At 45.5% G+C, this 243,793-nt stretch overlaps 3 protein-coding genes across 13 annotated transcripts; 1 reads left to right on the top strand and 2 right to left on the bottom strand.

Moving 5' to 3' along the window:
- Window positions 1-13,838: 13,838 nt before the first annotated feature.
- CAPN11 (calpain 11) lies at window positions 13,839-61,570 on the bottom strand. 4 transcript variants are annotated; one of them, XR_014786862.1, is made up of 22 exons: window positions 61,270-61,570; window positions 45,640-45,930; window positions 39,455-39,524; window positions 34,234-34,352; window positions 33,848-33,981; window positions 32,323-32,491; window positions 30,759-30,842; window positions 30,588-30,673; window positions 29,975-30,049; window positions 29,520-29,680; window positions 28,857-29,035; window positions 27,247-27,458; window positions 26,480-26,519; window positions 26,047-26,112; window positions 25,237-25,294; window positions 25,043-25,107; window positions 22,946-23,014; window positions 22,702-22,780; window positions 20,408-20,524; window positions 18,671-18,729; window positions 15,716-16,788; window positions 13,845-15,604 (listed from the first exon to the last, which is right to left on the bottom strand). XR_014786862.1 is itself a non-coding variant. In XM_084828471.1 (21 exons), the coding sequence occupies exons 2-21, from the start codon at window positions 45,883-45,885 to the stop codon at window positions 16,762-16,764; spliced, it is 2,115 nt and encodes a 704-aa protein (XP_084684597.1). In that variant the 5' UTR covers window positions 45,886-45,930; window positions 61,270-61,570; the 3' UTR covers window positions 13,839-16,761. The 4 variants fall into 4 exon arrangements, 2 of the variants coding, with proteins under 2 accessions (XP_084684597.1, XP_084684598.1); XR_014786861.1 differs by having other exon boundaries at window positions 13,846-15,553; window positions 15,673-16,788; XM_084828471.1 differs by having other exon boundaries at window positions 13,839-16,788.
- Window positions 61,571-76,240: 14,670 nt separating this feature from the next.
- TMEM63B (transmembrane protein 63B) lies at window positions 76,241-191,443 on the bottom strand. 4 transcript variants are annotated; one of them, XM_084828462.1, is made up of 25 exons: window positions 191,172-191,443; window positions 130,348-130,549; window positions 128,201-128,284; window positions 123,107-123,141; window positions 114,261-114,351; window positions 113,363-113,400; window positions 111,211-111,353; window positions 109,268-109,319; window positions 108,974-109,082; window positions 108,097-108,167; window positions 107,534-107,614; window positions 106,429-106,552; window positions 105,872-106,005; window positions 105,033-105,170; window positions 104,555-104,708; window positions 101,599-101,705; window positions 100,049-100,135; window positions 88,091-88,156; window positions 87,004-87,166; window positions 85,218-85,323; window positions 84,193-84,360; window positions 82,242-82,357; window positions 81,003-81,086; window positions 76,883-79,346; window positions 76,241-76,749 (listed from the first exon to the last, which is right to left on the bottom strand). In XM_084828462.1, the coding sequence occupies exons 2-24, from the start codon at window positions 130,525-130,527 to the stop codon at window positions 79,179-79,181; spliced, it is 2,499 nt and encodes an 832-aa protein (XP_084684588.1). In that variant the 5' UTR covers window positions 130,528-130,549; window positions 191,172-191,443; the 3' UTR covers window positions 76,241-76,749; window positions 76,883-79,178. The 4 variants fall into 4 exon arrangements, with proteins under 4 accessions (XP_084684588.1, XP_084684589.1, XP_084684591.1 ...); XM_084828463.1 differs by having other exon boundaries at window positions 78,017-79,346; XM_084828465.1 differs by lacking the exon at window positions 123,107-123,141 and having other exon boundaries at window positions 78,017-79,346; window positions 128,205-128,284.
- MRPL14 (mitochondrial ribosomal protein L14) lies at window positions 190,377-208,669 on the top strand. 5 transcript variants are annotated; one of them, XM_084828467.1, is made up of 3 exons: window positions 190,377-190,916; window positions 200,383-200,476; window positions 208,100-208,669. In XM_084828467.1, the coding sequence occupies exons 1-3, from the start codon at window positions 190,646-190,648 to the stop codon at window positions 208,461-208,463; spliced, it is 729 nt and encodes a 242-aa protein (XP_084684593.1). In that variant the 5' UTR covers window positions 190,377-190,645; the 3' UTR covers window positions 208,464-208,669. The 5 variants fall into 5 exon arrangements, with proteins under 5 accessions (XP_084684593.1, XP_084684592.1, XP_084684594.1 ...); XM_084828466.1 differs by having other exon boundaries at window positions 190,377-190,923; XM_084828468.1 differs by lacking the exon at window positions 190,377-190,916 and adding an exon at window positions 191,552-191,612.
- The last annotated feature ends 35,124 nt before the right edge of the window (window positions 208,670-243,793 follow it).

Below are 243,793 nucleotides of genomic sequence, written 5' to 3'. Positions count from 1 at the left end.
TGGGAGGGGCTGAGCCTGGAGTGAAGGTAGAGAAGAGGTTTTATTTCCTTTGCCTTTGGGACTTGGAAAAGTATGCACTTGTGTGTGTACAGCAGTGGTCCCCAACCTTTTTGGCACCAGGGACCGGTCTTGTGGAAGACAATTTTTCCACGGACCGGCCAGGCGGGGTGGGGGGAGATGGTTTAGCTGGCAGACTTCTGGCCGCTGGGATGCAAATGGTGTCCTTATTCTTTGCAGTAATTGGCTCCGTGAAGATTTACGTAGCCTATTACTTGAAGAACAGGGACACAATTTTTTTTTTTCTGGGACGCCATTTGCGTCCCGGCAGCCGGAAGTCCGCTAGCGGCCAGAGCTGGCCGGCAGCTCTGCGGACTTGCCGCAAAGCAGAGCCGGCCAGGGCCCGTGAGGATTCTGGGGGTGGGGGAGAAACGGATCGTCTCCCCACTGCGGACCCAAGGTAAGGGGGTTTCGCACACCCCTACTGCAGCCCGGTTGCTAACAGGCCACGGACCGGGACCGGTCCACGGACTGGGGGTTGGGGACCCCTGTTGTACAGGATGACCAAAGCAATCGCATGTAGGCCTACTCAGAAGTAATTTCCATTGGGTTCCATGTAAGCATGCATAGGATTGCAACTTTAAATGGGCATTTTGTTGTGCTTCTGTGGGGTCAAATATGTGGATTGGCTTTGGCATTCAGACCCTTCCTCTGATGTAATTAGTTTCCTGAATGAATTACTTGTCTTTTGACTAGCCAGGCCCTCACACCAGCCATTACGTAACTAGCCCTGTCCTCCGTAGGAGCCATTTTGGGGTGGTGCCCCCAGCACTTTCTCAAATTTCCAAATATGCCCAAGGGTTCAAAAAAGTTGGGGACCTCTGATATACACAATTAGAAAAATGAGTAGAACTGTTGCACAATGCAGTGTTACTTTGCATAAAGCAATTTATTAATGCCATTTTGACTCACACTTTGGGGAGATTGGGGGCACAAATTTGGGGCACTGGTGGGATTGGGGGCACAGAATTTGAATTTGCTTATGGCTGCACAGTGACAGAGAAAGGAAGGGGGAAAGAGCTGACTAAACTGCACAGTACAGCTCCCTGAACTTCCATCAAATAATGAGAAACCCATATGGTTAATGACCAGTTCTAACCTGAGGGGGTTAGATATTTGCTATTTTAATGCAAATGTTACAGGAAGAAGAGAGCAAAGACAGCTTTTATAAACAGAGGCGTTTTTGTTTTTATGTTTGTTTTCAGGAAAGACAGCCTTTACAGCCACAGCCCCAAATGGAAGAGCTTTCTAGAAGCAATTAATCAATATACGCTAAAAGAGTTGTCGTTTACATTTTGAAATATTCCCAAAAGATGGATGGCAGACTGTCCAGCCAATAGTTTCAGCCTAATTTTAAATCTGTTCAGCTTCTGAGGTTGCTGTGAAGGAACCCAACATAAGAACATAAGAACAGCCATACTGGATCAGACCAAGGGTTCATCTAGTCCAGCATTCTGTCCCACAGTGGCCAACCAGCTGTCAACCAGGAACCCACAAGCAGGACACGAGTGAAATAGCATCCTCCTGCCCATGTTCTCCAGCAACTGGTGTACATAGGCATGCATACTGCCTCTGACCCTGGAGGTAGCATTTAGCCATCAGGTCTAGTAGCCACTGATAGCCTTCTTCTCCAGGAATTTCTCTAGCCTCCTATTAAAGCCATCCAAATTGGTGGCCATCACTACATCCTGTGGCAGTGAATTCCATAATTTAACTATGCACTGTGTGAAGAAGTACTTCCTTTTATCTGTCCTGAATCTCCCACCAATCAGCTTCATAGGATGACCTCGGGTTCTAGTATTTTGAGAGAGGGAGAAAAATTTCTCCCTATCCACTTTCTCCACACCATGCATAATTTTGTAGACCTCTATCCTGTCTCCCCTTACCCTCCTTTTTTCCAAGCTAAACAATCCCAGCTATTGTAACCTTCTCTCTTAGGGGAGATGCTCCAGCCCCTTGATAATTTTAGTTGCCCTTTGCTGCAGTTTTTCCAGCTATACAATATCTTTGTTTAGGTGTGGTGACCAGAACTGTACACAGTATTTCAAGTGTGGTCGCACAATAGATTTGTATAGGGGCAGTATGATCTTGGCAGTTTTATTTTCAATTCCTTTTCTAATTATGCCTAACATGGACTTTGACTTTTTTTACAGTGGCCGCACACTGGGTTGACATCTTCATTGAGCTGTCCACCACAACCCCAAAATCTCTTTCCTGGTTGGTCACCGCTAGCTCAGATCCCATCAGGCTATACTTGAAGTTGGGATTTTTTGCCCCAAAGTGCATCACTTTACACTTGCTTACACTAACTGCATTTGCCATTTAGATGCCCATTCTCCCAGTTTGGAGAAGTCCTTTTGGAGCTCTTCACAATCCCTTTTTGTTTTAACAACCCTAAATAATTTGGCGTCATCTGCAAACTTGGCCACTTCACTGCTCACTCCTAATTCCAGATTATTTATGAACAAGTCAGAAAGCATTGGTCCTAATACAGATTCCTGTGGGACCCCACTATTTACTTCCCTCCATTGGGAGTATTTACCATTTGTTTCTGCTCTCTGCTTTCTGTTCTTTAACCAGTTACTGGTCCGTAAGAGGACCTGTCCTCTTATTCCATGACTGCTAAATTTGCTCAGGAGTCTTTGGTGAGGGACTTTGTCAAAAGGCTTTTGGAAGTCCAAGTAAGCAATGTCTACCAGATCACCCCTGTCTACATGTTTATTAATACTCTCAAAGAACTCTAAATGTTTAGTGAGACAGGACTTACCTTTACGGATGCCATGTTGATTCTTTTTCAGCAGGGCTTGTCCTTCTATATGCTTACTAATTTTATCTTTAATAATGCCTTCAACCAATTTACCCGGAACAGACGTTAAGCTAACCAGCCTGTATCCCAGATCCCTCCTGGATCCCGTTTTGTTTTGTTGTTACATTGGCCATCTTCCAGGCCTCTGGTATAGAGGCTGATCTTAGGGACATGTTGCATATTTTGGTTAGAAGATCAGTAATTTCATATTTGAGTTCTTTGAGAACTCTAGGATGAATACCACCTGGGCCCATTGATTTATTTGCTTTCAATTTATCAATAAGATTGAGAATTTCATCTTTCGTCACCATTATTTGCCTCAGTTCCTCAGACTCCCTTCCTGAAAACGTCAGTTCAGGCACAGGTATCTGTCCTATATCTTCTGCAGTGAAGACAAATGAAAGGAATGCATTCAGCTTCTCGGCAATCTCCTTGTCCTCTTTCAGTACTCCTTTAACTCCATTGTCATCCAGTGGTCCAACTGCCTCCCAAGCTGGTTTTCCGATTTAAAGATTGGCCTTGATGTTGTTATGGATATGCTCTTCAAAATGCTTTTTTGCATCTCTTATTGTCTGCTTGCATCGCCTTTGTGCAAGCTTGTGCTCCCTTTTGTTTTCCTCAGTTGAGCAAGACTTCCATTTTCTGAAGGAAGCTCTCTTTTCTCTAATAGCTCTGTTAACGCTGCTCGTTGACCATGCCTGCAACCTCTTGGACTTGGTTCTATCTTTCCTAACCTGTGGTATACATTTTAGCTGGGCTTCTATTATTGTGGTACAAAGCAGAATGAGGCCAGTTCTTAATGTTCAAAAAGCAGATCTCTCCAGACCTGGAGTACCTCCTGCATTTTGCCAGAAACCCATTTCCACAGTTGACATTGAGGGGTACTGAAGTCCTCATGTAATGATTTAAAGCAGGTCTGGCTATGCCAATTTCTCCAACCCAGGGCACCCCAGCAAAGTTAGACAACAACTCCTACCATACCCAGCCAGCATAGTCATGCTGGTTGTGGATGATAGGAGATGTTGTCCAATACTTCTGGAGTGCCCAACGTTGGGGAAATCTGGACTATGCATTCAAAACACTTCTGAAGTGGGCTCTCCTAAGTTCTACCACATCACTGCACTTTCTTCTCCTTTCCTTCACAAAGCACCTGGGTCCTCCTGTCCCACTGCCTGACATATAATACAACTCTATTCAAGCTACTATAGCCTGAGTTTGTGATGGGAAAACTCCAGAGAGATCAGCATCTGGATAAGTATAACTTCAGTAGAGAGAGGCACACACATTGGACTCAGACTGCAAGGCTCAGTTTCCCCCGAGTGGTAGTCAAGGCACAGGGATCAATGTAGCTTAGCTTGCCACTACGCCCAGACTGTTCCTGTTGTGGTTTCGCTCTTGGCTGTTTGCCCGGTCTGAGCAGCCAGAATCCTCTTACAAGGCTCCGGAACCTGAAGCCATCCCATGGACAGTCGCGGCAGCTGGAGTATCCTGGGTGCTTCACCCCATCCCTACCCAACCTTACCGCATACAAAAGACCTTTTGTGCCAGCAAGTCTGGAATTCCTGCAGCAGTAGAATTGGGAGGAGAAGGAAGAACTCACATCTGATGGGTAGGGGGCATATCAGCAGGCTTGAGTGCAATGAGCAACAGCAGCTGGCATAAACAGGTGGGCACAGGCTGCGTGGATTTCCCCCTTGCCCTCCCCCTGCACTCAGAAGCTGCTGACTGGTCCGGGAGAGGCTTGGGAGTTATGCAAGCAGTTGCTTAGGAGGGGAAGCAAATGGTAGGGGATCTAGCAAGGCAGCCGGCTCTTAAAGGCCAGAAACATGGTTCGATTGAAGTGGCAAGGGAGGAGGCTGGTGGCCCACAGGAAATCAAATGGCAAGGAAGAAGGCATTTTATGGCATTTAATGTCATGGGTATAGAATTCTGAAAAACATTTATTCCACACTTATACTTACGTGCACAAAAAAGCTGGTCCAAACCATGAAACATCTCCAGGCAAATTGTTAGATATTGGCTTACAGAAAGATCCACTTCCCATCTAGTCATACCATTTGGCCCATTTGACCAAATCTGTCATTGCATACTTAACAGCAGATGGAACAGTACAACTTTCAACTGAAAAACGAGATTATGGGTTTCTTTTTCCAGTCACAATTATTTTAAAAGGTATGATTCAACAAATGCTTTTAAATCCCAGTGATTTCAATGGGCTGATGTAAGTACATATGTGTTCTACTGAAATCAGTGAGATTTGAAAATGTTCTAAACTTTCACTGATCATAGCCAAAGCGTCTAACAGGTGGAACATCAGTGGGCTGAAAAACTCATAATCCTAGCCTGTACTTCTTCAAACGTCAGCATTCTTTGACAATAAACACAAACACAACAAAAACAAACCAAACAAAAAGCAAGAATTCCTATCAGTCCAGTTTTTTCTATCCTTTAAAAATATCTGTTGACATTCCTTCTTCATGACTATTAGGGCACAATCCTATGTATATTTAGACAGAAAAAGGTCCTACAACTCCCATGCTGGCTGGGGAATGCTGGGAGCTCTAGGACTTTTTTCTGTCTATACATGCATAGGATTGCGTCTTTAAAGGTGCAGAAGCCCTGTCCCCTTTTGATCTGGCCATCCTGTCCCATTGCTTTGATTATATCTCAGCATGATTCCAGGGCAGACAATCAAGTTACCAAGTAGTAAGACAGGGGTGGACAACTTTGGGAGGTCTAGGGACCATTTTTGCCCCCTTAGTCCCCCCCCCCAGGCCACACTCCTTCCGGCAGTGTCACCCCCTCCCTGCAATGTACGGACAATTTCCAGCAGCGAACTGCTACGGAATGCTACAGTGGGCAAATTTAGCTTGAAAACAAGTCAAATTTGGTCATTGTAGAATTCCGTAGCAGTTTGCTGCCAGTCTTCTTTGTGTGTGTGTGCCACCACTGCCACAAATTTCAGCAGCAGTAGAGGGCCTCAAGGCTACTCTGGGACTGGGGGGAGGGAAGGAGGGCATGCATGTCACCCATGGACTGCCTGTTGCCCACACCTGTGGTAAGATTTTCTACCATGGTTGTGCTTGGTTGCAGGTACTAATGAAAGTGTGGTGTGATTTTATCTTGCTATACATTCTAATGTGGGGCAAAGTTTCCCCACAGTTTATCATGCTAAATCGATTGACCACATTAATCATCCATGCAGTAATACCGAATTGTATTCTTTACACACACACACACACACATGCACACACAGGCTCAGGTCTGCCTTGCTGCTCCCTGCATTCAGTGTTGTGTGAGCTCCTAGTTCCTCTCTCCTGGGCTTCTGGCCTCTGACCCCAGCCACTCTTTTCTACAAACAAATTCCTTTCCAGGTTTTTGCCAACCTGTCGGTTTTCCCTGAGGAAGAGAAGTTGTCACACAGTATGAATGTAATGTATATAGTTGATAAGAATTCATTGTACTTCAAAGGTGTGCTATTCTTAATAATCTGTATATGCTAACTGTAAGTGATCAGTAAGAGATGTGATTAGTTCTGTGTGTATTGTGAGATAACTGTGAGTAATGGAATGTATTCTTGGAAATAAGGGAAACATTCTTGGAAATGGAGCAAGGTTGCCACAGGTGGGTTAGTTAAGTACTGGAACCAGAAAGCTGTTTAACTTAGCAGAGGTACCTTCACTAAAGTGTTACTGGTGTTAATGGCAAACCAAGCTACATTGGGAAAAATGAATATAGTGGTAAGACCAGGTCCGAAACTAAAGATGAGGTCATTAACATCATGACGGTTATAAAAGCAAGAGTTTGATCTGATTGACCAGAGAAACCCTCGGAGAATGAGAAACCCGCCATATGTGCTTAAGTTGGCTTTGCCTTCCATGCCTTCCATTTAGGTAAATATGAAACTTTGATATTGACTGTTAGATTTGGAGGAACCTAAGTTTTACCATTTCAACAATATGCTTGCTACTGTTTTCATTATACTTTCAGTGATTATAACTTGTGTGTATTTAGGGGTGTTTGTAATCTGCCTCATCTTAGCTAAAGCTTGTTATTCTCTTAGACTGTTGAGCAATAAATATATATTCTTTAATACTATATTTGTGTTGTCTGGCTTGAGAGGTTTCAGGGACCACTACCTATACATTAATTCTTGAAACCCTAAACACTTGATGAAGATTTGCACATCTATCACTGAGTGGGGTGTGTCCTTAAAACCGTTGTAGTCTCTCTTGATCTGGTGAATCTCAGATGCACCCGTTCACATGTGGGAAACAAGCTATTCGGATGGAGTGAGAAGAAGTTACTTGTCTCAAAGTAGTGCATGTCCCAAAAGTGGAGCTTCTTTCAAGGTGCATGAGAAGAATTAGGTCAAGGCTGTTTCCATAGAGACAGACCTTCTAAAAAATAACTAGTTTCAACTCCAATTCCTGCCTGTTAATCGTACAACATCTCCTGTCCAATAGAGCAATACCAACAACAAAAGCTGGCCAGTAAGGATCAAATTGTGAGAGCTACAAACTGAACCAACCTACTCTTCCTTCTTGCTCACAAACTCGTGCCTGGGGGTTAAGTTCAACTGGGGCCATTTACCTCCGAGCTCAGCGCTGCTGCTGACAGATGATTTCTGGCAAGCAATCCTGTCTCAGAGGAAGCCTGGCCGTCGGCCTTCAACCTCTTGGTTTACCCAGTCAGCAATATACCAAATCTGCCCCAATATCCTTCCGCCCCACCCTGCATGGGCTAAACTCTTGTTGCTACCACATATAGAATCTATATGAGGGAAGAACTCATCCAGTATTTTAAGGAAAAGGGGCTGAAGCAAGAGCTAGGTATTTAAGGTGAGCTAATTTGTACTCTCAATAACGTGGGAAGATTTCCCACCCCTTTCATTAATTAATTTGGCTTGAATTGTTTTAATTGTGGATTGTCTTCAATTTGTCTTTGTCTTGGGAACCATTATAAATATGGCAAATCAGCCTTACGCCACTTGGTGCCCTTCAAATGTGTTTGGTGATGACTCCCATAATCTCCAGTCAGCATAGCCAGTGGCCATTCTGGCTGGGGATGATGGGAATTATAGCCAAATACATTTGAAAGGCACCAGATTGGAGAAAGCTGCAGTAAATAATAAAGAACATTGATCATATTTCCAGGGACACAACTTTGGTTTGCTTATGGGGTGGGGCAAAATACACAGCAAAATTTAAAGGTGTGCTCTTTAAAGATCAGTTGCAAAATTGCAATGTATTTTAAAGAACAGTTGTTGTAGCTATGCCCCATAATAACCATAGTGATGTTATCAAAACAAATCAGCCATCCTTGCTTCTTCTTTTTTTTTTTCCTCAGCAAAGGGATTTGTGCCTTTGACCTACACGTTGACCCATTTAACCTTTATACCAATAATCACACCATGTATACCGTCGATGAACTGGCATGAAATATCAGTGCACTTGAGTAATAATCATATGCGTCTTTTCTACATGAGGCTGTTAATCCGCTGTATCTACTTTTGGTTTCGTTGCAGAATTGAGATCCAAGCAGTACACAAAGTTTCCTGCTTTTCCACTATATAACATTTTGGTGGCACTGTAGTATAGTGAAATAGCACAACTGCACAAGTAGAAAAAGTGTTTTCTTCCACTTTCACAAATACTGCATTTCCCCTAATCTAAAAAAAAAAAACAACCCCTAGCCAAAACTGCTCTTTAAAAACAGAAGTTAAAGTGGAGGGTCCCGACATCATCAGAAGAACTTGTAAACAACGAGTAGGGAATGACAAACGCACAATAAATGCCATATGTAGAAAACGTCATGGGCTCTAAAAAAGGCAGGATGGGCCTTCTCCTCTACCTTTCCCAAATGAAAACCCTCTTACATTTACTCTTACCCTTTGTTATTTATAAACTGCCTAAAATTGATAGGTGGTAGCAATTAAAAACTAAGCTAGATATTTCCCTGAGGACTGATTTATTTATGCAAGCAGCACCATGGGAGGGTACTTAAAATGCTACTCCACATAGCAAGCTTTTCATATGAACTATCTTCCCACAAAGTCACAGTCATTTTCACCACTCCATTTTCTTTTATTGGGGTGTATGGGGAACAGCTTTAAACAAATGGCTTCTCCTGGGAGGCTGTCTCAACTGTCACTGCCCCCCCTTGCCAGAAGTGGTGGGGTCTGGTAATTTTGGACTCTGGTCTTACACACAAATACACACACTTCAGATAGTCATGTGTACTACTTCATACTTCAAAATGTGATAAGCCAGCTCTGCTGCAATTGGGGGCCCTCTTCCTTCTCATTCTGTTGTTGGGGGCCCTCGAATTTTGCTCCTAATCCTGCCCTGATGGCACCACTGCCCCTTATTGATCCCCCCACCCAAGCCCACATGTGGGGTGGTTAAAAGTTCTGGGTGCAAATAACCAGGTACGGAATAACATGATTCAACCCAACTCAAAATTGTGTTTGGTGAGCAACGCTAAACTCCACCGTCTTCATTTATACCATTCTACAAGTTTCCTGGAAGCTTTTTTTATCCAGCTGTCAGACGCAGCCAGCCTAAAAACACAGGAAAAAAACTCTGCCCTTTTCCAAGGCCTACCCAAGGGCAAGTGACTTGTGTGGTCTAGTCTCTCACGTCCAGCGTGCTGGAAATACAGGGTTCTCTCTGCTCCCTTCTTGTTAATCCTGCGGTTTCTGAGAAAACTCTCGATTTTCCCAGAGCCTCCACTAGCCGTCATCAAACAGCACCCTGACTGCAGAACTGAACAGAGGCGACGGCCAGGTGGAAAAGAACAAAATCTACTCTTGTTGGAACTTTGGCACAGGCTTCCTCGCTTGGGCCTGCCTAGTGAGATCAGCGTTCACTGCTGAAGGAACACAGAAAGTGTCTGCTGGTGATCCACAAGAGCTTATAAACATTCCAAGCTGAATGGCATTCCATGCTAGATCTTTCTCCATGAAACGAATTGCTTGGGGTGAACATTAACAGCTACTTTCTTGCAATGGTTGAAGCCAGGAATTTTTAATGCACATTTCTGGACCAGCAGCAGCGCACACCATTCGGTTCCTGACATACAAGAGAAAGCCGTCTCGCCTCTCGATCTCCCGGAATTCCTCTCTGGGCCAGACAAGATCAAATATTCTGGACTGCATTGTCAGACAAAAGCCTTTCAGGGTGCAACCCTAAGCATGTTTAGATAGGAAAAAGTCCTTCAACTCCCAGCATTCCCCAGCCAGCATACAATTGCACCCTCAGAGACTTATTTGCGTGTGTGCGCATGCTCATGCGCGCGTGCGAGAAACAAACCGACCAAAGTTGTGGTTCAGGCTATGCTAGAAAAGCCAAAATTAGCCCCTGGAAGTGTGTTCAGCACAGTTGCAATACACAGGTGTATGTTTCAGTGTGGCTGCCTCAAGTGCCCATAAAGCAGGGGTTGGCCACTTAACCCCCACCTGATCACAGGCCGTTGAGCCACGGGGAGGGGGGGAATCAATTCAGGTGGCACACAAATAGAAAAGATGGATACCTTTGAAAGTGTGGATCTGGCCAGGTGTCAGCCTGTCCAATCTTACCTTCAAAGCTCTCCCCAGATGGGAGGTGACCCAGCACTGGGCAGCCTCCTGCCTGAGGATGGAAAGCACAGATAAACTTGGCTGTCAGCCGGTCCAATCCTCAAGCTCTTCTCAAAGGGGAGGCTGCCCAGAACTGGCCTCCTGCCTGCCTTCTTGAAAGCTTTGAAGGTCTGGATAAAATTAAGCAAAGGGACAGATCTGGCCTTCAGGGCGTAGGTTCCCCAAACTTGCTTTAGGATACTGCTCCTGAGGAGTAACACACTAAGCCTGGGATGGATGCCACATTCAGGACAATTTTAGAACCATTCATAAATTATTTCTTATACTGGATATAGATGAATGAGGTGCCTATCTACATATCTGGGGCTGTGCCCAGGTTATGGAATTCCCTGCGCCAGGAGAGGCACGCTTTTTAATGAGATCTTGCAAACACAGACTTTTAAATTCTGTTGGACTGAGTTGTTTGGTATTTTATCTGCTACTCTGGCTACTTCTTAGCTTGCCTTTTTGTTTTAATTTTTTAAAAACCGTGTTTCATATTTTTGCATTATATGTCATTAGCTGCCTTGGAGGAAAAGGCATGGTATACATTTTATGAAATCAATAAACAAATAAAAGATTCACTTTATTCCTTTTAGAAAAAAGGGCACGTTCCCACTCAGCAATTCCTGCCCCCCTCCCCAGTTTGAGAACTTTGCCTTTTTAAAAAAGTTTGTCATTGGAGGTGCCTCAACCAGAAGCCCCTTGCAAGTGATTCATCCTTCCACTGACTTTGCAGGGGACTAGAGGGCATGGTACAGTGAAAAATACTTAAAATTTGTATAGCACTTTCAAGCTTCTAAAGTGTTTTACATGCATTATCTCAGCCTTCCCCAACTTGGTACCTTCCAGATAGGTTAGACTGCAAGTCCCATCATTCCCAGCCAGCATGGCCAATTTGGAGGGCACCAGGTTAGGGAGGGCTGCATGATATAGTTGCAATCCTTACAACCACACTGTAAGATAAGTCAGTATTATTATCTCCTGTATTGCAGATGTGGAAACTAAGACTAAGAGAAGAGTAGCAGGCGAGTTCATGGCAAACACACAATTCAAACTGGGACCTTCCTGATTTGTACCTGTGACTTAGTTGCCAGTCTTTTGAACTCATTGTGTGACTTCTCCCCAACAACCCCGTTGAATTGGGGCTGGTGTCACAGTAATGTTAAGGGAAAAATTATCCCCATTGTTTCATAGCAATTATCTATATGTTGTTCTGTCTCCATTTGCCAGATCAGAATTGCACTAAAAAAGGCACCAATGGAACTGCCTCAGATCCCTTAAAAACAAGGGGGCCTCAAGCCCTTTGAAGCATGTGAGTTTTGCATGAGCTTCTTTTAGCCTCTGTCAGGTAGCTGTCCTCCAGTCCAGAAGACTAGGGCACACATGACTTGAGTAGCTCTCTAGCATCCTCTTTTCTACTAGGCCAGTATAATAAGGCAGGTATTTAGCATCCAACCTCTTTGAGAAGGAGGGAAATATTAAGAAGTGGCCAAGGGCCTTTGTGCTTGTTTAGTTCCCTTTTTCTCCACCTCTTCCTCCACCTCCTGCTACACGTTGGAGCTGTATGGATGGCCAAACTATATGGCATGAAGGCTGTGATCATTTTGCAAGCGAGATGATGCTCAATCAGGCAAATGTTTCCCTGCCTTCTTAAGTCAGCCTCCTCCTCCACTAGCTCCAATACAGGCTTCTTCCAGAGTTTAAGCCAGCAGGACAACTTTGCTGGAATTCAGCCCATCTTCAGGGGACATGGTACAACTGCCAGGTAGCAGGAAAAGAGATGGAGCAGAGGAAAGGAACCATTCTGCCACCTAGTGGTTTCTGGATAAAAAAGAAAAGCTTATCCAGAAAGCTGATTCTGGATAAAATCTGGAGCCAGATTTGGGCAACTGCAGGATTTTATATTTTAAAAAATAGGGAATTGGCCACTGTGTTGTTTTAGGCCCAGCATCCTTCGCTGTAACTGAAAATCTGCATAGCATTTAAAGGAGTTTAATCCAATGAAATCTGCTTTGGTCACAGTTTTAATATGTTGTCTAGGAATAACAGGTGACAGACTTTAGGGCTCCAACACCAAGCCAGCTTTTATTCTTTCCCCACCCCACACTTAATATCCAGGCTTAAAAGCTTGTTCATAATTTGGTAGCATTTTGATTGGTCCTAATAAAGGTATTGTGCACCTGTGGATTTTGGTTAAAAAATAATCCCGAGACATGTGGAAATAGACCACTCTAAAACCCCCCAGGGAAGAATAATCTTCACATCAGTGCCCCACGTACCTTAATTTTGCCTTGTTCTGTCTCCCCCTTGTACCTCTCCCCCCACCCCATTCTGCTAAATGGAGTGAAGATCATACTTGACTTCAGATGGATCATATGAACAAAACATCCACTGTCTAATGGTAAAGCGTTCATCTGCTCTTGGTACAACACAGCTCTGAATTACAACTTTGTTTTGTTTCTTGTACTTCTACCTTATCAAACCAAAATACCCATTACTAGGGTCTGTGCTACTGAAGCTGAAGCTCAAATATTTTGGCCACCTAATGCCAAGAAAAAGTCACTGGAAAAGACCCTGATGCTGGGAAAGATGGAAGGCAAAAGGAGAAGGGGAGAGCAGAGGATGAGTTGGCTAGATAGCATCACCGATGCAATGAATATGAACTTGAGCACACTCCGGGAGAGAGCGCAGGACAGGAAGACCTGGCGTGCTATGGTCCATGGGGTCACGAAGAGCCGGACACGACTGAACAACAACAACAAAGGGTCTGTGCAGAGACTCCTTGACCCGCTTTGGAGGCGTAAATGGCCCTGTAATGTTGCGTAGATGGCCCCTTTATGGATGCAATCTACGCAACATTTAATTACTGGAAGAAGAGTCACCATTTAAAAAGAAAATGGCGACTCCCTCCAAGATGGCAATGGCTGTGGGCACTCCCCACAGGTCCAGATAAGGAGCAGGGGGTCTGCGTGGCTGGGTGCTGGGGTGGCTATCTAGATCAGGCCAAGGCGCTTCGGATCAATCTGACCTGCTTTGGCCTGATCCCCGCCCCCCATTCCAGGACTGGACCGATTCAGTCCAAATCACCCTGATCTGATTCAGGATTTGGGATTCAGACCATAGTGGTGCACTGCCCTATCCATTACCCTTTTTATCCTGCAGGCATTTTAACCAGTTTTCCTTAATACTGTATATTTCAGCTATTTCATACAATATTGTATTGTTTTTAAAGTATTCTGCACAAGATATTTAAAGGCTGCTTTAACAGATAGTTCCTAATAAGCAAATTTGCCCACAGTAATTAACTATACCATCAGAATAAGCATGTACGTACAAACACACTTACTGCACAGACAGAATTAGGTATATTTGTATTTATTATTTCACATATGTTGCAAGTTGGGCTGAGGAGGCAGCCCTGCTATCTGAGCTGAAGTGGTTATGATTGCAACCATGTTTTGCAGGAGTTCTAAGGCAGCAGGAGGGGGCGGATCCCTGTAACAAAGCACTAAGGCCACTGCCAGCTGGGATATAGACAAGGGACATGAAGGAACAGGGGCCGATGTTGGGCAGGGGAATATCCCACTGCTGCTGCAATGACAGCAGGAGGGCAGTGAAGAAAGGGGTGAAGAAACAATGAGAAACAGGAGGGAGAGAGAGAACAGTAGAATCAGATTCACTACGGTTCCCCTTTGCAACTCCAATTCTGCTACAGCTAATCTAAGCACCTCCTTTCCATTAAGCACAGCACCCTAGCCTGTATGTTGCTGACTTGTTTTTCCCTCCTCGTGGATGAAGGATTAAGCCACATGACCAAGGCTGTGCATATCCTCTCCATCTACAACGTGGCTGCAAGTCTGGATTTGTGAATGGGAATTTGGCATCCTGAAGTTCTTCAGTTTCCTTTTAGTGAGGTATCTAATATTCATATGGGACAGGTAAACTTGGAAATGCATTGGCAATGGATTGAGAAGATGGTAGAGCTTCCAACAGCCAGGGACAAGGGCTTTAGCACACTGCACTCCTCTGTTTCCTGCTGTTGGAAGTACTTGCCACCGGAGACCTGACTGATGACCCAGATCTCACCTCCAATGTTTCTCTGACAGCCTTGGACTTCCATTTTGCTCTGTCATTCTAGCCCTTGTGAAAGCCTCTGAAAACATGAATCTCAGAAACAGGGTTCATGCAAAGCAGGTTCACATTTTATTATGTATGGTTTAGTTTTGGCATGGAAATCCCTGCCCACCCCCTTTGAGACTGATTATAGAGCTGTCATGTTGCACCTATAACAACTAATGAAATGAATAAGCTCCCTACCAATAGTGCCAGACATTACCAATGAAACTAGAGGGGGCAACCACAATTTTCCTACATAGGCTAGTTAACTCAAAAAGCTTGAAGGTTGCAATCCTATGCCCACTTATCTGGAGTAAATCCCATTAAATGCAATGGGACTTACTTCTGAGTAGAGATGTATAGGATTGCACCATAAAAGGGATTTAGCCAGGGTCACAAAGCAAGTTAGAGGCAGGGCTGAGAACAGTATCCAGAAAGGGGCTTTGTCCTTTGGTTATGCTAGCCTCTTTGTTTATTGTACATGTATCTTGCTCTTCTAAAGAAAGCTCCAAGAGTACTTTCCACAAGGCATGCAGTGATCAGGTCCTTATAACTTCAGAGATGCTACAGCATCTGGTGCTCCCAGCCTATCCGTTGAACCCTACAGAAAGGGCAAGGGGACAGAAAAGATCCAAAACCAGCAGGCTTCATTCTTAACATCTAGAACCTAGGAGTCTAGATACTGCCATCTAGTCTGTCTGCTGCTTACCATTTATGAGACACTCTAGGCAGCCTCCAGCTGGCCCTATTTGACTCTTGAAAGTTTTAGTGTTGCTATTTAAAAAAGAAAAGTAAAATACAAAATCACTTAAAAATAAAACAGAAAACAGTACAGGGTTCTTGCCCAAACTCTAGTGGAGGTAAACATGCAACTATAAGAAAGCATTTCACAGTTGTTATGCTTTCCTGTTTTGATTGCTTTTAAAAGCTTTTAAGAGGCTAAAGGCACGATCCTATGCATGTTTAGATAGAAAAACAGTCCTACAATTCCCAGCATTCCCCAGCTAGCCATGCTGGCTGGGGAATGCTGGGAGTTGTAGGACCTTTTTTGCCTAAACATGCATAGGATTACATCCTAAATTACTATGGGTATTTGGTGCTAATGATGCCAGCACTGTCTCACTTTAGATATCTGAAGCAGTCTCTTTTTTGGCCAGTGTATCTCCTGGTATGGCACAGGTTGCCTGCCCCATTTCTAATCAAGTTTTCTCACAAACGTAACAGGACAACTTCTGTCTTCTTTCTTTAGCTGAGCCTGCATTACTAGCCTTTCCTGCTCTAAGAGGAGAGCACAGCAATCCAGATCTGCAGCATCGTGTTTTGGTGCCAGGGCGATTAGCTCTGCCTCCAGGAACTGGGGTGCATGCGTGTGCTTCCTTGAGGGCCTCTCAGAGTTGTCCCATAATGTGGAAGAGGCTGCGTCTGCAAACCAAGAACTCTCTCACACTACCTCTTGGATGCTCCCTGCAGTGAGAAGGGTGGGCACTGTTGGGCAGTGAGCTTATTTAGTAGTCTTGGCAACTGCTTGACCTCACCACCTTCTGGGGGGGGGTGGCGGCAGTCCATTCTTTAGAAAGGACTCTTCTAGAGTTGAATGAAGGACGCACCAAATTTACTAGAGAAAAAGCAAAGAGGTAGATACCCTGTGCTCAGAGAAGAAAGCAGGCAAGCATGTTTGGCAAGGTTAAAATCAGCAGCAGCTGCAGCCAGTGAAGAGGGAACAGGCCCACCTTTCAGAGGAAGCAACACGCCCCTGCCCCTTGGTAACTCTGAAGGCAGCCGCTCTGCATAAGGGCAACTAAACTACAGCCTGCATGCAGTGGACCCAACATGCATCAATGCCCCTCTCTCGCTTTTCCCCAGCTCCTCGAAGTGGCATCCCAAGCTACACTCACAGCAGGAAAGAGCTGCCTCCCGCGCTGCTCTGCTCCCTGCAGGAGCTTTGATCCCCAGTAAGTGATGTGGGGGAGCTTAAATCAGGAGGGACTGTTGTTGTGTCTGTGGTCAAGAGGGAAAAGGAAGTGGGCTCAGGGCTCAGCAATGGGGTGATGAGGAAGGGAGAGGGATGATGGGGCCACCCTAGGTCTGTCAGCCGGACATAGGGGAGGCACTTGAGGCAGCCCAGTCCAAAGGCTCGTCTCAGCGAAGTTCCACTTCTGCTTTAGCCGCACATCGTGAACACCAGCCACTGTGGATGAAAAGAAGGGAAGAGAGAAGGTAGATGAGGAACTGGGATATAATCTGTCCTCGCTCCCATCTGATCTAGGAAGGGTCTCTCGAATTCTCATGACTGCAATTTGCCACATTTTGGCGTGGGAGCAATCCACAGAGGACAGAGACAGGGTTTTGTTTTTAAACCCTCAGAAAATGAGCTAAAGGTGCTTTGAAAGAGGGGTTGCTCTGGTAAACAGGGTTACAAAGAAGTTGTACTATTTTTTTTATTATTAACTGCTCCTTGTATGAAAATTGCAAGACATTGGAAAGCCAGCTCTGAACTTCAGGGGTGGCATGCCAGGATTTAACAAATAGCCTGTCAGAAAAACTGACTCACCATAGCAAATTGGCTAGAGGACTTAAAAACACAACCGATTTATGGAATTTTGGTTTCTGTTTTTAACATATGCGAACAGGGGGTGGGGTGGGGTTTGTGACTGTAATCCACCGATGTCACAGGCATTTTTTTGAAGAGACAGATCTGTCTACACATAGTAGGACTAGACACTTGGGGGAGTTTTTCTTTGTAGCTTAATACAAATGGTCTCATGTGTATGAAGAGTCTTACTGAGAATTGTCAGCTCACTGTACCCATATTCATTGTGTTTACTGTTATGTTTAAAACTTAATAAGAACATATTTTTAAAAATCTGTAAAGCCTATTTGACCAGAAGTAACAGTGAGACCAAAGAAGTACATACACAGGCAAGCAAGGCCTCTCTCAAACCACTTTCAGCTCTCTTAAAAACCAACAGACATTGTCTGACTCTAGTCTTAAGTGTTCTGCAGGATGGGGCACAGCACAGTCTCAGTCTGTGCCACAGTATTCTGGAGACAGGTCAAGCTTTGTAGTAATCTTGTCATCAAGGGTATGTTCATGCCAACTATTTTTCTCATTGTATGTTCCAGAATAGGGGTGGGGAACATGTGGCCCTCCAGATGTTGTTGAGCTGCAAATCCCATAAGCTCTACCCAGCATAGCCAATGGTGAGGGATTATGGGACTTGCAGTCCAACAACATTTGGAGGGCCACACATTCCCCAACCCTATCCTAGAACATGCTGCTAATCCGGTTGCCTGCTCATCCAGAGACCAAATCCCATGTAGGGTTCTTCTTGTGTGTTCCTTTGCAGGAAGCTTAGTACTGTTATTAGAGAATGAACGAATGGCCCACAATGTGACCCTATCCTTATCTTCCTATCTAATACGTCAGTGTTTCCATAGGGGAAAGCTCTTCATCCTTTCCTCCCTGCCCTCTGTTGGGGTACCATAGGAATCAGCTCTTCGCTTTATGCAATTCCCTCTTTGCATGCTCCTCCTGAGTGACATCAAATCGCCTGGCTTTCATTACCACCTCTACACAGACATGCAGCTCTGTCTATCCTGGAAATTCCCCCATACATCTATTCCTGCATCTCCAAATGCATTTCTGTTTGGATTAATAAACAGCCTGAAAGTTGGAGGATCCTCCCCTTTGGCTGGTATACAACATAGTCCCCTTAAATCCATACAGATCTTACCAACTTAGCTGGGTGAGTCTTACCAACTCACCCAGCTACCTTAGAAAGAATATTCTGATCCATAGCTTTGAAAAGCTGCAGCAGTGGGACCAGCTCATCATTGGCATTTTTCCCATGACACTAGGACAAGGAACTTGTCAAAGAAGGATCCATTTCTATCAATAACTTTCCATGGGATCTGTCACATGGGACAGTCTCATGAAGAGACTCCTGACAGAGGAGAAAAAGTTTGCCTCTTTTCATCCCCTTGTTGTCTTCTGAGTCAGGGGCAGGGAGACGCTTTTAATCCAAATGTACCTTCTGTCACATCTTCAGGGCCTATCTTAACTGTCTTACCTCACTGAGGTTCATCACAGCACTGCCTGTCCCTTCAGGATCCATGCTACGGAAGAATCCTGCAGAGTTTCAAGAACAGACAGGAGATCCATTTAGTTATTCAAAGGATTTTTATTCCACCATTTCCTATCAATTTGATCCCCAAAGCACATTACAAATTCAAGCTAGGGAAAAGAAGATTATTTTTAGCTGATGTCCAAAAGATAATAAAGTAGGCATATCCTACTTGGGAGCATCTGGTTGGCCACTGTATGACCAGAATGCTGGATGAGATGGACCTTTGGTCTGATTCAGCAGGGCTCTTCTTATGTTCTTACATCTGGGGAGGCAGTGACGCAGCTAGATTGCCACTACAGAAATGATCGATCCTTGGAAGCTGCCCACCTTGCCTCCAAAGGCGGCAGCACCTGGAGTAAGGCCTCAGCTGAGAAGCTGAATTGTAAGCACTGAACTGAGCTTAATTATGAGCAAGTAAGAACAATATTTCCAAATAGAACTCCTCTAAACAATTATCTTCGTGCTGATCTTCCTTAGTGCATATTGGATAGTTTGCAGCCTGCTGACCATAGCACATTTACTCAGAAGTTAATCCCACTGTGGTCAATAGGGCTGACACCCAGGAAAGCGTACACAGCATTGCAGCCTTCTATGCACTTGATGCATACACCAGGGATAACAAAGAAGCCTTAACTAGGTGAGCAGGGGATCCCTCCCCCCATCAAGTCTGGGCTAAATGCAAGATGGCCCCCCAATCAGAAAATGATATATTATAACTTTAGTTGAAATATCAACACACTTAAGAACATAAGAGCAGCCATAATAAATCAGACCGAAGGCCTATCTAATCCAACATTCTGTTCACACATTGGCCAACCAGCTGCCTGTGGGAAACCCACAAGCAGGACATGAGTGCAACAGCACCCTCCCACCCATGCTCCCCAGCACCTGGTGTACATAGGCATACTGCCTCTGATACTGGAGGTAGCATATAACCATCAGGACTAGTACCCATAGATAGCCTTATGTACCATTGACGTACTTCTACTATTAAAGTATTATCCACTTTCTCCACACTATATATAATTTTATACACCTGGATCATGTCCCCCCTCACTTGCCTTTTTTCTAAGCTAAACAGCTCCAGATGTTGTAACCTTTCCTCACAGGGGAGTTGCTCCTGTCCCTTGATTATTTTGGTTGCCCTTTTCTGCACCTTTTTCAACTCTGCAATATCCTTTTTTTTAGGTGCGGTTAACTTAATAGAGTTAAGCAAGGGTCAAGGTGATTCACACTGTTGACAGACTTTAAGACAGTCACTGCAGAAACAATGGCCAGCCAAGTAGGGAAAAGATCTCCTCTCAGGGCCCATCCCAGTATTGTTAGATACTTTCAACTTTAAGATGAAACTTAGAAGACTGGTATCCCTAAGCCTACCTCAAGTAGAAGCCTAGCAAGAGAGGGCTTCTTCCTTCCTTTCTCTTTATCTCATGGAGAAACCAAATGATGCAACTGAATGGAATTCAACTGGTTATCAAGCTTATCTATACTCTGCTGTAGTTTATTCAGGATAGCCATTTCACACCACCAAGCTATCATGTGCCTGCCAGCTGCAATCATTGAGAGAGAAATACAGGCATGTCCACTTCAGGTCTGGAGGAGCATCCCTACATGCTGTGGGACTCGCTAACTGCCCTTGGAGATGGCTGCCTCCTCAGGCCCAGCTACAGAAGCACTTACTGAACATCGTCTCCAACTTGACTAAGCAGCAGACAAAGTTGTCGAAGTCCACACCCAGAGACTCATCAGCATAGCGTGCCACCACCACCTGATGCAACTTGTTGTCCAGTTTGAAGCCTAAAAGGTAGGAATGGATAGACATGAGCATTAAGCCTGCCAGAAGGAAAACCAGGAGTACAGAAGTGGAAGCCTCTACCTTAATGTGATTCAGGACAGACACTGGGGTCAAAATAGACTAATATTCCCAGGAAAAAATGGATTTAGCATGGAGGAACACAGGAGAGTAGGGTTACAAGATCATCAGCTGCTATGTCTTTGGCAACAGCCTAATCTTACCAGTTATCAAGTGCTTGGAATTGGGGCCTACATTTACCAGACAGAAGGCAGATGTTGCTAGATGTCCTGTCTGGATTCAAAAAGGGATGCTCAGAAGGGACATCATTCCACGTCACTGAATGGATATTTTTTTCTTACCTGTGAATTCTCCTTCTACCTGTTCATCAGACAGTTGTCCAGATGTTAGACTGCTCTCTGCTCCAACCAGGAGGAGGCAGGAACTTTTTAAATCGAAGACTAGACTGAGGAGCTGGGCTAGCAGGCATCTCCAATTTCCACCCTAAGGACAAAAACTACTGTCCAATAATAATCCTTACTTCATCTGGCCTAACCAGAACCTGGCAATAAATCTAGACTAGTCAGCCTACAGGGTGGGACAATTTGGGAATTGTTGGACAAACCAGGTAAGGTACCTTCACCTAGCAAAGTCCTGCTGAACATCTACTCTTATGTCTCTGACTGCGAGGGATCTTGACTCCTGGAGGTAAAGTAGGCTCCAGGCTTATGTTTACTTCTGGAAGGTGACGTCTTCTTTAGGATTCACTGGACCTCAAGGCCAACACAGAAGTAGAGCCATGTAGCCCAATGCCCTGGGTCACTACTAGGGCATCCTTTTTCTCTCTGTTTTTAGAGCCTCAGCCTGACTGACCACTCTCCATTCTGAGAGATTTTGAGCTATCACAGCTGCCTCCCTTAATCACCTTGAGGAAATCTCATCCCCACCCTCTCCCCAGTGAGTTCTGCCTGGTGCCGTCTTTGTCATCTTTTTGGTGCCAGGTTAAGACTTTCCTCTACTCCCAGGCATTTGATGGCATATGATGGGCCTTTTTAATGTTAGTCTTATCAGGTCCTGGTAGTTTTATTGTCAGTTGCTGAAAATAAAATCAATACTTGTTGAACCTGTGGCAACTTTACAGCCCGATGCTTCAGCGAGTATATGGACAAAGCCTCTGCGGAGGCAGACAATGGGATGAAAAGGAAGATCCTCCCATCTACCAGAAAAATGCATTGTCAGACTTGTAAGTCTGACAGCTTCTCATTTGGCAGGCTTGTCAGCTATTCTTCATACTGCCAAGCTTGTCTGCAGACCTCTAGAGAGTCAAGAGATTTTTAAGAGTCTGCCGCTTCAAGATGAAGGTTCTCAACTCCATCCTCCGGGCTGCAGTGCTGGGTAAATTCCTTTCATCCTTTGAGCTCAAAGATCTACATACTCCCTTCCGAGCAGCTCACTCCATTTCCTGTGATTTATTTATGGGTGGAGGTGGACACTGCCAGTGGTGCACGCTGCCCTTTGGCATTGTCACATTGTCCAGAACTTTCATCGAAGTCCTAGAGATGGTCGTTGTGGAGCTCAGGTTGAGAGGCATGCCGATGCACCTTTTTTGTTTCTTCATTTTATCTTCCTTCAGGTCTGCTCTAAGGGGCAGACCCAGCAAACAACCTGCTTCCAAGCACCATGGACGCAGTAAAAAACTGGCCTTAAGAAGGGGAAGGTGCCCCCTAGCCCAGCCCCTCAGGTTTGTCTTCTTTAGTTAAAAAAGATCCTGCCTCCTGCTGGTTGGGGCAGAGAGTACCCCCAGTCTCTGGGCCACTGGATGATGGCAAGTTGAGACAATATATTTTCTACCCACACCATGGACTGCATCTCCCATGAACTTCCTCAAGGTTGCGCCAAGTCAAGGCGTGGAGGTAGAGCTGGAACCAGAGATTAGAAGCAACACTATTGTCTCATATGGACGATCTGGGAGGCAGGACCATTGCGCCTTCAGATGACATTGCTGACTGCCTCTGCCTTCAGATTCTGAGAGTGGGGCTTCAGCCTACTCATAGATGGCTCTTCCTCCACCCCCAGTCCTGAAAGCACACAGCACAGTCGATGCATGAGCCACTTCAGCTGATAAGGTCTCCAACAACCCACCACCATCACAGCATTCTGTAACTTCTCCTTCCAGCCTTACCAACTGATTCCAAAGCCAGACGCATCTCATAAGCACTCATAGTGCCTGATTTATCCAGATCATGCTGGCGAAAGACATTCTGCCACAACAAAAGAAAGAAGACTGTGAGATTCCGTTTCCTTTCCCCACAACCCTATTATTCTCTCTAAGTACTCCCTCCCACCCAAAAGAGTGGTGTTGAACACACACACACACACACACACACCTACCTCCCCCCACCCCCCCAAAAGCTTGCCTCCCTTACCAGCCAGCTCCTGATCTTGTTCCACAAGATCTGGAATTCCACAAGGCCCAGGCGAGCACTGCCATCTTTCTGAAGAGCAGAAGAGTCAAGGAGAGAAACACAAAAGAGGGAGACCTATAGTCCCAAAGCCCAGAGGAAAGGCAGTGGACAGACGAGGAAGGCAGAGGCTCCAGCTCCTCAAACCTGCTGAAGACGTCACAGCATGTATACCCGCATTCCACAACATGGCATCCTCCAGATGTTTTGGACTTCTGACTCCTATCAGCCCCAACTGCCTGTCAGGAGCGCCCTGGCGGCCTCTTTCAGTACACTTCAATAGCCAACTCAAGACACAGATGAAAGGATTCTTTTCAAAGCTTTAATCCTTTTACAACTTAATGACTCTTTCAGATGCTAATCACCAGCGACTAAAGCAAGGAACAGCAGAGTGGCCTAAGCTTCGAATAGGCAGTTGATCCCCGTTTGAAAGAGAGTCACTTGAAGACCCAGAACTTATGGGCTAGGGAGAGATCCTCCCTCTTTCCCTTGGGTCCATGGGAGGTGGCCGCTGCTTGCGCGCCAAACGGGCGCTACGCATCCTTTCCGTGCCCTCCATCGCTCGTCGCTCTCTGCGTCTGCGTCGAGCATCTAGCAAGCCTCATTCCTGCACTTTCTCACTGCTAGGATCACTATCTAACTCAGGAATGGCGGTAGGAGGAACCTCTGCCAGCTGCTGTGCCTGTGAGGGATGAGCTGGCTCCTCTCCCACGGATTGCTGATCCTCATCAGAATCAGAACTGCTCTGGGGCTCTATGGGCTCAGTTTCCACCCTGACACCGCCATGGCCAATGATGAGGAATGCTGGGAGCAGTAGCAGTGTTGGCAGGATTCCAGGCTTACCAGGTTCATCCCACCCTCACCTCCTTCTCAGCAGCAATAGCTGGACACAACACCGCGCAGCACCTTTGCCTAGTTAATAAAAGTTCTGTGCTTGCACAGGGAGCTCAGAAGTGCAGCCACTCCGATGTGGCAGATGAGCGAAACCCGTAAGAATTGTGCTGAATTCACAATGGCTTCAATAAACTTCCCACAGGGGCAGGTTGGGGGAGATGAGTGGGATAGCAGCGACCGTTAAGCAAGACATCAGAAAGGTACCTTGCACAGCTATGGCGTGTCCTGACCAGACCTTGACACTTCCTGAATGTAAGCACTCAAGCGTCTCCTGTCAGAATAGCCACACGACTGGCTTCAACTCATGGCTCAAATCCACTCCCCTGTAAACAGAGCTCCCCGCTCCCAAATGATCAATCCTGACCACTTTGTGCCGCAGCAGTGCTTCTCTGGAAACAGAAGAGGGAAGAAACCAAGTAGCAGGCAGCATATTTGGTTCACTGGACTTTGTCACCACCTTCTGCCCCAACTCTCTGCACCCGTAACCTTGGCAGAGCCTCACTCCAGGTGACAGCGTGCTCTGCCCACTTTGCCTGGGCCCTTCCACTGTCACATATTTCTGCAACAGCAACATTACAAAAGGGCTCAGGCTGCAAGTACAGATTTCTCTGAAAATGGAAAGGGGTTCAGGATAGAACTGGGCAGGTCTCACACACAGACATAGACACATGGGCATCACCACAAAATACGTGGCTTTTGCAAGCAGGCAGGGTCAGGGGGAGCTAAGGAATATGCATAATCTCTGATACAGACTGGCTCCCACAGTATCCTAACAATCTCAACTTCCAAACAATTTATGGCCTGTTTTGGAGCCAGGATTATCTCTGTCTCTATCACAAGTGTGTGTACACACACACACACACACACACACACTCTGTACAATAGCAAACAACTGCCAAAGACTGAGCTCTACAACTTAAAGGAAGAAAGACCCAGCTACCTCTAGAGATTCCCCACCTTGCTTTCATAAATTATGAACAAACACTCTTCAAAAGGTCACAGTGTGTTCAGGCTATTAGGCTTAAGAGGAGAGACCACTCTCCTCTCTCGCACCACTGCCTTTGCTGGAAATTCTATCCTTTGAGCAGATTTACACTCCTCTGCTTTCTTTTGACCAGGAAAACCCTCTCCATTTCTGCAGGGATCCATTCACAGCAGAAAGGATACATCCATTAGGTTGACCATGTTACGGCAAGAATCCATGCTGAAACCGTCTGTCTTCAGGTCTTTGTCTGGCAGAGGGAAGAAAAGGGGGGCATGGTTATTCATGCCTTTCCAAAGTGACACTTGCAAAGTGGGGTATGCGTGTGGAGAAGGAACATGCAATTCCCCTTCATGTAGACCAGATAAAAAGCACTTACGTCTGGCAATGACTCTGTTCAGGATAGTCCTGAGCTCAAAGACACTAATTTCCATGTCCTGGAGGAAGGGAGAGCAGAACATTAGTCACTGTCACTTCTAATTCAATCACATCCTCTTGCAAGAGCAGGAAACATAACTTTTCAGGCACTGACCCCGTCTTGGGCAGCCTGCAAATGTGTGTGAAGGGATGGCTCTGGACAACACTGTGGAAGGCCATATCACTGTTGTACAGTCACAGGAATTCTCTCTGACTAAGGGATGCTCCAGGCTGAAGGCCTCATTTCAATTAGCCACTGACATCCTCTTTCAGAGACCAGAAAATTCCTACTAATAGGGTGCTTCCATTCCATGATATGTATTTATGGCATTTAATCCAACCCTTCCTCTGCTGTCCACCTCTAGGTGATGTACATGGCTTTTACTCCTCTTATTTTATCTATACAACAGCCCTGTAAGATAGGTGATCTTGGGGGCAGCCCCTACAGAGAGGTCCTGGTCCAACCCTAGTGCTCAGTCCACTACATTCCCCCTTCCTCAACTTGGTGCCCTCCAGATGTTGTGGACTACAACTGCCAGCATTCCTGACCATGGCCATGAGGGCTGGGGCTGATGGGAGTTGAAGTTCAAACCATCTGGAGGGCACCCGTTTAGGGAATGCTGCACTATAGCGAAGTGGCTCGGAAGAGCTGATCCCTGGACACCTGCTCCCTTACCCATTATCACAGCCATCAGTCGCTATTTTGCCTACTCATCTATCACAACAATTGAAGGGGGAGTAATTCACAGGAATGTTGCGTTGCAGAACCTACCTCTCCCGCAAGCTGCCGGAACATGTTCTTGAAGTTCTCGTCCACGTCATCCTCAGAGATTTCTTCCTGAGGAAACACAAACCAGGAGGAGCAGGTTAAGACATTCTCCTACTATCTAAAACAAACCCAGGCTTGAATGGTGAGCTTCATGTCCCCTTCCTTCATCATTAAAAGCCATTTAGTCACCTCCCCAAGCCTCCCTTTCTCTCTCCAGCAGCTGACTCTCCTCCTTCCCACAATTCTGTTCCCTTCTCCATCTTTCAGCCCAGCCTGTTTTTACCAGCAAGGCTAATTTAAAAAGTAGCTTTAAAGGCCGCAGCAAATTGGTACCAGGCTTCTTTAACACATCTGCCCACCCCACAGCTATCAAAAGCAGAGTAGAGAGAAGAAGTGCGAGAGTTTAAAAATGTCCCTCCTGAGTTGGGTTTCTTACCTCATCTGGCAGATCTGCAGAAATCTCCTCATCCAGCTCCCTGAAGAATAAAGAATACTGTCAGGAAGGACTCTAGTGCAGGTGAACTTGTAGAAAGGGGAGGGCAGTCTGGCAGAAGTCAAGAGATTTGAGAGGGAAAGAACTCCACTGTAGTTGCCTCCCACTCAAGAGTCTAAGGATGAGCAGTACACATCTGGAAGTTTACTGCACTACTCACTAAACATGTAAAGTCACTGTTAAGGATCATGGCACTGAGAGGCACACAGCCAGGTCTCTTCTTCTACCAGCTTTTGAATCTTTTCTCCAACATTACTTTTCCCCATCTCCCAGCAGTTCTTCTCACCTATTATTGATACCCACAGAGAGTTAGGGTGGTATTCACAGGGCTGCTCCACCTCTACCGGTCCCATCACACTCACGGGAACAACCATTTGTGCAATGGGGCTTTGGCAGTTCTAAAAATAACCGTGGAAACTAGTGGAAATGCTTGTTTCCAGATCAGGACAGGTCAGCAAAATTCCCTTCTGCAAACTCCGCTGGCCTGCCCCATTTTGAAAATGAGTGTTTTGCTCACTTTGGGTTATTTTTTAAAGCGCAATAGAGCTGTTGCATGAGTTGCCACTCCTGCGAGCATATGTGCACACTAGGATACTAGCCTTACAGAGCAGAGGGACAGAAACCTCCCTGGAGCAGGCATGAAGGATGCTCCTATACCTGTTTACAAAGAACTATAACATTAGAGTAGCTCACACAGAGCATGGACTCACTCTGTGTCTGATTGCTTCTCTGTGAAGACACGCAGGATGAAATCTGCTTCCTTGTTAGGCTCAAAGGTAGAGGGCACTATGATGTATTCACCAGGGGGCAGGCGGATATGGTTGCTCACCTCCCGCAGGTTGATAAAGGTCTCAGAGCGTGCCCGAGACTGGTTCCTCAGAAAGAAATCCTTCTTCAGGTGAACACTCTGGCAGCCCTGGGACTGGGAGAGAAGCAGCTCAAGTGTACTATACAGCTGTGCAGATGGGCAGGTCCATCCCCATCAAGACAACAAGGGGCCTATGCACCAGACACATGTACCCAAACAGACAGACACACGTGCACACACACACACACACACACACACACACCCCAGAGGTAAAAGCACAAAGGAGATGGGTAGGTCTTGGGAATCAAAAAACCCACCTTGAACAAGAGATAGTCACAGGCAGGAAGGCCTCCTAACGAAAGGAACGCACATTTGCAGCCTGAATCTTGGAAGCAGAATTACACAAGCATTTCCTTATTTTGTGTATGTATTGTTTTTGTTTAACTGGACCTGGTTACAGAACATGGGTATATCTGGTACAGAATTGTGATCTTTTTTATTTGGTCATAATGCATATAGCCTTGACTATCTTGGTTTATCCTGAGTAATCCTTCATCCTCAGAGCTGTGTATACAAGGAGCTCTGCATATATTGGGACTATTGATGTCGAGCAAGAGGAAAGCACACTGTTCAGAATCCTTCCAGAATAATTAGGAAAACAGAATAATCTTTGCCTCAACCCATTTCCACCAGCTCTGAGGTTTCCATCCTCACACACAATTCAATAATGTTTTTTTTGTTTTTTTTTTTTGTGGCTCAGGACATACCTCCTCAGGAACCTGCAGAGAGAGAGAGAGAGAGAGAGAGAGAGAGAGAGAGAGAAAACATTATTTATTTAAGCTACTTTTATACTGCTTAATATCATGAGGTCTCTAAGTGGTTTACATAAGATACCATATAAAAGCCAATATAAAAATATAAAATACATGAAAAACATGAAAAACATTACAGCAACAGTAAAACTGAGCAGTGCAGTTACACATCAGGGAAAGCCTGAGTAAACAGGTGTGTCTTCAAGAGGCATTTAAAGTTTGCCATAGTTTCCATCTCTCGCACCTCTCATGGGAGAGTCTTCCAGAGAAGGCCTGCTCACATGCCATTACTTGAAATAGGACAACCAACAAGGCCTCCTTAAAAGATCTCAGGTCGATTTGGTGTATATGGGGGAAGATGGTTGGCTAGGTATCCTGGTCCCAAGTTGTTTAGGGCTTTGAATGTCAACAACAAAACCTTGAACATGGCTCAATAGGTAATACGCAGCTAGTGCATTTCTTTTAATGCAGGTGTAATATGTGTATAGCTAGGTGCGCCACTGAGCATCCTAGCTGCTACATTCTGCTCTAGCTGCAGAACCAGGCACAAGGACAGCCCCATATAGAGTGCATTACAGTAGTCTCATCATGAGGTCACTATCACATGGATCGCTGCTGCTAGGCTGTCCTATTCAGGAAGGGAATAGGAATCAGTGTCTGCTAAACTCTGCTGCTGAAGAGAGGGATTCCAGGAGGCCACATGGGTTACCTCATAGACTGCAAAGCCAATGGTGTGCATATCCCCTCCAACTCGGCGCTCCTTTCGCCGGTGTTTTTGCATCAAGGCCACTAAGAAGCTGCAAGCCATCTCATCATCCTCTGGGTCATCATCCTCTTCTAAGAGCTTGATCTTGAACTGTGGATTAATCCAGAATGTCGCTACAAGAGGAGAGGGAAGACTGCAGTGATACTTGGGAATCCCATTAGCAGAACAGAAATGAATTTTTGGTGGTAATCAGATTGAAGATCTGGTACATTATTTGTTCCTCTGCCCATTGGATCTGGACCCAAGGGAAATAGTTTTGTCATTTATTCTTCAGCAATACATTTATCCAACTCCCCATGATCGGGTGGTGGAATTATTGGCTGATAATCAACCACAAATTACCTATATAGCAGCCCTATTTGCAGTGGCAGCCAAGAAGATATATTCCAGCTTTATCAAAAATTCAATAGCTCTAATTTATAAGTTTATGACTACCTTTTCTTTCCTCCCTGAGAGTATGGATTATGGCAGTATGGCCAAATGTTTTAAGGCAATCCTGTACTCTGTTTAATTATATTAACCTTCGTTTCACTATTGAATCTTTTCATAAGCATTGAAAGAGAAGTGGGTAGAGGAAGGATAGAAAGCTGCTATCACCTGGATGGTTCCTGCAGCCTCCAGCTGTACTGCCCCGGCGCCAGGTGCCCTCAAACAGGGTGGTGTGCCATCTGCTCAGCTCATCCTTGGTCAAAGCATCTGGAGAGAGGTTACAGATCTCTAGTCTGGAAAACTCACGCATAAAGTCTCGAAAAGACATCCTGCAGAGACAAAAAGCAGGGTGAGGCCATAGAGATGGGGCAAGAGCAGAAACAGACATGATGAAGCCAGTGCCACACAAATGCTTTGGGAACCTTGAAGCCAAAAGAAAATGCCCACCATTGCTACTCTTGAACCACTTTTGTGGTACAAACACAAAAGGAGACAATTTTACAAGAACTGACAATAAATATTTCTGAATATGCTGCCATAGAGTTAGGAACCATAGAGGCACATGCATGTATATGACCATACATATACTGATAATGAATAGTACCGTGAGTTTTGGAACTTACCAGAACTCACCATCTTCCATTTTCAGTTGCAGTTCCTCCCTCTGATCAGGATCCACTTCACTCCACTCAGAAGAGCTAAGATGGCAGCAGAAAGGCAGTTACAGTGTGCTTCCCCCACGCTGCTCTTTCCGATTTTATCCAAGAATATCACCTCTAAGGAGTGGCAAAAGGCTGGCTCAAAGGGCTGTAGCTCAGTGACAGAGCACCTGCTTTTCATGCAAGAAGGTCCCAGAGTCAATCCCTGGAATTTCCAGGTAGGACTGGGAAAGACTCCTGCTTGAAATCCTGGAGAGCCACTGTCAGTCGGGGTAAACAACACTAAATTAGATGGACCAATGGTCTGACTTGGTACAAGGTCCCTTACTTGATCTTCCATTCCTTGACAGCTCATAGCTACCGGGATGAACCGGTTCCATTGGAAAAAAACATTGTGTTTGAAGCGATATGGAAGTTCTCATATGCAATGGCTCACTTGCACATGCAAACCGCCACCTGAACCCCAGGTCATCGTGCACATTTGTGAATCACTTTAAGTGCCACCTAGGGCCCATACTAGATGGGGTCCTTCTCAAATGTCATAGCCAATGCTGCTGCAGTACCATGTCAAACCCACCTATCACTCCAGGCTCCAGTCCACTCCACCTGACCCCAGGGATTCCTTACGCGAATGAGCTGTTCCTGCCGCCCACGATGTTCCACCTGTCAAGAGATGAGACATCAGACAACCTACACACCTGGCTAAGCCCTTGAATGGGTCTCCACAACCCCATGAAGAGAAACTCACATTCTTAAATCCTGTGACGGAATAGGCATGACCTTTCACTAGCTTCTTGAAAGTAACTGCTTCCATGTCAAACGCACTTGTGATCTGAGAAGAAAAGGATATGTTGCGTTGGTCAACATGCTTAAAGTATCCTCTCCCCATTACATGCTTCTTGACACTCAGAGAAGGAAAACAAAACCAAATAACTGCTAAACATAATATACTAGCAGCAGACCACACCTTGGCCCTATTACTGCATCTGAGAAGCTTGACTGAAACGCCTTTTCAGAATGTCGAAGAGAATGCAAACACTCTTCAGTACCTGCTCCTTTCAAAAGGATATAAAGGTCATGGGTACTATCGCATCAGCAGAAAGACAGATGCTCAGTTTCCACAGATTCCACCTCTAAACCAGGAAAGGACTGCAGACAGTTCTGTGCAGCCTTTTGCTTCTGGATAGCTGTTATTTGGAAAACTGACTGAGATCTCTGGATGAATGCCAATGGTAACACTGACAACACCTAGCTTTTCTTTTTAATTTCTACAGAGGGAAGATGAACTTTTTCACAGTTGAAGGCAACATTCTATAGAATAAGGGCCTTTCTGCAGTTAAGAATTCTATGGATTAAGTTCAAACTATTCACCAGTGTTAAGTGTTTGCCATATTTAGAATATGCAAATTGTGCAAAGTAAATGTGCTGGCAATTCAAAAGTGAGCCCTGGCCTTCCAGCATACAGGATATTCAGGATGTGGCCCTCATCTATTTATCTGGCCTACTCTGTACTGCCTTCCTCCACAATGAAGTGGAGCAAAACAACAACAACAAAATAATGTATTTCAGCTCACAAATAAAAGTATACAATGTCACACTGTGAACAATGCATGAGCAGGCATGCAGGGAAATGAATATGGGGGAGGAAAAGCAACAGCTGGGATACTTGAGTTTGGGGCATTCTTCCCTTAGAACTTGGAGCCACTGTATTTCTCTTGTATCGAGCAGTGTGCACTTGTGTGATCTCTAATGGTATTTCCCCCTACTCATATTTTAAAAACACATACAGGGAAGTAGTCAAGAAATGGCGGAAGGCTTTGTAATGTGCAAATAATCAAATCAGAGTCTCCAAGATGTGTGTTTGGCAAACATCCCAGAACATAATTATTCAAGCTTGACTCTCAGACCAGCACTCACTTGATTATTTGCAAGTAACAAAGCTGCACACCTTTCCCCATTTTTCATGTCTGAGGGCAACATTATTTTCTTAATTTAAGAATCCAATTAAAAAGTAAAAGCAAAATGGAAGCTTGAACTGTATTTGGCCAAGGGAATGTTTTCAGTACACTTTCCAACCACAAGGGGGCACCACCCCAAAGTCTCACAGTTCACCCCAACTGTAACATAGATTTCAGTTAACATTGGGCCCATTCTGATATTCTACCCTGACCAATGTCCACTGACTGAATTCCTGTTGTGTTTACCCCTGGCCTCATGACAGACTTCCAAATATCAGAGCCAAATGAGGGAAGCAATCTGTTCCCCTTAATATTCCAAATCTGAAGCATTTAGTGAGCCCCTCTACTCCTTACGTCAATGGAGCATCCAAGCAGGGAGCCCCTCTCAAGAGCTTTGCAGATGATCCTGGACAGGTCACGAGGCGGCTGCTTGAGATCGTACATTTCTGACACACCGCCTGTGAAGTCCTCAAAGCCCTCTGTGGTGCTGCCCCCCGACAGGGCCTCGTAAGAGCCGTTCAACCTGTAAGCCAGACAGAATTGGAGATAGAGGGGTTGGTAGGACAGCCTTGAAACTGCCTGCGGACCTGTAGAAAGCCCAGATTTTTTTTGGGGGGGGGGGAGATACAGAGTTAAAGAAGGGTAGAAACAAAGCTAGAATAGGACTTGCTGGAGAAACTAAAGGCTCCATCACACAGGTGGAGAATTCCACATTAACGCTGGTTCTTTTCCCATCCAGTATCATTGCAGGACTGGGTCATTCTCTTTAGATGGCTGTCCCCATCATGTTATTTTTCATTTCTTTCCTTCTCACAGGGTGTAGAGAACCACCCCCCACTCAGAGGCATCGCCACCTTTCCGCAAAAAAAAAATTACACATGTTTGGGGTGTAGCGAAAGCTCCTCCTTGGTCCCTGCCCCTTCCCTTACACATTACTGGTGGATGGGGACTGACACGCAGACAGTCCGATCTTCCTGCCGCCCTCATGCCTCCCCGTTCAGTGTCTTTGACAATCTCTGTTGTTTACTCAGCTGTTTACTTGCTGGGAATGCACAGCAGGGGGGGCATCCCGGCAGGTCGGAAGGCCGGCACACTGCTTTGCCAACCTGCTGCCTTGTTCAGAACGCTGCAGGCTGAAAATGGAAAGGACCCAAAGTGGTGCAGGCACGGGAAGGTGACACGTCACACAGCCCATCGTCACCGCCTTCGCATTCATGACCGCACCCCTAACAACCCAAAACAGCCACCCACAGCCGCCCACACACAGTGGTTCATTCTCACTAGGGCAGAAATATATGGGGAGGTCGTGGAACTCCATTTGTGCATATTTGGAAAAATACCAGTTTTTTTCGTTTGAGGAAAACACAGGATAGGTAGGTGGAAATGGTGGGATGATGACTGGATAATGATGATGTCATGTAATGGACCCGTACAATTCAGTAAGTGGCCAATCATGAATGTGCAATAAACTGGAGGCGTAGAGATGCCCTAAAGCAGGATGCTGAACTTCTTTCAGCCCGAGGGCCAAATTCAATTTCTGAGAAGCCGCATTCTGAGCCGCATTCCAGTGGTGGGCGAAGCCAAAGGCAAAAGGGGCAGGACAAAATACCAGCGTATTTTCGTTTATTGGCAGTAACTAAGCCTTAGGAGAGGCATTTCAAACTTTTAGAATGGGAAGGGATAATCATGCAAAAGCCAGGAAACCATCAAATGATCAGCGGCCGGGGGGAACAAGATGAGGCCAGGGGAAGGAGGTATGGACATCTGGGAAACCCCAGAGGGCTGGATTTGGCTCGCAAGGCCTGAGATTCAACATCCCTGAGGTAGGACCCACCTCCCCCTGAGCACTCAGCATAACCTGAACTGGGGCAGCACTCACTTGGCATACGCTTTTTCCAGCAGAGCACTCCAGAACTCTTGACACTCTGCCGAGTGCACAAATACCAGCTCTCCATCTTTGGTTGGTAGCCGGTCATCTATCACCACATCCACCCATTCACCAAACTGCCAGATCTGGGGGATAAGAAACAGGAGGATAATGAGGTATGGCCAAGCCTTGTTAGTGGGGTTGGGGGAAAGGGAAGGTAGACATTAGGTCTGAATAGGGCATCTGTCCCTTGAGCAATAATCCCATTTCTCAATCAAAATTTCCTTTGTTTGGGGCTTTATGTTTTCCATAGCTCAGCATCCCACCTGTCAGTGAGAAAGGACTCAGTATGAAGCACTTCCTGTGGGAACGGTGAACCAACTTTTCCTTGACCTTACCTGGAAGTGGAAGATGCCAGCATAGTCTTCCTGGAAACTCTGTCCATGGGGTACAACCCGGTGCAAAAGTTCCTCATTGAGAGTCAAGGAGCCAATGGCAGCCAACAACCAGCAGTCACCTGAAGAGCAGGGAAACAGAAGTCACTCCATTTCCCAGCAGATCTGGGTTCCAATATCCCCATTTCTACTCCAGCTTTTCAATACCAGTATGTTCCTCATTGCATCCCTTATTTCAAGGGAAAGCAACCTTGTTCCCTCCAGATGTTTTGGACTACAACTCCCATAATCCCTGACAATTGGCCATGTTGGCTGGAGTTTATGGGAGTTGGAGTCCAAAACATTTTGAGGGCTCTGGGTTGCCTACCCCTGATTTATATCATCCTTATTAGACCACGTAGATATCTTCTCTTGCCTTGAGACAGATGAATGATGTCTGCAGATCACCAATACTGAAGATTCCACCCATTTTTCTGGTGAAGCATACAGAATCTATAAGCAAGGAAAGATAATCTCCTCCCCTATATCTCATTGTGATTGCCAAAATCAGGGAAGGGAGCTCTCTTAACCAGTATCTGTCTACTATGTATCCACAACATGAAATCAAGTAAGGAGATTTTTTGGTGGCTGCTCCATAAAGGCACAAACATTTTTTAAGGCATTACAACACCATTTCCAGTTAGATAGCATCCAATATCTGGCATTAAGGCAGTCTTCGATTTAGCTGATCCCCCCCCCCCCGCCCAAATTTGGTCTCTGTTTTAAAGTGTGCCTTTTGTATGGTGCTAGCCAAAAACAACATTTTAAAAATGCTGTCTCTGTCCAATTAATCTCTGTTCTGCTTCAAAGAGGAATGCTTGCTCAGCCAGAATTTTGATGGAGTGTCCCTATGGTCTGGAGAAGTGACTGCACATACAGTTTGATCTCACAATAAACGGAAGCTCAGTGAGCCCTAGCATCTTGCCATCGAGACTGAAGGCCCTGAGAGACACGGGAAGAGGGACCCAGCCAGCTTGTAGCAAAGCCCGCAAAGCTCCTGTCGGTCAGGAAAACATGTTTCCTTCCCTCCTCCTTAATATACACTAGGCAGTTGTGTGGAAGAAACAGTGCAGCTACCAACAGGTGAATAGAATCATCAGTAGATATAGGGCTGTCATTGTCCATCTTGTACAGGACTCTGGTTCCATTAAGAGCTCCACAGGAGCAGTTTCTCACTTCACAGCACTGGGGAAGTCCTCAGCTGTTGAACTTCTCCATGCTACACAGTGATTAATGGCTCAGGAGCCCTTTCAGACTGGTAGCCCTGAGGGAGGATTAAGGAAAGGAAGGAAGAAAGTTGCTGTCCACAATGGGTCTAACTGTGAGACAGAAGTATGGGAGTGCAGGGGGGGCAGAACCTAAGGAAAGGGAAGAATGCCACAGAGTAGGCTTAGGTTGATAAGATGGAAGGCTATCCAAGACATGACAGGAATACAATTAGCATGATGATTTTTGAAATTCTATGGGCAGTATCTAATGGTGACATTCCGCGAATTCAAGTAACACCAACGGAGCTCTGCCAAATCTTTCTGGTTGTGCATTACACTTGTGCAATTGTTTGTGCAAACAAAATGTGCAACTGCTTGCACAACTGTAACTTTAGTTGGATTCTTCTCTTGCACATAGTTCGGAACCTAATTTGTGCTAGTGCAGTGTTATTTGCATTAGTGGAATGACACAGTTGGATATTGCCTGCAATAGCCTCCAGAAAGCAGGGGGTGCGGGTAGAATAGCGGAATCAAACCATGGAGTACGGGGAGGGAGCAGTTAACCCTTCCTCTCATGCTATGAGTAGGGCCAATGGGAGCTTCCCTCCTGGGGTGAATAGCAGCTTTAGGGAGCAATTTTCATCAGGACCACAGTATGGAAGGGAAGGGTTAAATACCTCCTTCCCAGATGCCAAGGTCCAGATCTGCTTCACCCTCCCCTTGCAGCTGCAAATTAGATTTTAATAACATAAGAAGAGCCATGCTGGATCAGACCAAGGGTCCATCTAGCATTCAGTCCAGCATTCTGTTCACACAATGGCCAACCAGCTGCCCACGGGAAACCCACAAGCAGGACATGAGTGTAACAGCACTCTCCCACCCATGTTCTCCAGCAACTGGTGTACATAGGCATACTGTGCCTCTGACACTGGAGGTAGCATATAGCTATCAGGACTAGTAGCCATCGATAGCCATCGATTTAAAAAAGCTATTCATTTGATTTGTACCCCGCCTTTCTACCAAGAAAGATGACACTGAAGGGGGCTTCAAATCACAAATAAAACTTGATTAAAACAATAAAAACAAATGTATTCAAACACAATTAAAAAACACAACAATAGAATAAAGCCTGCACCTAATCCAACAGACCCGCTTACACACCAAAGGCCCCTTTAAATAAAAAGGTCTTTATTTAGCCAGTTTGGCCAACAACTGATGATGCCAAGGGGAAAAAGCACATGGGACAAGGGTGGCGACCCCTGGGAGCTCCCTAAATGTAAATGCCCCAGGCTTCCTATGTTTTATCTTCTGTACTTTTAACAGCTCTTGGAGAAGGCAAAGGCTGGACAGCTGCTGTTTCAGAGTTGCAGTGATGGGAAAACCACACCAGCTTTCAGAGTTCTCCAAGAGGGACAAAGGCAAGCAAAGGTTGCTTGCCTTGTATGGCAAGCAACAATCCTAACAATCCTGGAGAACAAAACCCACACTGTGCCAGCATCACCAGAGCAGGTCTAATGGCACAGGTCTCCTCTTCCTTGTGGATCACCACCCTGACTGCCAAGATGGAAATAACTGTTTAAACAAAGGCCCCTCCCTTCAGCCATCTCGACAGGCTACATTATAGTTGTTACCCCATTTCCCCGATAAGAGTTTCTGTGCAGATAGCACCTCTGCCTATTGAATCTCTGCCTGGTATGCAGCTGTTTATAGCATAAAGTAAGAAGGTGGATGTAGCAATGAGTCTCTGAAGCTGGTAGGACTGAGCTACCTGGGCTGGGAGGAAAATCTGCCTCTTCTATCAGATGTCTTAATGCTCTTCAGTCCACAAACTTTCATCTTTTTTTCCAGTTCTCACACTCACTCACACTCATCTCTTTGTGCAGTTACTTGTACTATAGTAATAGCCAAGAGTGGGGCTGGGACTTCCCTGGTTAAGATCTCACCTCAACCAACTTCAAACCATGGTACACAGCTCTGGATTGTTTCCTTTAAACATAGTTAAGACTAGCCACAGTTTGCCTAGGTTCAGACAGAACAAGCCACCAGCTAGTTGAAAGCAGAAGCAAAAGCTCCAATCTCCTCCTCGCAGCTGCGCCAGAGAAGAGGGGAGTGCACCAGCCCAAGGCTCACACCTATAAAGCTAAAATGTAGTTTAGCATTATGTCAGGACCAGATTGGATATTTCTTGTGTGCTCAGACAAGGATTATTATTCTAGGACTACAACAGAAGATAAACATGCCCCTAAGCTCACACTTTCTGGAAGGGAAGAAAACATTTCCTTTGGCGTAGCATCAGGAAAGGAATAATCTTTCCGCGTTTGCCATCAGTCCTGTAACCTGCTAGTGTACTAGACTAGCAGGCTTTGCTCCCTGGTCTTGGTTTTCCCCTTTAGGGTGCTTCCAGACAGAGGCTTTGGAGAGTGATAGGTGTAATGTATTCTTGTTCCTGTCCTGTGCAGTTTTTGAGGGATCTGTGCCAATTCCACACTGATGGTGCTTTTAATACCTTCTTATCCTTCTTCCATGGCTGGCATTGCATGGCCCCTTCCTCCAATCTCCATACCCTTTCCCTGCTTCTAGTCTCTAATCCAGGGATGGGGAACCTCTGGCCTGGGCCCATCCTGTGGAGAACCTCTGGCCTGTGGGGCCTCAGGCGAGGCTCCTCCCCCTCCTTGAAGCCCCTCCCCCCAGAAGGGAGAGGAGCGGGAGAGCAACTGAGCTGGTGCTCAGTCCTCTTCACTCCTCTGTTGGAAGGCAATGGACGAAAGGGGACTGAGCTGGCCCAGCTTCGCTCCTCCCCTTTGCTACACAAGGAATGCAGAGGACCAAAGCAGGTTCCTACAGAGAAATGCAGCAGCAATTTCCTGCATCTTTCTGCACAGAAAAACTTCCCTATGACATTAGGGAGATGGGCTTTGAGAGGGAGGGTTTGCCCCCTGACATCACGTGGCTTCCAGGGGGTGAGTCAGACAGGAATATGGCCCCTGGGGCTGAACTGTTCCCCAGTCCTGCTCTAATCCAACCTAATCCAATAATCTAATGGGTGGGGACGGGGAGAGAAATCAAAGATCTGTTAAACCTGGCTATTAAAAGCAGAATAACATTTGCAATATAGCCAGGTATTCACTGAATGTGAACATGCTCGGCACAGATTTGGGTTTTATGGTGCAGAATACAGGCAGCCATAACTATACCGGGGTGTGTGTGTGTGAGAAAGAGAGAGATTGCTAAATAGGGTGAGAAGAAAAGCCTCCTGTTCTCAGCATCTGTGACAGTAGGGTCTTTGTGAGTTCCATGTGGCCCTCCTACACATCCAATCTCTTCAACTAGATAGGGCTGCCATCTTTAATTGTGGATGAAAGCCCATCAGGTCCACCTGAAAACGCATGCAGAGCTTTTGATTTGTTGTCTCCCTGCGTGGTGATGGGGATAATTTTGTAGCCTATTCCACATCTTGTTGTGTAGGGGGACAGAACTTCATTTCCTCCTCAATGATTTCCCCAATTGTTGCCCCTTTTCCGCTGCTCCATACAAGCGTAGAACGCAGACTCTTTACATTTGTTTATGAAGCAAGAGAAAAGGGGCTGCAGCCAAGAAATATTGTGGTTGTGGGGATAGACAGAATGTCATAATTTCTGTAGAAAGTGTGCAGCTGCATTACCCCTTAGGAATTTCCCTGATTAGTCTGAACACTGTAGGTTGTCGCTGCCCTAAGCAGCCACCGGTACTGCCTAATGGACCGGGCCAGCCCTAAATGCATGAAGGGTTTAGCAGCAAATGAAGTAGCAAAGTTTGGATTTAGTTGCCACCAGGTGGTCAATAGCCTAGCTTATGGCTTCTCCCCCCTCACCATTCAAGACTTACCAGGGGATCATCCGCAGAATTATCAAGCACCCCAATTCTGACCTGTTTTTACCCAGCTGCATACCTCCCTCCTCTCCCTTCTCCAATTCAAGGGATAAATACACATTACTCACCCAGGGCACCTTGGCAGATATCTGTCCTTGTAGCACCGCCAACAATAAACTGAGGGTCATCCACAATTTCCTGTACAGGGGATCAAAAATGAAACAAGTTGTTGGCGGGACCTTCACCATTTTCATAAAAGCATAATGGAAAACCTTGGTTGCTGGAGCATTAAATACAACATGAAAGAAACATAATTAACAGGAGACAATAACGACTGTCATTGCTCAAAGTGATACGGTATTCCCTATTTCTCTCTATATATACTTTCTCTATATTTTTATTCTCTTTTCCTCTTTCTGTCCTTGCCATTTTCTTTGTTCTCTTTCCTTGTGCAAGGGGCTGTCCCAATTGTATTTTGGAAGTGTTTTAAAAAAACAACAACCAACCTTGGCCTGCTGCAACTTTATTTTCCTTGATTTTACTTTGTGAGAATACAATATAGAAGTGCTTTGCAGAGGGCCTATTTTTACAATCCTAATGTAAAAGGCTTGATCAGTCCTAACACACAAGAACATTTTTTTCTTTTAAGCCAGCTGAGGTTAGGAATAACGTCTAATGCATTCAGGGTAAAATCCTATTGCATGTTTACACAGAAAAAAGTCCTACAACTCCCAGCATGCCCCAGCAAGCGTGCCCTTATGAAAGCTCATGGCATAAAAAGGGAGTCTATATTGGATCACTTCTTATGTTTAGTTTGGTATTGAAGCACAACAATGAATAGTTGGCATCAGAGCTCCATGGAGTCTGGAAGCTGCTGTGGTCCAGACTCTTTAAAAGACCCATCCCCCTCCTCCTGAGCCATTTGCCAAATAAGCGTTTGCTCCAGAATTCCTTGCAAAGCCACAAATGGCTCTGGGACCCAATGGGGCGCTCACCTAGTTTGCACCCACACCAATCATGCCTCCATCTGTTAACCTCTTGGTCAGTCATGGATCCTTCCTAAGGTGTCAGAGGGCGCCCAGAACGCTGAAGCCAGCACTGCAGAACTGTGCATTTGGGAGCAGTTCACCCCAAAGAAAACATAATTCAGGGAGGTTCAGGTGCCCCCCTCACATATTCCAAGAAGGAGTGAAGGTGTTGTAGGGCCATCTAGGCTAGACCTGTCCCCCCATCCACACATACCAATGTAGAGCTCCACCACACAAGGGAAGGGGATTCTGCTTGGCTCAGGATCCTCCCTCAAGAAGAGGAGCTCTAAGCACTTTTGTTGGTGTATGTGTAGGGCTCTTTCTCAGACACAGCTTGTGGATGTGCTGGTGGAGGATCATGGTTGCCAGGCAGAACCCTGCATCCCTCTTATGTGAGGGCTGTTCTTCTGAACACCCATTTTAACATGAATAAATTCCAAGCCACAATCACATATTTGCATGATATGAAAAGTGCAGTGCACAAGGGTCCTGGTTTGGCCACCTTATGTCATGAATGCAAATAGGGGATGCGCATTAGCTACTCACTGATTTCCTAAAAAGGTTAGTGTGGGGGACCCTTCGGACTACTTCACAACTTACAGTCTTCCCACGTGGAAAAGCTGCAGTGAAACTCAAGAAAAATGAAACTCATCTGTAGACCATTCACACACGTGAATATTTCACTATGCATATACACACTGAGGAGTCACAACTGAGGAGGGTATACCAAGCGTAAATGCAGCAAAAATGTGTGTGCAGTCACCACCACATGAGACAATCTAGACATGAATTTCACATTTCCCCATTCATTAAGGGCAGGAAGAGTGCAATGTGAAAAGCAACTCTTAGTTTCTACACTGCCACAACACACTTTTTGGTGTTGCTATCGACTGGCCCATGTATCACTGAAAACATCCAACAGAGACAGAAACTATATAGTAATCAACTGAAACATGTCTATATATTTCAGCATATTGACTCTGCTTCTGTGGGAAAGAACATATACACAAAGGCAGCAGACATCAGGAACAAAGGGTGGATACAATTTAATTTTGCAGCTTTACTACAATGGAGACTGACGGGAGAGCCCTAGTAGAAGAGAAACTCTCAACAAACAAGGGCCTTTTCAGTTGCAGCATCCCATTTACACAATGCTGTCCCCAAGAAGGCTTCCCTGGTGCCAACTGCATTGTGGTTTTGGTGCTAGTGAAGACAGGTTTTTTATCAAGGTATTCCAGCAGAGAATGTGGATTGATTGACTGAACAGGGTTTTAGCAGCTTTGCTGAATTTTTACTGTCATTCTGCTTAGCGTTTATTTTAATTGTGTTTTATAAATTGTTTTATATTATATGATATTTTATTTGTATCATACCTGGATAATTCTTTTTTTTTTTTTTGAAGGGCAGCCTAAAAGTCTTTTAAATATAAATAAATAGGCATTCATGGCAAGATTGTGTATAGCTATAGGCCAGGGCAGAAAAAGGAGTGGTGCAAAAGACTCTGTACTATTAGAAAATTAGAAAGATAATAATTCAGTTAACTATGTGACTATTTTAGGGAGTCATAATGATTCTAACAGCTTCACAATATTGTTCCTCTGTGGCATATGCCCTTGTTCAGAGGTTCTCTCAAAATATGTTATCAGTATACAGGCAACCCCAGGCTACTGGTTTAATTCAATGTACTCAGATCCCTCACACAACAAGATGCCACCTGACAGCAAGATTAAGAGCAATCCTTTGTCCACCAGACAGCATCTGAGGGGGCATGGGATAGTTCAGTTTGCTGGCTCCAAGCTCGGAGCCAGGAAGCCGTGCTTCCCGCTTCCTCCCCACCCTCCTCATAGCCAGTGCAGAGGGAACTGCACCGGCTACCTCTCCTCGCTCTGAAAACAGGGCGTGGAGATGGGGAAAAGGGGGCGTTCCTGAGGGTGGGGATGGGAGGAGACTGGGGCGGCTGTGTTATGCTGTTTCCTATGGCCGCCCCAGCCTCCTGCCCTCCCCCTCTGAAGTGCTGCTGCAAGATGAGTGAAATCACCCGTCTAGCAGAAATGCAAGGCAGCTGGAGTGGGGAGCCGCCTATCTCCTCCCGCCCTGCATTGGATATTCAGCAGCCTCTGACTTTGGAGGCTGCCAGCTATCTGGATAGGATTGTGCCTGAAATTTGTCACTCTAGATCTAGGACATACAGAGTTCTATTTTCCAGAAATCAGCCTCTCAGACTAGATCTGATTTTTGTTTCTTTACTATAAAGAATCAGCATACTAAATACAGTCTTGCACAGATTCAAACACATGATACAGTCAATCATCATCTTAAGTCAAGGCTTCTAACAGAGCAAAACACAATATAGTGTTAGGCTTACCAGGCTGGTCTATAGGCAACAAATCGGGGGTAGGTGATCCAAAAGTATAGCTCTCAGTGTTATGTGTTCAAATTCTTCTTTATATACTCCTTGCCTGGTCTTAAATAGGTTTAGCTTATTTTTATTTCATTTATTTATGTTCCACTAAAATAAATTCCTAAGGATACATTTCTATCCTTAAATCAACTTTGTCTGAACAAAACTGCTGAAATTCAAACCTCCTAACAGGATCTATGCTTATAACAAAATACATATAAAAACATCCCAGAATCCCATGACATGTTACAGGCATGTTTGTAACCACAAGAATTATTTATTTAACTCCATCCTGTCTCACGAGTGCATTCTCAAAATGTATATCTTGTATTTACAATCCGAGAAATTCCTTCCTGTTACCTTATCTGTTCATATTCCTGTTTTTATGGTCCACCTAAATGCTTTTATTATCTTATTAACAATTTTGTGAATGTTAGGCCACTATAAATCTAATATGGGCATCAACAGAATGCCTATCTTATTACTGACCCCATGGTGACTCAAGTGCAAAACCCAGCACCCATTGTCTGGATTTCTTACTTATCAATAAGGAGTACCAATCAGCTAATCATCAATTACTAATTGTCTGGCACTTCTGTCTCCCAGCTGGGAAGCCTCAAGGGTAAGATAAGCTTAATTGCTCTTGTACCGAGAGACTGAGTTATGTTGCACTGGCATTTGAAATTCCATGTTGTAATCCAGAATTTTCTTGGAGACATCTAATTATTGAATTTCCTAATTTTACAGCAGGGTCATGGTGGTGCAAATATGAAATATTTTCCTGATTTACCATACTACATTCCCTGTTTCCTCAGTAGTGGAGAGTTCAGGGCAGCCCTGGAAGGCGAGAAGACAACACTAGAAACTTACAGTGTTACAGAGAAGCTCAGCCAAGATGGCTTCCCATATATGTGCAGTTTGTGTTATGTATCTTTTGGTGGCATCACCCTGACACCTTGGCTAAAGAATCCATTTTGTTCTGAGAAAGGCAGCAAGAGTAAAATGTCTGAAGGCTGCAGGGAATGAGAGGTAACAGGGAGGCTGTTACTTAATTACTTGTGCGTGTCCTCTACCAATTAAGCTAGTAAAATAGTAACTAGTAAAAGAATAAAATTAGCTCTGGCCAGTAGCTGGGGGCCTACATCCTAATTAGCTGTATCTGTCCTCTACTGATTAAATTACAGTTGCCCCATGGAACTCCAGTTATATGCAAATGCCTACCTGGCTACTAAGCCAACACTTCAGCCAGACTACCCATGAGCCTACCTCTAAATTGGCCAATCCAGAGCCTTAGTGGGAAACGTGGACCAATCCTGAAATGTCCCCACCCCAAAATAGATCAGAAGAATCTGCTTCCACTTTTAATCTAACCAGAGCTCCCCCATTATATCTGCACTCGGGGAATACTACACAGTTTAAAGTCTGGTTAATTTAAACAAGCCAGGATCATAAACCAGGGTTCAATCCTGGTTTGTTTAAACTTTCCAGAGTTCCCCAACTTTGGAAGTAATGGGGGATTCTAGTTCGTTTAAGAGTGGATGGGCCAGTTCACACATAACAGCAAATCATGGGTTAATTAAGCTGTTAACCCTACAAGAAACCATGGGTTAACTGCTTGGTTGCTTAGCTCCTAAAGAGGCCAGTGCTGTGAGATATCATGTCATGCTCACAACCTACAAACAGTCTTTACAGAAAGTGGAGGTGAGGAGCACACCGGAAGCAGTGCGCTCGCTCCCACATGGCAAATTGTTTCACCATTACATGTGAACTGGGGTGATGGGTCTGATCTCTTCCTCCTGGCATGCACTAGAGAAGAGAGAGAGGGGTTGCACGTAAGGGGCCAGGGCTTACAGAGACTCATTCTTGTACTGCTAAACTATGGAGTTTTCATAAAAATCTCTTTATTTATAGATGTAATAGTGGACCAGGCATCATGGGAGCATAAGAACAAGCCTACAGGAAAGCCATGGTAGTCCCTAAGCAACTATCTCCCCCCGAACAAAAAAACCTCTTCACTATTCTGCCAAGCTAGTCTCATCTCCCACTCTGACAGGATGAAGTAAGCCAAGGAAAAGAATATTTAGTATTTGCATATTACTTTTTCCTAGGTACTCAAGAGTGCCTCAGATACATAGTTTCAGTAATGCTTACAATTATCTGTAGGCCAGTGTTTTTTATTCCCATATTATAGATGGGGGATGAGAGAGAGAAGACCACTCGGTGAGTTTACAGCAGAGCTGAGCCTAAAAGTAGGGACTTTCCAGTTCATCTTCTCTGAATCACTAGACCAGTGCATGTAGATCCCATATGCTTGTATCAAAAGGCTGCTTGCTGTGGCCACTTGCCCATTGTCTCCCATCCATGATTAAAGCATACCGAAACTTAGAAGGCGATCATGCATATAGATGTTGCTTCACACACTGAAACTCAAAGGTAAATGTGTAACTGGACTTAAGTAAATAATGGTTCCAAGACTTGGGCTTACGGTGCTGGTATATAGAAGGTGCTGGGCACTAATGAATGCTATTGTAATTAATGTTCAAATTGGCTGGCATCTCTCCCCCTTTCTTCTGCATCTGGGCTTGCAGACATTCTTCTGCAAGCCCAGATGCACTTCAAATCTGGCTGCATTCCATAGTCAACTAAAATTACTGGAGTGCAAAACAAGAAGTTCAAATGGGAAAGAGGAACTAATTAGAAGATGGAAAGAGGCCATCAGAGTAATTGATAAAAATCTGGGCAAAGCATTAGAAAAAATGCTAGTGTTGGATCAATGAGTGAAGAGGCTTTTAATGAAAGCTGTTAATGTGACTTATTACAGTGCAGAAGAGCAAGTCAGAATGCTCCTCCGAGGGTCCCATTAAGTAGAGGGCCAGGTACTCACCGATGGCCGCATCCAGCGCACTCCGCGGGTTTTGCCAGAACCGGGCCCCAGTTCCTTGAATCCAAGGACTGATGGGACGGCAGGAAACTGGGGGTCCTCAAACAGTGCGCCCCTCTCCAAACATTCCTGCTTGAGGGTCTCATAATCTTGACCAAGGTACTTCACAGCATTGTGGTGATCTCCCACGCCTTCTGCCCGCAGACGGTCCCTTTCCAGCTTGGCGGCAATTCCTCCAAAAGGCATCATGGCACAGCCAGCTGGGAACAGGCAACAGATAACTCAGCAGCTCTCCTAGAATCCAAAACAAGAGCATTGTGAGATGGGCCACAGATCACCTGGAAGTGAAACTGAGAAAGATCAAGCATGTAGCTGGGGAGAGTGATGCTGAAGTCTCTTGAGGAGCATAGATGGCCAACAGCAGACCAGAACTGAGGAGCATTAACAGAGACTTGCATGAGGAATCCCAGAAGACACTGAGATGGCTTAGTGGGCCTGGTCATCCCAGGATAAGAACTCTGAATTCATGTCAATTTCTGATCTGTAATCGCCAACCCCTGACAAGAAGGTTACCTGGGGCTCTCACCTTGTCTCTTTTCCAGCCTAGGACAGCCTTCCCCAAACTTGTGGCTTCCAGATGTCTTAGACTGCAACTCCTATCATTCCCAGCCATCATGGCCATCAGGCTGTGGAAGGCTGTCCTAGCATAAGTGATCATATAAAGACCAACAGGGTGACCACCTTGGGATCATGCCATTTAACTGAATGGAGACATACCCTGACTTCTGAATGACCCAGTGTGGTGGCTATGCCACCTTGGAAGTCTTTGTTCTGTGTTATACATCCCTCTTGTACACCAGATTCTGGCTAATCTCGCTGTTCGCCAAAGTGAGCACAAGCACACAGCTACCTAGGCATCCAGGAGTCTCAACAACCTTCAAGAAAACTCCTCCCGATCTTTTAGCAGCCTTGCCTCTATTCCCTGGGCAACCCCAGCAGCACCTGCCCTGAACTCAACACCTGTGTCAGAAGAATTTGAGCATGGGATTGCTGGCTCAGAGGAGCTAGCAGCCCAATGCACACAACTTCATGTCCAACAATAGTAAAGCAGAGGGGTTCTACCAATGTTTAATTAATATACGTATGTTATGTAATGTAATGTTCATATGTGCCCATGTCCATGTGCTCCACAAGGACATTGTATGGAAAGGAGAGTGGGCGGAGAAAATGTTTTAAACAAACAACCAAACAAACAGGGAAGCCAATGCTGCTCACTAGTGTCAACTTTGTGGCCTCTTGTGAGGGGCTCAGCCCCTAGACCAGGGGTGTTGACCCTCAGGCCTGCAAGCCAAAATCAGCCCCCCTCGAGTTCCAATCCAGCCCTCCCAGATGTCCATGTCCCCTTCCCTCGACAATCTTTAGGTGGTTTCCCAGCTTTCGCGCAGTTTTTCCCCAACGTAAAGGGGGAAATGCTTCTCCTGAGGCTGACTTACTGTCACTAAGAGTTTTAAACTAAAATATGCTGGTATTTTTTGATATTTTGTTCCTGTCCATTTTGCCTTTGACTTCCACCCACCACTGGAATGCTTCTCCAAACTGGAATTCAGTCTTTGTGCTGAAAAGAGGTACAACACCCCTGTTCTAGACCCTCATATAGAGAACATTCTTGGCCCCTCCAAGAATGCAGAAGAATTATTTATTTACAATTATTTTTAGGCCAACTTTAAAGGTAAAACCCTCTCAAGGCAACGTACAGAATAAAAACCATACAAAAATATACAAAGAGGCAATAAATGCACAATAAAAAATTATAAAAATGATAAAAACAATGCCCACCTTTGCATTAAACTACTATGATAGCTACGGAAGATATGAGGAATGCGGAACAAAATTTATTTGTTTATTTGTTTATTTCTATACCGCCCAATAGCCAGAGCTCTCTGGTTTATGGTTTACATAGAACACACATATGATGGCTGATACAGAAAGCCATAATATAAACACAGTTTCTAGCCTACACCAGATTCTCCTAATCTAAGGATGCAGTGCTCACTATCTCACTTCAGTCTCTTCCGTGATAAAACACCTGCCAAAACATCTATGCCAGCCTTTTCCAACTGGGTGCCTGCCAAATGTACTGGACTTTAATTTATTTGATTTCTTCCCTGCCTTTCTACCAAAAAAATGGCAGTCAAAGTGACACCCATCATCCTTGGCCAGCATGGTCAATGTCCATGCTGGCTGAGGTTGATGGGAGCTGGTCCATCAACCATCTGGAAGGCACCAGGTTGGAGTAGGCTAATCTATGAGGAAACCCCAATACTGCAAAAGAACAGCCTAATGTGTTACTGCCCTGAGATATGGATTTAGAGATTGTTATTTCTGTAAGCAATCCCTGAGATCTCAGAGGAGATGCAGAGGTGGAAACATGGTAGCAGATCTATATCATGATTTCAATGCTCTAAAGGAAATATATGAAGCGGTTGCAAAGCACCCAACTCAATTATTCTGGCTGAAGCTCCAGCGAATATTTCGGTCCTATTTCGACAGAAAGCACTTTTCAATAATTAGCCATCTTCATCTCACTTTTGGTTGCCTCCTTTTTTCTTTTTTGCAGTGTCCCCATGCCCAACCATTGCATGAGAGGCAGACATTCAACAGGTAAAGCTTTTCCTCCCAAGCAGCATGTTCTGAAGTTCTATCAACATGCATCTGTTAAAGGCACAGAAGCCCAGAAAAAAGAAAACGGTCATCCTATTTTGAGAGGATCAAGTCTCGTGGGAAGACAGCCACTTACGCCTGGACCGGCCACACAATTGAGCTATTCCTGCCCCCGGCGTTGAAGAATAAATGATGCCTCTGTTAAGGACTGGCAGCCTGCCCAACATAACATGTTTCTTCTCATAATAGGACCAGGCCAAATGAATGGGGGCTGCCTCTCAAGCACAGGGTGGGGACCTCAGATCCAGGAGTCCAACATCTCTGCCCCTTCCCCTGCCCCTCGCAGCTGGCACAGACAGAACTATGCCATCTGCCCCTATGAGCTCACAAACATGAGCTGGCGAGGACAGAAAGGGGCTGGGGAAGTGGGGATATGAGCTATCCCCAGCTTCCTTCCCTCCCCCTCCCTGAAGCTTCTGCGAGATGGGTGAAAATGCCTGTGTAGGTAAAATGCAGAGCGGGAGGCTCAACGAGTACCCAGGGCATCAACAACAGGATTGTGCTCTAAGTTACTGGTAAAAGGGCTCTCAGATGGAGGGCTCCTAGTGCTACCAATGAGAAGACATTGTTCAGCTATTGCATCTTTTCTTTCTTAAAGGACTATCTGCTGTAAGAGAAAACGTGGAAGAAGTGGTAAGAAAACATGGGAGGGTTACAGTTGGAAGATGAAGTTGCCTGGACCTCTTATAAAATTCTGTGAAGGATGCAGGACCATAGTACCATAAAAGCCTAGTCTGCAAGCACCCATAAACAGGAACTATCATTCCTCCCAATTCTAGGTAGAGCAGGGGTGGGCAACTTGTGGCCCTCTCGATATTTTGGCCTACAACTCCCATAATGCCTCACCCTCAGCTATGGCTGATGGAAGTTATAGGCCAAAACATTGGGAGGGCCACGATTCGCCCACCTCTGAGGCAGAGAATGCCCACTGCTTACCTTAGCCTACATAAGAGCCCTTTTAAATCAGTGGCTCTTACCAAGCAAATATCACCAAATTATCAAAATATTTTCCTAGACTACCAATGACAATGCATTGACTGTATAAACCAGCATGAGGAATGACCTTGTGAAAAGCATGCGTGTGGCATTCTCCTTGGGTGCACTGGTCAAAGCATGTAGTTGGGTGCGTTTGCCAAAAATATTCCCAACCATTTATATCCCACTGATCGTCCCAGGAGCTCAGGGCGCCATACAACATGGGACCCTCTCCTTTTCTCCTCACAACAGCACAGCGATCAGGCTGAGAGATATTAATTTTGCCCAAGGCTACAATGAGCTTCGAGGGCAGTTAGGGATTTGAAACGGGATTCCCCATGTCCAAAACCAACTGCACTGCACTGGCTTCCAGGCCACACAGCACTGAAAGTAGTCCTCACAGCCTGGAGACACCTTAAGAGCAGAACATTCTGGGCAGCCCATGGGAAGATGGCTTCCAGCTCCTAACAACAGCAACGCCTGCAGGCCAAGTGAAGGGAAGTCTGAAAAGCCCTACCTCTGGCAGCAGGGAGTGAATTAAACACAGCTCAGCTGACATTCTGGGACTTCTGGGAGAATGCCAGCAGCTACACCACCCTCTAACAGATATATCAGGAGCCATAAAAGTCTATTTCTGAGAAAAGGAAACACTGTTTAACCAAATATCCCAAATTCGGTGAAATAGCATGCAAAACGCATGCATTTGTATATAATTGCACAAAGTTACTGGATAAAGTAAATGAAGACTTCCAAATTTGGTGGGCTGCATTTTGTTTTTTGGGCAGACCTTCAGAGGATGATGCCCTGGAGAGAAAAACAGAACAGACATGTGATGTAAAAGCTGCTTGGGGTGAAGAAACTCCACCCCTCAAATTACTAAAGACCAGAACTGGAACTTCAGCTACCTGAACCTTTAAATAGAAATTTTGTCTGGCTATGTTTTATCTGAACCTTTTGTAGCGATGTGGGTTTTCCAGAAAATTCTGAATCAAATATGTTCCTAAGCAAATCAAGGTAATTTGCATAGGTAGATTTGCATCATAAATTCTTGGAGTTGCATCAGAAAATTTTCTGATGCCCTAGAGAGTGATCTAATTCAGCATGTTTATTTTACTTGTATTTAGTAAACAAAGCTAAAAAAGCACCCCATCTTATTTTTTGTTCTAAGACACCACAAATATTTGATCTGAAATATTTGAGGGGGGAAATTAAAGTACACTTAGGGTGCAATCCTATGGGGATAGTTGGCCGCCTCCGAACTCGGAGGTGGCCAACTATCCAATGCAGGGCAGGCAGAGCACAGAGGGGATCCTCCCCTCTGTGCTCTGGCCACCCTGCATTTGCAGCTAGACAGCTGATTTTGGCTGTCTAGGTGGGGACGTCAGAGCAGCGGGAGAGGCCAGATGGCACATAGGAAGTGTCGTAATGACGCTTCTGCGGTCTCCTCCCCTCCGCTGGGAATGCCCCCACTTCACCCGTTCCACGCTGCACTTGAGTGCAGAGATGGGGATGAACCACGCAGTCTATGAGGTGGCAGGGGAGAAGGCAGGGGAGGAGGCAGGGAATGAGGTTTCTGGTAACTGAGCTCGGAGCCCTGGCTCCAAGCTCAGTTCCCAGAAACCGAAAAATCCTATGGCCATCTAGACACTGTCCCTTAATGTGATTTAAATGTTATATTATGTAGAAACTATTGTAATACTTGTGAAAGAATTAAGAATAATAGCATGTACTTCTGTTACATTGTTTAAATTTAAGGGAAAAAAACAAAAGGTACTGAAAACTGTTGACACACTAATAAATTTTAGCAACCCAAAGAACTTTTTACAACTTGTACAATAATTAAAAACCAGTTAATCATTCCTGATGAACTCTTTGCTGTTTTTATCCCCCTCTCTTGCCCCCATTATAAATCAATGACATATAGGTAGGTACTCTCACATATTTGCTAGGGCTAATCACCTGAAAAGCATTAATTACAACTTTGAAACTGCCAAGTTTGCCTAATAGTGTTTTTGCCATTGGCATCCATTCATTGTTACTAATGAACTTCCGAAACAAAAACAAAATTGCAGACTAAAAACCTGTGTTTTGAAAATGAAATCGGCTCTTGAAGACCTTAAGACTTCTTTCTCACTGCAACCCTGGAACTAACTATAAACTCTACTCTTCTTTCTAGGGATGAGTCAGCTCTTATGTCCCATACTGTAGTCTACTAAGGGCTGCTTCACAGATGATAAATATCCTACACAAATACCACATCCATGCAGGAAACACTGGGGTATGTATGATTTGGACTACAATCCCCATATTCCTTGACCATTGGCCATGCTGGCTCAAGCTAATGGGAGTTGTACTCCAAAACAGCTGGAGGGCACCTGGTTGCCTATCCCTGAAATAGTGTATATATGGTAGAGATCCACTATCATGTGCACCGCATGCAAATGTGCCCATTTCGTTGTGTGCACATATACCTATCCCTCAGAAACCCAGTCATCCACACTAAAAACAGCATAAACGTTCCCTTTCTAAGTCCTTCCACATGGAGTTGGAACATTCCATACACTCCTCCAGAGGTTATACTGAAAGCCAGCAACTGAGTTTACCGCTGAATTCTGCTTTGAGGTAACACACTATAGGTAAGCAAATATCTAGCAAAGTGCAACTACCTCTAGCATAATGTTAGGTCTGATGGCAACTATTGTGAGATAAAACTAGTTTACTTCAGGGTAGAAAATGACAAGCACACGTTCATACAAACTCTCACCCCACATTCAGACCAGCCCCTCGTGCCACTGACTCATTGGGTGGGGCAGACTGAAACAGAAGCCCAGTCATGGCAACTGTTTCCTGATTTGTTGTTTCTTCATTCTGTATGAGCTGGCCCACTAACAACAGGCAAGCTTGAACCATTCTGATATGGATTTATGTGTTTCCCTCTACCACAACATCTGTGACATGGGAGCACAGAGACACATGATGAGGGAGATCCGCGACTAGATCATCTCCCAATTTTAGCCCCATTCAGACTCCCCTCTGCATGCATGGACAGTGAGGGAGCAGAACAAGGGGGAACCTGGAGAAAAACGAGGCTATTGTTTTTTGTTTTTTTTTTAATTAAAAGCAGCCACATGGGGCGTAAATTGAATTGGGTTAGGAGTGCTGGGGGTGGGTTTAAGCCTTTCCCCAATGCCATTTCTCCGATTGAAATTATCTCTTCAAGCTTCTGTTAACTTCACAGGGGAAAACACAGGTACAGTATAATATAGCATCAATCCAACCAAGCAAATAAAATAATTTGAATGTTATGGTTTTGCTTATCCAGACTTAGCATCCAGTTGCTTGAATATAGAGGTTGCTGCTATGAAAATAATGATGGGTTGTTTCACCCACTTTCCCCACTACATGGTGTATCTCTCAGTCCAGGTGCAAATATTGCAAAGCCAGTGAATACACCAACTTCCTAAAGTATGCACCTGGACTGAAAAATCTATGACACACGTGCCTTTTCCAAACACAATATTTCTGTAATGGGGAGGGGGGACCAAAGAGTGAAAGGATTCTATGTCAATTGGACCTTCCAGGAGGGAGACAGGGTCCAGGTCCCTTTTGGTAATAACACTGCAGAGAAGCTGGATGTTTATGCCTAGTGTCACAGAAACCTTGAAATACAGCAGATATGGGCCAAAGCAAATGTTTCTTGTAAAGATGTAGGTAGCAGCTACATCTTTTTTTCCTTTTTACTCTAGAGTAAACACAGAAGGCCTGATCTGGATCAGGACCACAGCAGGGGGGAAGGGTTGAAAGCCCCCTACCCCCCACACCACAGTCCTGATTCAGATCAGTGGCCCTGCACTTACTCTAGAATAAAAAAAAAGACATAGCTGCTAGCTACATCTATCATGTGCTTTGGGTCTAAGAAACTAAACCAGCGATTAATTTGGAAAACATTCTGTAAAGAGACTTCCAATGCAATGAGACTCTAAGGAAATTCTCAAAGCAACTGAGTTACCGAAGCTGAAGAGTCATAAGAGTTGCCCCATGACAGATATGCTGGTGGAACTCCCCAGATACACTGGGAGCTAAACTACACGCGACTCTGAATATGCAGCATGCAGTTCTAGAACCACTTGCAGTTATATAGCTGCCATAAACACCGGTAGCACTTCAGTAACCAATTACTGACAAGCACTATAAATGCAGGTAGCATAGCATCGGCATTGTTAATTCCTGTTGGGTTACACAACAGGAGCTATTACTGCTCTGATGCATGAGCGTTTTGATGACAAAAGGCGCATCTACAACTCCACCGATAAGGTAGCCCGATCCACTTAGTTTTGCTGTTATCCCTCTGATGATGTAAATCCCTGTAAAAGAGAATGTATCTGTACAACCAGTACCTCCGATTATCAGTGGTGTCAGGCTTCCTACTGTGTGCCAGGTGGACTTATGACTTGGCTCATTTTTCCCCCTGAAAAGTATAAGCCCTATACTTGTGCCCGGTGCCACAGGGACTGCTGGGCAGAGGAGGGAATTGCAGGCAGTTAGAACTAACCACACCAGCACCACAGCCTAGAATCTTCCTGGTCCTGGGAATCAGGTGATCCCAGAGAGCCAGTCCCATGAAACTCCCTACTATAAGCTTCCTGGATTGGCTGCATTCCCACAGTCTGAGCAATGTGTTACCAAGAGGGGACATCTGGCTTTCCCCTGCATGCTGTGCTTGAGCACCTCATTGATATATATAGCCTAGAAGAAGGGAGAGTTTGCTCTGCTCTGCCCTACCTTAACAGTGTGACAACAGAATGGATTCTTTTCCTTGAATCTCTGGGCATGTCCACACATGTGCATTCCTGAGGAGAGCTCAGCTGGCTTTGTTTCCAAGGGTGCTACTGGACTGCACTGTCATACAACTGTGGGGGAAAGTTTTCACAAGCACTTTCCAAGTGCTTGTGAAAACTGTGTGACCCATGGCGAGGAGGGGGGCAAGCTGGCTAAGCCCTATGCCTCCCTTTTCCTGGGCTATGGCTGACAGCTGGTCACTCCTACTGCACTTGTAGCCCAGTACCAAGGGCAATAAAGGCTTGAAACTGGCTGTCCCACAAAAAAGTATCACAGAGCTTCTAAAGGGGTCAGTGGTGGGGGAGTGAAGAACATTAAACTCAAGCTACTATTATAACCATCAATTGAGGGTTGCTCCAGGCTCTCCCCACCCCTCCAGATTTGGATTACAGTATCTCATTGCCAGTGATATTGTATCTGTTTGTCTAAGGTTCAACATCTAGCACTACAATTATTAGGAAATGGCAGTGAAACTGCTACAGGGAGAATGCACATGTGGGCTGTACATTATATCCAGAAACTCCAGCCACCTCGAGAGATCAAATGCACATGGTCTGCAGCCATGCTGCTTCTTTGACCCTGTTCATACGTACATTGGGGCAGGGTGGTTAGGCTAACCATGCTGCTGGGTGGTTAGAGCTAACCACTGCGAGAGCCTCTGCCACACGTGCAGTTAACCATGGCCTGCAGCGTGGTTAGCCTAACCACTCTTTAACCACCCTCCCTCCTACAGTCCTCCAACCACTCCGTCATGCATCCCAGCAGCCTAGGCGGCTCACATGGCCATGACAGGAGTGGGGCTGCTGATGGCTGTTGGCAGCCATTTTTTTTCTTTCTGATTCCGTTACAGAACTAAGCAAGAAATAAATTAAAATGGCGGAAAACTTTGCAAACATCATTATATAGCTAAAATGTGCATTTGTGCAAGATCGCCATGCATGTTTTAGCAATATATATAACTATCTTGCAGCAGGTGGTTAGTGAGCATGGCTTGTGCATGGCTAATAAACCACTATGGCTGGGTCTGACCCCCGTTCAGACGTCATGCTAGGCCACCATGGTTAGCTCGAAAGTCCTAACCATCATGGTTTGGTATGACGTCTGAATAGGCTCACTGTCTTTAAAATCCTAGCATACGGCTGCCCTTTAGGATCATTTAATTCACAATCACTTTTCCGTTCGTTTTCTTATTTAGCTCCACCTCGCCTCCCCCCAACCTGGCACCCTGCCAATGCTTGATCAGCTTTTAAATATTTGCAAATGGAAGAGGATGCCCTTCTCCCTGCCACTTTCACTCTTCCAGCACACACACCAGCTTATGCAGCTTTGAAAAGGGTTATTACACACAGCTAGCATGTTCATTTAATTTTTTCAGAAACATTTCCTGCCATTTCCATTTCCTGCCACTTTAAATGCACACTAAAATGGTACTTCTACATTCCCAGTGTGGGGGGGGAGTTCTGTGCAGCTCCCCACCACCCACCCTCAAAGCACTCGTCCTCTGCAGTGCTAGCATCAGGGTCAAGCCCTGCATTTTCCACAAGAAAATGTGCCAAGGCAAAACAAGCAACTATTAGAATTATGGTCTGTGAGAACTGTTGAGCTGGGCTCCAGACTTCTGAGTTGTAAGCCTGTTTGAGACATTCAAGCACACTGGCATTCTTCACTCCAAATATACAGAGCCTCACCAGTGGGGAACATACAGATTCTAATCTGAGGGCCACAGTGGACAATCAACAGAATTCAGTGGTAAAGCTTTTCTTGGACTGTACCACTTCCAGGGAGATTTTTAGAATCTTGTATGTTCCTTAAGGTCAAACACTTCCCGCTTTTGTAAAGCTAGCAAGCCAGGGAAAAAGTCCTCAGCCCTGTTTTCTCCCTTACATGCTCCTTTTGTGTCTGCAGGGATTGTTTCTCACAGGGGAGGAGTTAAGACATGCAGCCACATAGTCCAGGAAGAACTTATATCACCTGAATCTGCCGATTGCATAAATGGGCTTGGAGGGAGCAATCCCACGGCCACTAGACAGTGGCCAGCCGGCCATAGTATATCTTGTTTTCTGGGAACTGACCTCGAAGCCCATGCTCCGAAGAACCCGACCTCCCCACACTTCAAAGAGCCTGAAGAACCGACCTCCCCCCACTTCCTCGCTGCCTCGCAAGAGGAGCGTGGAGCGGCTAAAAAGGGGCAGGTCTGGGAGTGTTCCAGGGCGGGGAGGGCTGAAATGCCTGTACAACACATCCAAAGTGTCGTACAGCAGCCTCCTCCCCCACATGCCCCCCCCGCAGCTAAATAGCCAAAGTCAGCTGTCTAGCTGAAAATGCAAGGCAGGAGGAGTGCAGAGGGAACGATCCCCTCTGTGCGTCTCCTGCCCTGCACTGGATAGGCAGTCGCCTACGAGTTCAGAGGTGGCCACCTATCTGAATAGGTTTGTGCCCTCAGTGATTGCAAGTACAAAATCTGAAATAATCTGGAGTTAAATAATCTATCTGCAAAGGGATGGATGTGCCTGATCTTGTCTGATCTCAGAAGCTAAGCAGGGTCAGCCCTGGTTAGTACTTGGATGGAAGACCTCCTGGGAATCAGGCTTCCTGCACTGAGCAGGGGGTTGGACTTGATGGTCTTGTAGGCCCCTTCCAACCCTATGATTCTATGATCTATGAATTCTATGATCTACTGGAGGAAAGCATGGACAGAAATATGGGAGACGGGAGCTCCCAATTCATTTCCACCCCCTCCAAGATGGAAGCCAATTCTCTTTTCACAAAACATTAGGTAGAACAACATACAGCTTTAAGCTATACGGAGCTGCATATATTTATATTTCAGCAATGTCAAAAGGCACCTCCCAGGTGATCCAGCATCACTGTTATAGGGTGCACTGAACAAATAGGAACTTCCTGCTACAACACACCCTGCCTGAAGGAATCTCTTGTCTCTGCCCTACCGTTCCTGCTCCTCTGGCTGAATATGGGAGGTGCCTCTGATCAGTCAGTCACTACTCTGCTGTATATGGAAAGTTCCTGGCCATCCCTCAGGATTGGTGCCTGCTGCAATGCAACAAGCACTTTCTGCTTACGATCTCCACAGCTCCTTTGCAGGGAAAACACCCCAGCTGAGGTCTGGATGTAACAGCCCAAAGGAGAGAGGGATTAAAATGCCACCAGAGCATCCTACAGATGCTCTCCTCTACAAGGCGAAAAGGAAATTTACACAGTCAGTTCAAAGGGTTCTATCTGGACTATCAGTATATCCTACAACTGAGAGGCATAGCAGAGATTAGCTCAAACTGTGAGCCAGGGCAGGCCCTATCATTAGGCAAAGTGAGGAGGCCTCCTCAGGTGACAGATGCTCGGGAAAGGAACAGCAGCAAGGTGCTGGAGGACAGAGTTGTATGTACCATGTATGTATGTCTGCTCCGGTTCCCCTAAGCTAGCCTGGTGTACCCAGGTGTGGCTTTTATATATGAAATGGCGTGGAGGGAGCCCTCCTGTCTGTTGTCTCAGACAGCAAAGTATTTCGGGCTGGCCCTTGCTACCTCATGCAAGACAGTGGGCCAGTTTGCATGACACAACAGCCCATCATGGGTTAATTTACCTGCGAGGAGCTGTGCTGCATGCTGGATGCCATTAGGAATGTGCAAGCTCTGGCCAGGGCACGCCTTAGTTTGTCCTGTTATTTCAACCCAGGTGCCCGGAGGTTATTTGAGGGTTAAACAACCATTGCCTAACCCTAAAACAGAACGTAGGTTCTGTGAGGGTTGTTTAACCCTCAAATAACCCCCGGCCACCAGATGTGGATGACACCAAAACCTGGGGCTTTTAAGCAATCCTTTCCAGATTCTGCAATTTCTTAAGAAATCTACCTTCTCCTTCCTGCTCAGGGAAGCTCCTGGTTCCTGCTTTGGCCTGCCCACCCTCCTCCAGAGCATTGTACATCAGCTGGCACCCACCCAGATCCACTTCCAGCCAAACAGATGAGGGGTGAAGGAGAGTACAATACCCGATTGGAAAGAGATTGTCCCCCCATACACACAGCACACCTGAGCAGCTTTTCCAGAGACTGTCTTTGAGAGAGAGAGGGAGAAAAGCTAAAGTAGCCATGTTGATCACAAGAGCGTTTCCAAAATCTATGTGGCTTTATTCGGCCAACCAGAAGATTACCGCCCACCCCCCAAACCTGCAAGCTTTCAAGATCCCCAGATCTCTTCTCCAGGCAAGATATTGTCAAAGTTGGGGGAAATGGGAAGAAAAAAATGGACTCCCTCCCCATATGTTTTTAGCCCAAATCCTTGCCAACAGTGAAGAAAACCCCATGAACTAACAGCCTGAGGCAATACACACACCCCACATGTAATTTCACCACATGTTGCAGCGCCCTGAGGGCCAGTTAACAGGCTGTCATGTCCTGAAAACCAGGTCAGTGGTTTTTTTTTTAAAAAAATGCAACTATCTGGCAGAGAAAAGAACGAAACCATTGAGTGTCTAGCACCTGTCCCCTGCTCTCCATGTCTGCTGCTAGTGATCCCCATTTCTCTTTTGCGCACCTATCTCCGTACCTTTTGTCAACCCAATCCTCTCCCAGAAAGAAAGAAAGAGAGGGAGGGAGGGAGAGAGAGAGGGAAGTGGACAGGTAACCTGAATGCTGGAAGCACAATAAATCTGGCAATATGTGCAGGTATCAGTTTGTATAGTTTGGTCTATGCAAATAATTTAGATTGGGGCGGAGACATAAAACACTTGTTCTCCAGTGTATAAAGCAGCCTTCCTGAACCTGGGGCCTGCCAGTGGACTACACCTCCTATTATCTCCAGCCAGCATGGCCATTCACCCGATTGGGGAGGACTGGTATAAAGCTTAAGTCTGGAGCACCCACCCTGTGTTTTTTGGAGCATATTGCTTCTATTTAAATCAGGAAGATGTCTTGGCTCCACAGCAACAGACAGATGAAATCAGGCCTCACCTTGATCAAGGTTCCCAACTGAAGCTACACTCTGACAATGCAACTGTCCCCCTCCCACTCCCCACATTCCATGGGTGCATCCAGATATAACATGATTTGAGCCATGGGGCTACTCTGCAAGCACACTCATTCCATTCTGTACTAATCCTTTTCTCTCCAGGGTCAAGCTCAGGAAAATCCAGTCCGATGAGTTTGCAACAGCAGTACACTATGCACAGCACTGTTTGGCTGGTATCTGTGAGCTAGCAAATCAATTCTCTCCCCCCGCCCCATCCCCAGAACAATTCTTGCAACTCCTTTCATTTGATTTTTTTAAAAATAAAGGTAACAAACAAATCTATACAATGAACAAACATACATGGGGCACTTTAAACATTAGGAAAAAGGTTAGACAGCCCATCTGAAACATGGTGGGGAGGGGAAATGACTGATAACTAAATCAGCTAGTACATATTTCTGTCATTTACACTGACAAGGCAGGAAGAAGGTGAGCTCACTCTTGCAGAAGTCCACTGCAACCCAGTTTTAATATTATGTCTATATCCACCTTATCAGTACAGACAAGTCCCATATGTTGTTCTCCTAGATTTGTGAGAAGGAAAAGCCACAAATTGCCACAATAAATCCAGAAAGGATAACAAAACACCCATGAATTGCATCTAGCCATCCAAAGGCATCTAATGCTGGCTGGGAATGATGGGAATTGCAGTCCAACACATCTAGAGGGCACCAGGTTGGAGAAGGCTGCTCTAGACCCATCAGAATACATACAAAGAGAAGATGCTCACACAGCATCAGAACAAGCTAAACAGAAACTATTAGTCATCAAACATGGCTCTGTTAAGTCCATAGAATGTGGCCAGTTTTGGATGTCAAGATAGCCCAAGTGAGATTTTTCCACTGATACCTCCAAAGTCTTTTCGGCTGTTTTATACAGAAGAACAATGGCTATGGTGTAAGTACACAGCGGCCTCTGGTATATCTCATGCAGACTAGTGCATGGCCAAAGAAATGGAGGTTTCTCTGCAAAAAGAAGTATGTTTACAAAACAAACCAAGAATGGTAACACGTTAACCCAGCTTTCCCCAACCTGCTGCTCTCCAGATGTTTTTGACTACACCTCCCATAATCCCTGACTATTGGCTATGCTGACTGGGAATGACGGGAGTAGCCCAACACATCTTGAGGGCACCAGGTTGGGGAAGGCCATGTTGTTAACCAATACAGAAGGAAAAATGGGTGCCCTTATGCGCAGCAAAGAAAGAGGGTCCCAGAGAGAGACCTTACCAGTGCTTGTCCTCCCCAAAGTACCTTAGGATCACAAACCGCATCACCTGAAAACAGCAAGGAACAGGTCCCAAGCAGTCTAGCAAATAATAAAGAGGCAAGCAGGAAAACAATCCTGATCTTTCTGTTCCTTTGGTCTCTTAGCCTGGAATCTCACCCACAATCTCAGTGCAGAAGGCAGAGTCGTTCACTGGGCATCCTTGGATACTACAGCGGGCTGGCTTTGAAGCAGTGCTCTCCAGATTTCCTAAGAAATCTACCTTCCCCTTCCAGCTCAGGGCAGCTCCCACTGGTTCCTGCTTTGGCCTGCCCATCCTCCTCCAGAGCGTTGTACATCATCTGGCACCCACCCAGATCCACTTCTAGCCATACAGACGAGGGGTGAAGGAGAGTACAATCCCCGATTGGAAAGAGATTGTCCCCCCATACACACAGCACACCTGAGCAGCTTTTCCAGAGAGTGCCTTTGGGGGGTGGGGGGTGGGGAGCAAAGATAGCAGTGTTGCCCATAAATTTTTTTCCAAAATCCATATTGCTTTATTACGCCAAACAGAAGAGCACAACCCTGCCCCCAAATGTGCACGCTTTCGAGATCCCCAGATCTCTTCTTCAGGCAAGGTATTATAAAGGGGGGGGGGTGGAGGGAAAAATCGACTCCCACCCTCCTCATACGGTTCTAGGCCAAACGTTCAACAGTGAAGAAATCCCCACGCGTTTACAACCTGAGGCAACCCCCCGCCCCCGTGCAGTTCCGTTTCCCAAGTTCCCCCCCGGGGGCGGTCTCCGGTGGAGACGGGCTCTCCGACGCCACTGCCCTGGGCTGGCCGGTGGCCCGTGTCGCGGTTTACCTGGAAGCCCAAGTTGGGGCAGGGCACTTGGCACAGCCGGAGTCCCCAGGCCCTGCGCCACCGCCGCCAGCAGCAGCCAAGCAAGCGCCGTGGCGGGGGGGACGCGCTGGAATTAGCAGCTCCTTGCGGCGAGCGCTTAATCGGATTGCGGGACAGGCGGGTTCGCGCGCGGCGCGGGCTGCTGCAAGGCCGGAGTTCCGCTTCTTCTCTCCCCGCGGGCGCCTCCCTACGCCCTGCTCCTCGCCGCAGAGTTGGAGCGCCGCCGCCGCAGCAGCTGCAGCTGCCCTCCCCGGCTCCGCGCGGCGGAGGTGGGGTTGGGCCTGGCAGGATGTGCATGCGGCGGCTCAGATTGAGCCTGGGCGGGAGGGCGGGGGAATTAAAGGCGCCGTCGCTGGGGCGCCTCTGCGGAGAACTCGCTCCGGATTCCTGCTTGCCTGTCGTCACGAAGCTCTCCGCGCTCTCTTTTGCCATCCGCCCAGTTTAGAGAGCTCGCGGGTTTACTCACGGGCAGAAGGAAGACCCAAGTGGCCAAACTAGGTAAAGTTACCCCCCCGCCGCCGCGGAATAATGACCGAACTTTGGTCCCCAGCGCACAATCCCCCCCCCACGCAAAGATGAATCCCCTCTAAAGTGGCCAGGTGGCCTATTTTAAAGTCCTCTATTTGAACGGCTGTCGGAGGGCAGTCCTCTATTTTGAACGTGCGTTCCGTCTGAAGGGCTTCCAGTCTAAGTCTTCGGCTATTGGTCGGTTGTTGTTGCTGTCGTTCAGTCGTGTCCAGCTCTTCGTGACCCCGTGGACCACAGCACGCCAGGCCTTCCTGTCCTCCGCTCTCTCCCGGAGTGTGCTCAAGTCCATATTCATTGCATCGGTGATGCTATCTAGCCATCTCATCCTTTGCCATCCCCTTCTCCTTTTGCCTTCAGTCTTTCCCAGCATCAGGGTCTTTTCCAGGGAGTTTTCTCTTCGCATTAGGTGACCAAAATATTGGAGCTTCAGCTTCAGTATCTGTCCTTCCAATGAGCAGTCAGGGTTGATTTCCTTTAGGATGGACTGATTTGACCTCCTTGCAGTCCAGGGGACTCGTAAGAGTCTTCCCCAGCACCACAGTTCGAAAGCATCAATTCTTCGCGCTCAGCCTTCCTTATAGTCTAGCTCTCACTGCATAAATCTCTAAACCCACCTTGATTCATGAAAACACCTAGGGTGCTTCCAGAGAGAGGGCTCCTAGTTGTTGTTGTCGTTGTTCAGTCGTGTCCGGCTCTTCGTGACCCCGTGGACCACAGCATGCCAGGCCTTCCTGTTCTGCGCTCTCTCCTGGAGCGTGCTCAAGTCCATGTTCATCACATGGCTGATGCTATCCTATTGGTCGGTATAGAAGTGTAATACATAGATACATACATGCATACATCCAGTTTAAACCATTTCAAGGAAGAACTGGGCCTTGAAGCTGCCCATCAATACTGACCACCAGAACACCGAGCAGGAAACACCTCACCTAGTCAGTCTTCCCTACCATGATGAGTTGTATTGTGTTACCACTTAAATTATAGCAATTCTTTCTCAATTTGCACCTCTATGCATTTGTACATTCAACATTTTATGCAAATCCATGCCCACGTTTGCCCTCTTTTGTGGCAATGAGTAAGTTGCCACCCTAAGTCCCTCCCCTCCCCTGCAAGCCATAAACCTGCACCCAAGGACCATCAGTTCTTGCACTATATTTAGTGCCAGTGGTAGGACAGGATGATTAAATACTTGCTGATACACATGGACGACTATGGGCCCTCAAAAGTTTTGCAAGGGTGGTAGAGATGCCTCACACCCAAGGGCAAAATTAGGGAAGGGGCCATCACCTTTCCGTGTGTATGTCAGATCATATGTGGTTATTCCCCAGAAGTCTGGCAGGGGCAGCCCAAGACAATTTGGTGCTTGAGGCAAAAGACAAAATGGTGACACCCTCCATTCCAGGTACAAAAGCTGACTGGCAGTTGGATCTTACTTCAACACTGGCAACAGGACAGCATCCTCCATCACACCTGGAGGCAAGAGGCTAGCTTAGGGGGGCGTAGGACAGGCTGTCCTACAAGAAAGGGAAATGACAGGGATGGGGGAGGGCCCAGGAGGAATGGCTGGGGGACTGCTGCTGCTGTCCCCTAGCAACTGCTGCCTGAGGTGGTTTCCTCACTGCCTAATGTTAGGGCCAGCCCTGACTTCTGATCAGCTCACTGATTCTACTACACCGAATGACTAACTCTTGTTATAAAACAGTTCATCTGGACCTGTGTATCAGGTGCGCATGCCAAACACAAATCTCTTTGCTTAAAATAAGAAAGTGCATGCCGTGTTCCCATTCCCTACTGCAGCTAAGCCTGTAACTAAGCCTAAGCATGAGTTAATGGAGACAATCACATATTCTTTCCCTGTTTATTCCTGCTGCCTCTGTTTCCCTCTTCTTCCTGTGCATCAGATTTTCGATTAGAAGCTCCTCAGGGTAGAGACCTGTACTCTTGTAAAGTGCCAAGTAGAGGCAGCAGGGAAAGAATATGTAAACAGGGAAAGAAGATGTGACTGTTTCTGTTAACACACGCTGAAGCTTGGTTGTATGGTTTTTATGCTGTATACACTGTCTTGAGAGGGGTTTACCCTTTTAAAGGTAGCCTAAGATAATTGTAAGTAAATAAAATGTACACTGATGTCTATATACATAAAAACTAAATAAAAAATAATGTTTGATCTGTTTTGACATTATCCTATGAGGTTAAAATGTAACAACAAATACACTTAAAAGTACCCAGGATTTCCCCCTCCATTTTAATCATGAATGTAACCAAGAATGGGCATTTAAACTTTGCTAAGAAACTCCTCCTACCCCTACCCAGAAATCTGAAATGCTGTTCTTATCCATCTTTAACCATCTCATTTTGGGAGAGAAAATGCTTTTGGTTGCTGCTTCCGTAAGGGTGCAATCCTATACATGTTTAGACAGAAAAAGGTCCTACAACTCCCAGCAATCCCCAGCCAGCCTCAAGGGCTTGAGTTGATGGTTACATAACAGGAGCACTAAGGGGTGGGGGGACACGGTGTTTCCATGCTTCTCTAAAGTGATCTTCCATCCATCCATGGAAAGCCTGATTCTATGCATGTGTTCTTAGAATTAAGTCCCACTGAGTTCAATGAGATCTCCTCACAACATAGGGTGCTCCCAGATGGAGGGGTTCCTAGTGCTAGCAGTCAAAAGGTCTTGTGCAGCTGTTCCATCTTTTAAAGGATTTTTTGTGGAAAGAAAAAAAGACAGAAGGAGCAGCGGGAAAACATGGGAGGGTTAGAGTGGAAGATGACCCCCTGTGAAATTCCATGAATCAAGTAGGGCAATTGTAGGATAAAAGCCTCATCTAGAGAAGCACCCTAAGTGTGCATGGGATTGCAATATGAGTTGCATGCTCCTGGTTAGGAGATGAGCACATCATTCAGTCCCATTGTCTTTCCACTGCTCTCATCCCAGCTCCATTTGTAACGTGTGTGTATTGCTGCAGTTGTATGTACATAGAGCCTCTATTTATTACAACTTGGGATGCTTATCTTTATGGGATTGTGAAAATCACTGGGAGTATATCTGATTGGGTGTGAATGCCTTGATGAGCATGGAGGGATGCTGTGCCTGCCTGGGGTCGGGGTGCTAGATGTCCAAGGGAAATGAGTGCAGTGTTGCATGCATAGGGAAAGCAAGCACTGAAGAATGTGGCTTGGGGAGTTTGGCCTGGAAACTCTCCCTCTCTGTTTGTTGAAAGTCACCTGAATCTCTCCTTTTATTTATTTTCCTTGTATTTGAGTAGATGAATGCATAGTGCCTGGTTACAGGCACAATAGAGATGACAAAAGTAGAGGAGAGGGTGTAGCAGCAGGAAAGGAGAGAAGCTGCTGGCTTTTCAGAAGCAGGTTTATCCTGGACTGTTTGGTTTACATGTCATGCTGGCATGGCAGGATTTGGTATGTGCCATGTGGCATCTAACCAAACTGGCTGGGGATGGTGGGAGTTGTAGTCCAACACGCCTGGCAGGCACCAGGTCATGGTTCGCCCTTAGCTCAACTGGGAGCGCAATAACCAGTCATCAACATTCTTTGCCTGACAAAGGATGTGGCCAGGCCAGGCTTGGCTGCTGACCATTACAGAACATTCTGGGCCCTTAACCAGTCCAAATGCTTTAACAGCAATCAGAAAAAAAGATTCTTTAAAAGATTGTCCCACCTAGGAGAAGGAGGGAGGGAGGGAGGCTGGCATACCACCAAGGCCATTAGGGTAGAGGCAGGGGGTGGGGTGGGGTGACTGAGGCTTGCATATAAGCCACCCAATGGTCTGGTGGTCTGACATGCCATTTGTTCTTTTCAGGCAGACCTAAAACTATTTTGATTCCTTTCAACAGATATTACTGAATCTGGCCTAATTTGAAATGAAACCACCCCACTTCCTTTTTCTGTCCCACTCTCAGTATTGAAACTGCCCCTCCTGTTTGGCACTTCCAGCATTGTGGTTACTTGAAAGGCCATTAGCCTCCCTGAAGAACACTAAAAAGCTGTTAAACAGGCAGTAGAAAAATGTATAATTGCCTTAGCCCTAACCAGCTGTGTATGCCCATGCAGGCAGTGTTGGCTCCAGGTTTCTTGCAGGGTGGGGGGCCTCAGGTAAGGCACTCTCAACATGGGCTCACCTTCTTCTGAGGGTCCTCATGCTGTTCACCACCTTTGCTGCCACCTGCTTGCTCACCAGGGAGAGAGTTGGTGAGTAAGTAGATAGTGGCAGCCAGCCAGCCAAGTCTTCTTTCCCTTCCATTCTGCACCTCACCTCACCTCACTTCACCACACACACACACACACACACACACACACACACACAGCCTGTAGCCAGTTCTCATTGGGTTGTTTGGTAGAGGTGGGGTTACTCCTTTAGGTTTTTGCCCTTGAAGATTTTTTTCCACTTCTGCAAACTTTGGGGATCCTCCAGGCATTCTGATACCTCCCTTTTGTTTCTCAGCAGCCTCATTTTTGCTATATAGCTGCCATAATTCAGCACCTGAGTTCACTGTTCATATACAGTATATACCAGCCATCCGCAACCTGGTGCCGTCCAGATGTGTTGGACTGTGTAGCATACACCTGTTATTGTGATGTATGTGCTTGTATTGTTTTATATAACCCAGGTAAGCGAGGGTTAATAGAGTGTTGGGGAGGGAGGGAAAGGTGGGAGGGGCTTGTGTGTGTGTGTGTGAGGAGACTGAGTTTATAAAAGGCAGGAGCAGATGGGGTGCAATCCTATGTGTGTTTAGAGAGAACTAAGCCCTACAACTTCCAGCATTCCCCTGGGGAATGCTGGAAGCTGTAGGGCTTAGTTCTCTCTAAACACACATAGGATTGCACCCTTAGTTGGTCAGACAGGATTTGGAGATAGAGATGGGTTTTAGGGTTTGATAAAGCAACATCTAGTTAGTGGGGTTTGTGTGTAGGATTTAGAAGGGGTAGAGTAGGCAGGGTAAGACTGAAAACTGAGTGATTGATTATATAACATCTCTTGTATTAAGACCTTTTTCTCCCTCTCTCATAATACTAGAACCCAGGGTCATACCATGAAGCTGATTGGTGGGCGATTCAGGACAGATAAAAGGAAATATTTTTTCACATAGCACACAAACTATGGAATTTGCTACTACAAGATATAGTGATGGCCACCAATTTGGATGGCTTTAAAAGGGGGTTAGAGAAATTCCTGGAGAAAAAGGCTATCAGTGGCTACTAGTCCTGATGGCTAAATGCTACCTCCAGGAGCAGAGGCAGTATGCATGCCTATGGACACCAGTTGCTGGAGAACATAGGCAGGAGGATGCTGTTGCACTCATGTCCTTTTTGTGGATTCCTGGTTGACAACTGGTTGGCCACTGTGGGAACAGAATGCTGGACTAGATGGACCCTTGGCCTGATCCAGCACGGCTCTTCCTATGTTCTGATGTAATGTGTTGAAGAGATGTGTGTGCACTCTTGTTGTGCTTCATCCATGCCAGCAACACACTTTCATTTTTGCCGTTGAGCTTTGAATATCAGTTAAAGCCACAATCCTATGCATGTTTAGACAGAAAAAGGGGTACGCTGGGAGTTGTAGACCTTTCTTTGGTCTTAACATGCATAGGATTGTGCCGTAAATGGTTTTTCAGGAGTGTCTTCTAAAATCTGAGAGCTCCACCACTCAAACTGCATTCTGTGTAGAGATATATGTACTTTTAGTGTAACTTTCATGCATGGATACTATTGGGTAGTGCCCATCATCGATGACACTATAGACACACATGGGCACTCAGGTATCCTATTCATAAGAGGGGGAGATAAACAAAAAGCTACTTCCTTGTAGCGCTGACTTATTTATTTATTATTTATCATTTAATTGCATTTATATACTGCCCAACAGCCAAGGCTCTCTTGGCAGTTCACCATAAAAGTTCATATTAAAACCATAAAATACAACATGATAAAACATAGAACTTTAAAAGTAGCATGTAAAAGCAAGTAAACCCTAACAGCAGTTACAACCTAGGGAAAGCCTGGGTGAAAAGGTGCATTTTTAGGAGGCGCTTGAAAGACACCACATTTTCTGCCTCCCGAACTGCACGGGGGAAGGTTTTCTGGAGGGTGGGTGCCGCTACAGAGAAGGCCCACTGTCAGGGTTCTTCATGGCGACATTCGTTTTGGAATGACCAGCAAGGCCTCCCCTAATGATCTTAGATGTTGCCTGGGTATATATAAGGGAAGGTGGTCTGCTAGGTATCCTTACCCTTTCAAGAATAAGTTCTTGTTTTTGTTTTATTCATTTTCTTTCATATGTATGGTCTTCCTCACCATTTAATGTTATGCCGCTACGTTTCTCTTTTCCTTCATGCGGGATGGGGCTGCATTTGGCTGAGCTTGAATCCACTCCAACCATATGTGGAGCTGAGCTCCTATGCACCTGTGTTATGACCAGCCACCAATGACAATGGCTGCATGTCTGAAACAGGCCTTAGCTTACCATCCAGTAACCACTGCATAACCCTCATATAAGCATGAGCAGTCAATATTTATTTACTTTCCCCAAGGAGCTTGGTTCCTCCCCCCACTTCTCATTTATCCTCACAACAAGCCTGTGAGGTAGCTTAGGCTGAGACTGGGTTTGTTTGTGCTCATGATTGACCAGACGTTGCCTGTGAGTCAGTGATTGGCCCAAGGTCACCCAGTGAGCTTCATGGCTGAGTAGGGATTTGAACCCAGGTCTCTCCTTGGTCCTAGTCTGACACACTTAACAATTATACCATAGAATAGACCAGCTTTCCCGAACCCGGTGCCCTCCAGATGTGTTGAACTACAATCCCTATCATCCCCAATCAGCATGGCCATTGATGGGAGTTGTAGTCTGTGACATAACCTTCCCTCAGGTCTGTCTGCCTCCACTTTGGGTCATCTGTACCCACTGTCCCACAAGCTTTAGCCCCTAAATTCACCAGATAAAAGATACACCCTGTGTCTAATTGGTTCTCTTTACCTAACCAGGAGAAGTACCCAGGAAATATGAACACTACTGATAGCGCAGAAAGATGAACAAGATGTGGGATTTTATAATTTAAAAAGAAATAAAAGTTTATTTAAGAACATAAGAATGCCTGATACTGGAGGTAGCATATGCCACATTGGGCTAACAATCAGTGGTGCGCTAAGGCTGGACCTAGGAACTGACATCTAGGACCTCCACAAATGGCCACCCAGAGAGTGGCAGATGAGGGGAATGGCAAAGAAGTCCAGCATCTGCACCTGGGCTGACTTTGCTTGCCGCAGCATCCCCTCTTATTTCTAAAAACATTTTATAGTCAGGGGGACCACCAGCCAGGCTTGTACATGGTTACAGATGCTCATTTTATTATTTTTACTTAAAAATACAAAAAAAGATCTCCACCCAGTAGAGCACGTTTTTCACTTACTGAAGACAAGACTGAAGGCAGAAGGACCCACAAACCAGCAGCAGCTGAAGGCAGCTGCAGTAAAGGCCTGGCAAAGAATCTCAAGGGAGGAAACTCAGCATTGGGTCATGTCCATGGGTTCCAGACTTCAGGCAGTCATTGACTGCAAAGGAGTTTCATCCAGGTATTAATGGTGATCCTTAAGTTTGAAATGATGTTGGTTTGTTCCATTACGTATGAGCCACCAACGATGGGGGTTTGCGTATACCACTGGCTGTCCTTCCTGAATGGTTAGTGCCCCACTTTCATCAAGCCCCTTGAATTACAGCTGAAAGTCCAGACTTCGCTCCCATCTGGCTGTGTTTCCTTTCAACTTCAATGTGGTGGTGTAGAGGCCAGCTGCCAAAACAGTTACCCTTGTTCCAATATTTCTGGCCCTGGCTATATATTATTTTTCTACAACAAAATGGTGCTTATTCCATTTTGAAAATGTGTTTAGCATCTGGGCAGCAGAAGGAAACTAAAATGTTATTCCTGTGGTCACGTTGGTGTTATGATTGCAGTGAGTTTAGAATGTGGAACTGCACATACTCAGAGGTGGCAGATCTCTGTTTGATTTACGAGAGCCGCACATATCGGGAAAGGAGCTGCAATTGGAAAGCATAGAATGGGGGTGGGGGAGATAAAAGTTAGTTGTGTGCTTCACAACTAAAATACGCACCGACGATTAACAGTGCGCCCCATAAGACCATTAAGTCCAGGGTCTAACATGCCCACGCTGCACCACACCGCTAACAATCCCCGGGGTGGCGGCGGTGAGGCGCAGCTTTTGAGGGCAAACGGCCGGTTCAACCTTTCTGCGCCTTTAAGAGCCCAGCCTCCTCCTCCTGCTGTTCAGGCGGCAGAGTCGCTTGCGTCTGCCTGGAATCTCGGCCCCTTCTCTGAGTCAGGCCTCAGCTATGCTGGCGACGGCACTCCGGGCCGGCAGCTGCCACACCCCGATGCAGTGGGGCCTGGTGGCTCCGATTTCGGTGGGGCAGTGCTTCCATTCTGGGTTTCGGTCAGCACCAGCCAGAAGTCTAAAGGAGCTATCCAAGGTCCTGAACCCTATCCCCAAAATAGGCCCAGCATCTTAGATGGCCCCTTTAGAGTTCTGCTGGTTCTGACTGAAACCCAGAATGGATGCAGAGCCCTACCGAAATCGGAGTCACCACCCTCCACTGCCCTGATCGACCAAGGAGCGTAAGGGGGCGGAGGAAGCCGCTGTCGCTCCGGGTGTAGCTGTCCCTCGGGCTTAGCCTTGGTTCTGATTTGGCTCTTTGTTCCCCCCGTGCTAGGGAGGGCTGAGGCATTTAGAGCAACGTGCTACACTCGCTCTGGGTAAAGCATGTGCAGAGTGCCTATTCTTCACCACCGAGCCGAGTAACTACATTGTTACTACGTAATTACTACAACGCCCCCCTCCCCGGCCGCCCCCCCCATCCCGGATGGTTTAGGGCAGCTTACACCAAGCTGGTGCCTTCCATTTAGACTTGGCCCACAACGCCCACCATCCCTGGCCAGATGATGGGAGTTGCAGTCCGACTTCATCTGGAGGGCAGCAGATTACGGGAGGCTGGTACTGGGCTTCCAAGTCCAGTGGGAGAAGACTTGACGTCCAGGGAAGCTTCAGCTCAGCTCCAGCGCCCTTGATTTTAGAAATGGAGCCCCGCCGGGCGGCCTCGTCGCGGATGACTCAGCCGGCAGTTCAGCGTGACTTCACCAAGCCACGGATGACTCCGCAGGGCGTCCTTGATTGCTTCGTGACCAGTTTCCGATGGCGCCAGTAAAGAAAAGTGCCGCGCCGCCCTGCCGCGCCGAACCGCGGGCGATCAGGGCAAATGGGCCCGCGGCACCAGCCGTGGTCCGAACGAAGCACAGTTGCGCGCAACTCCCGAGCGCCCCCTGCTGCCGCAGACCGGGCATTCCTTACCCACCGTTGCGCTGTGCCCTGACATATGCGGCGTAGGTTTGAATTTGGCCCCCTTGTTGATGCCCGCTTTCAAGCAAGCAATTAAATACAGGTGTTTGCGGAGGCATTTTTTGAGTTTAAAACCTTTGAGGGCTTGTTTTTATTGCTACCTTCTGCTCTAACTTCTAGCGGGGTAGCCCTGTTACCATCTGATGAAGTGGACTCCAGCCTACGAGAAACGTATGCCAGAATAATTTGTTACTCTCTAGGGGGCCACAAGATGCTTCGCTGTTAGTCTGTCGCAGAAAACCAGCAGCCTTATAGCGCCTTGAAGACTAACAAATTCTTCATGGCAGTGGAAGGAAAACTGTGGCCCTCCAGATATTGAACTCCAACCTACATCAGCCCCAAACACCATGGCCAATGGCCAGAGATTATGGGAGTTGTAGTCCAACAACATCTGGAGGGCCACACGTTTTCCAGCCCTGCATTATGGTATAAGCTTTTGTGGGCTGCTGCTTTGATGAATGCACCTGCCATTATATTACATTGGTTAGGGTGCTTCCAGATGGAGGACTCCTAATGCCACCAACCAAAAGGCGGCTATTCCATCTTTTCCTCTGGAGCAGAATGTTTCATGTGTGGTAAGAAAAAAAAAATGGTATAGATGCTGGGATGTCAAAGGAAGGTTACAAATGGAAAACAATTATGGTAGGATACCGCCCACCCCACCCCTGTAAAATCCCATGTTTAAGGCAGGGCAATTGCACAAGAACAGCCTCATCTGGACAAATGCTTAATTTTCAAGGTGCTACAAGACTGTTATTTTATCTGTTCTGCATTGTTTTGACTGTAAATAAATCATCTGCTCTTTTACTATTTTGAATGTTTTATTTCATCTGCTGTTAGCTGCCTTGTCTGTACTTTGGAGAAAGGCGACGAAGAACTTGCATTAAATAAATATGAAGAATCAATTTCAACAAGTGTAGGTGATACAGTACTGGGAAAAAGCTAGTAAGGGCTGTAGCACTTTTGAGACTATTGCATTGGCTTTTTGTGGCAAGTGGTCGTATATACAATAGCCTACTTTGAGACTTGTTTGAAGTGGACTGGAAGGGGAAGGGCAGTAGCTGTATATCTATGATAATCTGTGTCCGTCTCTCTGCCTGCATCTGTCTCCTGCATCACTTTTCTTTAGTAAAGTATATTTGTAACACCACAGAACATGACAACAGCTAACACAGGAGGAAGTTGTATGGCAAAGACTATTGGGCATTCAAAACCAACAGAGAATGTGTCGGAACAATTTCAAGGCACATTTGAATCAATTCAGTGGCCATATCTGTCAACCCAAAGGAGCTCCACAGTGTTCCATGTGGGATCAGTGGCTTCAGCCAAGCACTGCTTTGTTCGCTGCATCACTGTTCTGGTCTGGACAGAGGAGAGGTGCTGATGTCAACTTCAGAGAGGATTAGAGGCTAATCATAGGCATGTCTGTGTAAAGATAAAGACTTGGAAACATTTTTGTGGTCAAAATGTGTGCGTATCCTATGCTGGAGGCCCTGTCCGTCACACTGTAGCTTGACAAAAAAGTAAAAGCCAGCAGTAGGTGAAGATGAGGCAGGTCTGTGCACACTGGAGCAGGCTTAGTGTGTAACCCTGCCCCCACCGCAAGGTGCCCTTTACTTTCTCTCATATATAGAAATAGTTGCGGAGATGTTGCTTTGATGCTCAAAGCAAAGAACAAGGTGGTGCCTCCCCATTCTGGACTGGCAGGGGAGTCTTACTCCAACACCGGCCACAGGGACAGCTGAGGACAGAAGGTGAGCTTAGGGCAGGCAGGGTAAGAACACAAGAGTCCTGCTGGATCAGACCAAGGGTCCGTCCAGTCCAGCATTCTGTTCACACAGTGCCAGACCAGCTGCCCACAGGAAACCCACAAGCAGGACAGGAGTGCAATGGCGCCCTCCCACCCATGTTCCCCAGCAACCAGTGTATGTAGGCCTGCTGCCTCTGGTGCTGGAGGCAGAATAGCCACCAGGGCTAGTAGCCTTTGCTAGCCTTCTCCACGAATTTGTCCGATACCAGCAGCTCTGTCCTGCAACGTTTTGCCACCTCTCCCCATGCCCCAGCATCCACCACTCTGCCTCACCTCACGTTGCCCTTGGCTGCCGTTCATTCCCCTGGAGAAAAGCAAAGGTCTACACCTGCCTTCCCCAGGCTGGTGCCCTCCAGGTGCTTTGAACTGCAGCTCCCAGCATTCCTGACTATTGGCCATGCCAGATGAGGCTGATGGGAGGTGAAGTCTGAAGCAGCTAGGTGAGTACCAGGACAGAGAAAGCTGGCCTACACTTCAAGGAACCTGCCCTCCACACCTGACAGGGATACCAGAGGGGATTTAATATGTACCTCTGTGCAGAGCAGATACAATGCAATACACAACCCTCCCACTCTGCATATATGTGCGTGCACATACACAGAGCTGCACATCTTGCTCACTACTGATAGTTAAAACTGCTTTACTAACAATAGATTGCCTGATCTTTATTGGACCGTCATCATAACGTAACATTTAACAAGATAATAACTCCTGAGAAAGACCTTGTCTTTTGCCCCTCTTAACCAATGGGTCAAGTTGCTGGGATCGTCCTTTGTCTCAGGGCACACCTGGATGAGACACTGGAGTTCCAGACTCTCCCACGAAGTTAAGAGCCACCCAGCGGGCCTGAATTACAACAGTGGCTGCGGCTCAGTGGTAGAGCCCCTGCTTTGTATGCAGATGGTCCCAGGTTCAATCCCCAGCCTGTCCAGGTAAGGCTGGAAATATTCCTACCAGAAACCCTGGAAAGCCACTGCCAGTCAGTGCTGACAATCACAGACGGCCCTTCCGTTGCAGGGAATGAGGCGGCCCCCGCCTCCTGCCCCAAGCACCACCCTTGCACTGTGTATGTAATAGGGCTTGGGGCTGTGGCGCTGCCAACTGCTCCTTCACAGGAGGGGAGGAGGACGCAGAGGCAGAGTGAAAAGCCTCCCCACCCCCAACACACACACGCGCAGCTGGGATATTGCCCAAAGCAAATGATCTCTTTACCACTTCTTAATCCTTTTGCCCACACAGTCCATGAAGGTAAAGGACAGTAAGAGGCTGGATCCCCCTCCCCTTTGTCAACCAAGAAACATACTGACTTCTTCATTGTGGAAAATCTTTCAAGAGCCAATAAGTGGAAACATTCTCCTCTTCCTTATATTAATGTTCACCAGCTGGGAAGGAAGGAAGGAAGTCATTTGGAGAGCACCAACTCTTCCACTTTGAGGGATTGGTGTGCCAGGTTAACAAGATTGTGGTGCTGGTTGTCTTTAAGATGCTTTTAAAAGTGTCTCCCACCCCCACTACCAACTTAGCCCAGTAAGAGATAGCATCTAACCCCGTTCTATGTACTTATCATAGCAGGAGTTGCAACACTGGGAGGAATATCCCTGATGTTAGAAAGATGTGTCTGTGTTGCAGGCTACTGTAGCGCAAACATATCGCATGGCACTTCACAGGGCCAGCTCTGTCTGTTGAAATCAGGGCTGGGCAATTTGTGGCCCCCAGATGGTTTGGCCTACAACTCCCATCATCCCACGCCATTGGCTACCTTGACTAGGGCCAATAGGAGAAGCTGCCCACCCCCATTTTAAATGCTCATTTTCTATCACTGGTCCCCAGGATGTGGTGATGACCACTAGCTTAGAGAGGGCATAAATAATAAGTAAGGCGCCATTTGATCAAGGGCCAGTCCTAGGGAGCAACCTCAGGAGCAACCACAGCCTCTTTCTAGATACCAGTCCAGCCCTTGGACACGAGCTTTCCTTTGTCGGTTTTTCCCAAACCAGAGGGAGGGCTTGTTGACTCTCTCCAACCCAGGATCAAAGATTTAGACGGAACTTTTCCTGGAGGCCCTTAGCTCCTCACTCCTGTGCACAAGCCAAGATGCATGCAAAGTGGAGTGAAGTGCTTGGATGAAAAAGAGGAGCTGGGAGGCAAAAGCTCTTTGCATCTCAGTCCCAGAGCCCTGAGTATCTATCAGTGTCAACAGAAGGCTTTTTCTAGCTTAATTGCCATGCAGGGGGTGATTTTCCACTTATTTCACTTCTATATACTCAGTTTTTTCACACTATTGCAGATTAATTGTAGTTGAGAATTAAATAATTCAAGAATTTGAGATTGTTTGGATGAGAAATCAATTGGCTTGTTTTGCCTTCTATGGCCATTTAAATAAATCCTAGTAATTATTTCCAAATTTGCAAGCTGTAAACTAGCATATGCAGATTTTATGGAGATGGGCCTGGGCCCCAAATCTATTAAGTGCCTAGCAATGTCGCTGCCTCCTGAGATAATTGCCCTGGTGAGGATATAGACTTGGTCTACCTTGCAATGAGGTTCTCCCCATTCCCATTACGTCTGTACAGTTGTTAAGTTCTCAGTGTTGAATTAGCGCCAGTACAATGGCGGTGTTGAGGGAGGAGTGGTTTCCAGGGATCTGCCAATACAGTTGTTTGTACGCAAGCTCTCATCCCGGTCTCCCTTAAACTACACACATAGCCTAGCGCATTCTAGCCTTGGCATTGAGGCTGTTCACAACCCACACTAACCTACACTCAGTGGTTGAGTGTGGGTTGTTGTTGAACCATGGGTTGTTTGCTGGACTGTGGGTTAGTATGCTGTCTGAACCCAGGACATTTTCCACAGGGTGGCTTCTTAATGATGCACTGTGGCTTGTTAACCACCCTGAACAACCCAACAAATGATCATGGGTTCTCAAGGTGGCTTGTTTGAGAAAAATAAGCCACACCGCATGGTTAACAATGTCCTGGGTTCAGACAACACACTAACCCACAGTTCAACAACAACCCACTCTTAAGTGGTTGTGTGGACAGCCCCATTATCTGCTAACATCCATTTTTGCAAGCAGCAGGCTGGCCTTGCTCGTCCCACCTTGCCAGCAACCCAGGCCCCCAATTATCCCCCGGCCCACACACACAATGCACACACAGAGAGACTAGAAATATGATAAGTTCCTTTGTTTGTCTTTTTTACACAAATATATACAGGGTATATTATACACATCTCTACACAGACACAGTGCCAGTTAGAACACAGCTCCCTGCAGGAGCGGGGAGGCACCTGTGGTCCACACCCAACGCATCCATGAGCCACCAACGTAGGCCAGCCCTGCACTGCAGCTGTATGTACAGAGAGATCAGAGCCATCCCAGTCATCCCAAGCTGAGGTTGTGGGGGTGATGCAGGGAGGGGCAGTGGTGGCTGGGCTTAGGAATCTGGTGCCAAGGGGGATCAGTACGGATACGGACAGGAAACTCTGGCATGGGACACATACTATTTCTAGACAGTATCAGAGAAACACCCCGGAACAAACAATTAAAATAAAACCCATGTGCATTTCAGCAGCAGTGTGGCCAAGCACGTGGCAGTGATGATGATGGTGGGGGAAGAACAAGGGACCCTCCAAACGAGCCTCGCCCAACCTGGGACCCTCCAGACGCGTTGGACGGCCGCTCCCATAATTCCCAGCCAGGATGGCCAATGGCCATGCTAGCTGGGAATTATGGGGTGGCCGTCCAACGCGTCTGGAGGGTCTCAGGTTGGGCAAGGCTGTTCTAAATACAGGCTCCACCATCCGTGCCCAACTGCTAGACAACGCCACAAAAGAAAACCCACCACAAGCTGCAGCCCAGCTCCCAAAGGTGAATCGGGTTGCTCAAACTCTCATGTTTCCTCCTGGAAGGGAGTATGAAGTCCAGCTCCTTCTCCCCGTTTTTCGGGGTTCCTGGTCAAGATGCTTCCAGCAACGGGCATGCTGGCTGACTGTTTGCAACTTATGCCATCTTGACTGAGCCTCGTTGTCCTGTGGGCCAACTTCCCCGCTTTTGCCAGGCTGGGGGCATCGGTCGCTCCGCAGCCCTGCCCAGCATTCAAGACTGAGACTTGGTTCACTGACATCCATAAAATGCTTTGAGCCCTTGGCTGGAAGGACAAAGACATCTTCTTACAGCGCCCCCCCCAAACCCCTTGGAGGCTGGTGATTCTCTGCTTCGACATTGCACTGGTGGCATCCCTTCAAGGGCAGCTTCCGGCAAGCAAGGAACAGTGCAGTGGAGAGGAAGGAGATGCAAAAATGAAGATGGTTAAGCAGCAGCAGGGCCTTCTTTCTGGGTCTGGTTCCGAGAAGGGATTCAACATAAGAAGAGTCCATTCGCCCCAGAGTCCCCAGCAGAAGCCAAGGTTCACCAGAAGTGAAAGGGAGAGTAGTGCTTGACCATCTCCCCTAAAAGCCACGCCAAAGGGTGGGGCATTCATGTCATGGCCCCTGTGCCCCCTTCTATTTGCCCTCTCCCTGTGAGGCTGAGAGTACTTTTCCAAATCGACGTACTGAAAGGGGTCCACAGGAATGGATTCTATGACCACCTTTGGCTCCTGCCAGTCTTACAGAAGCAACCACAACAAGAAATAAAAAGAAGAAATAAAAAGAAGCAGCAGCAGCAGCCCTATTAGCCGAACTCTGGGGCAATCCCAAGCTTCTGTGCAAATGATGCAAACACAGTGGTGGGATGACGGGAGTTTTAACACCCCTTTCAGAGAAAGCTCAGGAGACAGCGACCCCTCGAGGGAGAAGGCGGTTCTTTGGAGTCGCATGCAAGGCAGTGGGGCTGGTAGAACAAGAGCGGAGCCGCCCATCGCGAATGCACGGGTCGGCCTCATGCAAGGCTTGGAGGCAAAGCTGGGTGAGCCCGGAAGCTTCACGGCACCTGGGGTTCAGTGGACGCTCCCCTTCTATAGCAAACTTCAGAAAAACCAACCCTCCTCTCCTCCGCTGCCTCTCTAGAAATTAGACAGGACAAGAGAGTGTTTGGGTTTTAGTCCGTTGTAAAGGTAAAACCAATGTGCAAAAATGCTCCAGAGCCCACATTGCACTGTGTCCCGGGTTTGAGACCCCTGGCATTGCTTAAAATGGGCTACTAGAAGTGTGTTGGGGGGGGGGAAGAATGGGAGAGAAGTACTGTCAGCCTGGATGGGATAATCACCCCGCCAGTCCTCTGCACTCCCCTCGCCCTGCAAGGGTCTCTTCTGTTGCCACTGGAGCTGCGTTTGCCACTGGCAGTCTCTGTTGCTGGGTAGCACTCTCCAGTTGTGGCTTATTGGGCGGCGTTCACAGCAGCAGCACCCTGTTCCGCTCCATCCCTCTGGGTCTAGCCTGAGCACAGGCAGAGACAGAGTGGCCGATCACAGGAATAACAGGGTTGCCTCTCGGGCACCGGAGATGAAACGCTTGCCGAAGCACAAGCACGTAGGAGATTTATACACAAGTTTTAAAAACAGCTCTGCTTGGCCGGAATCACCGATTCCTGCCAGGTTCAAAGCCACCCACTCTTAGTTTGGAAGTCCAGTACCTTGATTAAAGCTCAGTTCTCTTTTAAATCTAATACATTATTAGTGTTCATGATCCTAGATAAGGGACAGGAGAACGGGGGAGGATGTGCTCCCTAGAGGAGGAGGAGACTCTTGCCACAAGGAAGCATCCAGGCTTCAGTTGTCCTTTGCTTCTCCTCCCTCTGTGTCACAATGGAGCAGCAAGGGGTGAGGTCGTTTCCTCTCACTCCATCTTGGGCTTATGTAGTTTCAGAAGGGTAGGCAGCTTGTAAGAGAAATTCTCCTCCCATCCTGAAGGAGGAGGATAGAGAGAGAACTGGGATAGGAAGGGCGGGGAATGGAGTTCCGATAGATCGGTCTCTCCCACCTTGGAATGAGCAATAAATGCAGCAGCCAGGTGGTTGGGAAGGAGTGGTGGTTGGTGCCTGCCCATTCGTCCACTTCCTTGGTCTTTCTCTCTATCACTTGCTCACTCACACATACACATACACACAGTGCGTGGCAGCCTTGGCAGCTCACGGGACCCCCTTGCCCCCCTCTGGCATTCCCCGCATCCCTAATGATGGATCTCGTTTTCTATCAGGCTGTCCTCGCATGACTGGAAATCCGTATCGTTAATGCCATTGGGGTTGATGAGCTCCTCGTCTTGGGACCCCTGTTCCTCGGACTCGGCCGCGTCGCCCTCCGGTGAAGAATCTTGCAGCACTTGGGCAATGTACTTCTGCTGTGGAGTGGATATATAAAACAAAATAATAATAATGGACTGGTTAGCCCTCTCTGTGTCTGGGTGGGGAACCCTGGCAGCAGAGCATGAAGGGATACCGCCATGCAGCCGGGAGCCTGAGAGCAGTCATGCTGGCACAGAAAGGAACTCTATAAAGGTCCCACCCCTCAAAGGTGGCTGAAAAATCATTTAAAATAAAATAAAACAATAAACAAACAAATAAATAATAGCTGTCTTACAGAATAGCTGTCTTACAGTATGATAGGGAAAGAAGCGGGGGGAAGGTTGTATGATTGCAGAGCTTAGGTTTAAAGGGGAGACATTGTTTGCAATATTGAGATGTAGCACTTGGCTCCTTGTTTAATACTAATGGACAGGTCTACCTTAACAAAAATCTTGAGACGTTCAGTAGGAAAAACACACTCCTGCAGGTCGGAAAAAACTTGCATCGAGGAGCCCTACAGTTGGGTTCTAAAGTTTTTCTGCCTTGAGCCTTAGCATCAAGTAATTCTTGTTCTGTTCTTGTTTAGCAAGCCACTGTGACCTCCCCTTCCATACGCCCCTGTTTATTCAGAAACCATTGTAAGGGGCCACTGACAAAATGACCCCTCACAGTAGTACTGTAGCAGGAATTAAAATCTTGCTTCATCTGCAACCTCTAGGTCTGCCTTAGCAAGTTCTCTTCGGGTTGGTTCCTCATCTATAAAATGTGAATCATGATGAACTGAATATGTTTGTAAGGACAAAAACAAACACTCCAGTCCACTGACTGCTTGCAGGGAAAAGAGCTCTGATGTACCAGTACAGCACCATTCACTTCAATGGAAGATCCAGCCCCATGCACACAAAGTAATGGGCAAGTGGACCTTCTTCCTCCATTGGGCAGCAAATGGGGAAACCAACTCATGCAGGAGCTCGGTATGTGCACCAGAATGCACATGGGGCTTTGGATCGGAGCGAAAGACTGAAAGAACGGTGCACAACTAAAACGCTGAGTAAATGAACGGTGATAACCTGGCTTCTATATTTTTTAGCAAAATCAACCAATCTAGTCTTCAAGTTAAACAAATAAATAAGCTGATATGATTTTGCCAAGCTTCTGGAAGGCAATGTGAGAGACTATGTTGTGCTTTCCATGGCATGACTGCAGCCATTAACATTTCCTCGGTGCCTGTTTATAGACAATTTAGATCTCAAGGGACTTGGGGTGCAGGGAAAGGGTGCACCACAAAGCCTCCAATGAATTACTATTCCCATCCCACTTAAAAACTAATTTGCGTTGGGAAATGACAGGCCCAGCTCTTTCTGCAGCACTCGCAGCACATGCCAATGCATTAGAGCCAGAAAGCGAAAGAGAAAGGGGGCACTGACCAGTCTGGTTTCACTGTCCAGCTGAGAGACAGAGGCAGTAAGTGAACACACAGCATTGGGAGGGGGTGGGGAAAATGAGGTTGCCGTTCCATCATCTTAGACAGGGCCAGTAACAGAGAAGTCTGTTTTCTGCCTATGCTCCTTGGATGCTGCCCATGTATAGCCAAAAAGGTGGGAGTCTGACAGGAAATCTGTAAAGGCCTCTCCCTCCTCCCCAAACTCAGACATAAGCGGACACAGAACATCTGGCGAGGCAGAAGGCAAACGGAGGAGCTGGAGACTCACAGCTGATTTAGGAGCTGGTGGCTGGCTGGCAGCAGGCCGTCCATTTTCCCTCCCGTCCACAGCATCCACCTCTGCATGGTCGATCTGGAAGACAACGGCGTGGTATGAAACCAAACAGCAAAGGCAGCAATGGCCAGTTCCATCCCTGACTACTCTGCAGGAATGTTTCAACATAATTCAGCCTCATAGAGGGTGACAAGCTGTGGAGAGGGAGCATGGGAGTTCCAATGTGCTCTTAACCTCCCCAACAAGGCTAATTTCCACATGACTGCATCACTGTGGAAACTACTTCTTCATGGTTTCTCCTTACATGGCTCCTGTAATTCATGGTGAATAAGGCTATCAATGGCTACTAGTCCTGATGGCTACATGGTACCTCCAAAATCAGAGGCAGCATGCCCATGTACACCAGTTTCTGGAGAGAAAATGGGGAGGGTGCTTATCGCACTCATGCCCTTCGCATGGGTTTACACAGGCACTGTGGCTGGCCACTGTGTAAACAGAATGCTGGACTAGATGAAGCTCTGGTCTGATCCAGCAGGACCCTTATGTTCTGATGCAGTGAAAGTCACACGGGTGGGTTCTCATGCCACCATTGTCCTCCATGGAGACCTGACAACTTTCATGTGGGTAGGTACCATCTATCGTTGACCCTGCCAAGATCGTTCCTTTGTGCATGCATGACTAATGTGGCCTGGGAGGAAGCCATAGGGAAGCCGGTGCTGCAGAAACAGATGAACAGGCCCGCAGAGGGCCCATGGCAAGACCACAGCTTTCCCTCTTTTGTAGCAGTTGCAGGTGGCAGGCACAGAAAGACCAATATGGAGTCCAATTTGGACACAATGCTTTTCCAGTTGTGTGTACACATGGTAAGACAGACAAGTGCACATTCTTTATACATGGAAGAGTGTACACAAGTGTACCTGGGATTTTTCCTACCTTTTCAACACACAGACAACTGACAATGTACACAAGTGTACATGGGACTTTCCCCCATCTCTCTGGGACAAGGGTGGACAACTTGTGGCTCTCCAGATGTTGTTTATCTGCAACTCCCATCAGCCCTAGCCAGCATAGCCAGTGGTGAGGGAGTTGCAGTCCAACAACACCTACAGGGCCACACATTGCCCACCCTGCCCTTGGAAAACACGTGAAGCAGCTTTCAGGAGCCGTCATCTCAGCCCAATCCCAAGGCTGTCCTGAAAATGCCCTTCCCTCAAATATATTGTAGTGTCTTACCTTGTAATTGTGAGCACTGAGGTATTTGAAGTGTCCAAAGCAGACATGACACAAGCAGATCACGATGGTGATAACAAGAACCACAAAGGTAAACATGGATGTGAGAGCCAGGAACCCTGAGGAAGGCAAGGAACCACGGTCAAGGCTAACACATACCTCATCTGCCTTTCCCTTGCTCCCGAGGGGCCTACTTTAGCCCTCAGCCTGTGTCACTATAGGAGATGCCCTGATCTACCTCACTTCTCTGCTGCTGAAAGAGTACTCACCCGCAGCAAAGCATTCTCTCTCTCTCTCTCTCTCATCCCCTCCCCTCCCCTCCCCTCCCCACTCTCACACCCACTCCATCAGCAATGAAGGCACATGGCAGCTGCGTGGCCTCTTAGACTACCAGAGGCAATGTTTCATTGCTGCTCCCAGTTGTATGCTAATTGCTTTACATCAGCTTATACAAATGGAAACAAAATGGAGGCAGCAGCCCAAGAAAAGAGGATGGACGATGGCAAATGGGCAGCCTGGCAGCAGCTGAGCTCAGATCCCTTTTGTCCTCATCCCTCTTGTGTTTGCTCCAAAAATGCCTATGGTCAATAACAGGCATAGGCAAGCTGGTTCCCTCCAAATGTTTTGGACTACCATAATCCCTGACCACTGGCCATGTTGACTTATGGAAACTGGAGTCCAAAAGAGCTGGAGGCAACGAGTTTGCCTACCCCTGTGCTAGAATAATAGAATAAGGGTCTCAGGGCTGGTCTGAAGGCAGGTGCCCTCCAGATGTTTTGGACTCAGGGCAGATCTGAAGGCAGATTACACAAAGCTAACCAGGTCTGGGGATTTCCCTGCTTGGATGGAAGACCACCTGAGAGTCTTGATCTGCATGGAATCAAGGTGGGATATAAAGGCAGAAATAAGTAAATATGAGCATTTGGAGTAAAACATAGATTCCCCAGATGGGGAATATTTTATTTATTCATTCATTTATATCCCATCTTTCCCCCTCTTACAAGGCAGCTTACATGGTCCTCCTCCTCTCCATTTTATCCTCACAACAACCCTGTGAAGTAGGTGAGGCTGAGAGCTAGTGGCTGGCCCAAAGTCACCCAGTGAGCTTCATGGCCGAGAACCCAGATCTCCCTAGCCCCAGTCCAGCACTCTAACCTCTATACCACACTGGCTCTCAGGATACAGTACCCTGGAGGCCCAAACTCGGTAGGGAAGTTCCTGCCCCCACCCAACTGCAGGTTAAATATCCTGTGGGTTGCCCTAATGGGTGAAAAGCCAGTGGGGCCCTTGCTGCAAGGTGTCTGCACACTAAAGAGAGACCTCTAGAATCAGACCCCATCCCTTTTGTTCCTGCCAGACGCGGCTCTATATTTGGGGCAATGACCCCCTGCCTGTCCCCCACCCACTTGTGGCAAAGAGATCACCCTACAACCAGGTACATTTGCTCCACTGCTTCCAAGTGTCGTACATGGTCTTCTCCTGTACTCCTCTGGCAATCTCAGTAGAATGTTGAGCATCTGCCCTGTCCTCTGCCCCACCAGCCCTACTGGGCACCAGCCGCCACTGGTGCCTGCACCCCACAAAGGCCTATAACACCAGGGGTAGGCAACCTGGCACCCTTCAAGTGTGCTGGACTACCATTGCCCATGCTGGCTGGGGATGCTGGGGCTGTAGTCCAACACATCTGAAGAGCCCCAGGTTGGGAAAGGCTGCTCTACAATAACATAATTAATTAGCTCCTTCAGCTGCACTTTGTAATGACCAGAAGGGTTTCCCCAAATCTGCCCTGCTTGTGGAGCAGTTCAGTGTGTTGCTTGAACCCTGGACCATTGGCTGCCTCTGTGAAAGCCTTTATATATTGTAAAGACAGATGTTAACAAACTAGGCTGGGCATGAAAAGTAAAAATGCACCAATAAGGCCTCCAGAAATCTGATCCCTGTAGACTCGACTCACCTGTGCGCACGGTAGAGAAGAAGAGGAGCCAAAAGAGGCAGAGGATAGGTGCAGCCACCACCTGGTTCACAGCCCCTGAATGGATCTTCTTATCCAACTTGGCTGGCAGGTAAGCATAATAGAGGTTGTACCTGTCCACCAGGTGCTTCAGTAGCATATACATCAGACCTAACAGGACAAGGGGAACGGAGAAATCAGCTGGAATCTTGGTTGAACAGCAGATGAGAGGCCAAAGCCCAGGTTTGTGGGGCTAGGCAGTTTCCTTCTCTGGAAGGATGGACTACACCTGAAGAAATTGCCTGCTTAATTCCAACATCGCTGGGTCACTAAACTGAGATCTCCAGCTCCCACTAGGCAATGAACCAGGAAATGGGGAGCTTGTAATTTATTTATTTTATTTATTTGTTAGATCTGCAAACTGCCCATCTGACAAATGCCCCTGGGGCGTTTTCAATTATAAAACCAAACAACAACAACCAATAAATAAATAGATAATTAATAAAAATACAACAAAGTATCAAAATAATACAATATTAAACATTAAAAATGTACAAAATATTTTAAAACTTTTTAGGAGCCAGCAGTAAAATTAATAATCAGAGCAACAGATGAAAGATTAAATGCCTGCTTAAGGAAAGTCTTAACCATGCATCTGAATGTATGCAATGAAGGTGCCAGGTGGATCTCCCTGAGAAGGGTATGCCACAGACAAGGGGCCAGTACAGAGAAAGCTCTTTTCCTGGTAGTCACCGTCATGCCATTGTGGGCATGGCATCCAGACAAGAGCCTCTGAAGATTATTTTAGCAATCAGACAGTAACATATGGGAGAAACCGCTCCTTCAGGTAATTCTCACTGTCCACAGTTTTCAGTATTACAGTCAATTGCCCTTTGTCATTTGGGATCATGTTAAGTACTTATTTTAAGGAACCAATAAGAAGTCTATTGTGAATACATATGCATCTGCTTAGTATTTGATATCCAAACCCTGCTAGGTAAAGGCAAAGGAGATGCTCTAATGCCTACCAAAGGGAACAATGATGGGGCAGGTGATACTGTAGGTCATCACCACAGTGAAGACGCACATCATCCAGGCATAAGCAGCCCCAAACTGGAATTCATAGGCCTGATGCTGAAAGACAGAGAAAGAAAAAGAGAGATCCTGTCAGCATACACAGAAAAGCCTGAGGGAGGGGTCCAAGTGAATACATCCTGGATGTATGTCAGAAACAAAGGAAAAACAAAAGAAAAGGAAATTGAAACCAACAGCAATCAAGTTCAGCAACTAACAATCAACAATCTAGTTGGGATGTGTAATATATATATAAAAAAGAATTTCACAAACACTTGACATATTCACATAACAAAAGTTATAGCCACAATAAGTTGAAAGGAAGCAGCGTCATGCATCTGCAGAGTAAATAAACATGAAATCCTTCACATATGACAAATATCAAATATATTTAACAATCAAATGACAGATTATATTATTAATGTCATTACATTACCTGGCTTTTTTTTTACTCTAGAGTAAGTGCCCGCAGCCATAATTCGGATCAGGACCACCATGCACCAGGAGGAGAGGATTAAACCTCCCTCCCCACCATTTGCTTCCTGAAATCCCACCCATCCCTGACACCAAGGGAAACTTTTTCTTTTTGTTAACCTCTGTGCAGGGTGTTCCCAATCATCATCAGGGCTGCACTTACTCTAAGGTAAAGAGAAAAGATACTCCTCTGCTACATGCTATGCAATTTACATAATGTGTCATTTGACCCTAACAATTGGTCTCCTTCAGTGGTCTAGTTATATCACTACAATCACAATTTCTCATATAAACATATGGAAAATCGTGCCCTGCCTCTCAAATTAAGGTGCCAAACATGGTGAAATCACAATGATGTAACACTGGTGTCGCCACTTAAAAACTTGTCAGCATCTGCACAAAAACCGGAGAGTATATATTTTGGGTGTATGTCAAAAACAGACCACAGTTCAGAGGTTAATCTGCCCACATATTCCAAAAGCACTCACAGAGGTCAGGTGGTCTTACACTGCTGAGAAGCGCTTGCTGGCTGCATGACGATTCTCCTGCAGAAAGGGCAGAAGCTATGCTCCCTAGTTGCTACGGCAAACTCTATGTGATGTCAATCCAATGATTTGTATAATGGGAATATCTGACCTGTGGGCCAAATATGACCCACAGAAACTCCCTATCTGGCTTGCCAACCTCTTCGCCAGGCCCTGTCCCCCCCTCTTTCCAGGAAGGGAAAATCTCTTATCTCAGCTGCTTACCAGAGTTTTTCCCTGCTGCCCTCCTCCACCTCCCTGCATTTAGGCTTTCAAAAAGCCTCTACTCGTGTCAATAGAGGCTTTTAAAAAATGTAATTGCTACACAGGGGACATTTGTATGTGTGTGTGCGCATGTATGGGGGTTGTTGCTGAGGAGGAAGGGCTAACTCTCCCCCTCTGCAATACTGTCCCCCCCCCCACTGCAATCAGACTTTTAAAAAGCCTCCACTGATGCCAATTGAGGCTTTTAGAAGTGTAATTGCAGATGTTTCTCCCAGTGCTGGCCAAGTCCCTTCCTCCATACAGAGAAAGTGGAAACAGGCAGGGAGCGGGGCAATGACGTACGTACATGGGCATGGCCACAGCCGCTTACGTCATCTGGACTACTGACGGCTTCGTGGGGGGTAGCCCAGCCCCCTACCTAAAATCAGTTCCTCACCCCTACCCTGTTTACATCTAGTTCTGCCCTAGTTGAGAGTTGTGCGATTGGCATGACTCTTCCCTGGTCTGACCCACATACCCGTTTGACATTCCTGCGTTCCGCAGCTGAGCGGGCAAGGCAGAGTCGGATCATGTACATCAGCAGGCCGGGGATGCGCAGCAAGTCCATGGCATTTCCGATGAATGCTGAGGCAATTACATAGTTCACAAAGAAGGCCCCGTTGTCTGGCAAGAACACACACCTGGAAAAGAGAAAGAGCACTACAGTGGAAAGTAGTGTACCCTGCTGAACACACACACAGAGTGTGGCAGGAGGATGAACAGAAAGGAAGATGGCTAGTAACTTTGGGGTCAGACTTGGATATATTCTTGCCCTTGGCTGCTTCATGCATGGCTCCTTCTAGGAGGAGAATTGCTTCATTTTTACTTAACTGACTTGTTCTGGAGACTATCCCCACTGCCTGACTCACGCTTTAAGGGCTATTAGCTGCTGTGCAAATCTGTAGCTCCCAGATCCATATGTTTGTTCATATATCATTCTTTGGCACTCCCAGGTGCTACATTTCCTTAAAGGCGCAAGCCTATGCATGTTTAGACAGAAAAAGTCCTACACTCCCAGAATCCCCCAGCCAGCTATGAGTTGTAGGACATTTTTCTGTCTAAACATGCACAGGCTTGCACTCTAAATTACCATGCAAGTTGATTTTGGGGAGTGGGGTGGTGAACCATGCTAACAGCCTATATCATAGAATAGTAGGGTTGGAAGGGGCCTACAAGGCCATCGAGTCCAACCCCCATATAAAACATATAAAACAGAGGTGCACCCAGCAGTATCCTGTTAGCATGGTTCACTCCTCCCGTCCGCCCCAAATCAGCTTGCTTGCTTCTTTTATTCTCAGGACATACCATAATGTAAGGAAATACAGCAACTGGGAGCGCCAAAGAGAAGTGTGGGTCCAAAGAGATGCAGGGAAGGAGAGGGAAAGAGGCTGGCTCTTGGACACCAGATTGGAGATGTTTGGTTGGCCTGATGACATCTGGAAGCTGCCCATCAAGGCAGGCAGGAGGTGGGGGGAGCAAAGGTTAGGAAGTACACAGTTGTGCTCCACAGCAGGCCAGATAACTCACAATGCGATGTCCCCCGCTTGTTTCAAGGCACCACTTACTCAAATCTCACGGCAGCCTCAGCCAGGAACTTTTTGTCAAACAGCCAGCGGAAAAAGACATCCAGACTAGGAAGAGAGACATAAAAACAAAGATTGCGGTGTAATTACCAGGAGGCACTTAGGATATGCGTCCTTTGTCATTACATATCTCATAAGGTCCTACTTGCTAAGCTGGGTGGAGGCCATGCAGCCCATCTAAGGCCAGCACGCTGGCGCAGGCAGCGATCAACCAAATGTTCCACGGACTTGCCGAGTAGCCCAAACCTTGTATGTTACTGTGCCTCTTCTTCCTCTCTCTCTTCTCTGAAAGTAGTCCTTGACTCTGTGTGGGCACGGTATTTTCACAGGGTTGATATACAGGGTTGAATTTTTAAACTATTGCCTTAAAATGAAATCAATAGCAGCACAAAAGATGTGTCTCCTCTTTTTACCAATGGGAAAAATAGAGCTGGAGAGAACGGCAACTGAGAGAACAGCTCTAATAGCATCCAATAATAGTTTTCAGACACATGTAGGAAGAAAGCCAGACTATGAAGCACATGGTCTTCGATGTCTATATACTAATGCCCAGAGTATGGGAAACAAACAGAATGAACTTGAACTCTTAATACAGGAGGGAAATTATGACTTGACAGGTATAACTGAGACTTGGTGGGATGACTCCCATGACTGGAATACAGCAATTGAAGGATATAAGTCACTCAAAAAGAACAGGAGGAACAGAAAGGGAGGTGGGGTTGCACTGTATGTGAAAAATACATATCTCTGCACAGAAATACAAGAGGATGAGCTTGGTAGCCCCATCGAGAGCATCTGGATCAAAATAAACGGAGCAAAGAATAAAAGGAACCTGGTGGTCGGAGTCTACTACTGGCCACCCAATCAAGGAGAAGACGAGGATGAAACTTTTGAAAAGCAAATAGCCAATGTTTCAAAGAAGCATGATGTAGTGTTGCAGAACCCAGAGTCAGAGAGACCACGGAGTGAAGGAAAAAGAGATTCTTTATTTAACGCGCGGGCTTAAGGCTGGAATCGTTTCCAAAGAGCCAGAAGCCCCGATTTACATTAGCACATTGGTTTTATAGACATTGTGACACATATGAAACGGCTCCTCCTCTCCCTCCCGCATGGGGTTGCAATCCTCAACATTTTTCCTCCTAGCACCATTGTTTATAATACAAGAACTGGGTTATAGGGTAGCCATGATAAGGAGAGAACAGAAGAGAACAGCAGAGAACAAGATATACAATTGTATGACCTTTGACAAGATAAGGAATTCCTGTGTCTCGTCAGCTTACAACAATATATTCAAGGGAGAAAGAGCTCAGCAAGAACGTGAAGCATGAGACTGCATGAGGCTACTTAGTCTGACCCCCGATATGGCTGCTACATTCCCCCCTTAAATGCATAATTTCATTACAATTATAGCATTACTGATAACTATACAAAGCTTTTTGTGACATACATATTACTTAGCCTCTTGTTGGGCTATTAGAGCATAGAGGGCAGCAGTTTTACTAGCTGAGACATAAAACAGATTGGTTAAACAGCGCATAAGACAAGGAACGCAGAGACATAACAGAACTTTTATGAACAACACTGGTAGAATTAGGATGAACAATGCTTTCAAGCCAGCTAAGATCTGGAAGCCAAGGGGTTAACTAATTTAGCTAATTGTTTTGTCTTATTGTTTTGTTAGCTACTATATTGTGCAGCTTGTTGATTTGTTTATCTACAGCATTGCCATTATCAGTTAAGTTAAAACAACAGAGCTTTTGGTGTGTCTCACAACTTAAATGATGAAGAAGGAAGAGGTAATCTATACCAGCTCTGTTTTCTAGAACTGCACCTTTTAGATCACGCAGCTTTTTATTTAACAATGACAATGCTCGTGAGGTGGCATTTATGCTTTTGGCTAAGCTGCAAGCTAACCGGTTGATTTCCAGACCATCAGCCAAGGCTAAACCTGGAACCTTAACCAGTGACATTGCTAAGGCCAATTTTTCTGAGTCAGAATATAACTGCACATGACTATTACAATTTTTAGTTAGTTGGAGTGCTCGAGGCTGCCGTCAACGGATTTTCTCGGGCTACAGGGGAAGAATTGGCACCAGTTCAATTGGCGGCTGAGGCAACATGGGTGGTTATTAGACAAGTTGGCAGGAATGAATGACCAAGTGCGGGAATTACATGTCTAAAACTATCCATGAGGCAAAAGTATGTGGGCATTATTAAAAGATATGTTTTGAATTTTATTACAGTGGAAGGGGGCCAGGGATAGCTTTGTATTTTCTGGAAAATTTTGACAATTAAGCATTCGTGCACATGTAGCAACAATGGGGGTGCGTAGAGTGAACTCTGTAGGGGGTAGGATCTTTGCAACCACGCCCCAATTAGCATTTTGGGAATAAGTTAAACTTACACCATAAACTTTTAACATGGTATTTTTTTTAATTTTCCCAGGATGTCTACAGACAGGTATTAGGCAAGAGCTAATAAGCCTGTTTGCAGGTATACCTCTTGGCAAACAAAAATGTTTTACTCTCGTGATGTTAGCCAGGTGAAGCCAGTAATTATCAGCAAATCACTGGGACAAACTTCTTTTTCCAGGGGCAGACCCCCCTTTTTGCACCTTATTAAGGAAACACAATGCAACACTACTAACACTACAACACGCATGTTTGATCTTCTTTGGGATCTGACCGTACGCTGGGCAGCTATTCACCTGGCAAGCTGCAGTAGGGTCTAGTCCCCTTCTTCAATTCTCCAGTTGCAGGTCTGACCGTACGCAGGGGGACAGTTTCCCGGTGTGTCCACAGTAAGGTCTAGCCTGAGTCTTCTTACTGCTTTTTCAGAATGATTTTTAAAGGATTTTCAGGATTTCTGTTTACAGTCTATTCTCCCCCTCTCGCTCTCTTGACTCGTGTCCAATGTATCCAGGGTTTAATTCTAGCTGCTTTCATAGCTGCGGGGGTGGAAAGTATGACAGTTCTGAGTTCTTTCCATCTGGGAGTCAAAGGGTTATTTTTCCCTCTTTAACTCATACTTTAACTCTTGGTTGGAAAGGATGAGCTTCTGTGATGGGAATGGCTTATTTTTTTAAGACAAAGCGGCGCTGGGCTTGAAGAACTTTGCTCAGTGTTTGAACTTCTTGTTTAAGGCTAACGTTTGCTTGCTTTTGATGCCACTCCAGTGTCAATCATGAAGTCAATGTCACTGCCCCTCACAGTCAATGTCACGGCCCCTCTCAAGCTGTCTCCCTCTTCGCCCATTCTGGCCCCTTTGGTTTTCTCCTTTGTGTATTTGATTTATTTTATTTGGGCATTCATGCCACTAATGTCCATCTTGTCCACACTGGGCACACTGGTTCTTTTTTAAGAATCTTCTGCCTCTGCTGGGTCTTCTTCTTTTCTTTTTTCGTTTACGTCTTCTTGGGCCTCTGGGTCGAGGGGGGTGTACTGGCGATAGGCATTTGAAAGACGCTCCAAGTACACTCTGGGGCCTCGGTGGCACCTTGCAGCACTTTAGACACTTTGGTCATATTAACTGACTTCTTCATACCTGCTTTCATGGCTTCTAACAGCAGGGTTTGATACTGGGTGAGGCGCTCTAGCCCCACTTGTGTTTTGGGATTCCAGCAGGGGGGGGTTACTTACAAGGAGACTTTATTGGGTAACTTACAGCACACAGGCGTACTTAATGGCTGGATCAGACAGCTTCTCTGAACCACGAGCTATTGCGCTAAATGGGTTTTTATACTATACATGTTACCCATGAGGCAGCACAACACTAGCAAGCATTTTCAGCATAGGCTAGAAGTGTTTGGTTCTCAGGCACAGCTTCCTGTAAACAATTTCGCTTCTCAGAGTGCTTGATAACACTTTTATTTATTAGTATGGGAAGACAAATTTTTTCTTTCTTTTGCTTTCTTTTTCTTTGCTGATCTGCCTGTATTGCAGATCATGTTTCAAACTTTTTTATATAAAACTTTCTGCTCCATGCACCAGCCTTGTCTCTTTATTTGTCTTTTTCAAGTTAAACTTACTTAAACTTTTCTGCCTTACACTAGTCCCACTGACACACATTTGGGATAGGCTCTTCTTCTCCTTCTAGTTACATTTTCTTCATTTTAAAGAACTATTACATTATTGTGGCTACTTTACCCCAGGTAATAAGCTCCAGGCACAATCAGCTGCTTTTAATTTACCATGGGGGCAACTATGGCCACGCTTCTTTTTTATAAATGTTTTTTCTTTGCCTCTTGCCTTTTCTTTCTTTCTTTTTTTCTTCTCTTCTCTATCTGTCTGCTACTTTCTCTATTCCTTCTTTTCTACTTGCTTTTGTCTTTCTTTTCTTGTCATCTATTGGGAACCACACTTAGTATTATTTGGAGTTGCAACTAACACTAATCTGCAAATATCACATATATTTTATGATATTTAAGAAATCATAAAATATATACAACAAACTTTTTCTGCAATTTAACACAATGAATGGAAAACACTTCTTGCATGGTAAGGCATGATGGAGCAGATCCAGCAATTATACTGCTCTTCTGGCTGAAAGCTCAGGGCTCATTAAAATCAAGGGACAGGCATACCCACACACGCAGAGTTCTAGGTCACCATTTTTGCATCGGCAACTCTATGCTGCATGAGTTCTGGCAGAAGGAAATTTAAAAGTTACAGATCAAACAGCCTGCTGTACACTGAGCTGACTACAAACATAGACACACGGTCCACAGCGATGAGAGTTCAAGTTTATCAAAAGCTTCATAGCACTGTCCATGGCAAGTCTTTGACAATTTAAAATTTTAGTTCATGTGCAGAGTGTCTCTAAAAAGCTCAGATGATGATGGAGGCAAACCGTGAAGGCTCTGGGCAATGAAGATGCGATGTTTCCAGCAAAGGCTCTCCACTTTTGCATCAGTTTAAAAAGGGAAAGTGTGGCCCTACACCCCTTCTGACAGACAAGGGCCTTTAACTTTTTAGCAAGGCTTCTGTTTAAACAGAGCGGCACAGCTCAGCTCTCTAGCCATGATGCTTTAACTTGGGCAACTCCTCTGTAAATTTTATTTTACTTCTGTCAGGTTCTCTCACAGACATTTTAAGAACTTACTCTTTTTTTTTTTCTTTTCTAACCTGGTACACGAAAGCACTGAAACACTGAGTGCCGAAACTCAGGACGCTGGGGGGTGATGGGCATCGCTTTATACTTGCATTTTTCAGGCAGCCATTAATCTTCGGGGAGGCGGTGGGGTGATTTGCAGGACTTCAAAGGCAAGCTTCTCAGTTTGTTTGTATTTGTAAATCCCAAGCTTAAAACAGGACACGATGAGGTACAGGGCAGCTAAATTCTTGCTTTGGCACAGGCAACAAATAACTCGGGTCAGCTTTCTTCGCTGGGGTCTCAAACAGGAAAACAGTCTTAATTTAAAGTTGTAACATCACTGACAGCGTCAGCCAGCCAGCTACACAGATCTCATTGTTTTTTAAGACAGTTGCTCCAATATTTTCTTCTCAATCAGGTTGGGTCTTTCAGCTTACACAGTTTATTGCAGCTTTCAGGAGCATGGCAGTAACGTGATTTTGGCTTGGCCAGGAACATGCTGTCTGGTTTCTCGGTCTCTTTAGCACACACACTTAGGCAGTGTAACACTGGACACTCAAATCAGTGAGATTTCTTCATTGCAGGGAATCCCACGGCAAAAGCTTAATGGTTACGCTCTTCAGAAATCATATAGCCGATGGTCAGTAGCTACAGGCTCTATGCAATTTTAACACAGTTCAAAGCTAAACACGGTTACCTTGACAGAGATCTGCAACGTGGTCTCTCCGCTTCATTCTGCCTTGGGACCGTCCTATGGCACACTTTCCACTCGAAGAGGGGTCTAGCCTGTGCTCTGGGGGCTGATTCTTCACCTTTATTTTCTATTTTGCCTTCATCTTCTGGGTCTTCATTTTCAGTTTCCATTTTTTAGGGATTTCATCTCAATTAGGCGAGGTGATGATGTTGCACAACTCAGAACGTTGTGGGCAATTTTCCTGCCCCCCCCTCTCGGCGCGCTAGGCTAACAGCTACGTCTTCGGCCTTACACTCTCACGCTCCCACGCTTTGTTAAAAGCCAGACTGTCCTGCAACATTTTTCTAATTAACAGCCTCAGATCTTGTTTTTTTTTCCTCTCAGCTCGACCTTGAGCTTTTTGCTGTTTTCTCTTTCTATTCTGAATCTTTTTAAAAAAACCTTTTTCCTTCTTTGTTTGACATACATCTCAAGGGGGTGCAAGGTTTGCTTCCCCCACCACCCATAGCCTCCCTCCTAAATTGAAGACAGACACAATTAGGGAATGGGAATTGGTCAGTGAGTAAGGGGTCTCACTGGCCGACACAAGAGGATTTTCACACCACGCACTTTGCTACTGGCCTGGGCACCCGGACGGTCAACGGTATGCTTCAGAAACCGCAGTAGCCACTCACACAATCATCAATCTCTCCACTACATCCATATGTCCCTGCCACCCACTTTTCCCACTTTTTACCAGAGCGGAAAACGGCTTCCCCAGCTTCCTCAGCTTCCTACTGAGTACTGGCGTGCTAGGTACTGGCGCCCACTCGGGGGTGTGATCAGGCCCCCCTTCTACCCGCAAGGAGTAGGTTCTTTTGTATACGTATACCACCAACACTGACCTTCTTCATAAGGCGGGGCCCTCTTTTTTTCTGCCCAGTGGCCTTTCTCCCTAAAGGCGGAGCCCTCTTTTTCCCATATACTTGCCTTTCTCCTGAAGGCTTCTAATGTGGGTTTCAACTCAATTGCAGCTGCGATACAGGCAGGGCTCAAGTTCCTTCCTCCGTTTCCCAAGGTTCTCTTGCTGCTCACTACCGTTTGGGCGATCCCGGTGCAGGCTTTCTCCCATTCACTCGACAAAAAGGTCGGTGGCGCCAAGAAAGGGAGGCATGCGCCGAGCTCGTCTTCCCGGTGCGGCGATCAAGAGCAGGCAACTGCCACCTGTCTGGCTCAGAGCCTGCCACATCCGAGTCACGGCACCATTTATGTTGCAGAACCCAGAGTCAGAGAGACCACGGAGTGAAGGAAAAAGAGATTCTTTATTTAACGCGCGGGCTTAAGGCTGGAATCGTTTCCAAAGAGCCAGAAGCCCCGATTTACATTAGCACATTGGTTTTATAGACATTGTGACACATATGAAACGGCTCCTCCTCTCCCTCCCGCATGGGGTTGCAATCCTCAACATTTTTCCTCCTAGCACCATTGTTTATAATACAAGAACTGGGTTATAGGGTAGCCATGATAAGGAGAGAACAGAAGAGAACAGCAGAGAACAAGATATACAATTGTATGACCTTTGACAAGATAAGGAATTCCTGTGTCTCGTCAGCTTACAACAATATATTCAAGGGAGAAAGAGCTCAGCAAGAACGTGAAGCATGAGACTGCATGAGGCTACTTAGTCTGACCCCCGATATGGCTGCTACAGTAGTAGTAATGGGGGACTTCAATTTCCTCGATATTTGTTGGGAGACAAATGCTGCAAAACATGGCCCCTCCAGGAAATTCCTGACTTGTGTGGCGGATAACTTCCTCCTACAGAAAGTAGAGGAAGGAACTAGAGGATCGGCTATCCTTGACTTGATCCTAACCAACAGAGATGACTTAGTGGATAAAGTAGCAGTTACAGGAACTCTGGGGGAAAGCAACCATGTTGTACTTGAGTTCTTGGTTCTAAGGGAAGCAAAAGCCGAGTGTAGTCAAACACGTACCCTGGATTTTAGGAAAGCTGATTTTAATAAACTCAGAACAATGATCAGTAAGGTCCCATGGCAAGCCACTCTAAAGAGAAAAGGAGTCCAAGATGGGTGGGAGCTTTTAAAAAAGGAAATTCTCAAGGCACAATTACAAACAATTCCAACAAGAAGAAAAGCTGGAAGACAACAGAAGAAGCCAAGGTGGCTTCATAAAAAGCTTAGAGATGAGCTGAAAACAAAAAAGGACACATATAGGAAGTGGAAAGAAGGCCAAGTAACAAAGGAAGAGTACAGGCAGGTAGCACAGAATTGCAGGGATGGCGTCAGGAAGGCTAAAGCTGAGAACGAGCTGAGGTTAGCAAGGGATGCTAAAAACAACAAAAAGGCTTTCTTCAGCTACGTGCATAGTAAAAGGCAGAGGAAAGAAATGGTTGTTCAGCTATTAAATAAGGATGGCAAAATGATAACAGATGACAAAGAAAAGGCAGAGGTGCTCAATTCCTACTTTCGCTCAGTCTTCTCCCAAAAAAGGGTGTATGACCCCCCCCTGGCAAAGGCGAAGTACAGGCTGAAGGGGCAGGTTTGCAGTTTGAGATCGATAGGCATATGGTCAAGGAACACCTAATTACATTGAATGAGTTCAAATCTCCAGGGCCAGATGAACTGCATCCTAGAGTCATACGGAAACTGGCAGAAGAACTCTCAGAACCACTGTCTATTCTCTTTGAGAAATCATGGAGGACGGGGGAAGTGCCAGATGACTGGAGGAGGGCTAATGTTGTCCCTATCTTCAAAAAGGGTAAAAAGGAGGAACCTGGGAACTACAGACCAGTCAGTCTGACATCAATCCCTGGGAAAATTCTGGAGCAGATGATAAAGCAATCCATCTGTAAGCACCTTGAAAACAATGCAGTGATTACTCGAAGCCAATATGGATTTGTCAAGAACAAATCCTGCCAGACGAATCTGATCTCATTTTTGGATCAAGTAACCTCCCTTGTGGACCGTGGGAATGCTGTAGATATCATATACCTCGACTTCAGCAAAGCTTTCGACAAAGTGCCCCATGATATCCTGATGAATAAACTAGCTCAAAGTGGGCTAGATGAAACAACGATCTGGTGGATCCACAGTTGGCTACAGAATCGGACTCAAAGAGTGCTTATCAATGGGATCTTCTCAAACTGGGGAGAGGTAACGAGTGGGGTACCGCAGGGCTCAGTCCTGGGCCCAGTGCTCTTCAACATTTTTATGAATGACTTGGAGGAGGAGGTGCAGGGAATGTTGATCAAATTGGCAGATGACACCAAATTGGGTGGGATAGCCAATACTTTGGAAGACAGAAACAAAATTCAAAGTGATCTTGATAGACTGGAGCGCTGGGCAGATAACAACAGAATGACATTTAATAGGGATAAATGCCAAGTTCTGCACCTAGGAAAAAGAAACCAAATGCACAGTTCCAAGATGGGGGATATGTGGCTCAACAACACGACAAGCGAGAAGGATCTTGGAATTGTTGTCAATCACCAGCTGAATATGAGCCAACAATGTGATGTGGCTGCAAAAAAGGCAAATGCTATTTTGGGCTGCATTAATAGAAGCATAGCTTCCAAATCCCAGGAAGTGCTAGTTCCCCTGTACTCAGCACGGGTTAGGCCTCATCTGGAGTACTGTGTCCAGTTCTGGGCACCACACTTTAAGAAGGATGCAGACAAACTGGAGAGGGTTCAGAGGAGGGCAACGAAGATGATCAGGGGACTGGAAACAAAGCCCTATGAGGAGAGACTGAAAGAACTGGGCATATTTAGCCTTGAGAAGAGAAGACTGAGGGGAGATATAATAGTGCTCTTTAAGTACTTGAAAGGTTGTCACAGAGAGGAAGGCCAGCATCTCTTCTCGATCATCCCAGAGTGCAGGACACAGAATAATGGGCTCAAGTTAAAGGAAGCCAGACTCCGGCTGAACATCAGGAAAAACATCCTGACTGTTAGAGCAATACGACAATGGAACCAATGACCTAGGGAGGTGGTGGGCTCTCCCACACCGGATGCGTTCAAGACGAGGCTGGAGAGCCATCTGTCAGGGATGCTCTGACTTGGATTCCTGCATTGAGGGTTGGACTTGAAGGCCTTGTAGGCCCCTTCCAACACTACTATTCTATGATTCTATGGAAGATGTGTGTGTGTGGAGTTTCTCCCCCCGCCCCCGCCCCCAGCTGTTCATGTTCTCATGTCTTATGTGATATAGATAATTTGGGTTATCTGTTATCGGTTCTGCAGTGCTATTTTTAATTAATTTGGTCTTTTAAAAAATGACCCTTGGGCATCATTGGAATAATTTTGTATCTATTTGTAACTTATTTAGCTGCTGCTGCTGCTCCTTATTTTCACATGCATATGCTCTACATAGGTTCTCTCTCTTTTACATTCACAATAACCTTGAAGTAAATAACTCAAAATCCCATTTCACAGGTAGGGAACTGAGGCTAAGGACGAGGGCCTAGCTGAAGGCAATTTGGTGTGCTGATGACTGAACCCAAGGCTCTCAGGTCCAAATTTGGAGGTTCTTATGAATGGAGGTTCTTATGATGTCCTGCTATGCCCTTTCTCTTTTTCAATGGAATATGAAAACAGAGTGAAAGGAAATATTCAGAAACTAAAATGTTAAACGAGCCTCCTAAAGAGTTAGGGGTGTCAAGGGCTCCTTGGAGGGCTCTCTCAGTCTAATCCAGTAGCCAAGTCCAGACACAGACAAAGGGATTCTTTTCAAAGCTTTATTCTTCTTTTACAACTTAACAACTCTACAGGTAGCAACTTGATCTGAGCAGCAGCATCCCTATGCCCTAAGTTGGAACAGTTGGTCCCCGTTTGAAAGGCAATTACTGGCAGACCCCTGAATATAAGGACTAGGGAGAATCCCTCCCCTTTTCCCTTGGATCCTCTGGGCGCAACCGTTCTTTGAGCGCCAACTGGGCACTACGCCTCCTTTCCGCGCCCTCCATTTGGCGCCGCTCTCTGCGTCTGCGCCGCGCATCCACCAAGTCTGCTATCTGTGCTGGGTCACTCCCTGGACTGCTTTCTAATCTAGGAATGTTGGTGGGAGGAATCTCTGTCAGCTGCGGGCCCTGGGAAAAAGGGGCGCGCTCCTCTCCCAGGAGCGACTGCTCTTCCTCCGAATCAGAACTACTCTGGGATTCTATGGGCTCAGTGTCCACCCTGACAAGGGGAATCTCATGGTGTCCCTTATGCACATTGGTTGATATTCTGACTTCTCTGCTGTGATATACTTCAGCTGCTTGCATTTGCTGATAATGCAAATCAGGGGTGGGGAACTAGTGGCCTTCCAGATGGTGTTGGACATCAACTGCTACCAGCCCCAGCAAGCAATATGGCCAATAATCAGGGATGATGGGAGCTGTAGTCCAAAATATTTGAAGGGCCACAGGTTCAACACCCCTGATCTAGAGTCTAATCTTAAGGTTGCAATCCTATGCATATTTCGCTGGGCGTAAGTCCTCTTGAATTCAGTGGGGCTCACTTCTGAGTAGACATGTATAGGATTGCACTGTAAGTTGTTTCAAATCCTCAAATCACTGTTGTTTGTTTGCTGCTCTTTTCTGTGGCTGGAAAACATTCACACAGAAACAGGATTCCAGACGCTCCAGGAGAATAATTCAAAGTAATGTCATCACAGCGTTCTCAGTTGTAACAAGAGCACCAGTGTAGAACATCAAGATTTTTTTTTAAAGAGGAACTATGAGTAACCCTGGCTAAGGACTGTTCAGAGACTGTTTTGACATCTCCGTTTCAGCTTGGGATAACTGAATATGGAAAAAATATCATATGCCAAACTGGAATGAATTCACAACCACCTGCAGCAGCTTGACTAAAGATTCAGAAGAATAATCTCTGGATGGAAACACCTTGAACGCTACTAGCCATAAAAGCTGACTTGAAGCAAAGTTACTGATCCAGAATAGTAACCCTGAATCAATGACCATTCGTATCCCCAAATATGGAAACACACCGCTGAATACAACAGTATCAAATATTATTTATTACTTTTTTCAGTTCTCACATCAGTGTGTGAGATCTGCACCAACAGGGTGAATAGTGTTTTAAAAACTTGTTTTATGGGTAATAGTAATACATAACATTCAATATATTTTCTCCTACTTAAAATCCCAGCTTTTACCTGCTCAGACCCAGCGATGGCAATAGCAAGACCATGAAGATGAGAAAGGTGTAGCACTTGTGCATGGTTGTCCTGTTCTCTCCAGACCTAGGGGCACAGAGAATATTAGCAGATAACGAAGTGAAAAACACAAGGGCAATCATTTCCAATAGCTTCTGTGGTTAGAGGTGTCCAAAACTATGCATGGTGTAGAGAAAGTGAACAGGGTGATGCTTTTCTCCCTTTCCCATAATCCTAGAACCTGGGCTCATCCCATGAAGCTGAATGGGGGGAGATTCAGGACAGATAAAAAGTACTTCTTCACACAGCGCATAGTGTGTGAATAATGGAATTTGCTCCCAGAAGATGTGGTGATGGGTATCAACTTAGATGGCTTTGAAAGGGGATTAAACACATTCATGGAGGAGAAGGCTATCAATGGCTATTAGTCCTGTTGGCTACATGCTGCCTCCAGTAACAGAGGCAGCATGCCCATGTACACCAGTTGCCGGGGAAGACAAGTGGGAAGGTGCTATTGCACTCATGTCCTACTTGTGGGCTTCTCACAGGCAGCTGGTTGGTCAAGCTGGGACCAGAATGCTGCCTAGATAGGCCTTTGGCCTGATTCAGCACAATTCTTATGATGAGAGATCATGTGGATCTCACTGGCAAGTGGGACATCACTGCAGAAAGAGTGATAATACTATTCAGCAATTCCCACAGTCTTTCCCTCGCTGTTTTTCCCTGCCAAGGAACATTTCCATTTTACAGAAAATACAACTTGCCCAACACGGGGGGCTGAGATTCAATTTAGATTATTTTATGAATGACCTTTTGTTCATGGTGAAGCTTTCTTGTGAATGAAAACCCATGTGATCAGATTTATATTTATTGTATACTTGAAGGAAGTTTATTGTTCCTCCAGGCATGTTAAATATCTGACTTTGCAGGGGTACTTTTATGACAAAGGGTGACCACAGGAAGGTTACATGGAAAAGTCACCATGTGGCAACTCTTTCTTGTCATAAATTATACTAAAAATTCAGTCTCCATAGCAGACTTGGGAACATTGCTGGCTATGTGTTCAGACTACTAGGCTATATTGCAAGAATCTTCTCAGTTTCCTGCTTGCAGGCACAGATTAAGATACACCGAGCACTCTGTACCAGGTTAGTTATTATTTTTCAACACATATATTTCCATCCTATAAAATGGCTCCCAAGGTAGCTCACAATATATTCATCTTATGAATACAGCATGAAAACCTACTCCAAGAATAAAAAAACTTACAGTATTATGTCATGAAAGAACAAATTTTGCAACCCCCCCACCTCCCCCCCGGCAAGTTATCAGAAAATATTTATGTATTTATATTATTTTATGCTTCTCTTGTTTTGTGGGTGAGGGTTTATCTTAAATTTGCTAAAAGGAGAAAGACAAAGTCCAGAAAATGTATTTGAAATTATAAGAGCAATCAGATGTGTGACACTGGGAGGGGGAGAGGAGAATTCCAAGAAGCAATTCAGAGTAATTCCACCCTCAGGCAGACAGAGACCACTGCCCCATTTTACCTGGTCCAGTGGGCTTCGAAGAAGGCTGAATAGTACACAATGGTAGGAAGCAGAGCAGAGAAGCACCACAGCAGCAAGGTGGGGAAGAACTGGGTGATGATGGGATTCTGGTAAGAGAAACAAAAAGAAACAAACCCCTCATTTCAAGTAACTTGGGGAGAACACAGAACAATCCAAGAAAGTATTTCAGCAGATCTTAACTACAATTCATATTCACACAGTGAACTTCCTTGGTTTAAAACAGGGGTGGGTTACATGTGCCCCCTCAGTGCAACTCTCACTGCCCTTTCCCCTCAAGAAATCAGGGGGGAAATGGGGGGGGGGATCCTGTCGAAATTCAGTGGCAAACCACTGCAGAGGCTTACTAAGGGCAAATTTAGCTTGCTTTCAACCTAAATTTGACTTTGTTTGTTACATTTGTATCCTGCCTTTTTCCCACCTCAAGGAACCCAAGGCGGTGTACATAATCCTCCTCCTCTCCATTTTATCTTCACAACAACAACCCCGTGAGGTAGATTGGGCTGAGAGTCTGTGACTGGCCCAACGTCACCCAGTGAGCGCTGCCATGGCAAAAATGTGGGGATGGGGGTGGGGGGAGTGGGAGAAACTGTCATATTGCTCTAACAGTCATTGTCGTACTGCTCTAACAGTCAGGAAGTTTCTCCTGATGTTCAGCTGGAATCTGGCTTCCCGTAACTTGAGCCCATTATTCTGTGTCCTGCACTCTGGGATGATCGAGAAGAGATCCTGGCCTTCCTCTCTGTGACAACCTTTCAAGTACTTGAAGAGCGCTATCATATCTCCCCTCAGTCTTCTCTTCTCAAGGCTAAACATGCTCAGTTCTTTCAGTCTCTCTTCATAGGGCTTTGTTTCCAGTCCCATGGAACATACAAGCCCAAGCTTTATACTGGAGCATGGTGTTCTTTCTTCAGAGTTCCTCAGTAGCCTTGGTTTGCTTAACAACATTCAAGTTTTCTGGTCTGCCTGCCTGCAGAAGTCCATGCTGTTTCTCAAACCTTTTGAACTCAGCATCCCCTTCAAAACTTACTCCATTTTCTAGAAGCCCCAACCCAACACGAAGAATGCATTCCACAGGGAAACATGCAAAGACCTTTGTACGCAGTCTTGTGCATGTTGCCTGCTGCTACTCCAAAACACTTGTGATTTTTGGGGATGGGTGGGTACTAATCCCAACACATACAATAGAAGAAGAGGTCTGTGACCCCCTCCTAGAACTAGGCACAAGGAAACGGGATAAGAACAAAGCGGCAGCTCTTTCTGAACTCCCTTCTTCGCAAATTACATTGGGACGATAGGACAGTTGGGGGTGCAGTTATCCCCACAAATCCAATGTGGATCAGTGAGGATCCTCTGTTGGGGGGATGTTCATTCTACCAAGGTGACAAGAATGAAGGCACTTCCTACTCATTCATTCATTGTATTTTTAATCTGCTCAATAACAAATGTTCTCTGAGTGGGTTACAAATGGTTGAAAGAATAGAAGATAATAACAACAAACAGCATAAAATATAGAAGAACAGCCATAAAATCTAAAAACCACGTCTCCAAAATGTCTTGGAGAAAAGAAAGATTGGGAGAGCATTCCAGAAAAGGGGTGCCACCACTGAGAAGGCCTTCTGTCTTGTAGCCACCCACCTAACTTCCTTTGGTGGGGGCACCTAGAGAGGGCCGCCGAAGATAACCCAAGGGCCCAAGAAGGTACATAGGGTACTTCATGATCCTACTCTACCCCAGAAACTGTGCCCTCCTACAGTGGGCCCACCCCAAAGTTTGAGAAGCAGTATGCCACTAGAATGACTGGATTCGTACAAGTAGTCAAGATCTTAAAGCAGGAGGATCCTTTGGTTTCTCAGATGGTCAACAGCAAAATTCAGACATCTGAAACTTTTGCACATTTCCTACAGTAACTTGGTCAGTTCAGCTCTCTTGCAAACTACTCAGGGAGAAGTTTGTATATTGTAGATTTTATAGTCTAAATACTGCAAATGCCAGGTTGTATTCGAGTTGGAGGATTTGGCTGGCACAATTCCCATGGCCAGCTGAATTAATTTAAATTTCAACAAATAACTGGCAACATTACAGTGCTATTAGCTAACATATTCATATGTTATGAATAGCATAACAGTGCTATTAGAGAAGACATACTGTTGAATTTGTTTAGTTACATAAACTTATTTAACTTGTGACTGGTTGGTAACATATCACTCTTTGATATGTTACTAACGCATGAATTCACACATGCCATTTAAGTACCACTAGTCATGCCAAGCTGGCCGAAGTCAATTTCCCTTTCATTTTTGCAAACGTTAGACAAACTGAGTTTAAAGTAGTTGTTTCCCATCTTTGACCACCAGTGGAATTCCATCTTTATTTTTGATCCATCTATTAGCACTATTAGTTCAGCCAGGAGTTATGCAGGGCTACAGTCACCTAACGCATTGTCCTCAAAGACCACAATCAGCAACCTGGTGATTCCCAAGTCTCCTACAAAACACCATATGGGAACCACTGTCCTAATCATAGCATATTATTTAGGTAACCAAAGGAATAAAGATACCTTGAACTTTCAAGCCTTATCCACAGATTGAAAAGATATACTGGCCTAGCCCCATTACATGGCTACATTATCATAGCCTCAGCAACACACATACATGCTGAACGTATCCTTGCAACCACGCTGACTACCTGGGGAATGCAACCATATAGAACAGTGCGGTGATGGCTACAGATTAAGCCCCTGTTCTTGTCTGGTTTCACTCCCCGTGCAAGAGACCTCAAAATCATGGGGACAGAGGGATAGCTCGTGAGACTAGGCTTATTCCCACTGAATGGGGAGGAAAAGGACCACTTTCCAGAGGCTGTTCCCATTCTGTGCCATGGGGTCGAAGGGAGAAGGGAAGGCCCTTGTTACAAATCCTTCAGATCAAGGTCTTACGTTCAGGTACTCAACGGGCTTGGTGACATTGAACTTGTCCATAGTGGTGATGATGATGGCAGGAGTGGTGAGGAAGAAGAGCAGGAGGAAGAGCACCACATTGATAATCAGGCAGCGGATCCACCAGATGAAGCCACGAATGGACAGATGTTCCCTGAAGGGGAGACAAAGTGAAGAACCAATGGAAGTACAGTAGTACCCAGTCTAGTTCTGGAGGCATTGTCTGGACTTTGGAAAACTCTGGAGACCAATCTAGTCCTCTTCATGGCTAAATTCCCTTTACAATACCCTGTTATCAAATAGTGTACCCCCAAAGAAGCCTATGCCCCCAAGAAGCCTATGCTCAACCCAACGCTGCAGGAGAAGACTCCCTTGCTCTGGGCCCCATATCTTCCAGACACAGTCCTCTGTGAAGCCCATGCCCAGATGGTGACGTCCCCTTTTAGGCCACGGATGGGCCTAAAGAATTTCAGTTTACCAGTAAATGTTCTGAGGGTCGGGCGCATACGACACTGTCCAGTTGGAGATGTGGAGAGGTTCACTGCAGGAGGAGGCCCTGGGCTCCCCACGGCACTTGCAGCCCTGACACTTGCATGCATTGAAGTCTTTAAGGATTCTGGAAGGAGGAGGAGGAGAGGGAAGAGATGAGGATTTCCCTGGAGAAAGGTCAGAGCAATGTGGCAACTGTTCTTGCCCCATGGAAATATTTTACTAGCCACAACTAGAACTCTGTCTTTGGGTGGGGGTGGGGGGGAGAGACAGACTAAAGGGGGATATGATAGAGGTTTAGAAAATTATGAACAGCCTGGAGAGACACGCACGCACGCACACACACACGCACACATACACACAAACTCAATTTTACCCAATGAAATTGATTGGAAACAGGATCAGAAAAGACAACAGGAAGAATAATGGAGCTGGAAGTGACCATGGAAGCCATCTAGTCCAGTTGTGCATAACTGATGTATGGAATTTCCTATCATAAGAGGTGGTAGCATAGACGGCTTTAAAGAACAGTTGGGAGAATTCCATGGAGGACAGGCATATCAAAGGCCATTATCTATGAGTGCTAAATAAAACCTGTCCTTTCAGAGGCAGTAACACTTCAATTGCCTGATTATGGTAATTGCCAGTTGTTCCTGGATTGTGAGTCTCCCAGGGACCTTGGGTTGACCATTGCTGGACTGGGTGGACCTTGACCTGATCCAGCAAGGCAATTCATTTGCTTTTATGTTCTCTCTCTCTCTCTCTTTCTCTGCTATCCCTTCCTGCCAACTAAATGATGCTTGTCCACCCGGAACTCCCGGCACTCACATGGCTGTAATGGCCTCATTATGGAAGGTGACAAAGGCCATGCCCAATGGCTTCTCGTTCACTTTCTCCTTTTCCTTCTTGTAGTCCTCTTTCAGCTTTTCCTCCAGTTTGGTGTAATACTCCATGGCTTCCACCTAGCCAAGTACACACAAAGTCAGAGCATGAGTCCTATAGCCCAAGGATCACTTCGAACTATTGGGTGCCCTACGTTCATGAAGCAATGTCTCACTTCTGCAGGATCTGCAACTGCCCAGAACACGGGAACAAACCCTGGTAATCGGAACGAGCCTCTTGATGTTTCGCTTTCACAATCTTCTGAGCGCTAAAGAGTTAGTGCAGGATAGGTTTTGGACTAGGGGCTCATTTGCATAGCCTTGGACAAGTCACAGTCTCCCAGCCTAATCTAACCCATTGGGCTGTTGTGAGTATAATACTCCAGATGGCCAATGGGAGTTGCAGTCTAGCAACTTCTGGAGGGCCACAGGTTCCCCAAGCCCTGTGCTACTTCTCAGTAACATTCTTCAGCCCTCTGTCATTCCCTGGTCCCTCCTCCGCACCTCTTCGCAGCCTTTGATAGCACAACAGCAGAGATGACCACAGGGCTTGGGGTTGATCATGGATGGGGTGTTCTCCTTGGTTTGCAAGTTGGTAAAGTAAATCTTCCCACGCTCTGCCTTTTTTCTGAAATGAAGGAATGCAGGAGAATGGGAAGCTCAGCAAAGCTAGCACTGGCAATCACAAGACCGAGCAACCTATTTAGGGCATGGAAGGAAGGCAGCATGCAGAAGGTCAGCTGTGTTTGCGCAGGTGTCTCTTATAGGAGATTCATGAAAACAATCCACATGGTTTCCAGCCAGTCAACAGAAGAAGCTGGCTTAAGGGCTTCCATTAATGCATGGCACCCTGGTGGACCCCACTTTGCCACAAGGGGTCAACCTTCCTGAAAACAGCAATGTCAGAAGGATAAGAGCCAGGATGTCTCCAGGCATGGGAAAACTCATTTGTGGGACTGGATAGGATTCAGGAAATACAGCCCCCACCCCGCACCCCCCCTGCCACAGAGTTGCTGTGATGGCTAGAAAAGCAGCTAAGCCTTTAGTGACATAAGTCAACTAATAAAACCCTCTCCCCCTTGTGGGGGTGGTTGGGAGGTCTAACCGTTAAGATTACTGAAGACTAGGTAAAGAAAAGCATATGGGCCCACAGTAGCCATATAGTTCATTCCTGCCCCATTTTGTCTTGTCCCTCGCCAACATCTTAATGGCTCCTGGGTCATGGGTCCATCCCTCACAGAGCTTTGCCTATTATCACCACTCAGTCTGGACTAGGTTTTTTTTTGCTGTTCCAGTCTTAGGCTTCCCTGTATGGGTCTCAGCCAATGCTGCCCATTTCTAATGTCTGCCTCCTCTAACTCCAGTCCAGTACCACGTCACCTGCTTCCCGCTCTTTTTATCCTGATGTTGTCCATCGCCGCCACCACCCTTGCCCTGCACCCTTAACCACTGCTGCCCCGATCCTGGGTTTTGTTACCAAGGGTGCTGGGACCGGATGTGGTGTTGTGCTGCATAGCGGACTAGCCTATGCATCTCACTTGTGCAGCTCTCCTTGCTTGCATCGTGCCACAGCCCCCTCCCCGCTCCCACACAAGGTTCCAGACTCTACCTCTCTGCGTCAAGGAACATCAGCCTGGCCACGTCATAGCAGGGGCGTGCCTCCAGCACCGTGCAATTTGCATAGGCCTCCCTGCAATCAGGAAGACAGCAAAAACAACAACGACAGAGGCTCATTAGAAACCTGCAGGATAAGCAAAACCTGCAGGATACTGGCTCAGGTCCTACTCACTGAACAACGTGGAAGCTGCCCCTGTGGCCCTGGATAGGAAGGCATCTTCTACTTCTGGCTTTGGAAAGTTCCCTGCTACTACATGCGGAGGCTGTGAAGGTGACACATCTCCATTTAAGGCATCCCTTTATTGCAGGGGAGGGGAAACTGTGGCACTCTAGATGCTGTTGGGCTACACTCCCCATCATCCATGATCGCTGGCCATGCTGGCTGGGGCTGATGGGAGTTGGAGTCCTAACTACATCTGGAGAGCCACAGGTTCCCCACCTCTATTTTATTGGATTCGGCCACAGAAATGTCTATGGAAAAGGCCAGCGGTGAATTTTCTCTCTGTCAGAGAAGGGTGGAGCAGAATGTGAAAGAATCCAGGCAGCATGACTCACTCAAAATGCTTCTTGATCTTTTCAGGTTCAGCATACTTTGAGATGCCGTTGATGAAGAGAGTTCGTTTCACCTGGGACAGACAAGAGGCAAGGAACAAGTGAGCACGGCCTCAGAACCCATCCTGAGCTCATTCGCAGCTGCAGCAAAGGATGGAGGCTACCCCTAAGCTTGTGCAACTGAAATAAGTGCACATTTCCCCCCATTACTCCTGCCTCCCCTTCCTGTTTCCCCTAAGCTGAATGGTTGGATTTGAAGTCCCTTGGAGAGGGGAACCTGTCCTCCTGTCCTCTGTAAAGCACCAGGCACAGTGATGGCAATATATAAATAATAGTAAAATAAAAGTAGTAGTAGTAGTAGTAGTAGTAGTAGTAATTGTAATAATGATGACGATGCCCGGGTTGGTGCTGAGGTGGTAAGAAAAGTGCTCATGTTGGGGCAAGGTTCTGGTCCTGTAGTTTCAGAGATACCTTGCCTCATATAATGGGGAAGTAGTAATTAAAAAAGAAAAAGCAACGCCAGGACAATATAAAACCAAATGGTTAAAAGCAACCACAATGGCTGGAAAAAGTATGATATGAAGTTCTGAAGACCAACGTTTCCAAAGCCAGTCAATAGATACCACAAATGCAAAAAAGGGCACCAAGAGCCACCCCGCCACCCCGGAAGGCTTTAATTCGCAGCAGCGGGACGCCTAACGCTAGCAGTGCCTGTGGGCTAGAGCATGATGTCGCGCCAATGAGGGTGGCCTATGAGCTGTCCTTGCTTGCCCCAGCTGTTATCCTGACTGGGCAGGGGGAAACACAGGTAAGCAGGAGCTACACGAAGGAAAGGGAGGAGGTGGCCGACACGCCCGGACAGATGCTGGGCTGGACTTACCAAGTCATCCTCCTTGTAACGCATCTTGGAGGTGTGGCGGCGCATGCTGTACACAGTCAGCAACAGGTACAAGAAGGCAAAGGACGTGTGCAGCCACAAAAGGTTATTCCTGTCGCAAGGTAAAGGATAATACCTGATACCGACCTCTGCTAGAGTGTATCTGCAGCTGCACCCTGGGCCAGCCCGCTCGGCCAAATGCCAATCCGCGTGCCTCCCGGATAATCTTCCCTTCAATAATATGAATCGCTCCCTCCTTTTTCAAACACCATCTCTCGATGGCAATCTCATACTCACCCCGAATTCAAGTTAGCAATAGTTGTTCTGCCAAAGCTGTAGGGGTTGTTCTCTGTCAAGAAACAGATAGAGAAACATGAATCAGATGCCATCCAAGGATTTATTTAGAATTTTTTAACTCTGCTGTGATCACAAAATAATTTGTAATAAATAATGCATCGTAAGGCAAAACAGCAGATATCTACTATTACTGAATACTTTGGAGTTCTCCATATTGTCCCACTGATGCGCCATCCTTCTTCATTCAGGGACTATTTGTTTACATCTGCTGGAGTTCCTCCAAAGATTCCAGTTCCACCCTTGACAATTTCATCTGAGTTATCTCATGGATTATTGAAACGGACAAATGACAAGACAAACTTCAATGCTGTTATTGAATGCTCCAGGACACTAGCAGAAGATGAACAAAATACTTCTTGCCCCAAACACCTCTGCAAGTACTAATGCTACCTGGCACTGCTGGGAGGCTGCTGCACAGAAGGCACCTCTTGTTTAAGATGGTATTTGACTAGCTGTCTGTGTGTGTGGAAGGGCAGGCTTAAGGTAGTGGTAGAACTTCTGACAGAGTCAAGCTGACTTCTCCCTTTCTCTAGCTGCTGGGCTCTGACAGTTATCCTCTAGGTTTCCAGAAAAATTAACACATCAGATAAGGATAACAAGAGAGACAGAAACTTGTGACAAATGTATTGAGATATGGTTTCCTTCTATAGCATATGTTAATAAGGATTCTAGGAGAAGAGGTCCTCCTAATACAGAATGTGAACTCTGGAAAGACATTTTCTACACTGATCTTGGAACAACTTTCTCTGTACCGATATGTGGTTATATTCTGAACCATATTGTACTTTGTTTAACTGTTTATAATAAAAATTCTATTTTAAAAAAGGAAGAAAGAAAAGAAGAGAAAAAGACCAACAAGAAAGCTGAGGGCAGCACAGAGGAATCCTTGCGACATGAGGGAGAAGTGCACGCAAAATCTGACAACATTCCTTAAAATCCAATTCCGTCAATGGTTCTGTTTGGTGAACTCTGACCATCTTGCTGAGCACAGGGAATGTTCCCTGGCCTACAACCCCACGTTGCCTGGTGAGGAACAAGGGGCTTGTGAGAAGCCATCCAAAACTCTCAAAGCCATAGCACTTGCAAGTGAGGGCTGCAACAAAATGTTGCAGGGTAGACTGCTCCTGTTCAGGGTTCCAGTCAGCTAGCCATGCCCCCTCCACGATACTCTATTCTATTCCCCACCACGCTGTTTCCCATTCCACCTCTGCAACCATCAGTCATCATTCCGTACCCATTCAGCATGCTCAACCCTCACTGGGTTGTTGTCCTAAATATTTTTTGTACTTCAGTAAACCCTGAAAAAACTTGGTTTTTCCCAAGCCTGCTGATCTCTTTGCACTGACCTTTAGTGCAAAGATACACATGTTCAGGCTACTTAAGGACTGGCACACGGAGAATTAATTGCTATTAGTATATATGAGTGGTGGGGAACCTGTAGTTGTTGGGACTATAACTCCCATCATACTTGACCACTGGCCATGCTGGCTGGGGGTGAAGGAAGATGGTCCAAAAACATTTGGAAGGCCCAAAGATTCCTCAGTATATGATTTCTCTTCATGCTCACTGCTTCCTTTCAACTCAGCACTCCCAAGCTGCCCTGCTGTGTAACGACAAACTCTTTGAGGTAGGAAGATGTGCTCATGTGTTGGACTGAACTCCCACCTTTCCCAGCTTGCTGGGAATGATGGAATTTGCTGTCCAACATGTCTGAAGGAGTTGCAGTCCAACACATTTGAAGGGTAGCCAGGTTGGGGAAGTCTGGAATAGTCTATATTCCCTTTGTCCTCCTCAGCCAGCACTCAGATGAGGGGGTTTCAGCACCGAGTGCGCTTGTCTAATTCTCCTCCAGCAGAGCTAGTAATAAAATGCTACCCACTTACCTAGCAGGTCCCCTGAGAAGTTCACTGGCAGCACGATGCCCACTGAGAGGACACCCACGGCCACCAACAGTCCAATGATGTGCCGCTGGAAGGAGAGGTAATGGACTGCGTCAGCTCCACACTTGTCCCGGATCTCATCGTCCCTGGAAAGGAATGGAAAGGTGAAGAGGTACTGGCTAGCTAGAGGAATCATGGGACAAGTTGTGATGCACACCCAAATGTCAGGCCAACAAATCATAGAATAGTAGGGTTGGAAGGGGCCTATAAGACCATTGAGTCCAACCCCCTGCTCGATGCAGGAATCGAAGTCAAAGCATCCCTGACAGATGGCTGTCCAGCTTCATCTTGAATGCCTCTAGTGTGGGAGAGCCCGTTACCTCCCTATGAGGTAATGCCATGAGTGCTGCCATGAGTAACAGGAGCTCCCTTCTTTGATTCTTGTCCTTTCTGGAACAGGCAATTCACCTCTCCTTTTGCAACCAATCCCAAAAGTTATCGTCTCTCAATGCATAGGATGGGGTAGAAGAAGCGCCATCAGACTGATGGCCCCCTAGCAGACAGAGCAAATACCATAAGATGGCAACAGTTCTAAAGATGGAACAGGAGGGTACAGCGGACCATGGTAGAGAATGTTGTGTCCGCCGGATCTCCATTTCCCTTTCTGTTTTGTGTCTGGTATACAGGTGTCTGGTATGCATCCCTGGTTTTCAGATGTGGGGCGGTTGGCATAGTCCTAGACAGAGCCCTGAGAATTAAAACAGCTTCTAGAGCTCACCCCTGGCTCAAATTAGAAGTTGCTCTAAGTATTAGGTTCCTCCTATGTTGGGAAGAGTACAGGCTGTTAAATAATTAGGTATGAAAGGTGTTGTAAAATACAATCTTTTTTATTGTACCAGCTTCAGTTTGCATAGGAGAACGTGAGGTTTTGAGTTACAGAGAGTTCATCTATCAAAGAACTCTTCAGTAGAGGGAAACTGGCTGATAGTCCTCTGTAGGAACTCCCAAGCTTGTATACCTGTGCATTAAAGGAAGGTAAAATATATCAAATAATGTGTTTCCAGCTATCTGCAACATTGGGCATACATGCCTAGAAATAAGTCCCACTGAACTAGCAAGCATGCATTAGATTGCACTGCGAGGGTATCTTTTAAGAAACCGGTTTTAAGCTTCTGCAAGACAAGACCTCTGTACTGCAATGTTTACACTTTAACCTTAACACACAGTACAGTTTGTTTAAGGTGGCCTTCCTGAACCCGAAGCCCTCCAGATGTTTTGGACTACAACTCCCATGCTGGCTGGGGCTGATGGGAGTGGAGCTGGGGAAGGCTGGTTTAAGCAGTTTTCACCTACAGACTTCTTAAAAGCTGAATATCAATATAACATCTTTACCTGTGATTCTTTGTTATTTGGTTATTGACAAGTAAATAAAAATACTGATTTTCGGGCTTTGCATATAGTGTATCAGGCGCTGGGGAATGGTGTGACCTAAATCAGATTCTTCTTTGTTTTCAGATGTCACCAGGTATGCCCTAATTCACCAGTCTTTATCTTCACCCCAGTGCTTTTAGCTCCTCTATGCCATTCATATGAATGCACGACATCCCTGTTTCATTGCACAGTTATTGCTCCTTTTTCTTCACCCATTTCTCACTTTTGGTTCCATATACCTGATCATCCCCCACCTTTAGAAAGGGGAGTGACAGAACTAATCCTGTATAGTTTGAAAAGTATAGATGAAACTCTTTGAAAGTGACCTTAATCGAAATTTGGAAATGTGTGGAAATTCCTCATCTGGCATCCCTAGGGCTGAACATATAGCAAGGCCTTTACTGCCAAAGAATGGGAAAATCAAAACAAAATCCATCAGGGCTTTGTCAATTTGTAGAGAGGGGATTTGGACATGGATCATTCTTCATTAAGGAGAAGTTGTGAACTGTCCCTAAATGCATTTTCATCTCAAACAACAGAGAGCTCATCTTGGCTGGGAACTGCTAAATTAGCCTTCCTTAGCCTGATGCCCTGCAGATGTCTTGGACTACAACCCCCATCATCTGGGGATGATGGGGGCTGTAGTTCAACACATCTGCAAGGTGCCAGGCTGGGGAAGGTGGCTCTATACCGAAGTGTCCATAAATTGCAATAGATAACTTACTTTATCCTGAAGATCGCTGTCAACCAGGAGCAGAAGCCCTGCGTAGAGGCAAAACAAGCCCAAGTTAACTCAGATTTCACGACCCAACAACAAACCATGGGTTCTCTTCCTGGGTTGTTCATGGTTAACAATCCATAGTTAAACCATACTTCAGGGTTCACACATAACAACAACCGATGTTTCAACAATAATCCACGATTCAACAGCAACCCATACTCAAGCCATACTCTGGGTTGTTGATACATGTGAACTAGGCCATTGTCTCTGTGGAGCTGTCAAGCAAGGCATGGGGTAACAGCATCTCCCTGTTATTAGTTCCCTGCACCTGGTATTCAAAGCTATACTGCCCTGGAACATGGAAGTTCCATTTAGGTGTCATGGCTGATAGAAAGGGACTATCGTGGAAGGAGGTGCAGGTAGGAGGAGCTGGGGGGTTGCCCAAGGGAAGATGAGGTATTAATATCTTGGTATTGTAGATGGGAAACCTCTTCCCTCCTGCAACTTTTTGGAGGCACTGGCACCCCTGCTAGGCTGATAACAGGCCTTTAGAGTGGTAGAGATGGGGTTAGATTTTTTTTGCCTGTTTTGGTTTATGTTGTCTGCTGTCCCCTGCATTTTTCCAATTGTTTAGTTTGTTATATTTTATCAGTGTGCTGCTTTTGATTGGCTTTTTTGCATCTTGCTGTGAGCTGGCTTGACATCCTCATGCTGAGGCAGAAAGGAAGGATGTAAATGTTTTTAATAAACGAACATTAGGGGGCTTTGGCCACCGTATTCCACCATCCTGGATCCCTGCCCTGTGAGCTTGGTTCAAGAGTCATTGCCATTCCTTCACTTCATAGTCTATAAGCAAGGGACGCCATGCGAAAACCCTGGGTTCTCTTTTGCCGCCACTCACATTGTCTCTTTGGTCGAAGTCCACAGAGCTGGAGACAGAAGTGAGGCGCTCATAACGATCATGGCTATCAGAATGCAGGGCAGATGCCACACTGGAATGACAGAGGAGACAGTTATTCAGAGGCTCAGAAGAGTGTGGAGGATGAAAATCCAGAAGGTCAGAGTAGTTATCGCAAGCCAGTTTGCCCCAGGCGAGATGAAGAGAAAACTTCCAGAGAAACCAGAGAAAAAAAGGTAAGAGAGAAAAGCTGTTAACAGAGAGCACCCCTCTTTTTCCCTTCGCTCTGATCCAATGCAAACCTATCTACTATAAAGCCAAGGTAGTGGGCTCCATTGAAGCAGAGAGTGCCTTGGGTTCCAGCATGGGCATCTGTGATGCTTGCTGAGGGCTGCTTCATAGGGCTCTGTACGCTACATTAAACAATCAACATTCTGCAACCAGAAAAACGGAATTCTGTAAGTGCATAGATTTTCACAATGTACACAAAATTACATGACTTTTATTAATTTATATAATTTTGCATTTTTTAAACATTTTTTGGCATCATTTATTCTGCTCTTGCTAGTCATGGCATGTGGCAAAAAACTGTGGAGGCATAGAAGCACTGTCCTCAACAAATGGAATCTAACACAGCCATCTCTGGGATTTCAGCAGACATCAGCCAGGTTGCATTTTCAGCCTATCTTAGCAGCCATAAGGGCTAGAAACGTTTTAGTTAAAATGTTTTGAGGAAGCTACTATCTGTATCCAGTGCCACAGTTTACGTGCTGCACTCCTGCAAAATCATGGCATACACATCGCCCCGCTTCTGAATCACAATTTCCTGCATAGAGATTACTTGTGCAGCAGCTGCCCAATCCGTGTGCTTGTGGCAGAAAATGCATACTGCATTTCATACATTCCAGGATATGGCCATTTTCAGGGGGAAAGGCAACTTATGAAGGAGCTCCTAGTGCCCGTAGGGAAGCTGTCATCTTTCAGCCTGATATGCATTTGCTGTGAGGCTAAAAAAAAGAGATACAACTTGTAAAGCATTTTTATAGATCAATAAGGGCTCCTAAAATAAATGGCAATTCCAATTTTAGAAAAAGTCATTTGTGACTAAGAGAAAGAGAGGGGCTTCCGTTCTCCAGATTGCTCAGACACTACAAGGCCTCATCAGCAACGCCAGAAGAATTCAGGCACCACCAATGCGCCGCATGCATAGGACAAAAGTGACCCATGGGTGTCCGCCACCTACTCCACAGCCAAACTTGCACATATCAGCAAGGAGACACAAGGAGAAAAGATGAGAAAGGTGAAGTCTGTCTCAAAAGGAGATGAGGAAACAAGAGGAATGCGAATTAACAACAGGTCAGCTGTGAGGGCCTGCAGTTTCCTTCTTGTGATACAACAGCAGGGAAGTTTCCTATGAAATTATTCAAAGACAACAGGCACACGCATGCGCACACAGTCCCAAGAAATAAAGAAACCTCACCCCCCACAAATACAAGGGAGAGACATTTAACCTAAGGAACCGTGCTATACTAGCCATGCTACAGGCTAGTATAGAGTGCCAAATAATGTGGGTCAAGAAAGGAACGAGTTAGTGCAAAACCTTTCCGTTAACTATGGAAGTTCGGCCAGAATAGCCACAGATGGTGGCTGTTTCAAATCTATAGGAATTTATGAGTTGGAAATTCAGCTTGTACATCTTTTCTGGATGATGCAGCTAGTGAGCATCAAACTAAATTACTGTGCGCATAATGCTGGTTTCGTATGTATGCAGCATCCAATGCATTATTAAAAAGAGATTTCTGCCCTCTTTATTAATGATTGTTACTGTGATTAGCTCCTACCTCCACATGAACTATGTACTCTATCAGTCCTGAGGATCAGAAATGGGATTTTTATTATGAAGCTGAAATCCTCAAGATACTGTGCTTAGTACTAGACCTTACATAAGGAAACAGCAGAGGATGAACATAATTATTTCCAGAGTCCCTGAAATTGGTGTCTTCAGAGTGCTTTTTAAAGGGCTTGTCCAGATGGAGCCTGCTGTGGAGACCAAGAGCACCAAAATAATGCTTTTGAACAGGTGTGGGCAACTTGTGACCCTCCAGATGTTTTGGCCTATAGTAACTCCTACTGGAACTTGAGCACGCTCCGGGAGAGAGCGGAGGACAGGAAGGCCTGGCATGCTATGGTCCATGGGGCCACAAAGAGTCGGACACGACTTAACGACTGAACAACAACTCCTACTGGCCCTAGTCAGCCTAGCCAATGGGGAGGAATGATGGGAGCTGTAGGCCAAAACATCTGGAGCACCACAAGATGCCCACCCCTGTTCTCGATGCTGGTGGGCTGCTTTAGTCCATGTTGGGTCTTGCCAGTCTATGTGACAAGAGACCAGTCTGGGGCCAATATAGGAAGCTCACACTTTTGAGCACAGTGGTGTCCTGAGGGAGAAATATTGTCCTTTCTATGCAACCTCCTGTGCAGGAGGCCACTGTTGGGATGACCCTTAAGAGTACTACAGGATCTTGAAGGCACAACTCTCTAGTCGGCCAAACACACATACTAGAGTGGTGCTGCTTGCTTGCCGTAGCATGTTCTGTGTGCTGCTGCTATTATTATTATTGCATTTATATCCCACTTTTTTTCATCTTGCAAGGAACCCAAGGCGGCTTATATGGTCCTCCTCCTCTCCATTTTATGCTCACAACAACCCTGTGAGGTAGGTTAGGCTGGCAGTCAGCGACTGGCCCAAAGTCACCCTGTGAGCCTCATGGCCCGAGTGGGTAGTAGCACCCAGATCACCCCAGTCCTAGTCCAACACTTGAACCACTACACCACACTGGCTATAACAACATTTTTTAACCAGTCCATCTGGATCTTCAAGGATGGCTGAAGGTTAGCAAGAGAGTTTTTAAGGCAAGACTCTGCATAAATCTGGATGGTCAATGTGGATTTGGCTGTGGCTAGTGAAGTGTAGATAGCTACTAACCACTATTCTAGATTAGTCCAGGTTTATGCAGATATGACCTATGGTGAGGTACATGATGTTAAATTCTTGTTCCCAATATTAACCAAACCCCCTCTCTAAACACCCCAATACTTTCATCTCCAGTTCAAAATATTCCAAAACAGATGGATTTATTGTGTTAACCCATAACATTATCTACTCTTCCTAAAAAGAGAATAGCAAACATAACAAAAACACTTGCCGTTAAGTAATGGATTTCCATCAGGCTACATCGTAACCTCTCAAAAGAGATTTCAGGTTTGGCTTGGGTTGTGATTTCTGCTTCATAATGCTGAAATTGGATTGAACTTTTTAAGTTCAGGCCCTTTGGGACTCTGCTTTGGGGAAGAGGAAGAATTGACAGAATTGGCAATAGGTATGGTTTGAGGGAAAGGGGTTTTCCCCAGTTTATTTATAACTCTGAAGATCTTGTGTATGAGGAGCTTTGAATCCTAGCTAGGTATAAGTGAAAATCTGCAAACTTAAAATGCTTCCCGACAGCTTATAGTACCAGGAGTTAGCACATGTGTGGCCAGCCTGTGGCACAGAGAGGAGTTTGTGGCATTTCTTCTAACAGAAGTCATGTCAGCATGGCAACAGCATGGAGTCGGGCCTACACTGCTTCCTGTTCCCTGGTTCATAAGAATAGGGGCAACACACCTTTGAGCCCTAAATGGGGCTGCATCTTTATTATAGAGTGTGCTCCTGTGGCACTAACCGTAGCGCTTTCCAGAAAGACTGGCCGCCAGTCTTTGACCAGTTTCAAGCCCCCAAATGCTGATCAGGATGGGGATCATGCAGCCTTCCCTCTCTCTAACCCCCTGAATACTCATTCTGAGGAACAGTGACTTGCCTATGCATTTCTATGTACATTTGCACTGCAACACATACACAAAAAGTGAACATAGAAAGGGGGAAAAGGCCACAAGGGAGCGCCAGAGGGTAGCATGTTGCCAGGCAGACTGATTTTACTAGTGGATTGGGTGCTGTGTGATGTAAGAAGTGGCAATGTGGGTGTGAATCACAGTGGGACTGAACAATCCCCAGACCTGTCTAAGAGGGGGTGAGCACCCAGCTCCTGAAGAGTAATCATAAATGGCTGGCATTTCATAGTCTGGGGAAGGAAACCTTTCACCAAATCTGACCAGAGGTGGAAAACAGACTTTGTTTTATGACTAATTGTGCAATGTCCTAAGCTGCTCATGACTGGAACCTGTCCTTTCCCATTTGATGCCATTTCCGCTGCTCACTTTGGTATCCATTCTATATTCCCATCAAATTTATAAATGGGTGCCCCCCCCCCCAGGTTTATGGAACGATCTCCCCAACAAGGGCTGCCTGGTGCCAGGATTGTCACCTTTCCAGCGCCAGGTTTAAACTGCCCTCTTCTCTCAGGCATTTGGCAGCATATAACGAGTCCTTTTGATCAGGTCCTGGATGTCTCTGGCTGATGGTTTTAAATTGTTTTAGATGTCTATTGCTGTCGTGTGTACTATCTATTTTATATCCTTACGTGAGTGGTTTTCTACTTGAGGTAACGTATTTTAATGGTTTTTAATATCAGTGAACTGCCCAGAGAGCTTCGGCTATGAGGCAGAATAGAAACATAATAAATGAAATAAGCAGGTGTGAAAGTAGGTGTAGAGGGGCTGTAACGGGCAGTAAAGACAGAAATGAATAAAGAGATGCACACACAGAGAACATTAAGGCAACCAAAGGCTTTTGTGTGGTGAAACTGCCAGAATGTGCCACTGGACAGCCAGGAAATTCTATACAGGGAAATATGCTCCGGGACAACAGTACTGGCACTCCCAGAGCTTAACAGCTACTAGGCTGGGCCTCTTGTTTTAAGTTATTTATTATTTAATTTATATCCCACCCTTTTTCCTCTTGCAAGGGACCCATGGCGGCTTACATAGTCTTCCTGCTCTCCATTTTGTCCTCAGAACAACCCTGTGAGGTAGGTTAGGCTGAGAGTGAGTGAGAGGCCCAAAGTCACCCAGTGAGCTTCATGGCTGAGCAGGGGTTAGAAACCGGGTTTCTCAAGTTGCAGTCCAACACTCCACCCACGACACCACACTGGCTTATGTAGGACTGAAGGCTCAACACTAGAGTCTGCTTTTCCAGTGCTGGGATTCCCTCCTGGGATATGTGAAGTTATGACAATGAATGCCGCTACGCTCAGAGGACGTCTCATTCCTCACCAAGTAAATACAACCAGTTCCAAAATGGCTGGTAGGTGCCCCACTGCCAGGAGCCCCTTGGCGCTGCTGCTCCCCCTTTTTTTGCTCTCGTCACCTGCTCGCTCTCCCATCCTCTGGGCCCAGAGAAGTTGAGCTGGCGAGTCGTTACTGCCGTGAGGAGGAGGGGCAGCCCCCCCACCCGCCCCCCCACTGGCTTGATCACACTCACCCCATCCCCAGTGGTGCAGCTAGGGGTGGGCCGTGGGGCCAAAGTCCAGGGGCCTGCAGCCCAGCCCTCTCCCCAAATGACCACCCAGAAAGTGGTAGCTGATCAGGGCCACAGAAGCATGCTCCATTTTATTCCTGTAGTCATGATGGTGCTATGACTGAAGTGAGTTTAAAATATAAAACTGCACATGCCAAGAGTATTTTTTTAAAATCAGGGTTGGGAACAGTTTTTTTTTTCGCTCTAACACATTAGGAGTGTAGAAGTGGTTGTAAAGCAAGGAACGGCAGCAGTGGGGAGGGGGCAGAAGAGAACTGTAAGTTGTGTGCTTTACAACTTAAGTAATACATCTAAAGGGAGCCCCCATAAGATCATAAAGTCTAGGGTCAACATCAACCTAGCTGTACCACCGCCTCTCCCTGGCAAATGAGAAACTGGCTGCAACGGTGGTGGTGATGAGATGCTGCCCCAGGTTCCAAAACTGAGCCCATCGTGCCCAACCTCCCACCTAACCTGGAGCCAAGATCCTGGCTTCCAGGCAGGTTTGAGCCTCAAACACAGTGGAGGCTGGTGGCGCCAATGTCAGTGGGGTGGTGAGTCCGCTCTGGGTTTCAGTCAAAACTCTAAAGGAGCTATCCAAGGTACAGAAGCATTTTATATAGCTCCTTTAGAGTTCTGACTGACACCAGGAGCGGATTCACTGCCCCACTGATATCGGCGCCACCAGTCTGTACTGTCACACTGATGTACTGGGTTTGCCTATACCTGCCATATCCTAAGACATTTTGTGCTCAAGGTGGGAAATCCAAATTTTGCCCTCCTGTAGTAAAACAGACAAAATGACTGACCCTTTGGTTCCCTTTAGCAACACCCAAACCACACTCTGCCTCCTGGCAGGGCTGAACCCCTGACGTCCCAGTTTGTTCCTGATCAGAAAATAAAGCTATAAGGCCTGGGATATACATGGTAATGAACCGTTACCAGTTTCATGGCATGGGTGGCCAGGAACAGGCTCTTGAATACTAAGTGTTCTCAAGGGAACAGAGATCCCAAGAGCCTAGTTTATCAGCTACTTGGGCTCCTGCATGAGGCAGCACAGAGGGCAGAGAAGGCTTAAAGCAGAAGATAACAAATGTTTCCATCTGGCGAAAGTGGAAGCAGAATTTCCCAGGAGATATCTGATCTCTTCCACTTCCTGCCAACCAAGCCGTCAGAAGTCAAAGCAACTGCAGTGCTTTCCTGGGCCTCCCAAGGCCTGTTTAGCAGGGCTGCTTTCTCTCCCAAAGAAAGCAGGCAGGATCTCTCCCAGTACGAGCCTTGAGCACAGCAGTGCTAGCTGTTGAGAACTTTGCAGGAGGAAGGTCACAGACAGTTCATACCAAAATCACACTGAGCACAAAAGGGCATTGTGTGCAAGAATAGGATGCAAAATGGTATCAGGCAGGGCTGGGCAGACTTCAGGCTTGTGAAATCTACTATTTTTTCCAAGATTCACCAGCTGGAGCCAGGTGCAAAAACCAGATGCTTAGAAATGAAGAACGTTGAGCCCAGGAATGGGTTTTGAGTAATGAAGCTGAATGGCTCTCACAGTCCTTCCACACAAAACCCCACTCCTGGTTACCTCAAGCTGTCTTCATTTCAGCAGTATGATTTAGGATGGGAGGGGCATTATGCTGTTGCTGCTATTGTTAAACAATGAGGAGTAAGAAATCCTTGCTGATCTACTTCTGATCACCCAAAGATCTCCCAGTAGATCCAGATAAACTTTCTGCCCACCCCTGGTGTAAGGGGCTCTGCTCTTCCCTCTCTGGTGGACAGGAGTCAGTTTCAGTCATCACAAGGACACCTCCCTCTCACAAACAGTGCATAAGAAGGTATAGTTTATTCATATTTCTATATCATTATGAATAATTAGTGCCTGAATTTGTTTACTTTACTGTTTCCTTCCCATCCTAGATTGTAGCCTGTAGGTAAGGACTATCCTTTAAAAAATAAATACATCTTCGTACAGCACCTAGAAAACCTTAGGCATAACGAACAACAAGATTCCGCAAGCGTTGCATTTCAGCTATTTTCTGGCTGCTTTTTAAACCTCTAGCTCCCCGTTGCACCAGAGATGGGTCCTGCTGGTGTGCGTCAGATTTCGATATTGCCCATAAAGTGTGGAGAACATAGTCATGTATAAATACGTCTGGGGAGCCTAGCTTAAGGAAGTTTCCAGAGGTAAGCACACATATAAAGGTGTCATCCATACTTTGTTTGTTAGCTGTGGGAAATACTGGCACTGCTGCTATACATACAGTAAACCTACTTGCTGCCTAAAATGTGGAGCTCTGCTGTTGTTTTTGCTTGTGTTCTTTGATAGGTAGAGGGTGCATGATGGCAGGGGAGTGGGGTAGCCATTCAGAGTTCCATAGTATGATGTTGGGTAGGATTTTTTAAAATCATGGTTAAACACACAATAAAATACATACTTTGCTAGCGTCATGGCAAAAGGGAAGCCCTGTACCATGCTACTTGTGCTCTCTAATACAGAGCTCACATTTGAGATATGTGCTAAGGCCACAGGCAGTATGTAAGAACGCAAGAACAACCCTGCTGGATTAAACTGAAAGCCTACCTAATCGACCACCCCTCCTACAGTGGCCAACTAGGTGCCTATGAAAAGCCCACAAGCAAGACATGACGGAAATTGCACCCTCCCACTCCTGTTCCCATTAAATGGTATCGAGACGCATACTGCCTCTGATACTAGAGGTAGCATATAGCCATCAGGACTAGCCATTGATAGCCTTCCCCTCTATTAATTTTTTCTAATCTCCCTTTGAAGCCATCTAAGTTGGTGGCCAACACCACATCTTGTGGTAGCAAATTCCATAGTTTAACAATGTGCCACATGAAGGAGTACTTCCTTTGTCCATCCTGAATCTCCCACCACTTCTAAGATGGGTGAAAGGATAGACACCCCTTGAGCTCACGCTAGAAAGATATCCCATAGTTCTAGGACTGTGACTAACAATCCAGACCAAGTTGACTTATCAAATACAGAGGAAAGAAGAATGAGTAGAGGATGTCAACAAGTGCAATCTAGCCAGGATCAACTCACAAATCCTGCCAAGCATCTCTGAGTTGCACCTTTCTGTCCCCTCCATAAACTTCCACCAGATTTGTGATGATGCATCAAGTTCAAACAGGTGCATTATCCTCTGTATCTTAAACCTCCCTCTGGCTTATTAACTTTTTCCCATCACCACTTTGGTGTAGCATGATGGGCACAAGACAGCAACTGCGCAGCGATCAAACTGGACAAAGATCAAAGCCCTGCTCTCCCAAGTGAAGATTAGTCCAGAAGCAAAAGAAGAGAACTGCAAAAGAAGCAGCAGAAAAGAGAATTAAGGAAAGAGTGAAAAACACTGAAAAACCCACAACGTACTATTCCCGTTCCTCTTGCTCCTGCTGCCAGCGCCGCTGCCTGAGGATAGATGAAAAATAATGGGAAAAAGAAGAGTTACAAACAAACCAGAACTTTCAATAGGTGTCAGGACCTACCACTCCCTCTGGTTGATATTTGCTGGGTAGGAAACCTTTCACAAAACCTGACCAGAGGAAAAAAACACAGCTTAGTTGTATGGCTTACCAACCGTACAATGTCCTAACTGCTCAGGACTGGAGTCTGTCTTTTCCTGTTTGAAGATTTCCCTGCTTACTTTGGTATCAGTTTGAAGATTTCCCTGCTTACTTTGGTATACATTCCTCTCAGATTTGACTTGCATGTGCTTTTCCAGACAAAGTTACATTTAAAGCAAACGTGGTCCCAAGGAAATAAGATTCTGTGTACCCTTCTTCACACTCTTCACATCCAACATGTGGGTAACAGCTGCAGATGAAAACCACAACTGCAAAAATACACCAGCTGATACTCTAGAATTGCCCCTTTAGGGGCTACATACGTATGTGCACTTTCTCATATTCATCTGCTCTGTGGAACTCTTGTTGGTTTTTTCTTTATATTTTAAAAATGTCTACACCATTCCTTCAACACCAAAGGCAATTTCAGGGTGTCGTACATAAAATTATAAAAAACAATATAATAGTAAAATTAGACAGAGGCATAAAAACCATGAAACCAGCAAACAAACAAAAAGCAATCAATCTAAAATCCATTTAGATGGAATTAAATTCACGATTTTACCATTTCAAAATTCTGCTCAAAATACCTGGGCAAACAGGAGCATTTGAATTTGGTGCTGAAAAGGATATGGAATCAGGACCGATCATCTCTCCTTCGGGAGAGCATGCCAAAACTGGGGCGACACCACAGAGACACTCTTGCTTTTGTAGATGCATAGTGTACTTTTTGCAATGATGGCACTCTCTCTTTGACTCTAAGGTTGGTGTGGGGAACCTGTGGAGTGCCAGATGTTTTTGGACTCCAACTCCTATCAGCCCCAACCTGTCTGGACAATGGTCAGGGATGTTGGGAGTTGTAACTCAACAACATCTGAAGGGCCACAGGTTCCGATTTAAAGGCCTTCATGAAGTTAAAGGTATAGTCAGTACCTGGATGGGAGACCGCCTTGGAACTACCTTGAGCTCACTGGAGGAAAGGCAGGACAGAAGTGTCATAAAAATGAACAAAAATGAAAATAGAGCTACTGCCATTTTACATCACCAATGTAAGAGTTGCACAATTCATGTTTCTTTGTTGCACATTCTTGTTTCCTGCCTGCATTATTTATAACATTTGCTGCAGCCAGTATTACAGCTAGGAAAAAAACCCCTAATCAGATTGGTGCCATCTTATCTTTTTGAGCCCTCCCATGCTGGCTAGGGATGATGGGAGTCATGGTCCAACACATCTGGAGGGCACTAACAACCATAGAACAACCATAGCTCCATAAGGTGCTGTGGAACAGACACATATGAGTTCTACTAACTGCCCATTTCCCGAAAGACCGTGCTCCTCTTGTGCAAAACTTCCAATTTTCTAGTCAAAAGCACCACCACTTTTCTGTTTGAATAAGAAGTTTGGGAACCTTCATTTTGATTTGGCCCACATTTAAAAAGTTCCTTGCCCTTCAAAAATGAGGGCCATGCACTCTCTAAACAAGGATAAACCCAACATGACAATCACCAGACTTCCTATTAAAATGGAAAGGGCTCCCTCCACCCATTAGAATGGATTAACAAACCACTGACCTGGTTCGCCCATCATAAACAACCCATGGTTTGCTAACCGTGGGTTGTTGATCATGAAGTAGGAGCGAGCGAGAAGACTGACTCTGACTGCCCATCTGCTCCCACTGAGTTAAACAACCCAGGGACACTCAATTGGAGAGATCGGCTAGGAGCAGCTCCCACTCATTTGCGGCTAACCAGGATTTGTTTTCCTCCTTGTTGCTTTGGTTACAAGAACAATAAATACGTTATTGGGTACCTTCAATCCCCTTTCAAAATGTCCACCTCCCCTGAGCCTGAGGGATGAGATGGGCTAGAAATGGAACATTTTAATAATCAGCAATTCAAGGAACTGCAGGACGGTGAAAGCAAATCTTTGCCGATTGACTGAGGCTCCCATCCCCTTGTGCCTATCTCTTTGTTTTGTGTGGATGATGCTACCATGATGCATCGAGAGCGAGGAGTCAGCTTTCCTAACCCTGTGCATTGACTGGGGTCATGGAGAGTGATGAGTTAAGCATGGGTCATGCACTGAGGGGATGGCTTTAGTTTCCTTATGAGATCTGTTTCCATCAGGGCATCTGTGAACTGCAGCAGTTATGTCCAATGGATATGCGCTCTGAGAACACTCCTCGCCTCAGGCTGCCAGGGTCTCCTTCTTTCTTTGTGATCCGAAGACAACGTTGCCCTCTCCTACTTTAGCTCAGTTACTCCAGAGGGCAGGACCCAAACCAAAGAGTTCAAATCACCAAAAAAGAAAAGGGATTTTGACTAATCATTAGGAAGAACTTCCTGATGATAAAAAGCTCTTCAACAATGGCACACACTGCCTTAAAAGGTGGCAGACTTTCCTTCATTAGATGTATTTAAGCAGAGGCTGGATGGCCACCTATTAGGGATGTTGTAGCCGCTGATTCTCTGCATCAGCAAGGAGTTGGAACAGATGACCTCTAGGGTCACTTCCAACTCTTATGACTCTATTTCAAGATGCAAGTCTGCTCCCCATTGCAGGCTTATAGCAACATATGCAAGAGGCAACAGTAACAACAGCTACATTTCTCCCCTTCAGTTACAAGAGGTTGTAATTAACCATTCTTTCAACTGAACCCTTTTTCTTATGTCACTTTTTCTGACTGAAGACACCCCGCCACTTCTGAACCATCTACTCTTGCCAGCTTTCATTTCTGCAGACTGAAAACGGTAACATCTATAGAAATAAAGGCTGCAGCATTCAAGAGCACGGCATGCTGCTCCCAAATTGATTGGAAGTTAATGTTATCAGTAAAATCACAGTTCTGCGTTCCTTGACAATCTATTTTGCAGGCTAAGAAAGCAGCTCCCATGGTCTTGCATACACTGCAACGTTTTTCCTGTCCTTTATGTACCATCTGTTGGCAGGCGCTCTCTGTCTCTTTAGGACTGTGAACTGCAATGCTTCTGATAATTCTATATAAGCCACATACTTCTGAAGTCCTGCCGAAATCAGAGTTGTGTTTGGCTGGGAAACGGGAGAGGGCCTTCTTGATGGCTGTGCCCAAACTATGGAAGAGAGGTTCACTTTGTGCCCTCATTGTTGACTTTTCCCTGCCATGCTCAAACTTTCCTCTTTCTACAGGCCTTTGGCCTGTACATTTTATTGTCTCTTTTGCTGATGGATTTTAACTGCTGCTTTCCTATAAGTATTTTAACCATGTGTAATGGCTGCCATTTAAAACAGCTGCTTGTTGTTTAGTGTGACATATTTTTAGTGATTGCATTTTTGCCATCTTGAGCACCATTGGTGGAAAGGCAGGATAGAAGTATATAAACCAATGACACCATGGGATCGTCAACAAATGTTACAGTGGGGAATGTGCCTCTTCAGAGTTCCAGCTAGACACCCAATCAGGCCTTCTTTCAAGATACTCCATTCCATTCCCCCTCTAGCTGGGTTTTCTGTTTTCCTCTCTCCAATAGTCAGCCAGCATTCCACAACCACTCAGCATGCTCAGTCCTCACTGGGCTGTTTTGGGGTCTCCCTCCTAAAGATATTTTGTACTTCTGCAAACCCTGAGGTTCCCCAAGCCTGCTGTTCTCTTTTTCTTTTGCATTGATGGTGCTGTTTGGGCTATATTAGGACTGGCACTCTAATAATGAGTTCACTATTAGTATATATGATGATAACACCACCAACACCTTTTATAAAGGGCTGGCCATATAACCATGAACACCAGAGATCTTATAAAGGGCTGGGCATATGACTTTGAACATCCTAGGTTCAAGTACACACCTCCTTCCATTTGTTGTTCAGTCGTGTCCGACTCTTCGTGACCCCATGGACCATATCACGCCAGGCCTTCCTGTCCTGCACTCTGAACTAAAACTGGTGGAGAATTACATCCTATGCAATTATCTCCCCCACACCCAAAAGTTGGATGGCCAGGAGTGAAAAGCCTAGCAGGTGGGTGCAGAACCAGGCAGCACAAGTGCCCTGCACAGTTGCCCCTTCAAATAGTTTTTTTTTTAACCACACAACAGCATTCAGGCTGGACCTTCTACTAGGGTAGGAGCAGTGGTGTAGTCGTAAACTTTGAAGTGCAGGTGCTCATCAAGAGGGTCCCCCTAGCCAGAGCCGCAGGAGAGTCCGAACATTCAGGCAGCTGTGTTGCTCCATACCAACAAACCAGTTCTAGCAGTTTTCCTCTCCAACAGGAGCAGGTTTTTGCAAACCTAGTGGTCTTAGTTGGCCATTCAAGACCAAGGCACCTTAAAATATTTTTCATTACAACAGAGAACAATATATTGTTGCTGGGAAAATTAATTTCCCCTTCTCAGCTACTGTGAGGACTGCAGCTAAGCTCAGAGGGAAAAGGGAATTCTGAGCGGGGTGGCAGATGACGTTAGCTTCCTTGCTAATAAAAAACAGTGAGATCTGGCTCCACTACACCAGTCAGTAGGAGAATGGGCATATTTTTACGTTGACACCAACTATGCCTCGACATATCAGTTGGGAACCAGAGCTGAACAACTGATTCTGTGTAACAGAAGGGGGCTTTGGATACATGTATCAAACAAGAACCCTCTAAAGGACAACTCTCTTGGAAATTGAGGGGAAGTTTCAAAAAGTTTGTGATATGGCACAAGGGGCTGCTTTTAAAGGGGGGAAAAGTCAAGCATTTTACTAAGCATGCCCAAGTCCTCGGGGGCAGCTAAAGCAGCTTTTTGAATCCTGGCCACTGACGACTTGCAAAGTACTAAGCTGTTGTTCTGAGAGAACTTCTGTTTCAGGACTTGGTTCGAACTTCACCCTAGCTGTTATTTGACCCAAGAGAACATTTCTCCACTGTCTAGTAAAAAGAGATACTTTTACTTGCCTGTCAGCATCAGTCACCAGTGCCAGACGCCCATAATCCCAAGCTACTTTACGTAAAATGGAAAAAACAAACAGCAGCGCCTGCGGAAAGGAAATAAGGAAATGTGAGGCAAAGTTCCCCTGGAGCATGGCAGACATTCTGGTCTCCACCCAGCCCCTGTGAGTCATCGTAGTGCCCCCAATGATATATAACAAACAGGAAAGTCAGCTTTCTGCAAATCGAAATCCAGAATTCCACCACTGGGGAAGCCAAGTCTTCCAAGTTCATCACAAAATAATTGATGCAAAGTAAAAAAAATGCAAATGCTGATTGTACTAATAATTAATGCATATATGTGTACATTATATTTAATATATAATGCATGGCAGCCAGTGTGGTATAGTGGTTAGAGTGACGGACTGGGACTCGGGAGATCTGGGTCCTCATTCCCACTTGGCCTTGAAACTCACTGGGTGACCTTAGGCCAGTCACTTACCCTCAGCCTAACCTAGCTCACAGGGCTGTTGTGAGGATAAAATGGAATGGAAGAGGACCATGTAAGTCGCCTTGGGTTCCTTGCAAGAGGAAAAAATATATGTAACAATAAATTGTGTCTGTTAGCCACAAACTCTAATAAAGGATGTGAACTAGTTTGCAAAGTGCTAGTAGCAGTTATTACTTCTGCTTACAAATGTGTGGACACTGGTGCAGAATTTGGCAGCTAGCCAAATTCTTCCAGCTTCCAGTACAAAAAAATGAAGATCCCAGTCCTCATGATTTCAAACATCTGCAAATGTCTCTGGTTCGTAAGAGGCAGAATGCCTATGCTCTGCATGGTTATCTATTCCTCCCCCTTCAAAATCGTCTGCCACACTGCATTGCACATGTATCCTTATGGCATCTGACCTACCCATACAATTTCTTCTACCATAGATGTAGGGTGAAGGGACTGTAGCCAAGCAATATCTCATATTGAGCTGCATGCAACATTAGCCTGACAGCTCGGTCTCTGTGGCAAAACATTGTGTGTGTGGGGGAATTTGGAGCAGCAAAGAGACCTGTGCATGCATGCACATGTGCATGAAGGGAGCCCTGTCCCCTGCTTTCCCCCTGAATCTCCCCTGCCCCATCAGGTGCACACTGCAACATAAACACAAATCCAGAACACTGGTGGGCGTGAAAGCAGCGGGTGATAGTGGTGGTATTCAGGTGAAATGTTCCCAAGGGTGCTTTGCAATGTAGAAAGAGTACTCAAGCTAACCAGTGCCAGTGCCTGGTTTTTGAGGGCCCATGGCCAAGACAACCTCAATAGGTCCCCTCCCTCAGTGAGCCTACCTTCTCACTGCCATTGTCACCAGCTGCTATCGTTCCTCCTCCTCTTTCTCATCATTGCTATCACTTGCTTGTTTGACAGAGAGCCAGTGAGCAAGCAGGCCATGGCATCTACTGCTCCTCTTTCTCACCACCACCACTGTCTGGGCCAGAGCAAGAGGCAGGTGAATAAGCAGGGTGCAATGTGGACAGGAGGAGCAACTCCAGGATTTATCAGTAAGCCCCTACTGGAGTGCGGGTCCTTGGCAGGTGCCCAATCATGCCTATTTTTGATGCCCATCCTGAGGCTACCATTATCCACAGCTGTAACATTTAATTTGGTCCTCAGTGGCAAAACAATAAGCTTTGTACATAAGGTCCCATGTTAAGTCTCCTAACATCTGCCACTCAAGGTGGCAGGGCTAGGAAGGATCTCTACAGAGACCATGGAAAAATGCATCATCCTGCCAGTCAGAGTTGTCATTACTGGTCAAATCAGGCATGTCAAACACAAGGCTGGAAGGCCTCATCAGGCCCATCAGAGCCCCCAACAAGGTCTGCAATCCCCCTACCACAGTCCTCACCAACTAATGAACCACCTTTGTCCTGCTAAGAGCATCTGCCTGCAAACAGATGCACACGAGGCTGCCTTTTACTGTGCAAGAACACAGCAGAGTAACGGGGCACTTGCTCTGCATGTGGAAAGCTCCACGTTCAATCCCTGGCACGTCCAGGTACAGAAAACAACATTCCTGCCACCACAAGGGGGTGTCGTACAGATTGCGTGTCTTGCTGGGCTGCCTCTGAATAAGAGGTATGCGCTTGTGCCAAACCAGGCAACAACAGTACTCACAAGAAAGCACATGAAATCAAGGGCGAGGACGGTGGGCACCCCTCCAAAGGGCAAGCCCTGCAGCACGGTGCTGCGGATGCGGGCACTGTAGCAATAATCCTTGGTGGTGGTGTTGCTGCAGCTGGAGGACCTGCAGGTCGTCCCTGCCGAGCCCAGGGTGGTCATCACAAAGGGAAGCATCTCTATTGCTTCATTGTCTTACCTGGGGAAGAAAGAGGAAAACCTGGTTAGAAGCAAGGTGTGTGTGTGTGTGTGTGTGTGTGTGTGTGTGAGAGAGAGAGAGAGAGAGAGAGAGGTAGGGAGGGAGCAGGGCCAGGGCCAGGGCCAGGGCCAGGGCAAGACATTTTGCTGCCTGAGACAGATCAGCAAATGAAGCCACCCCTACCCCACAAAGTCAAGGTGCATAGTATTTATTTGGATTTTTAGCAAAGAAGGTATAATATAAATGTTAACAACAGCAGCAGCAACAACAAATAGCACCCTAAGGCCGTCAAGTTATTTTGGCACCAGAGGCAGAAAATCTCACAAGTTCCTCTCCTTGGAAGTAAAAATGCAATCATAATAAATTAAATAACTAAAAATTTGCTGCTGTTTCATGAGACTCAAAATCTGCCCTGCAAGCAACTGAGGACCAGTTTACCTGCGTTCATTTCCCGGCAATCATGACTCCTTCTGTGCAGTAGCCTCTTGTTTTTGAACTGTCCAGCTCCAGCTGAATTAAGGAGGAAATGGAGGCAGGTTATGAGGCAGATGAGAAGGCCCGGCAGCCTTTGACCTAGGCCTTCTCATCAACCTTTTGTCCAGTGGAAGCTGGCTGCTTCAGTGTCAGTGGGGCAGTGAATCTGCTCTGGGCTTCAGTCAGAACTCTAAAGTTCGCACCCTGAATAGTTGCTTTAGAGTTCTGACTGGTTCTGTCCGAAACTCAGAGCGGATTGACATTGGAGCGGCCAGCCTCCACCCCTTTTGTCCCTGGAGACTGTAAACCAAGTGTAAAGAACAATGTATACTGATGACAGCAGATGTACTGATGGCCATGTCCTCATTGCTCATTGTAGGATAAATCTGAATTTAAGACATTTTCTTTGTAAGCCATTCCAATGACATATTATTCATGTGTGTGTAAGAGTTCTGCTGGATCAGACCAAGGGTCCTTCTAGTCCAGCATTCTGTTTTCCTAAAAGTGCTGAGGCAGGCAGCTCCAGGAAGCTCATATGCACAGCATGAAAATACCAGCTTCCTCCATTCTTTGCCCCAAGCATCTGGTATTCAAGGCTATGCTGCCTCTGTATCGTGTTCAATAAGGCGTTGAAAATGTAGTTTCACCACTGTATTAACCTATGACAAAAAGTGACATGGACTCAAAGGTATGCTAACATTTCTATTAAAAATTCCAAAGATCTTGCTTTGAGATACCTTTATGCTCACTGTTGGGTATATGCAAAATTCTGCCCTTCTTCTGCTATATTATTAAGCCCATTTCCCTTCCTATTGACAGCTACCCTGCAGAATTCATAGCTTTTCTCCCCGCTGCCCCCACTGCCCCAAAGGCAGGGGGTAAGGTCACATAAAATTGAGCTTATCTGAATGCTCAAACAAATGAACGGAAAACAAATCATGCCCCATTGGACCAGATACCATGTAAAAATAAACCTAAGTATATAATTCTGATTAATCTGCAGGGTACTTAAGCCATTTTTTTTTTAAATGCCTTTTGGAACATGACTCACTATTTTGGAAACATTTGGGAAGGACTGGCAAATATTAGGCTACAATTTTAGGGCCTTGTTCTAAAGCACTATGGAAACATCCAGCACTAGCCAAGTGTACACTGGGGTATATTTATTCTGTCCAATTGGTCATAAGTGCATGGTCACAGCCTCCCCTTCTCTCTAACTGCAGAGAACACAATATGCAAAGAGGCACGAGGGTAGCTTTGCAGGGCCCTAGTACAGCAAGGAAATGGAACAAACAAAACCAGACAAAAACCCAGGAAATACGTGCCTCTTTTCAAACTAGCAGGCTAGTTTGAAGAGAGAGTGGACAGCTTAGATAGCATTGTTAATTCCAGTCCCAAATCAAAGGTTCATCACCCATTTCTCAAATCCAGCGCTGACCAGGAGTTGAACAGCTAGTGCAAACAAAGCCTATTATTAAAAGCCACCCAGCTGAGTTTTGGCTCAGCCCTGGCACCATTTAGCTCAAAAAAACATGTTGGCATCCCAGCAGTGGTGGTAGTTGGTAATGAAAGAGGCTTGGTTCTGAAATTTGCCCTGTCATATTGCAGGAGTTCTCCCTTGCTTTCTCAAATTAATTCCTACTGGGCTTGAATGAGGCCTGTTCACATGGATTCAAGCTGGTGGAAGGATGGTAAACAAAGAGCTGCCACGCAGAGTATTGATTGACAAGCAGTGCATACAGGGAATCACCACAAGGCTGGGGCTTCGCTTACTTAATAGGCGGCATGAAGGATCTGGGAAGGGAGCCATGTAATGCATTAAATTAAATTCAGAGATGGGATGAAAAGATAACAAGATGCTGCTGTAGCTGTGGCTGGAGGAAGAGACAAAAAGCAGAGCAGCACGACAGAGCCAATGAGAAAGCAAGCGGGAGGAAACTCTGCAAGGATCTTTTGGGAAAAAAAGTAATGAGAGCCAGCAAACCTGAAAAACTGAGCAACCAGGGAGGGGTGCGGGGGGAGAAAGAGTGGACAGCAGAACAGACAGGAATCTGCAGAGCTTTTCCACTGCAACAAGAGCTTATGATGCTCTCTCAGGGCCAAATTAAAATGCACCGAAGCCAAATGCTGAACCATAACCTGGAGCCCAGATGCAGCCTTAACCAGGAGGTAAGGCAAGAACCATAGGCACTGGATTTGGGCCCAGGTAGGGTGGCTAACCCCTTCATGGATCATTGTCTTGTTGTGGCGAAGGGGCTTGCGTAACTCAGTGAAGCCATAAGCTATGCCGTGCAGGGCCACCCCAGATGGACAGGTCATGGTGGAGAGTTCTGACAAAATGTGGTCCACTGGAGAAGGAAATGGCAACCCACTCCAGTATTCTTGCCAAGAAAACCCCATGGAACAATCACAAGGCTAAAAGAGATGATGCTGGAAGATGAGTCCCTCAGGTTGGAAGGTGTCCGATATACTACTGGGTAAGAGCAGAGGGTATTTCCAAGTAGCGCCAGAAAGACTGAAGCGGCTGGGCCAAAGCCGAAAGGACACTCAGCTGTGGATGTGTCTGGTGGTGAAAAGAAAATCCGATGCTGTAAAGAACAATATTGTTTAGGAACCTGGAATGTCAGATCAATGAATCAAGGTAAGCTGGAGGTGGTCAAACATGAGATGGCAAGATTGAACATCGACATCTTGGGAATCAGCGAACTAAAATGGACAAGCATGGGCGAATTTAATTCAGGTGACCATCATATCTACTACTGTGGGCAAGAATCCCTTAGAAGAAATGGAGTAGCACTCATAGTCAACAAAAGGGTGGGAAAAGCAGTACTGGGGTACAATCTCAAAAACGACAGAATGATCTCAGTACCAATCCAAGGCAAACCATTCAACATCTCAGTCATTCAAGTCTATGTCCCAACCCTGAGGCCGAAAAAGCTGAGGTTGATTGGTTCTATGAAGACCTACAAAACCTTCTAGAACTAACACCAAAAAAAGATGTCCTTTTCATCATAGGGGATTGGAATGCTAAAGGAGGAAGTCAAGAAATCACCAGGATAACAGGCAAGCATGGCCTTGGTGTACAAAATGAAGCAGGACAAAGGCTAATCAAGTTTTGCCAAGAGAACACGCTGATCATAGTAAACACTCTTTTCCAACAGCACAAGAGGCGACTCTACACATGGACATCAACAGACGGTCAATATCGAAATCAGATTGATTATGTCCTTTGCAGCCAAAGATGGAGAAGCTCTATACAGTCAATAAAAACAAGACCTGGAGGTGACTGTGGCTCAGATCATGAGCTGCTTCTTGCCAAATTTCGGCTTAAATTGAAGAACATAGGGAAAACCACTAAACCGTTCAGGTATGATCTAAATCATATCCCTTATGAATATACAGTGGAGGTGACTAATAGATTTAAGGGATTAGACCTGATAGACAGAGTGCCTGAGGAACTATGGACAGAGGTCCGCAACATTGTTCAGGAGGCAGAAACTCAATCCATCCCAAAGAAAAAGAAATGCAAGAAAGCCAAGTGGCTATCTGATGAGGCTTTACAAGTAGCTGAGGAAAGAAGGGAAGCAAAAAGCAAGGGAGAAAGGGGAAGATATATCCAACTGAATGCAGAGTCCCAGAGAATAGCAAGGAGAGACAAGAAGGCCTTCTTAAATGAACAATGCAAAGAAATCGAGGAAAACAACAGAATGGGAAAGACTAGAGATCTTTTCAAGAAAATTGGAGATCTCAAGGGAATGTTTTGTGCAAAGACGGGCATGATAAAGGACAAAGAAGGCAGGGGCCTAACAGAAGCAGATGAGATTAAGAAGAGGTGGAAAGAATACATAGAAGAACTATACAGGAAAGATTTTAATGCCCCTGATAGCCATGATAGTGCAGTCATTGAACTTGAGCCGGACATCCTAGAGAGTGAAGTCAAGTGGGCCTTAGGAAGCATTAGTAACAACAAAGCTAGTGGAGATGACAGTATTCCAGCTGAGCTATTTAAAATCCTAAGAGATGATGTTGTTAAGGTGCTGCACTCAATATGCCAACAAATTTGGAACACTCAACAGTGGCCACAAGACTGGAAAAGGTCAGTTTACATTCCAATTCCAAAGAAGGGCAACGCCAAAGAGTGTTCAAACTACCGTACAATTGCACTCATTTCACATGCCAGCAAGGTGATGCTCAAAATCCTACAAGCTAGGCTTCAGCAGTATGTGAACCGAGAACTACCGGAAGTACAAGCTGGGTTTCGAAGAGGCAGAGGAACTAGAGATCAAATCACCAACATTCGCTGCATCATGGAGAAAGCAAGAGAATTCCAGAAAAACGTCTATTTCTGCTTCATTGACTACGCGAAAGTCTTTGATTGTGTGGATCACAACAAACTGTGGCAAATTCTGAAAGAGATGGGAGTACCAGACCACCTTACCTGTCTCCTGAGAAACCTGTACGAGGGTCAAGAAGCAACAGTAAGAACCAGACATGGAACAACCGAGTGGTTCAAAATTGGGAAAGGAGTACGACAAGGCTGCATATTGTCGCCCTGCTTATTTAACTTATATGCAGAGTACATCATGAGAAATGCCGGGTTGGATGAATCACAGGTCAGAATTAAGATTGCCGGGAGAATTATCAACAACCTCAGATACACAGATGATACCACCCTAATGGCAGAAAGCGAAGAGGATCTAAAGAGCCTCTTGTTGAGGGTGAAAGTGGAGAGTGCAAAAGTTGGTTTGAAACTCAACATTAAAAAAACAAAGATCATGGCATCTGGCCCCATCACTTCCTGGCATATAGAAGGGGAAGAAATGGAAGCAGTGACAGATTTTATTGTCTTGGGCTCCAAGATCACCGCAGATGGTGACTGTAGCCTTGAAATTAAAAGACACTTGCTCCTTGGGAGGAAAGCTATGGCCAACCTAGACAGCATAGGAAGAAGCAGAGACATCACCTTGACGACAAAGGTCCGTCTAATCAAAGCTATGGTTTTCCCAGTAGTAACGTATGGCTGTGAGAGCTGAACTATAAGGAAGGCTGAGCGCCGAAGAATTGATGCTTTCGAACTGTGGTGCTGGAGAAGACTCTTACGAGTCCCCTGGACTGCAAGGAGGTCAGATCAGTCCATCCTAAAGGAAATCAGCCCTGACTGCTCATTAGAAGGACAGATACTGAAGGTGAAGCTCAAATATTTTGGCCACCTAATGCGAAGAGAAACTCCCTGGAAAAGACCCTGATGCTGGGAAAGACTGAAGGCAAAAGGAGAAGGGGACGGCAGAGGATGGGATGGCTAGAGAGCATCACCGATGCAATGAATATGGACTTGAGCACACTCCGGGAGAGAGCGGAGGACAGGAAGGCCTGGCATGCTATGGTCCATGGGGTCACGAAGAGTCGGACACGACTGAACGACTGAACAACAACAAGGGTGGCTAACTGTGGGGACAGAGAGATATGACCAATGGGACACAATCCACTGGGAGGTTCTCCTCAATGAAATAAATGGGAGTTGCACACAAGGGTGGATGGTGCACCATGTGGTTGTGTGCGCAGATGTATGCGTGAAAGGGAAGAGTGCCGTTTGGATTTTCTACCTCAGACCCTAAAATGATTGGGGCTGGCGCTTTGGGGTCCCAGCATATCCATACCTGATCCATAGCCTGTCAGCTGTGCCATTTCTTCTGCTGGAGACAGGCAGCCCCACAGTCTCCGCCATTACATCTTTCTCCAAAAAGCATCTGCTCTGGAGATGTTTGCCTTCCACTTCTTATCATTATCACATTGCTACCACCACCTGGTTTTTCTGCAGCTGGATATATAGTCACACACTTGCCTGTCTTGAGATATGAAACAGCCACTCAGTTCTGAGCGGTGGGGAATTTTAAAAGAGCCCGCTTCAAGGGTTAGGATGGGTATAATTTCCATAATGGGACACTCCCAGGTAATGATAGAACTTTGCATTTCTAGCACTTGCAAAGTAAATATGGCTTGAAGCATATTGCTTACATTCCCAGTCATCCGTGTGACAACTCTGTAAAGCAGGCCCAAACGAGTAGTTCCACAGTACAGATAAGGGGCAGAGGATGCAAGAGAAAGAGACCAGCTGGCTTAAAGGCACCCCAGTGAATTCACGGCTGAGCTGAGATTTGAGTTTAGGCAGCCTCCCCCAGCCCACTGTATTGGACTACAACTGCCATCACCTCCAACCAGCATCTGGGGGGCACCAGGTTGGGGGAAGGCTGAGCTAGGTCTAGCTCAGAGCTCACACTCTTGACCATTGGAGCACAAGCTACAGAAGGGCCTGTTACTACAGGCAATTAGATACAGCTCAGAAGACATTAAAATTTCTTCAGAGCAATGAAGATCAGGAGTCTGAGGGACACCCTGCACGACAGCCGGGTACATGGAGCTATCTGAGCCAAGGAGGCTATTTAGCATGCCACTGCTGAAGCTTAGATTCCCCTGGGCCAGGCACATTTTGCTCAGTTGGGCTCAGGTAGCAGCCACAGCGATCAGCAACCTAGAGAACAGGTTTCAATATTTAAAGTCAGGTTCCCAGGTGAAGCTGGGGGGTGGATGGACTCATGTCCCAAACCAGTTTGTAAGGTAATGGCTGTAAGGTAAATGGCTTTGTTCCTTACAAGGAACAAAAGTTAGCAGGAGGGTTGCTTCTTAGGTTACATTTTCCTATGAATTAAAATTGCACAATCAGTGTAGCAAGCGGATTTAGGAATTGAACAGTTCAAAGAACTTCATATATATATATATATATATATATATATATATATATATATGATCTCAGTAACCCTTGTAACCACTCAGTAAGGTCTGGTACTATTACTCCAGTAATATCCCAGTAACCTGATGGGGGGACTGAGGCTGAGCAGCAGTAATTTGCCTATGGCCGCCTCCCAAGTTCATGGCTTAGGGCACAATCCTATAGCTGCTAGTCAGTGGCTAGATGGTCTCCACCCTCTCCCACACTGCCTTGCAGGCAGCACTGAACCGCCCCATGCTCCGCGCTCGTAAGAGCAGAGAAAATGGGGCTTCTTGGGGGGCAGGCCATGGCGGGGAGTAGGAGCAACTCATCACTGGCTTCTTAGTAGGAGCAACTCATCACTCATGTGCAGATCGAATTCCCCATCGACAGATTTCCTGCTTGCCTTTCTACTGAACCACCAGCTCGCCACCAGGCCACCTGCCTGGATAAACACATGTACACGGAAATGCCTGTTCAAACACCACGGACCAGCCAGCTTCTTGGATGTGCTGCACAAGTATATAGCTGTTCAGATAAGACAAAGGAACATAGGAATCTGCCTTATACTCAGTCAGGGCACTGGTCCATCTAACCCAGTATTGTCAACACTGACTGGCAGCAGCAGCATTCCAGAGGTTCAGGCAGGATTCTTCCGCAGACCATCTACCTGGGGGTGCTGGGGACTGAACATGGGACCTTCTGCAGGCCGGTACTCTACCACTGAGCTACAGCCCTTCCCTGGACTTTTCTTCCAGTCTCAACTTCAGATTCTCTGTACCAAGTTTCCACTGACAAAAAAGAGTTTGACACAAACCTCAGAAGAGGGAACTGCTGTGGAGCTTTCTGTGGTGGCTGGGAGAGGAGTTTCCCCTCCCCAAGGTCGCAGCTTCACCCCAGAAGAGAAACTCCCCAATATCCTATTGCTACTCAGACAATGGCCATTTCTACAAGGCATTTATCATGCGCTTGTGATTGGTCACTCATGGAAGTTCGTGGGTCCTATACACGATGCCGTCATCCTCCATGGCACCTCCCACTCTTTGCAACCTTTATCATGTTATTTTTCATGACGACGAAAGTCCAGCATTTTCCCTCTCCCTGCTATGAACTGTGGTAAGTCTATGGTGTACAGATGAAATGGCACTTTATCGCAAATAATACAATAGCGCCATCTAATGACTTTATAATGAAACACACTGAACTTGCCAAGAAAGGGAAAAACCACGTGGAAAGGAGCTGACCATAATCCTGCAAGAAATCCAGAAGTGGAAGCCCTGGTAAAGTTGTGGGATTTTAGCCTGGTGTAGAAATGCTCAGTGTCAAGGATTGCTTTCTAATTCTCCCTTATGCTGGCCAGGAATACAGAGCAAGCAATTAGGAACTGCAAGAAATCTGTGCCATCTTGTAATTCATATAGCATGCCAAACAAGGGCCGAATTCATTTGACAAACTATGTTTTTCCATATATATATTCAGATTAAAGGAGTGAGAATCAGGTAGCAGTGGAAGTAAAGCTAATGTGAGATGGATCTTGAAAATTAGCAAAACACCCTTTGGTTCCATAATTGTTTGGAGAGAAATTATTTCAGAATGTCATTCTTTTTAGGACACATTCTTTTAATTTCTTCCCTAAACCAAAATCTGCCCACACACAAACGCATCCTTCATCCTTCTCAGAACTTTAAAGGCACTCGATGTTTCCCACCACCAAGTCAATGCAGCCCACCACTATGTCCAGATTTCACAGAGGAACAAGTCTACCACTGCCTGATTAGTTCAACCAAGATGCCAAGGGGGAGGTTACTATTACTCCATCTCCTGCTTCGTTCCTTCCTGGGTCTTGCAGCTCACCCTTTTCTGCCCTGGAACAGAGTTGCATCAGCAGGTGGGAGAAGAGGTGGACGATGGAGGGCAAGAAGAAAGCCAGCAGCGGCCACAACTCCCACTGTGTTATCTGGCAAAGGCACTGGCACCATGCACAGTTTGTGCAATATACAAGAATTCGATCCTCATTTGCTATGCAGAGCCACATGGCTTTCCTCAAACACTGAGCTTCAGTTGCAGCCAGGGCCCATTTACCAGCATCCCAATGACAATGTTTTTGCACTGAGAAAATGCACTTCTGCCCCCAACTAAGTTGCTTGCGGCTGGCATGAACGCAGAGGTGGAATGCGGCAGTGCCAGTAGTACAGGCAATAATGGCATCTTTCCTGTGATTTAATTAGTACTAAGCAACTCAATACCCCTGCCCCCAGTATTTTGTGCATGTCTTTTTAAAGTGTTATCTTAAATCTCCCTGGAGCCTGCACACTGTGAAAACCTCATGCAGGAGAGCTGATCTGGTTGCATTTTTTTCTCAGACTGGAAAAAAGCAACAAGTCTACCTCACCCCCTTTTAGTGTCCCACCTGTAGACATGTTTTAATGACTGCCCCCCTCCCCATACACACTTCTGCACTGTAGCAGCCAGGGCGCAGACTATGCAAGATTGTTCCCCTGCATAAGGAGGAGTGACGAGGAGCGTGGCTGTTCCCCCCACACCCCAGGCTATTCTTCCACCCATTTCATGCGGATGGGATATTTCACTTCTTTGGGAGGGGGGAGCCTCTTTTGGCCCAAGGGCTGAATTTCTGGAGAAGTTCTCGGGGGGCTGCATTCCAGTGGTGGGTGAGGCCAAAGGCAAAATACCAGCATATTTTATCTTAAAGCTCTGAGTGCCAGCTGAACCTTAGGAGAGGTATTTCTACCCTTTAGTACAGGGAAAAACGTGCCAGAGCTGGAAAACCACCAAATGACTTGCAGTCAGATGAAAGGGGGTGTGGTCATTTGGGAACACCGGGGGGGGGGGGGAGACTGGGACCCCGAGAGGGCCAGATTTCGCTCTCAGGGCTGAGGTTCTCCACCCCTGCACTATTGCCATTGGAAGGGGGTATGCAGAATAGTGGGAGTATCACACAAAAGGTTGGGGCACAACTTGGAACTGATCATGTGGAAAAGATCCCCCACCACCACTTCAGGTCCCTGTGACAGGTGGGAGCAGAGTGGCAGAGAGGGTGTGGGTGGGGAAGTTAAGTGTTGAATAGCCTCTTATCAGTGGGAGAGATCAAAAAGGGTAGCCTGTGACAGACATTAGTCAGTTCAAAGAAGAGTGTCTGGGGTTTTATCCCCCCTCTCACAGCTGTGATTCTTGAAAAGTCTCTCTTTCTAGTCCAATGTCATCCAGTCCTGACAGACTATGCAAGATTGTTCCCCAAGCTGTAATTCTCACTTAATCATTTGTCTCTTTCTGGACCTCACCTGATCTGTCCCCATTTGTTCTGCATTGTTCCTCTTTCGTATCCTGGAAACAGGAGGTGTAAGGCAGTCTCTCTCACAGCTACATTACATTTTCCTGATACAGGATGATCTCTCACTGAAGATTTCTCTATTTTCAGTTATTTGCCTTTACCAGATATCTGAGAGGTCTCTGACAGAGGAGGAATAATTGTTCGTCCTACTCACTGAGGAATGAGTAAGAAGCAAAGGGTTGAAATTGCAGGTAAGTCATTATACTTGGTGACCATCCAGCAAACGCAGCACCCATCAAGGGAAGGTCACAAAGCCGTGACAAAGGAGCGATTGTCTATTAGCTACAGTGCAGCAAAGCAGATAAAGTTGTGGAGGAAAGAATTAAAAAGTTTTATAAGGGGTGACATATTTTATGGATGTTCCCTCTTTCTAACAGACACCAATTATAAATTCTTATCCTATGCTTGCTCTGAAAGGAAAAGAAGGAAATCTTGTACATAGGCTGCTGACTTACATGCACATAATTCAAGGGGCAATTAAATGTGTTGGTGATTTCCTTTAAAGCCCTAAATAGCTTCTGTCCAGGATACCTGAAGGACTGTCTTCTCCCATATAATCCTGCCTCCTCCTCATGATCTGTTAGAGACACTTTCCTTTCCATTCCTCCAGTTAGGGCAGGACCAAGACATTCTGCTGCCTGAGGCAATGCAGCAAATGGCACCCCTCCACCCAAGTCAAGGGGTGCCATTTGCTGCTCACAGCACCCAAAGCCAGTCAAGTTATTTTGGTCATGAGGAAGAAAATCCCTATCCCTGACAGTAGAGACACAATAATAACAAAGTAAATAATTTGCTGCCCTTTTATGATACCCCAAAGCTGCTGCCTGAGGTGATGCCCTGCCTCTGGTGCCTGAGGCCTGATTGGCTGGGCATAGGAAAGGGCTCCCTTTGGGGCTGCACCTGGATAACGTAACTTCCAATCTGGGGAGATCCATTCGGTCCCGTCTCTCTTGGTCTTCTACCACCAGCAGAAGATGTTTTTGTTCTGGTAGGCGTTTGGCCTGCTGGGGCAATGGAATGTTAGCATATTGATCCCTGCTGTTAAGTTACCTCTATCTGCTGGCTATCCCACTTCTACTGATTTTATTATTGATTTGCATTTTAAGATGTTATGCCAAATTTGCAATGTTCATAAACTGTAAGCCACCTTGAGCGCTATCACAGTAGTAGAAAGGAAAAGGTATAAATGCACTGAATTAATTAAAGTGAACAGCTGCTGCAAGCGGCTTCTGAAATTTCACCTGGCACTGCCCATGACTTGGGTGAAGCTGTTTCCCTTGTGCTTTGTGTCTTGTGCACTGACACACTTGCAGAGCTGTCTGGGAAGAGAAGATCAGCAAGATATATGCAGAGCCATTTGCATTCTGCACAGAAGGGGTTGACACCAGGCAGGGACTAGACTGGACCATGCAAGGCTGGTGGACAATGAGCTGTTTGTTAAGCAAAAAGACAAGTTTACCCTTAGACTGAACTACCACTGTGGCAGAACACAGCAGGGGCATGCAATAATACAGCAGCAGAGTCTTTTCTTTGTGCTCGAACCAAAGGTGACTGGACCGGCCAGCCTCATTCATATTTATTTGCAACTAACTCCCATTGATTACTTTCTAGTAAGCATGTACAACATGGGTAAGCAACCTGGTGCCCTCCAGATATTTTGGATGACAACTCCCACAATGCCTGACCATTGGCCATGCTGGCTGGGGCTTATGGGATTTGTAGTCCAAACCATGTACAGGATTGGCATCTTAGAAGCACAGGACTGCAGGGTCCATCCAGGCAAAAGCCTTGCATTTGGATTGTCAACTTCCCATTTTGACATGTGGGCTGAACTAGGCAATGCAAGCTGGCTGAGGGATGTTGACCGAATGGTTTGCCCTCCTGTCAGTCAATTTAACTGATTTCTGTTTGAGATGAGTCCACCTGTGGACTCCACCTACTTGCATTGCCAAGTACGGCCCACATCTCAGATTCTAAAGGAGAAAAGTGGCAGAATGGGCAGAGGAGAAACAATGAGGAAGATGCATCCCAGCATCTGCATCAGAGCCTCTTTCAAATGACCTAAGCCTCCCACAACTTTCGCTATGATGGGATATTAGACGGCCTTCAAATGGAGAGAGCCTACCTAGCCCATATCATTCCTACTTTTCACCCTAATATCCCATGTCATAAAAAAGAAAAAGAAAACTCAAACTCCGTGTTAGGCATAATTAGAAAGGCAACTGAGAATAAAACTGCCAACATTATCCTGCCCTTATATAAATCTATGGTGTGACCACGCTTAGAATACTGTGTACAGTTCTGGTCACCCCACCTAAAAAAGGATATTGTAGAACTGGAATACGTGCAGAAAAGGGCAAGTAAAATGATCAGGGGGCTGGAGCATCTCCCCTGTTAGAGAAGGTTACACAGCTGGGATTGTTTACCTTGGGAAAAAAAGAGGGTAAGGGGAGACATGATATAGGTGTACAAAATTATGCATGGTGTGGAGAATGTGGATAGGGAGACATTTTTCTCCCTCTCTTAAAATACTAGAACCCAAGGTCATCCCATAAAGCTGAATTTTGGGAGAATTCAAACAAATAAAAGGAAGTACTTTTTCACACAGCACATAGTCAAACTATGGGATTTGCTACCACAAGATGTAGTGATGGCCACCAATTTGGATGGCTTTAAACAGGGGTTAGACAAATTCCTGGAAGAGAAGACTATCAATGTCTACTTATCCTGATGCCTCTATGCAACCTCCAGTATCAGAGGCAGTATGCCTATGTACACCAGTTGCTGGGATACATATGGGTGGGAGGGTGCTGTTTCATTCATGTCCTGCTCGTGGATTTCCTGTAGACAGCCGGTCAGTTACTGTGGGAACAGAATGCTGGACAAGATGGACCCTTGATCTGATCCAGGATGGCTCTTATGTTCTTATTCTGTAGCAGTAATTTTTCATATATTATTTCTTTATTATTATTTATTTACAACATTTATATACCGCTCCACATCTAGAGAGATTCTGGAGCAGTGAACAATAAAATACACAAAATAAGGTAAAAGAATAAAACACCATCTTAAAAAATTATTACTATATATATATTTTTTTAAAAGAAACAGAATTCTGACAAAACTCTGGCTGATCAGTCAAGGAAGGCTTCCTGAAATAAAGATGTTTTCAGGAGGTGCCGGAAACAGCACCATGTTCGCATCTGCCTGACCTCCAGAGGCAGGGAGTTCCATAGAAAGGGGGCCACCACACTGAAGGCTCTTCTCTGGGAGGACTTCAATTGGGCCATGTATTACCCTATAAAACCCCAATGGAGCCAAACATTCTCAACTTATGTGCTCCCCGGCACACTCTTCAGCCAAACATACCTTGTTTTTATCTCTCTTTCCTTTTAACTTGCTTCTTCCCATTGTTGTCCAAAGTCATCCGATGCAAACCCTTTGCAATTTACTGGAGCCCGTTAACCCATTTTGAAACAGTCTACTTTTTTATGCACCTTTGCTTCCACGCAAATCTGCAGTTGCATTCCCTGACTAGCACTTTTTAATACAGTCTATGTCATTTTTAGCTAGTTTCTCAAAGGTGTAACATGGATCTGCTTCCACTTTGTGCCTCCTTTTGCTCAAGAATCCTAGATCACCTATGTTTGCTTTTGGCTGTCCCAGAATTTCAGCCACCAAGACATCTGCAGAAGTAGAAGCTTCTACAATAGATGCAACTGAAAACAGAGTTCTGTTAATAAGCAAATCAGGGAAAATCAGAATTGCAGTCTCGGGTGGAATAAAATCTTAGTTGTACTTTCTTTGTAGTACTCTGCAATAATCGCCCACCCGATCAAGAGCCTTTTTGAGAGTCAATTTTCATGCCTATTCATTTCAGGCATAAGTCATTTCCATGTGGGCATACAGAAGCAGGAGTGACTGATTTCATGAAAGACTAGTGCACTGCACGTGACCTTCCCAAGGTCCAGTTCACACATTTATGTTTTTGTGCATGCAGGCCTCACAGTTCTGTGGAATTACATTTAGTAAGATAGGAATGACTATATCTTTGTATATTTTTAATACATAGATTGGGAAACAATTATGGTTCACAATATGCAACTTGGACAAAAACTGCAATACACATTGGACTAGTACAGCAATACACATGCCACATAAACTCACAAGTGTGACCCTAACTTCATAAAAACATGAAGGGGGGGATTGGCCCTATACGCTGAAGTGAGTTGTAAGATTTGGTTCATGGCTGAGGAAAGCAGTGTAGGCATGTCAAATGAATTACATCACATAAAGACATTCTCTGTGAAAGAAATTGAGTCAGGTATGATATATGCTCCTAGACCTGGCTGAACATTTGCGATATAATAATACCATAATATTGTAAAGAGTTTATTATAGTGATAGTGTTGTTTCTCACCACTGTACAATTACATGCTTGCTAAAGGACGTTAATGGTCAAGGGAAATGGGGAGGAGATCTATTCCCATAATAATAATGTGACACTGAATGTACTAATCTGAATGTATACAGTGTATATAAATGCAGATAAGACTGGAACTGGATTAAAAAGCAGAGAAGCAAGCCGCTGCTTCGACTGCAATAAACAAGCGGAGAAACCTGTAACGAAGGTGAAGCCACTTAAACGAACACCTAACCCCAAGAGAGGAGGACTGGTGGCTGACCTAATGTCTGGTATGCTAATGAAACTTTTCACTAGGGACTGTGCGTAAACAGGAAGAAGGACTTAGAATCATAGAATCATAGACTAGTAGGGTTGGAAGGGGCCTACAAGGCCATCGAGTCCAACCCCCTGCTCAATGCAGGAATCCAAGTCAGAGCATCCCTGATAAATGGCTGTCCAGCCTCGTCTTGAAGGCCTCCAGTGTGGGAGAGCCCACCACCTCCCTAGGTCATTGGTTCCATTGTCGTATTGCTCTAACAGTCAGGACATTTTTCCTGATGTTCAGCCGGAATCTGGCTTCCTGTAACTTGAGCCCATTATTCTGTGTCCTGCACTCTGGAATGATCGAGAAGAGATGCTGGCCTTCCTCTCTGTGACAACCTTTCAAGTACTTGAAGAGTGCTATCATATCTCCCTTCAGTCTTCTCTTCTCAAGGCTAAACATGCCCAGTTCTTTCAGTCTCTCTTCAAAGGGCTTTGTTTCCAGTCCCCTGATCATCTTCGTTGCCCTCCTCTGAACCCTCTCCAGTTTGTCTGCATCCTTCTTAAAGTCTGGTGCCCAGAATTGGACACAGTACTCCAGATGAGGCCTAACCAGTGCTGAGTAGAGGGGAACTAGGACTTCCTGGGATTTGGAAGCTATGCTTCTATGAATGCAGCCCAAAATAGCATTTGCCTTTTTTGCAGCCACATCACATTGTTGGCTCATATTCAGCTAGTGATCGACAACAATTCCAAGATCCTTCTCGCTTGTGTTGTTGAGCCACGTATCCCCCATCTTGGAACTGTGCATTTGGTTTCTTTTTCCTAGGTGCAGAACTTGGCATTTATCCCTATTAAATGTCATTCTGTTGTTTTCTACCCAGCGCTCCAGTCTATCAAGTTCACTTTGAATTTTGTTTCTGTCTTCCAAAGTATTAGCTATCCCGCCCAATTTGGTGTCATCTGCAAATTTGATCAGCATTCCCTGCACCTCCTCCTCCAAGTCATTCATAAAAATGTTGAAGAGCACTGGGCCCAGGACTGAGCCCTGCGGTACCCCACTCGTTACCTCTCCCCAGTTTGAGAAGGTCCCATTGATAAGCACTCTTTGAGTCCGATTCTGTAGCCAACTGTGGATCCACCAGATCGTTGTTTCATCTAGCCCACTTTGAGCTAGTTTGCTCATCAGGATATCATGGGGCACTTTGTCGAAAGCTTTGCTTAAGTCGAGGTATATGATGTCTACAGCATTCCCACAGTCCACAAGGGAGGTGACATGATCAAAAAATGAGATCAGATTTGTCTGGCAGGACTTGTTCTTGACAAATCCATGTTGGCTTCGAGTAATCACTGCATTGTTTTCAAGGTGCTTACAGATGGATTGCTTTATCATCTGCTCCAGAATTTTCCCAGGGATTGATGTCAGACTGACTGGTCTGTAGTTCCCAGGTTCCTCCTTTTTACCCTTTTTGAAGATAAGGACAAAATTTGCCCTCCTCCAGTCATCTGGCACTTCACCCATCTTCCATGATTTCTCAAAGAGAGTAGACAGTGGTTCTGAGAGTTCTTCTGCCAGTTCCTTTATTACTCTAGGATGCAGTTCATCTGACCCTGGAGATTTGAACTCATTCAAAGTAATTAGGTGTTCCTTGACCATATGCCTATCGATCTCAAGCTGCAATCCTGCCCCTTCAGCCTGTACTTTGCCAGGGGGGTCATACACCCTCTTTTGGGAGAAGACTGAGCCCAAGTAGGAATTGAGCACCTCTGCCTTTTCTTTGTCATCTGATATCATTTTGCCATCCGTATTTAATAGCTGAACAATCATTTCTTTCCTCTGCCTTTTACTATGCACGTAGCTGAAGAAAGCCTTTTTGTTTTTAGCATCCCTCGCTAACTTCAGCTCATTCTCAGCTTTAGCCTTCCTGACGCCATCCCTGCAATTCTGTGCTACCTGCCTGTACTCTTCCTTTGTTACTTGGCCTTCTTTCCACTTCCTATATGTGTCTTTTTTTGTTTTCAGCTCATCTCTAAGCTTTTTGTGAAGCCACCTTGGCTTCTTCTGTTGTCTTCCAGCTTTTCTTCTTGTTGGAATTGTTTGTAATTGTGCCTTGAGAATTTCCTTTTTTAAAAGCTCCCACCCATCTTGGACTCCTTTTCTCATTATAGTCACTTGCCATGGGACCTTACTGATCATTGGTCTGAGTTTATTAAAATCAGCTTTCCTAAAATCCAGGGTACGCGTTTGGCTACTCTCAGCTTTTGCTTCCCTTAGAACCAAGAACTGAAGTACAACATGGTCGTTTTCCCCCAGAGACTTCTTGGTGCTTCCCAAAGAGGCCCATATTCATAAGGAATATGAAATCAAATTAGCAGTCAAGACATACATGTATCTTGGATTGTGGGTATAACTGAGGGTGGGGAACTTTCTCTCTGTTTATGGAACACTGGTTTGTGGAATATGTGAATATTACTAATAGGCAGGTTTGCTGACCAATGGGTACAGCTGGACTTTGTGCAGTGGGCGTGGAGTTCACACCCCTACCCCCGAGCTCCAGCTGCGCTGTGCTCAGAAGAAAACATGTCTGTAATCATTTACTGCACTGAAAAAAGTCAAGCACACTCTGCACCACTATTTCTAGGGGAGAAGATCTACTATCCAGAAGAGTGAAGACAGGGAATAAATGCTGATGAGTTACAGAAGATATCAGGGAAGAAACATGTTAAGTCAAAAGGCCGGCACTGCAGCAAACAAGCCACATCCTGGAAGGTCAAGAGAGAGCTGTCCTACATCAACAGGCAATAATTAACATGATGCAGGGCACAAAGCATGTCTTTCAAGCTGCAGCAGTGACAAAGAGACATATGCTCTTGGCACTGGCATAAAACAACAAAAGCACAGCCCAAAGTGGCGTAGAGTAGAAAAGGAATGAACCTTGTCAAGCAGAGAATACCAGCGAAATCTTGGGGGAATCCCAAAAGTCCATGGGAGAAAATTCATTCTTAGTTTTAAGTTCCACTGCATGAAGAGGAGCTTGAGAACCTGATGACTGGCTGCAGCAGTTGCCTCTTCTAGAAACAGAAGTGGCTTATTTACTGTAACACTGCTCTAAAAGTGATCACCCTCAAGTCTCATTAGTCATCAGCATGAGCCTCTTAGGGAACAATCCTATGCATGTTTAGATAGGAAAAAGTCCTTCAACTCCCTGGCTGGCTGGGGAGTGCTGGGAGTTGTAGGACCTTTTTCTGTCTGAACGAGCATAGGATTGCACCCTTAGGGCGCAATCCTAACCAGATAGGTGGCCGCCTCCAAACTTGGAGGCAACCGCCTATCCAATGCAGGGCAGGAGAAGCACAGAGGGGATTGTTCTCTCCGTGCTTCTCCTGCCCTGCCTTTTTGGCTAGACAGCCAGTTGCGGCTGTCTAGCTGTGGGAGCACAGAGTGGGGAAGGAGGCTGCTGTATGACACACTGGATGTGTCGTACAGGCATTTCTGCCCCCCCCACCCTGGAATGCCCCCAGCCACGCCCCTTTTCGGCCGCTCCACACTCCTCTTGCGAGTGCGGAGGATGGGACTGTTCCACGCTGCCTCCGAGGCAGCACAGAAGTGGGGGGGAGGTCAGTTCTCCGGGAACCGACCTTGGAGTGCAGGCTCCGAGGTCGGTTCCTGGATAACACTATATCCTAAGGCCATCTAGCTGCTGTCTAGCAGCCATAGGATTGCTCCCTTAGTCAAGTAAATAGAGAAAGATTTACCACATTAAGTGTACTATTTTGATTAGTATGAACTGATTAGTATGAACTTAAAAGAGTTTCTACTCTTTAAAAAAAATATTTGCATATAGAAATCATAGAATCATAGGGTTGGAAGGGGCCTACAAGACCATCGAGACCAACCCCCTGATCAATGCAGGAAGCCTGATTCCCAGGCAGTCTCCCATCCAAGTACTAACCAGGGCTGACCCTGCTTAGCTTCTGAGATCAGATGAGATCGATGGGAGCCATGAAAAAAAAAGGAAAAATATGACATGAAACAAATCCATACACAATAATCATACACATGCCAAGTGCCAAGAAATTTAACAGAATTAGGCAATTTGATGCCTAAGTGAGCTGGAGCATGATCTGAAATAGCAATTGTGTCAATATCATATGCTATCACACACTGAACATTAAAATAGCAGAGAAGAAACCAAAATAATAGTCTAATCTAAAATAATTTTGATGCACAGCCACAAAAACGATAATCATGCCTTGAAGGATACAACATATGCCATGAATCTATCCAATCTAACTCAGACATATAAGCTTTCAGTGCTGAACAGACTGCAGACCAAAATTTGCAAGGGGGATTACTTCTATCCAAAATTGGGTCGAGTATCTCATTAAAATCCCCTTCAAATAACAAATGTATTATTGTGAACCACGTAGAAAGCTTTGGCTATTGGGCGGTATAGAGATGATGATGATGATAATAATATCATAAGTAATCCTAGGCAGGTGACTAAGGCACTCATGAATATAATAGGTGAATCCAAATTAGTACCATATACATTCAACATCCTCTTCATGGATCACTGCCTTGTTGTGGCGAAGGGGCTCACGTAACTCAGTGAAGCCATAAGCTATGCCGTGCAGGGCCACCCAAGACGGACAGGTCATGACAGAGAGTTCTGAAAAAATGTGGTCCACTGGAGAAGGAAATAGCAACCCACTCCAGTATTCTTGCCAAGAAAACCCCATGGAACGTATCACAAGGCTAAAAGAGATGACGCCGGAAGATGAGCCCCTCAGGTCGGAAGGTGTCCAATATGCTACTGGGGAAGAGCAGAGGGTATTTCCAAGTAGCGCCAGAAAGACTGAAGCGGCTGGGCCAAAGCCGAAAGGACACTCAGCTGTGGATGTGTCTGGTGGTGAAAAGAAAATCCGATGCTGTAAAGAACAATATTGTTTAGGAACCTGGAATGTCAGATCAATGAATCAAGGTAAGCTGGAGGTGGTCAAACATGAGATGGCAAGATTGAACATCGACATCTTGGGAATCAGCGAACTAAAATGGACAAGCATGGGCAAATTTAATTCAGGTGACCATCATATCTACTACTGTGGGCAAGAATCCCTTAGAAGAAATGGAGTAGCACTCATAGTCAACAAAAGGGTGGGAAAAGCAGTACTGGGGTACAATCTCAAAAACGACAGAATGATCTCAGTACCAATCCAAGGCAAACCATTCAACATCACAGTAATTCAAGTCTATGCCCTAACCACTGAGGCCAAAGAAGCTGAGGTTGATCGGTTCTATGAAGACTTACAACACCTTCTAGAACTAACACCAAAAAAAGATGTCCTTTTCATCATAGGGGATTGGAATGCTAAAGGAGGAAGTCAAGAAATCACCAGGATAACAGGCAAGCATGGCCTTGGTGTACAAAATGAAGCAGGACAAAGGCTAATCAAGTTTTGCCAAGAGAACACGCTGATCATAGCAAACGCTCTTTTCCAACAGCACAAGAGGCGACTCTACACATGGACATCACCAGACGGTCAATATCGAAATCAGATTGATTATATAATTTGCAGCCAAAGATGGAGAAGCTCTATACAGTCAATAAAAACAAGACCTGGAGCTGACTGTGGCTCAGATCATGAGCTGCTTCTTGCCAAATTTTGGCTTTAATTGAAGAACGCAGGGAAAACCACTAAACCGTTCAGGTATGATCTAAATCATATCCCTTATGAATATACAGTGGAGGTGACAAATAGATTTAAGGGATTAGACCTGATAGACAGAGTGCCTGAGGAACTATGGACAGAGGTCCGTAACTTTGTTCAGGAGGCAGCAACTAAATCCATCCCAAAGAAAAAGAAATGCAGACAGCAAAGTGGCTGTCTGGTGAGGCTTTACAAGTAGCTGAGGAAAGAATGGAAGCGAAAAGCAAGGGAGAAAGGGGAAGATATATCCAACTGAATGCAGATTTCCAGAAAATAGCAAGAAGAGACAAGAAGGCCTTCTTAAATGAACAATGCAAAGAAATTGAGGAAAACAATAGAATGGGAAAGACTAGAGGGCTTTTCAAGAAAATTGGAGATCTCAAGGGAACGTTTTGTGCAAAGACGGGCATGATAAAGGACAAAGAAGGCAGGGACCTAACAGAAGCAGATGAGATTAAGAAGAGGTGGAAAGAATACACAGAAGAACTATACAGGAAAGATCTGAATGTCCCTGATAGCCATGATAGTGCGGTCACGGAACCTGAGCTGGACATCCTTGAGAGTGAAGTCAAGTGGGCCTTAGGAAGCATTACTAACAACAAAGCTAGCGGAGATCACAGTATTCCAGCTGAGCTATTTAAAATCCTAAAAGATGATGTTGTTAAAGTGCTGCACTCAATATGCCAACAAATGTGGAACACTCAACAGTGGCCACAAGACTGGAAAAGGTCAGTTTACATTCTAATTCCAAAGAAGGGCAATGCTAAAGAGTGTTCAAACTACTGTATAATTGCGCTCATTTCACATGCCAGCAAGGTGATGCTCAAAATCCTACAAGCTAGGCTTCAGCAGTATGTGAACCGAGAACTACCAGAAGTACAAGCTGGGTTTCGAAGAGGCAGAGGAACTAGAGATCAAATCACCAACATTCGCTGCATCATGGAGAAAGCAAGAGAATTCCAGAAAAACGTCTATTTCTGCTTCATTGACTACGCGAAAGCGTTTGATTGTGTGGATCACAACAAACTGTGGCAAATTCTGAAAGAGATGGGAGTACCAGACCACCTTACCTGTCTCCTGAGAAACCTGTACGAGGGTCAAGAAGCAACAGTAAGAACCGGACATGGAACAACCGAGTGGTTCAAAATTGGGAAAGGAGTACGACAAGGCTGCATATTGTCGCCCTTATTTAACTTATATGCAGAGTACATCATGAGAAACGCCGGGTTGGATGAATCACAGGTCGGAATTAAGATTGCCAGGAGAATTATCAACAACCTCAGATACGCAGACGATACCACCCTCATGGCAGAAAGCAAAGAGGATCTAAAGAGCCTCTTGTTGAGGGTGAAAGGGGAAAGTGCAAAAGCTGGTCTGAAACTCAACATTAAAAAAACTAAGATCGTGGCATCTGGCCCCATCACTTCCTGGCATATAGAAGGGGAGAAATGGAAGCAATGACAGATGTTATTTTCTTGGGCTCCAAGATCACCGCAGACGGTGACTGTAGCCATGAAATTAAAAGACGCTTGCTCCTTGGGAGGAAAGCTATGGCAAACCTAGACAGCATAGTAAGAAGCAGAGACATCACCTTGCCGACAAAGGTTCGTATAATCAAACTATGGTTTTCCCAGTAGTAACGTATGGCTGTGAGAGCTGGTCTATAAGGAAGACTGTGCACCGAAGAATCGATGCTTTCGAACTGTGGTGCTGGAGAAGACTCTTACGAGTCCCCTGGACTGCAAGGAGGTCAAATCAGTCCATCCTAAAGGAAATCAACCCTGACTGCTCATTGGGAGGACAGATACTGAAGGTGAAGCTCAAATATTTTGGCCACCTAATGCGAAGAGAAAAGTCACTGGAAAAGACCTTGATGCTGGGAAAGCTTGATGGCAAGAGGAGAAGGGGACAGCAGAGGATGAGATGGCTAGACAGCATCACTGATGCAATGAATATGAACTTGAGCACAGTCTGGGAGAGAGCGGAGGACAGGAAGGCCTGGCATGCTATGGTCCATGGGGTCATGAAGAGTCGGACACGACTTAACGACTGAACAACAACAACATTCAACATGGGCACTTCACCGATGGAATGAATATGAACTTGAGCACACTCTGGGAGAGAGCGGAGGACAGGAAGGCCTGGCATGCTATGGTCCACGGAGTCACGAAGAGTCGGACACGACTTAACGACTGAACAACAATACATTCAACATGGGCAATTACCATATTTGTAAATTTAACCACCAAAATAACAAAGCATCCCTCTGGATCAGATATTGCTTGTAACTCCAATACTGGTGCATTTTTTTGTATAAGTACAACCACTCCTCTCAGCTTAGAATTGCCACTAGCATAAATGTCTACCCAATCTTTGAGAGATCTGTCATCTTCCACCAAAAGATGAGTGATGTCAGGGCTGGATCGGAGCCCATAGAGCCCCAAAGCAGTTCTGATTCTGAGGAAGAGACAGAAACTGTGGGAGAGGAACCTGCGTGCTGTTCAGAGGTGCAGCTGGAGGGAGAGCCCGTCCCTGCTCACATGCCTGAGAGTGACAGTGACCCTGGCAGGGAGAGGAAGGGACAACCGGAGCTTCTGGATGCGAGGCACCGGGAAAAGTGGGAGATGGCGGGCGCCAAGAGGCAGCGCTCAGCCAGCTTGGAGCGTTGTCAACAGCTGCACCCCAATGCTCCGCAAGAAAGGGGTGAACTCTCTCCTCCTAGCCCTTAAGTTCAGAGGCTTCCTGCCCTTTCCCTCCAAATGGAGACCAACTGATTCCCTAAGGCTAGAACCCCCTGGTAGGCAGCCTCTTAAGTTTCCCTCTTAGGCTCAGGCAATTAGCATCTGTAAGCTTCATTAGGTTGAATGGAAATAAAGCCTTGGAAAAGAGCCCTATTGTCTGCATGTTGATTCTGGCTACTTGAGGATTTCAAAAGGCAGCAAGGGCGCTCCTGACAAGTTTTCTGTAACACAGCAACATCCATTTTAAGCTTCTTAGGTCTGGAAAGCACTTGCTTTCACTTGTTGGGAGTACCTAGCCCCTAACATTCCAAGTAATAATGTTCAATGACATAATTCACAAATTCGAAACAACCAAAAGAAGAATACAACAAAAACAATTATATATCTGCGGCACTTAACTACACCCACCATCTCATCCTTGCCACACTACTTACAGTGAATGCAGAGCCTCACAAAAGTCTCACACATACAGAACCCATACACTATACAAATTTGAAGGCAACCCACTGCTCTTTCTCTCATATTTTGAAGCATTCCATCTTCACAAACCAACCCATGTAAGAACAATATTGCCACTGCATATTCAAAGTATCCAGGACTGTACTTATCATGCTTATACAAGCAAGCCAGACAAATGAATGGACTAATATGTCTTACATTAGGAAAAGAAAAAGAAATCCAGGAAACAACCAAACCCAGCCTGGGTTTACCTCTCCAAAAACGAACAGAAAATACACCAAAAAATTAAAACAAACCCAAAACCCCCAAAAGAAAGAAAAAAAAAGAAAAAAGGGAAAAAACACACCCAGCCTTTCCAGGCCAGATGGCAGCGTATTCTAACTGTATACCACCCCCTGCTCCCCGTACTAACATACAACTTTAAATCAAGCAAAACATGGTACTGTATCCCCAATGCCCAATATATAAAAATATATAATCAAAGAATCATAGAACAGTAGGGTTGAGAGGGGCCTATAAGACCATCAAGTCCAACCCCCTGTTCAGTGCATCCCCTGTCAGGGATGCTTTGATCCAAGTCAAAGCATCCCTGACAGGTGGCTGTCCCGGGTCATCTTGAATGCCTCCAGTGTGCTACAGCCCACCACCTCCCTAGGTCATTGGTTCCATCATCGTAATGCTCTAACAGGAAGTTTTTCCTGATGTTCAGCCGGAATCTGGCTTTCTGTAACTTGAGCCCATTCTTCCATGTCCTGCACTCTGGGATGATCGAGAAGAGATCCTGGCCTTCCTCTCTGGGACAACCTTTCAAGTACTTGAAGAGCGCTATCTCCCCTCAGTCTTCTCTTCTCAAGGTTAAACATGCCCAGTTCTTTCAGTCTCTCTTCATAGGGCTTTGTTTCCAGTTCCCTGATCATCCTCGTTGCCCTCCTCTGAACCCTCTCCACCTTGTCTGCATCCTTCTTAAAGTGTGGTGCCCAGAACTGGACACAGTACTCCAGATGAGGCCTAACCAGTGCTGAGTAGAGGGGAACTAGTACTTCACGTGATTTGGAAACTATGCTTCTATTAATGCAGCCCAGAATAGCATTTGCCTTTTTTGCAGCCATATCACATTGTTGGCTCATATTCAGCTAGTGATCGACAACAATTCCAAGATCCTTCTCGCCTGTAGTGTTGTTGAGCCAAGTATCCCCCATCTTGTAACTGTGTATCTGGTTTCTTTTTCTTAGGTGCAGAACTTGGCAATTATCCTTATTAAATGTCATTCCGTTGTTTTCTGCCCAGCACTCAAGCCTATCAAGATCGCTTTGAATTTTGTTTCTGTCTTCCAGGGTATTAGCTATCCCATCCAGTTTTGTGTCATCTGCAAATCTCATAAGCATTCCCTGCACCTCATCATCCAAGTCATTAATAAAAAGGTTGAAGAGGACTGGGCCCAGGACTGAGCCCTGAGGTACCCCACACATTACCTCTCCCCAGTTTGAGAAGGTCCCATTGATAAGCACTCTTTGAGTCCGATTCTGTAGCCAACTGTGGATCCACTGGATTGTTGTTTCATCTAGCCCACTTTGAGCTAGTTTGCTATCCTGCCTTTCCTCCAAGGAGGCGTACATGATCCTCCTCCTCTCCATTTTGTCCTTATATCTGGTTTAAATATCAGAGGGTTTTTTATTTGCTTTTAAAATCCTATGTTAGAACATAGGAACATAAGAAGAGCCATGCTGGATCAGACCAAGGGTCCATCTAGTCCAGCATTCTGTTCACACCGTGGCCAACCAGCTACCCACAGGAAACCCACACGCAGGTCATGAGTGCAACAGCACCCTCCTGCCCATGTTCCCCAGCAACTGATGTATAGAGGCCTACTGCCTCTGATTCTGGAGGTAGCATTAGAAGAATGGTGGAGAAAATTCTGGGATATAATATTAATGAAGAAAATTACATAATTATAAAAAACTTTGCAAAGGACCAAAAGCACTCAAGACATCACTTATATTGTCTATTTGAATAAGAAAAATCCATGTGAAGATACACACATACATACACATATACATCCAATTCCAGTTCTGAAATGCAGAAGGAGAGAAAAAAGAGAGTTCTATGTTGACACCAAAAAAAGAGAAAAGAACCTTGAAGCTTTTTAAGGCCCTGGTAGCTTCCACTCTTATCAAAAGAGAGAACAGCAAATTAGTAGAAAGGAAGACTTTCCTAATTATATGAAACAGGTCATATACTTTCCTTCTAGGATGATTAGCCCTTCAGTGTATAGCAATTTACAATATTAACGTGCAGGAGGCAGGGGGAAGGGAAGATCATGTGACCAAAATACCAAGAAAGGCATAAAAATGTCATTCTGTGTTAAAATGCTACTTAAGCAGTACATTCTTCAGATCAGGCTAGAATCCATCAGATTCTGTATTGGCACCCCTGATGCTCTCCATAAAAAACAGGCATGGGGAACATGTGGGCCTCCAGACTGCAGCTCCCATCAGCCCCAGCCAGCACGGCTAACAGTCACGGATGATGGGTTTTGTAGCCCAACAGCATCTGGAGGACCACAGTTTCCCCATCCCTGGTATAAAGGAAGACATTCATAACCTTAGCTTTTTCAACTGGATTTCTTCAAGACTTCCCTCTGAAAACACTGAGTATTCTACTAGCTCAGGTAGCTGGTATTGTCCTCAGAAAGAAATGGTTACTGAGTAAAGGGTTCCTGTTCCCCAGAAGGCTGACTCACACTGGATGTTCTTCCATAGCTCACATGTGTGAGTTTAGAAGTAAAAGTCAGAAATCAGTTAACGAAAGTATTCTGACATTCTGCGTAAAACCTTCCATCCAAGAAATGGTTCTAGATTGCTATCCAGCTCTTCCTCTCCTAACAGCACAATCCTATTTGTGCCTACTCAAAAATAAGTTTCATTGAGTTCAATGAGATTTATTCCCATGTAAGTGTGTATAGGATTGCAACCTAAGCCTCTGAACCCCATGGATAGTGTATGTTTTGATTTCTAATCCATCTTGTTCTTGGGGTGGGGGTAGAAGTTACAGCATTTGGCAAAACAACAAGTGCAGGGCATATACTCTAAAATACATGCATAAAATGATCAGTTGATATACATTAAACAGCCCATCAACTGGATACCCCCTTCACTCCAACAGTTGCCTCCTGTCCCCCAACCACTGATCATTTGTTGGTTTCCTGGCTCCTGCACAGTTTTTTCCCCATTCTAAAAGGTTGAAATGCTTCTCCTAAGGCTGAGTTGCTGACAGTAAGAGCTTTAAGCCAAAATAAGCTGGTAGTTTTTTGGGTGTGGGGGAAGAGTACCCACCCTTCTCTGGATTTCTTCCAGTGGACCTTCTTATGTGCTACAAGACTGCACTAGCGGCATGTAGAGATGTAGGTTTTCTGAAAAAAATTGCACTGGATTTTTCTTTTAATACCCCTATCCTCCTATGAAGTGTTCTTCAAGGCTTATGGCACTGCAATAAACTATCATATCTTAATTCAGGAAACATGTTATCTAAAAGTCTCGTGAACTGAGATATGATCATCTTTATTTACAATAAGTAAATGATTTTAAAAGGATTTAGCCATTGTACAGCCTTGGTGAAAAGGATCCACACGTCACTGGCCTGGCAATTATTTTCTAACATGTTGCCGACTGACATGGGAAGTATCCTGATTTTGCAGATGGAGCAGTTTGAAGAACAAAGGAAATGGCTGGTCTCTGACTGCACAGCACATTGTTTTTTAATTGCTAGCTCTGCAAAGACAAACGCAGAAGAGCAAGTTAGGCTGACTCCTAAGTAGGCATGGCGGAGAATTCCGCCACGGATCTCGGTGAGGCCGAATGGCATTCGGCCCCCCGAAATCTGTGGCGGAATGAAGCCCCCCCCTCCCGTGAAATGGGCCCGGAACGGAGCACCTTCCTGCTGCCGTCGGCACTGCATAGCGAATGGCAGCCGTGGCCGCCATTCGCTTTCTCCATATAGCCGTGATAGGCTATGTAAATACTTACGTAGCCTATCATGGCTAATGCAGGGACACCATTTGAGGAAGGTCCCTGAGGAAGCCACTATAAATACTTACGTAGCCTATCACAGCAAAACTAAGGGAATGCAAATGGCGGCGGCTACGGCAGCCACCATTTGCATTCCCTTTTTTTCCCGCTGTGATAGGCTACGTAAATATTTATGTAGCCTATCATGGCAAAACAGAGGGGTGCAAATGGCATAGTGGCCGTCATTTGTGCCCGTTTTGCTGTGTTAGGCTATGTAAATATTTACGTAGCCTATCACGGCAGAAAAAAAAGGGAATGCAAATGGCGGCCGCTGTAGCCACCGCCATTTGCGTTCGCTGTGGGGGGTTTTTTTCCGTGATAGGCTATGTAAATATTTATATATTACATTTTTACGTAGCCTATCACGGGCCGGCGTAGGGACGCAAATGCCATTTGCGTCTGCACCAGCTTGGCAGCGGCTGGAGGCCCTGCTGCGGGTTGGCCCGGCCAGCAGCTCTGTGGCCTGGCCGCAGAGCGGAGCCAGCCGGGCAAGATTCCGGGGGGGAGGAATGGATCACCTCCCCCCCGTCGAGGATTCTGGGGGGAGGAACGGATCGCCTCCTCCCACCTGCGGAACCTGGCGGAGCCAGGTAAGCGGGGTTTCGTACACCCCTACTCCTAAGTGCTTGCTGTTCCCAGTCCTACATGGAGAGACAGCGTGATGTTGCACAGTAGTCTTCAACCTTTTCAGACCCGGGACCCACTTTTAGCCCAAGTATGCATTTGGGGACCCACTTCTTACAAGACCTATCCTTGGTCAGGCTGCAATCCAGCACTGGCCCGAACTCACCAGTTGCAGACCAGTGGTGTAATACACAAAGTGCTGGACTTGGATTGGTGAGATTTGAGTTCAAACCCTCACCTAGTCAAGAGGCTCACTGGCTAGTCTTGGGCAAGTGACAGTCTCTCAGCCTAGCCCTAGCCTATATTATGGGACTGTCATAATGACAACATGGAATAACCCCATGATGTGTCACTCACTCTGAGCTAGTTGGGGGAAAGGGCAAGATACAAGTGTGATCAAAGTAATTCCTCAATCACCGGGGAATGCCATTCTTTTTTCTTTTTTAAAAATAATAATTCTAGGATGCAAAAACCATTAGCCACAATTTGACAAAAGGTGTGTGTGTAAATCACCCTGGGGTGTGTGTGTGGGGGAGAGACAGAAACAGCATCCACAGTGGCAAAAAGGGCAGGAAAATGGGGGGAGGAATGAGTTGTGAACCCCAGGTGTATATGATCTTCAAAGCAGGCACTGTCTTATTTACAGATATGCTTGACTTGTTCAGTGGTGTCACCGATCCCACCACTGCATAAATGCTGAGCAGTGCCATGACTAGAAATGGCACATTCTGTGGAGGTGCACAAGGTTCATAACTGTTGGTTGCTGTAACTTGGACAGGCACCGCAACGACACTACAGCTTCTCTGGTTTTCTTCTTCAGTAGAAACAGGAAGCAGAGCTAACTGGAACACAGTTAGTGGAGATATTGTCCAGCTTGTGTGAGAAACATCAGGGTAACTAGGGGCATGGCTCATAACAGAAAATCCAGAACAACATAAGGAAGGTCCTGGGCTATATAAAGACTGGCCACACTTGGAGATGGAAAAATACATGGATCCAAGTCAAAGGGAAGAGCTTCATCCGGCCTTCCCCTCCCTGCAATCTCTCAGTTCAGTCCTGCCAACTGGTCTAGTTTGTTTACCATCTATTCATGTCACTTTAATCTTACCACAGCCCTATGAACAAGCTGAAGGGGTGGAATTTCACACTTGGCAGGCTGCCCTCTTTTACACCAGCACCCTGCATATCGAAGAGCATGTAAACATTCCACCAGACTTCGAGGGATCCCAGCTCCACCAATGAGCAGGTAGAAGAAGGGAATCCAGACTCTTGCAATTAGAGGTCAGAGGACTGGATTCTTCCTTTTTGTTATGCAAGAACTGCCCTGAAACACAGTGACTTATCAGGGCCTCTGGAACAGGGGAGAAAGGCAGTCATGTGTTTCAATTGCAACAAGCAAGGTGCCAGGAATTCTTCCTATCACAAAATAAAGGCTGAGCCATGGAGCAAATTGCCCAGGGAAAGAGAAGAATCTTCTTGCCATATGATTTTGAAGAGGCTATAAAACAAATGTTAACAACCCAGAGCTTACAGTCATTAATTTGTATATAATGAAACTAAGAATCAGATGCAACAACAAGTGAATATAAGCTGGGCTGGACAGCCAATTAAACATCTGAGAATTACTAAACCCTGGAGGAATTGTATAAAGCAGACTATCCCATGATAACTGGGGTGGGGTGGGGGGAATGAAAAAAAGCATTTAAAACTTGGATGCCCTAACCAATATCATAGCTGGGCAGAGTGGCAATTTTAAAAATGAATATTCTGCCTAGATTACTGTACATTATAAGAAATTAACAACTGGATCTCAATGGATAAACTTTAAAGATGGGGGAAAATGATGCTGGATTTTATATGGTTGTGGGGGGGGGCAGGGAAGCAAGCGTTGTTTTAGTGAAAATCCAAAAACTGTATAAAAAAGTAGGCCTTAAATTTGCCAATATATTATTATTATTACGCAGTACATTTGCAGATAATCACTAAATGGTATGCTAAACTTAATAATAAGCTATGGAAAAGAATTGAGCAATGTTATGTAACAATTCCACTGAGATAAGTGCCTTGAGCATATACAGGATGGCATGATCAAGTTAATTAAATTAATCAATCCATGTCTTATAACGCTACTTGATGTATGGGACATAGTAAAAACAACAACATTAATCCGAACACATTTACTGACATTTATTTATAATGATGAATTCAAAATTAGTGGCATCCTGTGGGAATGTGTTTTTTTTAAATCATATAACAATGTTAAGATGTAATACCTAATGGACTTTGTATAAATAGAGTTGAACTAGGATTAAAAGTCCCTGATAGCCATGATAGTGCGGTCACTGAACTTGAGCCGGACATCCTAGAGAGTGAAGTCAAGTGGGCCTTAGGAAGCATTACTAACAACAAAGCTAGCGGAGATCACAGTATTCCAGCTGAGCTATTTAAAATCCTAAAAGATGATGCTGTTAAAGTGCTGCATTCAATATGCCAACAAATTTGGAACACTCAACAATGGCCGCAAGACTGGAAAAGGTCAGTTTACATTCCAATTCCAAAGAAGGGCAACGTCAAAGAGTGTTTAAACTACTGCACAATTGCGCTCATTTCACATGCCAGCAAGGTGATGCTCAAAATCCTACAAGCTAGGCTTCAGCAGTATGCGAACCGAGAACTACCGGAAGTACAAGCTGGGTTTCGAACAGGCAGAGGAACTAGAGATCAAATCGCCAACATTCGCTGCATCATGGAGAAAGCAAGAGAATTCCACAAAAACGTCTATTTCTGCTTCATTGACTATGCTAAAGCCTTTGTGTGGATCACAACAAACTGTGGCAAATTCTGAAAGAGATGGGAGTACCAGACCACCTTACCTGTCTCCTGAGAAACCTGTACGAGGGTCAAGAAGCAACAGTAAGAACCAGACATGGAACAACCGAGTGGTTCAAAATTGGGAAAGGAGTATGACAAGACTGCATATTGTCACCCTGCTTATTTAACTTATATGCAGAGTACATCATGAGAAATGCCGGGTTGGATGAATCAGAGGTCGGAATTAAGATTGCTGGGAGAATTATCAACAACCTCCAATATGCAGACGATACCACCCTAATGGCAGAAAGCGAAGAGGATCTAAAGAGCCTCTTGTTGAGGGTGAAAGAGGAGAGTGCAAAAGTTGGTTTGAAACTCAACATTAAAAAAACGAAGATCATGGCATCTGGCCCTATCACTTCCTGGCATATAGAAGGGGAAGAAATGGAAGCAGTGACAGATTTTACTTTCTTGGGCTCCAAGATCACCGCAGACGGTGACTGTAGCCATGAAATTAAAAGACGCTTGCTCCTTGGGAGGAAAGCTATGGCCAACCTAGACAGCATAGTAAGAAGCAGAGACATCACCTTGCTGACAAAGGTCCGTCTAATCAAAGCTATGGTTTTCCCAGTAGTAATGTATGGCTGTGAGAGCTGGACTATAAGGAAGGCTGAGCGCCGAAGAATTGATGCTTTCGAACTGTGGTGCTGGAGAAGACTCTTACGAGTCCCCTGGACTGCAAGGAGGTCAGATCAGTCCATCCTAAAGGAAATCAACCCTGACTGCTCATTGGAAGGACAGATACTGAAGGTGAAGCTCAAATATTTTGGCCACCTAATGTGAAGAGAAAACTCTCTGGAAAAGACCCCGATGCTGGGAAAGACTGAAGGCAAAAGGAGAAGGGGACGGCAGAGGATGAGATGGATAGATAGCATCACCGATGCAATGAATATGAACTTGAGCACGCTCCGGGAGAGAGCGCAGGACAGGAAGGCCTGGCGTGCTATGGTCTATGGGGTCACGAAGAGTCGGACACGACTGAACGACTGAACAACAACAATAAGGATTAAAAGTGAATGAACTACCATCGAACTAGCTTCAATATTTGCAGTTCTGTAGTTACGTAGAAAAGAAAAGCATCAAAGCACTCTGAGAGAACCATTAAGTTGTTATGAAGAATTAATTGTGATGAGTCCAATTAAAAAAGCCTTGTCATCTGGAATTTATAATGCATTATACGACAAGGCTACATATTGTCGTCCTGCTTATTTAACTTATATGCAGAGTACATCATGAGAAACGCTGGGTTGGATGAATCACAGGTCGGAATTAAGATTGCTGGGAGAATTATCAACAACCTCAGATATGCAGACGATACCACCCTAATGGCAGAAAGCGAAGAGGATCTCAAGAGCCTCTTGTTGAGGGTGAAAGTGGAGAGTGCAAAAGCTGGTTTGAAACTCAACATTAAAAAAACGAAGATCATGGCATCTGGCCCCATCACTTCCTGGCATATAGAAGGGGAAGAAATGGAAGCAGTGACAGATTTTACTTTCTTGGGCTCCAAGATCACCGCAGACGGTGACTGTAGCCATGAAATTAAAAGACGTTTGCTCCTTGGGAGGAAAGCTATGGCAAACCTAGACAGCATAGTGAGAAGCAGAGACATCACCTTGCCAACAAAGGTTCGTATAATCAAAGCTATGGTTTTCCCAGTAGCAACGAAGAGTCGGACACGACTTAACGACTGAACAACATGATGTAGGGTGCAATCCTATGCACTTTTAGACAGCATGGCTGGCTGGGGAATATTGTAAGTTGTAGGACTTTTTTTCTGTCTCAACATGCACAGGATTGGGGTAACAAATTAATGAATACTTTGTGGGGGGAGGAGGATGACTGAAAATAAGATATCAGAAAATGAGATATCTTTACTAAAGGATCAGTTTTATCACAATACTCAAATATTAAAGAAAACCAGTATAAGATTATATATACCTGGTATCTTACACCTGCATGTCTATTTAAGATGTATAGGCAAGGAACAAATCAATATTTGGTGTTGTTGAGTAGGAAATACAAGTTTTTACCATATATAGTGGAGTTGTCCTAAGGTGGTACAATGAGGGCAGGGGGAATAAGCACAATTAAATTTACATTGGGTTATGGGATTAGAACCAATCGTTATATTATTAGGATATGTGAAAGAGGTAGTGGTGAGTAAACACTGGGAGTCAGCTCTGTTAAAAGTTGATTATTGAAGTTATAGGAAACAGTGAAAATGATGAAATTAACAGAATATGTACCAATAAGAGATGGGAAGAAGGGTTTTTTTTTAATAATTGGAAAGCATTTTTTAGTATATAAATAAGAAATACAATTCTTGGTAAAGGTAAGATGAATTAAGGAATGGTGAGATTTAAATATTAGATGTATGGTAAAAACAGGACTAAATTTATGTATTGATAGTAATTATAAAGTACTTACAGCATTTTTAAAGCTTTGATAAATGGATTGATACGTGGAAACACTAATTACCTCACTGTTTGTATATATTTAAACATTTACCAATCTTGTAAACGGTTACTGGACTTCTGAATACATCTTGGTAAATTTTGTATTTTATAATACGTAATAAAAATAATAATAAAGATGAGATGAAACATTGGTCCAATATGTAGAACTACTCATGTTTTTAAACAAGAAAGCCAGAAGTCAGCGTAGTGCTTTTACCACACTAGGATCAGACTAAATGTGATCTATTTTTTTTACAGTGAAATCCAAATAGCTTTCCTGTATGGGTTGATAAGTGGTACCCTGTAACATCCCCTCCTTGTTAGAAAGAGAGAGAGCAAGAAAGAGAGCGCACTACTGCTTTCTCAGTGTCAAAACAGCTGGAAGGTGGCTGCCTTTTTATTCATTTGTAATATATATTTGGGCTCAATTCCTTTTCCATGCTCCCCAGGATCACTTTTCTCATATTAGCTGAATGCTCAGTTTTGAATATTTCAGAATGTGCGTAGTATGAAGAGGCAAGATCAACTCAGTATGTCTCTGTTAAAAACAACCAGCAAAGAACTACAGCAGAAAATCTTCTGGGTGGTATGGGAAAAGACTCATCATAAGTACATATGGCAAAATTTTTTTTAAGGCAACCGTGTAAGAAAGGAATCCAGTGTTGTTAGGATGACTGATGTTTAAAAGGCAGCCAAGAAAGAGAGGGACACACACACTGTGGGAATAAAGATGGTATAGAAAACATTTGGGTTTGTTACGCAAAGAATCAGCTGTAATTCCATTATCTGTGCCAACAACATGCAGAGGACAGCAGACAGTTTGGAAACAAGAGAAAGGGAAATCGTGAGAAGAGGGTGCTGCTATACTAGAACTGGACTCTGGAAATGTGACCCAGATACTTTTGAGTTCCATGCGTACTCTTTAACCCTGGAAATAGGAGCAATCTCACAAGCCCATACCTGTAACCTGCTTTTTGGTGGAGCACGATAAAAATAAAATTACATTCACATCAATCAATCAAAATCAAACCAATCAAAAGTCTCACAATGTCCTTCATTACCAAGAGGGGCCGTGACTCAGCGGTAGAGCACATGATTTTGCATGCAGAAGGTCCCAGATTCAATAGCCAGCATCTCCAGGCAGGGATGGATAAATCCTGAACCTGGAGAGCTACTGCCAGTCAACGTGGACAATACGGAGCTAGATGGACCAGCGGCCTGACTGAGTATAAGGCAGCTTCCTATGTACCTTTCAAGAGCCTCATGTTCTCTTGAGGTCTGTCTGCTACATACCACAGATGTTTTCATCCTGGCCACGAGTTGCTTCATCTAACTCTTCCACTCACCTATCTGTTGCTGATTCACCCCCTCACCTCTCATTTACATGTTCCCCTGTCTGCCACACCAAAGCCCTAAAATGCCATGTTGGATATTCATGAAAGGGCAGGAAAGACAATTTGCTCACCAGCCACTACCCTGCACAGAATATCACTTCCCTGCTTCGAACAGCATTCTCCTGCTCATGTAAATATGTAGCACTCCCGATTACAGTGCCTTGTCATCGAGAAAGTGATACAGATATTTTGCATGGGCTTTCAATCATTTGAACTGAGAAACAAGCAAAGGTGACGGACAGGAAAGGAGAACATCCCTTGTTTTCTGGAAACAGCTCCTTGTGGAACATTAAACCTCCACTATCTCACCTATTAAACATAAACAAGAATATTAGCCAATCCCGAAACCTACTTCACCTGGCTCCACACCTCATCATCTATTCAGTTCTATAGACTGAACAGGAACAAAAACCTCACTCAGCATGAAGGGATACCTGGAAAATGTAAATTGTACAAGATCGTTGCACCAAATGTGGGGGAAGGGAACCTCAGGGCCGAGGGCCAAATCTGGCCCTCCTGGAGTCCAAATCCCACCCTCCAGGGTTACTCAGAGATCATGCCTCATTTTCCTGGCCACATCTCCTTTCACCTGATCATTTGGTGGCTTTCTGGCTTTTGTAGATTTTTTCCCCATTCCGAAAGATTGAAATGCCTGCTCTTAGTTACTGTCAGTAAGGGCTTTAAGCTAAAATATGCTGGTATTCTGGCCTCATCCCTTTTGGATTTGGTCCCATCCACCACTGGAATGTAGCCAATAAGAGCTTTTTTGAAATTAAATTCAGCCCTCGGGCTGATAGATTTTCCCTGGCACTATTTTGAATTGAGGGGGAGTGTCTGGGAAGGAAGCGTCACTTGTCAGGATACAAGAGTGAAAATGGCCCATTTGATTTATGCTACACATTTACTCCCCTGTTCAAACATGTGTTCTTATTCCAGGGAGTTCTTAGATGTGGTTCTCTTCTGTTCCCTGCCCATGTTCTCATATGCTGGACACCATCACACTGCCTTAGTTGGGCAGGGCTGCTTGGGACAGAAATCAGTAGGTAAAGAACCACCTAAGCTGAGGTCATGTGAAAGAAGGGAACCCAGCTGAGTTAGCTATCCAATCACAAGCTTGTTAATATTACAGGATGCATAGCATTTGAATTAATATGGGAAATGGAAGGTTCCATTTTTTTTCCATGGCACCATTTTGTATAATTTCCAGCAAAAGCCTGAAACTTGACAGTTCTTAGGACACCTCATCAGATGTGTCCATTACATGAATTTAACGTGTCTTCTCATGACACTCATCAAACATGCAACAGGGAAGACATTTTCTCACAAATGTTCTGCAGAGGGAAAAGTAGTTCGCAAGGAGACTGCACCAAGCTAGAAAATGTTCACAAGCAGGTACTTTTCATACAATTATTTAGATGCAGTGAAACTGTGTCTATTGCACATGAGCTTCTGGATCCATGGGCATAAACACACACACGCAGATCCACCCACATAATAATACAAATAGCTGTTACTCATTTGGTGTTTTCCATGCAAATGTGTGTCAGCAATTCTTTGCTCAATTTTATCTGCTGCAAGTTACTATTTAGGCTACCAAAACGCCTAAGGCAAGTCATGATTGCTATACATGAATGTGCAATTATATAAAATTTGCCAGAGATTAAACACAAAAGAATCCTCAGAGAACAGGAGAGAGAGAGAGAGAGACTAGTTGTCCTAGAATTAGACCAACTACATACAGATACAGGATGCACCCCTAATTCAAGGCCACAACTGACTCAGAAGTGACCCAAGTCAAAGAGGGTAGTTTTAGCTACGAACTAACAATGTCCCGCTAAGAAAACACTTACCTGGCAGTGCAACGATATAAAAACAGCAGGTTTTGATTTACATTATTTGTACTGGCATCATGGCCACTTATTACAGTGGGATCACATTTGTTTTAGTGGCCTTTGAGCTGCCTCTGGGAGAGTTTGCATTTAAAACTACAGTAAGTAAACAAAGAAACAACAAAAAAAGAGCAGCTAATATAGTGTTTCAGAATATTCAAAATTCACAACCCCCCTGTAATGTAGCCAGTACTGAACAGAGCTGTGTTAACAAACCATGGTTTGTTAATCATGGACAACCCACAAAGTGGACTCATGGTTTGTTATTGGTTGTGAACTCTGGGTTGCTCGTGGTTTACAAACCATGGTTTGTTAGCATGGCTGGATTCACACAACACAACAACCTACAATTCAACAACGACCCTTAGTCAACCAATACTCCTGGTTATCCTGTTGTGTAAACGACTTCATATTGTTGTTTCCTATTTAAGCACAATGCCCTAGCAGGAGTAGTTTTGGAAGAGATGACACAATTTACATAACTTCCACATCAGAAGCTGCCTTATACAAGGTCAGACTACTTGTGCATTTAGCCCACAATTTCTGATTCTTCAAGATCTCAGGTAGAGCTCTTTTCCATCTTCTGCTACCTGATGTTTTTTAACTGGTGATATCAGGGACTGAATCTGGGATCTTCTGTATGCATATTACGTGCTCTACCACTGAGCTAGCATGATGAATAATGGCCAACACACATCCTGCTTAATGAACCTAGTTCTTTTATCAGGTTGACTGCTTTTAGAATTGCAGAAGATGTAAGACCTTAACTTTATTAGGGCTCCTGCTGCTCAGCTCCATATGTGATTTCCACAGGCAAAATGAGGAAGACGTATATTTCAAAAGATGTACTGTTGTGATATGCAACTGATTTTCCGCCCCAATCAATCAAAACCCACATTCTGAACATAAATTGTTCAAGGTCAATCTGAGTCAGATCTGAGAGATATAGCGAACAAATTGACAGAGTCAGCAGCATAAAACTATTGCAACAACAAATGCTACTTTTGTACTGGATAAGGAGAAACAACGTATCCAAGATGCAGAAACCTGCAGCACCGTTTTATTCTATTCATAACAACCTAATTAATTCTTAAAAAGCAAAGGTAGCTTTGTTTTGGCCATAAGAAAAATCCCCAAATCCATATTAGGGCAATGCCTTTATTAGGTCATCTTAAAGCTCACAAAATAGTGAGCAAGCTTTTGAACTTGAAAAAGTATTGCCCTAAAATGAACTTTGGAATTTTACTTAACCCAGGTTTGCACGCTTTACTAAAGAAAATTAAGAGAACAGGAACAAAACCAATAAAGACACATTCACAAAATACCAATTGGAAATTAACAAGTTAGAATGAAATACTATGGCTGGGAACTCCCCTGGTTGGTGAGGATCTCCACAGTGTCTTGCACAGAGCCAAACTACCACCACCACCATGTGGGAGAGAGACCCTGCTCTGACTCAGGAAACAGATTCAGATTTTAGTTGCTCAGTGAAGAAGCAGGAAAAAAGTGTGCATGGTATGCCCTGCACAAAATCCAAAACCTACCACAGATACCACACAAATGGGGAAGTAGTAGATTGATCAGGTGATTGACCAAGAAGAGGATCTTAGGTTTTTGGTGGATACATCAATGAAATGTTGACCTAGCATGTGGCTGCTTTGAAAGCGGCAAATCCCAGGCTGGGGATTATCAAGAAGAACACCAAAATAAAATTGCCAATATCATAATGGGTCAATACTGATTTATGGTGCCTTTGGAATACTGTGCACAGATCTGGTCACTACACCTCAGAATGGATACTGTAGAGCTGGAGAAGATGGAGAAAAGGGCACAAAAATGATTGAGGGGCTGGAATGTAAGAACACAAGAAGGACCTTGCTGGATCAAACCAAAGGCTTACCTAGTCCTTTATTTGGTTCACACAGTGGCCAACGAGATCCCTGTGAGCAGGCCACAATTAGGGCACGAGCGCAAGAGCGCACTCCTGGTGGTGTTCCCCAGCAACTGGTATACAGAGGCATACTGCCTCCAATATTGGAGGTAATACATAGCCACCACGACTAGCCACTGAAAGCTTTATCCTCCGTAACTGAATTTGTCTAATCCACTTTTAAAGCCATCCAACGAGGCGGCCGTCACTACACTTCGTGGTAGCAAATTCCATAGTTTAACTATGCGCAATGCGAAGAAGTACTGAATCTCCCACAATTCAGATGGAAAGCCCATCTTTCCATCCCTAGAAGGAGGGTGGGAAACCAAAGAACTTGGGATAATCTTTAGAACAGGGGTACAGAGCCATTTTCAGCCCAAGGGCAGAATTCCATTTCAGATAAGTTCTTGGGGGCAGCATTCCAGTGGCGGGTGGGGCCAAAGGCAAAAGGAGCAGGGCCCAAATACCAAAAATACCAGCATATTTTAGCTTAAAGCTCTTGCTTCCAGTATCTAAGCTTTAGGAGAGGCATTCCGACCTTACGGAATGGGGGGGGGAACTGCACACATCTGGGAAACCACCAAACAATCGGCGATCAGGGGAAAGGGGCTGGGGCCAGGAGCATGGCTGTCTGGGAAACCTGGGAGTCTGGACTGGGATTCCGGGCCTGAGCTTCTGCCCCCTTGCTTTAGATACAATATTAACAAAATAACATGTTCTTCCTTGCATTAGGAATTGTCCATTAGTGCTTCAGCAGACACTTCTAGTCAGAGCTAAAAGCATTAGAATGGATTTCAAGCTTGGGTTCCATTGTCCCTGTGGACTGCTGTGTGACAAGGGCCTATGAGAAAAAAGAAAGTGGTTAGAAGTATCCAAGATAAAGAGAGATGGGGGAAGAAAGGGGAAACTGTTGCTCAGCCTGTCTACTGAGAATAAGAGTGACGTGCTGCTTTAAAACTACAAGGAGGCAAGTTTAGGTTAAGCACTGGCTTAGAACACTGGGTTCCTTTCAGTATTGGGATTCTATGTATTTAATAGCCTGGCATACATAAGGCAGGCAGATTGCTGATACAGCCAAGGCGCAAACAAGAAGTCACAGGAAGATGAGAGTTCGGTGAAATGTCTCCCAAAACTTCCTAACCACAAGGTCAAATGGGCAATAGAACAAGTTGCCCCAGATGGTGGATTCCCCTTTGTTTAGCTATATACTAACTGTGCATGTGGCATATAATTAAGATGATTCAGCCACATCTTGCTGTAGCTGACACATCATTCTGATTAGTCACAGGGGCTTCCAGTGCTATTTACTGAGGGCTGGGGGCACAGATTAGAAGGGTACTTCATTTAAACAGCCTTCCACAGACATACATTTATTTAATATTATTTATTACAATTATTTATATGCCTCCTTTTGGGATACAAATCCTTCCAAAGCTGCTTAGAAGTAGCATAAAAATAACAACATCACAGTAAACAAGATTAACAACTTAAAACAGTAACAATAAGGAGGAGGAGGAGGTGGATCCTTCCCACAAGGCAGGTGATGTAATATGGCCCTGGGAGCAGGGAAGGTGCTCCCACCCGGGGCCATCTTACAGGAACAGGTGTCTGGTGTAATCCTCATCTCCCTAGAACTCTTCCCAAAGAGCTGTTGATCATAGATGGCACTCTGTGTGTATTGGGGGGGGGGGAGAAAGAGAGTGGGGGCACTGTTTGCCTATCTGGGGCTAAATTGTCAACAGTTGCCAGATGGACTGGGATCCATGCTGTCCAAGAGAACCACCGGGGCCCAAACCAGCTAAATGCATGCCTTGGAAGGGCAGATACTCAAGTGAAAAGTGCAGTTTCTCCAGCAGCAAAACTACCAAGGTATTCGAACTACCCAAACTACCCAGTATTCATGGCCCACTAGGAGGCATTTTCCAATGCATGGTTAGTGAACATTAAAGGGTATTTTGGGATGTGAGGCTAGGAGGGAGACAATTAGCAACTCACCAGATTGACTCCCATGTCTTTAATGGGCCTACATGGAAGGGAGAATTTCAGCAGCTGCAATTTTGTCTGTCTTTGTGCCACTGTAGAAGCAGAGTGGGCCAAAATTATCCTTTCTGCATAACTATTAAGGCTGCTGGAACTCTGTTGGATATTGCATCTGAGAACCCTAGAAGGGCAATGTACAACCTGCAGGCAGTATAACCCATGGTGGTACATTTTCTGTCCCCCTTTACTCTCCTGACTTTCTCTAGTCAATTTAGTCTAAGTTGCAAACTTCCTCTTTTATACTTGGCACTTTCACAGCTCCCCAATATTTTGCATACAGGACAGAAAATAAATACTTTTGTGAAGAACTTTCTATCTTTTATTAACTTTTGGCACAACAAAACCTTTGAATGCATGAGATATACTTCTATTTTTAAGATACCACAACATTAAAAAATGTTTAAATGTATGCTGCAGCTTGAATCCAAAGGTGCTGTTGCACCAACAGCAAAAAGTATATTGTGACAAAGTCATCAGTCTTTTGAACTACTAGAGACAATTCTGTATTAGTGCAGTTAATCAAAATTGCCAATATAAGCACTGCAGCTTATGGGACTCAGTATTCAGTTACTGATTGGAATCTGTGATCTTTTTGAGTCATTCAAAGCATGGATATGCATGTTCACGCATGCTGAGAAAAACCAACTCACAGGGCTTGTACAACTGCTGACATGATGGGGTGAATCAAGGGGAACCTGAATTCCTGCTGCAAGGGGAACATCTTTTCCCTACTCCTTCCAGCCATGCATCCGATTGATGGGTATGATGAAGGGAGTAAAAAAGGTGACCACGGTGATTGCACTACTCTGCTTTCTGTACACCAGGGGTTACAAAGATACAGAAGGAGCCAGAGAAAGTGGGAAAATGAGATAAAGGAATGAACCAAATGGAAGAACGCTGCTTACTGGCAGCAAAAAGTAATGCAGCTACAAATGTATCTGAAACAGTCCATTTTTTTGCACAGCATGGAAATTCCTTCTCAGATTCTGTGAATTTGGGGGCAATAGTTTTCCAGTGCATTATCGGAATGGCTCTCTTTGCTGTTTGGCAAGACTCCAAGCAGCTGGCCAGCGAACACTCAGACTGGTAGCAAACTCTGTTAACATAGCTATAGGGCAGACAAGGAATGGGCCAAACTGTCAAGCTCAATTTCATTCAGGTCCTGATTTTTCCAATGCTAAGATCATTCTGTCCTGATTCTGCATTGGACTGTGATTTTTCTTAGTCCACATGTAAATCTGTACATATTTTGTGCATATTATTTGTATGTACTTAAAAAATATCTGTGTGCATTTCTGTGTGCACTTTCTTCCAATGTGCACATTTTGTCAAGTGATTTCCCTACTAAGTAAAAGCACTTCTGTGCACATTTCTGAAATACATGCATTTTTGTGTGTGTACTGTTTCAAATATATGCATTTTTGTATGCATTTTTTGTGAACTGCATCGCAAACCGCAGGAACACATGGATTTTGAAGGCAAACTGTGGTTTGGTTCATCTTTAGGTGCAGGACATCGGATTTTGGTGAGTTTGCATTGAAATGCAAACCAAACTAATTTCTCACCAATCCCTAGGGTAGACATCAACCAATGACTGGAATACCATAAGCCACTGCAGGTATACCTGTAGTATAAATAGCTAGAAAAGTACAGAATTATTTGTAGTAGTGACATCCTAAATTATCCAGATTTTGCTGCCTTGAACTGTGGTAGAAAGTACAGTGGCAAGATCCATTCATTAGAATAAATGTAGAATCCCTGACAAGGCAGTCTCTTAAACCCATGCTTTCATGGAGGCCGCATATCAGTAAGTGGGCAATGAAGAGTGCCTACATTAAATTTTTGGAAGAGATCTGGATAAGGTGTCCAGTAACATTCTACTCTTTACACAAGTGGCAAAGAAAGGCAAAACCCCATGTAAGTGACATATTAGTGTGAACAACCCTTCTGTTCAAAAGCCATGGATTCACTGGGTAGATTTAGACAAGTCACCAACTCTCAGCCACAGATAATTCTTTAAAATGGGATTACTGAAACAGTGGCATTTCGCATGTTAGTAGCTCTTAACATTCATTTATCAGAAATATTTTTATTCTGCTCGTCACCTTATGATACCAGGGCCGTATACAAAATGTAATTTAAAAATCCTAATACAGTATACAGTAAAAACAAAATAAAAACATAAATAATTCAAAATTCTATGTCACGGAACCCAAACCTATGCAGAATGCTCAATGTTTTCTTGGTTCAGATACTACAGACAGATATAAGCAGATAGACTTAGCTTATGTTTTCTTGTATCAGCAAATCTTTTTCAAGATCCTCTTTGGTTAACTACCAAAGAGTTGACAAGAACAGGGTGCATTAATGTTTCTCTAAGACAACAGATGCATGAATACCTCCTCATATTTATTTGGACTTTACTTGCACAAACAGTTTTTTGATTTGCAGCACAGTATTGTAGTTGGTCATTTGAGTTTCCCTATTTAAGATCCCATTTAAAAATAAATCAAAACACACACATACACATGCACACACACGGGGGATTCTTCATCAAGCACATATTTAAACAGGTCACTGGGGAGATTCAAGAGATAAATGGTGATCACTGGCAGTCATTAACAAGCAAATCTAGGATGGAATACCACATGATTCGTCCTTCTGCTTACATGGATGCTCCAGCACAAACTCCACTAGCAGTTCCTCAAAGCCAGAGAGCCACACGAAATGCAACGTATTGAACCTTACCTTGCCTTTGATGCAGAGATGCAGTTCTGCAGCTGCAGAATGTTTTGCAACACTTTGCGGCTGTCACAGTACTATGGACTCTGACAATAACTATGAATCTAGTACCTACAGGTCAGCCCTCAAGATGAAGATGCCCAAAGTCTATCATGTCCCCTGGTTCTGAGGCTCCACACTACCTTGAGGAGGACTCTGGTTCAGATGGGTCACTAGTCACCCCACTTCAGGGGAGCCCTCAACACCACCGTATATACCCTTCCAGCCAGAGGACATAGCTCTCCCATTATCTGACGCTGAGAATGACTCCCCTGCAGCTTCTGCTGTCAGGCCCGTAGCCAGCCTAAAGGTTTGCGGGGGACACACACACACAAATTTGGGGGACAGTTCATCTGGTTTGCAGGCCCTTTAAAGATTGTAAACTTTTTTAATTGTTTGTAAAAAAAATTAGGAGGACATAGAAAATTTAGGGTGGGGCAGGCCTCCCCTCACCCACCCCTGACTACAGGTCTGTCTCCTGTCCCTCGGCCACACAGGAGACTGCAGAAACAAGTGCCTGCCCTTTAAGAACTACAGTCAGCAGCCAGGAGGGGTGGAGCCACAGAAAGGACAAGCTCTGCCAGCCTTCTTAAAGGCTCAGTTGACTGCAGTCCTTTGCTGGGCCAACAGCTCCTTATGGGAGAAGATCCTGCCTGGCTTAGTGTGACCCAGAACAGATACCAAGCACCACTATGCTGCCCGCTTCTCCTGCCCTTCACACCTAGCTAGGACAAGATCCTCCTCATTCATGGCTCAGCACTGGCTCTGAATCTGTGCTCCTAGTACACTGATTGCTGGGGTTGCCATTCTGTGCAGAGACTCTCAATTCTATGCAATGCCACGGCACGTTTGAGGCTAAGGAGGCCATTTTCAAAAGGGTTGCTTAAAATGTTGTTTGCATTTACTGCATCTGTGAATAAAAACTCAATTGACTGGAATACATATCCCATTTAAAAATTAGGGGTGGGGATTCAGCTCTAAAACAAATGGAAATTCAAAAGGAATTCAGAACTCTTTCGTTTCAGTTGGAGCCCTGGAACAGCCTGAACAAGTCATAAAAAGGTTACAGGAAAAGGAGAGGGAAAGGGAGCCCAGCAAAATCCTTGGAACACCCAGCAGTGACGACTTCCTAGCGACACTAGATGCGAAATACCAGTTCATACTGATTCTCCGCAACAGGATGCTTGGACAACTATTGAGAACAGTATAAGCTGAGAACAGTGTAAGGGATTGTGTTTACCTTGCTATGGCCTTAACTGATAAAGCTTAGCAGAAGTTATTCTGCATTAAACATATTTTTTCTTTCCAAGGTAAGCTATTCTTATTAAAGGGGAAGTCGCAAGTTCTTTCACAGCTCCCGAGATGAGAAATCCAGTCACATTTTGCCATCCTATGGCTGAATTCTCAATTCCTGAAGTGTAAGCAGCCTTAATTTGTGAAATACTTTTTAAAACGCTGTTGAATGTGTTTTGAGATCACCTTCACTTCCCATATTGTACATAACATTTCTTTCTCCCTTAATGTCACCTCTGGTCAAACATGTTTTGCAGGTTTGGGGGAGCATGCAAAATTCTGCAAAACCCATTTATCAGTGGCAGAACTGGGACATATGATTCTGCTTTCAAATCACCTCTAACTCCCTGAAAAAAAAAGAGAGCTAATTATTGATGGGATGCTCTGGCCTAACATGGAGAGAGAAAAAGGCAAAAGGAGGCTATCAGTTGCTAATTAACATGATGGCTATTATATATATTACCTCCAGCATTGGAGGCAGTATGTCTCTCAATACCAGCTGCTGGGGAACATGACCAGGCGGGTGCTATTGCACTCATGTCCTGCTTGTGGGCTCCCCATAAACATTTGGTTGGCCACTGTGAGAAGAGAATGGTGGACTAGACAGGCCTTTAGTCTGATCCACCATGGCTCTTCTTATATTCATATGGCTAAGACCAGAGAGAATCACCATTTCGCACCCTGATCTCCATACCTAATTAGCATGGTTGGGTTTGTGTACAACTTTCCCTTCCTCTTGTTGCATACTGTTTTATTTGGCTGACTGCAGCTTAAGCGACACTTCCTTTGAAGATGTGCCAGGTTTGCCACTGGGTAGACAAGACGAGTTAAGGAAATTCAAGGTGAAAAAGTCTGCAACCTCATGGTCTCACTACCATACCATTCCACATCAGTTCCAGATTCAAGGCTATTTTCAGGGCATGAAATCAATATTTCTACACTGCAGTCAGAGATTGCTTGCTAAAGTAGCCTCAGTAACCTTTCTTCTTGAAAGGAGGATTCTCCTTGTATACGGAGGACCTCTCTAAGGAAACATTGACAGTTGCAAGTCTAGGAGTGGCATGAGCTTCCTCCTTGCATTTTGCTCCCTCCAATTGTTATGGGCCATGGTTGTCCCTAGATGTGAAGTGCTCACCCACACACCCCTTTTAAGTTTATCGAAGACTGGCAGCTGTGTTGACTGTGAGCCTGTTTGCACATCATGACAGCCCACCATGGCTTAATTTACTCATGGGGGCTGTTGTGTTATGCTGGGCACCCATGGGCACCATTTATGCATGGTACCCATGCTGTGGCTTGCCATGTAGGTTGAACCCAGGTGGAAGGGGTGGTTTGAGGGTTAGACAACCCTCAAATAACCCACAAATATGTAATGAGTTGAGGGCTGTCTAGCCCTCAAACAACTCGCGCTGCGTGGGTTCACATGACACGACAGCCCCTGCGGTAAGTGAAGCCATGGTGGGCTGTCGTGTTGTGCAAACAAGGTCAGTTGTTCCTCCTCCCTATATTTATTGACAGGGAACTGGACGTATTTTTCCCGTGGAGGTTTGCTTTTAATCTCTCTCCATAATCTCTTTTGTAGTTTATGAGGGATTTGTTCTCTCCCTTCTCTTTTAAATTGTTGGTCTTTCTTGTCTCCCCCACAAAAACAAGACTGGCTGCCACAACTAGTGCGCTCACAACCCTTGGAGAACCTTAAGCTTAGGACCAACATGCACATTACTTTAGAGAAGTACCTAGCAGCTACATCTTTTTCTTCCTGCAGAGTAAGCACAGGGGCCCTCATTCAGATCAGCACTCTTAGCATGGGAGTACCGGAACTTTAACCTTTCCCCCTGCACTGCAGTCCCAGTCCAGATCAGGGCCTCCTGCACCTGCAACATATATTGCCAAATAGTGATCTATTTGCTTTAATGCACTCAAGTATCGGAGCAATCATAGAGTTGTTTCCAAAAAATGGTTAACATGCAAAGCTTCCACCCTTCCCACAAAAATAAATTTGCAGTTTTGGCAAATCATTTGTTCCTTTCCCATTCTCCCCACCGCAATGTCATTTTAAAAATTATTTGAAGGCTGTCTGCTCCCACATTCTCCAACACTACTTGCTCATTTCCTCGATTGTTCTTATCTTTTTAAACAAGTGGCAAACCAAAGTATGGATATTTTTCCTGCCGCAAAGCTATCCCATTACATCAGAGGTGGGCAACATGTGGTCCTCCAGCTGTTTTGGCCTACAGCTTTCATAGTCTCTCACCTTTGGCTATGCTGGCTAGGGCTGATGGGACCTGTAGGCCAAAGCCTCTGGAGGGCCACAAGTTGCACACTCCTGCATTACATCAAGGTTTGCTCCTATCCGCCATGCAAGATATGGAATGTCACATTGGATAATTATTGGATCAATTGTAAGATGGCTTGAGTGCCATTTTTCTTGGTAGAAAGGCAGGGTACAAATAATATAAATAAATAAGTACATAAATAAATGTTGGAAGATAATGCTGAGGGGGAAAGCCAGGTTTTTTTCTTCTTTCAATGACCTGGCAAAGATACTTAATAAGGGTCACCTGCCCTTAGGATTGGGCAGGTTAGAAATCTACCAAAAAAACAATGAAAGAAAACAGGCAACATTGTCAACCACAAACTTGCATCCTCACTCCACTCATTGGTGGGTCTGCCACCAAGCCAGAAAGCTAGGCTGAATGCAGATATCCTGACTGCAGGACACCTGTGAGGAACTCACCAGCTGGCTTCCTAACCTTTGCTGATGTTTCCCTGGGGCTCCAACAGCCATCTGCACAAAGTGTTTCCTCCCTCCAGCCTCACAAGATGGAAGATGGGCAACTCGTCAAGGATTTTCTTACATCCCTTTTCTTCCTACCAGTTTCCAACTCCTCTTTAGAAGCATAACCCTGACATCTGCATCTCTTCCCAGAGTTCTTCATATGAAGTCTTTGTTGTATGGACTAGCCAATAATTAGCATAGCAGAAGCACTAAAAGGGTGACAAATACTTCCTAAAATTGGGGGTTGTTTCTCAGAACACAAACACACTTTGGTATAGTAAGGCCAGCCTGCAAGTATTAGGTTCATTTGAGACAAAGGGTGGGGAGAGGGGAGAGAAGAGTCAAATTCCATCACAGAGCCTAGTACCAGTGGTGTGTGTTTATATACAAATACTGTATACAAACACTGTATTGTTTCCATAGGGAGTGAAATTCAGGCTGCTGCTATTAGTATAGATTTTCCGTAAAATTAGCAATACTTTTAGACAGAACATCACCAAATGCATAACACAAGTTCCAGAAAAAAAAACAGGGCAGGTGCATTCTCTTCAGGTTGGATCTAGACTTAGTCTACTTAGAGTAAACCCAATGGTATTAATGGGATTTAAATGAGTCATGACTAACTTATGTCCTAGTGATTTCAGTGCGTCTACCCTAAGTAGGACCAAGTCTGGATTCAACCCTTTGTTTCCAAATGTTACAACAGAGGGATTCCTAACAAGCAGATGGGGAGTGCCCAACAGCAGAGGTCTATGATTTTTTTTTGATATTCAAACACAACCAAAAGAGGAGGAAAATTGTCTCAGAAGATGAGTATGGCCCACTGTTCTTTTGAAATGCAATGTACTTTCTCTACATCAGCTTTCTCCCAGCCTGATAACCCTCCGTTATTCCCAGCCACGATGGCCATTTCCATGCTGGGAGTTATGGTCCAACACATCTGGAGGGCACCAGGATGGAGAAAGACTGCTTCACATATGGTGGTTTTGTAACACCAAAAATAGCCTTTGAATCATTCATATCACCATGTGTAATAATATGGATTTCTATTTATTCCACAAGACTTTCAATAGTAACATCAATTTTAATTTTCAAAGACTTATACTGAGAGTCTGGAATTCAAAAAGCACTTGGGTGTTTAATTTTTTAATTATTAGAAAAAGAGAAAGAGAGGCAGGATCCCCCCCGCCCCATCATAACAGAAGGTAGTTTTGAAAGTTCCACCGGTTTCAAAAGCATGGCACTCCATGGTGGAGGCGTGGGGGGGGGGGTGCTGTCCAAGAAACATAATCCAAACAGCTCCTTGGGTGTAAATTCATAGCCTCTTTCCTGGGATTCTTCCTATAGCGTTTTGCCTGATTCTATTTCAGTCTCTGCAGAAAATGGGAGCCCTTCATGTATTCATTAATAGGAGGTCCATGCACAGAAAGTGGCAAGAGAGTATTGTTGGCCCTGCCCCCTTCATCCAGATGTTACAGGTGTGGGCCACGGAATACACACACTGAACTGGTTGGCATGATCGTAGGGTGGTTAACAAGCTACCCTGGCTTGTTAGCCCCTCTGTGCGTGCTGGCTGGATTTGCATAATTACCTTCACTGACACAGCTTCTCATATTGTCCAAACCTGGCAAGGGTGACTTGCTGGGGTGGATTCCAAGCTGTCCCACAACCCTATAACAGCCCATTGGTTCTGGGTGGTTTGTTACCTGCTTGAAGAAGCCACCCTCACCAGGTTTGGACAATACGAGAAGCTGCGCCAGTGAGAGTAATTATGCAAATCTGGCTAGCACATGATCAGTACATGCAGGGTGGTTAACAAGCCATGGTAGTTTGTTAATCACCCTGGGATTGTGCAAACCAGGCCATAGGCTTCTATGGAAGCTGGAACCCTGTGTGATCAGGAGTTGCAAGCCTATGACCTAGTTCGCATGACATGACAGCCCATCATGGCTTAATTTACCCACGGGGGCTGCTACATCATGTTGGGCACCATTTTTGCATGGGTTAGACAACCCTCAAACAACCCTAAAAGAAGCTGTGGGTTATTTGAGCATTGTGTAACCTTAAAAAAAAACTTGTCACCTGGGTTCACATGACACAAGCCACAGCAAGCCGGGTGCCTGCAGGTGCCATGCAAAGACGGTGCCCGTGGGCACCTGGCACAACACAACAGCCCCTGCAAATAAATTAAAACACAGTGAGCTGTTGTGTTATGCAAACCAGGTGAATATGTGTATGCTTCCTCAGTTTGGACATTCACACCTAACTTGGGGACGTGGGGACAAAGGCTGGCGAAAGCCAAGCTAGGTCTCTGGTTATACCCTTCTTGTCTTTGATATTAAAGTCAGTCTTCTTTGGCATAATCAGTTTTTATTTCACTGAGTGCATGACATACTCTGGTATTGCCTACAAAGCCTAAGCATCCCAGCACGCAGTATGCCACATCAGCATCTTTCATCAAGTGGAAGCACTGCCTGCTGTAACATGCAGTCTTTATAGATACAGTGCCAACTCAACATTTAAACCAACACAGCTTGCTTACTATTAATATTTCAGCTATCAATGGATCTACTTTTGCATAATTAAATGTAGACCAAACAAGCCTTGATCTAACAGAAAACATTCTCTTTTTACTGGCACCACCAACAGTCCAAACTAAGAAATTTCCCCAGCTTTGTTCGCTCAAAAGGTTTTTGCAGGCAGAAATTAAATACTCAAACACTTTATGAAACTTAATCTTGCCCCACATCTCAGGCTAGTGCCTATAATGCTGTTAGGCCAAAACTACTAAATGCTAGCGATGTACAGTTTTTGTAAAATCCATTCCATCTATATTTCGTGGACTGTCAGGTGCCTTTTGCTCTGTTGTCTGCTCATTGGCAGAATCAGATTTGTCCAGTTTCCCAAATTTGTGCATATGCGCACTTGCACAAATTCACACTTTGAAAATGCGCCCCCCATGTGCATTTTCAGACTTTAGCCTTGCCTATGAGGGAAAGGTCTGTCTTTGGCTGGTGGTTTTTTACTTTATGTATTTTTCTATGGCTAAATTTATGTCAAATTCCAGCAAGTAAAAAAAAAAAAGGTCTGCAAGTCTGTGGAATCCATGCAAGATGGGAAAAGCCGGTTCACTGCGGAGTCTGTGGATTGGATTCATAGAAATCGAAATGCATTTGATTCCATTACAGATTTCTCTGCCATCCCTACTAAATGCTAAACAGTAACAGAAGTAAATCAGGTGTGCAGTTTTCACCAATACAAATGTTGTTGATCTTAACATTTTATTACATGTATGTTTTTTTTTTAAACAAATAATTTACAGGAAGAAATGTGGCATGAATAAAAATTCAGTGAGAAATGGGAATATTAAAAAAGAAAAGACAAAGGCTGCCACCTTATGGTCCTTGGGATACTCCCCCTGGGGCCAGAATATGTCAAAATCCACCCCCCCGTCTGAGGGTAGAGAGAGGGCGCTGCCCTTGGAGGGGGAGACCCAACCTCGGAACCCTCTTCCTAGCCACAATGGAAACCTCTGCAGCCGGTGCATCTCCAATGTTGTACTCCAATGGAGGGGATGGGGAAGGAGGCATTCTGGGAAAGGCTGGAGATCTGCAGGATCCAGAGCCCTCTGGTTCCCAGGCAGCACCCCCACCCCAAACCTGCACCACATCTGCTTTGGCTCTGGAGCAGAAAGAGACTAATTCCCTCCCATTGACGCAAATGGGAGGGAATTCATTTAACACGCACATCATACACAGCCGGAAGAAGAGTGTGTGTGGCGAAGCAAAAAATGCCACTCCTCCCTTGCTCTCTCCTGTCCTGGTGGCATGAACCAAGCAGCTTTGGACGAGGCAGTTGATCAGCCCTTGAATCTCCCTGCTGGGGTTGTTAGGACTGCTCTGCCTGGGTGAGAAAGGAGAAAAGGCATGGGGGAGGGGGAATGAAGAAAGAATGAAAGAATGAAAGAAAGCCAGACATGTCTTCTTAAATAATTACACTGAAAAGCAGGTGGTTAATAATACTAACACAAGCCATGGTGATATTTAACACTAACACATCAAGTCTCGTATGTTGAGCAACTGGCCAGCCTGAACGATACGTTTCTACATGATTATCAGATTGCTCAGATATGATTAGGGACTAAGCTGTTTAGAAAATGAGAATTCCTATATTCAATAAAAGGTTACTAGATCCCGTTGAATTTTTCATTTGAGCACAAAGATTCTCTTGCAAATGCTTATAAGCACTCAGCCTAAGCATGTACGAAGCATCCCATTTCTTAATTAGGCATTTCATTATATCAGGTTTACATTGACTTTTCCAGGTCTTTGAAATTCTAATTCTCATAATGAATATGATTGCTAACAAGCCCCTGGTTAACAGGATTCACTATTTTCTTAGTCAAAAACAACATAAATAGAAGGTAAAGAGGGCACATTGCAGCCAATTATATATGAAATCACCTGTAAGACTTATTTCCAACCAGCACAAATCTCAGACTAAAGCAAAAAGGAGATCCTTCCTCAGCATGGAATGAACAGAGCTCACATAGAAAAGGTATGAAAGTAACCTAGTTGCCATTGTTAGAAATAATGCTTTCAATACTCTGCAATTCTTGTACATCCTTGTCTATCTTCACGTTCGGGCATAATCAGGGCTGGTGTCAAGAATAGGCATGATGGGGCATCAGCCAAGGGCCCACTGACAAGAGCCCCTTGCATTGCTCTTCTTCTTTACCACTGTAACCTGATTGTTTACCTGCCTTTTGTTCTGGGCCACATAACAGTGGTTGTGCAAAGGAGGAGCAGGAGATGCCACTGCCAAGCTGCTCATTGGCTCTTTGCCTGTCAAGCAAACAAATGGTAGGAGTGATGAGAAAGAGGATGAGGAGTAATAGCTACCAGGTTGAGGAAGGCTGCCGGACATAAAGGGGGCTCTGTCAGGTCCAGAAGACAGTGCCAGGCTGGTCCATGGGGTCGTACAAAGACAGCTAGCCCAGCTGAAGCTCCTCCATTTATAGCATCAAGAGTAAGTATCAGACTCCATGGGAACCACACACACATCCCTTCTTCTGTTTAAGGAAACTGTAGCTCCCATTAGTTTTTGCTGGTGCAATCATGAACAGTCCTCTGCTCTACCTGTAAACCTAGCTCCAAGCTACATGATGCCTTATCAGGCCAAGCTGCCATCCTAAAGAATTGCCAAGAGGTTCAGTGAGACTAACATCGCAAAGACTTATCAGAAAGCTCAGAGAAGCAGATTCAGACAATCAGCAGTAAAACTCCCCCCCACGCCCCCCACATGCACACCACCCAACAACCACACACAGGCACAAGGGAACATGCATTCACGCCTGAAGGTTTGTGCATGGTGCGATGCGTAGCATGCTTCAGGAGTTTAATGTTAGACAAATGAATAATAAAGAATAGATCTGGAAACAGAATGCTGTGCTTCAGAACACAGAAAAATGGGTGCCAGAGGGCTGAACTCTCTAGCACCAAGGGGCTTCATTATTTAGTGCAAAACAATGCCAAATTTCACAAGTGGATTACAGAAATTATGTGCCATAAAACCACAAGCTCAGGAACATAGAAAGCTGCCTTCTACTGACTCGGACCCTTGGTCCATCTAGCCCAGTGTTGTCAACACTGACTAGCAGCAATGGCTCTCCAGGGTTTCAGGCAGGATTCTTTCCTAGCCCTACCTGAAGATGCCAGGGATTGAATCTGGGGGCTTCCGGATGCAAAGCAGGGGCTCTACCACTGAGTTACAGCCCCTCCCTGTCATAATCATTAAGCATCATTAATGAAGAGAAATTAACTGCCTTGGCGTGACAATTGAGAGGTTTTTGACAGAAGCCATGCTTGTAGTAGGCAGAGCGGAAAGTAGCACTGGAACGATGCTTGGGTAGCCATGCCAGGTCGGGGGAGATCCTGTACAAAAGAGACTAGGAAAGAGGGAAACGGAAAGGGAATTATTCCCAAACTGCTACTACTGACACAGATTGGAAATGTCACTCAGGGTAATAGTTACAGTGGATTTTGACACTGAGATATGTGATGTAAAATAATATACCTACTTACCAAGGTAAGTGAGAAAAGGGTAGACTGCAATATCACCAATCTGTATAACTCCTCTTTATAACTGGGGTGAATGACCTACATGGACACCACTGTGGAATATTCCATGTACCCCAGCAAGATATGAAACATAGTTAGCTCGAGCCCTCTAGGAAATGCCTAATCCAATAATCAGACCAATTCCAGTTTTTTTTGGGGGGGGGGGCTTGGGAAAGCTGCCATCAGTGTACACCCCCCCCTTTCCACCCTCTTGGCTTCCATGGTAGCAGCACTGTTGTAGCTGCCAGCCTCAGCTTCCCCCTCTCACATGCGGGCTTACTCAGTGGCGGTGATACTGTAATGGGTTGCCGGCCCATTACAACATGGATGGGCAGAAAGTAGATCTCCAGATGTTTTGGACTTCAACTCCCAACAGTCCTGACCATTGGCCATGCTGTCAGTGGCTTCTGGGAGTTGGTTCAAAATCTGAGGTCTACTTTCTGCCTACCCCTGCATTACAGCACTGCAGCCGCTGTGTAAGACCACCTATGCAAGGTGTGTGTGGTAGCCACAAACTTTCCCTTCATGCAAAGTTTTACCCAGAGGCATAGGGAGAGTGTAACAAAAAGGGATTGTGAAAAGCTCCAAAAGAATCTCTCAATATTGGGGGAATAGGCGTTGAAATGGCAACTCTTGTTCAATGTAAGCAAGTATAAAATGATAGATATCCAGGCAAAAATGCCAACTTCATGTATATACTGATGGGGTTTGAGCTGGCAGTGACTGACCATAAAGGGGGCTTTGAGGTTGTGATGGATGTCTTGATGAAAATGTGGACTCAGTGTGCAGCTGCTGTGAAAAAGGCAACTTCTATTGTCAAGTATAATTAGGAAAGGAACCAAAAAATAAAACTGCCACGATCACAATATATTTATACAAATCTCTGGTATGACCACACTTGGAATACTCTGTACAGTTCTGGTGATCACATCCCAAAAAGGATATTGTAGACTTGGAAAAGCTGCAGAAAAGGACAATGAAAATGATCAAGGGGCTGGAGCAACTCCTCTATGACCCAAGGACAGAAAAATGACAAGAAAAAAGCCGTGTAAAGGGTGGGGGATATGGGGTGGGGGGCATGGTGTGGAGAAAGTGGCTAAGGAGATTCCCCCTCTCCCTTTCTTATAATCTTAGAACCTGGAGTCACCCAATGAAGCTAAATGGTAGGAGATTCAGGGCAGACAGAAGGAAGTACTTCTTCATACTGCATATACCACAAGCTGTGGTGAAGGCTACCAACTTGGATAGCTTTAAGAGGGGATTAGACAATTCATGGAGAATAGGCTTATCAGTGCTTACTAGTCGTGATGGCTATACATTGCTTCCAGTATACCAGTTGCTGTGGAACACAAATGAGAGAGCGCTATAATTGTGTTCATGTCCTGCTTGTAGGCTTCCTGCAGGCAACTTGTTGGCCATGGTGGAAATAGAATGTTGGACTAGATAGGCCTTTGGTCTGATCCAACACAGCTCTTCTCATGTTCTTAATGATCAGGGGAGTCTGCTCATACATGAGCAGAAAAGGGAGGAGTTGTGGGAGCCACCAGCCCCCCCCTCGCAAAAAGGCTTGCCTGGCAGCGTAATGGGCTGGGGAGCTGAGCAGATGCTTGGCTCCTTGGCCATTGTAGCACTGCTACCAGGTGATACCAGGTAAGTCCACAGCTGCTGAAGGCACACAAGCTGTCAGCCCCAGCATGTCAGATGGTGGATCTGGAACTGCTGTTGGTGAATGTCTTACTATTGGGGTGTTGTTGGATGAACAACAGAGTGAGAAAAAGTGGGAGAGAAATGGCTGAAAAGTAACTTGGAGAAGTTACTTTTCTTTTAGCCTCATCAGTTTGCTTTCTGGAAAATGAGTATTTTGTGACTGGCCATGTCCACCATGTCACTTTATGTGACATGCATGTCACTTTATGTATGGGAAAGCCCCCAGGGAAACCGTTTTGTGAGAGTATCCACAATGCTCTCAAAATCCCAAATGTGCACACTGATCCAAAAAAGTTGGGGACCTCTGCTTTAAGCCTAAATCTCATTGGGGAATGATCAGTCCATGACAAAGGGATCACACTGAAGTCCTCCACCCACAATCATTGTCTTCCTGTCCAGACCGAAACACCAGATCAACCATATGACCAGCTGAATGTGTGGAACTAGATATGGATTGAGACAGGCCCATCTCAATTATGCACACAACATATAAATCCTACTATGAGAATTCTGTAGCATTCCAGTAACTCCTGTCCTCTAAAGGAAAACGTTCTTCTTACCCAAAAACTTATATCCTCTATCTGTCAGCCACCTGCACTACACTTTTCTTCTAGCACCTGTATCCCAAAGAATCTAAGACAAATGCAGACAGCACGTTTCATGTTATCACATGTGTGAGGCATGGCCAAGTTGTAAAACATACAGCAGTTGGCCCAAGTTGCAAAAAAGAACCAGGGAAATAAAAGCACCCCCTGCCCTCAATATACTATGTTTTCAAATACTTCACTGCTAAACACATTTCATAATGTTAAAGATGATAATTTTGAGTCACGGTTAACAAGATCAGTGTTTTGAATCCCAATAGATTACCTGTTCTCTGTCTTACTTGTTCTCTATCTTACAAGAACAGAACAACATAGCTTTTCCTACAAAAATTAATAAGAATTACAAGTTTAACAATCTAGATTACTGCTGTGGTTCCTGTCATACACCTGTTGTACATTTTACGTATTCTTCAGGCTAACTAATTAAAACTAGTATTGAGATATTGAGGTTTAACATATGTACAGTGTAAATGATTTTAGACATACTCCACGACTCAAAATATTTTAAAATGCTCATTGGAATAAAAGTTATCAAATATGACTTACACTGCTCTTAAGACAGATCTACTCTGCCTTAAGGATTCAAATTGATGGTCTCAAAATGTTTTTTTCCTCTTGAGAGCATTACTGTAAAACCAGCTACAAACTGCACCTTTGGATCTATGTGTAATGAATAGAAACCAAGTATCTGTTTTATTGTCCCAGTAACCTAGAAAAAGAGCCAAGCCTTTGGACCCAATTTTGACTGGCTTTATTTTTTTGCCCATTCCTTTGATCATTTCCCAGCCTGAACTCACAATCCTGAACTTACTGGAACTCATGTCTGAATCAACATGCTAGGGCTGCCCGGCATGATCCTCAAGTAATAAAAAGAGTACCTACATTGGCCACAGCAATGCCAAAGATTAGGAACAAGCTGTTTGCAGGAAGCGATGTCACAGAGTTATTATAATAGCATATCTGATTGATACGGCTGCTTCACATTAGATGAGGTTTTGGACTACTGTTAAGATCTTTCATGCTTTGCCATTTTATCTTTGTGATGTTGATTTTTTTTTTTTGCTGCAGTGTTTCATGATGGGAATAATGTGCCTGGAACTTTGACAATCTTTGGAAATATATAACTAAAATAAATTTGGTGAAGTATTCAACTTAAACTAGTCTCTCTTTTATGGAATATGAGCATAGTTGTGTTCTAATGTACAAACATTAGCAAGTTGATTTCTCAGTTATTACAGCTCCAGACCTTTCCAGGGGAAAACAAAATGAAACACGCTTCTCATTTCACAGAAAATTTATTTTTTGAGAACCGCCCAGAGAGCTTTGGCCGTTGGGTGGCATATAAATACATAAATCTGTATAGACTGGAGTTCACCCAACCTGTAATGGACCAAGAACCACAAACAACACAGGTTCTCATTGTAGATCAGCAGAAGTTCAAACTGTAGACCAATGACTAACAAGAGTCAAAACTAGTGACCAGTGCACGACTATTGCCCTACTCCCAACACAATTCCAGTCTAGCACTGAAGGGGTACATCATCCATGGGAGAAACTGGCACTTGGAAAGACTAACCAAAATCCAGTGTGGTTCAGTGATGGACAGTTGGATGCATATCTGGGAGATCTGCATTCAGATCCCATGAATAGCTTGGACTCATTGCGTGACCTTGGCTAGAGCTGTATCCCCCAGCCTTAACTCCATTTCTGTAACATGGGAACAACAGTGACTTTCCTTCCAGGCTCTTGGGAAGGTAAATACTGCAGAAGTGTAAATTAATTTTCAAATTAAACATATTATATAAATGACAAAGAGCACAGTCATTAATGACAACTCATCTATGGATACCCACTGTTTACATTTTTCTCTATGTATCCAAAAATGGCCATAAAACATTTATACATGTAAAAAGTCTATCACTGATTCAAATGTCATCTGAAGGAACTTTAATTATGGTGCAATTGGAGGAGACATTACACGGCCCTAAGTCTTTCCCAGTATCAACAGCATTTATTGCTTGCTACATATCCAGGCTTTCAGCATTTGTACAGACAAAACATCTGCACCTTCCAATTCGAGTGCCAGATTCAAACACAGCTGGAGATAGCATAAAGCCTATCTAACAAAACTCATTCCGCATCCATTCAGCATTCCAAATGTTCAGTCTGCCACACCAACACTAAGCAAGTCATCTCCAGCGGTTATCATTAGATGTTGACAACCTGAGATCCAGTCACACCCACAGCAGCAGAGCTGCAGTTAGAACAAGCCAGTGTCATTAGGATGCACGGAAATTGTCTTCGTTAGAAACTGTTCAGCACAACCGGAATGAACGGAACAGTGGAAGATTCACTCCTCAGCCCACCCGCCCCTCACCAACGTGCCTCCCTTTGCATTCAGGCCAATTCTTTATTTATAATCAGAGCAGGGGGAGGAGCACCCTGGAGGGAATGCTGGAAGGAGGTGGAGGATGACACTGTTGTGAAAATAGGAGAGAATAAATAAGCTGGGGGAGGAGGAGGGATGAAGAATCAGGCGAAGCCAGTCAGCACAGCAGCAGATTTTTTAAAAAGTTTAGCAGATCTAATCTAGATTAATCCATTTTTGCAAACACCTGTGGTTTAGGCTTAGAATGGCTTGTACATTCCAGATGTAAGGAAGGTAACTGGTAAAGGCATTACAATGGCACAACACAGGAGGCACCTTTAGGAGAAGGTGCCTGTTCTACGACTCTGCCAGTCCCAACACAATTTGAGGAAAGCTCTTTGGATTGACTGATTGCTGTCAGTTATCTTCTGAACAAGATCAGATCCTGGAGAAGGCAGAGGCAGCGGCGGGGGGGTCGGGGACAGACAGCAGACGGCATGGATTTGCTTTGGTTCCCTCTGTGCCTGCCTCTTTCGGGCCCGTTTCCCAGAAACATTTGGTGCATTTCCTACAAAGGCTGCGGTAGAATCTTCCAAACAAAAGCCGCATGAAAGGGAAAACTTGCTCCCTGAAATGGCTCTCCCTCTCTTTCCCTTCCCTACCGCACCTTATGCACACGGAAGAGGGGGAGTGACTGCAGCATCGCGGACCAACATCATCACGATCATCGTGATCGCACCACCCAGAGCGGAGACGGCAACAAAGAAACACCCAGCCGCCGCCGCCGCCTCTCCTTGCCATCTTGATGGATATCTATATCCACTCACAGCGCGCATACATTACTTACACACACACACACAGCCTGATGGGATCTTGGAAACCCAGCGCGGCGACCGCCCGATGGCGAATAAAAGCGTCTTCGCCCTCTCTCCCCCTTCGACGTTGTGCGGGAGAATCCAGAGGACTGCAATGAAACGCAGCCACGGGCCGGTGGGGGCGGGAGCGGGGAATGAATGTCACGGCGTCCGGCTCAGCCGGGGTGGGGCGGGGGAAGACGGCCTCATCCAGCCGGAGAAGCAGCCCTCGGGGTCGAGCCTCCGCGCCTGCCGCAGGGCTCTGCAAAGGGACGGGCGCACGCACGGGGCGGGAGGCAGAGCAAGCCCGGGCTCACGCGCCCTACCTCCCTTCGCCGCCGCGGCCACCGTCTAGCAAGGAGCCTGGAGCGACGCCGCTGCCATTGTTCCATGCCGAGGCGAAGGGAACGACAAGCGCGCCCGCAGGTCGCCGGCGAGTAAACACACACCGCGCCGGGAAGACAGGCAGGCAGGGAGGGAGGGAGGGAAGTGGGGTGGGGAAGAAAGGAGCCACCGAGAGCCATTTCCCAAGGGATCCGCTGGGGATGACCAAGATTGCCCGGCTCCTTTGGAAACAGGTCTTTGGAGTTGTTATTGCTGCGGCAGGGGGGGGGGGGAGGAGGAGGGAGGGCGGAGAAAGGAGGAACGAGGCATTGCAATGGGACTCATCCAGCGACTTACCCCGGCGTCAAAGGCAGAGCGGCTCCCCCTAGCCTCCCTCTCTCGCTCTTTCTCTCTCGCTCTCACTCTCTCCCTCCCGCCCCCTTCTCTCTCTTTCTCTCTCGGTGTGCGCTGGGCTCTCGCTGGCGCCCCCTTTCCGAAGGGAAGGCACCCCGGTTTCCCCCTCTTCTCCTGAGCTCGCGCCCCCTCCTCCCAGCTCCGGCTTCTAGGCTAAAGGGATGAGGAGCGCGAGCGGAGAGGCGGCGCCTTTCGCCCAGCGCAGGCAGGAGACCGGGGAAGAGGGCGGGAGCGAGAGAGAAAGAAAGGAGCGGAGCTTCTCCCCGTCGCGTCCTACGCATGCGCGCGCCCCTAGGCGTCTCCTCGCCCTTCCATGCAAAGGCTCCGGGAGGGGCGCCTGCGTACTTGAGGAAGCGCCTGGCCCGAGCAGGGGCCTCTCTTTCGGTGAGGTCCGCTTTCCTCGGGGGGTCTTGGGGCGGGGGGCGTCGCTGCGTGACGTTATGCTGCGGCCCACGACATGGGGGCGGGGGAGAAAGAGAAAACCCAGTATTGGGGAGGGAGCTTGTAAGTGCAGGGAGGTGGCCAGCCCGGGCGAGCTTAAGCCCAGCGTGCAGCACGATCCTGTGCATGTTTACTCGGAAGGGAGCCACGCTGAGTTTAATGGCGCTTGCTCGCGTGTACGTGTATTTGGGGCTGCAGCCTTAAGCCCGAGACGACGTGACTTCCCCGCAATGTTGTGCATGTTTGCTCAGAAATGCTCCGCTGCTTTCAGCGAGACTGAAATCCTAAATACGTTTACTCACAAGTAAGGCTGCCTGAGTTGTATAGGTCTTTCTCCCATGTAAGTGTGTTCGGGATTGCAGCTTTAAGGCACAAACCTATGCGTGTGTAGACGGGGGAAACGTCCTACAACTCTCAGCTTTCTGGCTGGGGAATACTGGGAATTATAGGACTTCTGTCTGTCTAAACATGCATAGGATTGTGCCCTTAATCGTTGTAATCTGCGCAGTCTCCGTTCACCAACCTGTTGCCCTCTAGATGCTTTGGATTTCTGTCAGCCCTAGCAAGCATGGCCAATGGTCAGTGATGCTGGGAGTTGTAATCCATAATGTCTGGAGGCCACAAGGTTGGAGAAAGCTGTTCTAAGGTCATTAACAGTGCAATCCTGTGGATATTTATTCAGCAGTAAGTTCTGCAGGATTTCAAAGTACGGCTGCATCCCTGTGTACAGGCTTGGAAGTCGCCCATTGAACTCAGGAGGACTTGCTTTTGATTAAATGTTGTTGTTGTTCAGTTGTTCAGTCGTGTCCGACTCTTCGTGACCCCATGGACCATAGCACGCCAGGCCTTTCTGTCCTGCGCTCTCTCCTGGGGTGTGCTCAAGTCCATATTCATTGCATCGGTGATGCTATCTAGCCATCTCATCCTCTGCTGTCCCCTTCTCCTTTTGCCTTCAATCTTTCCTAGCATCAGGGTCTTTTCCAGGGAGTTTTCTCTTTGCATTAGGTGGCCAAAATATTTGAGCTTCAGTATCTGTCCTTCCAATGAGCACTCAGGGTTGATTTCCTTTAGGATGGACTGAATTGACCTCCTTGCAGTCCAGGGGATTTGTAAGAGTCTTCTCCAGCACCACAGTTTGAAAGCATCGATTCTTCGGCGCTCAGCCTTCCGTATAGTTCAGCTTTCACAGCCATACGTTGCTACTGAGAAAACCATAGCTTTGATTATGCGGACCTTTGTCGGCAAGGTGATGTCTCTGCTTCTTACTATGCTGTCTAGGTTTCCCATAGCTTTCCTCCCAAGGAGCAAGCGTCTTTTAATTTCATGGCTACAGTCACCGTCTGCGGTGATCTTGGAGCCCAAGAAAATAAAATCTGTCACTGCTTCCATTTCTTCCCCTTCTATATGCCAGGAAGTGATGGGGCCAGATGCCCTGATCTTAGTTTTGTTAATGTTGAGTTTCAAACCAGCTTTTGCACTCTCCCCTTTCACCCTCAACAAGAGGCTCTTTAGATCCTCTTTGCTTTCTGCCATGAGGGTGGTATCGTCTGCGTATCTGAGGTTGTTGATAATTCTCCCGGCAATCTTAATTCCGACCTGTGATTCATCCAACCCGGCATTTCTCATGATGTACTCTGCATATGAATTAAATAAGCAGGGTGACAATATACAGCCTTGTCGTACTCCTTTCCCAATTTTGAACCAATCGGTTGTTCCATGTCCGGTTCTTACTGTTGCTTCTTGACCCTCGTACAGGTTTCTCAGGAGACAGGTAAGGTGGTCTGGTACACCCATCTCTTTAAGAGTTTGCCACAGTTTGTTGTGATTCACACAATCAAAGGCTTTAGTGTAGTCAATGAAGCAGAAATAGACGTTTTTCTGGAATTCTCTTGCTTTCTCCATGATCCAGTGAATCAAAGTCAAATCAAGGCTTCAACAATCCTTGGAAGCAAGTCCCCCTTTATTTACTCAAAAGTAAGTCATACTGAGTTCAATGGGGCTTATTTATTTTTTATTACTACATTTATATCCCACCTTTCTCCTCTTGCAAGGAACTCAAGGCAGCTTACATGATCCTCCTCTCCATTTTTTGTTCCCATGTAAGTGTACATAAGATTCAGGTGTAAGTGTAATGACCTCATAGTTCTTGCTTGGTTATATTCCTCATTCTATGCTGGCATTACAGCTCCACATCCTTTATACAAACCCTCTGTTACAGAGCATCTGAAACACATTTCAGAAATCTGATGGATTCCTGAATACTCTAGGGAATTTTCCAGTGCATTGAACTGGCAATCCTGCCAAGGCCCTGGTTTTGCATTGGAACAGGGAGATGAAATGTGCTATTGATACAAGTGTTCCTGAGTGGCATCTCTGGCACAGTGGAGCCAGATCAGGACGATGAAACATGATGGCTAGAGCGCAGGTGGTAGAAGACTGACTGTGAAGTTGACAAACATGAGTAAAAACACCTCATCATGCTTACTACGTGGCAGGGTGCGCAGCAAAAGAAGTTTGTTTCGCTGCCTCCATTCCATCCTCAAGTAGCTGTCCAGTGGAGCTTTGCAAGGTATTCTGGAGGCTGTTAACATCAACCCTGGTGAGTAGTACCTGCTGCCTTGGAAGAGGCAGTGGTGCAACTGCTGCTTAAGAAGCCCACCCTGGACCTATAGTTCTTGACAACTATTGCCCAGCCACAAATACCCTCTTTTGGGGAAAGGTTCTCGAGAGAGTCATGAGGGGCAATTGCAGATGACCTTGGTGGATACTGATTATCTTGGCATCCCATTCCAGTCTGGATTCAGGCTCAGTTTTGGGACTGAATCAGCCTTGGTTACCCTGATGGATGACTTTCACTGGGTGAGGAACAGGGAAGTTCTATCTGATCCAGCAGGGATCAGATGGTCTTGTAGGCCCCTTCCAACTCTACTATTCTATGATTCTATCCTGTTGCCCTTACTGGATCTTTCGATACCACTGATGATGGTATCCTCCTGCAGTGACTTTGTGAGATGGGCATTAGAGGCACCATTCTTTGATGGTTCTGGTACTATCTGTAGTGTTGGTTGCTGAGAGTACCTTTTGGGGAGTGCTCGTCGGTCCCTGGTATTTAGAGTGTAGGTGCTGCAGGGCACTGTTTCATCCCCAATGCTATTTAACATCTTTATAAAGCTGTTGGGAGTGGTTATTTGGGGCTTTGGTGCAAGGTTCCATCAGTGTGCCGATGATGCCCTGCTCTGTTTCTCTGTTACATCTGTATCATGGGAGGCTATGCAAGCCTTGGATGCAGTCTTGCTGCAGTGGTGGGGTTGGATGGGGGACAATAAACTGAGTTTGAATCCGAGCAAGATGGAGGCTCTGTGGGTGAATGGTTCCCATGTCCGAGAATTGGGTCAGTTGCCTGATTTGGACAGGGTTGTACTCCCTCTGAAGGAGCAGGTGCATAGTCCGGGGGTGCTTATTAATCCAGCGTTATCACTGGAGGCAGAGGTGTCTTCAGTGGCTAGGAGTGCCTGTGGCCAGCTCCAGCAGGTAAAACAGCTATGGCCATTCCTAGACAGGGATAGCTTGACCACTGTGGTCCAGGCATTGTTAACCTCAAAACTGAATTATTGCAATGCATTTTATGTGGGGCTGCCCTTCAGGTTGGTCTGCAAGTGGCAATTGATGTGGCGTGCTGCAGCCAGGTTGCTAATGGGAGCAGGTCATCACCAGCATATTATACCTATGCTGAGAAAACTGCACCGGCTGCATATATGCCATTCAGCCAGGTTTAAGGTTTGGGTACTTGCTGACAAAGCCCTAAACATCTAAGGACCTGGATATTTCCCAGATTGCTGATCCTGTATCTGCGTGTTTGGCTGCTGTGCTCGTCAGCAGATCCTTTCTGGTGGTGCCTATGATTTTGAGTCCTGGTCCATGGTGACTCGGAATAGGGCCTTTAATATCATAGTGCCCACTCTCTGGAACTCTCTAACAGTAACCTCTTCTGGGGTTGCCTTTTGTTGCTAACTGAAAACATACTTGTTCTAACAAGCATTCCCAGAAAGCTACTTTTCAGCATACAGTCATAATTTATGGTGTTTTATTATGAACTTTTTCTGTAGTATTTTGTACATCACTTAGACATTTCTTTTAATGGACTGATTAATAAATATGGTTCAATAAATAATTAATACATTTCCAAACGGAGCATTTTTTTTTTTTGGTTTTGAAGTTGGGGTCAGAGGAGAGGATGGCCTATGAGAACCTGTAGTTTGAGAAGAACCCTGCTGGATCAGACCAAAGACCTGTCTTTTTCAGCATTCTGTTCCCACAGTGGCCAACCAGATACCCAAGGGAAGCTCACAAGCAGGACATGAGTGCGATAACACTTGGGCTTGTGTTCTCCAGCAACTGGTATTGAGAGGCATACTGCCTTCCCTACTGGAGGTAATATATAGTCATCATAACTAGTAGCCACTGATAGATTTCCCTGTATCTGCCTAGTTGTCCTGCAATGCTGCATAACAGGCTGAAAAGATAAAGATAGACCAAGTGGAACCAAGAAAACATAGTATATCATCAGGTGGACAAAATGAGCTGCAGCGTGGATTAGTGTTTTTTTTGTCACCAGAGTAAGAAGTGCATGGTTATAGGTGCTCCAAAAAAATAAACTGAAGTAAGATGAACTGGTTAGAAGAACGTGGGAGCCTCCCTTCCAATCGACAAACCGTCGGTAGTACCTGATTTGCCTTTATTGAAAGTGTGGTCTGACAACTCATTTGTCATTAACAGCTAGCACTGAGAGGACAGTTGTTGGCCAAGTAGACTCAGCAATATGCATGAGTTACAGTCCAATATTGTGCGTGTTTATTCTGAGTTCAGTGGGACTTAGGTTTTTGGTCAGGATTGCAGCTTATTCAAGAGTAAGTCTGTAGTTATGTGCACAGTTTGCTTGGGAGAATGTCCCATTGAATGCTGGGACTTATTTCTGGAATTAATTCAATTAGGCTGCATGCCCCCTTAGACTAAAAGGATCTTGCATATGAGGAAATGTATTTACAGTTAATTGATTTACATCAGGGGTGGGCTGAAGGTATTACTGGATCTACTGGTAGATCAGGAAGGATTTCTGACTCCCAATTGTTTATCATTAGCAGCACAAAATGGACCCACTGCTGCTCTAAATTATACTACTGACATGAAGAAAACTTTGGGTACCCAGGAGTGGATTTTTGTGGGGAAGGACTGTGAACTCCATTAATTTCTGGTACTCAGAATTAATAAGCGTATGTGTGCCTTTTGTATCAGGCTCCAGCTGGTCACTCTCTGGGTTCTAGTAAAAAAACAGAGTAGATCCCACAAGCCAGAAGTATGCCCATCCATGTTGTACTTGACCTTTAATTTGTATGATGCCATATAGTTTATATTTATTAATTACATTTTATCCTGCGATTCTTTGAAGGTGTTCAAGTTGGCCTACGTATCTATCCCTTCCCCCTTCCCATTTTTTTTTTATCCACACAGCAACCCTGTGAGGTAGGTGAGGCTGAGAAATTGAGACTGGTTGAAGGTCTCTGCTTCATAGAAGTAGGGGATTTGAACCCGGGAACTTCCCAGTTCTCCCCGAGCATCTGCCTGAAAATGGGTGTATCATGAATTATTGAATATGAGAAGAATATAAATAACAAAACAAGAATACCTCTTTCTTTGCCTATCTTGAGTATTCCTGATCTTATATTCTATTTCCAAACTTCAGAGGAGAGCGCCATGCACAAAAGGGAGGTATTGGTGTAATGCTTAAGGTTTCTGCAACTAGGATAAGGAGGGGCAATCACTCCAGAGGCAAACAAAATAGATATTTAACAATATTTGCTTAACTTTAGGATGTTTGGTAAATAACAATATTAAGAAAATGATTAATAGAACTATAAACCAAATATGAACAACTCTAACTTAAGGCTGCAATTCACTATAAAGCGTAGCGTTACTGTTGCTAGACCAACAACAGTTGCTTGTCCCAGTTCCTTTAGTCTTTTGTTGCCAGTCTCTGTTGTGGATGTTCAGTCTTCTTCCAGCTTTATCTGTTTCTTTCTCCTTTCTCTTCACACAGTGCTGGTTCCCCTTCTCAGCTGTCCTCTCTCTCTCTCTCCTCTCCATTCCCTGCCCCTCCCACTTTACAAAGCCCACATTCCAAGGCCCTTAAAGGTAGGCATTGCGTTGGCAGAATCGGGAACTCCAAGGTTTGCAGAAGTACAAAAAATCTTTAATGAAAAAAATAATAAGTGAGACCTCCCGTCACGGTCCCCCCCCCCGCCCACAACCCAGTGAAGACTGGGCATGCTCAGTGGGCACGGAATGCTGCCTATTGGGGCTGGAAAAGTAGGACAGAGGAAGAAACACATAGATATAAAAAGTGTAGCAAAAGCCATCTCATTGTTTGGATAGGTCATTTCATGTTTCACACCAAGAAGCTGTTTTTAAACATCCCCAAGGACAGAAGTGAGAGCTGCTCACATGAATCAGTGGAGAAATCCAAGATTTTAATTAAGCTGGGATTGGGCCCCAATGTGTCTCCCTTCCAAATAAAGTTCCAAAAGGTAGCAACAACAAATCAATCAATCAGTCAAAATAAATTCTTGCTCCTTCTAACTCAGGAATAAAAAAAATATCCCTACCAATGTAAATTCCAAAGCAAACACAGTTCATATTTCCCATAATGTAAGTTGGAAGGAGCTGTGGTTGGGAGAGAGTGACTTACGACAGCTCTGCAGTTCACACTGAATACTGCAGGTTAGGCTCTGAGTGGTTTACAATAACTCTGCAGTGTTGTTCAAAGGTATGACACCTATTTCAGGTTAGGGGTTGGGCTGAAATAGATAGTAGCTTATGCCGACCCTGCATTTTTATCCATCGTTTTTGTCCTCCACATTGCTTGTTGGGCTGAGAGATTAGTATACCATGGTCCTGTAGTGTAGTTCACTGTTATACCCTCTTGCAAGTTGGAGGGCTGTTCTGAAAGAGAGTAGCTTACAGCAGCCATGTAATGCAGTCTGCTGTTAATACTGCAGGCCAGAGGCAGTATTATAAATTGCCACCTATGTCCTCCTCCCAAGCCAAAACAACCACTCAGTGGCACATAGAAGCTTCATGCTCACTGGAAAAGATGGTTTTAAGGTATCTTTAGGGTAACTGTTGCAAGTAATCACTGGAGAGACTTGGGCAAGAGAGAAGAGGGTTTTTTTTCCCCAAGCACATCATTAGATTGCAGATAATTGTGGTACTTAAAGTTAAGAAGAAGGAACATTTAATTTATTTACGTCCTTTCTAGTGGTCAGTGCTCTAGCAGTGTGGTTACTTTGTGGTTACTGCTCTGACTATGCCAAAAGCTCTTTTTCCATGTTGGTCACTTTGAACCTGAAGATCTTGCTGCGTGAAACTGAGAGGTGCCTGCAATTCTGTGGTGTCTTTAGACCTTTTATTATCCAAAACCAAATTGTGCAGCTAAATTCTGTCTGTCTGTCTCTCTCTCTCTCTCTCTGATGCTCAAATAAAGGTTAAAGCATAAAGATATGACCTTTCATAATTTATTCATAATGCAAAATCTGTTGTTTTCTAGCCCTTAAAAGAAAGGTTCAGAAAACTAAGTAGGAGGGAATCTTACTTTTAGAAACTTTAAATTGTATTTTTTGTAACTAGGAAAAAAATCATCCAAAGCAAAGCTTTCTATGGAAGCCTTCCCCAACCTGGTTTCCCTCAGATGTTAGACTACAACCCCCATCTGGCTGGCTGAGAGTTATGGGAATTGTAGTCCAACACACCTGAAGGGCACCAGATTGGGGAATGCTGGTATGGCATAAAAGTGTCTGTGGTTGAAGGAAAGTGAAGAGTTTTATTATGATACATATTCTCAACTCTTAGCCTGGTTAAAGCAAAGCAAAGATGCTGCAAGCTTCGTGTACTGCATTCTTAAGAGCTTATATATATTAAAGGAGATAACTTGTGGACAGACCAGTCTGGGAAGTCTTTTGATTGCTATTTGGGAAATATCACTGGGTGGTGTCTTAATTTTGAGCTCCCCTGCTTATTTTTTTATTAAATTTAGACTGCTTTCTGATTATTAATTTTTTAAGAAATACCCCAAACAATATATAAATAAAACATATAAACCCATAAAATCTCAATTTAGATATCAGTTTTTTTAAAAAAAACTGTAACTAAAGCTCTTTTAAAATGTTTGTGCTAGCCTCCCTTGAAAGCTAGCAGCAAAAATAAATAAATGAATAAAAATAATATATCTTTTTGGCCCTTTGAATGTTTTAAAAAAGAGTTTGTAGCTGCTAAATGGTTTGGTACAGCATACTAATAGCTAGGGGGCTGTGTTCTCTCCATGTACAGGTATTCTCAAAATGTAAATACTTAACAACTGACAGTTGTTAGTGTAGGAGAATTCTTGTACAGAGAGGATCTATGCCCTTGAAGAAGAAAGCTGCACTGCAGTGTTTTCTTTTCTAAATACGGTACCATTGTGTTACGTGTAAGTGACTTGGGTTGACTCTGATCTAAGGAGGGAACATTGTGCTGCTTTGCGAATGATACAATGCATGCTTTTGAGGGCTTTCAGGGGGCAATGTAGCAGAATCCCTCACTCCGAATGTCCCTAGGAATTGAATTGGTGCTATCGTTATGAAAACTGCAGCCATCAAGAATAATCTCTTTGTTTCTTGTCCAGGGCTTGTTACCAGAATCCTGATGGCTCTTTTGAAAAGGTCCCTGGGGTTATTCCTACCCCAAATAAGCAGAGCAGCAAATCAACGAAATTTCAGGTATTTATTCCAATGTGATTAACAGAGTATAGTACGGAAGCTGGCTCTATTCTTCCGTATATTTCTTAATGGAACGTAAATCAAGGGGGCGAAGCAAATCTAGTGTTCCTAGATAGATTTCCCCTACCTGTTTTCTATATAAGCAAAATTATAAGATTCCATATCGCATGGTTATTTTTAGAACCATGGTTTGTGAATTTATAGTATTGATAAGGTTACTCCACGTTCATCCTATTGATTAAAATAATTATTCCAAAAGAATATAAAAAATACCCACTGAAGTTCATTAGGCCCATATCTGTTTTCTCTTGTCCTAACATGATTTGTTAACCATTCCCATGTAATACCACTCTTGAGTAACCTAGGGCACAATCCTATCTAGATAGGCAGCTGCCTCCAAACTCGGAGGCGACCGCCTATCCAAAGCAGGGCAGGAGAAGCACAGAGGGGATTGTTCCCTCTGTGCGTCTCCTGCCCTGCTTTTTATGCTAGACAGCCGACTGTGGCTGTCTAGCCACAGGAGCATGGAACAGGCTGATGTACGACACATTGGATGTGTTGTACAGGCAGCTATAATCTCCCTGCCCTGGAACGCCCCCAGCCACGCTTCTTTCTGGCCCCTCTGCGCTCCTCTTGCGAGTGTGAAGAACGGGGCTGTTCCACACTGCCTCTGAGGCAGCGCGGAATTGGGGGGGGGGGGTTGGTTTTCCCAGAAACTACCTTGGAGCCCGTGCTCCGAGGTCGGTTCCCGGAAAACAGCATATCCTATGGCCGTCTAGCCGTTGTCTAGCAGCCATAGGATTGCTCCCCTAGTCATGCACTACTAAACCAATTTCCACTTAGAGGCTAATTCTATTCAAATGGCAACTAACAGATCTATAAGTGATTTCAAACTTGCTGCTTCAGCTATTCACCTTGACAAATCCCAGTTTGTTAAGATCAGCAGGTAGCTGATACTCTGTTATCAAGGCCTTGATGTTTTATAATAGTGTAGTAATTTTAAAGTGCCATTAAGGCTGTGATCCTGTACTCATGTATCTGGGAGTAAGTTCAATGGGGCTTCTGAGTGGCCATGTCTAGGATTGTACTGTGACAGCTATGTTTGTCTACTCAGAAGTAAGTCCCATTATGATCAATGGGTCTTATGCCCAAGTAAAGGGGTGTAGGATTGCAGCCTAAATGTCTTTTTGATATGGGTTTTCCAGGTCGCTCAAAGAAATTATGTCAACGTGTGGTAATGACGAGGAAGAGGGAAGAAGTATTAGGGTGCAATCGTTTGCACGAGTTGCATGTCTTTTTTCAGTCTAAACCTGCATAGGATCGCACTCTTAATTAGCACAGGCCACTGTATAACGACTTACACAGGCTAAAATTCACTGTAGCCTTATAAAACCTTTTTTTTTTTAAACATCCTGCTCCCCTCCTGGCCATGGTATCACTTTTCTGCAGGGCTTGAAAGTCTGTTGTGGCATGGCAGCATTTCCCAGTCTTTCCATCAGGGCCAGTAGAGGCTGTTGCTGCAGCACCGCGAGGCCCGTCCTGACTGCCGGAGGAGCACCGCTGCAGCCTCAAAGATGTGCTGTCGGTCACTTTCCACCAGTTGTTGCTCACACTGGCAAATGGGCATGTGGCGAGTTGGATCCAGTGGAGGCTGGTGGCTCCGATGTCAGTGGGGTGGTGAATCTGCTCTGGGTTTCAGTCAGAACTCTGAAGGAGCGATGACTGGTTCTGACTGAAACCCAGAGTGGGTTCACTGACCCACTGACATTGGAGCCACCAGCCTCCAGTGGTTGTATCCTTCCTTTGTTCTACTGCAGCCAGAGCTATTTCTAATACTGGCATATCTGGGACTGCTGACTTTTAACACAATTATTTATACCGGCACTACCCCTGTGCTTGGACATGCAGACTTTCAGCAGGTGGAACGTTCTCCTAGACTGGAGATAAAGTGATGTGGCCAGTGGGAAGGGGGGCAGTAATCATGGGCATAATTCTGGGAATCTTGGTCAAACTACACATTGCATTTATTGTGTAGTGTGCAGCTGAGGCTTATCTTTGCTTTTGTTTTCTCTAGAGTAAGTTGGTGCAGCCCCAATTTGGATTGGGTCCACCACACTGGAAGAGGAGGATTTCCCCCCCCCCCAAAGTTTGCTTCCCCAATCCTCCTCTCATGCAGGGGTTACAAAGGGAAAAAAAGATCCATTGCTATCAGTGGAGGTTTTTTCTTTTTAAACCTCACATCAGGGTTGGGGTGGGGGTGGTGAGATATCAGAAAGTGGTTGTGGGGACGTTTAATTCTTCCCTACTGGTGAACTGTGGTCTTGATCCAAATCAGGACTGCGCACAGTTGCTTTGGAGTAAAAAAGATTATCCTCCTTTCCCAGGCATTTGGCAGCAGCACATGATGAGTTTTAGTCGCTCCTGGATGTGTCTTCAGTTATGACTGACTGTTCAAAGTTGTTTTTAGTTATATATTGTTTGTGTATATCGTCTGTGTGCTTTTATGTAAATGGCTTTTAAACTTTGTATATTGTATTTTAATGTTTTAACTTCCGTAACCCGCCCAGAGAGCTTCGGCTAGGGGGTGGTATAGAAATGTAAGTCGTCGTCGTCATCATCAGCCTCGGCTACATGCTTCACAATTAATGTAATGTCTGCTTTGCCCTTCAGGCTGCTGTTAAAGGCCCTGAAGCAGAAATGCTAAAACACACACACACACAGGCAAGCTTAAATGTATATATTTCTGGCTGCTCATCTTGTGTCTGTTTCTGCAGCAAAGATACCTTTATGAGGAAAAGAGGCTGGAGAAAATCGTAGGCATTTATTTTAATTCCTCCTACAGCCCATATATAAGTGGAGGACTGAACTCTGTGGTTTCATCTTATTTCTGCATACTGAAGCACAAGGAAATAATTCTCATGGGCAGGATGTCTAATGCTTTCTTGCGGTGTAGCAAAAGACCAAGCTGTCCTCTTGGTTTTTGTGTGGCAAACCTGGAGTGTTGCCACTTTCTCCTACTAAACTGCGGATCAAAGGGGAGGAGAGCAGAACCATCCAGCAAACTTTGAGCTAGATCTGCAGCAAGATGATGACTGTAATATCGAACCGGAGAAACAGGATCAAAACGGTGGTGTGGTGGCTCTTTTCCTGCAAGTCGTTTTAAGTCTCCATTAGGAGCGGTAGTGTGAAAAGTAGGAATCTTCTGAATACATATCTGTCTTTTTCATTGAGGGCATGTGACTGAGCACACTTGTACTTGCAAGTGCATTAAAATCAGTGGAACTTGTATGCATATAAATACAGCGTGCTGGATTGCAATCTTGTAATGTATGCAGAAGTGCTTGGAATAGAGATGAAGATCTGTCCTGTGGAGTTACACCTGCAAGACCAAGGCTGAATCGGTTTCTTTTCTTTCTTCTCCATATTTTGCTCTTTAAAAGGGGGGGGGCAGGGAGAACAGGTGCGTTCAATTCTTGGCATCTCCAGCTAAAAGGCTGTTGGTAGCAGAACAAGGAAATACCTCTGCCTGTGATTTTGTAGAGCCACCGCTATGTGGAGTAGACAGTTCTAGCCTAGGTGACTTGAATCAATGGTCCGACTCAATACCCCCCCTTCAGGCTTTCAAGAGAACACATGGGTGGGTCGGTGTGGTCACGGACCCTGCCTTATCAGGGTCCGCAGTCACAGAGAGAAGTCTGCTCACATTCAAGCAAACACAAGTAGAGCTCCTTTTCAGACCTTGCCAGTTCAACATGGCGAAGTCTGATCTGAAGGGGGTGGGCCCGGCACTCCCAGAGACGTAGAGGGTGGGCCAGTGCACATGGCCGCATCCCAGTGCACACTTTAAACCCTGGCATGTTCTCTGGAATATGTCGGCTTCGTGTGCTCATAAAAATGCCCTTAAGTTCAGATGGGAACAGGCATGTGCCCTTCCCCCTTCTGGCATCTAGCGTGCTGCTCTACAAGTTTGCGGGAAATACTTGTGCCAAGCACTTCACGTTCAAGAGGGAACAAAGACATTTGTGGTTCCTCCATTGTGTAATGAATGCTTTGTGGAATGAGAGACCTCCTGAGAGAAGAGCGGGCTCTTCACAAATGTCTTGAGTGGTCAATGTAAGCAGAAAGGGGAACAGCCTGAGGCCCCAGTTTGGCAACTGGGATGGTGGAGACTGGGGTCAGCCCAGTTGCTTTTGTGGATCTTAGTTTGCCGAGGTGGACATTTCCTGAGCTTCCATACATAGCAAGTGTATTTTCCTGGGCAAATCTATATTTTATTTATTTATTTAAAATGTTTCTTGGCCACCTTTCAGGGCGGAAGCCCTCCCTAGGAGGCTCACAGCAATAAAATACATCAAAACAGTTAAAATATTAAAGGTGATAAAACATAAGTACAGTAAAATAGCAATAAAACAATAAAAGCCAACAATAAAACTAGCAATAACAACAGCAGTCATATCAAGAGAAAGCCCTCTTCCTAACATAACATGTTTCCAAGGCCTTCTTAAAACCCTGCAATGATAGAGCATGGTGGACCTCCAATGGCAACTTGTTCCAAAGGTGTGGGGCTACTGCAGAGAAAGCTCTCTCACATGTGGTCACCCAGCTAACTGCTCTCACTGGTTAGAAGGGACTCTTTTTCTGATCATAACATGCGGGCAGGCTGATATAGGTGAAAGTGATCCTTCGAGTAACTTGGTCCCAAACCACTTAAGGCCTTAAAGGTCAAAACCAGCACTTTAAATTGGGCTCGGAAACACACCGGTAACCAGTGCAGCTGGCTCAGCATAGCCATTACTGTATGTGATTGTATCATCTCACCCCCACCAATACTTGGGCGGCCGCATTCTGTACCAGCTGAAGTTTCTGAACTACCTTCAAAGGCTGCTGGTGTCTTGTTCAAAAATGTTACTTTTATTAATATGTTACAATTAATGTATTTATTTGTGTGTGTGTGTGTGTGTGTGTATGTGTATGTATGTTTGTATGTATGTATAATTGCTCTGTGTGTCTTTGTATAGCCACTTTGCAAATTTGCCCTCTGTTTTATTCAGAGCCAGATCTAGGGACGTGGAAAGCTGCCATACTGAGTCATATGATTGTTCCATCTAGCTCAGTATCATCTATAACAGCCTTCCCCAATCTGGTGCCCTCCAGATGTGTTGGACTGCAACTCCCATAATTCCCAGCTGCCTTATACTGAGTCAGAGCATGGGCCCACTTAGTGTAGCATTGTTGACACTGACTGGCAGCAATGGCTCTCTGGGGTTTCAGGCAGGATTCCTTCCCAGCCCTACCTGGAGATACCAGGGATTGAACCTGGAACCTTCTGAATGCAAAGCAGGTGCTCTACCGCTGTGCACTGGCCTTTTGACTAGCTTTTCAAAGTCAAACATCTTTGTCCTGTTTTCATTCTTATATCTGGCTTTCTCTTATGGAGGCAGACGGATGTCAGCAGAGGTCAGCAACTTCAGCCAACCGTTGGGCTTCATCTGTTCTGTTCAAATGTACTGCAGTCCATTTGCTTGCCATTCTGGAAGAAAGGCCTTTGGGCCCCTTTGAATAGATATGGTGAATGCATGTTGGCTACCCAAAGCCACCTTCTCTACTTATTTTTGCTTTTGAATGATGAAGACAACAATGTATTGCCAGCAATAATTTTACTGATTTCTTTTTGCTTAAAGCTGAAGGTGGGCTAGAGGTGGGGCTAAAGTAGAAGTTCTTAAATTTTGCCAGAGTTATTTTCTTAAGCCACAACTCGGCCCTCTGGGTTCCCCAAATGGCCATGCCCTTGTCCCCTGCCCCCCCCTTTCCCCTGATCACCAATTGATTGGCTGTTTCCCAGCTGTTGTGCAGTCTCTCCCGCCCCCCCTGTAAAAAGTTGAAATGCCTCTCCAAGGGCATAGTTCCTGGCCATAAGAGCTTTAAGCTAAAATATGCTGATATTTCTGGCCCCATTGTCTTCAGCTCCACCTACCACTGGAATGCGGCTTCTGGAAGCTTCTCTGAAATGGAATTGGGCTGAAAAAAGGTTGAACGCCCCCGGCATTACAGCTACAGGAATTTTGGCAATCCGGTTCTTTAAGGAAGTAAAGAATGGCTACTTTAAAAAGGGGGTCATAAATGAATTGCTTCTAAGAGATCATAGAATCATAGAACAGTAGGGTTAGAAGGGGCCTATAAGTCCATCGAGTCCATCCCCCTCCTCAGATAGAACAATGAATGAATTTACTAAAACATTATTGATGATACTGACTTGTGGGATGCAGAAATAGGTGTGCCTTCCATTGGAAAAAAATGCATATAAGTATTGAGTTTTCAGTTTAGCAAATCTGACATCTCATCTAGATATATTCCATTTAATCTTGTTGGTATAATCCCTATTTTCCACTCCAAATTACTGTGTCTACTTTCTGAGCTGATGGCCACAACACCATCCGTGGTACAAGTCCCTTGTAGACTCTCAGTGGCCAGAGTTCCCCTCTCCAATCATTTCCTATTTAGTGGAAGAGCCAAAAAAGAATAAACCCTTCAGAAAAACTCATCAGACTAGTATTTAATTAGCAACCATTTGGGGGGAGTTATTAACCTTTTAGCAGAGAAGCCACTTCCAATCCTTATTAATTCCACTAGGTATCAGATACTGTAGTTTAAGTATCTTGCTCGTCTTCGACAAAGTTCTGTCATTTAATGTAAAAAATAGCATTCCAGAAAGTATTTGACTAAAACTGGGGTGGGCAACCCACAGGCCCCATTGGGCCCTCAGAGGCTGCCTGTGCGGCCTGCTGCAGATGCACTGTGGCTCTGTGATGCTGCCACCGCCCCTCCAAATTCCCCTCTATGGGGCTGACTGGAAAAAGGACATGTGAGGAAAGTCACTAACAAATTTCCCAGGGTGCCTTTTATCTCGCTATAAAAAAACAACAACCAATCATACAGCTTTGCTCACTTGTAATGTACTAGTTGTAAGTCATGGAGCAAATCACCTGGTAACAAAACAGCTCAGAAGTCTTTTGGGAATAGCAGTGTAATCCTATTCATGTCTACTCAGAAGTAAGTCCCATTGAATTCAGTGGGACTGACTTCTTGGTAAGTGTGCGTAGGATCACAACCTGATTCTCATTGGCCAGATTTCCTTTATATAACTCTTTCACTCTAGGGGAAGAGGGAAAACAAGCCAGAAAAACCTGTCAGACTAGCATCTAATCAGCATCAGCCTTCTGTGAGGAATCAACCTTCGGAGTGGAAATGACTAACTATATACTTTTTTTTCCTGTTCGTGACCTGGCCTCCTTCAAACCTTCTAGAATATATCCCAGAATCCTCTGCAGTATATTGGGGTTTCTCAGCAGATAAGCTGATGTGGAAAGGTTCCCTGAAGGGCAGTAATTTGAAAATGATTGTGCTGTGCTTGGTCACTTTTTTTTTTAACTGCACTTTGACACCCCCACCCCATTGATTCACATTTATCAAAATTCCTTTGTGGGAGAGCACTGGTTTTTTTAGCTTTCAGTTATGTTTTGAATGCTAGGGAGGTCAGTGTAATGCCGTATCATTCTTAACTGGGCCTGTTACCCTTGGCTGTCCCTTGGACGTCTGTCTAGCTTTTTGCTTATCTTTTGGCAGTATCAGTGGGCTGTGCCGTGCGATACAGAAGATGACTCGTGTGCGAGTCGTAGATAACAGCGCCTTGGGAAACACACCGTATCATCGCCCCCCCAAATGCATCCACGTGTACAACAAAAACGGCGTGGGCAAAGTAGGCGACAGAATCCTTCTGGCTATCAAGGGGGAAAAGAAAAAGGCCTTAATTGTCGGGCACAAGATGCCCGGCCCTCGCATGACTCCCAGGTTTGATTCGAACAACGTGGTGCTCATTGAAGATAACGGGAACCCTGTAGGAACAAGAATTAAAACTCCAATACCGTCTATGCTGAGGAAGCGGCAAGAATTCTCAAAAGTGTTAGCCATTGCCCAGAACTTCGTGTGACAAGCAAGGGAATGTGGTGCAGCATCTTGTCGAGTAGTACTTTTTCTTCTAACAAGATCTGAGGAAGAAGAATAAAAAAATAATAATAAGGTGAAGTCTTTGCATATAATTGGATGCCTCTTACGATGACTTCTTTCCAAAGGACATGTTGCTCTTTTCGCGACAATTATTCTGACCATATAATTAAAGCTCAGAGTGTTAATCCACTACTTTTGTTTTGCGTGATTCATGGCTTTAGGAGGGTGGGTGAGGGAGACGGGAGAAAAAGACAGGCGGAGCATATGATATGACCCAATCTGAGGGGTAAGCGAGGACAATCCTATAAGGGCTTGGATGCTGATGTACTGTACTGTGTTGATCTCCAATTAGTCACTTCTGTGTTTTTCTGTTAAACTTCTGTTGAAACATTTTATATTGGTTATAAAAAAACAACTTGCCAAAATGCAAAAACAATTCTATGACAAAGTACTGATGCTTTAGTTTTGATAAAAAGAAAGAAAATGGAGAGAAAAGAAAAACATAGACAGTATTACTATCCCAACGTTTTCCCTTTCAGGCTTTGCCACAAAACAAACTATGCCCCTTTAATAATGATGAGTTTATCCATTGTGTTAATAATTTTCTTCCTTTTGTAGTTTGTCCTCAAATTCATGGAGAAGAAGGCAGTATGCCTCTTGATGCCAGTTGCTGGGGATACAACGAGGAGAGAGCTATGTGCTCCTATTTTGTTTGAAATCTTCCTATTGAGGCGTCTGGTAGGCCACTGTGGGAACAGAATGGTTTTCTAGATAGGGCTTTTATCTGATCCAGAACAGCTCTTATGTTGTTATGCCTTTACCATCTTCAATCCTTGCCAAATAATTCCATATTTGATACTGAAAGCAGAATAAATTAGGAATAACTAATGCATGCAAATACAGTATGCCCACTTCTGACTGCAAAAATTGGGCTGCCTCAGAGAAGAATTGGGAACTTTTGGGATGTGCAGATGTACAAAGCCTTGGCAGGTGGCATTACTTTGATTCGATGGGCACAGTCCAGAGAAAGTCAAGCACACAATTCCTATGAACCTAAGTGCCATGTAAATGTGTTTAGTTTTTTCTGTGTTATGTCTCATGACAATATTTTGTATATTTAGTGCATTCTCTTAACAAAAGCTCTCTATATGGATAAATAACATTTAAAACCTAAAAATTATACCCTAGCCGTACCGGTATTCTGTGTAGTGTCCTAGACCTTTTGTTTTATTTATTTATTTTTACAACTATATCCCACCTTTCTTCCATTGTGGAACTCAAGGTGGCCACATGGGGGATAAGGATCTTGGAACTGTTGTAGATCACAAGCTGAATATGAGCCAACCATGTGATGTGGCTGCAAAAATGGCAAATGCTATTTTGGGCTGCATTCATAGAAGTATAGCTTCCAAATCACGTGAAGTACTAGTTCCCCTCTACTCAGCACTGGTTAGGCCTCATCTTGAGTACTGTGTCCAGTTCTGGGCACCACACTTTAAGAAGGATGCAGACAAACTGGAGAGGGTTCAGAGGAGGGCAATGAGGATGATCAGGCAGCTGGAAACAAAGCCCTATGAGGAGAGCTGAAACAACTGGGCATGTTTCGCCTTGAGAAGAGAAGACTGAGGGGAGATGAGATAGTGCTCTTCAAGTCCTTGAAAGGTTGTCACAGAGAGGAAGGCCAGCATCTCTTCTCAATCATCCCAGAGTGCAGGACACGGAATAATGGGCTCACGTTACAGGAAGCCAGATTCCGGCTTAACATCCAGAAAAACTTCCTGACTGTTAGAGCAATACGACAATGGAACCAATTACCTAAGGAGGTGGTGGGCTCTCCCACACTGGAGGCATTCAAGATGAAGCTGGGCAGCCATCTGTCAGGGATGCTTTGACTTAGATTCCTGCATTGAGCAGGGGGTTGGACTCGATGGTCTGATAGGCCCTTTCCAAACCTACTATTCTATTATTCTATGATTTCTAGGTGGTCTCCCCTCCCAGCACAGACCAGATCCAAACCTGCATAGCTTCAGCAAAGTGGATTCAAAGCCTCATGTGGATTCAGACCATGAACAAGAGAATTAAAATGTGTTTAGATATTAGAAAAAATGCTAGTAAGAGGGATACTATCCAGTCTTCCAGAAGCTATGCCATTGAGTGAGAACAGAGGGTGAAAAATCCACAAGTTCAGGTGTTCCTAAGGGCAAGCATCAAGGATTTCTTCCCGAATTGTGCCATCTGGTGGTGACCTGTGGGATATATACAAATCCACGTTGCTAGTTTGTTTTCTATATGCTACCTATGTAAAACTTTAGTAAGATGTCTGCATCTGTCTCTTGAGAGCAACACCTCTGTATTAGATATGTGCAAATGCTCCCCCTCAACTTTCACTCACTGAATTCTAGTAAGGATTGTCTTAATAGACAGATTCTCACAATCATCTGAACAAGAGTAGATACAGTGTGAGCACACATTCAGTATAACGCATGAACACCCTTTTTGTGAACACCAGAAGAGGGCTTAACTGTATGAGTGTACAGACCAGCCATCTGTGCATGCTGTACATAGATTGCACATGTGTGTAATCACACTGTATGCACATGGATTGCATATGTCTGGAGTGTAACATGTGAACCCCTCTAATGAAACAGTGGCAACATTTCCCTTTTGCTTAGTTGTACATAAAAGCAGTATCGTACACTCTTTTTGGCTGTTTTATTTGTTCTTGTAACCAGCATTATTCTTCCCATTTCAAGTCAATTGCAAGGGCTGACATGACTCCTTGGAATTATAACGTGTCTGAAGGCCAAATATTTTATGGTTCATTAATGGTAAATGAGCCTATGAGGCAGGCTGGGTTAAACTGACTTCTCTTGCTGAGAAATCTGAGCTCTGATGCCATGTGCTTTACTACAGAGCCTTGTGCAGGTTGTGAAAGCATTGGTCATTTGCTACCTCTGAAGTTTGGTTTGCTTTTATTGTGAAAATAAATAACTGGATGGATCGGTTGGACTAACAGGCTGTCTAGCCAAAGACCCTGCATTTGAGATCCATAGTCAATGTTTCAGAGTAAGGGTGGGGAACATTTTTGTTGTTGTTGAGAGTGCTATAATCTCTTGGGGGTAATCTGTCACAGGTAGCTCCTGTGTTTCTTGGTTATGGTAAGTTTTAATGATATTTTAAAATGGTAGATTGCACTGGGTAGGCATAGGGTGTGTTTTATCCATCTAATAAATAAATCTGAAACCAGCATTGGGTAGGGCCAGAACCAAAAGTGGGTTGGCCACACCCCTTCTCTCTCCCCCCCACCCTGTTTTCCCTCTGTCTCTCTGCCAGCCACCGTCTCTCTGCCTTCCCCCCCCTGCCCCTGCCCAGCAGGCGGCCAGCAGGTCCCTCTTGTCAAAAGTTCTGAATTGCCTGCTTGCAGAGGGATTTTGAAATTAGGCAGAGGGTGCCCCTGGTTTAGAGGGAAGACATGACTGCAGAGCAGGACTGACAGTATGCATTCAGTCTCCTGTTGTTCATGCTCCGTTTCCAGAAGCCTGAATCTTAGAATACGGCCCTTGATCATCTGTGCCACAGCAAGGTAATGCTCTCCTGATGCCCATTGACCTATTTCCCTGGTTGAGCCCAGCCCTAATACTCAGACTTCATGGTATCCCCTAGTAAGGAGTGGAAATGTGTACTATTTTCTGTGAAACATTAGGAGCCAGATTGGCAGGAGAGACTGATGGACAAGAAAAGATTCTCATTGGTGCATTCTGGTCTCTTCCCCTGACCCCACTCCCTTCGTTTCGGGTAGTGCTTAATTGAGAGGTGCCAGAGCTAAAACTCAACTAACCTTTTTTTTGGCTTGGCTCCTGAGAAACACTGGCGAAAGGGGGTGGGCAGAAAGTGTCTGGGTCATGTCCTAAATAGCATCATCCATGGGTGGGGGCAGCAGAGGAGGAGAAGGAGAAACCTGCACCCGGTGCCACTTGCCAGGCCAACTTTTTAAGATGCCAGTGGATATGGGGCCTCGATTTTTCTATCATCTCCTTCCATATTTACCTACCCGGACCCTAAGATCATCTTCAGCAGTCCTTCTCAAGGAGCTCCTGCCAAAGGAAGTGAGGCGAGTGGCTACCAAGAAGAGGGCCTTTTTTTGTTGTGGCACCCAGTTATGGAGTGAGCTTCCCAAAGAGGCTTGCCTGGCACCTATATTGTGCTCTTTCTGGTGCCAGGTGAAGATGTTTTTATTTTCCCAGGCATTTTAGTCTTTTAGTTCTGTTGTTTTAAAGTTGTTACTACTGCTAGGTTTTATTTTGGTTTGTATTTTTATATTATAGTTTTAAGCTTCTACATTTTATATTGTATTTTATGATTCATCTTGTGGTTTTAATTACTGTGAACTGCCCAGAGAGCTTCAGCTATTGAGTGGTATAGAAATGCAATAAATAAATACCCTTGGTAAATGAGGACCACAGCTCTATAATGCTTATTTGCTTTAAGCCAGCCTCACCCAACTTGGGGTCATCCAGATGTGATAGACCAGAACTCTTATTCCCAGATAATTATGCTGGCTGGGGATGATGGGTGTTGCATCCAACACATCTGGAGGGCACCAGGTTGGGGAAGGCTGGGTTTATAAGCAAAGAGGCTAGTTTCTCCATCTTTAAATGGTTCTCCTTTTTTGCTTATTCACAGAAGGCATGATCTGTTTTAAGATAAATCATTTGGATCAACTGTGCATCAAGAGCTGAAAGCTCTTTGGATTGTGCCCAAAGACTCTGAACTCTGCTGCAGTTATTAAAAAATCTGATAACCCCCACCTGAAGCTACAATCCCATTGAACTTGGTGGGGCTTATTCAGTGGGGGCTGGTGGCTCCGATGTCAGTGGGGTGGTGAAGCTCATTGAATAGCTCCGTTAGAGTTCTGACGGGTTCTGACTGAAACCTGGAGCGGATTCACTGCCCTACTGACATTGGAGCCACCAACCTCCACTGGACTTACTTCTGAGTTAGACTTGCATAGGATTGTGCTGTAAGACACAGGGGTTTAAAAGAGGTAGAGATAGAAAAGTATTTAACATTGGCTCCAATTTCATTTAAGAATATGAAATATTGTTTACAGAACAGGAATACAATTATAGAGGGATGTTACCTGGAGTCTGTAATGATCCCAAAGTTCATTCATCAGAGGCTTTGCATCCTCCCCCCCCGCCTTCCTCTCAAACCACCATGTATTAAAATAATGAATCAACATAAAATAGTGTTGTTAAGGTTGCAATCCTATACACATTTACCTGGGAGTAAGTCCCATTGAACTCAGTGGGACTTACATCTGAGTAGATGTGCATGGGATTGCACTGGTAATGTGAAATTTCAACATGTTGGGTCATTTACAATGCAATCCTAAACACCATTTCTATAGAATAGAGGTGTGCAACTTGTAGGCCAGAACATCTGGAGGGCCACAACTTCCATCATCCCTCACCATGGGCTGTGCTGGCAAGGGCTTATGGGAGTTGTAGGCCAAAACATCTGGGGGCCACAAGTTGCCCACTCCTGCTATAGAATAACTCCCAATTGTGTCAGTGGGACTTAGTTCTGAGGATTACACTGTTGGCTCCCCAGCACATCTGGGGATTCCTAACATATCAGTCCAACACATCTGGAGAGTACCTGTTTGGGGAAAGGCTAGCTTTCAGCCGAGACGGAGCCTTGGATGTGTAGTAATTCTTCCCCACCCCACATCACTTCAACTGGGGGCCTAACTGGTCCCCAGTGCTCCTTCTGGTGACACACGCATGCATTAGTGAATGGAGCTGGCATCATATAGGGAGGAATAGCCCTCAGTGTGATACAGCAAGGCCTTCAAGCAAAATTATGCAACTCTTAGAGTTGGACACACGGTGCTCGCTCCATCTGAGTGAAGCCATAGTCACGGTTGCCCTAGGCATGGCCCCTGTAGCCTCCTGAGGGAAGTTTCTGTCCGCTCCATTTCCCTGAGGGGGGGCTGCCCCACAGCAACAGGGAGGGGGCAGGCGTGTAACTGTCCCTTGGTTTCGGTTTCGGTTTCAGACTGGATTGACTGCAGAGCTAGGTGCTGCTGAGGGAAGTTTGCCACCTGGAGACTGAAAATGGTACTGCTGGCTCAAACGCACGGTACATTTCAATTAATTAATGTGTTTTTAAAAAACAAGCCCAAGATCCACACCCTGTGGGGTCCCTTTAGTATGCATGCAAAGTTTCAGATACCTAGGTTTCATGGTCTTGGAGCTATGGTGTGGACAGACAGATACACATCCTCTTTTATTATAATAGGTGTACTCTCATACACGACGAGCAGGGTGGGGTGGGGAGAGTGGGTGTGAAATGCGGAACAATCTATTTGACAACAGGAAAATTCATAGAGTTTGAAGTATTAGAAAAGTTTTACATACTTTTTATAACCCTTTGGAATCGGTTATGATTCCAAATGGGCGGGAAAGTTAAATCCAGCATGGAAATGGAAGAGACCTGAACCATTCTGGACTATAATACTGAACAGCTGTAATGTTGGTCCTGTTGCCAAGCCTCACATCAGCAGCTGGTATGGTGGAGCCCATGCTGGGGCCCGTGGCCTTCCTTTTTCTTTTTCTTTTAAAAGAACAGTTATGGCCTGGTGCTGTGAAGGGAAGCACTGGGCTACGTGGCTGTTGCCGCTACCATGTTCATCATGCTCGGTGCCTCTGGGCCCTGCCCACAACATGCGCTATGTCAGGGGCTGGGACAGTGGAGGCTGGTGGCTCTGATGTCATTGGGGTGGTGAATCCGCTCCAGGTTTCAGTTAGGACTCTAAAGGAGCTATCCAAGGTGCTTCCATACCTTGGCTAGCTCCTTTAGAGTCCTGACTAGTTCGGACTGAAACCCAGAGCGCATTCACCGCTCCACTGACATCAGAGCCACCAGCCTCCATTGGGCGAGGCCTAGTGGCTTTGGGAATAATGGAGATGGCAGTGGCTGCATTGGCCTGGCCCTGTGCCTCTCTTCACAGTGCTGGGCTGCAGGAGAACCAGGTTGCTGGAGTAGTGCTGGGAATGCAGCTCATCCAAGGACCCTTTAATCCTGGCATCAACCCTGCTTGTTTCTTCAGACAATGTCTTTTTGGAGGTTTGGTTCCTTTTAAGGTAATTCACACCAGCACACTTTGAGGGCTGCAGCATCAGTTCTTTGTCAACGTAAACAGCATCATAGTACTCTAGGCTGAATTGTGTTTCAGGATAATATGGCTGGTTTGCATTCAGTACATGGAAGTGACTTTTGTGAGATTTTGTATTTGGGAAGAGGATCAGATTTTCTGTGTAAGATGTGAATGATCTCTCAGTCCACCTCTTTCCTGTCTCCTTGCTTCTCTGGCTTCTGAACCCTCCATTTACTTAAAAGCAAGTACCAAATGCAGCAATGAAAATGACATTTCAAGAGACTCTTGACTAATGCAGAAATGGTTTTTGGCACTATAAAACTGAGCTTCTAAAAATCTTGACATACTTAAAAAAAATAAAAACCCTTCCAAGACCCCCATCTCTGTTTCTAACACAGGAAAATTCAGGTTGGACCACCTCTGGGGATTAGAAGAATGCTGTTCAACTTGCACATTTTATCTTTAAACATTCGGGTTATGAATTTCTTTGGAGCTGAATAACTCCTGCTGTTGACATATTACATGTTGCAGTAAAACCTATATGTCTCCTATAGGGTTGGTGAGCAGGAAATCAGACAAGACAATGGAGCATATTTTAATCCTAGCACAGAAAAATATTTTATTTGTAATATTTTGAATAAATCCTTCAGAGCTTAATATAAGTAGGTATGCCAGACAGCTCAGCAAATATTTTTCCTCTTGGGGGGCACCTACAGTTTTCAGCAGTATTGCTTTGGAAAGGGATATGATGCTGGGGAATGTTTAAAAATAATACACTCTAAGAAGAACAGAAAATGGCAAGTTCCCATCATTGCAATGGTTGTGCTTTGGTGATGTACAGGAGACGAGTCTGTCTGCAGTGAAGAGCTACGGGGTTGTACTTAATGTTAGTCTAACTTACAAGTCGCAGTCATTTCAGTGGGTCTAAGTATGACTAACAACAGATACAACCCACTGATTTTACACTGGTTTCTGGTTGGTGTGTCAAGTGAAGACTGTTCCCAAGCTGTTATCTAGTTTCTCAAAATCATCTGACTTGGGGGAATGATTTTATCCATAATTAGATTCTCACACTAGATCTGGAGCCCTTAGCATGATATTCTGCCCTCACCTAAAGGATTATGGGTGGCTCAATTTAGCCTTATTTTTTGTGGGGGTCTATGCTGCTGTTTGAAATTTGTTTTTTGTCTCAGTAGGGTGTGGTTGTGGGGCGTGAGGTCCCCTCTGGGCCTTCTTAAACAGTGACAGGTCGATTGGGATGGGCATATGAACTGAGACTGCGGCCCAGAATCTTGAGGGCTGGGCTGCCCCTCACAAGGAGTGCACCCTCTGGTACTCCCCAAGAGATATTTTGGTGCCTGAGACAGAAAAATGCAGACAGTCCCCACTTCATCCTGGTAATAAAAACAAAATTGTCGGTTCATTCCTAGTGGTATCCCACCCACCTACTGTGGGCTGCCTCACCTAACAGTCAGACCAGCCCTATTCTTCCCCTGCTGTGCAGTCTGTCCTCCATTCTTGTATTACCTCAGAGTCCTCCATCGGTTACAGAAGCCTGTGGGTGAGTAAGATCTCGGACTTCGTGCAGGATGCCAGTACCAGGGCCTACCCAAGATATTTTTTTGTCTGAGGTGAAGGACAAGATGGCATCCCCACCTCCCATTCCATGTACAAGAGCTGACTGGACTGGCAGTTGAATCTTATTTCAACACTAGTGATGAGACGGCATCCTTCCCCGCACCTGAGGGCAGCAGGCTAGCTGAGGGGTGCAGGCCGTGCTCCATGGCACCTACAGCTCTGATCACCAACCCATTGCTGCTGCTCCCTCTTCCCCGTCATCTGCCATCTGAGATGGCCGCCTCACTCTACCTAATGGAAGGCCCGAGCCTGCCCCCACCCCAATATGGTGAGAGGCGGCTTGAGAAGGTGTTGCTTGCTTCCAACTTTCCTGGATGCCCTGCTTGATGTGTGAAGGGTGCTATTCTTGACTTGGAAGCCCTGTTCCCAGCCTCTAGGTCTCCACATGTGTCCATGTTATGGGGTACTGGAGTGGGGGCATGTGAGAGATCTTTGGCCATGCCAGCTTTACACAGCGAAGGAGAACACAGACAGCAGTGGCTTAAAAAAAACAATGGTCTAATCATGCCTGTATTTCCTTTGGATTTTATGAAACTCTGGAGTGGGGGAGGGCAACTGCAATTAGGATTGAGAACAATTGAATGAAAATATATTTTTGCCTAGGGAGTTTTCTAGCTCTCCACCCTTGTCCTGTTAGCGTTGAACTGGGCCTACTGTCACAGTAGGGAAGTAGATACTCCTGTTGCTCCAGAGAAATATTTAAAAAATGCATTTATAGTGTTAGCATCACTTATTAAAAAACAAACAAACAAACAAATGTCCCTGTCCCACAGGGAAGCAAAGCATTGATTTGGAAATAAATTGGGTGGGGTAGTAAAGACACCCTATGTCCACTAGGGGACAGGTTGGGTATAGGAATAGCAACTCTGCATGAGTGGCAAAGGGGCTTCTAAGAGATTGTACTAAGCCTGACTGACATTAAATAGCCCAAATCTACCTCTGTCAGCGCGTTCCCAAGCCACAGGCAACCATGGCAGGACAAAAACATCCAAAGCCTATGGGAGGAAGTCTTAGAGTGGGAGGCCTCCTGAGTCCAGGGGAAAGATATTAATTGTTTTAAGAGGAAGACTGGGGTAAGCAGGCTGAAGGATGATCCAATCTGCTGATAACATGACCATAGTATCTCTACCTGGTTCTTGCTTTTGGGATGACTGGAGGGTTGTCAAAATAGCCTGGTCCTAGCTAGGGTAGGGGAGAGAGGAAGGGCTAGTAGTCCCATTTGCTCAGAGATCTGGATACTCCCCACAGCTTTGCCTGTGGGTTTAACCAAGAAGGGCTAGTAATATAGCTTCTGCCTCCTGGGAATGCATTGAGCATTCCTGCATTTCAAAACCTGGCCTTCTCTTCCTTCTACTTAAGGATCATCATTTGGCCCAGGCTTCCCCAACCTGGTACCCTCTTAATGTTTTGTACTGCATCTCCCATCAGCCCCAGCCAGCAAGGACAATGATCTAGGGTGATGGGAGTTGTAGTCCAAAAATCTGTAGGGCTCCAGGTTGGGAAAGGCTGATCCTGGGTTGTCAACCTTTAGAAACTCAGGTTGTTGAAATGAATCTCTTTGGAAAGCTGCATATATTGAAAACCCACTCACGCTACCCTTAAGCAGTATTGTCTGTGAAACACATGGTTTGGTCACATTTGTTGTGGGGGGAAAGTGTCAGGATAACTAGTTTCCTTGCAGGCACTGGATGTCACACCAGGACGTCAACATGGCAGCAGTCTGTTGGAGAGTCAAAGGACCCAGTGAGGCAGGTCGGTTTGGGGACTCACATGTTCTCTGTCACTGTGTGTTGGGTTACACATCAGGTTAGCTGTTGGAGAGTGCTGATAAAAATGGTAGCCCCCCTGCCATAAGACTTGGGGACATGCAAAGTGTGGTTCAGGACTATTGCACAGTGAGTTTCCCTGTCTCCACTAGAGATGTATGAAAAATTTGTCACAATTCGTTTTTGATCAGGATTTATCCAGTTCTTACCTGCCAGACCGAACATGGACTTGGATGTAATCTCCAGTTGAAGTCTGTATATTTCTGAGCTTGCAATGTGATTAGTGGACCCAAAAAAATGTGTTTGACATGTGTACATTTGAAAACTGCATATGAAAAAATGTGTACTTTTGAAAAATGCACACAAATACTCTTTAATCAATGGGAGAAGAATGCATACATTTCAAAGATGTGCATAATTGATGCATCCATTTGGAAAAATACGCATGAGAGCCATTGCTGCCAGTCAGCATTGCAATCTGTCAAAGAACTTGTCAGTTCCCCCCACCTTCTCACTTGGGAAGTGCCATGTTGAGGATGAAACTGACAAGTTCCTTGACAAGTACTGAATATAGTTGTGCTGGGCTGTGTGGAGAGGATGAAACTGATACGGATATTTACAAGAGGAGAATATGCCTCTGCAGGACAACATAGTTGTGACTGTGCACACTTGTGCAAGATCACCAATAAAATAATATTTTTAAAAAATTTGACACCGATTGTGCAAATTTCAAGAGCCTCCCCACCAGTTGCACAAATTGTAATTTGCGCAAATAGCGGAACCCGAAAAAATATGCGCAAAACATTTCCAGAAAAAAAAGGGGGGATCTGCTACAGTCTGCTGCCACTTATCAGAACAGGAATGCTGTGGAATCCCATTGGGCTTAAACTGAACAGAATTCCCAGTGTCGCACATCCCTGATCTCACCCCATTACCACGAGAATGGGAAACAACACAACCCCATCCTGTCTCTTCTATCTTGCCAGAGCTTTTAACAGCTGCATGGCAGGCAGCAACTGAACCGGGAGTTAATTTCTGGGTAGGGCCCGGAAGGCTGAGCCTACCCCACACATTTCCAGGGTAGACCCAGGCCCACCCATCACTTTTGTCAGTGTTTTCTCCTCCCATTGGAAATGAAAGATATAACTAGTATTGGTATTATTTATTTACAGTACAATCCTATGCATATCTACTCAGAAGTAAGTCCCATTGAGTTCAATGAGACGTATATCTTGGTAAGTGTATATAGAATTACACTCTTATTCAGTGTATGCATAGCCCTATAGCCAAATATCTCAGGATGACATACATCATTTTTTTAAAAAACCACACACAATAAAGCCAATAATGTTACTCATAAACAAAAAGAAACTGAAAGCTGCAGCAACAGCAATAATTTTAAAAGCAAAAGATAAACATCAAGGCAGCTTTAAAACAATCTTTAAAATATGTAAACATGGAGAAAGACAATTTTTAAAACTCATCTTTAAACATATCATTCAGAATAAAACAAGTAGCAAGCTAAAAATGCAAGGGCCCAAGAGGGTAAAAAGATCTTTGCCTGGCACTAGAAAGTCAACAAAATAGGTACTAGATAGACCTCTAGAGAAGGCATTTCCTATTTGGGGGCTACCACAGAAAAGGCTTGCACACAAGTAGCCACCTGCCAAATCTCAGTATGCAGGGGCACTCAGAGGAGAGTTTTGGATGATTTCAAGAAACCAACATTTCTCTCCCTCGGTGGCTTCTGTTTTGTGTGTGCTGCTCCTCGTCATTGCTTTGGGCAGCTTCAACCCACACCTTGTAGGTGTCTCTTTCTTATGCTTTGTGCTCTTCCACCCCACCCCACATGACATTTTGGTTCTTGCCCTGTGCTGTTTGCATTTTGCTAAACTATGGTGAGTCAGAGTGTAAAACTAAGACCAGGTCCACATGATCACGGAGGGGGAAATAAGCCATGGTGGCTTGTTTCCTCTGGCGTACATTCCAAGGGAATTTGCATAATTACCCCTGCTAGTGTGGCTTGCTGTGTCATGTAAGCCCTGCAAGGGTGGCTTGTTGCTATGGTTAACAAGCCACCCAGGACCTATGGGCTGTTTTACAAGCCACCCTCACCAGGTTCACATGACATGGCAAGCCACTGAGGCTTATTCCCCCCTCCGTGGCTTATTCCTCCCTCTGTGACTGTAAACAGGCCCAGTCTTGGAAAGGAGACAGTGAGTTGCAAACTAGGAAGAAGAGAAAGGCAGAGCAGGGACAGGACCGCACCAGCAGTCACTTACCTAGTGGTGGAAGTAGCTGACTGCACCACGTTTTGGCATTCATTTGCTTTTGCCTGCATTCTCCATCCACTCCATGCTGACTGGGGGCTCCATCACACAGGCAGAGAATTCCACATCAGTGCCAGTTCTTTCCCCATCTGGTATCATTGCAGGACTGGGTCGTTCTCTTTAAATGTCTGTCCCTGTCACATTATTTTTCATTTCTTTCCTTCTCACGGGGGTGGTGATGCCGCTCGGCGTGAAGCAATAATTACTCTCTGGCTCCTGCCCCTTTCCCTCCCCTTGCACGTTACTGGTGGATGGGGACTGACATGCTGTAAGTCTGCAACCCTCAGCACACTTACTTGGGAGTAAGTCCCATTGAACTTAATGGGGTGCTCTGAATCAACGGAGGACGTTTATTCTGAGCTTGGTGGGGTGGGGGATCAGATCTGTCTCCCTTCCTTGCAGGGAGGCATTTTGCCCTGTTCTCCCTCCAGTCAAGAAATGTGCTCAAACATTTACATGGCAGACGCGTGGTTTGAGAGCAACACACTTTGGCACCATCTGGTGCTGCTGTTGCCAAGCGGGTGGCGTGCTGCGCTGTGGCCAGGATTTGGGCAGTTTGGGATGGGGGTCGCCTTGAAGCAAAGGGGAAAATGGCTGGCAGGGGGTGGGTGGGGTGTAGATCTTTCCTTCCTCAGCAAGACTTGAGCAGAGGCAGGAGTCACCCTCAAAGCATGCGCCCTCCCCTCCTTGCAAGGAAGGGAGAGAGCACAAGCCCGCCCCCCTGTCAAATCTGCTCTGTCTCCTTCCATGCAGCCCTGCTCAGGACATGCCCCTCAGCCCCTTCTCAATGCCTTTGTCATCCTGACCACGCCCCCAACAACTGAAAACAAACGCCCACAGCTGGTTTCTTCCACTATTGGAGAATTTCACGGAGAGGTCATGGCACTCCTGTTTGGTGGGCTGGAAAAAATACATTTTTTTTGCGTTTGGAAAAACACGGGATAGGCTGGAGGAAATGGTGGGAGACACCCTGGAGGGTCACGGTGTTATCTAAAGAGCCTGCAAACCTCCATGACAGAGCCCTCTCAATAGCATGATTAAAGCTCCATGTGAAGAAGCCCTAGGCAGTTGTAGCTAGGGGAGCTGGCTCTTAAACTACTCTGGCTGGGTGGTGGCTCATGGGCCCCATATGTGTGCCCCAAAGTTTCACCCTAACGGCACCACTGGAAGTCCAGCTCAGAGTAAAATGGGATGATGCTATTTTGAGTTTGTTTGATGTTTCCTATAAGGTTTTTGTTGTTGTTGTTACATAAGATATCAAATACACATGTTCTTTCAAATTATATAGAGGTAAGGCCCAACGTGGTGAATTATCTCCTGATTATTTGTTAAAGCGAACATCTGGTAGGTGCAACCCTGACAACACATGTTTAAACGGTGATAAAAAGAGAGCTTTTAAATTTAAATTTCATTTTGCATACTGTCACTCTTCCTATGTTGTGAGCTGTTAAATTGGATCCAGCTCTACGCTGTTTCCCACAGCTGGAAGAGTGGCAGCCACTATAGCGGGCACGTGTCCTACTTTATGTAGGACAGTCTTCTGTTTGAAGGGCTCTCAGAGGACGGTCTTCTATTTGAAGGTGTCCTCTGTTTGAAGGACTGTCCAGTCCAAAGCCTGTTTAAAGATAAAGAACAGTAAGAAGGGAAGGAGCGTAGTGGCCTTGAGCTGTCCTTCAGCAGCTAGCCCCTGGGCTATAGGCACACAAGCCACCTCATCACAGTCTTTCCTATTATGGTCAGATGCACCATAAAGGTGGCCTAAAAATTTTAATTGAATAAATACAATTTGCATCCATATGTATAAATTAGCATATGCAAATATTATGCAACTATGTGTCCTCTTTGGGGGTGATGCATGGCCTCTTTTTTGGCTATGATTAAGTGGCCACCCTACCAGCCCCTCTCTCCACCCCAAGAAAACTACCTCTGTTGTACATCATCCATGGGTCAAGGGCCTACCCAAGAAATCAATGTGAACTGAGCCCCTCAACAGGTGAGGTCGTGCAGCTGTTGAAGGCATGGGTCCCAGTCAGAAAGCCAGTAACCATCACTTTCGTTGTATGAATGGTTAACTGAGTGTTAAGCAAACTTGTGAAGAACTACAGAATAAACTTTAGCCCGTGTGTGTGTGTGTGTGCAGCTTTGGACAAAGGTCTTTGAAAATAATAATGCTTTAGCTCTCATTCAGTATGTATCCGAATGCATCTTGCCCTCATACACTCAGAGCACTGTGTTACCATGTCAGAATCCGTATGGGATGGAGAATATCTTCCTAGAAGGATGGATCTGAGGGAGGTGCTTCTTTCCCTACAAAGTGACTCATGCGGACACTCTTACAGGCCCAGGGGCTCTACATTGCATCATGAGATCTGGCAACCCTACCCAATGTGGCGAGAACTGAGCTGAAAGGCTGTTGCAATTTGGCGGAAAGTGCTCAGAAGGGTTAACTATCCTTCAGACTTCTCACTTTCTCGCTCTCTTTCTCTGGCATGCTTTGGGAAGCTTTGTTCGTTGGAGTATTAAATTCCACAGCTGTAAATAATCTGTAGCAGGAGAATTATCAAGGCCTTGGGAAGAAGCAGCTTTTATTATTTTTTTTATTGGGTCTCCCAGAGAAAGCTCACGTAGCTCCTTTCCACCCTTTCCTGGCTGCTTCTCTTACAGGGTTTTTCTTGGGTGGGGGGAACTCTGTGTCAGGATCTAGGCCCTTGCCTGGAGCTTTCCTATACAAACAGGTGTGCCGAAACTTTGCAAAGAGAGAACCTCTGTGCCTCAAGCCCAGCAACTGGCCAGTGGTGAGGCTCAGGCAGCCACAGCCCAGTTTTGCTTGGATGGCTGTGATTTAGCCCCATTGGTTACCTTTAGAACCCAAGTGACCAATGAAAATCTTGGAACCAAGTCTTCTGTGTTAGGAGTATCTATACCCTTTATATATGTGGGGCTGTTGACAGATTAATAATCATGGATAAAAGAAGTTAACTCTGGCTTTTGATGGGAGGTGTCAACTTCTCAATCAGCTTCTGTAACTGTATGTTTAATAGTGGCTTGAGGCGCAGACATGAGCCCCCAATAAAGGGAGCGATCCTATGGGTTGCACCCTCGTTTGAACTTGGTCTGGAGGAGCAACGGGGGTGATTTTTGCCTCTCCGTGCTCCTGTTGTTTTGTTTTTGCTTGAAACATGCCTCATCTGAGAGAGGTGCGCTGGTGGGGGCTGGAGAGGCCATAGGAAATATCATATCCTGGTCTCTCCTCTCCCTTCCCCATCATCGGAATGCCCACTTACAGACCTCTCCGAGGTCCTCCGAGGTTCTTTCCGAGGTGGCTGTGAGGTGGTGGTGAGAGGGTTCAGATTCTAGAGTCCCCCTTCCAGGGTTGTGGCGGTGTCTATGGCCTTGGAGGGGGGACCCTGAAGAATCCTGTGGCCTCTAGGACAGTCTCCGAGGGGCTATAGGACTTCTCCCCCTATCTCTATTTTTGTGGACCAAAAAGCCTTGTCTGCCCATTTCTGTAGAGCAAGGTATTGTTAGAGCCTCAGGAGCAGGCCAGGCTTCCCCTGTCCCACCCCAGTGGTTATCTGATGACTCTATCTTTAAGTTCATTCAATCCAAGTATGTTTGCATATAGCCATAACTTTAAAGATAAAGATTAGGACTTGCAGAATTTCTCTCACATTAGAGATAAGGTCTAGTTCCTGCCAAGTTTAATATTTTCTTTCCCATTATTTTGAGCACAGAAGAATGGAGATTCCCTACTAAATTAACTTACCAATGCAACAAGCAAACAAACCATCTTCAAAAATGAACAAATCCTTTCAAGATTATGGAAGATCATCATTTCAGTACACCAGCTTCATTGCTTCCAGGTTGGGCTTCTTCCTATTCTCACTGCTAGAAGAAAAGCTGCAGCAGCCTTTCACAACCTGGTGCCCTCTGGATGGGTTGGACTACAATTCCTACGATCACCTAGCCAGCCATGCTGGCTGGGAGTTGTGGTCCAACCCATCCGGAGGGCATCAGGTTGGCGGAAGGCTGAACTACAGTAACTTCATCCTGGAGGTAAACTGGAGGGGAGAAATGATCTGTAACAGCGTAATCCTATGCTGATTATTCCCAGGTAACTGTGTATGGAATTGGAGCATTACGTGGGAGTAAGACTCATTGAACTAAATAGCCGTGCATGGGCTTGCACTAGTGTCCTTTACAATCAGATTGCAATTGGGGAAGAGACTGCTGGGCATGGTGCCCATCAATCTCCACCTCACTGGTGAATCTGTCAGTTACTTCAAATAGACCTGGAAGCTCTCTAGTGGCTCATTCCTTCATGTGGCCTCTGTGTTGCTTCCTTCTGTGCCAGTTTCAGCTGGGCCTTTTGGTACCCTCTTCAGGAGGCAATTTCAAAGCTTTGCTGGAGGCAGGAAGGAATTTCTGAGGTCTCCACAAGCTCACTGACTGGGGTTGTATCATCGGTTCCTAGAAAACGCCAGCCATGTTGCCCTCCAGATGTGTCTGGAATACAACACCTGGGGTGATGAGGGTTGCAGTCCTGGAGGGCAGCAAGTTGGGGAAAGCTGGGTTAAATAATTTATTTTAAGACTTTCTTAAATTGGATACAGCAAGCTTTGAACTTCACGAATGTGTCTGAGAGACAGAGGCTGTGGCAGAATCATGTGACCCACACCAAACTAAATTGGTCTGCTAAAAGTTATTTTACTTGCTTTGTTTCTTCTGTCTGTTGGGATCAACATGGCAACCACTGGTCCAGTTCAGACGTAATGATCTCTGTCTAATAAACCCATGCGATCCCGCCTCTCTTCTTGAGGGTGGCCATGTGTCCTCTTTTACAGAGGACAATCCCCTAGTTGAAGGGCTGCCAGAAGGCCCTCCTCTAGTTGAAGGGCTGCCCAGTCCAAGTCCAGTTTAAAGATTGGGAAAAGTTTGGAAAAAACTTTCCCCAAAACAAAAAAGATTGCCAAAAGTCCAGTTTAGCTTGGAAAAAAGGAGGGTAAGGGGGGACATGATAGAAGCGTACAAAATTATGTATGGTGTGGAGACAGTGGATAGGGAAACAGACATTTCCCTCCCTCTCTCATCATACTAGAACCTGGGGTCATCCCATGAAGGTGACTGGTGGGAGATTCAGGACAGGTAAAAGGAAGTACTTCTTCACACAGCGCATAGTTAAACTATGGAATTCGCTATCTCAGGATGTAGTGATGGCCACCAATGTGGATACCTTTAAAAGAGGGTTAGATAAATACCTGGAGGAAAAGGCTTTCAATGGCTACTAGTCCTGATGGCTCATGCTACCTCCAGTACCAGAGGCAGTGAGCCTATGTACACCAGTTGCTAGGGAACAAGGGCAGGAGGATGCTGTTGCACTCATGCCTGGCTTGTGGGTTCCTGGTCGACGGCTGGGTGGCCACTTTGTGAACAGAATGCTGTACTAGATGGACCCTTGGTCTGATCCAGCATGGCTCTTTGTATATTCTTATGTTCTTAAAGACAGAGAACCATCAGAAGGCGGAGCTGGACCTTGAACTTGCCCACCAGCAGCACCTGGACAATAGACCGAGCAAGGCACACAGGTCACGGTCTTCCACACTATGGTGAAATGCACTGTATTTCTATTTAAATTGTAAGAATAATGCCTACATTTGCATCTCTTTGTGTAAATTAGCACATGCACATTTTATGCAAATTGCTGTCCTCTTTAGTCCTCTTTTTTGGTGATATATTTCTTCTATTTTTGGTGATTCATAAGTGGCCACCCTAGCCACAATTGAAAACTTCCAGGGTTTGTTAAATTTCAATTTTGCATTACATTTGAGCTGTTTCCAGAATTATCCTGGTTTGTAGTCTGAGATGAAACCACAGTGTCCCAGTTTGGATGAGCCATTGAACAAACCCTAGAAGTTTTCAATTGTGTTGTGAGAGGGAAGGGAAGGATGGAGCACACAGGCACAACTCTGGTTCTTCGCCTCATACATTACCATCTTATCTGGGCTAATCTAGGTCCCTCCAGATGTTTTGGACTACAACTCCCATAATCCATGGCCCTTCGCCATGCTGGCTGTGGCCTATGGGAATAGTCATCCAAAATATCTGGAGAGGTCTATTTTTTTGTTTTTGTTTTGTTAGCCTAAGCTTTGGCCATGGGCTTTTTCTGAGCTTGCCTGTTTATCCAGTAATGGAGAAAACGAAGGAAAAGAAATTATCCTGTAGTACAGCTGTGTCCTTGAAGCCTGGGGTCAAACTTTGCGAGTTTGTCATCTTTTGTCTTGACCAGGCCTGTCCAGGGGTGGGGGGCAAAGGGGGCAGTTTGCCCCGAGCCCCAGACAGCAGCCCCCTCCGCCAGGCAAGCATTATTTCATTTTAATAAAACGCAACCCATTCACATGAGCCAAGGCAAGGAGAACATTTTTTTTAATTTCGAAAAACATGCTCACACATGTTCAGAATGTTCCTGCTGCTCTGCAGCCTTTCCCTGGACCAGAAAGGCTTTGCAGTCTGCCTGGTGCCCAGCGCCAGGCAGTGCTAGCCCCCTTATTAAGAGGGGAAGTGCCATTAAAAATAGTGTCAGCTCAGGGTGCTAGCCTGAGCTGGCCAATCAAAGATGACCCCTTCCCTCTGCAAGGGAGGGGTACTTTGGGGGATAGGGGCGAGGTTGCACAGAGGAAGAAGGCTGGCTAATTGACTGGCTAGTATATGGAGTAGGTGGCTGGCTGGCCAGTCAGTGGCCAATCAGAGCCACTTGTGGGTGTGTTGGGTGGTCCAAGCCCAGTTGAATGGAGAGGGTGGAGTGACTGAGGCAGAGTATCTGCTTTATTTCCACTCTACCCTTCTTGGGGGGCGGGGAGAGAGTGGAGACCAGACCATCACATCATTGTTTTATTTTTTCATATTTATACTAGGGCTGTGCACCACTTTGGCTCGAGGCTCGAGGCCCGAACCCGAAGCGGGCTGCTTCAGGTCATTTTGTGCCCCTTCAGAGGCAAAGCGGAAGGGGCACGAAGTGACTCGGAACGGGTCGGGGGCTCTCCGAAGCACTTGGTGTTCTTCCGAGCTTTGGCTCCCCAGCCCAGCCCCCGCTGCTCCTCCAGGTCCTTACCTGAGCTGCCTTTTCCTTGTTGCCGCCGCCTTCTCCTCACTGCTGCCGCCTTCTCTGCTGCCACCAGCTCCTGAGGCCTGGACGTGTGGTGACTCTTCTTGCAGGGAGTTGCCATTTTTAAAATATCAACTTCCTGGAACTTCCAGGAGGTCGCCATTTTAGAAATGGTAACTCCCTGCAAGAAGACGAGTCACCGTGCATTACTGTCCAGGCCTCAGGAGCTGGCGGCGGAGGCAGCGGAGAAGGCAGCAGTGGCGGTGGCGGAGAAGGCAGTGGCGGCGGAGAAGGCAGCAGTGGCGGCGAAGGTGGCACGGCGGCAGGCAGTGACGGAGAACGCGGCGGCAGAAAAGGTGGTGGCGGCATGGTGACGGAGAAGGCGACGGCGACGGCTGTGATGGAGGAGGCAGCCCAGGTAAGGAGCTGGAGGGTTGTGCGGGGGTGTCAGGGAGGGACCCGAAGCAGGGTTTGCCATCTGAATCCCACTTCAGGTTTGGGGCCGAGTCAGTCAGCCCCCCCCCCCCGAATCTGCCCGATTCGGCACAAAGCGGCTTCCAAGTCGGATTGTGGGGTCCCTGCACAGCCCTAATTTATACCGGTATGCTCTTCATTTAAAAATGTTCCCAGTCTCTGTTTTGGGTGTCTGTAGAAATTCATAGGTGCTGCTGGGTTGTAAAATGCAACAAAAATCTTTCTTCCCATTTTGTTTATGCCATCTTCCCCCCCACCCCCCCGGACTGGAAAAAAAATAATTACGTGGTTTCTGCTAGAAATCACTTTCTCTGTGCTGCTATTCTGGATAAATAGAGGTGGAGATGGGTTGGGGTGATATGAACTGGTACTAAATTGGGGCCTTTTTTGTCTTCCATTATACTTGCCTTAAGTAATTAATTGGCCTCCATTTTGTGATGCTATACAATGCTTCTCAGTCTGTTTTTACCCTTTCCCTTCTTTTGGTGGTGCAAAGTAATGCCTTAGAGCATACATTTCCCCCTAAATTCCTCCTGTTTTTTATTTGCTGTATTTGCTGGTTTTAAAAATTATTATTTTAAACCCTGTGATCATGCAACTTAAACTCAGCATTGACTTCAGTTGCCTGCTGCCTCAGTTTCCCTGTGTGTGAAATGGGTCCCCCCCTCCAATCATTGATAAGTTGCCTCAGAACACGTATTCCGGACTAAATTCCTCCCTTTTCTGCTTGCTGGGACACACTTAAAAAAAAGCCTGCGATTATCTATACCAAATATTCAAGGGCAACTTTTTAATCGTTTCTTCCTATAAAGGTAACCCATATAACAGAACTTCTGGTCATAATCCTTACTCCACATATCCTGGTTGTGTGGTGTACCTCGTAGGCCTTCTTTCAGTCATATGTATTTTCACTCTGAAGTCACAGTGTAATGGCTCTTGCACTCTTGACTGTGCATAGCATTACAGTGGTACAGGGCATAGTATTTTATTTCTTGTTTTGAACAGAACTATCAGCTCATGTTGTTTTGTATTAATATTTTGTTCTGTTCCAAGGTTCTGACAAAAACAAGTTGAGGAAGCAGCTGAGAACTTGGTTCTGGAATACTTCCTGGCAGTGGTTACTATGCCTCTGAAAGCTCTGTGTGCATAGTTCTTCTAGGAGTAGTGAATAGAGGATAGGGGTGGCTGTAAGGGGAGGAGGAGGCCATACACCTTTTCTCTCAGCAATTTTAACTAAATGAAAAATAGTACATTTTAAACAATTTTTTCACCAACATTTCCTTTAAAAAATGGTCAGTTTGTAAGAGATAAACATATATTTAAACATGAAAATACTTGGCCCAGTAACGGAGGGGACGCTGCTCTCCAAACCCACTTTAACATTAGCTCTGAAATATTTTTAATTGCCTATTGAAGAAAGTTAAAAGTACTAATAATTATTTATTAGGTACAAATATTTCGATATTTACTTTTTAATTATGTAGGTCTTTATATGTATACTATAGTTATCTGAGAAGCTGTGACTTTTTATTGGATTTATGGTCTTTCAATTATATATAATTTCAAAACGATTGTAACTTTTGTGTGTGACAGGGCCCCCCTGAACGTTCCACTGCCCTGGGGCCTCAGATTCCTCTGGGCGGCCCTGGTCCTGACAAGGGCCCTTTGCCTCTAACAGCTGCATGACAGGCAGGAATTCCATTGGTGCAGCTTCCCTACCTCACCTTGGAGAGGCAACCCCCCGCACAACATCATGCTGTTCAGAGCACTATGTCATTATCAACAAAAACAGATGGAAATCAAGCTTAGGGTCTTTGGCTTGGGCTCCAATATACTATTATGCTCCTTATGATCATCTGAAGAGATGCCCTGCTCTGCTGGCTGTGGGATTATGGGAGTCATAGTCCAAGCCATTTGGAAGGTGCCAGGTTGGAGAAGGCTGCACTACACTGTCCTGGAAGCCCAGGACACTTTCTAGACTCTTCTGGTCCTTGCTAGGCAGATTCCGTCCTGCTCCTCTGCAGATAATGATTCCCCTGGCCCCCTCCGCTCCCTTTACTGGCACTGGCTGTACATCCTGGTCATTGCTGGCTGCCAATGTTCCACAGGTGGCTTGACAGGACGCTCCCCACACTACTTGAGAAATACGTTGTGACTGTACCTGGAAATAGATTGTGATTGCACATGGGAATAGAATGGAATGCAAAGCAAAGCAAAGGCCATTCACCTCTGCAGCACCTGTTTGATTCTCATCCAGCTGACCTCGGGGTGCATGTATCTGGGGAGGAAAGAGGATGGGTGTGATAAGAAATCTAGAAGAAAACAACACATTTGGTGCTAAACTGCTTCAGGCCTGAACCTTTTAAGTCAGAGCAATGGAAATGTTACAAGATGCAGAAGCCTATTGCTGAAAATGGCAGCCCGGTGTGGAGTTTCTTCTGACCCTCTGTAATGTGCGGTACAACTTATCCTGTGTCCTGATGCCATTGCGTTGTCTGTTGCCCTGGCCTCAATCCATGTTATTGGCTGCCCTGCACAATGTAATAGTCAGGATTGGCCCTACCATTAGGTAGAGGGAGGCAATTGCCAGAGGCGGCATATGCTAGAGGGCAGCAGCAGTAGCCTCCTAGCTCTTTCCGCTGGATTCTCTGGCTGATCTCCTCTGCTGGATGACAAAACTGTGTCTGCCACACAGCCTCTCCCGGGCCCCTTAAAGTAACCTCCTGCCTCAGGTGAGATGGAGGCCGCTATCCCATCAGCAGTGTTGAAGTAAGATCCCATTGCCAGTCCAGCTTCTTCACATGGAGTGCGGGTGCGGGGGTATGGATGCCCTGCTGTCCTTCCTCTCAGGCAGCAAAATGTCTTCAGCCGGCCTTGGTGTCAGGACATCGGTTAAGTTGTATTACGTACTACAGAGAAAAAAGAGTAAGTTGAAATAGGCCTGCTATTTTGAGCAGCAGCTCTATGTTTTTTGCAGTGTTTAATTCTGCCCTTATTTCAGTGCCTCCTGCCTGCCTGGCCTAACTTGGACACATATCCTGCCTGTGGTCTTCCCACAGGCATCTGGTTGGCTGCTGTGGGAACAGAATGCTGGACTAAACAGGCCTTTGGTCTGATCCAGGCTGGCTCTTCTTCTGTTCGTATCCAGCATTCCCGTTTTGACTGTTTTTTGCCTAGTCCACCTTTACAGGCTCAGAGCAAGACTGTCTTCCGTGTGCATGCCTCATATCCATTCCTTCTCGTTGTGTCTTGCAGTGACCTTGCACAGGACTTGTTTACTCATGGTGGTCCTTGCACACCTGCATGTGCCACACCTGCGGTGTGATGCCCATAAGCCAATCTGGCTTCAGTTAACATGAAAGTGGAATTCCTCCCTTTCCAGATTTGCTGAGCTGAGCCCCAAAGGCCCCAGCAGCAATGGCCTGGACCCATGCGTGCTGCTTTATTAAAACTGTTATTCCTTCCTTTTGGCTGATGAGTGGCAAGGCAGCCAGCCAAGCACATGCTTTGTCTCCACTTCCTTCCCCTCTCCCTTGCTGTGCTCAAATGCTTGTGGGTAGTTGCAAATGTTTGTCCGATTCCCTCTCCCAACTGTGAGGGGCTGTGGCTCAGTAGTAGACCCCATGCTTTGCATGCAGAAGGTCCCAGGTTCGATCCCCGGCATCTCCAGGTACGGCAAGGAAAACTCCTACCCGAAACCCTGGAGAGCCATTGCTGCCAGGCAGTGTCAACAATACTGGGCTAGATGGACCCATGGTTGGACTCAGTATAAGGCAGCTTCCTATGTTCCTAATGTCTTGGAGGGGAGGCAGTTGCCTACAAAAAAAAAAAAAGCCTTGCGCGAAGGAGTATTGGGGATAAAGGTTAAATTGGAAAGGTGGATCATAGATAGGGATGTTGGAAAAATCTGCAACAGATTCAAATGAGTTTGGATTTCTATGAATCCAACCTGCATATTCTGCAGACTTGTAGGCTGTTTTTTTTTTTAACTTATGGGGGAATTTGTGCAAATGTGCATGAGCGCTAATACGCACTTGCACAAGTGGAGCAAAATTCTTGTATACCCTAAAAAAATCTGATTCCATCAGCGAGTGGACAATGGAACAAAAGATGCGTAACAATCTGCGAAACACAGATGGAACGGATTTCATGAAATCTGTACATCCTTAATTATAGAAGGTGGGCCTTACTTTAGCCTACTTTTGTGGGTGAAGTGGTTTTAAAGTGATTGATGCTGTTTCTCTCTTTTACTGTTGGGTTTTTAATTGTGTTTTTAATCTATTTGTATGTCTGTTATGTTTTAAGATTCTCTTTTTAAACTGGATGTTATTGTTATTGTTAGCTGCCTTGAGTGCCATTTTTTGGGGGCAGAAAGACGAGATCTAAAATGAATAAACAGATAAATATAATAACAACTTTTCCTTGGGGATGCTACGTGAGTGAGGGGCAGCGCACAAGCTGTTTCACTGCACAGCGAGGGATCCAATGGTACTCAACACTAGGCTGACGAGAGGCAGCGGCAGGGCCGGGCCAGGATCATCTGCTTCCTTCCTGTAGTCTTTCTCAGTGGGTGCTTGTCCCATTGCCTGTAGCTCTAGGCAGGGCTCATCTTGCCAGCTGCTGGGTGCAAGAAGTGTTCCATGGGACAGAAAAAGGAACCTTGGCTGCAATCCCTGCACTGTGACTGTGTCGACGTGCCTCTCTGGGACAGGGGATGCTGGACAAAGCTGCCCTATGCCAATCAGCTCAGAGGAAGAAACAGAACGATGAAACTTGAACTCTGGCAATGAAAGAGCAAGGATAGCTGGAGGATTGGATCAAACAGTATCAGGGGCAGCTTGCAGGGGACAGAGCACAGGTGCAGAGTCTCAGGCCAAATCCAATCCTCCAGGGATCCCTAGAAAGCCATGTCCCCTTCCCTTCCCTTGTCCCCACCCGCTTTCCCCCCAACTACTTATCACTTGGTGGTTTTCCAGCTTCTGTGCAGCTTTTTTCCTCCATTCTAAAAGGTCAAAAGTCCTCTCCAAAGGCTGAGTTACTGGCAGGAAGACCTTTAGGCTCAAATAGACTGCTAATTTTGAACCTGTCCCCTTTGCTTTTGTCCCCGCCCACCACTGGAATGCAGCTCCTGAGAGCTTATCTGAAATGGAATTTGGCCCTTGGGCAGAAAGAGGTTCTGCATCCCTGGGACAGAGTGTGCTTGTCCTGGAATGCACCATGTGCCCAGTACAGAACAGACTGCAGAGCAAGCACTGGATGCTGGAGGAGTCTTGTGTTCTCTGGGGACAAGTTGTTGCATGTTGATGGCTACTGCTGAAGTACAAGGAGGACTGAAATACTTGAATCACATAAACGCAGCTCCGCTTGTCCCAGCACCAGTATCCATAATACAGTTATTTGCTCACCAGAGGAAGAATCACATTTCCCCAGGAACTTGATTTAACGGTGCAAGGGATATATCCAATGGTGCCATTCCACTGACAGAAGGAGTTCCATCAGTGGAACTGGGAGGGGCAATCCCTTTTCCTGAAGCCCCTCATGCACCCCCAATATCTTCTCCAGAGGGTTGGGGAACCATCCAGAGCAGATTCTGGGGAGGCACAGAGAGCTGCGGTGGGGGAGGAGAGAGGAGGAAAGTCCCACTGGATTTTATCCCAAGTGCTAGTATTCAGTGATTCCCTTGCAACAGGAGCACTTGCTGGAGGGAACCTATCTGATTTCCACTCAATGAAACAGTAAGGTACTGCTGGCATGCCCACAGCCATGCGCCCTCACTAAAAAAAGATCTCACAAGCTGAAAAGGACTTACGCGCATCCTATACATGTCTTTTAGACCCTGCTCTTCCTAAGGAGATAAGAACATTCCCTCAGGAACTGGTGTTTGTTTTTTGCACATGCAAATGCCTGTAGCAGGGAACAGAATGGCTTTCAGTGGGGCTAGAGCAACCTATTCGTTGTCCGGCTGAAAGTCGGGATTACTCAGGAGCACTCTCTGGCTGTGAGTCAGAGCAAAACTTGATTGCTTGTTTCCCCTCCCTTCGTTTATCTCATGGCTACAGGGGCGCAGGTGAGCCAGCCCTCAGCCAATCAGTTTTCAGTATCAACCCATCTAGTTGTTGTTTCTCTTTCTCTGTGTGTCTCTGTTCTCCTTTGTGAAGAGAAGCGAAGGGAGTGGAGCTCTCTCCCCCGACAAAAATCAGTGCTCCTTCTTTGCCATGAGTGTGTGATTGAGTGATTCTGCACCCCGCCAACAATAAACAAGTGTTCCGTCCTTACCATGAGTGAGCGAGCAATTATATTTCTATGCTCTGCTGTGTATGTGTGTGTGGAGTGACTCCCACCCACCCCCAATAAACAAGTGCTGATCACCCCCCCCCCCCCGGCAGCCCATTTTCTGATGGCGCCCCAGCACTTGCTCAAAATTCCAAGTGTGCCCACGAACCCACAAAGGTTGCCTTCCTTCGGTCTAACACCTCCGGATGGATGAATTATTTGAGAAGGATGCCTCTCTGTCTCTCAAAAAACCCCTAACAAAGTGTGCTAGCAGTAGCAGCCAGCACCAGTCGGGATGGACCTAGTATTTCAGAAGGAGGAGAAGACTGAGAACAAGAAAGAGACACTTGTTGAAGGATATGTTTACTGGGTGATTATTTATGTAGATTCACGTATGATTTAAAAAGGAAAGAAGACAAATACAGTGCTAGTATTTCCTGCATATTTTATTTATATTTTATAATGTCTCTGTAGTTCCATGCATTGTTGCCTGGGGAAGTGAGAGCAGTCATGGGGAAGGGGTGGTATTTAACTGCATTCATTCCTCTGCCTGTGTCCCTCCTTCCTGCCAAGTTATTTTTTGATAAGGCTGGAATCCTATAACCACTTACCTGGGAGTAATTCCCATTGAATTCAGTGGGACTTATTTTTGAGTAGATATGTAAATAATTGCGCTGTTATGGCCTAAATGTGCTTTAGGGCTTTGGATTTATTTAGAGCCAAATGTGCTTTCACAGGGGCTGTGGATTATTTTCTGAGTCAGTTGTGGTGTCTGGTGGACATTTTCTTTTCTAAGCCATTCAGGCTTGTCATGGTTGTTTGTTTGTTTGTTTATTTATGCAATACAATTAAATAGAGATTATTATTATTATTATTATTATTATTGGCCATGGCTTGACTAATTTCATGTCTTTAGAAAGTGTGTGCCTCAGTGGCCAACTTTTCTGCCTTCCGAAACTCTTTTGCCTTGCACCCTCTGTCTTGTTGCAGGTCACTGTGTAAAACTGCTCTGCTGCATGTGCTCACTAACTTTCATGCCTTTCAGGGCTTCTCTGCCCTCTGTGCTGGCCATGCAATGTTGTGTAAAGCTCCTATGCTTGCCAATTGTTCTACCTTCATTCTGGAGGCTGTGTAACAAAATAGGCGTAGCTGGCTCTACCTCCAGTGACCCGCTCTCCACTCCACCAGTCAGATTGGCCACCAGCCACCACTGGTAGTGCCGAATGTGGCCACCAGAATTATAGCCATTATGCCCAAGCAGAATCATATCACACTGGTTCTGAAGGAACTGCACTAGCTGCCTGTTTTCTTCTAAGTTCAAGGTGCTAGCGCTTACATTTAGAGCCTTACATGAGTTGGAACCCAAATATCTGTCAGTGTACCTCCCTCATACCAGCCTGCGCATGACTTAAGATCATCAGGGAAGTCTCTTCATCAAGTACCTGGGTACATGATGCATCAAGGAGGGGGAAAGGCTTCTTGGTTGTGACACTTGGGCTACGGACTACCTTCCCCATGGAGGTGTGACTGGCAGCAGCATTGCAATTGTTTCAGTCCATCTCAAACCCTTTTTGTTGACCCAGGCATTTTAATTGGCTGATTTTGCCTGTTCTGTTGTATTTGCTACCTTCTCTGTTTTTATCATGATTATGCGGTTTTGGTATTTTTATTGTATTGTGTATTATTTTTATCATATGTGCACACCGCCCTGGTGTCTGCAAGGATGAAAAGTGGTTTTAAAATGTTTGTATACACATATACATACATACTTACATACATATGGAGTGAGGAGGTACCTGGGGATGGCCCTTTGCCCAAGGCTGCATATGAAGTGGGTATGTTTGTACAAAATCATTTTGTTTTCAATATTTGTGTGTGTGTGTGTGTGTCTCCATTCACCCATCCATATATCTAATCTCAATGTCAAATGTATTGAGTAAGTCTTCAAACCATTTCAAACACAATAAGGCACATTAAAAACAAACACTAAATACATGAATCTTAAAACATAGAACTTAAAAGAATTTAAGACTGACGTAATAAATTAACATATTTTACTGCATATAGCTTTTAATAAAATGAGGTTTTATGAACCCCCTGACACTCCACATGATTTAAATGCTGTTACATGACTCATTTAAGCAGACTTTTTCCCCCTTTCTGTTTTCCTTAAACTGGCCGCCTTAACCGCAAAGAGGGCAACCCTCTGAGTCACAAACTGGTTAGATCCTCATAAGAGAAAATTAAGCTTTTCCTCAATGGCTCAGTTTCTCATGTGGCCAAGAAATGGGGATAAATGATGTTCCCTACAACTGGAATATAACCGGCATTCCAATAAATAATGGGCCAGATCTTCTACTTCAGATGCACCACATATACGAAGTCTGCCTTGCACTGGAATGCCCCAGAATCTTCCTTGTTCCATCATTGAGTCCATTTGCTCGAATCGAAGATGAGTAAAGGCCATGCGTTGACCCCTTTTCATTGCGAGGAAGAGATATTTTTCTTCCTGAATTGGGTTTTAGCCCTTGCTAACCATTTCATAGAGCATGTATATGACAGAACAGCGATATCCATCTGCACTCTGGTATCTAGTAATCTTTGTTGAAAGACATTTTGTATTCTAATCTCCACTAGTAATACATGTTATTACACTTGCAGGCTTATTAAACAAATATTTAGCAGTTTTCTAACAAATACCACTGGGTTACATGTGCAAAGAGAATCTCCTAAGACACCAGAAAGTAACAATGGTCTGGCAGTACTGGGAGAGATGGCTGCAGAACACAAAATAGCCACTAAGTGTCACTGCAGGGTTTGGTTTGGTTTACTCAGTCATTGGTCAAAAGGAGAAGCTATGTGGAGGATATTAAAAGATGGGATAGAGAGGAAAGATAATAAAAGGGAATGCAAAGAGAAAAACTGAGACAAGCAATACGACAATGGAACTAATTACCTAGGGAGGTGGTGGGCTGTCCCACACTGGAGGCGTTCAAGACGAGGCTGGACAGCCATCTGTCAGGGATGCTCTGACTTGGATTCCTGCATTGAGCAGGGGGTTGGACTCTGTGGTCTTGTAGGCCCCTTCCAACCCTACTATTCTATGAAGCAGGAGGCAGACATGAACAGAGGGTCAGAAGGGGTTACATAGTCATTCCCCACTTTGCAAAAGCAGCTTTGTGATGTCTTTCCTCTTGCAGCACCCAGGTTCCAAATTCCTTTCCAGGACCCCAGCTCTCTCTACCTGCTGCATTTAATAGGTTGCCACCAGCAAGCTGTCTGCACCATCACAATAATACATGTTACACCTGCAGGGCAGCTGCACAGCAGTGTGGTCTCTCTGACACAGTTCTGTGTTGACAGCTGTGATGCATTCCCCCCTCCCCTTTTTTTCTTTTTAACAAGGCAATTGCTGTTGGGCAGACATGAGTGTTCAGCTAAAGTCGTTCTTGGATAACGTACCTTGCAGAATGCCCATCATACATTAGTTCCTTGGCATTAGGCCTTTCTGGTCCAAAGCTGAGAGTGAAGATGTTGGAAAACCACAATATAATTGGTCCCAGAGATCAAGAGAGCATAAAATAGAAAGGGGTGATATCTTTTAGCTCCTGAAAGAATGGAGGCACGGAGCTCTACAGAGTACTTTCTAGAACAGGACTTTACCATAACAGTGACAGCCTGGTCTGATGCAGTTAGATATACCTAAACCAGAGATGCAGAACCTCAGGGCTGGGGACCAAATGCAGCCCACTTGGAGTCCTAGTTTGGCCCTTTGGGACTCCGCAGAAGGCCACGCCCCCTTCCTCAGGCATCACCCACTTTCCCCCAACTCCTAATCGTTTGCTGGTTTCTCGGCTTTTGTGAACTTTTTTCCCATTCTAAAAGGTTGAAATGCCTCTCCTAAGGCTGAGTTGCTGGCAAGAAGAGCTTCAAGCTAGATTATGCTGATACATTTGGTATTTTGGGGCCCACCCCTTTTGCCTTAAGCCATGCCCACCACTGGAACACAGTCCCCAAGGGCTCCTTCGGGAGGGGACATAGCTCAGTGTGACAGAGCGCATGCTTTGCATGCAGAAGGTTCCAGGTTTGATCCCTGGCTTCCCCAGGTAGGGCAAGGAAAGAATCCTGCCTGAAACCATGGAGAGCCGCTGCCAGTCAGTGTCGACAATACTGGGCTAGATGGACCAAGGGTCTGACTCGGTATAAGGCAGCTTCCTATGTTCTTCGAAATGGAATTTGGCCTTCAGGCCTAAGCCACCAAGTTATTTGGGCTTTGGTGTTTTGAAGGGTGCTTCCAGATGAGGCTTTTAATGTGCTATTGCCACCTACCACATTCACTGAATTTTACAGGGGGTCCAGACATTGTTGTTTTCCATTTGTAGCCCTCTTATGTTTTCCCACCACTTCTGTCTTTTTTCTTTTCTTTTCTCTCTCTCTCCCTCATACATGTGCATGCACGCGCGCGCGCACACACACACACGCGCGCACCATTAAGGAAGACAAGCTTATAGCTGCATAAGGCCTTTAGGTAGTGCCAGGAGCCCTCTACCTGGAAGCATCCGCACTCTATGTAGGATTGGGTTGATACGCTGTTGGTGGTGGGTGGTGGAGGTGAGAATAAGTAGGAGAAAACGGCAAGGGTTTTTCCTCAGGAGTCCTGGCAATTTGGAGCAAGCATGATAAATTTCACACTGATAATAAAATAAAATAAACGGAAGTATTCTGGGCCTGCAATGACCAGTGGATCTCTGCCAGGATGGCATGAGTTGTGATAAGCCTCAACCGTTCTCCAGGTTACAAGATAGTGTTGCTGTTCTATAATGTTGTGCAAATAAAGGGGTTTTGGCACAGCAACTAACATCTGCAGGCAGAGAACAAAACCAGCAATGGGTTACTACTAGGAAGTGGTCATGGAAAGGCAACAGATCAGAGCTGGCTCACCCATTGGGCAGAGTGAACATTTGTCCCTTGTGCTGCAACAGGGGCATCATGCAGCCAGCAATTGGGTAGCTGCTAGTGCAGTGCTTTAGCCCTAGTCTCTGCCAGTTGCTGCGAAGGACTCTGTAGTCACCGAGAGATGACCAGAAGTGTCTCTCAAGTCTTTCACATTAGGAAGAGGGGGATAGTGCAATGAGCAGGCCCAAAACTCTGCATAGAAATATGTGTGAAATCCAGGATGAAAGCAAGTCAGGTGTATGGGCTGGTCTTAGATAGAGTAAGATTGCTAGCCTACAACTATTCTTCCTAAGCCAGACTCTGAAGCAAATTCCACCACACGCCCTCCCTGTCATCTCTTTGTCTCCAGGCCTGTGCGTGCGTGCGTGTGCGTGTGCAGGGGGAGGAAACTCCATTTTAGCACGGGTGTCTCTCCTGCCCTGGTAGGCAGACAGCTCAGCCAATGGTGCCTCGTCCTGTGATGCTGAAGAGAGCTGCCAAGCTCAGGTGCAGCGCTGCGTGCTCTGCCTCACGTACAACGATGCAGTCTATCCTTCAGCTATTCTGCTCCCTGCCAGTTCATTCACAGAGGGGCTTGTTTCTTTCTTTTCCCCGGCAGAGATGCGAAGGCAGACAAAGTTCCATTCATATTGACACACTGGCACCTGCATGTGGGGAGGCTTGCATGTGCCAACTGCTTCTGTGCAGGTGTGGCATTGCTATCGGCCGTGAGGAGGGCTTGTTTTGCAGAGAGGGGGAAACTGAGGCATGGTGGAGGAGGCCAGCGGCTGGCCTGGGATGATTCTGTCCTGGAGCTGAGGGCAATACACAAACCTGTGCTCTGAACAGAGAAGCTCAGGGGCCCAGCTGCCAATAATCCGATCCCCTCCCCGTGTGTGTGTGTGTGTGTGTGTGTGTGTGTGTGTGTGTGTGAGAGAGAGAGAGAGAGAGAGAGAGAGAGAATATTAGGAAATCTGAAGGAAGTGGAAGAGCAAGGATGTTGGAGTGTTCTCCAGGAGAGGACTGAAGAGGGTTACAGTGATGACACCTGGAGGCTCTCTGGATGATTCACCTGTCAGGATAAAAAGATAGCACCTGAATTTATAGCTCCCTGTCTTCAGGCAGGAACCGTCTTAACCCCTGTGGGAAAAGAAAGGATTCTAGAGAGAGAGGCCAAATCCAACATGTTTTGTTATTTGTGTAGGTTGCTCAGGAGGACAAGGAGTGGTTAGGATCAAAGGAGGCTGCCTTGAACTGAGACAGACCATCAGTCCATCTAGTTCAGTATTGTCTCCCTGACTGGCAGCTAGGGCTGGCATCAAGGGTAGGCATGATCGGGCACCAGCCAAGGGCCCACTGACAAGACACCCCCCCTCGAGTTGCTGTTCCTCGTCATCCTTGCAGCCTACTACTTTGCCTGCCTGTTGCTCTGGCCCGACGATGGAGGAGGCGAGGAGGAGGAGCAGTGGATGCCGCAGCCGACTGGCTCCCTGGCTCTCTGCCGGTCAAGCAAGCAAGTGGCAGCAATGATGAGAAAGAGGATGAGGAGCAATAGCAGCTGGTGACAGTAGCAGTGAGAGGGGCCTTTGAGGGTGTCTTGCCCAAGGGCCCTCATAACCCTGACGCCAGCAGCACCAGCAGCGAGTGGCTCCCCAGAGTTTGAGTCTTTTCCAGCCCTAGATGGAGACACTGGGGATGGAACCTGGGACCTTCGGTGTGCAAAGCAGGGGCTGGACCACTGAGCGATGTCTCGTCCATAGCCATGTATCTCTTTGCATGTTTGCAGCCTGCCCAGCCCTCATGGAGCTCTCGAGGGTTCCTTGTGGTCTCCCATCCACATATTGGCCAGGCCCGATCTACTCGGCTTTTAGTAATAGCTCACTGCTTACCTCAACGGGTGTCCTTGGGGCCACCACCATCCCTCAAGTCTGCTCCTCCCTCAGGAACATGGAAACAACAGTGACCTAGAGGTGGTGACGAACGAGATAAGGAAATGGTATGGTTCACCTTGAGCTTCAGGGACAGAGCGGGCTATATAAATCAAGAAACAGATCTATATCTGCCAAAAGTGTTGTTCCCTTCCAAGTGAGATGATGGCCCTGGCTAATCATAACGTAGTGGGGAAACGCGTCAGTGAAAAGTCAGCCTAGGGTTGGAATGTCTCTAGTCATGCATACTTACCTGAGTAGGGTCATTGGGTAGTATCCAATGTTAGTCCTAAATAGAGGAGACCCACTGAAATGAATAAGTTAGTCATAACTAACTTAAATCCCATTCATTTCAATGGATCCACTGTACGTAGGACTAACACTGGACACTGCACCCTTAAGGTGCAATCCATTGCCCTTTGAGACAGGAATAAGTCTACAACTCCCAGCATCCCTCCAGGCAGCCATGCTAGCTGGGGCATGCTGAGAATTGTAGGACTTTTTTTTCTGGCTAAACATGCATAGGATTGTGCTGTGAGCGTGCTTGATCCTTTCCACAGATAGGCACACCTCAGCCTCATGGGCTTCTTAGGCACGCCCAGGTCTGCATAGGATCAGGTTCCAGTGGCAGGGCCACCTCAAGTCATTTTGGTGCCTGAGATAAGATCCCCCCCCCCCGATTCCTGTACAAAAGCTAACTGGACTGATAGTTGAATCTTTCTTTATCACTGGCTATGGGACAGCATCCTCCACTACACCTGAAGGCAGCAGGCTAGCTTGGGGGGGGGCGTAGGGCAGGCCACATGGGCCACAGATCTCTCCTTCCATGCCTTGCTGCCGCCTGCCAGCATCAGCTGCCTGAGGCAACTGCCTCACTCTGCCTAATGGTAAGGCCAGCCCTGTCTGTTGGTGGGTTGTGTGTGTGTGTGTGTGTGTGTGTGTGGGGGGGAGTTCTAGCAAGCCAACATTTCCTTAGAGAAAGGAAGTCACAAAAACAGTGGAAAGGGGGGGGGAGAAGTCTGCACAGGAAAATCGAGGGGTGGGAGGGGAGAAAGAGTATCAGAGAGGGTAGAAAAAGACTTGGCAATGGGCCAGAAAGGGGCACCTTTAGGGAAAGGGTGTAAAGAGAGAAGGGAGGGTGCAGGAGGAAGGTTGGTCTGGGGGAAAGGAAATGGGGAGGGGGAGCAGTGAGAGTTATGCTTTCCCTTGTCTTTGGGCTATTATTGCCTCCAGCTGGGGTTGCCAGATGCCACCGATTTTTAAGCATCTGTACTTCTGGCTGTGCCTGGACACGTCTCTACCAGTGCTTAATTAAAGGATAGATGTGACCCAACGCTGCCAAGGGACTGTCCATAAAGTATATCAGTCCTGAAGGGGTTTGCCTGGGTGTTCAGCAAATTTGGGTATGCAGCGAAGTTGCGGCAAAGAAGCAACAGCCTCCCCACCACCTTTTTAGATAGGGCAAAGTGTGACAAAAAGGGGGGGTAGGTTTAAAAGGGCTGTTTGATGGTCCCTTCAACACCCATACTCTCTGACCTGCAGGCCCTACTTTCAAAAGGTTTATGCGTTATGTTTTAAAGGTGTGTATATATAAAACACGTGTGTGTGTGTGTGTATCTCTTTCTCTTCAGTGGATGCTGGTGGCTTCAATATCAGTGGGGCAGTGAATCTGTGCCAGGTTTCAGTCAGAACTCTAAAGGAGTTA

Source organism: Heloderma suspectum, chromosome 1 (assembly GCF_057233095.1).
Source record: "Heloderma suspectum isolate Gila_16-S chromosome 1, 16-S_ref, whole genome shotgun sequence".
In the NCBI taxonomy this organism is placed as follows: Eukaryota; Metazoa; Chordata; class Lepidosauria; order Squamata; family Helodermatidae; genus Heloderma; species Heloderma suspectum.
Note: the sequence above shows the minus strand (reverse complement) of the source record. Positions and strands in the feature narration are given on the sequence as shown.

Bases quoted from the DNA above. Each gene is read 5' to 3' on its own strand.
- CAPN11 (XM_084828471.1), bottom strand. From the start codon at position 45,885: ATGATGCCTTTTGGAGGAATTGCCGCCAAGCTGGAAAGGGACCGTCTG. The intron at 29,681-29,974 runs GTAAGTTCCAAA...TTGTCTCTGCAG, and splicing joins ATGGAAGATGGTGAGTTCTG to GATGTCTTTTCGAGACTTTA. The intron at 25,108-25,236 runs GTAAGTGCTTTT...TCCCTCTGCCAG, and splicing joins GAACAGAGTCATTGCCAGAC to ACAAAGACCTGAAGACAGAC.
- TMEM63B (XM_084828462.1), bottom strand. From the start codon at position 130,527: ATGCTTCCCTTTGTGATGACCACCCTGGGCTCGGCAGGGACGACCTGC. The intron at 114,352-123,106 runs GTACGTTGTGGG...CTGTCATTCCAG, and splicing joins GAGCAAGAGGAACGGGAATA to TGTGGCATCTGCCCTGCATT. The intron at 104,709-105,032 runs GTAAACTGAAAT...TCTCCCCTTCAG, and splicing joins GACCCTCAGAACATTTACTG to GGAACATCTGTCCATTCGTG.
- MRPL14 (XM_084828466.1), top strand. From the start codon at position 190,650: ATGTCACGGCGTCCGGCTCAGCCGGGGTGGGGCGGGGGAAGACGGCCT. The intron at 190,924-200,382 runs GCGAGTAAACAC...TTTCTTGTCCAG, and splicing joins AGCGCGCCCGCAGGTCGCCG to GGCTTGTTACCAGAATCCTG. The intron at 200,477-208,099 runs GTATTTATTCCA...ATCTTTTGGCAG, and splicing joins GCAAATCAACGAAATTTCAG to TATCAGTGGGCTGTGCCGTG.